The sequence below is a fragment of the Tiliqua scincoides genome, chromosome 2, assembly GCF_035046505.1.
Source record: "Tiliqua scincoides isolate rTilSci1 chromosome 2, rTilSci1.hap2, whole genome shotgun sequence".
NCBI lineage: Eukaryota > Metazoa > Chordata > Lepidosauria > Squamata > Scincidae > Tiliqua > Tiliqua scincoides.
The window spans coordinates 271772164-272047787 of NC_089822.1; the positions used below are offsets into that span (position 1 = coordinate 271772164).

The window sequence follows — 275624 nt, forward strand, 5'->3', positions numbered from 1 at the left end:
CCCGACCTTTCTGCAGCTGCTGGTACTCTCCAGCTCGGCCTGCAGCCGCTTCTGCGCCGCCTCCGCCGCCATCGCGCCCCGGACAGGCCCGCCCCGCCCCCTGGCGCACGCCGGGCCGGAAGCGCGCCCCGCCCGCCAGCCCCGCCCCGGATGTGCCTTGCCGCCCCGCCCCCACGGACAGCGCTGGCGGCGCTCCCTCCCCGGCAGGCGCGCCGCGGGGAAGCTCCTGCACTGCGCGAGGCGCGGAGCCCTTCGCGGCCGCGCTGCTCCCGAGGGAGGGGCCGGCGGCCCGCCCGCCCGCTGGCTCCGCCTCCAGCCGCAGAGCCGAAGCCGCGAGGCCCTCGTGGCCCTGCGAGCGAAGGCGCAGCGCCTCCGGGACGCGGCTGGGGAGGGCCCGGAGCCGCCTTCCGACTGCCCGGCGGAGCCCGAGTGGGAGGGCCGGAGGGCGTCTGGTCCCCCCGCTCGGCTGCTGGAGGCGGGCGGGCCGGCGGGCGGAGCGCCCCCAGCGAGGGACGCGGCCCCCGGACCGCCCGCCCGCCCGCGCGCGCTTCAGTCGCCTCCCTCGCGCTCCCCCGCAGCGGTCTCAGAGCGAAGCGCTTCTTCCGGCCTCCTCCGGCTCCCCTCCTCGCCGGCTGGCCGGGCGAGTTGCGGTCTGGAGGGGAGGTCCGGCTGCCGCTGTCTTCCCCGGGGAAGCTGGCACCGGCACTCGCTTTCAGCTGTGGGGAAGCTGCTGCTGGGGCTGGCAGCACCTGCCCCGCCTCTGCAGTGCTGGCAGCCTTTGGGGGCAGTGCAGACCCCTGGATTCACCTGCTGCTGGTTCAGCGTTTGGGGATGCGGGCAGGACTCTCCAGCACAAGGCACCAGCTCTCTTTGGACCTCGGCAGGCACCACTTTCCTCACCCTGCAGCGAGTAACCCAGGACCGACTACACGCCGAGTAAAGAAATATTTTCTTTTGTCTGTCCTAACCCGCCCAACACTCAATTTAGTGGATGTCCCCTGGTTCGGTGTTATGTGAGAGTGTAAAGAGCATCTCCCTATCCACTCTTTCCATCCCCTGCATAATTTTGTATGTCTCAATCATGTCCCCCCTCAGGCATCTTTTCTAGGCTGAAGAGGCCCAACGCCGTAGCCTTTCCTCATAAGGAAGGTGCCCCAGCCCCGTAATCATCTTAGTCGCTCTCTTTTCACCTTTTCCATTTCCACTATGTCTTTTTTGAGATGCGGTGACCAGAAACTGGACACAATACTCCAGGTGTGGCCTTACCATCGATTTGTACAACAGCATTATAATATAGCCGTTTTGTTCTCAATACCTTTAACCTGGAGGTACTAGGAGGCTTAGGTACTTGTAAACTTGGGGAGGAGCAAGTGCTGGGGGTAGGTGGAGCAAGGGACGGAGAACAGCAGGGACAGTGTTTACCATTGCTGCCTCTCCAAGGGGGGGGAAGCACTTTGTGGGCCTTTTTTCCCCTTTGAGAGGCCCCTGTGGCGGAACACAGCTTCTGGCCACTCTCCACCCATGCTCTGCAGTTTGGGGGGTTGGAGGGGTGAGCTGGAGGGGGCGAGCGCAATCAAACCACTTGCAGCCCAGGAGGGGAGGAAGTTAAAGATCAGCCCTGGAGAAGGCCAGAACAGGGTCTGTTGCAGGCATCAGGTGCTGCATTGGGGAGGAAGAAGATGCGCCTCCAGTCCTGCCTGGGTGTTGCAGGATCCAGACTTGAAACTGCAGGAACTCTGAGGGTTAAAAAAAGCAACTCCAGATTCCTTAAAGTGAATGAAGGTGGTGGGAGAGGGATGCGTGGGGAGCCACTTCTTGCTCCACCTGTTCCTTTGCCACCCACTTGTGTCAGGTCTCCAGCCTCTCTGTTGAGTGCAAAGCCTGTTGGAGGGTGAAGGTGCAGAGGGTAGAAAAGAATTCAGGGTGTGGGAAAGGACTGTGGCAAGGGGTTCCTCAGACTAATGGCAGAGGGGAGAGCAGGTGGCTTGGAATCAGTTGGACACTAGTTGATGATGTGTGCTTAGCTTTGAGCAGCATAGGTAGTTGGCAACCTTCAGTCTGGAGAGACTCTGGTATCGCGCTCTGAAAGGTGGTTCTGGAACAGCATCTAGTGTGGCTGAAAAGGCCAATTTGGGAGTGACAATCCCTTCCACACGGAGCAAGTGCAGTCTGTCCCTGGTCTGTCTCCCTGGCTATGGGGCCTTCCTTCTTTGCCTCGGCCTCAGTCTGTTGGCCAAGTGTTTCTTCAAACTGGGAACGGCCATGCTGCACAGCCTGCCTCCAAGCGGGACGCTCAGAGGCCAGGGTTTCCCACCTGTTGAGGTCCACTCCTAAGGCCTTCAGATCCCTCTTGCAGAAGACCCAAGAAGTCTCACAGCTAGTGAAGCAAATGTAAGCACAACCATCACATTAATTCTAAATAATCTCCATATATTACAAATGTAATTGTCTTTTTTGTGGTGCAGGAGTGGGTGGGTCAATGTGGTCCTTGGCATCTCCAAATTTTGCCTTAGTGGTCTCTGAGCTCCTAAAGGTAGAGAACCACTGAGCTAAGGGGAGGCCCACAGATGGGAGTCCAGCAAGGGCCCCAGAAACAGCGCCGCAGACCAAGACTCTAAATCCCACTTTCCCAGCACTTGCAAGGAAGCCACTTTTTAAATAAGAGTTAAGTTGGCTGAAGTAAGTCAAAGGCAGTGGGGAAGAAATACTTTTATTGACACAATGCAGCAGAAATCTTTGAAAGGCTGGACAATTTGTTGCAAAATCTAACGGGCCAGGACTCAGCGGATGGAGCCCCCTTGCTCTGCAACACCTCCAGGGACAGCCTGCCCAGCCTGAAGCCACCACAGAGGCCCTGCTGAGATTAGTTGGCTGCTGCTCTCCCCCTCCAGTCTTCTTGCCTCCCTCCAAAGTTTGCATCTTCTAAGCATGGAAAGCTGAATCATTTGCAGGACAAAAATGTTTCCCAGATGGGATCTGATGAAGGCAGAATCAGTTAACTGATGAGTGCTGCAGACAGAGGAGGGGGAGAAAAGCCATGATTACAGGGGGCGGAGAATACAAAAGGGTCCTGTGGTCCAAGCTTAGGGGGCAACACTTGGCACCAAGAGGACAAGTGCCTGGACAGCCAGAAGTTCCACAAGGATGGCCTCTCTTTTTACCAAAGTACCGGCTGGCCCTTCTTATCCATGGGAGATCCATTCTAGGATCCCCCGTGGCTGCCTAGAACCGTGTTCAATCAAATCCACAGATTAGAAACAAAACAAAACTGGTCCCTTTAAAACATTTGAACATTATAACCGATGCCAGTTTTTGATTCTGCACCCCAAAAATATCCTAAATTCATTCAAACGTTCTTGGCAACTAAAAAAATGGATTTTTGTAGGCCTGTGTAATCAGGCTTGAGGGCCCAGGCAGCCCCTCTTTACCTGACCCCACTAAGGGTGTTTTCCTGACACTCTCAGAGGTGGAAATGCTCTTAGCAACATTAAAGATTTAAAAAGGAAGCAGAGAATGAAGGAGGAGAAAGAACAGCAGGCTGGAAGCTTGTGAGAGGAAGAGGAGGGAGACAACATGAGTGAGAGAGGCAGCAGCAGGACCCAGGCAGTGAAATTGCAGCAGGTGACCCAGGCAGCCAGGCTTCCCCTACACACTGAGCATGGCCCCCTCCCTGCTCTGCAGAGCCTCTGGCAGGAAAGGAGGAAGAGGCACTCCAAGGCCCCCCCCCAAGTAACCAGGACTGGGAAGTGAGTAGGTGGGACAGGGCATATGGAATACAAGAACATCAGAAGAGCCCTGCTGGATCAGGCCAAAGGCCCTCTAGTCCCAGCCTCCTGTCCCTCACAGTGGCCCACCAGATGCCTCGAGGAGCACAGAAGACAATAAGAGACCTGCATCCTGGTGCCCTTCCTGCGTCTGGCATTCTGAGGAAGAGCAGAGAAAAAAGTTACCTGTGGGTGGAGGGATGGCAGTCCTGAAAAAGAGAGAAGACTCCGTCAGATTGCATGAGAAGCCCCTCAAGCCCAACCTCTGCCCCTTCTCCCTGCCTGCAAGATCCAAATGCCATAATGAAGAATAATGGAACTGTTGTGCCTAAAATAAAACACACTGTTTGTTGCACTGGGGGTTAAGTTTGGAAATAAGAACACATTCATTCTGGGGAAAGTGTAAAGAATCAAGTCTTCCTCTCCAAAGAGCCTTCTTTTCTTGGTTCTAAAGGGCTCATGTGGTAGATTCCTATGCCGGATGCTGGCAGGCATCTCAGTGAGACTTTAAAAATAATGTGCAGCTTCTACCACCAGCACACCATGTTTTCAACTCAGCGGGTAATGAAGCTTGGATAAAAAGCACGCATGCTGCAGATCGGATGATAGCACCTCAGGAATCTTGCCAGCACTGGACTGGAGCTGGGCCCATGACTGACTCTCAAGGCAGGAGCTTAGAAATGGGCCAGGCTTTGGGAGAGGGGTCAGGTTTGTCCCCCAGCAAGACACTCTGGGTCTCCTACATTTTCCTCCAGTCCTGGACCGGTTATGCCCATCCCTCCCCCCACTCGAGCCTGAGCCACAAAGAGGGAACTCTAGGAAGGGAAGAGGCTGGAGGCCTCCAAGCTACCCGGAACCCCAGCCAGGTCCCCCTCATCTCTCCCACCACACAATTCACCCGGGGGATCACCTTTCTTCTGCTTCAGGTACAGAGCCAGTCCGGGCACCACGAAGACCAGGCCCAGCAGGAGCCCACGACCCCCGTCACATCTTGCTCCGGGCGGAGTCCGACTGCGGCTCTGCAGAAGAGAAGGAGCCTTGACTCAAAAGGGGGCAGGTCAGGAGCCAGCCCCCTCCCTGCTCAGAGCACCCTTGTCCCCCTTGGGTCAGGGTCTGTCTCCATGGGCCGAGGGAGGAAGAATGACCAGGACGTGTAATGCGCAACTGCGGCTCTCAGATCTCCTACCCCACTGGATGCTGGTGGGGCCCGGGAGGCTGGCCGTGCTCCACCCGGCAGGCGTAGACGTCTCCGCGTTCCAGCTGCGCCTCCAGCATCACTGGATGCGGAAGGTCCAGTCCCCGTTCGGATCAGCTCCGTGGACACCACTCTGCTCTCGTCCTCCTCCTGCCCGTTCCGCAGCCAAGTGATGTTAATCTGTGCGGGGGAAGAAGCTGGCCGCGGTGCAAACCAGCAGGGTGTGGTGGTAGGAGGGGGTCAGCATCTGTGAGGGTGATCTTCCGCTGGGGTTTCACTGAGGGGGGGAAACAAAGAAGGCAGGAGGTTACAGAAAGGAGTCTATTGCTAGCTTTGCTGAGAGAGAACCAAGCAGGGCTTCTTCAAGAGTAAGTCTTACAACTATTTAGAGCTTTGGTTCTCAACCTTTTAGCACTAGGACCCACTTTTTAGAATGACAGATCCACCGGAAGTGATGTCATTAACCTGGAAATGATGTCATGGCAAGACGTGACATCATCAAGAAAGAACTGCTTTCCTAAGAATGCAGCAAGCACTGAAATTGCACCATTTTCCTTAGTTAGGAGAGCTATAAATAATTACAGTAAAACAAATAATTAAATAAGGGGAAATGAGATGGGGAAAGCCAGCCCTGTTCCACCAAGGAAGGAATCAGCCTTATCATACAAATGGATTTGTGCTTTGTAATGCTCATATATTTATGCACATCTAAATGCACATGTAATCTTAACCATAAAATCTGAACCCACTCCCTCTTCTTTTGTCTCCACTGGGGAGGGAGGGAAGAGGAGTCTGGAAAAGACAACTCTTTCCAATACTAAGACCCACCTAGCTTTACAGGTCTTTTTTTAAGTGTCACTTCACCAGCTGTTTTTATCCTTTCTACTGTACTATAGTGGGGGGGGGGCTGCCTTCTGGAGCTCCACGCTCATTGGATGGGGACTATTCTGGCGGCCTTGCTCACCCATGAATTACATACATACAGCATGAATGTACATACCCATGAATACATGTATTCAGCAATGAATACATGCTAGGGATTCAGCTCGTTCCAGGACTGTGTTGTTTGGAACTTTGTCCTGCCAGGTGATGCCGAGGATGCGTCGGAGGCAGCGCATGTGGAAATCGTTCAGTTTCTTCTCCTGTTGTGAGCGGAGAGTCCATGACTCGCTGCAGTGCAGAAGTGTACTCAGGACGCAAGCTCTGTAGACCTGGATCTTGGGTATGTTCTGTCAGCTTCTTTTTGGACCAGACTCCTCTGTGAGTCTGGAAAACGTGGTAGCTGCTTTACGATGCGTTTGTTTAGCTCGGTATCAGAGAAAGAGTGTCGGAGATCGTTGAGCCAAGGTACACAAAGTCATGGACAACCTCCAGTTCATGCGCAGAGATTGTAATGCAGGGAGGTGAGTCCACATCCTGAACCATGACCTATGTTTTCTTTAGGCTGATCGTCAGTCCAAATCTTGGCAGGCCTTGCTAAAACGATCCATGAGCTGCTGGAGATCTTTGGCAGAGTGGGTAGTGACAGCTGCATCGTCGGCCAAGAAGAAGTCATGCAGACATTTCAGCTGAACTTTGGACTTTGCTCTCAGTCACTATGTATATGCTTTAACAATGATAGTCAATGGGACTTACTCCTGGGTGTGGGTAGGATTGCAGTCTAGGATTGTTAAAAATTTTCCTGCTTGATGATTTCACTCCAGTCACGACATCACTTCCAGTGGGTCCTAACAGATTCTCAATCTAAAATGTGGGTACCTGTGCTAAACGTTTGAGAACCATTGCATTAGATCGGGGTGCTTCACACTTTTTTGGCTCGAGAGCTACTTGAAACCCAGCAAGGCCCGGAGATATACCAGAGTTTTTTTTACAATGTTCGCGCCATCATAACATATAACATTTATGTGTACAATGTATGTTGGTGTACTTGAGCCCCACTGAGTATACAGGACTTACTCCTGAGTAGACATGCCTAGGATTAGGCTGTGAAGCTGCAATCCTAGCCACACTTACCTGGGAGTAAGTACAATGGGCCTTACTCCTGGCATTTCCTCCCAGAGGCACCTGAAGGTGGGGGGTCGGCACTCTGCGATCTACTCATTTTTGCCTCGCGATCTACCGGTAGATCGCGATCCACCTATTCAGCACCCCTGCATTAGATAGTAACGAGGGAGAGAGTGCAAGCCAGTCCTTGAATGCCCCTGCATTATTAGAAGACCAAAAACACCTGAGGAGGACTTTGCTGAGTTAAGAATATAAGAACAGCACCACTGGATCAGGCCAGAGGCCCATCTAGTCCAGCTTCCTGTATATCACACAGGAAGATACACACTGACATCCTTAACTTGAGTGGTACTACTTCATTTCTTTCTGTGGTGAAGACCAGAAGTGATTGTGAGGAGCTCCAGAAGGATCTCTCCAAACTGGCAGAATGGGCAGCAAAATGGCAGATGCGTTTCAATGTCAGTAAGCGTAAAGTCATGCACATTGGGGCAAAAAAATCAAAACTTTAGATATGGGCTGATGGGGTTCTGAGCTGTCTGTGACAGATCAGGAGAGAGATCTTGGGGTGGTGGTGGACAAGTCGATGAAAGTGTCGACCCGTGTGCGGCGGCAGTAAAGAAGGCCAATTCTATGCTTGGGATCATTAGAAAAGGTATTGAGAACAAAACAGCTAATATTAGAATGCCGTTGTACAAATCGATGGTAAGGCCACACCTGGAGTCTAGTGTCCATTTCTGGTCACTGGCATCTCAAAAAAGATATAGTGGAAATGGAAAAGTGCAAAAGAGAGCGGACTAAGATGATTATGGGGCTGGGGCACCTTCCTTATGAGGAAAGGCTACAACTTTTGGGGCCTCTTTAGCCTAGAAAAGAGGTGCCTCAGGGGGGACATGATTGAGACATACAAAATTATGCAGGGGATGGACAGAGTGGATAGGGAGATGCTCTTTACACTCTCACATAACACATCTTGGAAGCTAAGCAGGGTCAGGCCTGGTTAGTACTTGAATGGGAGACCACCTGGGAATATTGGGTGCTGTAAGCTTATACCATAGTCTTTCGAGACTGAAGGTTGCCAACCAACCAACCATAACACCAGAACCAGGGGACATCCACTCATAAGAACATAAGAACAGCCCCACTGGATCAGGCCATAGGCCCATCTAGTCCAGCTTCCTGTATCTCACAGCGGCCCACCAAATGCCCCAGGGAGCACACCAGATAACAAGAGACCTCATCCTGGTGCCCTCCCCTACATCTGGCATTCTGACTTAACCCATTCCTAAAATCAGGAGGTTGCGCATACACATCATGGCTTGTACCCCATAATGGATTTTTCCTCCAGAAACTCGTCCAATCCCCTTTTAAAGGCGTCTAGGCTAGACGCCAGCACCACATCCTGTGGCAAGGAGTTCCACAGACCGACCACGCGCTGAGTAAAGAAATATTTTCTTTTGTCTGTCCTAACCCGCCCAACACTCAATTTTAGTGGATGTCCCCTGGTTCTGGTATTATGTGAGAGTGTAAAGAGCATCTCCCTATCCACTCTGTCCATCCCCTGCATAATTTTGTATGTCTCAATCATGTCCCCCTCAAGCGTCTCTTTTCTAGGCTGAAGAGGCCCAAACGCCGTAGCCTTTCCTCATAAGGAAGGTGCCCCAGCCCCGTAATCATCTTAGTCACTCTCTTTTGCACCTTTTCCATTTCCACTATGTCTTTTTTGAGATGCGGCGACCAGAACTGGATACAATACTCCAGGTGTGGCCTTACCATCGATTTGTACAACGGCATTATAATACTAGCCGTTTTGTTCTCAATACCCTTCCTAATGATCCCAAGCATAGAATTGGCCTTCTTCACTGCCACCGCACATTGGGTCGACACTTTCATCGACCTGTCCACCACCACCCCACTTGGAGGGTCCCTTGGAGGTGGTCCTTGGAGGTGGGGTATCAAATTGAGTGTTGGGAGGGTTAGGACAGAGAGAAGAAAATATTTCTTTACTCAGCGTGTGGTTGGTCTGTGGAACTCCTTGCAGGGGATGTGGTGATGGCATCTGGCCTGGATGCTTTTAAAAGGGGATTGGACAAGTTTCTGGAGGAATAATCCATTACGGGTTACAAGCCATGATGCGTATGTGCAACCTCCTCATTTTAGAAATGGGCTGTCAGATGCAAGGGAGGCACCAGGATGAGGTCTCTTGTTGTCTGGTGTGCTCCTGGGGCGTTTGGTGGGCCGCTGTGAGATACAGGAAGCTGGACTAGATGGGCCTATGGCCTGATCCAGTGGGGCTGTTCTTATGTTCTTAACTACAATTCCCAGGAGGCCTTGCAGGTCTCTTGTTGTCTGGAGTGCTCCCCGGGGCATTTGGTGGGCCGCTGTGAGATACAGGAAGCTGGACTAGATGGGCCTATGGCCTGATCCAGTGGGTCATGTTCTTATGTTTGAAATGAGAATAAAAGCCAGCTGCACCTAGCTACACTTGCGCATGATCTGAGGCAACGACCTCCTTGCTGCCTTGCTTTGGTACCAGCAGTGTTCTGCTAGACTGTCCCTCAGAGTGTTAAACTGGGATCTAGCATTCTGAGTAAGGAAGCTCATGCTACCTTTGTGGGTTCAAGGGCAACAAATGGGTAGAGTGGCTAGAGCACTGGTTCCCAAACTGTTGGTTGGGACCTGCTGGTGGTTCATGACCTCATACAGGTCAGACCTAAATACAGGGAGATAAACGTATGAGGGGTCTTCTTTCCTGTTATTATAAATTAATTAATTAAAATATTATTTCTTTCTAGATCTCATTTTTTCAAAGTCTGGTAAAGCTAGGTGGGCCCAAATAGAGTGTTGTTTTAAAAAGTGTGTTCTGGTGCTGAAAGGTTTGAGAACCACTGGGTTAGAGGGATGCTCACACTCACACGGACTCTCATGAAATTCTCACACGGAACCAGGGGACATTGACTAAAATTGAGTGTTGGGAGTGTTAGAGAAAGAAAATACAGGGCAGCCCCCATAACTATGGATCCTGTATCTGTGGTTTCACTTAACTGTGGATTGTATCTGTGGTCCCTTGGAGGTGGGGGTATCTGTGGGTTCAGTTAAGTGAAATGGAACCCCCATGGATACAGGGGCATGCCTGTATTTCTGTGTCCAGTGTGTCATTGGTCTGTGGAACTTCTTGCCACAGGATGTGGTGATGGTATCCAGCCTAGATGCTTTTCAAAAGGGATTGGACAGATTGATGAAGGAAAACATGTTAGAAGCTGTGATGGGTATGTACAGCCTCCTGGTTCTAGAAGTGGGCTCTATCTGAATGGGAGGTGCAGAGTTGGGCACCAGGATGCAGCTGTCTTGTGTGCTGCTGCTGACATCTGGTGGGCCACTGTGAGATACAGGAGGCTCTTGTGATGTTCTTCCATCCTCCTTGAAAAGTACTTTGTGCTTGAGCATGTTGGTAAGAACCTCCTTAACATCAGAAGAGCCCTGCTGGATCAGGCCCAAGGCCCATCTAGTCCAGCTTCCTGCATCTCATAGTGGCCCACCAAATGCTTCAGGGAGCACACAAGACAACAGACACAACCTTCGTCCTGGTGCCCTCACCTGCATCTGGCAATTGGAGGCAGCCTGCCTCTAAAACCAAGAGCTTCCACATACCTTCTGTGACTTGTTACCCTCCAGAAATTTGTCCAATCCCCTCTTAATTTCCCCTGAGGGCTGTGGATAAGAACAGGCCCTCGGTCTGGCTGTACTTGTCATAAGAGGCGACTAAACAGTCACCGGGTAGATGGGACTCGTCAGCCTGGGAAGGCAGCTCATCCAAGAGAAGGAAAACTCTGATCCCAAACCTCCACTGCCTTGTGGCTACATCCAGGTATGGAAAAGGCTTCAGGAGTCAACCTCGAGGCAAAATCCGGAGCCGGAGTCCCTGAGGCAGTTCACGGCTGAACACAGTCACGTTCTGGCAACTCCTGCGACGCCGCTGGAACCAACCATATTGGCCTCTGCCTTTCCATTGGACCATTTCAGCGACGTGGAGAGGGGGGATCTGCTGCACGGGAAACAGTCTATCCTACTTTACCCAGGCTTCGTGCACTGGAGAGGACACTCTGTTCCAGAACCACCATTCAGAGCACGAGACCATAGTCTTCTGGGACTGAAGGATGCCAACACCCCTCTTAAAGGCATCCAGGCCAGATGCCGTAACTACGGTACTTCCTGTGGCAAGGAGTTCCACAGACCAACCACACGCTGAGTAAAGAAATCTTTTCTTTTGTCTGTCCTAACCCTCCCAACGCTCAATTTTCGTGGCTGTCCCCTGGTTCTGGTGTTATGTTTAGAACCGCCTGCCTATGCAAACCGCCTTGGATTAAAGTCTGAGGAGAAATCTGAGGACCAAAGAAAGGCGGTATAGAAATACCTGCATAAATAAATAAGTGTGAGAGAGTGAAGAGCGCCACTGCCTGATGTTGTGTGTCTCAATCACGGAGCCTCTTTTCTCGCCTCTCCGCATAGGCTTCCTCGTAGCCCTCCTCGAGGGAGAGAATTTTCCCTGGTTCTCCCTCCGGACTGCTGCGGCGGGGGCGGGGCGGGGGAGAGTGAGGGCAGCCTCCCGGCCCCGTGTGCCCCCGCCCCACTCACGCTTCCTGGCGGCGGCGAAGGGCTCCGGCAGAAGCGGTCCAGCGCGGTGCGGCACTGCTCCAGGACGGCCGGGTCGCGGTTTGAAGGCGCGGGCGTCGGGCTCGCCCAGCGCGGTGACGGCCTGGAAGCTCCGGCGGCGGCTGTCGAAGCGCAGGTACTCCTGCCGGTCGTAGAAGGAGGCGCCCGGGCCGCGCCCGTCGGGGAAGCGGCACTCGGACCTCTGCTGGTACAGGAAGGGCGCTGCGGGCGAGGCCAGAGGGCGCCGTCTGGGAGCTGCCCGCAGAACGGGGCGCGCTGGACGGGCTGCAGCCCCGGAGCACGCGGGCGCCCGCCCCAGCCCCAGCCCCAGGCTTGTGCTGCATCTTGCACGGTTGGGCAGGTCTCCGAGCACTTCCAGCTGCCGTCGGGGCTCCTGGGACTGCGCCTGCCAGTGCACCTCCCCAAGTCCAGGCCCGGGGTGGCAGCAGCAAGGATGTGGACGGTGCCAGCTCCCCCCCCCCCACCTTCAGGCTCACCCCTCCTGCCGCGTGTGCTGCCAGAAGCCGTTTGTCCTGCTCCTTCACTCACCAGCCCAGGACTGGGCCAGTAGAAAGAATGGGGGTCCCCTTTGGGTGGGGTGCACAAGCTGCTGCCCCAGTCAAGGGGCCCCTTTGAAGTAAGTGGCGGGGAAAGAAGCTTCTCCCAGAGGGTCTCCTGTCTCCTCATTCCCTTCACTACAGAAAGCACTGGGAGGACCCAGAGCAGGATATGCCGTTTCTAATCCTAATCTCAGTGCCACAAAAATCCTGCATTTCTGCCTCATTTGCACTGAGCAGCTCACCCTTCTCCCAAAGGAGACCAACTTCCATGGGGCTCAAAGTTCCTTCCCTACGGGACACACCACTCTAGCAAGGCCATCTCCCTGCCTTCCCCCATGGCTGCTGCTCTCCTCTCCTCCTGCCCAATTTCTAGGCAAAGCATCTCCAGGTGACAGTGATCATCTCCCTCCCCTGGAATCAGGCAGATGGATCACACTTGTGTCCAGATGCTTCCGCCAGAGCACCAGCCTGGCCTCCTCTGCCCCGGCCTCTCCCCACCACAGGAGCCACCAACAGCAGTGGGGAGCTGGTGGGTGCGGATGACACTGACACTGAGTGGAGAGTTGTTGGGGGGCGGAGGCTGCATCAGATCCATTTGAAATGGAGAGCTTGTTAGCCACCTTGAGGAGTTGCCTCAGTGGGAGGGGAAATGCAGGAGATCCATCTTTTAGATTAGATTAGATTATTGTCACTGTACTTAATGCACAACGAAATTCAATGCACCATTGACATAAAAACTATATACAACAATCACTCACATCAGTCACACTCCATACATTCACTTATCCACACATACAATACATCATGCATCATAACTGCTTTGTGAACTTTTGTTGAAAAGCGGTATATAAATACTGTTAATAATAATAATAATAATAATATAAAAAAATATTAAACAAACCATATTGCCCAAGAGCAGGGGTCTCCAAACCCTGGCCCGGGGGCCAGATGCGACCCACAGCGAGCCTCTATCTGGCCCACAGCCAGCCTCTTGTCCCCTGAAAGCCTCTGGCCCACTCTACTGAACGTGACCAGAGCTGTGCTCTGATTGCATCTGGAGGGTGTTCTGAGGGCCGGAGAGACCACTCATTCATTTATTCATTCATCCAAGTTTCATCTCTAATTTATTTATTTAAATTTTATATTTAAACTTTTTTTCCAGCCCTCAGCACTGCACCAGATATTTCATGCGGCCCTCTGGCCAAAAAGTTTGGAGACCCCTGCCCAAGAGCATGATAACGGATTTACAGCCCAATCCTATTCAGGTCTCCCAGTTGGCAGCCTTCAGTCTCAAAAGACTCTGGAATGGTGGTTCTGGCACAGCATCTAGTGTGGCTGAAAAGGCCAATCCGGGAGTGACAATCCCTTCCACGCTGGAGCAAGTGCAGTCTGTCCCTGGTCTGTCTCCCTGGCTATGGGCCTTCCTTCTTTGCCTCAGACTGTTGGCCAAGTGTCTCTTCAAACTGGGAAAGGCCATGCTGCACAGCCTGCCTCCAAGCGGGCCGCTCTGAGGCCAGGGTTTCCCACTTGTTGAGGTCCACTCCTAAGGCCTTCAGATCCCTCTTGCAGATGTCCTTGTATCGCAGCTGTGGTCTACCTGTAGGGCGCTTTCCTTGCACGAGTTCTCCATAGAGGAGATCCTTTGGGATCCGGCCATCATCCATTCTCACGACATGACCGAGCCAACGCAGGCGTCTCTGTTTCAGCAGTGCAGACATGCTAGGGATTCCAGCACGTCTCTCGGCGTCACCTGTATTCAGGTCTACTCAGAAGTAAGTCTCATTAAAGTCAATGGGGCTTACTCCCAGGAAAATGTGGATAGGATTGGGCTGTTAGGGCCCAATCCTTTCCAATTTTCCAGTGCTGCTGCAGTTGTGCTAGTGGGGTGTGTGCTGCATCCTGTGGTGCAGGGGCAGTCACTGAGGCCTCCTCAAGGTACGGCGACATGTGTTCCCTTACCACAGGGCTACACCGAGCTAGAAAATTGGATAGGATTGGGCCCTTACAGCCCAATCTAACCAACTTTCCAGCACTGATGCAGCAGTGCCAATGGGATATGCACTGAGTTTGGTGGGGGAGGGGCAGTCATGAAGGTAAGTTCCCTTACCTTGAAGGCTGCATTGTGACTGCATGGGCACTGGAAAGTTGGTTAGGATTGGGCTGTTAGTCACCTCTTTGGTGGTAGTTTTAAGTTCCTTATTCAGTGTAGTTATAGCTGTAGGATAAAAACTGTTCAAGAATTGTGTGGTGCTGCTCTAATAGTTCTGTATTGTCTACCCCAGAGGTCTCCAAACTTTTTAGCCAGAGGGCCGCATCAAATATCTGGCATGGTGTTGAGGGCCAGAAAAAAAATTTATAATATAAAATGTATATAAATAAATCAGAGATGGAATTTAGATGAGTGAATAAATGAATGAATAAATGAATGAATGAATGGGCTCCTTCATTCAACCTCTCTGGCCCTTCAGACCAGACGCCCTCCAGACACAACCAGAGCACAGTTCCACTCATGTTCAGCCAAGTGGGCCAGAGGCTTTCAGGGGACAAGAGGCTGGCCTCGGGCCAGATAGAGGCTCTCTGCGGGCTGCATCCGGCCCCCAGGCTGGGGTTTGGAGACCCCTGGTCTACCTGAAGGCAACAATTCAAAAAAATTGAATGAAGCTTCTGAACACCCTTCAAGGGAAACCCCATGTAGTGGAAACATTACAGTCGTCAGTGGCGTAGCTAGGTCAGGACCAGTCCTATCCAACTTTCCAGCACTGGTGCTGCCTCAATGCAGTCTCGAGGTAAGAACATAAGAAGAGCCCCACTGGATCAGGCCATAGGCCCATCTAGTCCAGCTTCCTGTATCTCACAGCGGCCCACCAAATGCCCCAGGGAGCAAACCAGATAACAAGAGACCTGCAAGGTTTCCTGGGAATTGTAGTTAAGAACATAAGAACAGCCCCACTGGATCAGGCCAGAGGCCCATCTAGTCCAGCTTCCTGTATCTCACAGCGGCCCACCAAATGCCTCGGGGAGTACACAAGACCTGCATCCTGGTGCCCTCCACTGCATCTGACATAGCCCGTTTCTAGAATCAGGAGGTTGCACATTCCTCCAGAAACCTGTCCAATCCCCTCTTGAAGGCATCCAGGCCAAATGTCGTCACCACATCCTGTGGCAAGGAGTTCCACAGACCGACCACATGCTGAGTAAAGAAATATTTTCTAACTCTCCCAACACTCAGTTTTAGTGGATGTCCCCTGGTTCTGGTGTTATGTGAGAGTGTAAAGAGCGTCTCCCTATCCACTCTGTCCATCCCCTGCATAATCTTGTATGTCTCAATCATGTCCCCCTCAGGCGCCTCTTTTCCAGGCTGAAGAGGCCTCCTTTGGCTGCTCCGGGCCAACCTCCAACCACTGCCTGCAGCCCACCATCTTCGTCCCTGCCTCTGTCCTCCTCTCTGAGCTTCAAACGTCTCGCTTTCCAAAACGGACATAGTTCGAGGAGGGGGAACCTGCTGAGTTGGGCCCGTCGCAGCTGCTGACCAGGGGCAGATCAAGGGGCCTACGATGGGCCATAAGGGGACCCAGCCTGGATTGCAAAGGGGACCTCCAGCCCAGCCGCAGGCCTCCCGGATGAAACACTCGTGCGCCCCCCCCCGTCTTTGCCCTCCGGGCTCCATCTCCCGTCGAGGCTGCTGCCGGGGAGGCTCCACCCGGCGACAGGCGGGTCAGCGCGGAGCCCTCTTCCCATTGGCCGAGAGGCGTCGCGGCTCCCCAGCCGGCGGGGCAAGTTCGGGCTGCAGCCCCGCGCTCGGCACTCGCGGAGCCCGCCTGGCCGGACGCGCCTCTCTCGCCTGCACAGGATGGGGGTCCCGGCGGGAATCCTGTCGCTGCCCCTCCGCCTCCTGGCGCTCCTCGCCCTGCCCGGCGCCGCCCCCCTCGCAGGTGAGGGCATCGGGACCGAGGGAACTGGAGCCGCGCGGGGAGGTGGGGGGAGCGCTTTCGCCGGCGCCAGCCTGGGGCTCCTTTCCCCTCTGCCCCCCCGCGCAGGCTGAAGAGGGGCGGGAGGCAGCCCAGTCCTCCCCCGGGACGGGTGGCGCGCAGCGAGCCCTGCTCCGCACCCCTCCAGCCCGGCTGCTTTCGGGACGCTTTCCCGAGCCTGCTGGGGCATCATCGGGGCGGGGACTGCTCGGAGCCCGGCCCGCTGCTCCTTCTGCGGCGCCCCTTCCTGGAGAGGGGAGGGCGGGAGTCCCCGGCAGCCGGTCACGCCCCTGCCTCTCCCTCTCCAGTGCAAAGGTACGTGCAGCTGCTCTTCTTCCAGGAGAGCCTCCCGTCGCGGGAGCAGTCCGGGCAGTTCTCGCACCAGTTCGACCAGGAGGAGCTCTTCCACGTGGACTGGGACCGGAAGGAGACCGTCTGGAGGCTGCCCGACTTCACCGCCTTCACGGGCTTTGAGGCACAGACTGCCCTGAGCAACCTGGCCGCCCTGAAGCACAACTTGGAGGTTTTCATCAAGATCACCAGCAGGACTCGCTCAGAACGGTACTGGATGGGCTGGGGCAGGTCCATAGGCTGGGTATGGCCTGCAGAAACTCTTTACACAGCCCCCATGATTAGTGGGCTCTCCGAGCACCACCATCTGTTGCTCTCATATCTGTGCATCGCTGGCTGGAGTGAGAACTGCATGAGAGTTCAGGAAGCCCGCCCAGAGGCATACCAGAGGCACCCAGGGCAGCAACACAACATCATGATGTCACTTCTAGGATTCTGCAGCCACTTCCGGACCGGCTGCTGGGATGGTGTGCACTCCAGTTGCTTCTTCACTGGGGAAGCAACTGGAGCGCTTATGCTGGTGGTCCCCCCCTTTGTTTGGCAACCAGGGAACTTGCCCTGTCTTGCCCCAGGGCAGATATACCCCTCCCAGCCCTTGCCTTCGACCCAGCACCCTCTTGCTTAAGATTCATCAGGCAGGCTTGAGGATGTAACCAAAACACTCTCTCCCGAGACAGTGAGCCCCAAAATGGTGCTTCACTGAGCAAGCTGGAATCTGTGTCTATCTGCAGGTGACAGTGCAAAAGTTCATCTGCCTGCAGAGAAGCTCCCTCATTCCCCTGTAGTCAGAAGTTTCACACACCCTGTAATACTGTTTAGTGGTGAGAGAATACACCACTCTGCCTGTGCTCAGAGGCACTGTTTCCTCAGAGGTATTCCTGTGTGCAGAACAGAAGCCCCAGGGAAAGGTGGTGGTGGTGCAGAGGGTTCCTTCAGCAAATGTACCTGTATCCTACCTCCTTCATTTGGCAGGTGAAAAGGGTTAATGCAAAAAAATGCAGGCACCCTCCCCCCCAGCTTGGCTGATTGTCTTGGGAATAGCATGAGGGAGTTGCACATACAGGAAGCTGGACTAGATGGGCCTATGGCCTGACCCAGTGGGGCTCTTCTTATGCACAGAGAGACTCTGGGGACTGTTAGAGTGGTGGGATCACTGAGGAAGGAGGAGGCATCAGACAGAGATGGGTGCTGACCCGGTCCCTCTTTCTCAGTTGCTCCTTCAGCAATGGTGTACCCTGAAAACACTGTGGAACTGGGGGACCCCAATGTGCTCATCTGCTTTGTGGACCAGTTCTCTCCCCCAGTGCTGAACATCACACGGCTGAAGAATGGGGAGGTGGTTTCCCAGGGCATGGAAGAGACCGACTTCTACCCCAGTGCAGATGGCACCTTCCGCAAGTTCTCCTACTTGACCTTCGTCCCGGAGACTTCTACGCCTGCAAAGTGGACCACTGGGGCCTGACCGAGAGCCTGAGCAAGCTCTGGTGTAAGCAGGGGTGGGGAGGTTTATTCTTTCTACACCTTGTAAAGGCAGAAAGTCATATTCTGAGCTAAGAAAAGCAAAATTATTGAGAGCTGAATAAGGTGAATGAGGCCCAGTTGTTGATTCTGCTTTGCCAGCCGAAAGAATAAGAGGAGCCGCATCAGAGGCCTGCTCAGTCTCCTTTGGGGTGTTGGGAAGTTTGGATGTGCATGAGCTTGTCATGACACCCCCCACCCCTGATGCTGGGAAAATGAGACTGGGAGTGGGAGACAGGCAGGACTCCCAAGTTCTGCACCCACAACCCAAACTGACCCCTCCTCTGTTTGTACCTCCCCCCTCCAGACACCACTTCCCTCCCCGAGACAACAGAGAATGTGGTGTGTGCCCTGGGCCTGGCACTTGGCATCCTGGGCATCATCGCTGGCACTGTCCTCTGCTTCAAGGCCAGACAGGGGAGTGAGGGCAGCCGTCATCGCGGTACCAGGTGAGTCGAACCAGGGTTTTGACAGTGCCAAGGGACGGGAGTGGGTGGGTGTGATCCTGCTCTGAGGGTGCTCAGATCTCCATGTGGTTCTCTCATTACTTCAGGTTCCATTTAGGTCCCAAACTGGAGTTCATAGGGGCGACATGTCCCCCTCCCCCTTGCAGCAGACAGTTTCCACCCTAGGGTGCTGAGGCCAATCCTGGCTCCCATTTGCCAGTCTAGGCCCAGGACCCACCCAACCCCAACAGCCAGTTTCTCACACTTTCCCCCCAGATGCCCCAAAGGAAAGCCCCTGAACAGGGCAGGAAGGCAGTACCCTCCCCCATGGCACCTCTCAGGACCTTCTGTTCAGCCCAGAGACCGGTTTGGAGCAGTCATGCTTTGGTTCCTTCACAGGCCCTACACATGTTCTCTTTTCACACATTCAGTGACCCCGGCCTGGCTAAAGATAGCAGCTGGGAGGTTGTATGCCCACAGGGGGAGAGGAAAGAGCAGCGGGGAGGAGGGCTGAGGACAGAAACCTCAGCCTTGTTTCCCCTCCCTGAGGAGCAGTGGCAGGGCCTTTGTGAGTGCAGCCCCCCAAGTGCTGAGTATGATGTAAAAATAAAAAAAGTTGCTTAGGTCTGCCAGGCAGCAGCACACGGCAGCTCAAGCCAGGAACACCCCCCCCTGCAGCTCTCCTGGTGGAATCTAGTTGGGAATTCCATTCCAGTTCAGTGGGGACGGGGAGCTCTGGGACTCCTTCACAAGGCAGCTCAACAGATAGATTGAGAAAGCCCAGATTTTGCTTCCAGCATAAATAACATCCGGGAGGAGGGTCACCTTTCCACACTTCAGAGAGTATAGTTTTTTGAGCAGTGTCGGGATGTTCCGATTAAGGGATGTTTTGTCGGGAGGGAGGGGGTTGCAGACATGCAGGAGTCGCTTGTCTTGTGGTCTGAGGACGATGCCTCCCCCCCTGACAGCATCTCTCCTTCCTCGCAGGTAATCCCAGGCGGGAGCAGGCAGAGCTCTCCCCAAGGGCTACCTGAGCCTCTTGCTTGTGTCTCTTGCTAAGGCTTTGCTGCTGCAATCAGCTTGAAGGACCCAGTACTTGATCACCTGCCTGACTCACCTGATCTCCCCCACAGTCCCTGGCTGGCTACAAAAAAAGCAGAGGCCTAATTTGTTGGAACTCTTGAGCTGGCCTGGGAACAACAGGCCCCAGCATCAGCTGCAGGACTTGTAAAGTCTGCCCTTCTAAGCAAGGACTTCCTTTCTGTGAGTCACAGGGTGGGACGAAGATCTACATGGATCCCCCTCCTCTTGCTGGCTTTGCACCAGGCACCATCATGTTGGCAACCTTCAGTCTCGAAAGACTCTGGTATCGCGCTCTGAATGGTGGTTCTGGCACAGCGTCTAGTGTGGCTGAAAAGTGAGTGACTATCCCTTCCACTTCCATCAATTCGGGAGTGACAATCCCTTCCACACTGGGAGCAAGTGCAGTCTGTCCCTGGTCTGTCTCCCTGGCTATGGGCCTTCCTTCTTTGCCTCTTAGCCTCAGACTGTTGGCCAAGTGTCTCTTCAAACTGGGAAAGGCCATGCTGCACAGCCTGCCTCCAAGCGGGCCGCTCAGAGGCCAGGGTTTCCCACCTGTTGAGGTCCACCCCTAAGGCCTTCAGATCCCTCTTGCAGATGTCCTTGTATTGCAGCCTGCCCTTCACAGTCCACAGAGCTAGAGACTTAAACTTGGGTTTTCTTTTAACAGAAAGTGACATTCGTAGCATGCTGGATTCTGCCTCTAACATTATGCACAGAATGATTGGCGGAAACTGTCAGGCCTGTCCTGTGAATGGGGTGAATTCCCTGCACTTTCAGAGGCAGCAGAACTCAGAACAGACCCTCAGCCCGTGTGCTGAAGAGCTCAGACAGAGTCCTGGGCAGATCTAGACTCCTGCTCCCAGTTCCTGCTTCTGTGTTGGTTTGCCAGAGCGCCTGTCAAGTGTGGGAGGCGGGTTTGCAGACAGAGGTAGACTCTCCTCCTATCTCTTGATGTTTGGGGGTGCAGCTCTTCCTCCTGACTATTTCAGGAGGTGGCCTGATGAATTCCAGAGAATCTGGGTGTGGGTTGGTGCCTTGTACTGAGGGTGTTTGTAGGCGAAAGGAGTCTTTGTCCCCCACCAGCTGAACTTGGCTGAAGGCCTGGTGAATCCTCCCCTGAATTCTCCTCTATCTCGGGCATTTGCAGTCTGTCTCAGTTCTGCACACAGCACTGCAGTGCTGTCGTCCTCAGGTATATAGCTTTGAGCAGCCCTAAGGAGGATTCCTCCGGTTCCTGCAGGTGGCAGTTGCAAAGAAAGTGCCACAGCTACTCTTTTTATTCTGAGGGGGATGGAGGCCCCAGGACAGGTCTGAGTGAAGCAAGGGTTAGATCTTATTTCTTCCACAAGGGTCCCAGAATTGGGGTTCTGCAGATGCACAATCCCGTCTCTAAATTTTGCTCACCTTCCTGTTCCGATTTCCAAAAGAGATGAATAAAACTTACTTTAGGAAGATGCATATTGTTTTTTTTCTTTTCCTGTCTTTCATTGAGCTGGGGGAAGTGTTTCTTTGCAGCGTAAAGGCCAACAGGGGCTGTGCTGCCTTTGTACAACTTGCAAGAGCCTGGATCTGAGAATGGTTCCATGTACCTCTTCTTGTGAGCAAGCAAGAAATGGAGGCCAGGATCACAGCATCTGGAAGGGGCTGGGAGATTATGCAATGGATGGAAGAAACCCAAACCAAATGCACTGATCTGTGTCCAGTGTGTGAGCCAAACCCAGTTGGAATTTAGGAGGGTTTTGGTCAAGGCTATTTGAGCTGTACTAAATTATGTAGAGGATGGATAGAGGAAAGTTCTTTTCCCTCTCACACAATAACAGAATCGGGGAACAGTCACTAAAACAGTGTTGGGACAGTTAAAACAGACAAAAGAATTTCTTTACCCATCATGTAATTCATCTGTGGAACTCATTGCCAAAGGATGTGGTGATGGCATCTGGCCTGGATGCCTTTAAAAGGGGATTGGACAAGTTTCTGGAGTGAAAATCCATTATGGGTTACAAGTGATAGAGATTTTAGAGGGTTAAAATTCTCTTCTCTAGTTTGAGAAAAATAACTGAAATTAGAGCCAAGAGAATGACTTGTTCCCCTCAAAAACAGGATAGGAAGGTCATTATGTCAAAGTGACCTAAAGAAATAATGGTTGGCAGAATATGTAGATCATAACTTTCCCAAAGGGAAAATTCCAGGATCTTGTATAACTAAAGTTGTGGGCCAGGAACATTTTGAGATGCAGGGCAGAATGACCTCCTAATTAGAGCTGGGACCATGCACCAAACCTGTCATAATAGGCCCAATAAGGAGGTGGAAGTGACATACAGTGTCACATGGGTAGCTTGCTTATTCCACCTTAATTTAATGTGATTTTCTGGGTGTGGTTCTTTGGGAAACAAGATGGGAAACTGGGATGAACATTTGTATCCAAACTGAATCAATTGGCTTGTGTAATTATTATTATTATTATTATTATTATTATTATTATTATTAACAGTATTTATATACCGCTTTTCAACTAAAAGTTCACTTACTATTGTAGAAATAAAGCCTCTAAACTCTTTTAAAAGGTCTGTGACTGTTTAGCATTGCATCAGTGAAAAGAATCTGAAAATCTTTCCAACACAAGCCATGATGTGTATGTGCAACCTCCTGATTTTAGAAATGGGCTATGTCAGATGCAAGGGAGAGCACCAGGATGCAGATCTCTTGTTAGCTGGTGTGCTCCCTGGGGCATTTGGTGGGCCCAGATACAGGAAGGTGGGCTCCTTGGGGCATTTGGTGGGCTGAAGCTGGACTAGATGGATCCAGCGGGGCTGTTCTTATGACCAAACACTTTAAATCCCACTTTCCCTAACACTTGTAAAGGGGACACTTTCTGAATAATTCATTTCATCAAAGAGTAAATCTGGCTAAAGCAACTCAAAGATTGTGGGGAAGAAAGGTCTTTATTGACACAAAGCAGCAGAAATTTTTGAAAGGCTGGACAATTTGTTAATCTAAACAGAGACCACAGTTCAGTGATGGAGCCTCCTTAGTCTATATGGAGAAGGGCCCAACTTCGGTCCTTAGCAGCACCTCCAGGGAGGGCTGGGAAAGACCCCCAAGCCTGAAGCTACAGAAAGCTGCTGCCAGTCCCCATAGACCAGAGTACCTTACCCTGTGTAATGCAGTTTATGTGACCCAAGAGTGCGAGATGGTGGGACACAAAGGTGTTTGGGCCCACAGAACCCAAGCTGGTCGTAAAGCCTCCTCTCAGCCCCTGACCCTCCTCCGACTGAATAGCAACTCCAATTAGCAACCTGGAACAAGGTTCCAGTTCTAAACCAAATGTGGTCCAGGCTAGTACTTGGCAAAATTAAGCGAACACTACCAGGTGGCCCCCTGGATTCTACAGGCTTGGAAGTGCCTCTGAACAAGAAGTCCTGCAGATGCAAGTGTGACTTTGTGCAGCATGTAGATTGCTATTTTAGTTCTGCAGTTGGTGATTTTGACCAACTGAGAAAGTTAGATCCAAGCTTCAAGGGCCATCCCTGACTCCCCTTCTTCCCACTACAAACAAAAGACGAACAGGTGTGTTGGGGAGGAGCTTATTGCAGAGGGTGGGGGGAAATTAGTTGGCCACTGCTGTCCTCCTCCAGTCCCTCCCGTGTTTGCATTCGCCAAGCAAGGAAAGATTAATCATTTGCGAGACAAAAATGTATCCCAGACGGGATCCCGATGAAGCCATCTCAGTTTAACTGATGAGTGCTGCAGACAGAGAAGGGAGGGGGGAGAGAGAGAAAAAATGTTAGGGGAGACAGAGAAAGCAAAAGGGCCTGCTGTCCAAGCTTAGGTGGGTGACGCTTGGAGACGATGTGACAAGAGCACCAAGAGGGCACGTGGCCAGGATAACCAGGAGTCCCACAAGGATAACTTCTCTTTTTACCAGTCTTCCTTACTGCAGTTAGCTCCACCTGCTGCCAAGTAGAGAAAAAACTCCACAAGGCGCCTGAATGCATCTTAACATTGTCCAGTTAACTCCTAACTCCGTTTGAGTGAAGGAACTTAAGTTGCGAATCGACTCGTTGAGGTGGTGCTGGAGACTGAGTTCAGCTGTGGAATCCCAATAAAGGAAGTGCAATGAGACAAATGAAGTTTTTCTAGACCATTGGTTCCCAACCTGTGGCTGTGGACCACAGGTGGTCCACGAGATCTTGAGAAGTGGTCCGTGATGTATCAGGAAAAAAAGATCACCTTTGATCACTTCCAGCATTTTGCTGAGTCCAGCACTCCCCCACGGACCACCAGAGAGGGCAGAGAACAGAGCGCCTGCACGGAAGTGTTGGCTGTGGGTGGTCTGTTCCCTGCCCTCTCTGTTTTCCTGTGGCGGAGTGCTCACTTAGCCAGCAGCAAAAGCAGAAACCCACACATTTTCTCTGTAAATAATAATTCTCACTTTTCTAATTATTACAAATTTAATTGTATTTTTTGTGTGCAGGGGGGTGGTGGGGTTGCATGTGGTTCATGACAATTCCAATTTTTGCCTCAGTGGTTCATAGGTTCCTAAAGGTTGGGAACCACAGTATAAATCAGCAAGTGGGAGAAATCGAGGGCCAGAGGGCCACCCTCTCTCTTTACCTGCCCCCACTAAGCGTGTCTGTGTGATGCTCTCAAAGGAGGAAATGCTAGATCCTAGCAGGAGGAAAGGAGATCCTAGCAGTGAAATTGGCGCAGGGTACCCAGGCAGCCAGACCTCCCCCCCCCCCACAATGAGCACAGCCCCCTCTTTGCTCTGCAGAGCCTCTGATGGGAAAGGAGGAGGGGGCACTCCAGGGTCTCCCAAGTAGCCAGGACTGGGAAGTGGGAGGAGGTTGGAACAGGGAAGAGGAAGAAAAAAAGTTACCTGCAGGCGGAGGGATGGCAGTCCCTGAAAAAGAGAAAAGAGACCAGTTGACTTAGCAGCCCCCAAGCCCCAAATCCAGCCCAGCCCAACCCAGCCCTTTCCGCCCCCCCCCCGACCAGTAGATCAAAATGCCAAAAATTAAGAACTGGTGGGATTGGGAAATGGGGAACTGGTGGGATTATTGTGTCTAAAACAAAACACACACACACACAGTTTGCTTCACAGGGGGGTTCAGTACTGAAACAAAAGTACATTAATTCTGAGGAGGGGGCAAGAGGAATAAATATTCTTCTCCAAAGAGAAGAGGTTCTTTTCTTGGTTCTAATGGAGTCATGAGGTGCGTTCCAATGCTGGCAAGCGGTGAGACACTTAAAATACAGGCATGTCGTTTGACAACCTTCTGCTTAAGGACAGACTGCACATACAACCGTAGTCAAAGCACAACAAAGAGGCTCTTAATGAGGCAGGAAGGACTCCCATAACCTGCAGCAGAGAGTCTGTTTACACAACAAAGCGGCTCTTAATGCAAAGAAGAGGCCGTTTATCTCTGGTAGCCTGTGCAGCCAGCTAGTATCTAACAGGGAGTGTCTGTTTACACAACAAAGGGAACAATCCTAACCCCTTATGTCAGTGCTTTCCAGCACTGGCATAGTGGTACCAGTGGGACGTGTGCTGCATCCTTGAGTCCCTTCGGGGAGAAAGGCGGGGTAAAAATAAAGTATAATAATTACCCTAATCATCATCATCATCATCATCATCCTGCAGTTCGGTGCCGCTCACGGAGGCCTCTTCAAAGTAAGGGAATGTTTGTTCCCTGACCTCAGAGCTGCATTGCCCTGATGTCAGTGCTGGAAAGCACTGACATAAGGGGCTGGGATTGCGCCCAAAGGCACTCTAGATTGGGCAGAATGTTTTCTCTTAACAACCTAATTGCATAACAACAGGGATTGGAGAACATATACCCATCTTCAAGTGACACACAACTGTAGTGGGTAGCTTCCCCCACCTGCATACCAGGTTTTTAACTCAGCTGTAAATAAAGCTTGGATAAAAAGCAAACATGTTGCAGATATGATGGTAGCACCTCAGGACTCTTACCAGCACTGGGACAGGAGAAGGCCCTGGACTGAATCTCCAGCCAAGAGCACAGAAAGATGCTTGGCTTTGCAAGGGGGAGATCAGCAGTGAGCTGTCCCTCACTTCTGAGAAGAAGCACAGCAGTCTCCCAAGTGCACCAGAAATGCAATTTCTCAGGCAGGAAGAGACACCAGAGCAACAGGAAGGAAATGGGAAGGCAGCCAGTGGTCAGGCAGGAGAGGAGCAAGAAACCAGGACGGGGTCAGGCTGGTCCCAGGATGACTCTCCAGGTTTGCTGCATTTTCTTTCAGGCCTGGACCACTTATGTCCACCTTCACCACCACCTCTGCTCCACAGCGTTAGGTCTGAGCCACAGGGAGGGACCTCTTGGAGGGAAGGGGATGGAGGCCTCCAAGGTTTCCAACTGGGAGAGGAGGAGGGGAAGGGCCAGCCAGGTCTGCCTCCTGCCTCAGCAGTACATGCTCTCCTCCGTTACCTTTCTTCTGCTTCAGGTACAGAGCCAGTCCGGGCACCAGGAAGACCAGGCCCAGAAGGAGCCCCACGACCCCCGTCCACATCTTGCTCCGGGCGGAGTCCGACTGCGGCTCTGCAGGAAGAGAAGGGGCCTTGACTTGAAAGGGGGCACTCCAGGAGCCAGCCTCCTGTGAGTCACAGGATGGATTGGGCCCTCCCAGGTACCCGACCCATTCTGGGTGTTTTGCCACCTCTGGCCCTGCTTATTGGCTCCAAGCAGCCCAGAGGACGTTGTCCAATGAAAAGTACAAGCCAAACTTGGTAGAACTGCCACCACCTTGCATTAGCCAGTGTCCCCGTTCAGAGAATCTGGGACCTTCCGGGCTTTGCTGTAGACCTTGCAGGTGCTGAGGCTCCCTCCTACCTTGGGGCACAGCCCTCAAGGCCCTAGGCTGCAACGTACATTACTTAGTAGCTTGACCAAGTGGCGAGGATGGATTCTGAACTCCTATTCCCAGTACACAATTACACAGGTTTGTGAGCTTATTAAGAGCACAATCCTAACCAGGTCTACTCAGAAGTAAGTCCTAGTTTGTTCAGTGGGGCTTACTCTCAGGAAAAGTGTGGTTAGGATTGCAGCCTAAGCCATTTCTACCTGATGTTGCATATATGCAACTGGGACCAAATGTGTACACCTGTGGGCTGGGCAAAAATGAGTTAAAGAGAATAAGGTCACACAGTTTAAAGGTTTAAGGCAGCAGTTGCAAGAGGCACAAACAACATTCTAGAAAATTCATCGGTTTAAAATAACAAAGCTAACTTGCTACACTTAACTATCTCTCACCTGGGTCAGTTGACCACTGAGGAACAGTTTGGCTCACAGGCTACCTGGGAGGCCAGGAGCCCATGATGGACAATGGAGCTAAGACAGAAGTAGCAGGCAGGGCCACACCTAAGACTCCCTGCTGGAGGGAAGCACACCACACCCCTTGGAGGCCTCTTCTTATCCCTTTATGACAATGGTTCCCAACCTTTAAGAGCCTGCAACCAGTGAGGCAAAAATTGGAATCGTCACGAACCAGGTGCGGCTGTGGGCAGTCTGGTCTCTGCCCTCTCCCAGGTGCTCCCCCGCAAATTATCAGAGAGGAGAGCCACTTCAGTGGCTGTGGCTGCAGGTCCATTCTCCACCTTCTTTGCTGGCCCGTGGGAGACCGCTTGCTCTGCAAGACACTGGAAGTGGTCAAAGGCAATCTTTTTTTCCTGAGACCTTGTAGACCACTTCTCAGGGTCTCGCAGACCACCTGCAGTCCATGGACCACAGACTGGGAACCAGAGCTTTATGATAATGACTTCTGAACTATCCAACCAGATTGCTTGATGGCTGGAAATTTCTCGAAGAGGCGAGTTGCTAGCGCTGCTGGTTCTTTCCCTTCCCATACTGAACACACGCAACTGGAGCAAATCATCCTTTGATAAGAGTACCTTCTCCTGCAAAAGCACTCTGCTTTCTAATTGGCTACCTCCTGACTATCTATCCTTCCCAGGCACTGAAGAACAGATAATACATTCTGTTCTACTCAGCTAATTGCCTACTTTCTCACAGCTACAAAGAAACTGTTACTTCTCTTAAATTGGCTCAGGCCTGGGGCCTACATTTAACCTGTTCATGATACCTCCCCACCCCCTCCTCAGAACACCCTTCTCCCAGGGATGCCCCCTTAGGCCAGGGTCTGTCTCTGTGGGCTGAGAAGGAATGGCCAGGACGTGTGATACAATTGCAGTGCTCAGATCTCCTACCCCACTGGACGCTGATGGGGTCCGGGAGGCTGGCATGCTCCACTTGGCAGGTGTAGACATCTCCGCGTTCCGGCTGCGCCTCCAGCATCACCTGCATGGAGAAGGTCCAGTCCCCATTCCGGATCGCCTCCGTGGACACCACTCTGCTCTCGTCCTCCTCCTGCCCGTTCCGCAGCCAAGTGATGTTAATCTTTATGGGGAAGAAGTTGGATGCGGTGCAAACCAGCAGAGTGTGGTGGGAGGAGGGATCCGAGCCCATGGGGATGATCTGCAGCTGGGGCGTCACTAGAGTGGAAGACAGAGAAGGCGGGTCAGAGCCTGGAGGGTTCTGTTGGAGAGCAGAGATTGTAGAAAGGACACTACTGTAAGTGTATGTAAATGATATGCCTGCCATACGATATGCCTGCCATAAGCTCACTTTCTCTTTGATATGAGTTGAGGCCCAATTATATACAACTTTCCAGCACTGATGCAGCAGAAATGCAGCCCCGAGGTAAGGGAACAAATGTTCCCTTATCATGAGGTGGCCTCCATGACTGCTCTTCCCCCCATGGAGAATGCAGAACATGCCCTGTTGGCATGGCTGCATCAGCCCTGGAAAGTTGAACAGGCTTGGGCCCTCAGATACATACTAAGTCTCTTGGAAAGGAAAGTCAGTTATTAGAAGTTACTCAGAATGTTCTTGAAGTCACGTGGCTGCAAGATGAACCATCTCTAAAACATAAGAAGAACCCCACTGGATCAGTCCAAAAGCCCATCTAGTCCTGCTTCCTGTATCTCACAGCGGCCCACCAAGTACCCCAGGGAGCACATAAGACAACAAGAGACCTCATCCTGGTGCCCTCCCTTGCATTGGCATTCTGACATAGCCCATTTCTAAAATCAGGAGGTTGCACATACACATCGTGGCTTGTAACCTGTGATGAATTTTTCCTCTAGAAATCTGCCCAGTTCTGTTTTAAAGGCATCCAGTTCAGAGACAGGTGGAGATCAGGGGTCTCAAGGCAAAGACAGAGTAGGAGAAGAAAGTAGGGAATGGTAGCATGATGGTGTCCCCAAAATGCCCAGCTCACAATACTGAAATACCCACAAGGCCTGGCTTTCAAAATCAGGCTTCTCTGGTTTAGGCTTCTCTCTGACCCTTGCTCAGGATGCTACCAGTCAGCAGCTACTGTCCTCCTTCTCAGAGACAAGCTGGCTAAACAAGATAAGCCAAGTACACAAAATATGGGCCTTCAAGGAAGGACAGATGGTAATAATTGCCCTGCTACCCCTGCTAATTGGGTAAGAGGCACTTTTTCAAGTGGGTGCTCCTTTTTTTAGCAGGGGGAGAGTAACTGGCCCTCCTCACCCCAACAGTGTCTGTTCTAGTGGCTGTCTGCAGGTATTCATTTGCATCTTTTTAGATTGGGAGCCCTTTTGGGACAGGGAGCCATTTAGTTATTGGATTTTTCTCTGTAAACCGCTTTGTGAACTTTTAGTTGAAAAGCGGTATATAAATACTGTTAATAATAATAATAACCACCACCACCACCAAATAAGACCAAGGGTATGAGACCCCGAAAGGACTAGGGTAAAGTGGTGTGATTGATTACCAGACCTTTGGTAATGGACATCCTGGATGTAAATAACCTGTCGATGCACATTGTACTGTTCTTCCTACCAAACATTCTGAACTGATAATGGATACTGATTTTACTTTTTGTTTGATTTTCCAAGGATTGTTTAATTTTCCAAGGCTTTTTTCCAAGGCTTGGAAAACCTAATTTTCCAAGGTTTAATTTTCCAAGATTGTTGAATTTCCAAGGATTGTTAAATTGTAAATTGTTTAATTTTCCAAGGATGTTTACCCCTCTCTCTCTGTGCCCTTGTGTACCCCTCCTCTATTCAGAATGCTCTATAAAACCTGCACTATTGTAACCCTTCGGGGTCCATCATCTCTTTGTGAGGTACCATCGATTTGTACAACGGCATTACAATATTAGCTGTTTTGTTCTCAATACCTCTTCAAATGATTCCAAGCATAGAATTGGCCTTCTTCGCTGCCACTGCACATTTCCAGCACTGACATAAGGGCAGTGCAGCTCCGAGGTAAGGGAACAGATATTCCCTTACTTTGAGGAGGACTCCCTGAGTGCCACCCAACTATAGGATGCAGCACACGTCCCATTGGCAAGCTATGCCAGTGCTGGAAAGTCGGTTCGGATTTGGGCCTAAAATGAATATATTACTGAAAACGTTGTTTCTCTTCCAGACTATACCAGTTTTACTCTCAGATAAACCATTTAAAGAATGGCAGAAAAATATGGCAAGGGAAAAAAACCGGGAGTTAAATTTAAGATTTTGCAGGATGCAAAAGAAAGTGGAGGTCTCGGCTTGCCAGATTTGAAAATTTACTATGGATCATGTTGTTTTTTGTGGATGAAAGAATAGTTGTTATTGCAAAATCAAAAACTGCTGAACCTAGAAGGACATGATTTAAGATTGGTTGACATGATATCTATGGTATGATTGCCCCTGCTAACTGGGTGAGAGGCACTTTTTCAAGTGAATGCTCCTCTTTTTTAGCAGGGGGAAAGTAACTGGCCCTCCTCACCCCCAGCAGCGTCTTTTCTACTGGCTGCCTGCTGGTGTCCTTTTGCATCTTTTTAGACTGTGAGTCCTTTTGGGAGAGGAAGCCATCAGTTATTTGATTTTCTCTGTACACCGCTTTGTGAACTTTTAGTCGAAAAGCGGTATATAAATACTGTTAATAATAATTAATTAATTAAGTGAAAGTAAATGTTGAATTTAAGAATCAATATGTTAGGCAGGCATTGTGGAGGATATGATGTTACGTGAAAATCCCCTTTTTCCTTTTAGTTGTAATTTTCTCTCTATATCTGGTTATGTTACTAAAATATCATGCAGGCTAAACTTCTCACACAGGCCACATTTCCAAAACTCTGGTCAAGTTGCAGGCTCATGGTTACACAACTACCACCTCCCCATGGTCACGCATTATGGGAGGAAGTCTGGCATCTTAAATCATTGTTTAAGTGTCTCCTATGTATTGTATTGGCAACCTTCAGTCTCGAAAGACTATGGTAACGCGCTCTGAAAGGTGGTTCTGGCACAGCGTCTAGTGTGGCTGAAAAGGCCAATCCGGGAGTGACAATCCCTTCCACACTGGGAGCAAGTGCAGTCTGTCCCTGGTCTGTCTCCCTGGCTATGGGCCTTCCTTCTTTGCCTCTTAGCCTCAGACTGTTGGCAAAGTGTCTCTTCAAACTGGGAAAGGCCATGCTGCACAGCCTGCCTCCAAGCGGGCCGCTCAGAGGCCAGGGTTTCCCACTTGTTGAGGTCCATCGCTAAGGCCTTCAGATCCCTCTTGCAGATGTCCTTGTATCGCAGCTGTGGTCTACCTGTAGGGCGCTTTCCTTGCATGAGTTCTCCATAGAGGAGATCCTTTGGGATCCGGCCATCATCCATTCTCACGACATGACCAAGCCAACGCAGGCGTCTCTGTTTCAGCAGTGAATACATGCTAGGGATGTGTCTCCTACATTACTGTATTCATTGTATTGTTTTAACCCAATCACTGTTTAAGAACTGTATGCAAAAGTGTCTCCTAACCCAATTACTGTCTGCAAACTTGAACTGCCTTCTTGTGTTGCTGATTCATTGTATTGTTTAAGTTCCCCCATCTAGGAAGCCAGCCATAGAACCCATTGAATTTTGCTGATAACTGACATCCTGATCCTTTCAATGTTTTACACGCTCCAAGCACCCTGCTGGGTGGTAGTAATCAAGCTACCATCCAGCTCAGCACTGTCTCCAAACCCCTTTTAAGTGAGGGCTTCCTCTCACACGTGGGCACTCTCTCTCCAAAGACCAACACATCTGTGCTGTGTCAGAGGGTCCTCTTCACAGGACTCTCCCCCCCCCCCAACTGCTCTACAGGACAGGTAACTATCTTGCGCCTGGAACTCTTTCCCTTCTCCCCCTCCCCCTTTTTCTGCCCTTCTCTCCCCATCTTTAGTTAGCAGCTAGAGATAGCAGATCAGGGACCCCTAAAATCCTTCCCTACAGCCTTTCCTTTTTTCTAATTTCCTCAGATGCACCAAATACTCTTTACATACAACCACCATGAAAGCTGGGTACACTAGATTCAAGTACTAGGACCAAGAAACATACACTTATCATTTCTCCATGTGCATGATGTTTACCTTTGTGCTTTTGTAATAAAACTGTAATCTTTTATTAAAAATCTTTCTCTCAGTCTCCTCTTTAAGCTAAAGGGAATTTCTCTGCATTACGCCGTCTTGTTATCCAGCCTACGATCCTAAGGTTCCACTAAGGGCAGTATAATCATTCCCCTAAACAAAACAGCCCTTTTGGTAACAATGGAACCGATATAAAATTCAGTTTTACAGCAAAATTCCACCGACATCACAACAAGAAGCACACTTTGGATTGACTACAGCACAGAGAGATTATGCGTTTTATTGCTGACTTTAGTGTCTTATTTTGTTATTTTATTATGTATTTTAATGTATTGATGTATTTAATGTATCCTGGAACGTGCTGGAATTCCTAGCATGTATTCACTGCTGAAACAGAGACGCCTGCGTTGGCTTGGTCATGTCGTGAGAATGGATGATGGCCGGATCCCAAAGGATCTCCTCTATGGAGAACTCGTGCAAGGAAAGCGCCCTACAGGTAGACCACAGCTGCGATACAAGGACATCTGCAAGAGGGATCTGAAGGCCTTAGCGATGGACCTCAACAAGTGGGAAACCCTGGCCTCTGAGCGGCCCACTTGGAGGCAGGCTGTGCAGCATGGCCTTTCCTGGTTTGAAGAGACACTTTGCCAACAGTCTGAGGCTAAGAGGCAAAGAAGGAAGGCCCATAGCCAGGGAGACAGACCAGGGACAGACTGCACTTGCTCCCGGTGTGGAAGGGATTGTCACTCCCGGATTGGCCTTTTCAGCCATACTAGACGCTGTGTCAGAACCACCTTTCAGAGCGCGATACCATAGTCTTTCGAGACTGAAGGTTGCCAATAATAATAATAAAAAAGACGCTGTGCCAGAACCACCTTTCAGAGCGCGATACCAGAGTCTTTCGAGACTGAAGGTTGCCAATACAATACAATAACAATAATGTATTGATTGTTAGCTGCCTTGGGTGCCCTTCAGGGAGAAAGGCACAGTATGTATATATGTGTGTGTGTGTGTGTGTGTATGTATGTATAAATAAATAAATAAATAAGGTTTTAATTGTCAATGGTTTTTATTTGCACAAATATCAGAAAGATTTAAAACCTATTAAAAGTCATATGGATTTGAAGAGAAGGAGTCAGTTTTGGACAAACAATCAGATAATTGATCAGATTATTTGATCAGATTGAGAAGATCAGATAATTTCTAAGATTTATAAGTTGTTGTTGAAATTTGAAACAGAAGATGAACAGGTTAAAGAATGTATGATTCATTGGCCTAAAAATTTTGGTCATGAGCTTTCTATGGAAAAATGGGAGAAATTATGGATAAAGCGTATGAACTTTACTGTATGTTAATATCAAGGAAAACATAAGATGATTTATAGAGGGTATATGACACCAAGTAACAGCCCAATCCTGACCTGCCTGGGGCGCGCAGCTGCAGCGGTGATGAGACTGGCTGCTGCCACATCCTGTGCTCCTTAGCCTGCCACAGGCAGCGCCTCAGAAGAAGGGGACTTTTGTCCCTTTCTCCTGGGTAAGGGAAGCAGCCCCGCAATGGGGCTACTCACTTTACCGCTATTGGGGTTTCATTTAGCTAAGATGTACAAAAAACATATGTCAAACAAATGTTGAAAATGTAAGAAACAGGAGGGATGTTTTTACCATATGTGGTGGACATGTATTAAAGCAAAAAAGTACTGGATACAGATACATGCACTGATGCAGTTGATTTTAAGAACAACTGTGCAAATGAAACCTGGGTATGATACATGAATGTGTGGGGAAAAGGCACGTCTGCGGGTCCTACTGCTGGGCTACCATCTGTACTAACCTGGTGGTGTAGCGCCAGGCTAGTGTCGGGAAAGTGCCCAGCCTCTGCTGCTCAGTGGTCTCAAGACCACCAAGCTGCATGGTGAGGGGGGGCGGGGAGGATGCGTTCCGGGGAGGGGGGAAGCAGGTGGAGAGCAGGGAGGAGGTGTGTTGGGGAGGTGGGGGCAGGGAGAGGGCAGGCGGGAGGCATGCTGGGGGAGGGAGCAGGGTGGGGGGGAGGGTCCGGTGGAGTTCTGCTCCACTGGATCCTGACCGCGTAAGGCTTGGTGTTCTACATGAACACCTTAACCCCATTAAAGTGAAATAGCCCCACTGCGGGGCTGTGTCCCTTACCCGGGAGAAGGGGACAAAAGTCTGCTTCTCCCAAGACACTGCCCAGGGCAGGCTGAGGTGTGCAGGATGGGGTGGCAGCTGTTCTTGGCGCCACTGCAGCTGTGCTCCCCGGGCAGCTCAGGACTGGGCTGCTAATGAGCTGCGGACTTGAAGATTAGATTTTAAGGTATAGAGAAATTATTGCTGGAGTAACAATCTGAAGAGGGCTGTTGGAGGCATAACGTACAGATGGGTGGAAATTTAGATCATTAAGATTTAAAGCTGTAAGCAATCAGAATATTCCACTTTGCTCATGCTGCGTTATTAGAGGTTTTCTTTCTCTGTACTTTAAAACTATTTTTTAAATGTTGTTTGTTTTCCTTTTCACTTTATTCTGTGTTTTCTTTTTTCTTGCTTTTTATATTATAATAAAGTAAGAAATTAAAAGAAAAAAAATAGAAGTAAATTAACCCATTGCTGTCCAACCCGCACATTTGATCCCTGTTGTGTATATGCAGGGTTGGGCCAAAATGGCTTAACTGCCCAATCCTATCCACACTTTCCTGGGAGTAAGCCCCATTGACACTACTGAGACTTACTTCTGAGTAGATACGCATAGGCTTGGGCTGCACGTTACCTGCATTAGGAGCCAGCCCTGTCCAACTTTCCAACCCGGTGCAATGGCAACGCACTGCTAAGGCGTCCATCCCGCCGCGACCCTCCTCCCAACTCCTGCAGCGCCCCTGCGTGGGGCGGATCCGCTGCGGCTCGGGCGCCTGCCTCTCCCAGGAGAGAACCAGCCCGCCCTTTGCCGCTGAGCCTTCCGGGCTCTGCTGCGGAGCGCCTGCGTGCGGGCAGCTGGAAAGGGCTCCTCCGGGCCAGGCAAAGACGGCAGGAAAGAGGACCCGCGCCCGCGCCGCGCCGCGCCACTCACGCTTCCTGGCGGAGACGAAGGCCTCGTCGATCCCGTAGTTGTGCCGGCAGAAGGAGTCCAGGGCGGCCCGCGCGTTCTCCAGCACCTCCGGCCGGCTGTTCCAGTAGCGCGCGTCGGGCTCGCCCAGCTCGGTGACGGCCTCGAAGCTCCCTCGGCGGCTGTCGAAGCGCAGGGTGTCCTGCCCGCCCCAGATGTCCCTGTACAGGAAGTAGGCGCCCGCGCCCGCCACGCCGTCGGGGAAGTGGCACTCGGACTTCACCTGCTCCACGAAGTGCTCTGCGGGGGAGAGGGAAGTCAGGCCCGCGTCAGGGGAGCCGCAGCCCAGGCGCGGTGCGGGAAGGCTCTGCACGGCCTCCAGTGGGACCGCACGGCGAGCCCCGGCCCTTTCCCCCCAGGGGGGCCGGAACAAGACTTGTGCTCCAGGAGAGGGACTGCCCCTGAACAAACCTCCGCTTCCCCCCCCACCCCCAACTCCTGGCTTGGAGGGAATGTTCTAAAGAACGAAAAACCAGCAGCAGAAGAGCCGGAGCTCCGTTTATGGGTATTCCCCACACTGAAAAGCGGGGCTGGACGCGACCTTTTTCGCACCCTGGCTGTTCTCAAGGACAGATGCGGGACTGGGAGTCCAAAGCTGGCTCGGACAAGCCTCTGCCCCGCAGCCTCAGTGCCGGGCTACACTGCAGGACTGTCGCAAGCCCCTCCCCGCTTTCTCTGCCACAAACCTGCAATGCAGCACCTGAAACAGCATTTGCCATGGGAAAGAGAACTGGGCACCGAAAGAGCTGGGAGGATGGGGGCAAACTGACAGGAGGCCTGGCTCCTTAATCTGCCCCTCTTCAGCCCAGCACCATAGCTTGTCCCAGGGGGTCTCTTTTTCCCTTCTGGGATGGAGGACCAGCTCCTCATTCTCTTGGGTGCATCAAATGCTGGGAGGACTTTTCTTTCACTGAAAAGTGGGACAGGCCATTTCTAAGAAGAATCTCAGTGCCACAGAAATCTCTGGCTGTTCCTGAGCAGCTTCTCCTCCTCCCCAAAGAGACAACTATCGGCAGTGCCCAAATGACCCAGGAAGCCCCCTTTCAGCATGACAGGGGGCATCCCCCACACTTCCTTCCATGCTGCTGCCCTCCTCTGCCCCTGCCCAATTTCCAGGCAGAGCATCTCCAGGTGGGGCTGGAACAGTGCCTCCCCTCCCCCCGAAAAAAGACAGAAGAATCACACCCATGTGCAGGTCCCCCTACTCCAGGGGTGTCAAACATAAGGCCTGGGGGCTGGATGCGGCCCACGGAAGCTTTTTATATGGCCCTTAGGCTTTCAGTTGCTGTGTAGTACTGAGGTGTTCCTGCTGAAAGGTCAGCCCACGTGAAAATTGGGCTCTCCCCTATCTTGAAATATGATCAAGATTTGTATATTTTCTCTTTTGTCATTTGCAGCTAACAAGTTCCTAAGTGAGAAAAAAGTGTTTATTTCTGGTTAAGACCTGTTTAATGACATCACTTCTGGCCCTCAGCAGGCATCATGAATGCTATGTGGCCGTCCGTATGAAATGAGTTTGACACCCCTGCCCTAATCCATGAAAGGCCTCAAAGATCAGGAACAGATTGCCGCGAGGTGGTGGCCTCTCCCTCACTGGAGATCTTCAAGCAGAGGCTCGACTAACACCTATTGGAGATGCTCTAATTTCCCACTACAAGCAGGGGCTTGGACTACATGACATATTAGGTCCCTTCCAACTCTGTGATTCTATGATCACAACTGACATCTTGAATTGTGCCAAGAAACTCACTAGCAAGTACTGCTGGTGGAAGGGGAATATAAGAACATAAGAACAGCCCCACTGGATCAGGCCAAAGGCCCATCTAGTCCAGCCTCCTGTATCTCACAGCGGCCCACCAAATGCCCCAGGGAGCACACCAGATAACAAGAGAACTCGTCCTGGTGCCCTCCCTTGGCAGCAGAAATGCCTGCTCCTCCCAAGAGCTGACTGTAAGTCCACAGCCTTGCAGCAGCAAAATTCTTCACCCGTAGGGCAGGGACTCTTCAAGGGCAGTCCCATTTAGTGGGGGTTACAGCAGTCAAGTCTTGATAAAGGCCCCAATCTTATCCAAATCCCCCCACTGATGCATACACTCCAAAAGGCTCATGCTGCATCCTATTAGGGGGCGGGCAATTGGACAGCCTGCAGGGGTAAGTAAAAACATGTACTTACCTTCTGGTCTCTAATGGGTCTTGTAAAAGTATGGCAATTGGATACAAGATTTTAGATGTTTCAGACTGGCAAATAGGAGTATGCAGAAGAACGTAGAGAGAGCTGTGAGAATAAATAGTCTCTGAATCCTGGTCAAATAGATGAAACTGGGGAAGTCTGGTGGAATCTGGAAGGTCAGGCCAGAGACTGAGACAGGCTAAGGTTATAGAATCAAATTGGGGGCAAGGGGGGGACAGAGTTTGTGGATAGCTCAGAACCCATTAGTCACCTGTCCTCTGGCGGGCTCCATGAATAGCTGCTCTAAGGCACTATCATTTACCCTGTCAAGAAATCTGGTCTCTCTTTAGTGACCAGAGCATGAAATGACCCAGTCAATGTGAGGATAATGGAAGTCCCCCATGATTACAACCCTGTCCCTCTGCGACACTTGAACCAGAATGGAACCAGACTGTTGGCACGTAACATTAAAACGGTGGCAGAGCAGCTTTCAAACTGACCCCTGGAGGAAAACCATCAGGAGCAGAGGGGCATCCGGTTTGGGACTCTTCCTCCCTATGGGATGAGGATGGGGAGGTCAGAGAACAACAAGGCAAGAATAGAGTAGGAGTAGGAATTGGGAGGGAAGCATGATGGGATGTGATATCCTGTCCAGCAAAGCAAGAGACTGAAGGGATAAAGAAGTAAATAAGCAACCCATCTTGGGGGATTCCGTGTACAATTGTTTTTATGGAAATGTCCGAAGTCTCTGATGGGCAGAGAACTGGATGGGCAGAGAACTGGAAGATGGGAGAACTGGAATGTTTGGTGACTACGGAAAACTTTTATATAGTGGGAATAATGGAAACTTGGCGGAATGTGGAGAATCAGTGGGATACCACAATCCCAGGCTATAAACTCTACAGGAGGGGCAGGGAAGGGTGCTTTGGAGGTGGGGTGGTCTTTTATGTTAAAGAAGGAGTAGAATCCAGCAAAGTAGAGATTGAAGGTGGGTCCGATTCCACCACAGAATCTCTGTGGCTTAAATTACTAGGCTCGAGGAGTGATATAATAGTGAGGGCATGCTATTGTTCTCTGGACCAGAAACTTGAAGGAGACCTTGAGATCAGACCAGGGAGATGTCGTAAGTACATAAGAACAGCCCTGCTGGATCAGGCCAAAGGCCCATCTAGCCCAGCTTCCTGTATTTCAGTTACCCACCAAATGCCTCAGGGAGCACACAATGCCTTGGCTGATGCTGTTGTCAGCCAGGGAACTTCTAATGGTGTCAACTCCTCCTCCTCCTCCTCCTGAACAGGCACAGCTGGAGCATCAGCTGAAAGGGAGCAATGGAGCTCCTGCCATCACCACCACCTGCAAGTCCAAGAACAGACCCCCAGGCTGTGAACTGGATTTTCAAAGGGAGTCCTGCAAGTCCTCCCCAAAGATGCTGAATCCCTGTGTGGGAAGGTGGTGGCTCTCTGAAATGGACCTGAAGCTCTCTGGTCGCCGGGAGGTGTGGGTGAGCTAAAGGGGAAGAGTTGGGGAAGAGAGAACTGGCCGTCTGACCCTTCAAATCAATATTTTAAAAGCATGAATTCAACAGGGATGGTGCAAGGAGAGAGAACAATTAATCCCCCCTAGCAAAAAGAAGGTATTGAACATAAATATAATTATGGTCAACGAGATTATTAAGCATCAAGATTACGTAGCGCTCAGGAGTCTGTGCGCATCTCAGTGCCCCTTCTAGTCCAGGGGTCCTCAGCTCATTGTTCTGGTTTGGCTGTGGAGCCCCAGAAGAATTACAAGTGCAGCTGAAAATGGAACTGCACAAGGAAAACACAGACAGCAGCTGGAAGAGGAAACAAGTTCAGATTTAAACTGGAGTTTTCTCCCTATTATTATTATTATTAACAGTATTTATATACCGCTTTTCAACTAAAAGTTCACAAAGCGGTTTACAGAGAAAAATCAAATAACCGATGGCTCCCTGTCCCAAAAGGGCTCACAATCTAAAAGATGCAAATGAATACCAGCAGACAGCCACTAGAACAGACACTGCTGGGGTGAGGTGGGCCAGTTACTCTCCCCCTGCTAAAAAAAGGAGCACCCACTTGAAAAAGTGCCTCTTACCCAATTAGCAGTTCTGGCCCTGATCTTGCGGGGGGGGGGGAGCAGCTCCCTTGGACATCAAGAGGTACTATCCAACAGGCCACTAATCAATTCACTCTGTGCCCACAGTTCTTCCTTGACCAATGAAGAGTACTCTGTACAAGTACAAGAGACAGACCCAGCCTGAACGGAAAGGGGGGAGTGAGCTGGGCTGGATCCTTCAGGCCCTGTGCCTGAAGTTAAGGGAAGAGACTGAACCATCCTTCCCTCTCAGAGTAAGATGCTGGGGTGAGTGAGGAGGCAAAGCCCTGGATTGGTGATTGTGAAATGGGGGGTGGCACTTGCTCCAATTGATGTGAAGCCAACAGCTGTGGGGGAGAGCAGGGCTGGTCTGCGGCAGCAAGAACAACCAGGAGTCATATGGGACCTGCTGGCACTGTCTTAAGAACATAAGAACAGCCCCACTGAATCAGGCCACAGGCCCATCTAGGCCAGCTTCCTGTATCTCACAGCGGCCCACCAAATGCCCCAGGGAGCACACCAGATAACAAGAGACCTGCAAGGCCTCCTGGGAATTGTAGTTAAGAACATAAGAACAGCCCCACTGAATCAGGCCACAGGCCCATCTAGGCCAGCTTCCTGTATCTCACAGCGGCCCACCAAATGCCCCAGGGAGCACACCAGATAACAAGAGACCTGCAAGGCCTCCTGGGAATTGTAGTTAAGAACATAAGAACAGCCCCACTGGATCAGGCCATAGGCCCATCTAGTCCAGCTTCCTGTATCTCACAGCGGCCCACCAAATGCCCCAGGGAGCACACCAGACAACAAGAGACCTGCAAGGCATCCTGGGAATTGTAGTTAAGAACATAAGAACAGCCCCACTGGATCAGGCCACAGGCCCATCTAGTCCAGCTTCCTGCATCTCACAGCAGCCCACCAAATGCCCCAGGGAGCATACCAGACAACAAGAGACCTGCAAGGCATTTTGGGAATTGTAGTTAAGAACATAAGAACAGCCCCACTGGATCAGGCCACAGGCCCATCTAGTCCAGCTTCCTGTATCTCACAGCGGCCCACCAAATGCCCCAGGGAGCACACCAGACAACAAGAGACCTGCAAGGCATTCTGGGAATTGTAGTTAAGAACATAAGAACAGCCCCACTGGATCAGGCCATAGGCCCATCTAGTCCAGCTTCCTGTATCTCACAGCGGCCCACCAAATGCCCCAGGGAGCACACCAGATAACAAGAGACCTGCAAGGCCTCCTGGGAATTGCAGTTAAGAACATAAGAACAGCCCCACTGGATCAGGCCATAGGCCCATCTAGTCCAGCTTCCTGTATCTCACAGCGGCCCACCAAATGCCCCAGGGAGCACACCAGATAACAAGAGACCTGCAAGGCCTCCTGGGAATTGTAGTTAAGAACATAAGAACAGCCCCACTGGAGCAGGCCATAGGCCCATCTAGTCCAGCTTCCTGTATCTCACAGCGGCCCACCAAATGCCCCAGGGAGCACACCAGATAACAAGAGACCTGCAAGGCCTCCTGGGAATTGTAGTTAAGAACATAAGAACAGCCCCACTGGAGCAGGCCATAGGCCCATCTAGTCCAGCTTCCTGTATCTCACAGCGGCCCACCAAATGCCCCAGGGAGCACACCAGATAACAAGAGACCTGCAAGGCTTCCTGGGAATTGCAGTTAAGAACATAAGAACAGCCCCACTGGATCAGGCCATAGGCCCATCTAGTCCAGCTTCCTGTATCTCACAGCGGCCCCACCAAATGCCCCAGGGAGCACACCAGATAACAAGAGACCTGCAAGGCTTCCTGGGAATTGCAGTTAAGAACATAAGAACAGCCCCACTGGATCAGGCCATAGGCCCATCTAGTCCAGCTTCCTGTATCTCACAGCGGCCCACCAAATGCCCCAGGGAGCACACCAGATAACAAGAGACCTGCAAGACTTCCTGGGAATTGCAGTTAAGAACATAAGAACAGCCCCACTGGAGCAGGCCATAGGCCCATCTAGTCCAGCTTCCTGTATCTCACAGCGGCCCACCAAATGCCCCAGGGAGCACACCAGATAACAAGAGACCTGCAAGGCTTCCTGGGAATTGCAGTTAAGAACATAAGAACAGCCCCACTGGATCAGGCTATAGGCCCATCTAGTCCAGCTTCCTGTATCTCACAGCGGCCCCACCAAATGCCCCAGGGAGCACACCAGGTAACAAGAGACCTGCAAGGCTTCCTGGGAATTGTAGTTAAGAACATAAGAACAGCCCCACTGAATCAGGCCAAAGGCCCATCCAGTCCAGCTTCCTGCATCTCACAGCGGCCCACCAAATGCCCCAGGGAGCACACCAGGTAACAAGAGACCTGCAAGGCTTCCTGGGAATTGTAGTTAAGAACATAAGAACAGCCCCGCTGGATCAGGCCATAGGCCCATCTAGTCCAGCTTCCTGCATCTCACAGCGGCCCACCAAATGCCCCAGGGAGCACACCAGATAACAAGAGACCTGCAAGCCCTCCTGGGAATTGTAGTTAAGAACATAAGAACAGCCCCGCTGGATCAGGCCACAGGCCCATCTAGTCCAGTTTCCTGTATCTCACAGCGGCCCACCAAATGCCCCAGGGAGCACACCAGATAACAAGAGACCTGCAAGGCTTCCTGGGAATTGTAGTTAAGAACATAAGAACAGCCCCACTGGATCAGGCCATAGGCCCATCTAGTCCAGCTTCCTGTATCTCACAGCGGCCCACCAAATGCCCCAGGGAGCACACCAGATAACAAGAGACCTGCAAGGCTTCCTGGGAATTGTAGTTAAGAACATAAGAACAGCCCCACTGGATCAGGCCATAGGCCCATCTAGTCCAGTTTCCTGTATCTCACAGCAGCCCACCAAATGCCCCAGGGAGCACACCAGATAACAAGAGACCTGCAAGGCTTCCTGGGAATTGTAGTTAAGAACATAAGAACAGCCCCACTGGATCAGGCCACAGGCCCATCTAGTCCAGTTTCCTGTATCTCACAGCAGCCCACCAAATGCCCCAGGGAGCACACCAGATAACAAGAGACCTGCAAGGCTTCCTGGGAATTGTAGTTAAGAACATAAGAACAGCCCCACTGGATCAGGCCACAGGCCCATCTAGTCCAGTTTCCTGTATCTCACAGCGGCCCACCAAATGCCCCAGGGAGCACACCAGGTAACAAGAGACCTGCAAGGCCTCCTGGGAATTGTAGTTTAAGAACATAAGAACAGCCCCACTGGGTCAGGCCAGAGGCCCATCTAGTCCAGCTTCCTGTATCTCACAGCGGCCCACCAAATGCCCCAGGGAGCACACCAGATAACAAGAGACCTGCAAGGCCTCCTGGGAATTGTAGTTTAAGAACATAAGAACAGCCCCACTGGATCAGGCCAGAGGCCCATCTAGTCCAGCTTCCTGTATCTCACAGCGGCCCACCAAATGCCCCAGGGAGCACACCAGATAACAAGAGACCTGCAAGGCTTCCTGGGAATTGCAGTTAAGAACATAAGAACAGCCCCACTGGATCAGGCCATAGGCCCATCTAGTCCAGCTTCCTGTATCTCACAGCGGCCCACCAAATGCCCCAGGGAGCACACCAGATAACAAGAGACCTGCAAGACTTCCTGGGAATTGCAGTTAAGAACATAAGAACAGCCCCACTGGAGCAGGCCATAGGCCCATCTAGTCCAGCTTCCTGTATCTCACAGCGGCCCACCAAATGCCCCAGGGAGCACACCAGATAACAAGAGACCTGCAAGGCTTCCTGGGAATTGCAGTTAAGAACATAAGAACAGCCCCACTGGATCAGGCCATAGGCCCATCTAGTCCAGCTTCCTGTATCTCACAGCGGCCCCACCAAATGCCCCAGGGAGCACACCAGGTAACAAGAGACCTGCAAGGCTTCCTGGGAATTGTAGTTAAGAACATAAGAACAGCCCCACTGAATCAGGCCAAAGGCCCATCCAGTCCAGCTTCCTGCATCTCACAGCGGCCCACCAAATGCCCCAGGGAGCACACCAGGTAACAAGAGACCTGCAAGGCTTCCTGGGAATTGTAGTTAAGAACATAAGAACAGCCCCGCTGGATCAGGCCATAGGCCCATCTAGTCCAGCTTCCTGCATCTCACAGCGGCCCACCAAATGCCCCAGGGAGCACACCAGATAACAAGAGACCTGCAAGCCCTCCTGGGAATTGTAGTTAAGAACATAAGAACAGCCCCGCTGGATCAGGCCACAGGCCCATCTAGTCCAGTTTCCTGTATCTCACAGCGGCCCACCAAATGCCCCAGGGAGCACACCAGATAACAAGAGACCTGCAAGGCTTCCTGGGAATTGTAGTTAAGAACATAAGAACAGCCCCACTGGATCAGGCCATAGGCCCATCTAGTCCAGCTTCCTGTATCTCACAGCGGCCCACCAAATGCCCCAGGGAGCACACCAGATAACAAGAGACCTGCAAGGCCTCCTGGGAATTGTAGTTTAAGAACATAAGAACAGCCCCACTGGATCAGGCCAGAGGCCCATCTAGTCCAGCTTCCTGTATCTCACAGCGGCCCACCAAATGCCCCAGGGAGCACACCAGATAACAAGAGACCTGCAAGGCCTCCTGGGAATTGTAGTTAAGAACATAAGAACAGCCCCACTGGATCAGGCCACAGGCCCATCTAGTCCAGCTTCCTGTATCTCACAGCGGCCCACCAAATGCCCCAGGGAGCACACCAGATAACAAGAGACCTGCAAGGCTTCCTGGGAATTGTAGTTTAAGAACATAAGAACAGCCCTACTGGATCAGGCCATAGGCCCATCTAGTCCAGCTTCCTGTATCTCACAGCGGCATCGGTTCCTCAGGTGCAGCTCACGAAAGGAGCTGCAGTCTAGGAAAGCTGCTGCCAAAGTCAACCAACTTGTCCTTTCAGGTGCCACAAAACTCTCAGTACTTTTGTGGGTTGACTTTGGACTCTCCCCTTCCTGCCCCTCATGCTGGAGCTGCTGAGTCTTTGTGGCATTTGTGAGTGGGGCGGATGCCTCCTTCCTTGCTCTGCTCCCCTCAGCAGAAAGACCCTTCTGTGCCCCCCCTTGGATATTTGCTCACCTGGAGGCCTCGTGCTCTGCAGCTCAGGGGGACAGACCACCACCACCAGCAGCAGCAGAACCCCAATGCCTGGAGCAGACCTCATCTTTCCTTGGGAGAGACACCCTCTGGTCACTTGTCTCAACCCAGCCCTGGGAATCAACTCCTGCCAGGGTCCCGTCCCCAAGCAGTGCCAGCTGCAGAGCCAATCAGCCTCCCAGCTGATGCAGCGTCATCAGTCGCCAGGCAGGAATGTCAAGGAAAAAGCCAGTTCAGGCAGATGTACTCCAGCAGGCAGCCAGCAAGGAAAAGGCAAAGAGGAGACTGACCCCAAGACCTGCAACCCATACCTTTTTTTGCTCCAGGCCCACCTCCAATCATAACCTGCAACCCATCATCAGTTTGTCCCTGTTTACTTCCCCCTCCTGCTTCACTTCAAACAAGTCTTGCTGTCCGAAATGGAGATGGTCAGGTGAGGGACCCTGCCCCAACAGTTGATGTCTAGTGACCAGGGGCAAATCAGGGCAACCCATGATGGGCCCTCTTCTTTTCCCAGAGGGAGTCTCCCCCAGTGGTGTACAAAGGTTCATATGGCACCCGGGGTCCATAAATTTTTGGCACCCTCCCCCTGACAAAAGTATTTTCAGTAATAGTCATGATATGAAATGATTAATAAAAATGGCCAGAGAAAAGGCACAGACAATGAACATTTTCTTTGAACTTTGAATCATGTTGGCAACCTTTAGTCTCGGAAGACTCTGGTATCGCGCTCTGAAAGGTGGTTCTGGCACAGCGTCTAGTGTGGCTGAAAAGGCCAATTTGGGAGTGACAATCCCTTCTACACCGGGAGCAAGTGCAGTCTGTCCCTGGTCTGTCTCCCTGGCTATGGGCCTTCCTTCTTTGCCTCTGCCTCAGTCTGTTGGCCAAGTGTCTCTTCAAACTGGGAACGGCCATGCTGCACAGCCTGCCTCCAAGCCGGCCGCTCAGAGGCCAGGGTTTCCCACCTGTTGAGGTCCACTCCTAAGGCCTTCATATCCCTCTTGCAGATGTCCTTGTATCGCAGCTGGGGTCTACCTGTAGGGCACTTTCCTTGCACGTGTTCACCATAGAGGAGATCCTTTGGGGTCCGGCCATCATCCATTCTCACGACATGACCGAGCCAACGCAGGCGTCTCTGTTTCAGCATTGCATACAGGATGGGGATTCCAGCTCATTCCAGGACTGTGTTGTTTGGAACTTTGTCCTGCCAGGTGATGCCGAGGATGCGTCGGAGGCAGCGCATGTGGAAGCGTTCAGTTTCCTCTCCTGTTGTGAGCGAAGAGTCCATGACTCGCTGCAGTACAGAAGTGTACTCAGGACGCAAGCTCTGTAGACCTGGATCTTGGTATGTTCCATCAGCTTCTTGTTGGACCAGACTCTCTTTGTGAGTCTGGAAAACGTGGTAGCTGCTTTACCGATGCGTTTGTTTAGCTCGGTATCCAGAGAAAGAGTGTCGGAGATCGTTAAGCCAAGGTACACAAAGTCATGGACAACCTCCAGTTCATGTGCAGAGATTGTAATGCAGGGAGGTGAGTCCACATCCTGAACCATGACCTATGTTTTCTTCAGGCTGATTATCAGTCCAAAATCTTGGCAGGCCTTGCTAAAACGATCCATGAGCTGCTAGAGATCTTTGGCAGAGTGGGTAGTGATAGCTGCATCATCGACAAAGAGGAAGTCACGCAGAGATTTCAGCTGGACTTTGGTGGTGAACTTTGAATGGTGAACTTTGGTGGTGAACTCTGAATGGTGAACTTTGAAATGGTGAACTTTGAATATTGAACTTATATATAATATGTTTCACATATATGGTGAACATTAGAGATCATAACGAGGAAGGAATGCCCATCAAAATAATATGCAATGGGCTTGTGGTCCATCATATGTACAAAAGCAGTTTTGTTGTAGCAGAGAAGATATACACATTTATGAAGAATACATTTGGTTTTCTGGAATGCTTGCAACAAGCTGTTTATTCCCAGTGGTCATCCCAGTGAAATCCACTTTTTGTCACAGTGTTTCTCAAGGTTTGTCCTGTGCTACACCACTCTACATGGTCCATACATTTGAAATACCACCGAATGTAACTGGCATTGACATCATTGCCAGTTACTTCTGGGTTGGGAGGTCAGATGTGACACAACAAACACCAGTAAGAGGCTATGGGTGGATGGAAGGGCTTTTATGAGCATGGAAATAGGAAGAGGCAGAAAATGTGCAAAGATTTGGAGCAGAGGAAAAAGCAGAGAGGTGGAGGGAAAGGTCAGGCTGCCTCTTACCTGCAGAAGGCCCAGGAACTTCCCAGGGTGATTCCGGACCCGCTTCCTCTGTTGCAAGCCCCACAGCAGTGCTTACTCATGAGAAGACATGCACACTGCAGCAGTTTATTGCTGGGCTCCTCTTGCGTTCATTGTTTTTTAGCTCTTTATCCTTGAATAGCTAAGAGGCTTTTGCAAACAGCAGGACATCAAGCCTGAATCCTCCAGTGGCAAGCTGGGGGCCTGATCCTGGAGCCCCTTATTCAGCTTGAGGAAAGTGTCTGCCCATTGTCACACCTGGAGTATTGCGTCCAGTTCTGGACATTTCAAAAAGGACATCGTGGAAATGGAAAAGGTGCAAAAGAGAGCATCAAAATGATGACTGGGCTGGGCCCGGGATCTCCTGGCTCCATCTCCCGCTGAGGCTCCTGCCGGGGGAAGCTGCTCCCGGCGACAGGCGCGTCATCCGCACAGCCCGTTCCTATTGGCCGAGAGTGCCGGGGCTCCCCTGCCCCCCCGCCTGGCAGGAAAGGACCGGCTGCAGCCCCGCGCTCCCCACTCGCGGAGCCCCTGCCTGCTGGACGCGCGTCTCGCCCGCAGCCCCGCCAGCCGACCGGAGAATGAGGACGACGGGGGGGGCCCTGCCGCCGCTGCCCCTCGGCCTCCTGGCGCTGCTCGCCCTGCCCGGCGCCGCCCCCGCCGCAGGTGAGGGCAGGGGGGGTTCGGGCAGCGGGAAGCGGAGCTGCGTTGGGGTCCCTGCTCTGCTGCCCCCGCCGCGCAGGCAGCAGGCCCGGTGAGCGAGTGGGTCCGGACCGAGGCTCCTCCGGCGAAGGGCGGGTGAGCGCCACGCGCCCCCCCCACCGTCCTGCGCCCGCCCCTCCCCGCTGGAGGGGCTTCCAGGTGTGCGGGGGCGTTCCCGGAGCCTCCTGGCGGGGTGGGCGGAGCGGGCACCTTCACCTCAGGCGGGGCGCGGAGGACCTCGGTCCCGGGGTGGAAGGAGAGGGAGGGGCTGCGGAGTCGGGGGGGCGTGGCGTGGCGGTGGCAGGCGCAGCTCCGAGGGGCGCCTGGGCAGGGATGGGACGCGCGTGGCGCTCGTGCCCCTTCCGCAGAGGGGTGGGAAGCGGAGAGACGCGCCACGGGAAGGGGGTCTGGACCTGGGGGTGCCAGACGCACCTCGGAGCTGAGCTCAGCCAGTGCTCTGCTGCCCCGGCAGACTCGCAGCCCCTCTGGTCCGGAGCGGGCCGGGGTCGTCACCTGGACTGGTGTTTGGAGACGCGGTGCTTAGAGCTGGGCCCGCTGGCGCCCCTTCTCAGCAGGTGCCGGGGAGGGCGGGGGTCCCTGGCAGTCAGGCCTTTATCCCGCCCCGCTCACACTCTCTCCCCCCCTTCAGTGGAGGACACATACGTGGAGCTGGACTTCTTCCAGGAGAGCTTCCCCTCGCAGAAGCAGTCCGGGGAGTACTTGCAGGAGCGCAATGAAGATGAGATCTTCCACGTGGACTGGGACAGGAAGGAGACCGTCTGGAGGCTGCCGGACTTCACCACCTACAGTGGCTTCGATGCGCAGGGAGCTCTGGGCAACCTGGCTGTCTTGAAGAACAACCTGGAGATCATGATGAAGCGCAGCAACCGGACGCAGGCCCCAGACGGTACTGGGCGGGCTGGGGCACCCCTCCCCCTCCCCCCACTCAGCTGTATTGGCCCCTCCAGGGAACTCTGCAGGAGATAGGGAGAGGCAGAAAAATAGGAGCAGAGCTGCAAAGATTTGGAGCAGAGGAAAAAGCTGGGAGGTGGAGGGAAAGGTCAGGCTGCCTCTTACCTGCAGAAGGCCCAGGAACTTCCCAGGGTGATTCTGGACCCGCTTTCTCTGTTGCAAGCCCCACAGTGGTGCTTACTCATGAGAAGACATGCACACGGCAGCAGTTTATTGCTGGGCTCCTCTTGCGTTCATTGTTTCTTTAGCTCTTTATCCTTGAATGACTAAGAGGCTTTTGCAAACAGCAGGACATCAAGCCTGAATCCTCCAGTGGCAAGCTGGGGGCCTGCTCCTGGAGCCCCTTATTCATTGCTACAGTATTTATATACTGCCTTTCTCAAAGACTTGAGTCATGCAAAATCAAGAAAGTTTCCATAGGTACACTGACCATAAACCCAATTTTTTTTCACATGTGATTTTTGCAAGTGTTACTCTGTGAGAGAAACTTATTTTGCCCCTTACTTTGAACTGGTGGGATTGAACGTGTGGGATTGTCACTCCCGAATCGGCCTTTTCAGCCACACTAGACGCTGTTCCAGAACCACCTTTCAGAGCGCGATACCAGAGTCTTTCAAGACTGAAGGTTGCCAACTGACTGAACTGGTGGCCATTTTCTGCACTGAGGGATTCAGTTTTGGGTAAAGGCCCCAGAGAGATGTTCTGACTGGGTTCCCTTCATGCCTCCTTAAGGAAAGCTCTCTCTGTTCCGGGGTCCAGGTTCAGCTCAGCTACCTGCTGATGCCTGACCCTTCAAGGTTCACTCCCTCAGATTGGCCTGTCCCTGAGAGGTCACGCAGGGGGGCTCCCGTCTCTGCAGACCCCCTTGCCTCCAGTGCTCCTCCTCCTCCCAGTCTCAGGGGTGGAGGAGAGAGGGGTGGGCTGGACCTGCCACTCTGTTCCCTCCACACTCCTGTCCCACCTCCCTTTTCCTTGTCCAGAACAGGGTGAAGAAGGAGCAGAGGCTGACATAGCCCCAGGCAAGGGGGCAGCATTTGGACCATCCAGACCAGAAGGTCTCAGGTCAGCCCTGATACCCAGGACTGTGTTATTCAAAAGGACACCAGACCAGGGGCAGCCAAACTCTTTGGCCCCAACAATTCAGGAAGGACAGGCTGTCTTTCTCCTGGGAGGGCCAAGGGGCATCTTCCTAGCCCTGTTGGATCTTCACAATGACCCAGCAAGGAAGGGGAGGCTGAGCAAGAGGGCGAAGGGTCAAAGGTTCACCCAGAGAGCCCCCTGGCCGAGTAGGGATTTGAACCTGGGTCTCCTTGCTTGAACCCAGCACACTAACCTCTACACTACACTGCCCCTGAATGCAGGGTGTGTTGCCTCATTTCCCACTTCTTGCTTTCTGGAGTGCTGGGAGGTTCTCGTCATGTGTGCTCCAGAAGTCAGGGGAAGTTTTCTCTGCAATCACCTGCCTGTTCACAGCCCATTCACAGAGGCACTGAAGCAGGCACACAACAGGCTGGGCCAGTCCCAAAGCAGGATCAGCCCCTGGAAAGGTGCTTCTGCCAACCCAGACCCCACTTCAGCCCCAGCAACCAGCTAGTCAGTTCCAGCAAAAGCCCTTGGTTCTTTTTCCAGATGGTCTCTGAGAACCCTCTTTGGAGTCCATGGGAGGGGGAGCTCTCCTCCTCCCTCCCAATGATGCATGTGAACTGGCATCCAAATGAGATCTGCTGCCCTGATCACATGTTAGTGATCATTCAGTATCCATGGACAAAAGATTATGCATTTTGCCCCCCCCCACTCTCTTACAAAGACCCTCAACCTTTTCCACCTCCCACAGCTGCTCTGCTGAAGGAAAGCAGCCCCTCCCTCATTTTGCTAGATAGACTGAAAAGGAATGTTGTCCTCTAAACCAGGGGTCTCCAAACCCCGGCCTGGGGGCCAGATGCAGCCTGCGACAAGCCTCTATCCGGCCGGCAGCCAGCCTCTTGTCCCCTGAAAGCCTCCGGCCCACTCAACTGTACTATGCTCTGGTTGTGTCTGGAGGGTGTTCTGAGGGCCAGAGAGGTTGAATGAATGAGTGAGCCCATTCCTTCATTTGTTCACTCATCTAAGTTCCATCTCTAATTTATTTATTTAAATTTTTTTTCCGGCCCTCAACACCACGCCTGATGCGGCCCTCTGGCCAAAAAGTTTGGAGACCCCTGCTCTAAACTCCACAGCTGTTGCTGCAGGGGAGAGGACACATCTCTGGCTGGAACAAGACTGCATGAGAGCACAGGAAACCCACCACCCCTTGCCTGCCTCTCAGCACCCTCTTGTTTGAGATTGGGAAACCTCCAGGCAGGCTGGAGGATGCAACCAAAGCTGACCCCCCCCCCCATGAGCTCTAAAATGATGGTTCGCTGAGCAAGCTGGAATCCCCATCTATGTGCAAGTGGCAGCGCAAAAGTTCTTGCGCTTGCACAGAAGCCCCCTCGTTCTTGTGCAGATGTGAGAATCCTCACACACCTGGTAATACTGTTCAGTAGTGAGAGAGAATACCACTCTGCGTATGCTCAGAGGCATTGTCTGTTTCCTCAGTTATATTCCTGTGCGTAGCAGCAGGGAAAGTGTTGGTGCTGCTGAGGGTTCATTCTGCAAATGCACCCACACCGCACCTCCTTCTTTGGGACCAAGACATGGAGACTCTGGTCCCCCCCCCCCACCAGCTCAGCTTGGCTGCTTGTCCTGGGAACAGCAGGAGGGAGTTCCACAGAGAGGATTCAAGGCTGTGGAGAGGCTCCAAGGTCAGGGGTGGGAGGGTGGTGGGATCACTGGGGAAGGAAGGAAGCTTCAGGCAGAGATCAGCACTGACCTTGTCCCTCTTTCTCAGTTGCTCCTTCAGCAATTGTGTACCTCAAAAACCCCATGGAACTGGGAAACCCCAACGTGCTCATCTGCTTCGTGGACCAGTTCTTCCCCCCAGTGCTGAACATCACATGGCTGAAGAACGGGGAGGTGGTTTCCCAGGGCGTGACAGAGACCGACTTCTACCCCAAAGCCGACAGCACCTTCCGCAAGTTCTCCTACCTGCCCTTCGTCCCGGAGCCCGGAGACTTCTATGTCTGCAAAGTGGACCACTGGGGCCTGACCGAGAGCCTGAGCAAGCTCTGGGGTAAGCAGGACAGGGATTATTCTGCACCTTGAAACAACAGAAAGTCAGATTCTGGACAGAGTTGTTGAGAGCCAAACGAGGTGTGCAAATGAAGCCCAGGATTGTGGCAGGATTTGCCAGCCCAAGGAAGGAATAAGAGGAGCCACATCAAAGGCCTGCTCAGTCCCCTTCAGGGGTGTGGTGGGATATTTTAAGAACATAAGAGCAACTCTGCTGGATCAGGCCAAAGGCCCATCTAGTCCAGCTTCCTGTATCTCACACCGGCCCACCAAATGCCCCAGGGAGCACACCTGATAACAAGAGACCTCATCCTGGTGCCCTCCCTTGCATTGGCATTCTGACAGAGCCCATTTCTAGAATCAGGAGGTTGCACATACACATCATGGCTTATAACCTGTGATGTTACAAATCGATGGTAAGGCCACACCTGGAGTATTGTGTCCAGTTCTGGTCACTGCATCTCAAAAAGGATATAGTGGAGATGGAAAAGGTGCAAAAGAGAGCGACTAAGATGATTATGGGGCTGGGGCACCTTCCTTATGAGGAAAGGCTACAGCGTTTGGGCCTCTTCAGCCTAGAAAAGAGGTGCCTGAGGGGGGACATGATTGAGACATACAAAATTATGCAAGGGATGGACAGAGTAGATAGAGAGATGCTCTTTACACTCTCACATAACACCAGAACCAGGGGACAGCCACTAAAATTGAGTGTTGGGAGAGTTAGGACAGAGAAAAGAAAATCTTTCTTTACTCACCATGTGGTTGGTCTGTGGAACTCCTTGTCACAGGAGGTGGTGATGGCGTCTAGCCTGGACGCCTTTAAAAGGGGATTGGACAAGTTTCTGGAGGAAAAAGGCCAGCACAGGTTACAAGCTATGATGTGTATGCGCAACCTCCTGATTTTAGGAATGGGTTATGTCAGAATGCCAGATGCAAGGGAGAGCACCAGGATGAGGTCTCTTGTTGCCTGGTGTGCTCCCTGGGGCATTTGGTGGGCCGCTGTGAGATACAGGAAGCTGGACTAGATGGGCCTATTTCCTGATCCAGTGGGGCTGTTCTTATGTTCTTATGATAGATTTTTCCTCCAGAAATTTGTCCAATTCCCTTTTAAAGGCATCTGGGCCAGATGCTATTTTAATGTGCAGGAGCTTGTCCCCCATGCTATAACCATGCCCCATTCAGACTAAAAGAAGAACAAAAAAGTTATTGAGAACAAAACAAAACAAAAGAATAAATTTTTTTTCCCCAGTTTTTTCTTGGACTGTTTTTTTCTTAGTCCTTAGTCCTACTTTGAAACATATTAGTGTTTCATTTAAACATCTGGCTCATAACATAACATAAGAACATAAGAACAGCCCCACTGGATCAGGCCATAGGCCCATCTAGTCCAGCTTCCTGTATCTCACAGCAGCCCACCAAATGCCCCAGGGAGCACACCAGATAACAAGAGACCTCATCCTGGTGTCCTCCCTTGCATCTGGCATTCTGACATAACCCATTTCTAAAATCAGGAGGTTGCGCATACACATCATGGCTTGTACCCCATAATGGATTTTTCCTTCAGAAACTTGTCCAATCCCCTTTTAAAGGCGTCCAGGCTAGACGCCATCACCACATCCTGTGGCAAGGAGTTCCACAGACCAACCACACGCTGAGTAAAGAAATCTTTTCTTTTGTCTGTTCTAACTCTCCCAACACTCAATTTTAGTGGATGTCCCCTGGTTCTGGTGTTATGTGAGAGTGTAAAGAGCATCTCCCTATCCACTCTGTCCATCCCCTGCATAATTTTGTATGTCTCAATCATGTCCCCCCTCAGACGTCTCTTTTCTAGGCTGAAGAAGCCCAAACGCCGTAGCCTTTCCTCATAAGGAAGGTGCCCCAGCCCTGTAATATCATATCATCCCAGCCTCTTGGTTGCATTTACACTGGAAGATGGGATTAAAAATATCCCAAAGAAATAGGAGTGCTAGCTTATGCAGGTTTACTCAGAAGTATAACCCGCTGTTTTCAGAAGGACTTCATCCCAAATGAATTTGCACAGAGTTGTAACCTTTCAGAGGCAAAGAGAGCTGCATATGGTCTCTCTGATCGCCATTGAGGAAGATGATGGCCTAGACCAGTGGTGGCAAACCTATGGAACACGTACCCAAAGTGGCACGTGAAAAATTTTTATTGGTACGCTGCATGCAATGCTGCCCCTTGATTCTTTAAGCCCCACTCACAAACAAACAAACAAAAACAAATGAACAAACAAACAAATAATGATTATCAATACTGCCAAATGAAGCAGTAAGTTGTCTGAACCAACTTCTTTAAGAATGTTTTTATGCATTTTGTTCTCTGTCTCCATTAAAAATTTTTTTAAAAACTACAATAATAATAGTAAATGTTCAGCTGCTCAAAAGTTCTTGTGGGCACATGCAATTTTTTTAGAAGTTTATGGTCAATTTGGCACATGCTCTCAAAAACGTTTGCCAGCCTGGCCAAGACAAACAGCCCCCCCCCACCCCAGGCACTTTTCTGAGTTTGTCTCCTGATGAAGCTTACACTTCTTTGCAGCGAAGATTTTTTTTAAAAGTGCAGAGGAAGCACCTGAGCGCTCCATCTGATGACCTCCTACTGCAGGAGAAGTACTGCATGCCAGCCCTCCCCCCAGCTGCACCCCTGGTCCACTCTGTTGCTGGTTTTCACCTCTGTCATTGCAGCCATCAGGATCAGCAACTTGTCTGTCACTTCTGCTTTTGAAAAAGATGGAAAGCAGGAGTATAGAGGGCTGTGCCCACAACTGCCTTCCTACAGTGTGACTGCACACTCCCACCCTGGGTAGAAGCCACATGTCACTTATGTGGCGTTGCAAGGAGAGCCCCAAGACATCTTGGCCAAGAAGGGGAGAAGTGTGTGCATGCTGGGATCTCTGGGCCCCTGGTGCAGAAAGTGGGATGGAGTGGGAGACAGGCAGGACTCCTGGGTTCTGCACCCACAGCCCAAGCTGACCCTTCCCTGTCTGTTCCACCTCCCCCCCAGACTCCAAGGAGCCCACTCCCATTCCGGAGACACTGGAGAATGTGATCTGCGCCCTGGGCCTGGCGCTGGGCATCTTGGGCATCATTGCTGGCACCATCCTGTGCTTCAAGGCCAGGCAGGGGGGTGAGGACGGCCGTCGTCGGGGTGCCAGGTGAGTCACTCTCGGGGCTGATGTGCACAGGGGGTGTGTGGGTTTTGGTGCAGTGTGGAGGGATGTGGTCCTGCTTTGAGGGTGCTCAGATCTCCATGCAGCTCTCTCAGTCCCCTTCAGGCCCCAGACTGGAGCTTGCTGAGGGCCACTTCACCTGCTCTCCCCCCCCAGGAGCAGCAGACAGTTTTCCACCCCAAGGTACTGCGGCCAATCCCAGCTGGCCCCCTTTTGTCAGAGCCCGAGGAGATCCCCAGCTCCTGGATCAGACCCAGGACCCTCTAGTCCCAATACCCAGTTTCCCACACTGCCCCCCCCCAGCTGCCCCAAAAGAAAGCTCCTGAGCAGGACAGGAAAGCAGCAGCCCTGGAGCACCTCTCAGGACCTGCAGTCAGAGGCAGTCCAGTTTACAGCAGTCCCGCTTCAGTAGCTTGCCAAGCACAACACTTGTCCTCTGTTCACACATTGGCAGCAGCTGGGGGGGCCTTTGTGGGTGCAGGCCCCCAAGTGCTGAGTACGACGTGAAAATGGGAAAGGTTGCTTGGCTCTTCCTGGCAGTGGCACAAGGCGTCTCACCTGGACAAGGGCAGAATCGGGGCAGGCACCCCTGCAGCCCTCCTGGGGGGGCTCGTTGGGATTCGATTCCATTGCAGTTCATCTGGAGGGAGGGAGGAGGATGTTGGCGAGGGGTTCTCTGCCTCCTTCAGAAAGGTGGCTCAACAGGTGGACTGAGGGGGCCCAGACTTTGCTTCCAGAATGACTTCCAGCAGAGAGGAACATCTTCCCCCCCAAGTGTTAATTTTCCTTCAGAGAAGTTAGATTTCGAAGGGAATGTTTTGTATGGAGGCAGGGAAGTTGGGGGGGGGTGTTGCAGAAGTTGCCTGTCTTGTGGTCCAAGAGGAGGAAGATGTCTCCCCCTTGATAGCATCTCTCCTTCCTTTGCAGATAACCCTGGGCGGCAGCAGGCAGACTCCTTCTCTCCCCAATGGCCAATTGGGCTTCTTGCTTGTGTCTCTTGCTAAGGCTTTGCTGCTGTGATCAGCCTGAAGGACCCTGTACTTGCTCCTGACTGACCTACCATAGCCCCCAGCCGACTGCAGAAAAAAGCAAGGGGGTCTGATGCAACTGAGCTGTTCCAATGGCTTGAGCTGACCTGGGAAGGACACACCCTGGTATCAACCACAGGGCTTGCAAACTGCCCTTCAAAACAAGGGATTCCTTTCTGTGAGTCACAGGGTGGGATGAGGAACTTTGAGGGCACCCCCCCCCCTCTTGTGGATTTCTCACCAGGCCCCACTCACACATTTTTTCAAGTCTCACCTCACAGGCACAAGAGCTAGAAACTTGAGTTTTCTTTTAATAGAAGGCCACATTCTTAGCATGCTGAATTCTGTTCCTAATATCCTGCACAGAATGATTTGCAGAAAACTCGCAGGCCTCTCCTGCATACGGCATGAATTCCCCACACTTTTAGAGGCAGCAGAACTCGGCACTGACTGTGTGCTGAAGGGCTCAGATGGAGTCCTGAGCAGATCTAGACTCCTGCTCCCAGTTCCTGCTTCTGTGTTGGTTTGCCAGAGCTTCTGTCAAGTGGGGGGAGAGGGTTGTAGACAGAGGCAGGCTCTCTCCCCATCCCTTGATGTTGGGGAGGGGGCAGCTCTTCCTCCTGACTCTTTCAGGAGGTGGCCTGGTGGATTCCAGAGAATTTGGGTGGGGGTGGGGGGTTGATGCCTTGTACTGAGGATGTTTGCAGGGCAAAAAGGGACTTTGTCCCACATTAGCTTGATGCCAGGTCTTGTGGTTTGTCCCCTGAATCCTCCTGCATCTCCGGCATTTACAGAGAGTCTGTCTCAGTTCTGCACACAGCACTGCAGTGTTCTATCTGAGCAGGCCCCACCATCAGCTCCTGCCCTGGCAAGTCACAGTTGCAAAGAGAGCCCCAGAGCTACTCTCCTCACCTTGGGGGAGACCCCAGGTCAAATCTGAGTAAAATGAGGGCTGGATCTGGTTTCTTCCACAAGGATCCCAGGTATTATCTGCACAGTCCTAATTCTTAATGTTGCACACCTTTCTGTCCCTCTGTTTCCAAAAGAGATGAATAAAACTTAATTTTGGGAGATGAGCTTTCAATTGTTTTCCTGTCTTTCACTGAGCTCTGGAGCGGCTTCTTTGCAGCGTAAAGGCCAACAGGGGACACACTGCCTCTGTACAACTTGCAAGACTCTGAATCTGAGAATGGTCATAAGAACATAAGAACAGCCCCACTGGATCAGGCCATAGGCCCATCTAGTCCAGCTTCCTGTATCTCACAGCAGCCCACCAAATGCCCCAGGGAGCACACCAGATAACAAGAGACCTCATCCTGGTGCTCTCCCCTACATCTGGCATTCTGACTTAACCCATTCCTAAAATCAGGAGATTGCGCATACACATCATGGCTTGTACCCCATAATGGATTTTTCCTCCAGAAACTCGTCCAATCCCCTTTTAAAGGCGTCTAGGCTAGACGCCAGCACCACATCCTGTGGCAAGGAGTTCCACAGACTGACCACGCGCTGAGTAAAGAAATATTTTCTTTTGTCTGTCCTAACCCGCCCAACACTCAATTTTAGTGGATGTCCCCTGGTTCTGGTATTATGTGAGAGTGTAAAGAGCATCTCCCTATCCACTCTGTCCATCCCCTGCATAATTTTGTATGTCTCAATCATGTCCCCCCTCAAGCGTCTCTTTTCTAGGCTGAAGAGGCCCAAACGCCGTAGCCTTTCCTCATAAGGAAGGTGCCCCAGCCCCGTAATCATCTTAGTCGCTCTCTTTTGCACCTTTTCCATTTCCACTATGTCTTTTTTGAGATGCGGCGACCAGAACTGGACACAATACTCCAGGTGTGGCCTTACCATCGATTTGTACAACGGCATTATAATACTAACCGTTTTAGGTCCCACATAACACACAAGCAGGAAGGAAATGGCGGCCAGGATCATGGCATGGATCATGGCCGCCTTGGGTGCCCTTCGGGGAGAAAGGTGGAATACAAATACAAATCCAATAAATAAATAATAAATGGATCCAGAGAGAGGCCTCCTTTGGAATTAACCCTGAGAGGGATAGAGTTCATAATGTAGAACTTATAGAAGTTATAGCTTATGATTTGAAGCAGAACCTGTAACCTTAAGTTAGAAAAGCACCTAGCCTGGCCAAAGCTATTAATCTTAGAGGTAGTTGGCATTGCAAATATTCCTTACGTAAACAGGCTACTGAGAGATGCTAAAAATATAGATAAGGAATAGGGAGCAGAAAAGGAAGACTAGATAAAGTTAGATGCTTCAAGCACCACCCAATTAAACCTAAGTAGTTGAGGACAGAGAAAGTGCAAGCTTTAACACGCATGCTTAATGAACAAATGAATATTAGCTTTCCCGCCCTGCTTAGCTGATTAGGAGCCCAATCCTGTGGTTGGCGGCACTGCCCCGTACCACGGACCACAGCCGCAGACGTGCCATAGGTCATGTTTGCGGGGCTCCCCACCGGAGCGAGCCCAGTGCCAGTCAGTGCTGGGCTAGTAACTGGTGGTGGTCCAGGTTCTGCGGCTCTGCGGTCGCCCAGACCGCCGGGCTGTGGAACAGGAGGTGGGGGCGTGGCCGGGGGTGTGGAGGAGGCGTTCTGGGGAGGCGGGGGTGGGCGGGAGGTGTGCTGGGGGCGGGCAGGAGGAGGATCCACAGAGCTGTGCTCCGCAGGATCCAGGGCGCTCATGGAGGGCTGCACGCCCTACACGAGCGCCTTTACCACCAATGTGGGGCTGCTTACCTTACTCAGGGGGAAGGGGACGAATGCCCCCTTCTCCCGAGGAGCCTCCCGTGGTAGCGCAGGAGCCGCAGGATTCAGCGGCAGCCCTTTTTGGTGCCGCTGAACCTGGGCGCTCCGGGCAGCTCAGGATTGGGCTGTAGGTCATTTACATGTACATGGGACGTATGTACAGGGTGGGGGAACATATCAAAGAGTAATATGTTGTAGGCGGTTGGTCAAGAATGTAACCCCCTAGTAATCAGCCAATGATGAACGGGGGAGGGACATCAAATGGGAAAAAGGCTATAAATTATGTACTCTGTTGTCGCTTCAATGAGCTGGTCCTCACTAGGACTGTAGTCTGGATCACTCCCTTCACTGCAGAGAAGATTCAAATTACTATTGCCAATAAGCCTTGTGTGGTTTCTATTATTTTGGTCTGAGCTGTTTCTAACAATCCTGTCCTCACAGGACAGTGTCAAGGCTTCCATCATAGCCTGGCCAGTATCTTACAGTTTGAGGTGCTCACTTAACACAGCTGGTGAACAGTCCATCATCCCATGAGGGGGGGAGGGAGACTAGGCCCCTCCCCAGCTCTGACAGGCTGGTCTGACATTATGGGATGTGTAAATTTCCTGCTCCCTGTGCTGGACCAATGTCCAGGGGTGAGCCAAGCCTAGTTCTGGTCAAGGCTGCTTGAGACATACAAAATTATGCAGGGGGTGGATAGAGGGATGTTCTTTTTCCTCTCACACAACACCAGAGCCAGGGGACATCCACGAAAGTTGAGGGGTGGGACACACAGAAGAAAATATTTCTTTACCCAGTGTGTAATTAGTTTGTGGAACTCTCTGCCACAGGAAGTAGGACATGCAGGGGCTGCTCTGCAGATGGGCTCCCTGAAAGGAGGAAGGCTTCTGGGCGAGAGCAACAGGGTGAAGGGCTGGGGGGCAACCCCCAAGCTGCTGTGCACAGAGCTTCTCAGCCTGGGAGGTTCGGGGAAGCCACTGACACCAAGTGAGGGTCAGAGCAGACAGGATGCCTTGCCTGCCCGGCAACTGGTGACTGGGACAGCCTTGCAGCCTGCGACTTTTCCGAGTGGTGAAGACCAGAAGCGATTGTGAGGAGCTCCAGAAGGATCTCTCCAGACTGGCAGAATGGGCAGCAAAATGGCAGATGCGCTTCAATGTTAGTAAGTGTAAAGTCATGCACATTGGGGCAAAAAATCAAAACTTTAGATATAGGCTGATGGGTTCTGAGCTGTCTGTGATAGATCAGGAGAGAGATCTTGGGGTGGTGGTGGACAGGTCGATGAAAGTGTCGACCCCATGTGCGGTGGCAGTGAAGAAGGCCAATACTATGCTTGGGAACAAAACAGCTAGTGTTATAATGCCGTTGTACAAATCGATGGTAAGGCCACACCTGGAGTATTGTGTCCAGTTCTGGTTGCTGCATCTCAAAAAAGACATAGTGGAAATGGAAAAGGTGCAAAAGAGAGCGACTAAGATGATTACGGGGCTGGGGCACCTTCCTTTTGAGGAAAGGCTATGGCATTTGGGCCTCTTAAGCCTAGAAAAGAGACGCCTGAGGGGGGACATGATTGAGACATACAAAATTATGCAGGGGATGGACAGAGTGGGTAGGGAGATGCTCTTTACATTCTCACATAATACCAGAACCAGGGGACATCCACTAAAATGTGGAGAATTTGATCCACTACTGAATTTAGTGAATTCACTAAATTCGTGATCACTAAATTAGTGATCATGAATTTAGTGAATTCATCCACTAAAAGGGAGGATTTGATCGAGACATACAAAATTATGCAGGGGGTGGATGGAGTTGATAGAGAGAGCAAGCCTGAGCAAGCTTGTGCAGGTGCCAGCTCAAAAGTTCTTGCGCTTGCACAGAAGCCCCCTCGTTCCTGTGCAGATGTGAGAATTCTCACACACCCAGTAATACAGTTTAGTGGTGAGAGGGTACAACCAGCTCAGCCTGGCTGCTTGTGCTGGGAACAGCAGGAGCGAGTTCCACAGAGAGGCATCAAGGCTGTGGAGAGGATCCTAGGTCTGAGGTGGGGGCCAATTCTGATCAGGGGCTGGCGGGGTGCTGGGACCACTGGGGAAGGAAGGAGGCGTCAGGTGCTGACTTTCTCCATCTTTCACAGTTGCTCCTTCTGCAACAGTGTATCTCAAAAACTCTTTGGAATTGGGGACCCCCAACGTGCTCATCTGCTTCGTGGACCAGTTCTTCCCCCCAGTGCTGAACATCACGTGGCTGAAGAACGGGGAGGTGGTTTCCCAGGGCGTGACAGAGACTGACTTCTACCCCAAAGCAGACCGCACCTTCCGCAAGTTCTCCTACCTGCCCTTCATCCCAGAGCCTGGAGACTTCTATGTCTGCAAAGTGGACCACTGGGGCCTGACTGAGAGCCTGAGCAAGCTCTGGTGTAAGTGGGGGGGGGGTATTCTGCACCTTTGTACCTTGAAAATACAGAAAGTGAGATTCTGGACTAGAAGCCCAGTTGCTTGCAGCATGATTGATCCTGCCTTTGCCGGCCCAAAGAAGGAATAAGAGGAGGAACCACACTAAAGGCCTTCTCAGTCCCTTTCAGGGGTGTGGTGGGACATTTTAATGCGCAGGAGCTTGTCAAGACACACCCCCATGCTATAACCATGCCCTGCCTGAATAACCATTCAGACTAAAACAAGAACAAAAAGTCGACTTTCAATTTTTTCCTTGGACTGTTTCTTTCTCCCACTACTTAGTGTTACTTTGAAATGTATTGTGTTTCATTTAGAGATCTGGCTGATATCATCACAGACTCTTGGAGTGGCTGCATAAGCACTGGAAGATGGGGTTAAAAATACCCCAAAGAAATAGCAGTGCTAGCCTATGCAGATTCACTCAGAAGTAGAACCCACCATTTTCAAAAGGACTTCATCTCAAATTAATTTGTTCAGGGCTATACCCTTGCAGAGGCTAAGAGAGCTGCGTACTGTCTCTCAGGAGGAGGAGATGATCTAGACCAGTGGTGGTGAACCTATGGAACACGTACCCAAGGTGGCACGTGAAAAATTTTTGTTGGCACGCAGCATGCAATGCTGCTCCTTGATTCTTTAAGCCCACTCATAAATAAAAATGATCAATACTGCCAAATGAAGCAGTAATTGGTTGCCTAAACGGAAGAACGCTTTCAAGCATTTTGTTCTTTCTCCATAAAAAAAATTTGTAAACTACAATTATAATAAATGATCAGCTGCTCAAAAGTTCTATGAACACATGAAATTTTTTTTTTAGAACTTATTGGCAGTTTGGCACATGCTCTCAAAAATGTTTGCCAGCCGTGACCAACACAATATAGGCATTTTTCTCAGTTTGCCTCCTGATGAACTTTAGGCTTCTTTTCAGATAAGATCCTTTTTAAAAGGTTCAAAGGAAGCACCTGAGCACTTCATCTGATGACATCATGACTCCTACTGCAGGAGAAGTCCTGAGTTCTACCCGCCCCCCCAGCTGCACCCCTGGTCCACTCTGTCACTGGTTTTCACTTTTATCTTTGCAGCCCTCAAGAACCAGCAACTTGTCTTTTCCTTCTGTTTTCTGAAAAAGAAGGAAAGTCGGAGTTCAGAGGTCTGTGCCCAGAACAGCCTTTCTGCAGAGTGAATCCAGTCCCACACTGGGCAGAAGCCTCATGTCACTTATGGACCCCTTGGCAGGGTTGCATGGAAAACCCCAAGGCGTCTTCGCCAGGAAGGGGTGAAGTGTGCGGATAGTGGGATCTCTGGTCCCCTAGTGCAGAAAGTGAGAGTGGGGGTAGGAGACAGGCAGGGCTCCTGGGTTCTGCACCCACCGCTCAAGCTGATCCTTCCCTGTCTCTTCTCCCCCCCCCCAGACTCCAAGGAGCCCACTCCCATTCCGGAGACACTGGAGAATGTGATCTGCGCCCTGGGCCTGGCACTTGGCATCTTGGGCATCATTGCTGGCACCATCCTGTGCTTCAAGGCCAGGCAGGGGGATGAGAGCAGCCGTCACCGGGGTGCCAGGTGAGTCACTCTCAGGGGCTGATGTGCACAGGGAGTGTGTGGGTTCTGGTGCAGTGCAGAGGGATGTGGTCCTGCTTTGAGGGTGCTTAAATCTGCATGCAGCTCTCTCAGTCCTTTGGGTCCCATTCAGGCTCCAAACCAGAGCTTGCTGGGATGACTTCACATGTTGTCCCCCCCCAAGAGCAGCAGACACAGTTTTCCACCCCAGGGTGCTGCAGCCAATGCCAGCTGGCCCCCATTTGCCAGAGCCCAAGAAGAGCCCAAGCTCCTGCATTGGCCCAACACCCAGTTTCCCACACTGGCCTCACCAGACGCCCCAAGGGCAAGCCTCCAAGTGGGACAGAAAGGCACCAGCTGCCCCCTCCCCACCACAGCACCTCTCAGGACCCGCGTTCAGGCCAAAGACCCATGTACAGTAGTCTCACTTCAGTACTTTTAACAGAGGACAAGTGTTTGCCTGTCCACACACTCGGGGGAGGGGACTGTGTGCCGATGGGATGAGAGGGGAGAGCAGTGGAGAGGAGGGCTGGGGCCAGAAAGCTGACCCGTTTCCCCCCCCCCAGCACAGGTCAGTAGCAGGGCCTTTGTGAGAACCGCTCCCCTATCGCCACACTTGGTGGGTCCTGCCCCGGGCAACAGCGTGGCACCTCGCGGCAGGTGGGGTCGCCAAGGGGTCCTGGCCTCCCTCCAGTGGGATCAGCTCAGCCTCGGTGCTGGGGTTGGTGATGAACCTGGGAACACGGAGGAGCAGGGTGTCCAGGAAGGCATCCACGAAGCGGCTGGCAGAGGATTGCAGACAGCATCCCCCTGGAAACTCCCTGTTCCCAGGTAGTGCAAGGCCATCAGGACCTTCTGGAGAACTGGGACACGGGACTGCACCAGGTCCCCAGGAGCTGACACAACGCCTCCACTGCTTCCTGCCCAGGTTGCAGCCCTCGATGCATGCCGCATCACCCAGTGGCGGCTCATGGGTACGGGGCTGTCAGATCCGGGCAGGGGGGTGTTGCTCCCTCTCTTCCTTCTCCATCACATACATGGCCAGGACAGGCAGGTACATGAAGGGGACGTGCAGGACACGCTTTCCAGCACGGACACGAGGGCAATGCAGCTCTGAGGTAACGGGACAAACACTCCCTGACTTTGAGGAGGCCTCCGTGAGTGACACCCAACTGCAGGATGCAGCACACATCCCACTGGCACAGCTATGCCAGTGCTGGAAAGTAAGTTAGGATTTGGGCCTTAAGTTCTTATCTTTGACGAGGCATTCCACCATCTTACCCAGAACAGATGTTAGGCAGACCGGCCTATAGTTTCCAGGGTCCCCCCTCCCTCCTTTTTCAAAGATCGGTGTGACATTCGCTACCGTGGCCATTTAAAGGGACTAGTTGCATATTTCAGTCTAGAGCTTATTTAGTCAAGAGTTTATTTTAAGGGAGATTTCCCCATACGACCTGGTGACATGGAAGTGCCTTTGAGCAGGAAGTTCTGGAGATGCATGTTTGACTTTGCACCACGTATAGATTGTGGTTCTCATACTGCAGCTGGGGATTTCAGCCAGCTGAGAAGGTGATACACAGCAGAAGCATTCAGGGCCACCCCCATCTTCCCTTCCCCCTACTCCAAACTTAGAAACAAAAGACAAAAAGGTAGGTGAGGGGTGCATATTGCTGGGGGTGGGGGAGGATTCGTGCTGTCCTCCAGTCTTCTTGCTCCCCTCCAAAGTTTGCATCCGCCAAGCAAGGAAAGATGAATCATTTGCTGGAAAAAAATTCTTCCCAGACGGATCCTGATGAAGCTGAGAGAATTTAACTGATGAGTGCTGCGGACAGAGAAGGGAGGAGATTAGCGTGATTAGCCATGATTAGCAGGGGCAGAGAATTGCAGAAGGGGCCTCCTGTCCAAACTTAGGGGGAGACACTTGGAAACTGCATGAAAATAGCACCCAGAGGGCAAGTGGCTGTGACAGCCAGAAGTCCCACACTGAGACTCTCTTTTTACCAGTCTTCCTCAACACTGAGTTAGGTAAAGCAACAGCGCCACCTGCTGCCAAGTAGAGAAATAACTGCACAAGGCAACTGAATGCACTTTACCATTGCCCAGTTAACTCCTCCCCTTCATGAATCACTGCCTTGTGGTGGGGAAGGGGCTTGAGCAACGCAGTGAGGCTATGAGCTGTGGTGTAGGGACACCCAGGATGGACAAGTCATAGCGGACCGTTCTGACTAAACGTGATCCACTGGAGAAGGAAATGGCACAGGATGCCGGAAGATGAGCCCCTCAGGTTGGAAGGCATCTATTACTGGAGAAGAGTGGAGGACAATTACAAGTAGCCCCAGAAGGAATGACGGAGCTGGGCCAAAACCAAAAGGTCGCTCAGCTGTGGATGTGTCTGGAAGTGAAAGGAAAGTCCGATGTTGTAAAGAACAACATTGCATAAGAACCTGGAACGTGAGATCTATGAATCAAGGTAAGCTGGATGTGGTCAAACGTGAGATGGCAAGACTGAACATCTTGGGAATTAGTGAACTAAAACAGTAAACCCTAAAACTAAAGCAAATTTAACTCAGATGAACATTATATTTACAACTGTGGACAAGAATCCCAATGTGAACAAAAGAGTGGGAAAAGCAGTACAGGGTACAATCTAAAAAACAACAGAATGATTTCAGTGCAAATTCAAGGCAGACCTTTTAACCTCACAGTGATTCAAGTCTCTGCTCCAACCACGGATGCTGAAGAGGATCCAGGGACCGGTGCTTTACAACCTGTTCACAAATGACCTGGGGACAGGGTTGAGCAATGAGGTGGCCAAGTTTGTGGATGAAACCAAACTCTTCCGAGTGGTGAAGATCAGAAGAGATTGTGAAGAGCTCCAGGATCTCTCCAAACTGGGAGGCTGGGCATCAAAATAGCAGAAGCGTTTCAATGTAAGTAAGTGTAAAGTCACGTACACAAAGAACCAAAACTTCACATATAGGGTAATGGGTTCTGAGCCGTCTGTGACAGATCAGATCTTGAGGTGAGGACAGCTCAATGAAAGTATCCGCCCAATCTGCGGTGGCAGTGAAGATGCTTAATTCCATAAGAACATAAGAGTCCTGCTGGATCAGACCAAAGGCCCATCTAGTCCAGCTTCCTGAATCTCACAGTGGCCGACCAGATGCAAGGGAGGGCACCAGGATGAGGTCTCTCGTTATCTGGTGTGCTCCCTGGGGCATTTGGTGGGCCGCTGTGAGATGCAGGAAGCTGGACTAGATGGGCCTATGGCCTGATCCAGTGGGGCTGTTCTTATGTTCTTAACTACAATTCCCAGGAGGCCTTGCAGGTCTCTTGTTATCTGGTGTGCTCCCTGGGGCATTTGGTGGGCCGCTGTGAGATACAGGAAGCTGGACTAGATGGGCCTATGGCCTGATCCAGTGGGGCTGTTCTTAGGTTCTTAACTACAATTCCCAGGAAGCCTTGCAGGTCTCTTGTTATCTGGAGTGCTCCCTGGGGCATTTGGTGGGCCGCTGTGAGATACAGGAAGCTGGACTAGATGGGCCTATGGCCTGATCCAGTGGGGCTGTTCTTAGGTTCTTAACTACAATTCCCAGGAAGCCTTGCAGGTCTCTTGTTATCTGGTGTGCTCCCTGGGGCATTTGGTGGGCCGCTGTGAGATACAGGAAGCTCGACTAGATGGGCCTATGGCCTGATCCAGTGGGGCTGTTCTTAAGTTCTTATGAACCTCTTGATGAGAGTGAAAGAGGAAAGTGCAAAATGTGGCCTGAAACTTAAATCAGAAAAACTAAGATCATGTTATCTGGTTGCATCACCCTCATGGCAAATGGAAGGGGAAGAAATTGAAGCCGTGACAGAGTTTATCTTCTTGGGCTCCAAGATCACTGCAGACAGACGCTGCAGCCAGGAAATTAAAGGACGCTTGCTTCTTAGGAGGAAAGCCATGGGAAGCCTAGACAACTCAATGAAAAGCCAAGACATCACTGTGTCAACAAAGGTCAGTATAGTCAAAGGTCTGTATTGTTTTCCCAGTAGTAATGTATGGCTGTGAGAGCTGAACCATAAGGAGGGCTGAGCTCTGAAGAACAGACGCTTTGGAATTATGGTGTTGGAGAAGACTTTTGAGAGTCCCCTGGACTGCAAGGAGATCAAATCAGCCAATCCTATAGGAAATCACCCCTGACAGTTCATTGGAAGGACAGATGCTGAAGCTGAAGCTGAAATACTTTGGTCATCTCATGAGAAGGGAGGACTCCTTAGAAAAGACCCTGATGCTGGGAAAAACTCAAGGCCACAGGAGAAGGGGGTGGCAGAGGATGAGATGGTTAGACAGTGTCACCGAGGCAATGAACGTGAATTTGGACAAACTCTGGAAGTTAGTGGTAGACGGGGGCCTGGCGTGCTGTGGTCCGTGGGGTCACAAAGAGTCGGACACGACTTAATGACTGAACAACAACAACAAGTTAACTCCTAAGATAGTCTGAGTGACGAGGTCTGAGCTGCTGCTGGAGATTAGCAGAATTTAGCTGAGTCTTCACGGGACTTAAAGGAGGTGCAAAATAAAGCTATTCCAGATACTGTACATCGGCAGACAGGAGGAATGGTCACTCTGAGGCCCAGAGCAACCCTCACACGTTACCTGCCCCCAGTCAGTGTGTCTGCCTGACCCTCGCAGAGGAGGAAATGCTCTTAGCAACAACGGGACCCAAGGAGCGAAGTTGGAGCAGGGGACCCAGGCAGCCAGGCCTCACTTTCCACAATGAGCACAGCTCCCTCCCAGCTCTGAAGAGCCTCTGCTGGGAAAGGAGGAGGGGGCATTCCAGGGTCACCCCAGTAGCCAGGATCGGGGGGGGGGAGAAGGTGGATCAGGGAAGTGACATGGAAGAGCAGAGAACAAAGTTACCTGCAGGCGGAGGGATGGCAGTCCCTAAAAAGTGAGTAAAGAGTCCAATTGAGTGAGGAGCCCCCCAAGCCAGCCCAGCCCAGCACTCTGCCCCCCCCCCGGCTCCCAGATCCAAGTGCCATAATTGGGAAGTGTTGGAACTGCGGTGTATAAAACAGAACAGACACACCCAGTGTTTCCTCCATGGCAGTAGTGGTGGTGTTCAGTATGGAAAAAAGAGTGCATTTGTTCTGGGGAGGGTGTAGAGGAATGAGCATTGCTGCTCAGAGAGGCTTCTTTCCTTGGTTCAAACAGGGGCCATGCAGTGGATTGCAACACTGTTCTTCCCACTGGGAGAGTGAAACTCTTGGGCAGATAATCGTGGGCAACTTCTGTGTCCTGCACATCTGGTTTTATCTCTGTTGATGTTGTTAATATTATTATTATTTATTAACAACAGTATTTCTATACCGCTTGTGAACTGTTGTACATGAAACTTGGATTTAGAGCCTTTCAGATCAGACAAGTGACTGTGCCTCAGGACTCTGACCAGCCTTGGGACTGGAGCAGGGCCAAGACCGACTCTTAAGGCAGGAGCTTAGAAATAGGCCTGGCTTTGCGAGGGGGAAATCGGCAGGGAGCTGTCCTTCAGATTGGTCCCCAAGGAAGACTCACCAGGTCTGCTGCATTCCCGCCCCCCCCATGTTTAGCAACCACCCAAGTCTGAGCCACAGGAAGGGATCAGAAAGGAAGCCAAAAGAAGGGATCTTTTGGAAGGGGACAGAGGACTGCAAAGGTCCAGCTGGGGAGAGGAACCCCCAGCCAGTCCCATCTTCCCCAACACCCACTCCCCCCTGGAGCCACCATCACCTTTCCTCTTCTTCAGGTACAGAGCCAGTCCGGGCACCACAAAGACCAGGCCCAGCAGGAGCCCCACGACCCCCGTCCACATCTTGCTCCGGGCGGAGTCCGACTGCGGCTCTGCAGGAAGAGAAGGAGCCTTGACTCAAAAGGGGGCAGGTCAGGAGCCAGCCTCTCCACCCCCTCCCCCGCTCAGAGCGTCCTGCTCCCAGGGATGCCCCCTTGGGCCAGGGCCTGTCTCTGTGGGCTGAGGAAGAGTGGCCAGGACACATGATGTGCAGCTTCACTGCTCAGGTTTCTCACCCCACTGGACGCTGGTGGGGCCTGGGAGGCTGGTGTGCTCCACCCGACAGGTGTAGACGTCTCCGCGTTCCGGCTGCGCCTCCAGCATCACCTGGATGGAGAAGGTCCAGTCCCCGTTCCGGATCAGCTCCGGGGACACCACTCTGCTCTCGTCCTCCTCCTGCCCGTTCCGCAGCCACCTGACGTCAATCTTGGCGGGGAAGAAGCTGGCCGCGGTGCAGACCAGCAGGGTGTGGTGGGAGGAGGGCTCTGAGTCCATGGGGGTGATCTGCAGTTGGGGCTTCACTGGAGCAGAAGACAGGGAAGGAGGGAAGGAGTTAGAGCTGGAGGATTTAATTAGAGGGAAGAGCTTATAGAAAGGAGACTACTGTAAGCTTTGCTGAGAGTCCTGACCAAATCCTATCAAACTTTCAGGTACTGATGCAGTGTGCAAATGGGGCCTGTGCTGAATCCTGCCATGAGGAGATGCAGCAGTGGTCCTGGGGCTTCTGCCAGGCTGGGGCTGTCCCTGTAAATGCCTGCCCACCCAGCACGGCCTCACAAGAGTTCTGGATGCAACCAGAGGGTGTGTCCAGAGGGTAAGGGGTGCAGGTTTTGCTGGCAGGCTTCACGGGTGGCATGACGGGGGGGGGAGTAGATGGTGGCAGCATGCCCTCATAAGAACATAAGAACAGCCCCACTGGATCAGGCCAGAGGCCCACCTAGTCCAGCTTCCTGTATCTCACAGCGGCCCACCAAATGCCCCAGGGAGCACACCAGATAACAAGAGACCTGCAAGGCTTCCTGGGAATTGTAGTTAAGAACATAAGAACAGCCCCTCTGGATCAGGCCAGAGGCCCATCTAGTCCAGCTTCCTGTATCTCACAGCGGCCCACCAAATGCCCCAGGGAGCACACCAGGTAACAAGAGAACTGCAAGGCCTCCTGGGAATTGTAGTTAAGAACATAAGAACAGCCACTCTGGATCAGGCCAGAGGCCCATCTAGTCCAGCTTCCTGTATCTCACAGTGGCCCACCAAATGCCCCAGGGAGCACACCAGGTAACAAGAGAACTGCAAGGCCTCCTGGGAATTGTAGTTAAGAACATAAGAACAGCCCCACTGGATCAGGCCATAGGCCCATCTAGTCCAGCTTCCTGTATCTCACAGCGGCCCACCAAATGCCCCAGGGAGCACACCAGGTAACAAGAGAACTGCAAGGCCTCCTGGGAATTGTAGTTAAGAACATAAGAACAGCCCCTCTGGATCAGGCCAGAGGCCCATCTAGTCCAGCTTCCTGTATCTCACAGCGGCCCACCAAATGCCCCAGGGAGCACACCAGGTAACAAGAGACCTGCAAGGCCTCCTGGGAATTGTAGTTAAGAACATAAGAACAGCCCCTCTGGATCAGGCCAGAGGCCCATCTAGTCCAGCTTCCTGTATCTCACAGTGGCCCACCAAATGCCCCAGGGAGCACACCAGGTAACAAGAGAACTGCAAGGCCTCCTGGGAATTGTAGTTAAGAACATAAGAACAGCCAGCTGCATCGTCGGCAAAGAGGAAGTCACGCAGACATTTCAGCTGGACTTTGGATTTTGCTCTCAGTCTGGAGAGGTTGAAGAGCTTTCCGTCTGATCTGGTCCGGAGATAGATGCCTTCTGTTGCAGTTCCAAAGGCCTGCTTCAGCAGGACAGCGAAGAAAATCCCAAACAAGGTTGGTGCAAGAACACAGCCCTGCTTCACTCCGCTTCGGATGTCAAAAGGGTCTGATGTGGAGCCATCGAAGACAACAGTGCCCTTCATGTCCTTGTGGAAAGATCTGATGATGCTGAGGAGCCTGGGTGGACATCCAATCTTGGGGAGAATCTTGAAGAGGCCGTCCCTGCTGACCAGGTCGAAAGCCTTTGTGAGATCTATGAAGGCTATAAAGAGTGGCTGTCGTTGTTCCCTGCATTTCTCCTGCAGTTGTCTAAGGGAGAATACCATATCAGTGGTGGACCTGTTGGCTCGGAATCCACACTGCGATTCTGGATAGACGCTCTCTGCAAGTACCTGGAGCCTCTTTAGTACAACTCGGGCAAACAGCTTTCCTACAACGCTAAGGAGAGAGATGCCGCGGTAGTTGTTGCAGTCACCCCTGTCACCTTTGTTCTTGTACAGCGTGATGATGTTTGCATCCCTCATGTCTTGAGGTACTCCACCTTCTCTCCAGCAGAGACAGAGGATTTCATGCAGCTCATTGACGATGATCTCTTTGCAGCATTCTGCCCACTCTGCCAAAGATCTCCAGCAGCTCATGGATCGTTTTAGCAAGGCCAGCCAAGATTTTGGACTGACAATCAGCCTGAAGAAAACACAGGTCATGGTTCAGGATGTGGACTCACCTCCCTGCATTACAATCTCTGAGCATGAACTGGAGGTTGTCCATGACTTTGTGTACCTTGGCTCAACGATCTCCGACACTCTTTCTCTCGATACCGAGCTAAACAAGCGCATCGGTAAAGCAGCTACCACGTTTTCCAGACTCACAAAGAGAGTCTGGTCCAACAAGAAGCTGACGGAACATACCAAGATCCAGGTCTACAGAGCTTGCGTCCTGAGTACACTTCTGTACTGCAGCGAGTCATGGACTCTCCGCTCACGACAGGAGAGGAAACTGAGCGCTTTCCACATGCGCTGCCTCCGACGCATCCTCGGCATCACCTGGCAGGACAAAGTTCCAAACAACACAGTCCTGGAACGTGCTGGAATCCCTAGCATGTATGCACTGCTGAAACAGAGACGCCTGCGTTGGCTTGGTCATGTCGTGAGAATGGATGATGGCCGGATCCCAAAGGATCTCCTCTATGGAGAACTCGTGCAAGGAAAGCGCCCTACAGGTAGACCACAGCTGCGATACAAGGACATCTGCAAGAGGGATCTGAAGGCCTTAGGGATGGACCTCAACAAGTGGGAAACCCTGGCCTCTGAGCGGCCCGCTTGGAGGCAGGCTGTGCAGCATGGCCTTTCCCAGTTTGAAGAGACACTTGGCCAACAGTCTGAGGCTAAGAGGCAAAGAAGGAAGGCCCATAGCCAGGGAGACAGACCAGGGACAGACTGCACTTGCTCCCGGTGTGGAAGGGATTGTCACTCCCGGATTGGCCTTTTCAGCCACACTAGACGCTGTGCCAGAACCACCTTTCAGAGCGCGATACCATAGTCTTTCGAGACTGAAGGATGCCAATACAAGAACAGCCCCTCTGGATCAGGCCAGAGGCCCATCTAGTCCAGCTTCCTGTATCTCACAGCGGCCCACCAAATGCCCCAGGGAGCACACCAGGTAACAAGAGAACTGCAAGGCCTCCTGGGAATTGTAGTTAAGAACATAAGAACAGCCCCTCTGGATCAGGCCAGAGGCCCATCTAGTCCAGCTTCCTGTATCTCACAGTGGCCCACCAAATGTGGGGACAAAGGAGCGAATAAGCAGCCCATCCTGGGGCATTCCGTGTATAAATGCTTTTATGCGAATGCCCGAAGTCTACGAGCAAAGGTGGGAGAACTGGAATGTCTGGTGACAAGGGAAAATATTGACATAGTGGGCATAACGGAAACCTGGTGGAATGCGGAGAATCAGTGGGATACCGCAATCCCGGGCTATAAACTCTACAGGAGGGACAGGCAGGGACGTGTTGGAGGTGGGGTGGCCCTTTATGTTAAGGAAGGGATAGAATCCAGCAAAGTAGAGATTGAAGGTGGGTCCGACTCCACCGTAGAATCTCTGTGGGTTAAATTACCAGGCTTGAGCAGCGATGTAATACTGGGGGTGTGCTATCGTCCTCCAGACCAGAAATCTGATGGGGACCTTGAAATGAGGAAACAGATCAGGGAGGTGACAAGGAAGGACAGGGTTGTAATCATGGGGGACTTCAATTATCCTCATATTGACTGGGTCAATTTGTGTTCTGGTCACGATAAGGAAACCGGATTTCTTGACGTGCTAAATGACTGTGGCTTAGATCAGCTAGTCACGGAGCCCACCAGAGGACAGGTGACTCTGGATTTAATTTTGTGCGGTACGCAGGACCTGGTTAGAGATGTAAACGTTACTGAGCCATTGGGGAACAGTGATCATGCTGCGATCCGTTTTGACGTGCACGTTGGGGGAAGAATACCAGGCAAATCTCTAACAAAAACCCTTGACTTCCGACGGGCAGACTTCCCTCAAATGAGGAGGCTGGTTAGAAGGAGGTTGAAAGGGAGGGTAAAAAGAGTCCAGTCTCTCCAGAGTGCATGGAGGCTGCTTAAAACAACAGTAATAGAGGCCCAGCAGAGGTGTATACCGCAAAGAAAGAAGGGTTCCACTAAATCCAGGAGGGTGCCCGCATGGCTAACCAGCCAAGTTAGAGAGGCTGTGAAGGGCAAGGAAGCTTCCTTCCGTAAATGGAAGTCTTGCCCTAATGAAGAGAATAAAAAGGAACATAAACTGTGGCAAAAGAAATGTAAGAAGGTGATAGGGGAGGCCAAGCGAGACTATGAGGAACGCATGGCCAGCAACATTAAGGGGAATAATAAAAGCTTCTTCAAATATGTTAGAAGCAGGAAACCCGCCAGAGAAGCGGTTGGCCCTCTGGTTGGTGAGGGAGGGAAAGGGGAGATAAAAGGAGACTTAGAGATGGCAGAGAAATTAAATGAGTTCTTTGCATCTGTCTTCACGGCAGAAGACCTCAGGCAGATACCGCTGCCCGAACGGCCCCTCCTAACTGAGGAGTTAAGTCAGATAGAGGTTAAAAGAGAAGATGTTTCAGACCTCATTGATAAATTAAAGATCAATAAGTCACCGGGCCCTGATGGCATCCACCCAAGGGTTATTAAGGAATTGAAGAATGAAGTTGCAGATCTCTTGACTAAGGTATGCAACTTGTCTCTCAAAATGGCCACGGTGCCAGAAGATTGGAGGATAGCAAATGTCACGCCTATTTTTAAAAAGGGAAAGAGGGGGGACCCGGGAAACTATAGGCCGGTCAGCCTAACATCTATACCGGGTAAGATGGTGGAATGCCTCATCAAAGATAGGATCTCAAAACACATAGACGAACAGGCCTTGCTGAGGGAGAGTCAGCATGGCTTCTGTAAGGGTAAGTCTTGCCTCACAAACCTTATAGAATTCTTTGAAAAGGTCAACAGGCATGTGGATGCGGGAGAACCCGTGGACATTATATATCTGGACTTTCAGAAGGCGTTTGACACGGTCCCTCACCAAAGGCTACTGAAAAAACTCCACGGTCAGGGAATTAGAGGACAGGTCCTCTCGTGGATTGAGAACTGGTTGGAGGCCAGGAAGCAGAGAGTGGGTGTCAATGGGCAATTTTCACAATGGAGAGAGGTGAAAAGCGGTGTGCCCCAAGGATCTGTCCTGGGACCGGTGCTTTTCAACCTCTTCATAAATGACCTGGAGACAGGGTTGAGCAGTGAAGTGGCTAAGTTTGCAGATGACACCAAACTTTTCCGAGTGGTAAAGACCAGAAGTGATTGTGAGGAGCTCCAGAAGGATCTCTCCAGACTGGCAGAATGGGCAGCAAAATGGCAGATGCGCTTCAATGTCAGTAAGTGTAAAGTCATGCACATTGGGGCAAAAAATCAAAACTTTAGATATAGGCTGATGGGTTCTGAGCTGTCTGTGACAGATCAGGAGAGAGATCTTGGGGTGGTGGTGGACAGGTCGATGAAAGTGTCGACCCAATGTGCGGCAGCAGTGAAGAAGGCCAATTCTATGCTTGGGATCATTAGGAAGGGTATTGAGAACAAAACGGTTAGTATTATAATGCCGTTGTACAAATCTATGGTAAGGCCACACCTGGAGTATTGAAGTATTGTCCAGTTCTGGTCGCCGCATCTCAAAAAAGACATAGTGGAAATGGAAAAGGTGCAAAAGAGAGCGACTAAGATGATTACGGGGCTGGGGCACCTTCCTTACGAGGAAAGGCTACGGCGTTTGGGCCTCTTCAGCCTAGAAAAGAGACGCTTGAGGGGGGACATGATTGAGACATACAAAATTATGCAGGGGATGGACAGAGTGGATAGGGAGATGCTCTTTACACTCTCACATAATACCAGAACCAGGGGACATCCACTAAAATTGAGTGTTGGGCGGGTTAGGACAGACAAAAGAAAATATTTCTTTACTCAGCGCGTGGTCGGTCTGTGGAATTCCTTGCCACAGGATGTGGTGCTGGCGTCTAGCCTAGACGCCTTTAAAAGGGGATTGGATGAGTTTCTGGAGGAAAAATCCATTATGGGGTACAAGCCATGATGTGTATGCGCAACCTCCTGATTTTAGGAATGGGTTAAGTCAGAATGCCAGATGTAGGGGAGAGCACCAGGATGAGGTCTCTTGTTATCTGGTGTGCTCCCTGGGGCATTTGGTGGGCCGCTGTGAGATACAGGAAGCTGGACTAGATGGGCCTATGGCCTGATCCAGTGGGGCTGTTCTTATGTTCTTATGTTATGTAAATGCCCCAGGGAGCACACCAGGTAACAAGAGAACTGCAAGGCTTCCTGGGAATTGTAGTTAAGAACATAAGAACAGCCCCACTGGCTCAGGCCAGAGGCCCACCTAGTCCAGCTTCCTGTATCTCACAGTGGCCCACCAAATGCTCCAGGGAGCACACCAGATAATGCTGCACACTCAGTCATGCTGCACAGGAGCATTTGCACCTGCTGACCTCTTCCTCTAGTATGTCAGTGGGGAGACAGTCATGGAGGCCTCTTCAAGGTAAGGGAATGTTTGCTCTCTTACTTGGGAGCTGTACTGCATCTGCATTGGTAAGAACATAAGAAGAGCCCTGCTGGATCAGGCCCAAGGCCCATCTAGTTCAGCTTCCTGTATCTCACAGTGGCCCACCAAATGCCCCAGGGAGCACACCAGATAACAAGAGACCTGCAAGGCTTCCTGGGAATTGTAGTTTAGAACATAAGAACAGCCCCGCTGGCTCAGGCCAGAGGCCCATCTAGTCCAGCTTCCTGTATCTCACAGCAGCCCACCAAATGCCCCAGGGAGCACACAAGACAACAGACACCACTTGCATCCTGGTGCCCTCCCCTGCATCTGGCAATCAGAGGCAGCCTGCCTCTAAAACCAAGAGCTTGCACATACAGGTTGAGACTAATTATTCGTGTGGGTTCCAAGCACTCACGTGGATAAAAAAAGAAGAAAAAAGAAGCACTATTCGACTTTCTTTCAGGTGCTGGGGGAAGGGAGGGGCCCATAGGAGAGAGAAGGATTGATGGATTGTTAGCCTGCTGCCCTCTCTCACTCTCATTAAGGAGGCTGTTGTTAAAGGACTGTTCAGTTTTTAAAACTGATTTTAAAGGGATGCATTTTTCCCCTTCTCCAAGGATCAACACATCCTTCTAATTTGCAGGGGCCATTCGTGTTGAGTCAAATCCATGTATAAGAAATCCGTGTATAAATAGGCTGGACCTGTACCTACTAGTAACCCGTAATGAACTTTTCCTACAGAAATTTGCCCAATCCCCTCTTAAAGGTATCCAGGCAAGATGCCATCACTGCTTCCTGTGGCAAAGAGTTCTACAGACTAATTACACGCTGGGTAAAGAAATATTTTCTTCTGTGTGTCCTAACTCTCCCAACACTCAACTTTTGTGGATGTCCCCTGGTTGTGGTGTTATGTGAGAGAGGAAAGAGCGTCTCTCTATCTACTCTATCCATCCCCTGCATGATTTTGTATGTCTCAGTCATGTCCCCCCTCAGGCGACTCTTTTCTAGACTGAAGAGACCCAAACGCTATAGCCTTGCCTCATAGGGAAAGTGCCCCAGTCCAGTAATCATTTTGGTTGCTCTCTTTTGCACCTTTTCCATGAGACATGTGGAGCTCATGATCTGATCATTACCAATACCATTTTCTGCCTGCCCATTCGCAAAAAGACGTCCTGGATGCATCCACACTCCAAGCACTGGCATCTCATCGTGCAGAGGAAAGACAGTCAGGATGTAAGGGTGACCAAGACCATGCCGAGTGCTGAATGTTGGACTGACCACAGACTTATCTCCAAATTAAGCCTTCACATCAAGCCAAAGACACGTCCGCAGGGAAACAAAGCTGTGATGAAAAAGATCAACGTCAGTAAACTGAGGAATTCCATCACAGCAGCCTCACTAGCAGAAGAACTTGACAACCAACTCTTGGAGCTGCAATTGGAGGAAAACGCTGAGAAGGACTGGGAACGCTTCTGGGACATTGTGCATTCTTCTGCACTAAAGGTTCTTGGACCCTCATACAGGAAACAGCAGGACTGGTTTGATGATAACGATGAAGAGATCAAGGTCCTACTTGCTGAAAAGCACCGCCTTCACCATGCTCATCAGAACGACCCATCATCAGCAACAACTAAGAAAAATATCTTCAACAACATTCGCAGGACCATACAGAGCAAGCTCCGCGAGATGCAGGACTCATGGTTGAGTGACAAAGCAGATGAAATCCGGAAGTTTGCTGATAGAAATGATGCCAAACGGTTCTATGAAGCTCTCAGATCCTTGTACAGACCTCAGCCCTCAGGGAGCTCCCCTCTGCTGGACTCAGATGCCGTAATTCTCACTACTGAGAAGACTCTGATTCTACAGCGTTGGGCCGAGCACTTCCAATTTGTACTGAACCGTCCATCCTCCATCAATAACGAGGCAATAGACAGAATGCCCCAGTCAGATCTCAACTACAGCCTGGATGTCCCACCATCAGAGACTGAAACCCTGAGGGCCATTAACCAGTTGTCCAGTGTCAAGGCCCAAGGATCTGACGTGATCCCAGAGGAAGTTTATAAAGATGGTGGTGCAGTGCTTGTCGATAAACTCACTCAGCTGTTCCAGTCTTTCTGGAATCAAGGATCCATCCCTCAGGAACTGAAAGATGCGTCCATCGCACACCTCTACAAGAGGAAAGGAAATCGACAAGTCTGTGATAATTACAGAGGAATATCACTGCCCTCCATCGCAGGCAAGATCCTTGCACGAGTGTTACTGAATCGCCTAATTGACTACCTGGAACAGGGTCTACTACCCGAGTCACAGTGCGGCTTCCGTAAAGGTGTGGCACTGTGGGCATGATCTTTGCAGCCCGACAGCTCCAAGAGAAGTGTCAAGAGCAGAATTGTGAACTGTACACCACCTTCGTGAATCACAGGGTTGAATCACAGGTGTCAAGGCTTTTGACATTTTCAGTCGCATGGTGTATTATGTCGAAGTGAGGGTGCCCTGACAGATTCATCCTGACGGTGCATCAGTTCCACGACGGCATAAGAACATAAGAACAGCCCCACTGGATCAGGCCATAGGCCCATCTAGTCCAGCTTCCTGTATCTCACAGCGGCCCACCAAATGCCCCAGGGAGCACACCAGATAACAAGAGACCTCATCCTGGTGCCCTCCCTTACATTCCCTTACTTTGTGGAGGCCTCCCTTGAGTGTCACTCCAATTGCAGGATGCAGCACATGCCCCACTGGCACCTCTATGCCAGTGCTGGAAAGTTGGCTAGGATTTGGGCCTTTGTAGCTCTTTTTATGCTATGGGGAATGGGAAGTTACCAGTACTTTGTGGCTGGATCAGGCCATAGGCCCATCTAGTCCAGCTTCCTGTATCTCACAGCGGCCCACCAAATACCCCATGGAGCACACAAGACAACAAGAGACCTGCATCCTGGTGCCCTCCCTTGCATCTGACAGAGTCCATTTCTAAAATCAGGAGGTTGCACATACACAGCATGGCTTGTAACCCGTAATGGATTTTTCCTACCAGAAACTTGTCCAATCCCCTTTTAAAGGTGTCCAGGCCAGACACCAGATGCCATCACCACATCCTCCGGCAAGGAGTTCCACAGACCAACCACACGCTGAGTAAAGAAATATTCTCTTTTGTCTGTCCTAACTCTCCCAACACTCAATTTTAGTGGATGTCCCCTGGTTCTGGTGTTACGTGAGAGTGTAAAGAGCATCTCCCTATCCACTCTATCCATCCCCTGCATAATTTTGTATGTCTCAATCATGTCCCCCCTCAGGCGTCTCTTTTCTAGGCTGAAGAGGTCCAAATGCCGTAGCCTTTCCTCATAAGGAAGGTGCCCCAGCCCTGTAATCATCTTAGTCGCTCTCTTTTGCACCTTTTCCATTTCCACTATGTCTTTTTTGAGATGCGGCGACCAGAACTGGACACAATACTCCAGGTGTGGCCTTACCATAGATTTGTACAACAGCATTATAATATTAGCCATTTTGTTCTCAATACCCTTTCTAATGATCCCAAGCATAGAATTGGCCTTCTTTACTGCCGCCGCACATTGGGTCGACACTTTCATCGACCTGTCCACCACCACCCCAAGATCTCTCTCCTGATCTGTCACAGACAGCTCAGAACCCATCAGCCTATATGTGAGGTTTTGATTTTTTGCCCCAATGTGCATGACTTTACACTTACTGACATTGAAGCGCATCTGCCATTTTGCTGCCCATTCTGCCAGTCTGGAGAGATCCTTCTGGAGCTCCTCACAATCGCTTCTGGTCTTCACCACTCGGAAAAGTTTGGTGTCGTCTGCAAACTTAGCCACCTCACTGCTCAACCCTGTCTCCAAGTCATTTATGAAGTGTTTAAAGAGCACGGGTCCCAGGACAGATCCTTGGGGCACACAGCTTTTCACCTCTCTCCACTGTGAAAATTGCCCATTGACACCTACTCTCTGTTTCCTGGCCTTCAACCAGTTCTCAATTCATGAGAGGACCTGTCCTCTAATTCCCTGACTGTAGAGTTTTTTTAGTAGACTTTGGTGAGGGACCGTGTCAAACGCCTCCTGACAGTCCAGATATGGGCTCTCCTGCATCCACATGCCTGTGTCCAGACTGACTCTTGACTGAGTGCAACTTCTTACAGCAAAGTGAGGAAAACGGAAACAAATCATGAATTTTTCACACCACAGTGAGCCAAACCTGATTTTTTCTTTTTCTTTTTCTTTTGCTTCTTTTCTTATTTACATCTCTTTTTGGTTCCTTGGAAGAGAGAGAGAACCTGAGTTTTTCTTCCAAGTTGGTTTTGCTAATACTTGTAACAGCTCATCCTTTCTTAAAACAGGCATAGGAAAAAGGAACAAATCATTTTGTTACGGAACATAAACTGTGGCAAAAGAGATGTAAGAAGGTGATACGGCAGGCCAAGCGATACTATGAGGAACGCACGGCCAGCAGCATTAAGGGGAGTAATAAAAGCTTCTTCAAATATGTTAGAAGCAGGAAACCTGCCAGAGAAGCGGTTGGCCCTCTGGATGGTGAAGGAGGGAAAGGGGAGATAAAAGGAGACTTAGAGATGGCAGAGAAATTGAATGAGTTCTTTGAATCTGTCTTCACGGCAGAAAACCTCAGGCAGATACCGCTGCCCAAACGGCCCCTCCTGACCGAGGAATTAAGTCAGATAGAGGTTAAAAGAGAAGATGTTTCAGACCTCATTGATAAATTAAAGATCAATAAGTCACTGGGTCCAGAGCCAGAAAGAGGGCCCAGGAGGGGGCCCAGAAATTTCCTGGGATTTTCCAATCTCATCAACCCACACAGGATGCTGGGGGCATTATCATGAGCACTGCCAGGCCCAGGAATGCATCCGTTCCTTAACAGTGCCACATCTGGGAGGAAACTGACTTGTTATAGTAGCTCTTTTGCCAGTAGATCTGCTTCCCATGAAGGAGTGTAGTGGAGCTCAGGGACACAGCTGTGCTGCTGCAGAAGTTGGTTCTGGTGTACACAGGACACTTGCATTCTAGTGTGAGCCTCAATACAATGATTCTAATGATTCCCTGCAATGATTTGCTATACTTCAAAGACTTGAGAGAGACTTAGGAGTGTGTTTGCTATTACTGTATCTCGCTGACAGTGCTGAGCAGGCAGGTAGCTCTGCTTGGGCAGACTGGCAGACCTGGGCTCCAAAGACTATTCCACCTGCTGCACTTTCTCCCTGCCTGTTTGGCCCCCGTTCTGCCCAGCCTCACTGCCACTCCGTTTCTACCCCTCCCTCTTCAGGAAGGGGCCCCAAAGAAACTTCGTGCTCCCTGATAACGTTCCTCTCAGAGACCCTGGAGAGAGAACGGGGTGGGGGGACTTTTCCCTGGCCCCTCCCCGTGGGCTGAGCGCACTGGCGGTGGGAAGGGCGCTCCTGTTGCAGCGCGTGCTGCTGCGGGAGTGCGCTGGGGCGGGGAGGGGTCGCTCTCCCGCCCTGGGGCTGCGGCCATCGCGGCCGGGCTCGTTCGCTGGGGCTGGGGGGGCGCCCTTCTGTGTCCCTCCCGCGCCGCCCCACTCACGCCTCCTGGCGGCGGCGAAGGGCGCGTAGATGCCGTAGTTGTGCCGGCAGAACCTGTCCAGGGCGGCCCGCTTGTCCTCCAGCACCTCCGGCTGGCTGTTCCAGAGGCGCGCTGAGGGCTCGCCCAGCACGGTGACGGCCTCGTAGGTCCCGCGGCGGCCGTCTGCAAACTTGGCCACCTCACTGCTCACCCCTGTCTCCAGGTCATTTATGAAGAGGTTGAAAAGCACCGGTCCCAGGACAGATCCTTGGGGCACACCGCTTTTCACCTCTCTCCATTGTGAAAATTGCCCATTGACACCCACTCTCTGCTTCCTGGCCTCCAACCAGTTCTCAATCCACGAGAGGACCTGTCCTCTAATTCCCTGACTGTGGAGTTTTTTCAGTAGCCTTTGGTGAGGGACCGTGTCAAACGCCTTCTGAAAGTCCAGATATATAATGTCCACGGGTTCTCCCGCATCCACATGCCTGTTGACCTTTTCAAAGAATTCTATAAGGTTCGTGAGGCAAGACTTACCCTTACAGAAGCCATGCTGACTCTCCCTCAGCAAGGCCTGTTCGTCTATGTGTTTTGAGATCCTGTCTTTGATGAGGCATTCCACCATCTTACCCGGTATGGATGGCAGGGCCTCTACATTGAGTGGTGTTGTTTAACTGGGAAGAGGCACACCTTCCTCTTGCCCATGGCATTTGCCCATGTGCTTGGCCTCCGTGGCAGCCTTGGGGTGGGCACACTTACCAGCAGCATCCTTGCCAGACCACCAGCTAAGCTTTCTTACTGCCAGGTAAGGTGGCCTTCCAGTGCCTCACGCTGGGTGCGCTTGCCAGCAGTGTCCTCCATGGGTCACCAGGTAAGCTGGCAGTCCAGTGAAAATGCTGCAGCAAGCGCGCCCCTGGGAGGCTGCTGCAGAGGCTGGGTGCATTGCTGGACACCAGGAGCCAGAACAGGGCCTGCCCCTTCTTAACACAATCACACCATTCAATGTGAAGGCCCCACCCTCTCCATTCTGCCGTGCCCCCCCCCGTTGGGCTCCTACAAGAGTCATTTTGGTGTCACCTCCCCCCCAACTGTCTATAAAGAACGGCACCTGTGCATAGCGGGGGGGGGGCAGGGCCACCGGGGTGACCAGTGACACCATACATACTACACTGGCTGACAGTAATCCCAGTGATGCCACTGGGACATGGGACTGCACGTTCTGCTACTTCTGCTCTCTCCTGCAAAGACCCTTTTCCACTTCCCTCAGCTGCAGCCCCTCCTCCATTCAATGGTCAAAAAACGGATGGTGTGCCTTGACAATTTTAGTGCCTTATCAGCGTGCTGTGAGATGAAAAAGGTTGAAAATTGCTGACCTACATAGACTAAAAAGGAAGGGTGCTCTCTAACCCCCCCCTCGTTCTGCAGCCACAGCTGTGCGAAAAGGAGGGGCGTACATCTTCACACAACTCTGGCTGGAACAACAACTGCATGAGTGCACAGGAAACCCACCCCCCAGCACCCTCTTGCATGAGACTCCCCAGGAAGGCTAGACAGTGTAACCAAAGCTGACCCCCCCCCCCGACAGACAGGTCCAAAATGATGCTTCACAGAGGAAGCCTGAATCTTTGTCTATGTGCAGATGGCAGCGCAAAGGTTCATGCGCTTGTACAGAAGTCTCTCCTTCCTGTGCAGATGCGAGAATCTTCACACACTCAGTCATTACAGTTTAATGGTGAGATGGCATAACACTCTGCATATGCTCAGAGGCCTTGTCTGTTTCCTCAGAGCTATTTCTGTGTGCAGAATAGATGCAGCAGCCCCATGGAAAGATGTTGGTGCTGCAGAGGGTTCCTTCTGCAGGTGCACCCACACCCAACCTCCTCCATTTGGGAGATGAAAAGGGGCCAATACAAAGAGACTCTGGTGCCCCACCAGCAGCTCAGCTTGTCCTGGGAACAGCAGAAGGGAGTTGCACAGAGAGGCTCCAAGGTCTGGGGTGGGGCTGGTTCCGATCAGGGGCTTGTAGTGGGTGGAACTACTGGGGAAGGAAGGGGGCATCAGGCAGAGAAGAGTGCTGACCTTGTCTCTTTTTTCTCAGTCGCTCCTTCAGCAAAGGTGTATCCCAAAAACCCAGTAGAGCTGGGGGACCCCAACGTGCTCATCTGCTTTGTGGACCAGTTCTCTCCCCCAGTGCTGAACATCACGTGGCTGAAGAATGGGGAGGCGGTTTCCCAGGGCGTGACAGAGACCGACTTCTACACCAGCAAGGACTACACCTTCCGCAAGTTCTCCTACCTGCCCTTCATCCCGGAGCCTGGAGACATCTACACCTGCAAGGTGGACCACTGGGGCCTGACCGAGAGCCTGAGCAAACTCTGGTGTAAGCAGGACGGGGTTTATTCTGCAACTTGAAAAGGCTGAAAGTCAGAGGCTGGGCTAAGAAAGTCCTAGCGTATGCATGTTTATTCAGAAGTATGTTCCCCTATTTTCAAAAGTACTTACACCCAGATAAATTTAGAAACGGATTTAAGCTTAAAGTAACAGGAGTTATATACTTTCTTTCAGCCAGCCTTGGAGAAAGAGTATAGCCTAGATATAAACCAGTGATCTCCAAACCGCGGCCCAAAACTACCCATCTGAGTGGCAAAGCCTTTCCATTCTGTGCCACAGCCCCCTTTTTTCACTGCCAGGCTTCACAGAAACTCGTGAAGGCTACTGAAAAAACTCCACAGTCAGGGAATTAGAGGACAGGTCCTCTCGTGGATTGAGAACTGGTTGGAGGCCAGGAAGCAGAGAGTGGGTGTCAATGGGCAATTTTCACAGTGGAGAGAGGTGAAAAGCGGTGTGCCCCAAGGATCTGTCCTGGGACCGGTGCTTTTCAACCTCTTCATAAATGACCTGGAGACAGGGTTGAGCAGTGAAGTGGCTAAGTTTGCAGACGACACCAAACTTTTCCGAGTGGTAAAGACCAGAAGTGATTGTGAGGAGCTCCAGAAGGATCTCTCCAGACTGGCAGAATGGGCAGCAAAATGGCAGATGCGCTTCAATGTCAGTAAGTGTAAAGTCATGCACATTGGGGCAAAAAATCAAAACTTTAGATATAGGCTGATGGGTTCTGAGCTGTCTGTGACAGATCAGGAGAGAGATCTTGGGGTGGTGGTGGACAGGTCGATGAAAGTGTCGACCCAATGTGCGGCGGCAGTGAAGAAGGCCAATTCTATGCTTGGGATCATTAGGAAGGGTATTGAGAACAAAACGGTTAGTATTATAATGCCGTTGTACAAATCGATGGTAAGGCCACACCTGGAGTATTGTGTCCAGTTCTGGTCGCCGCATCTCAAAAAAGACATAGTGGAAATGGAAAAGGTGCAAAAGAGAGCGACTAAGATGATTACGGGGCTGGGGCACCTTCCTTATGAGGAAAGGCTACGGCGTTTGGGCCTCTTCAGCCTAGAAAAGAGACGCTTGAGGGGGGACATGATTGAGACATACAAAATTATGCAGGGGATGGACAGAGTGGATAGGGAGATGCTCTTTACACTCTCACATAATACCAGAACCAGGGGACATCCACTAAAATTGAGTGTTGGGCGGGTTAGGACAGACAAAAGAAAATATTTCTTTACTCAGCGCGTGGTCGGTCTGTGGAACTCCTTGCCACAGGATGTGGTGCTGGCGTCTAGCCTAGACGCCTTTAAAAGGGGATTGGACGAGTTTCTGGAGGAAAAATCCATTATGGGGTACAAGCCATGATGTGTATGCGCAACCTCCTGATTTTAGGAATGGGTTAAGTCAGAATGCCAGATGTAGGGGAGAGCACCAGGATGAGGTCTCTTGTTATCTGGTGTGCTCCCTGGGGCATTTGGTAGGCCGCTGTGAGATACAGGAAGCTGGACTAGATGGGCCTATGGCCTGATCCAGTGGGGCTGTTCTTATGTTCTTATGTTCTTATGTGCCTGGCAGTGAAGATTGGCACCAAAAAGAAGGGGCTCCAGCACAGAAAGGCAAACCTTTGCCACCTCCACTCCCTGACAGGTGATTTTGGGACAGCAGATCAGGCCCACGGGTAAGGGTTTGGAGGCTACTGGCCTAGACATTAATATAGGCCTGCAGGCACATTTCTCAGTTTCTGTCTGTACTTCTCCTCCCCCTAGACTGCAAGGAGCCGACTCCCCTCCCCGAGGTGACAGAGAATGTGGTGTGCGCCCTGGGCCTGGCGCTGGGCATCTTGGGCATCATCGCTGGCACCGTGCTCTGCTTCAAGGCCAGGCAGGGGGATGAGGGCAGCCATCACCAGGGCACCAGGTGAGTCGCTCGGGAGGGGGGATGTGTTGGGGATGTATGTGGGATTTGTCACAAAACTGAGGAACAGGGCTGGTGTGGTCCTGATCCAAGGGTGCTTAGATCCCTATCAATCCTTTGGACCTTTCTGGGGCCACTTCACAAGAGCAGCTGACAGTTCTTCATCCCAGGGTGCTGTGCCCAATCCTGCCTGGCCCCCATTTGTCATAGCCTGAGAAGACCCACCCCCCAAGCTCCTGAGTCAGGCCCAGGACTCATCGAGCCCCAACATCCAGTTTCCCACACTGCCCCAAAGGGCGGGAAGCCATGGAGTGGGGCAGGAACAGTAGCATAGTTAGAGGGGTGCGACGTTATAAGTAAGTGCAGGCTCCCGACTGCAAGTAAAAGCAGCCTCTTCCTCAGAGCAGTTCAGGCAGCAACAGCTATGCAGAGTGTGAGGGACAGCTTGCAGCCTGGAGCGGAGGCACACCCAAGGCTTTTGGCGCTGAGGGCAGCAGCGCTGTGATGTCATGATGCCATGCAGCAGCATGACATCATTTTGGGGGTTCTCTGTACTCTCAGAAGCCCGACTGGCTGCTGAGAGGGCATATGAACACCAGTTGCTTCCCAACTGGGGAAGCAATTGGGGTGCATGTGCTGGTGCCCCCCTCTAGTTGGCACTTCGGGCGCTTGCCCTGTTTTGCACCAGGGGAGAGGCACTCTTGGTTGGAAGCCTGCAGTGCTTACCATTTTGCACTGTTCTAGCTATGCTACTGGGAAGGAAGGCAGCAGCCCCCCTCTCCCCAAAGTGCCTCTCAGATGCAGGCCAAAGACCCGTTTAGAGCAGTTATGTTTCAGTTCCTTGACAGGTCCAGGTCCGTGCGTTCTTTTTTTCACATTCAGTGACCCCACCCTGACTAGTGGCTGGGAGGCTGTGGGCCCACAGGGGGAGAGGAGGGAGCAGCAGGCTGGAGGGCCTGGGAGCAGAAATATGGGATCCTGTTTTCTCTCCCAAAGAGCAGATGAGTGGCAGGGCCTTTGTATGATGTAAAAATGGAAAAGGGTTCTTAGTTCTGCCAGGCAGTGACACAAGGTAGCTCACACAGCATCAGGACAGGCATTCCCCCCCCCCCCACAGCCCTCCTGGTGGGGGCTGGTCACTGTTGGGTTCCATTACAGTTCAGGGAGGGAGGGGGATGCTGGGGGTGGCATTTCAATAGATGGGTTGAGGAAGCCCAGACAGTTTCCAGAATAAATGATGTCAGAGCGGAGGGACTTTTCCAGGCAAGCATTTCTGTTCCTTCAGAGAATGAAGATTTTTGGCAAGTGCTGTGGGTATTTAGAAGTGATGTTTTGTGTGGTGGCATGGAAGACAGGGCGGGAGTTGCAGACATGCAGAAGTTGCCCATCTTGTGGTCTGAAAGGAGAAAGATGGTGCCTCCCCCCAACCACATTTCTCCTTCCTTCCTTTGCAGATAATCCTGGACGGCAGCAGGCAGACCCCTTTTCTACCCAAGGGCTACCTGGGCCTCTCACTTGTGTCTCTTGCTAAGGCTTTGCTGCTCCGATCACTTTGAAGGGTCTGATACTTGCTCACCAGATTGACTCATTTGGCTTCCCCCACAGTCCCCCAGCTGGCTGCAAAAAAAGCAAGGAGGCCTGATGCGACTGAGTCCACAATCTAAACACTCTTACATGGGAGTAAAATGAGACTTGCTTCTGAGTAAACATGTATAGGATTGTGCTGTGAGCTGTTCCAATGGCTTGTGCAGGCCTGGAAACCACACACACACACACACACACCAGCCACATGGCTTGCAAACTCTGCCCTTAAAATCAAGACGTCCTTTTTGCAAGTCACAGGATGAAGACCTTTGAGGGGCAGGGAAGCCATTAAAAGTCTCCCTCCTCTTGCTGGCATACACACTTTTCAAGTCTGACCTCACAGACGTAAGAGCTAGATTTTCTTTTAATAGAACTGTCAGCATGCTGAATTCTGCCTCTATCATGATTCATAGAATGATTTGCAGAAAGCTCTCAGGCCTGTTCCATGAATGAGGTGAATTTCGTGCACTTTCAGAGGTAGCAGAACATAACCAGCCTCTGCCTGTGTGCTGAAGAACTCAGAGTCCTGGGCAGATTTTGACTCCTGTTCTTAGTTCCTGCTTCCAGAGCTCCTATCAAGTGGCTGGAGGGGGGGCTTGCAGACAGACAGGCTCTCTCCCCATCCCTTGATGCCGGAGGGGCAGCTATTCCTCTAAACTCTCTCAGGGGGTGGCATGTTGGATCCTGGAGGATCTGGACGGGAGTAGGGGGTTGGTGCCTTGTACTGAGGCAGTTGCAAGGCAAAAGGAGACTTTGTCCCATCAGTTGAACTTGATGCTCACATGTAGGCGCCAGGCCTGGTAGTTCATACCCCTGAATCCTTCCTTCTCTGGCTTTGGAGAGAGTCTGCTTCAGTTCTGCACATGGCACTGCAGTGCTTTAGTCCTCAAGTATATAGTTCTGAGCAGCCCCATCAAGAAGGATTCCTCCTGCCCTGGCAGGTGGCAGTTGCAAAAAGAGCCCCCAGAGCCACTCTCCTCACCCAGAAGAGAGGGAGACCCCAGGTCAAGTCTCGGTGAACTGGGGCAGGATCTTGTTTCTTCCACAAAGGAATCCGGACAATACTAATTCTAAGTGTTGCATATCTTCCTGTCTCTCTGTCTCCAAAAGAGGTTAATAAAATTTACTTTTGGGAGATGCTTTTTCAGTAGTTCTGTATTTTTCCTGTCTTTCTTTGAGCTCTGGATGGGTTTCTTTGCAATGAGAAGACCAACAAGGGCCACACTGCCTTTGTACAACATGCAAGACTCTGGGTCTGAAAATTGTTGCATATAACACACAAGCAAGTTAGATATGGAGGCCAAAATATGGGGGGACATGAGGCTGTATCTGGGAGGGGATAGGGAGGTTATATAACGCAAGCCCACTGCACAAATCTGTGTCCAATGGGTAATTTCACAGCCCCAGATTAACAGGATTTGTTCCGTTTTAATTTTTATTTGCTGCATTTCGATCCCGCCTTTCTCCCTGTAAGTGGACCCAAAGCAACTGTTCAATATATTCTTTCTTTTTATGGGAGGCAAAAGGAGAAGACAAATCAGTCATCCATTGTCCTGCTGATTCTTGTAAATCACAGCCTTGGAGGCCAGCTTTTTTCAAACAGCCAGAAAGTGGAGGGGGAATTAGATAAGAGTATAAAACTAGGGCTTCCTTGTGAATGAGCCCTCTTCAGGAGCAGTGAATGGTCTCCTGGGACTAAGTACCAAGGTAAGACACAGCAAGTCTAGCAAAGGCTACGGCGTTTGGGACTCTTCAGCCTAGAAAAGAGACGCCTGAGGGGGGACATGATTGAGACATACAAGATCATGCAAGGGATGGACAGAGTGGATAGAGAGATGCTCTTTTCCCTCTTGCACAACACCAGAACCAGGGGACATCCGCTAAAATGGAGTGTTGGGAGAGTTAGGACAGACAAAAGAAATGTCTAACCCAGTGTGTGGTTAGTCTATGGAACTCCCCGCCACAGGAAGTTGTGATGGCATCTGGCCGAGATGCCTTTAAGAGAGGGGGAAGAGTCCGTCCCTGGTCGCAAGATATGTCTGAGCTACAAATCCCATTTCTAGAGCTGATTTCAAAAGGCGCTGGAGCCCCCCCTGGCTCTGCGAGAGCGGCAGCGCGCTGCGGGTGCCCGCGATGAGGACGGAGCGGTGCCAGGCGACTCCGCACTGCGGCCGGCCCTGGGCGGAGCGGCGGCGCTGCGAAAGCGGCACCGCGGGGCTGGGCGGGGCGGGGCGGGGCGAGGGGGCGGGCAGCGCAGGGCGCCGCCGGAGCCGCCCAGAAGCGCCCTGCCCGCCGCGGATGGAGCTGCTGCGGCGCGCGGCGCGGCGCCCGGGGGCGCGGGGCCGTCGGTGGGCGCTGGGGCTGGGGCTGGCGGCGCTGGGGCTGGCGGGCCTGCTGGGCAGCGGCGCGCACGAGGAGCTGCTGTCGCGCTGCCTGCTGCCGCTGCTGCTGCCGCCGCCCGAGCACGCGCCCGCCGCGCCGCCGCCGCCGCCGGGGGCCTTCGAGCTGGAGCCGGCGCCGTGCGCGGCGGCGGAGGCGGAGGCGCCGCTGCTGCTGGTGCTGGTGGCGAGCGCGCCGGGGCACGCGGCGCGGCGCGCGGCGGTGCGCGAGACGTGGGGCGGCGCGCAGGCGGGGGCGCGCACGGTGTTCGTGCTGGGGCTGCCGGCGGAGGGGCGCGCTGCAGGCGGCGCTGCGGGCGGAGGCGGCGCGGCACGGGGACCTGCTGCAGGGCCGCTTCCGAGACTCCTACGCCAACCTGACGCTGAAGACGCTGGCGCTGCTGGGCTGGGCGCGCAGCCGCTGCGCCGCCGCGCGCTTCCTGGCCAAGGCCGACGACGACGTCTTCCTCAACCTGCCGGGCCTGCTGGCCGCGCTGCCCGCCCCCGCGCCGCGCGCCTACCTGGGCCGCGTGCACTGGCGCGCGCGCCCCGACCGCGACCCGCGCAGCCGCCAGCACGTGCCCGCCGCGCTCTACGCGCCCGCCGCCTTCCCGCCCTACTGCAGCGGCACCGCCTACGTGCTCTCCGCCCCCGCCGCCGGGGCCGTGCTGGCCGTCGCGCGCCGCCTGCCGGGGCCGCCGCTGCCGCTGGAGGACGTCTTCGTGGGGCTCTGCGCGCGCCGCGCCGGCATCGCGCCGCGCCACCTGCCCGGCCTCGCCGGCGCCGCCCGCTGCCCGCCCGACCCCTGCTGCTTCCGCCGGGCGCTGCTCAGCGTGCACGGCGTCGCGCCCCGCACGAGACATGCGCCGCGTCTGGGCCGGCCCCGCGCCCGCCTGCGCGCCCCTCCCGGCCTGGCTGGGCCGCCTGCGCTGCAGGGCGCTCGCCTGGCTGGCCGGCCTCTGAGCGCCCGGGGAGGCGCAGCCCCGGACTCTGCTCTCGCCCGCGCGCGCCAGGGAGCCGCTCCCGCACCCTTCCCGGCAGAGGCTCCAGCAGCAGCCGCGGGACTCCTGCACGTTCCTCTCCGTGTATCGGGCTGGATGCCGCCTGGCCTGCGCCGGCACCGGAGAAACGCATACTGCATACAAAATCATGCAGGGGATGGTCAGAGTGGATGGAGGGATGCTCTTTACACTCTCACGTAACACCAGAACCAGGGGACAGCCACTGAACGTCAGGAACGATAAAAGAAAATATTTCTTTACTCAGCGTGTGGTCGGTCTGTGGAACTCCTTGCCACAGGATGTGGTGACGGCGTCTGGCCTGGACACCTTTAAAAGGGGATTGGACAAGTTTCTGGAGGAAAAATCCATTACAGGGTACAAGCCATGATGTGTACGCGGAACCTCCTGATTCTAGAAATGGGCTATGTCAGAAGGCCAGATGCAGGGGAGGGCACCAGGATGAGGTCTCTTGTTATCTGGTGTGCTCCCTGGGGCATTTGGTTGGCCGCTGCGAGACACAGGAAGCTGGACTAGATGGGCCTATGGCCTGATCCAGTGGGGCTGTTCTTATGTAAATGCGACAGGCTGCACTTTGGACAGGCTGCTGGGTAGCTGTAACGACACAATACTCCAGGTGTGTCCTCACCATCGACTTGTACAACAGCAATAAAATATCAGCCATTTTATTCTCCGTGCCTTTCCTCATGGTCCCAAGCATGGAACTGGCCTTCTTCACTGCTGCCCATCACCACCCCAAGACCTGTCTCCTGATCTGTCAGGCAGCTCTTTGCAAAACATTGGGGTCTGTGCCGCCAGTCACGGGCCAAGATGGCTTTCAGAGGGATTAGAGTGGTCGGTGGAGTAGGGGATCTGTCCCTGGTTGGGTTGTGTGGAACCTCCACACACAGCAGTGTGCTTTTGGTTTCCAGATGCCGGAGAAAGCAGCTGCTTGCAGGACATTGGTTGCTGTGAGAACACAGATGCTTTGTTCTCCAAGACGAACAAGCAACGTGGCCCATCATGGGATCAGTGCAGCTGGCCAGGCAGTGCCTGGTTGAACAGGCAAGACGGGTAATGCAGCCACCTTCAGAGTAGGCTTTGGAGTGTATGTATACATGTGCCTCTTGGCCCAGAATGGCAGCATTTCAGCAGCCAGCTGGGGGGGGGAGACGACTCCTCCTGAGTTGTGCCCAGTGTGTTGACATGGCTTGTTGACTGTGACAGACTTTTCCTCCATCAGTCTGTCCAGACGGGTTAACAGCAGGCCCTGAGAACCCCAGAAGCAGCCCCGATGCTGCTGGGCTGCGGCAGCCCAGCACCCCCTGGTGGCCTGCGATGGGAAGCCCACAAGCAGGGCCCAAGAGCAGCAGCCAGTTCAAGGCACTGAGAGTAGACTACCGCTAAACATGGAGCTTCCCATTCAGACATGCTGACCAGTCATTGCAGATTAATTCAAACGGAGATCTGACAACCCCCTTCAAGACTCTTCTCACTTTGCCCATCCCCACATTCCATCCATTGCGAGTGTGGACTAAGGCTCTGCCCTGCCTGTCCCAATTCTCCCACCCCTCAGCCATGGGTCTTCCCAGTCCAAAGAGGCAACAGTCAAGAAGACCTTCATAAGGCGCCACCCGCTATGGAACTCCCTCCATTCTTCAGTGTGCAACAAGGGGCTTGCAAGATGCTTCCCTCCCAGCTATGAACCAACACCGTCTCACAAAGCAGTGGAGAGGGGGACGTGAGACTGCAGTGCTCTGGGCTGCCCCATTCTGGGACCTGGTTGCCCCTCCCCCAGAGACAGACATACAACACACAGGGCAAGCGCTGGGAAATGGTCTCCTCCAAGACTCCCTGAAGGCCAGACAACCAAGTGGAAAAAACAAGCAGAACTTTTAATGCAGCCACACAGAACCACCTCTGGGCACTGGGCTTCCCCTGTTGCCTCCTCCACACTGAGTTGCCGCCAGGAAATTCAGCCAGGGACAGACTCTTCTCCCGCACTGTTGGCCCCCACAGGGGGCAGCTCCGTCTCCTCCCAACTCAGCGGCTACTTCTGGAACCGGTCCAGTGCTGAGCTCTGGCCTGAGGGGGCTGCCGTCTGCTGCCGGGCCGTAGCCTTCTCAGACAGGCTCTTCTGGATGGCAGCCTGGGGGGGGGGGTAGAAGAGAGGGGCAGTGTTAGCAGAAGGGGAGGCAGTCTTATTCTCGACCCCTTTCCAGTGACCCCGGTGGGGAAACAGAGTTCTTCAAGCTGTCTGCCATGACTCCCCCAATGCACATCTCCGGGGTTATCATCAACAGCCCAGTTCCAGCCAAGGCAGGCCTGGAGCTGGGATGCCTCCAAGTGCGTCACATGCCGCTTAGTGACACTGGCCTTCCTGTGCCCCAGGCTGCCCCCCACCCAGTCCGGAGGGGTCCTGCTGCAGCTCTTCACACCCTGCTTCAGTATTCGCCACCCCGGCTAGTTTGGCTTCATCCGCGAACTGGGCCTCTTCATCCTTTCCCTCAACTTCAGACCATTTGCAAACCAGTTCCAAAGGACTGATCCCAGCACAGACCCATGGGGGGCCCAATCCTTTTTTCCCTCCACTGTGGTAATGCCCCCCCCATTCCCACCCTCAGTTCTTGAGCCAGTCACAAGATGCTTGTGGGCTCCCAGGAACACCTGAGTGGCTGCAGGGGGAAAGAGGTGGCTGCAGGTGGTCAGTAGATGCTCTGGCCTCATCCTGCACCCGTTCAACGTGCTTAATGTTACCAGAGTGCAGGAGGCACCTCTTGGGGTGTGGGGAACCTGGACCTACCCGCTGCTCCTCTGCGGCCACCTTCTTCTTGCGCCTCAGCCGTCCGCCGGCCGAGTCCCGCCCCTTCAGCCGTCGGCGGGGGAGAACTTGTCCTTGGCCTGGGGGTCATAACCCTGCAGGTGGTGGGAAAGGCAGCTGGTGTGAGCAATGCGCAAGGCAATCCTTCACCTCCCTCCACAACACCCTCCGCTGTGAGGATCCCACCAGCTTCTCTGCCAACAGTGCCCCTCCCCCCTTTCCAGCCAATCCTCCGTTGCCCCCCCTGCCCCTCACCAGTCTCTCCACTCGCTCCTTGTGCTGCTGCTCCAGGCTGATGGTGTCAACCGCGCCCAGCTGCCCGGGATCCAGGGAGATCAGCTCTGACGGGATCTGCAGGAGACAGGAACACCTATGAAGACAGGGCTCCACCCCGCCTTTCCCCACCACAGCCCCGAGGGGACTGCATATTCACTGCCATTTCTAGCATTAACGGTGCAGCACATTCCACAGCAGAATCCACTCCTCCAAAACGGCCACTCTGCAGGAGCTGCTCACCTTCAGTCTGCGCGGCCCCCTGCCTCGCAGCAGCTCCCGCCTGAGGCCTCCCTCCAGCGCAGCAACTTAACTGCCTTCCGACCAGATAGGACTGCACGGGGGCATTTGAGCTTCCCCCACTGCGGCCCCTTCCCAGAAGCACCACTCATGACAATGCCCTCCTCCAAGCCACTGTGGGAGCAAAGGCACTTTCTTGGGGTCCAGCGGGGAGCAGGAAAGATTCCAGCAGTTCTCCTGCCAGTCCCCTCCAGGTGCCCCAACAGTAGCCTCGCATCAAGAAGGAGCTTACTCCTTGGCCTGAAATCTGGGGGCTTCTCTCTGAGGCAACAGGAGGGATGAAGAGTTGGAGGCTGCATGAAGTTGTGCCCCAGAACATCTGCCTCAGGGGAATGCCACGGGTGGGGTCTCACTCTATTGGAACCGGGAAGGGAGGGCACTTGGAAAAGAGCTGCTAGCGAGGCAAGGGCACCTCCAAGAGCCAACCCTTGCACAGGCATGGTGGGGAGGAAACTGGGGCAGCACTACCTTCTCCAGCAAGGCCTTGACCTCCCACTCCTGCCGCTGCTTCCGGCTCCGGAAGGGGTTGTTCTCCAGGGCATCGAAATTGGGCTCCCCGGCTCCTGCGGTGCAAGGTGGACAGGCAGGATGAGCATGACCCAAGGATCTCCCCACACCGTGGCAGTCCAGACTTGCCCTCTGCAGGGCATCAGAGCAGTTGCCCCTGGACTCTCCTCCCTAGGGGCTAGCCTCTTGGCCGGCCAGCCCCTGCCCCTCCATACCTGGTACAAGCAGGCTGGCAAAGCCCTCTTCGTGGCCAGCCCCCAGCACATCCTCGAAGGGGCAAAAACGCAGGCTGTGGGCAGGGCGGGGGAGCGCATGGCACAGGTAAGGCTTGGCAGATGGGCAGGTGGAAGTATCCTTGTACACCTGGGAGAGGAGGGGAGGGGAGGGGTCAGGGTGAGGAGGGCTGTGGCTGCCCAGGGCTTTGGAGGGGAAATGGAGCAGCGGGTTCTGGGACACTGGGGGAGCTATGCCCAAAACAGTCTAGCCAGGATTCACATACACAAGGCCTGGTGACAACTCGAGGGCCCTGGAAGGCCATTCAGTTGGCACCGAACCCAACTCTTAATACCACTTGCTGCTGGCGTCTTTGGCACTCTGCCTGGCAGGGCACAGCCCACAAACTGTCCAGCTCCAGCAGACTGTTCTGCAGACCGCGAGGAGGGCAGCAGCCCTTCGCCCTTCGGAGGGCCCTCTTGACACAGCACAAGGTCTTCCTAGAACGTGGCCACCTCGAATGCCGCTTCAGGATGCCATTTCAAGGGCCGGAGCAGTTGCCACACCCGCAGCAGAGAAGCCCCCTTGGCCCCCCGCCAGTGGCAGGGCCTGCCCTTGCAGCTGGCAGGTGAGTTTTCCCAGGTGTGCTCCTCACACGCAGACCCCCTCCTGCCTCTGCCACCAGCTCTGGTGCTGCCTTTCGGTGCTGCGCAGCGGAGGCCGGAGACACGACCCACCAGCACTGCCAGGCTTTATGCCCCAAACGGCAGGAGTCTCCCCACCGCCGTCCTGGCAATTCCAGCTGCTACCAGAGCCTCGAGCAAAGAACGCCATGGGTTTCACCTCAGGAATTCGGGGGATTTGGGGTGGGGCACAGCCGAGTCCCCTCCGACTGACTGAATCCGCTTCTTGTTTTCTCCACCTTCAATTGCAGGCAAAACATCCTGATGCTTGTCGGCTGTGTTTGAGAGGATCCTGAGTTGGGTCCGAGGAGAGCCCCCTACCTTATCTGTCACCCAGGGAGTCTACAGTGGCTGGCCAGCCCCCTCTACAGCCACTGCCCCCCCCCCCGGCTGCAGCTGTGGCAGGCCAGCCAGGAGTGTAGGCCAGAACACCTTCAAACTGGGAACCAGCTCTTTTTAGAATTATCTTTTTAGATCAGTCTTACAGAGGCCAGAAAATGAGTCCTGACCTGCTCCCCCCGCCCCAACCACCACTGCCCACTCTCTGAAAGCAAAACCCGTCCAGGTTCAAGAGGGCAGGGGAACGGCATCAAAGAAAGACACCCAGTCCTGTTTGGCCTGTATCGGCTCACAGGTTTGTCATCATCACCACCAGCCTTCCACGAAGCCATCTCCTTCGCTGGGCTTGGGCAGGCTGGGTTCCCTTCACTGCTGAGTCTCCCTTCCTTGCACTGCACATTCAGATCAAGAAGCATCTGCTTTTGCTGCACACTGACCTCCACACTCCACCCCAGGAAACAGGCAGAGACTCAGAGCAAGCGGCTTTTGCCCCCGTTTCACCCGTTTTCCAACTCGGCTTCCTCCGGGAAGGGCGTCTTGCCTCCTGCTTCCAAGTCATTCACCTTCATTTCACACAGCTAGCAAGACCCTCAGCATTTTACAAGGTAACTGGGGTGGGGGCTGTCGCGACAGTGAGGCCTCAGGTGCTGCTTGACACAACCCACCAGGAGGGAGACATCCCCCTTGCTTCAATTGCCCTTTTCCCTCCACATAAACCAGTGCTGCCTGAACACCCCTTCCTTCCCCAAAACATATGGGCTGGAGGCCTCAAGCACCCTCCAGAAGCACGGACAGGCAAGGGGAAAGGAACTCTGAGCGCCCTGCTTACCCAGCGCCAAAGTGGCATATAGCCATTCATCGATGAAGAGGCCCCAGTCCCCCTCCTCCAACCTGGACCCCTCATTCTCTCCATTCAGACCATCACTTCCACTGGATGGGGCTGGACTTTCCTGCTGGAGTGCCAGCCCTGGCTTGGCCAGGAGCGCACAACTCACTTCATGTCTCCAGCAAGCAAGGCAGTTGAGAGGAGGCACTCCACTTGTGGCCCAATCCCGTCCGCTGCAAGGCTGCTGCTCTGAACCCACTCTGCTTTCAGGTGTCCCCAGAGAGGGGCCTGGTCCTTTGCAACAGATGGGTCCTCCAAAAGGGTCATTGCAGGTTCAGATCCCCCCCCCCCACACTTCCTGGGTCTGTACCATTCATACATTCCCTGTCACATTCGGAGGTGCCACCTTGTGTGAAGGCTGCTCCATCCACACAGCCCCTGCAGGTCCGCCTCCAGACCAAACACGGGGGGGCAGCCCCTCAGCCACTCCAGAGTGCAACATTTTGTTCCAAGCCCCATTTAACTCAAGGGCATTTTCAAGTGAGCTTGTCCTGAGAGGAAGGGCTGTGACACAGCAGCGGACCTCCTTCTTTGCCAGAGAGAAACACCCTGCCTGAGACTCTGGAGGGTCTTAAATGCTGTTGACACTCCCATCGGTGACTTGGAGAAAGGAGTGGACAACTCAGATGCCAGTGGGGGGAGTGCAAGGAGGGGAAGAAACAGAGTGAAATCGGACAAAAACCCACAATGGACAGGGAGTGAGACGCAGCCCAGAATGAGACAGCACGCAGGCTGAAAGGCTGTGCTCGGGAGGAAGCCACAGGAGGCCTGCCTGAGGTGGAAGGGCCCCCCCAGAAGTCCCTCAGCCTGGTGGCAGCAACACCCCACCCACATACCTGGACCACCTCCTGACAGGCAGCTCCCAGGAGTCCTCGCTGGCTGAAGGCCAGTTGCCCGGCCCCCGAGGGCAGCAGCAGGGAGTGGAGGCGCCGGTAGGACCGCAGGTCATAAATGTGGAGCTTCCGGTCCAGCCCAGAGGTGGCCATGTAGCTGCAAGAGGAGGGGGGCCTTGAGGCTCTGCTCAGCCCCTGCTGCCGCCCCGCCCCGCCCCGCCCCACAGGCTCCATCTCCCTCACTCACGTCCCGGAGCCATCCACGGCCACAGCTCTCACCGGCCCGCGGTGGCAGAGCATCCGGACGAGGGGCTCCTTGATGTTGGGGCTCCACAGCGTCACTGTGCCTGCAAGGGGGGAAGGGGTCAGCACAGGCAGCGAACGGGGACAAGGGGCCTGGGGGGGGCGGCCCTAGCCTAGAGTGCACTCACCGTTGCTGTGCCCCAGGTGGACGATGGCATTGGCTGGGTTCTGGGCCATGACGCCAAGGCGGCCCCCCTTGGTACAAATGGTGGCCACTTCCTTCCCCACAGAGATGTCCAAGTACTGCAGGAACCCTGTCTCGCTCTGCACAGACAAAGAACCAGCAAGGGGTCAGCGGGGGGGTGCGATTGGGCAGTGACAGCGACGCAGGAGATTGTGGTTCATTTGCAAAACCCAAACATGGAACACAGAGGGAAGAACATTGTTATGGTATCAGCAGAGACCCTCCCCCTTCACCCATTACCCCCAAGCACCAGAATCCGCAAGTGGGCATCCTCCCCGCCACCCCCCACTAGGGCCCACATAGCCTCAGGCCCTGCGGCCAAAAGGGGCCAGCCAGATGCGGCCAAGAGTTCCAGCCTGGTGCAAGGTCAGCAGAGCCCGACTGCTGGCTCAGACTGGGGGGGGGGGATGTAGTGTGCTAGAGCCAAGAGGACCCTTGGAGGACATTCAGTCCAAACCATCCTGGTCCCAGAGATGGAGGAGGGGGAATGCATGATTACAGGTCAAGGCGGCAGTTTTAAGGCAAGCAAAGGGAAGCCTTTGCCCAGCACAGAAAGCTCTCTTGTCCTACGGAGCCCCTTGCCACTGGGTGACTTTTTCCTTGTCCATCACTGCTGATGAGCCAGGGAGCCCTGCAGTCTCCCAAGACTGGGGAGCCAGCAGGGCCTGACCTGGGGGGGGGGCCTCAGCCTGAAAAGAGAGATTCATCCCAGGTCAGCGGGCAGGACAGGCAGAATGGCCTCTCCGCATCTGGGGCAGATTCCTCTCTACAGACGAGATGCCAGAGAATTGCAGCAGGCCGTGCTGGTGGTGCCATCTGGGCCCCCTCGGATTCTGGCTGGCAGGTCACAGTGGCTGGAGAGCCGGACTGGAGGCGTGGCCCGGGGTGACCATCTCCCCAGTCCTCCCTCCCTCCCTCCCTCCCACTCACCGCTGTGGCCAGCAGGAAATGGTAGGGGAGGAACTCCATCCTCTGGATGCCGTAGAAGCGCTTCAGGCAGTTGAGCTCCACCCCCTGGTTGTCGTAGACGTACAGCCACCGGCGCTGGGCAACTGCAAACATTGTCTCCGTGTGCAGCCACCTGGGTGTAAATTGGGGGGGGGGGATATCAGACACAGAAAATGAAACGCGCACACACATCCCTTGGGGCTGGGAACCGAGCCAGGACAAAGCGCCCAAGGCAGCCACATGGCAGTTAAGAGGGTGAGCTCTGAGCCAGCTGTCAGTAATGTCACTGCAGTGGGTGCCTGGGCTGGCGGTGAGCTGCCTTGTATACGGACTCCAAGCACAAAGGGGGAGCAAACAGCTGAGCAAGAGGCCTCCCCCAACTCAAGCAGTAGGGCAGGAAAAGGTGCCGCGGGGGCAGTCGGAGCGCTTAATGGGCCGCAGGACCTTCCGCCCCAGGAATGGCTGCAGCATTCGGGCTTCTGAGCTCAGAAAAGGGGCGTGATTGAGACGTGCAAAAATACTCCTGGTGCAGAGAGAGAGAGAGAAGTTTCTCTCGCTCTCTCACAACACTAGTGTTTCAGAGGCCATCGAGTGAAACTGGCTGGCGGGAAATTGAGAGCAGACAAAAAGGAAGAGGAAATCACAGAGTGCTCAGATTCCCCCATGGAACTGACCGTCACAAGATGTGGTACTGTCATAGGACGCATGGTCAGGAAAAAAGAGGATGCAGGAGTAGAGGCACCCCCTTTAGCCTGAGGGTTCAGCAGCCTAGCTCCCAGCTCTTGCTTGGGGTGGGAAGCCCCCTCCTGGAGACTAAAGGGAAGGTGCCACCTCTCCGTCTGAGCCCCCCCATGCCCGTGGTGAAGGGATAACCACTCCGGCCGGTCTCCCTGGGTCCTCGCAGATCACTCTTTGCAAACACCTTTGAATGTTGGGGGGGGGGGGGAACCTCGCAAGCACAACCCGTGTTCCTGTCACTCCTTCCTGCCTTGATGGGACAAACACTGAGCACTGGGGCTGGCGGGGAGGGGGGGGACAGACAAGAAACAGGTGCACAAGCTGCCCTCCATGCTTGCAAGGTGGATTTTCAGCAGAGACTTTCATTTATCCAGCGTTTTCCCCACAGATTTGGAACAGAAGAAAGAGGGAGGTGCCAGCCTTCCATCGGGTCACACTCAGCCCCTTAATCTGCCCACAAGTGGCAATGCCATTCTTAAAACCCATCTTCACAAGAAATACTTGTGCAACATGCACACGTGGATCACGCACACACTCACGCAAGGTCAGTGATGGACTCCATGACATTGATCTCGCACATCAAGGCCTTGGTCTGCCAGTCGAGAGCTGCCACGTGGCCCCGACGCCCCCCCAGGAGGAGGTGCCTGTGGAAAGAACGTTACAGGGAGCGGCTGAACAGGAGAGGACCCCTTTGCCCTGAATCTGCCCACGACAAGTGGGGCGGGGGGAGGCCTCTCATGAGCCCCCAGATTATTCAGCAGACAGCCTGGACGGATGGGGAGAGCCAGAGTGTCACCTACTTGCCGTTGCGGGTGTAGCTGATCCTGTAGGGCCCAAACTGGCTCAGGTGGAGCTCGAAGTGCTGCCGAGAAAAGGAGAGACCAGGTCAGGGGCTGTGTTGCCCCGCCAGAGCCCCGCCCTCCTCAAATCCTGGCCCCAACCCCCACCTTTGCACTAGCAGCAAGGTCGACAGCCGCAGCAATGTCCGCCTGGGTGATGGTGCAGGTGTCCTCGCCTTCCTCCCCTTCCAGGTACCTGAGGAGAGAGGAGGGTGTGTGGGTCGGATGAGCAGGAGCCAGACCCACTCCAGGTCTGCCCAACCCTGGGTGCTGGATCCCACCTTGTTCTACACACAGACACACGTTAGACCAGAGAGAAAACATCAAGACCGTAAAGACACAATCAGCACCAGTCACTTAACTCAATAAACCAGGGGACAGGAGAACACGGAAGACCCAACAGACTGAAAGTCACCCCCATCACTGAAATACCTGTTAAGAGAGGCCAGGAAATACACACCAAAACCATCCCCACCACTCGCGCTCAAGGCCTGCTGACACCCAACACACGTAAGAGGTTGGGCAGGAAGCCCAAGAGGGCCCAGTCCTTGGTCACCTGCCTCCCTTGGCTGTTGGGGGGGGCGGGGCAGCTCAAAGCAGGAACTTCCCAGATGGCACCAGGAAAGGGCAGGTGGTCCCCCAGCTGGGAAGGCACGAGTGATATGGTAGCACCAATACTTTGAAATGAGAAAGGCTGGTGCAGGGCGGGGGGTTCAGAAACCTGGTCAGACCAAGCCAGCACAACCGACCTTTGTGTTTTGACCATCCAATGCTCCTAAAAACCTTGGAAGGCAGCCCCAAGTGCAACAGCCTGCAGTAGTCAAGCCTGGGTGTTGCTTGACAACTGCAGCCAGGAAAGAGGTGGGGCACTGCTGATGCAGCAGCCCAAGCTGGTGGAAATCTGCTCCATGCCACTGATGTCACATTGGCAAACATTTGTTGATAATCAGCGTTTCCTGCACAAGGCCACAGCAGTAGCCCAGACAGCAAGCCAGATCTTGAAAGGGAAGGTGTGTGCATCCAGATCAGGCCAAGCCCTCACTCCGCCTCCAAAAGGGGGGGCCCCTTTGGGCTCAGGGCAGGATCTGGTGTCAGGCCAGGAGTCAGCACCACCTCGAGACCAAGTCCCTGCTGGTAGGAATGGGGGAGGAGGCAGAACTGCTGCTGGGTCCAAAAGTTAAACAGGAAACACCTCTGTGAATATACAGTCAAGAAACCTGCTTGCGGTGTGTATGTGGCTGGGCCCTTCGATGACAAGGGAAGCTCAAGGTGACACGGCAGAGAAGCTGGAAGCTTGCCACAGGAAGTAGTGATGGCATCTTGCCTGGATGCCTTTAAGAGGGGACTGGACAAATTTCTGGAGGAAAAGTCCATCATGGGTTACAAAACATGGGAGGTACGTGCAAGGCAGAGGTAGCCAGCCTCTGATTGCCAGATGCAGGGGAGGGCACCGGGACGCAGGTTGTGCCTGTTGTCTAGTGTGCTCCCTGGGGCATTTGGGGGGCCGCTGTGAGGTACAGGAAGCTGGACTAGGTGGGCCTTTGGCCTGTTCTAGCGGGGCTCTTTTTATGTTCGTATGGACAGCCTTTGCCACCATCTTACCAGCTGCAGAAGGGGAGGAGCCAGCCTGCTCCACTCCTGCTTGTGGCCTTCTCCAGCAAGGCAGCTGGAGGGAGTAAGGCACTGGAGAGGGTGGGCCCCTGGCCTGATCCAGGAGGGGGTTTTGTGTTTGCTGAGAATGCACAACGCTGGGACTGAAACCCACAGACGCTACAGCCAGCTTTGATCTTGTTTGCCAGCAAACCACCCACGGCCCGGCACACAAGGAGATTCGGACAAGAGTCCAGGTCCGGCCTTGCCAGCAGTGGGGCAGGGAGAAGGGAACAGCCAGCAGGAGAGGCAAGATGGTGGAGGGTGGAAGGGGCCCTTCGAAGCAAGCACCCGAGTCTGGCACCCTCGGCCTGGCCCCTTGTGGGGCAGGAAGAGCTGCGGAGTTGATGGCAGCTCAACTCAGCCGGCTTTGTGCAGTGTCAGGCTGCTCAAGGAGCAAAGTGGAAGCCAGTTGTTCTAGCAGGGGGTACAGAAGGTCCCCAGGCCCCCCAGAGCCTCTCCTGAGGGTGGGAACTTACCCAGGCTCTCCAGGAGCAGGAGCTCCATCCGGGCCGCCTGCTTGGCCGCGGCTTCCGCCTTCTCTTCTGCACGGCCAGTTGTGCTCTGAGTCGCGCACTGGACACTTCCCCTGCAGAGGCACAAGGGGTGGAGGTCAGAGGAAGGCGGCTGCGGCCCAGAGGCTGGGCAGAAGGGCTCAACGGGAGTGGGGGTGAAAGCACCTCACCAGCTCAGCGCGGGCTCCCCGCTGGACTTCTTCACCCGCTCTCGATGAACTGCAGCTGCACCAAGGAAAGGGTCCCTCTTCTAAAACAACAAGGCAGGTGAGTTTGGAGGCGGAGCAGATCACACACATCCTTTCTCCCCCATGCAGCCAGGGCCCCCTCCCCAGAACACACCCATGCCCTGAAACCGAGCACCGCCTGCAAGCCAGGCAACAGCAGCCCTTCCCTCCTCACCCCTGAGATCCGGCTCCTGCCTCCCGGCTCTGCTGAAAGCATCTTCCTCCGTCTTCCTTCCTCCGCTTCCTGGCACCTGGAGGACCAGCCCCCTCTTGCTGGCTCGCCTCCCTTCCCAGTATCGCCGGGGCTGCTGCTTCTGGAGAGGAAAAGAAAAGCGGGAGGCAGCAGAGGTTTGTGTCACCAGGTGGCCTCTTGGCCACACCCCAGCCCAGGGGTGCCAAATTCACTCTACAGTGAGCAGAACAGCATTAATGGGGCCTACTGGGGGCCAGAAGTGAAGACAGTCACTTCTTGCTTAATGACAATACGCAGATAATGGCCAGAAATAAGCACTTCTTCCTCACTCAGGAACTCATCAGCTGCAACTAACAGAAGAGGAAAAGTAAAAATCTTGATCATATTTTTCAAGACGTGGGAGAGCCCAGTTATCACTGCCAGATTCCGGATGCCAGATTCCAGATCTGTCAAGGAGAGAAATTTCTCATTTTTCTGGCAGGGAAAACCACCAAACGAAACCAGGGAACATGGCGTTGGCTTTGCGGTCAGAAATACCCTGCTGAAATCCATCATCCCACCTACTGTGGGAAGTGAAAGAATTTTGTCCCTGCAGCTCCAGTCATCAGCAGGACCTGTCACTCTCATCAGTGCTTAGGCACCGACTCTGTCGTCTCCAGCAGAAGCCAAAGACAAATTCTATGATGACCTGGCCACCACTGTCAAGAAAATCCCTGTAAAAGAGCCATTGTTCATCCTCGGCGACTTCAGTGCTAGAGTTGGTGCTGATAACAGTTCATGGCCCACTTGCTTAGGTCAGTTCGGCATTGGGAAGATGAACGAAAATGGCCAACGCCTGCTAGAGTTTTGCTGTCATCACGGTCTCTGTGTCAGCAACACGTTCTTCAACACAAAGCCCCAACATAGAGTCTCTTGGAGACACCCAAGATCAAAGCACTGGCACCAGCTCGACCTGATTCTCACCAGACGCTCCAGCCTTCCCAACATCAAGATCACACGCAGCTATCAGGGTGCTGCCTGCGACACCGACCACTCCCTAGTGTGCAGCAGAGTGAAACTACAAACAAATCGACTGCATCACACAAAAAAGGAAAGATCTCGCATTGATACCAGCAAGACCCGGGATCAGAGAAAAGTGGAGGAATTTGCACGAGCGCTTGAGGAATCTCTTCCAGGCCCGGCCGACGCAAATGCATCCAACAGATGGGAACATTTCAAGAATACCGTTTACAACACCGCCTTGTCCATATTCGGCAAGAAGAGCAGTTATCACAGGGGCTGGATAAAGAGCCGTATTTGGCCCATGGCCTGAGGTTGGACACCCCAACTCCAAAGGATGCTTCCCTTTGCATTCAGTTCCTGCACAGGGCGTGTGTATGCCCCAATGAGGTCCAAGAGAAGAGGTTACAGTGCAAGAGAAGAGGGCTACAACTTGGGGAGGGGACTGCCCCCTCCAGACTGACATCCACTCAGGGCTCAGCGGGAGGTCCCGTGGTTCTGGGTCCTGTCACTTGCCTTGCACATTCCTTAGAAAACTGCCTGAGTGAGATTCTGCTGTGTCCGCAGAGGGGGGTCACATGTACTTCTTGGAGGGGACTAAGATCTGGGTGCCATGACCAAGAAAGCTGTACCACTGCATGCTTGCTGGCTGCACCTCCACTGGTGCCACAAATGGGGCATAAAGACAAAAGCCGCCTCCCAACCCGTTTGCGTGCAGAGACACTGCTAGGAAGTGCTGGCCTCTAAATGCTGAGAATAAGATGGCTAATATGATCATAATGCCGCTGTGCAATGTGGCCACGCCCGGAGTGCTGCGCCCAGTTCTGGTCGCCGCATCTCCAGAAGGACATCGTGGAGAAGGTGCAGAAGGGAGCGACCAGGATGATTCCTTTCCCCGAGGAAAGGCTGGGCGCTTGGGCCCCTTCAGCCTAGCAAAGAGGCGCCTGAGGCTGAGGCTGGTGCACTGCAGGAGGGGAGGCTTTGGTCGGACATGCAGGCAGAGGCTGAAGCGCCCGCTGGTGGTGCACTGGGAGCCTTCCTGACGGGTGCGGGGCTGGACTTGCGGCCTCTGGGCCCTTCCGAGTCTGATGCGGACAGAGCTGAGCTCTGCAGGGGCAGGAAGACCGCCGGAGGACCCAGAGCGGCTGAAGGGGTGTCTTTGCCCCGCGTGCGGTTAACCGGTGGGACTCCCTGCCACAGGACGCTCTCAGGCCGCTCGGCTCAGGCGCCTCCGGAGGGGGAGCGGAGAGCCCGGGGGAGGCGTGGCATCGCAGCCGCGGCGGCCCGTGGCTGGGCGGCAGGGCAGGGGAGAGGCTCCCGCGAGCCGCCAGAGGCGCCCCGGCCCGAGCAAGAGCCGAGCGGGGTCCTCGGCGAGGGCGGCCCGCCCGAGAGGCCGGAGCGGCCGGGACGCGAGCGCACCTTCTCCGCCTGCCGCGGCTCCTCCATGCTCTCCGCGCAGCTTCCCGGCCCACGTGGCGCCCGGCGGCTCGCGCACTTCCGCCCGTCGCAGGGCGCCTCCCTCGCCCTCCATCGCAGCCGGAAGCGGGCGGAGCGGAGCTCGCGGGGCCTCCCGGGGGGGCCTGTCGAGGCGCGCGGGACGTCCGCACCGTCGGGTCGGGCGAGCACCGCTCCCGCTCCCTCCTGCGCGGCCCCAGCGAGAGCTTCCCTCCCGCCCGTCTCGCTGCACTCCCGGGGCGTTCTCGGTCCCCCCCGGGCTGCGAGGAAGCGCGCAGGCAGGGCTGGCAGCGGGCCGGGTCCGGGGCCGCAGCGCCCGCTCGCGGCAAGAGCTCCTCCCCGGGAGAGTGGCCGGCCCGCCGGCCCGCCCTCCCCGCACCGCGTTCTCCCGCCGGGTGGCCTCTTTGAGCTCGCGGGCGTGTGCGGACAGGGAGCCTCCATCTCTCTCTGTCAACCGCTTGGGGAACATCCACTCAGATTGAGTGTTGGGCGAGTTAGGACAAAAGAAAATAGTTCTTTACTTAGCATGAAGTTGGTCTGTGGAACTCCTTGCCTCAGGAACTGGTGATGGCATCTTGCCTAGATGCCTTTAAGAGGGAATTGGACAAATTTCTGGAGGAAAAGTTCATCATGGCTTACAAGTCATGGTAGGTCTGTGCAAGCTCTTGGTTTTAGAGGCAGGCTGCCTCTGATTGCCAGATGCAGGGGAGGGCACCGGGACGCAGGTTGTGTCTGTTGTCTGGTGTGCTCCCTGGAGCATTTGGTGGACCACTGTGAGATACTGGAAGCTGGACTAGATGGGCCTTTGGCCTGATCCAGCAGGGCTCTTATGTTCTTATGACCCCCAATAATAATAATAATAATAATAATAATAATAATTTACTGTTGGCAACCTTCAGTCTCAAAAGACTCTGGTATTGCGCTCTGAAAGGTGGTTCTGGAACAGCGTCTAGTGTGGCTGAAAAGGCCAATTCGGGAGTGACAATCCCTTCCACACCGGGAGCAAGTGCAATCTGTCCCTGGTCTGTCTCCCTGGCTATGGGCCTTCCTTCTTTGCCTCAGACTGCTGGCCAAATAATACAGGTATTTCTATACCGCCTTTCTTGGTCGTCAGATTTCTCCCCAGACTTTATTCAAGGCGGTTTACATAGGCAGGCTGTACTAAATCCCAATAGGGATTTTTACAATTGAAGAAGGTTCTGTCTTTCAAGAACCACAACATTTCAGATGGATCTTTTATGATCTGGTATCACATTCTGGCCTCCGTTTTCCTCCCACACAGGCTGACAATCCTTCATATCTCACTTGGAGGGCGGCCAAAGAGCAGGTGGAACAACTCAGCTGGGCTTGTCAGCTGCTTCAAGGTCTCGCCGATCACGGTGCCGGTGGCCTCGAACCGGCGACCTTCGGATGTTATCTTTGCCCAACTTTAGGCAAAATGCTCACACCGATTTTAGTCTTCAGCCCACTCAGTAGTGACCAGCAGCTGAGCCTGTAGCTCCAGGAGACCGGCAGTGATCAAACACACAACTCTTAGGGCTTGCAGTCCTTTTATTAGCAGAGGTATGTGCAGCACACAGAGAGAAGACAGGCTCTGCCTTCCCAGCCCTACTAGCTACAGTGCCCAGACCACATGGGAGGAGTGAGGGGCTAACCGCAGGCAGGGAGCAGGCACTGGCATTTGCTGGCTGTGGAAGAGGCCTGGCTCTAGGACTGCACCATGTGGCAGCCCTGCAGGGGTGTTGTGGAAAAGATGCTTGTCACAGGAAATCAGCACATGGAGGTGGGCGGCCTGCCTGCCTTTGGCTTCAGAGGCCGGCCCAGTCCACATTGTGCTTAGGGGGAGGTGAGCAGATGAGACCCATTCTGCCAGCCAGGCTAGCCTGCAAAGGGCTGGGTCCTCCCTTTCCTCGTAATGACACCTTCCACGTGGGGCATTGAGGGGCACGGCCCAGAGCTGCTTAGGGGAAAAGAAATTCAGATGCACAAAACGCTGAAGGGGCCGCTTAAACAGAGCAGCAGAGGGCGACTCCAACTTGGGCTGGAGTAGCAGGGGAGGTGTAAGGGGTGGGGGGCCTCATTTCACCACGTAGGAGGAAGTAGGGGAAAGGCAGAATGCAGGCTCTGCTCCATCAGCCTCAACACCGGCCAGTCTTATGTTCTAAGGGAGAAAACTAGCTGGGGAGGGAGGGCAGTGTTTCTATCAGTGACTCCTGGGGGTGGAGTCTGGGCTCCTCCCTCCCATCTGCTTCAGCCAAATTCAGAAGCTCCTCGCCCCCTCCCACTGAACCCGCAGACTTCACAGTGAGGCTTTGTTTGGTTCTCAGTGTGAGGAAGGCTAAGGCTGGCGCTAGTCATTATTCTTGCATTCGGCCCCAGTGGAAAGCGCACCACCACCCCCTGCTGCCGGCCACTGGCAGCTCCAGCTCTTCTGCCTCCTGGTCTTCCAAGGGTTCTTTGTGTGGTGATTTTGACAACGGCTTCTCCAAACAAGCTGGAAAAGGGAAGGTGAGGAGGGTGCTGAAGGCACCGCAAAATCTTTCATGGAGGGAGGGGAGTGAAGATCCCTCCACGCAACCCCTGCCCCCTCCGCATTACAGCACTGGAGACACAAGGTCCCCACAAGGCAGTCCCTCCGCCCCAGAAAACATCACATGCAGAGCAGGGCTGGGGAGGGATCCAGGAGTCCCTTAGCCGGGGAGAGGTTTCCTGCTGGGCCCCCTCACGGAGGGGATCTGACGTGGGAAAGACAAACAACAGGCAGGCAGGCAGGCAGACAATGGGGCTCAGTTATCCAAATTCACTCCTGTTTCTGTGGAGGAAACAGAAACAAATGAGATGAGCTGGGGAGGGGCAACCAAATTTCTCACCCCCTTTTGTAAAGGCCTGTGAGGCTTCCACTGCTGCCCAGCTGCTTCTGCTAGACAGGTGTGGGTGCCCCCCCTGCACTCTGTGTGAGTGGGGGAGAGCCCAGGGAAGATGCCCACCTGGCTTTCCAGAAAGAGATCTGGCTTACAGTCCCCCAGGCCCCCTCACAGCCCAGGCCTTTGTGTTTTACCCCCCCCCCGCCCAACAGTGGGGGGAAGCCTGAGCAGCAAGGCAGGGAGTCCTCAGATGCCTCTGCAGGAGAGGGGAGCGCAGGCAGGGGCAGCCACTCTGAGGTTGCCCAGCCGTCAGTTGCAGACTCCCCCCTCCCACTTCCCACAGTCTGTTCTGAGCAGCAGCCTCTCCCAGGCCGAGATCCGCCCCCTCCCCAAAGTCCCTTTGTCCTGGACCTGGGATTTTCCTGCACGTGGCACACACACATGCTCCGCCCTCCTCACAATGCCAAGACAGGAAGATGTGCGTGGGGGGGCCTGTCTCTGGCCCACCCATGCCAAAGGACCTGCTCCTCTGACCAGCAGGGACCTTCCAGCCTTGAGTGGAGAGAGGCCTCCCCAGCCCTGCGACCCCAGACCCCCTAACTAGCAGTGCTGTGAGGGGGGGCAGGGGAGACATAGCCCCCCCCCCAAGCCTTCAACATGCAGAGCAGGGCCTCATCTGTGAGCCGTGTCCCCCGAGGGCTGCATGTGGCTTGGGCTGAGATGTTTGGAAGGCAAAACGGGGGGGGGTGGTCTGCCAAGACCGCAGCTTCTCTTCGGAAAGAAAAAGACAGGTGTCAACGAGGGGCAGGAGGGGGTCACTGAATTTACCTCTGTTTTTGTTTTGCCTCCAAAGGCTGCAAAGGAAAAAGGGGAAATGGTTATTTCGTGGAGGGGGGGCCAGGAGTGGGCCTTGGCAAAAGCAGCAATGTGGCCACCCGCAAGCCAGGGAGCGAGTGACTGACCGTGTCTGAACAGCGCCTGCAGGATCCCAAGTGTCACGAAGGCCAGCAAGAAGCAGCCGATGGCGTCCTCCAGGGAAGGCCCAGATGACCCTGGGGGGGAAGGAGCAGGGGATGAGAAAGACGCAACGCCCCCCGCCTTCCCCATGGATTGCACCACACAAGCCAGCACCCCAAACTGCCCCACCCGATCTTCCCCTGCCTCCTCAGGCAATGGGGAGGTCTGCATGACACGGAGGGGGCTGCTTTTCTGCCTCCCTCACAATGCTGGAGCCAGGCTGAGCATCCCATGAAATCAAATGGTGAGCGATTCCGAGGGGACAGAGGGAGGGAATTCCTTGCCACAGGATGCGGTGAGGCCACTTGCTGGGGTGGTGCTGACCCATTTTTGCCTGGCCCACAGGTGTACACATTTGGTCCCTGTTGCATATGTGCAACATTGGGCAGAAACAGGCATGGGGGATTGGGCAAATTCATGGAGAACCAGAGGGCTACGGATGACACTATGCAGCAGACCACTTCTGAATCCCAACTGCAGAGACGGGACAGAAGGATGCTTCCCTCTCCCGCTTATGGGCACCCCACTGGGGCAGCTGCTGGCCCCTTGAGCCTGACTCAGCAGGGCTCTCCTTAGGCCTGAGCAGTTGAAGTCAGGGCCCTGCAGCATCAGAGCACCCCACTCTGCAGGATCACAGCTCCTGTGAGCAGAAGAGCGAACCCCAGCAGGACCAGGCCACAGCACTCAACGGGCACCACAGCACCTCTGCAAGGCAGCTGAATGGTTGCCCACCCAGGACTTCCGTTCATGGCAGGAAACACACACACACCCCACTGTAGATGTTAAAACAAACCAATGGATGCGAACCACAACTTCCTTAAACAAAGAGGGCCACACAAAGCAAGCTGCAGGTTTACACTCAGTAGCCAGCGGCCCACCTGCGAAGGAAATCATCTTGCAATAGCACCTCAAAGTGTGCTCCAACCGAGGAAGGGCCCCCCTCAAGAACATCACTGGACCCCTCCAGGCAAGAACCGGAATCGGCACCTGCACTGCTTGAGGAAAACTAGCCAGCCCATGAGAAGGATGTTTCTTGAGCAAATTTCGCTTAACTTGATGGCTGCCTCCAGCTCTGCAAGACCTTCGCTCCTCTGCCTGAAAGCCAGGCAGGAGTTGCCTAGCACAGAAGTCACAAGCAGGGAACTAACAGCCCAATCCTATCCACTCTTGCCTGGGAGTAAGCCCCACTGAATCTAATGGGACTTATTTCTGAGTAGACCTGCATAGGATTGGGCTGCCAGTCAGCACTCTATTCTCCATCCTGGAAACTTGGCAACCAGAGACACTCTGAGCCGTTCCTGGAGCTTTCTCGGGCTGATCTCAGTGAAGCACTCGGAATCAACCGCTATCTTTCCTTGACGCTATCTTCCTTCCTGCTATCATCTCAAGGCTCAATAAACCACACGCTTTACAAGAGAGCTTCAGGTGCTCAAAACTTTTAAATACACACTTTCCACGCTAATTCTCAACACTGCAAGGCAGCCCAGCTTCAGGCCTAAAAGTATGGAGAGGCAGTGTGCTGCAGTGGGTAGAGTGCCAGAGTCCCACTGGGGAGACCTGGGTTCAGTTCCCTGCTTCGGTCCTGAAGCTCATTGAATGATGCTGACCAGTCACCATCTCTCAGTCTGGTCCACCTCACAGGGCTGTTGCAAGGATCACCTGAGGCAAGGAGTAGGGAAGGACAGTAGGAGCCCCTGGGCTCCCCGGAGGGTGGAAGGGAGGCTGCCTGGAGCCGAGACTCAAGCCAGGGACTTTGGGTTCACAGGTCAGGCTCTCGACCACCACAATATGCCTCACAGGACCTGCCTGGGCCCAGGGACTACTTTTTCAAAAACACTTCCGTCCTCCCACCTCGCCAATGCCCACCTGCCACCTGGAGTTTCACAGCCTTTATCAGCCCGGCTTCTCCCAGGCCATCGTGGGCTACGTGGCAGCTATAGGAGGCTCCGTGGTCGCTGGGCTGGGCGGCCGTCAGGCGGGCAAAGCTGGTGAAGCTGTAGGTGCCGTCAGGCGACTGGCGGTGTCCAGATTCCCAGGTCTCCAGGAACACGTCTTGGGGCGTGTGGGGCCCACGTCTCTTCCAAGTTACAGTGGCATCCAGGGGGTAGAAGTCCGAGACCTCACAGGCCAGCTCGGCATGGGCGCCAGGGTGTACCAAGAGTGGGGCTGGCCGGAGCGTCACTGTGGGAGCCTCTGGGAGGGGGGAGAGGAATGAGGCTGGCAGAAGGCAGAGCCACCCCCTGCCAGCGTCTCACCCACGCCATGCAGAAGGGAGAAACAGGGAGCCCCCACCTCTCCCCCCTCCTGAGCTCGCCGTCTGCCACCCTGGCCTCATTGCAGAGGGCTGGGGAGCTCGCTTGGGAGAGTGGGAAGGGAAAGCCATGCAGGAGCTGCAGAGCTCTCGACAGTGGGCGGGGGAGGCTCACCCACAACCTTCAGCTCCATAGCTTGCTGCGCATGCAGATGAGGTAGGTAGACAGTGCAGATGTAGGTGCCCTCGTGGTGCACCCCCACGTCCTTGAGACGCAGCGAGACATTGCTGCTCCCTGAGTCCAGGAAGAGCTCCACCCCCTCCTCTGCCACAGAGATCTGGCGGGCGGCTCCATCGTAGGCCAGGACGACCCGACCAGCTCCCCTGTGCTGGTGCCGCCACTCCACTGAGAAGGGCGCGGCAGGGGCCGAGAAGCCGCAGTCGAGGAGCACAGCCTGGCCCAGGCGGGACTGCAGGCGGGGGGTCCGCGTGAAGACGGAGAGGACGGCTGGGGAGAAGGCAGAAGAGGCGCGTCAGTGCAATGTGGGGCATAAGACTCAACCCGCCCTCCATCTGCTCTGAAGCTAGCCAGGAGCAGAAACTGGCAGCCCAGTGTCCCCAGCGCTGCTTCACCCCCAAACATTCCCGCTCTTTGGGGCGGCTGCTGGGGCTCCAGACCCAACCACAAGGCTCCCTCCTGAGGCTGCAGGTGGCCAGGTACAACCACCACAACTAGCAGAAGCGCAGTGGAGCCTTGCCCCGCCTCATGCTTCTAATGGAACCAGGGCTGCTCTGGGCATCCTGCCCCTCTCTGCGCAAGCATCCAGGAAACCCCAAACTCCCCATGCGCACCGCGTCTCCTCACAAGCCACAAGCGGCCCCAGTTCTGAAGAGGGTCCAGAAAAGGTGCAATCTGAAAAAAGGTGCTCCACCTGTTCAGCAAGGGAAACCCTAACCTGGAGCTCTGGAGGGAAGTGAGAGGCGGCTGCATCAGGCCACTTTCTGCACTGCTGGGCCTGCAATCCTAAGCACACTGGCGGAGAGGATGCCCCGCCCCCTCAGAAAGCCAGGCGTCCTTCCAAACAAGCCCAGGCTGGAAGGGGCGTTGCCTTGCTGCTGCCCGAGGGGCCCCTCTCTAGCCCACTTTGCCCATCATGCCTGGCTCTGGGGAGGTCCTGGCCAGTGGCATACCTGGGGGGCTGCCCTCAGAGACCTCAGAGTCATGTGACCAGTGGGGGGGCATTTCCAGGCTTGCCCTGGAGCAGCACAGTGGCCAGGAATGCCATTGGTGCTGACACTCAGAGGCCTCTTGGAGGCTCCTCCTCCTCTAGCCCCTCCCTCCCACTCTGCAACATTAAGAGGGTCCTCCTTGCAGGTCAGGACGGTATCCACTTACAGCACCCCCCCATTCGCAACTGAGTTCAGAGGGTCCTGCCCCCACTCAAGCACACAGAGGATCACAGCCTCGGTCTGCATGCAAGGATTGGGGCCCTTTTGAACCTGCTCCCCAGATGCCCGTGTGGGGGTTGCTAGAGACCTTCTGCCCTGGCGCTGCACCCCGGGGCAAGCACTTCTCTCCAGCGCCATGTGAACACCTTCAGTCGCAAGCAAGCCCTGGCCTCTTTCGTGGGGCTTATTCTCTAGTGCACATTTAGCACTGGGAACCACTTTTTAGAATGAGAACCTGTCAGGACCCACCGGAAGTGACGTCATGACTGGATGTGACATCTTCCAGCAGGAAAATTTTTGACCATTAAGAACATAAGAACATAAGAACATAAGAACAGCCCCACTGGATCAGGCCATAGGCCCATCTAGTCCAGCTTCCTGTATCTCACAGCGGCCTACCAAATGCCCCAGGGAGCACACCAGATAACAAGAGACCTCATCCTGGTGCTCTCCCCTACATCTGGCATTCTGACTTAACCCATTCCTAAAATCAGGAGGTTGCGCATACACATCATGGCTTGTACCCCATAATGGATTTTTCCTCCAGAAACTCGTCCAATCCCCTTTTAAAGGCGTCTAGGCTAGACGCCAGCACCACATCCTGTGGCAAGGAGTTCCACAGACCGACCACACGCTGAGTAAAGAAATATTTTCTTTTGTCTGTCCTAACCCGCCCAACACTCAATTTTAGTGGATGTCCCCTGGTTCTGGTATTATGTGAGAGTGTAAAGAGCATCTCCCTATCCACTCTGTCCATCCCCTGCATAATTTTGTATGTCTCAATCATGTCCCCCCTCAAGCGTCTCTTTTCTAGGCTGAAGAGGCCCAAACGCCGTAGCCTTTCCTCATAAGGAAGGTGCCCCAGCCCCGTAATCATCTTAGTCGCTCTCTTTTGCACCTTTTCCATTTCCACTATGTCTTTTTTGAGATGCGGCGACCAGAACTGGACACAATACTCCAGGTGTGGCCTTACCATCGATTTGTACAACGGCATTATAATACTAACCGTTTTGTTCTCAATACCCTTCCTAATGATCCCAAGCATAGAATTGGCCTTCTTCACTGCCGCCGCACATTGGGTCGACACTTTCATCGACCTGTCCACCACCACCCCAAGATCTCTCTCCTGATCTGTCACAGACAGCTCAGAACCCATCAGCCTATATCTAAAGTTTTGATTTTTTGCCCCAATGTGCATGACTTTACACTTACTGACATTGAAGCGCATCTGCCATTTTGCTGCCCATTCTGCCAGTCTGGAGAGATCCTTCTGGAGCTCCTCACAATCACTTCTGGTCTTTACCACTCGGAAAAGTTTGGTGTCGTCTGCAAACTTAGCCACTTCACTGCTCAACCCTGTCTCTAGGTCATTTATGAAGAGGTTGAAAAGCACCGGTCCCAGGACAGATCCTTGGGGCACACCGCTTTTCACCTCTCTCCATTGTGAAAATTGCCCATTGACACCCACTCTCTGCTTCCTGGCCTCCAACCAGTTCTCAATCCACAAGAGGACCTGTCCTCTAATTCCCTGACTGTGGAGTTTTTTCAGTAGCCTTTGGTGAGGGACCGTGTCAAACGCCTTCTGAAAGTCCAGATATATAATGTCCACGGGTTCTCCAGCATCCACATGCCTGTTGACCTTTTCAAAGAATTCTATAAGGTTCGTGAGGCAAGACTTACCCTTACAGAAGCCATGCTGACTCTCCCTCAGCAAGGCCTGTTCGTCTATGTGTTTTGAGATCCTATCTTTGATGAGGCATTCCACCATCTTACCCGGTATGGATGTTAGGCTGACCGGCCTATAGTTTCCCGGGTCCCCCCTCTTTCCCTTTTTAAAAATAGGCGTGACATTTGCTATCCTCCAATCTTCTGGTACCGTGGCCGTTTTGAGGGACAAGTTGCATACCTTAGTCAAGAGATCTGCAACTTCATTCTTCAATTCCTTAATAACCCTTGGGTGGATGCCATCAGGGCCCGGTGACTTATTGATCTTTAATTTATCAATCAGGTCTGAAACATCTTCTCTTTTAACCTCTATCTGACTTAACTCCTCGGTTAGGAGGGGCCGTTCGGGCAGCGGTATCTGCCCGAGGTCTTCTGCCGTGAAGACAGATGCAAAGAACTCATTTAATTTCTCTGCCATCTCTAAGTCTCCTTTTATCTCCCCTTTCCCTCCCTCACCATCCAGAGGGCCAACCGCTTCTCTGGCGGGTTTCCTGCTTCTAACATATTTGAAGAAGCTTTTATTATTCCCCTTAATGTTGCTGGCCATGCGTTCCTCATAGTCTCGCTTGGCCTCCCCTATCACCTTCTTACATTTCTTTTGCCACAGTTTATGTTCCTTTTTATTCTCTTCATTAGGGCAAGACTTCCATTTACGGAAGGAAGCTTCCTTGCCCTTCACAGCCTCTCTAACTTGGCTGGTTAGCCATGCGGGCACTCTCCTGGATTTAGTGGAACCCTTCTTTCTTTGCGGTATACACCTCTGCTGGGCCTCTATTACTGTTGTTTTAAGCAGCCTCCATGCACTCTGGAGAGACTGGACTCTTTTTACCCTCCCTTTCAACCTCCTTCTAACCAGCCTCCTCATTTGAGGGAAGTCCGCCCGTCGGAAGTCAAGGGTTTTTGTTAGAGATTTGCCTGGTATTCTTCCCCCAACGTGCACGTCAAAACGGATCGCAGCATGATCACTGTTCCCCAATGGCTCAGTAACGTTTACATCACTAACCAGGTCCTGCGTACCGCACAAAATTAAATCCAGAGTCACCAGTCCTCTGGTGGGCTCCGTGACTAGCTGATCTAAGCCACAGTCATTTAGCACGTCAAGAAATCCGGTTTCCTTATCGTGACCAGAACACAAATTGACCCAGTCAATATGAGGATAATTGAAGTCCCCCATGATTACAACCCTGTCCTTCCTTGTCACCTCCCTGATCTGTTTCCTCATTTCAAGGTCCCCATCAGATTTCTGGTCTGGAGGACGATAGCACACCCCCAGTATTACATCACTGCACAAGCCTGGTAATTTAACCCACAGAGATTCTACGGTGAAGTCGGACCCACCTTCAATCTCTACTTTGCTGGATTCTATCCCTTCCTTAACATAAAGGGCCACCCCACCTCCAACACGCCCCTGCCTGTCCCTCCTGTAGAGTTTATAGCCCGGGATTGCGGTATCCCACTGATTCTCCGCATTCCACCAGGTTTCCGTTATGCCCACTATGTCAATATTTTCCCTTGTCACCAGACATTCCAGTTCTCCCACCTTTGCTCGTAGACTTCGGGCATTTGCATAAAAGCATTTATACACGGAATGCCCCAGGATGGGCTGCTTATTCGCTCCTTTGTCCCCGCATCCTCTCATTTTGCCAAACCGTCTATCACATCCCATCTCCCTACCTTTCCCAATTTCTTCTCCTACCCTGCCTTTGTCTTGTTCTCTAACCTCCCCATCCTCATCCCATAGGGATGAGGAGTCCCGAACCGGATGCCCCTCGGCTCCTGTCGGCCTTCCCCCAGGGATCAGTTTAAAAGCTGCTCTGCCACCTTTTTAATGTTATGCGCCAGCAGTCTGGTTCCATTCTGGTTCAAATGGAGCCCGTCCCTCTTGTACAGGCCCCGCTTGTCCCAAAACGTTCCCCAGTGCCTAACGAATTTAAACCCCTCCTCCCTACACCACCGTCTCATCCACGCATTGAGACCCCTGATCTCCGCCTGCCTAGCTGGCCCTGCGTGTGGAACAGGTAGCACTTCAGAGAACGCTACCTTTGAGGTTCTAGGTTGCAATACTACCCACACTTACTCAGGAGTAAATTCCATTTACTATCACTGCTAAATGAATATACATAGTAGCTTGTTAAAAGTACAGGTCGGAAACATTTCCTCAAATACCGCAGCATCAAGTCTAATATATTAAAAATAAAATACTGAAATGAATGGGGACCCGCCTGGAGTTGGCTCGTGACCCACCTAGTGGGTCCCGACCCACAGTTTGAGAAGCACTGCTCTAGTGTTTCCGATTTCAGCTGTGCCGGTTGACTCCCGCCTCAGGGCCAGGAATCCAAGTGTGCCCAGCAACCTCCGCCTGGCACTGGCTTCTCTGACTGAGGGATGGCCGGTGGGCACAGCGGCAGCTACGGGATGCTTCCTCAGCACCAAGAACAAGCCTGGCGGGGGGGGGGCTCTCCCTGGCCCAAATCCCAAACCGGTTCATTTCCACTCATTCAAGAGACACGAGGGAGCCCCGCTGAGCAGCCGCCCGCCCGCCCGCCCCCTCGGGGTACCTGTCGCGGTGGTGACAGCGTCCCGTTTCCAAGGCGACGACGGCTCCTCCTCGTTCAGGATGCTGCTGACCCCGTAGCCCGCGCCCGGGTTCTGCACGGTGGCGATGAACCACTTGCCCCTCTCGAGGGAGCGCGGGCAGCCCTCCCGCCCCACCAGGCCCGCTGCCCAGCGCACGTGGGCCTCCTGGGGGGCGTAGGCGTTGATCTCGCAGGAGGCGGCGTCTGCGGCGCCGGGGTCTGCCCCCAGCCAGAGGGGGGCGGTGCTGGCGTCTCCCCCGCCCCACAGAGTCCCTGAAGGGTCTGCAGAGGGGAGAGGAGAGAGAGAGAGAGTGGGCAGGGGAGGGGCCCCGGTCTGCCCGGCCTGCTTGAACTCGCGCCCGGACCGGCTGCCTCCCCGCCCCCTGCCTGGCCTTGGCGCGACGCTCCTCCCCGTGCCGAGGCTCCAAGCCAAGCCCCCTCCTCAGCGGCCGCGCCCCTCCCACTGCGCTCTCGCGCGGGCCAGGCGGGACACCTGTTCTTCCGCTGGCTGGCTGACTGCAGCGGTGCCCGCCCGCCCGCCCCCCAAGAGCCCCGGGAGTGCCTGGCGCGGGGCTCAGCTGCTGCCCGTCCGGGGGGGCTGCGCTAGTTCTCCCGCGGCAGCGAAACCAGCCGACGCGTGCTGCGCGGGGGCCGGGGAGCTCCGCCCGCCTCGCCCGCCGCCAGGGAGCAGCGGGTCGCGCCTGCACCGCCGAAGCCCGCGCCGCGGGCGAGGGAGCCCCCGTCCGCGCAGGGCGGCAGGCGCGACCGCGGCGTCCGCGCTCAGGGGCGGGAGGGCGCGCCGTACCCAGGATCTGGAAGGCCAGGCGGTGCTCCACCTCCGGGGGCAGCGCCGCCTCCAGGCGGGCCTCCTCCATCCGCTGGCCCGGCGGCGGCAGCAGCAGCAGGGCCCGGCGCTGGCGCAGGGCGCTGGGCATGACCGAGCCGCCGCCCCCGCCGACCTCCTCCACGAACCAGCAGCCCAGCCTGGCCGGGGCGGGCTCCGCGGGCGAGCAGGAGCGCAGCGCCGCGCCTGGAGGGGGGAAAGAAGGGGACGTGAGCGGCGGAGGGAGAAGGGAAAGCCAAAGAGGCCCGGGCAGGGCGGGGCCAGAGGGGGACCGAGGCGTCCGGGCTTGCGGGGGGGCGTCAGGCGGAAGGCCCGTCGGTCAGGCTGTCGCTGCGCCGCCGACCAGCGCACGGGGCTCCCCGGCAGCGGCAAGCCCGCGCCCGTTCCGAACCCAGGCGCCCCCCCGCCCGCCCGCCCTCCCGGGGACCCAGGAGCCCGGCGCCCACTCACCGAGCAACACGAGCAGGAGGGGGGCGCACCGCGCGGCGGGCATGCTGGGCAGTCGGCGGGCGGGCGAGCAGTCGGTCGGGGCTTCTGCTGGCTGCGACTCCGCCGAGGCACCTGCCCTCCCTCTGCTTCCACTTTCGCTTTCGGGGCCCGCGGAGGAGGAAGGCGCTCCGCCCGGGCACGCCCCCCGGCCGCTTCTGTGCAAGTGCAGAGTGCCTCCCTGCGCCGAGAACCTGTGCACGCGGCCTGCTGCTCTGTGCGGGGTTTCCTGGGGGGGGGGCTGTGGAGCCCCCCTTGGGAAGGGGCAAGTCGCTGAGGGCTGCCCGCGGGGCAGGGAGCGAAGAGGTCGTGCCACTGGCCAGGCGGGAACCCGAGGAGGGTCGGTTCCCTGCCAGGGCGGACTGCTGTAGGGCTGGACATAATACCAGAACCAGGGGACATCCACTAAAATTGAGTGTTGGGCGGGTTAGGACAGACAAAAGAAAATATTTCTTTACTCAGCACGTGGTCGGTCTGTGGAACTCCTTGCCACAGGATGTGGTGCTGGCGTCTAGCCTAGACGCCTTTAAAAGGGGATTGGACGAGTTTCTGGAGGAAAAATCCATTATGGGGTACAAGCCATGATGTGTATGCGCAACCTCCTGATTTTAGGAGTGGGTTAAGTCAGAATGCCAGACGTAGGGGAGAGCACCAGGATGAGGTCTCTTGTTATCTGGTGTGCTCCCTGGGGCATTTGGTAGGCCGCTGTGAGATACAGGAAGCTGGACTAGATGGGCCTATGGCCTGATCCAGTGGGGCTGTTCTTATGTTCTTAACTACAATTCCCAGGAAGCCTTGCAGGTCTCTTGTGATCTGGTGTGCTCCCTGGGGCATTTGGTGGGCCGCTGTGAGATACAGGAAGCTGGACTAGATGGGCCTATGGCCTGATCCAGTGGGGCTGTTCTTATGTTCTTATGGACGGCGAGGCCAAGGGCCGCCTTGCTCCCCGCCCAGGCCGCCTGCCATTCGGCCTTCGCAGCCGGTTTCCGGGCACTGCAGGGTGTGCTGCTTTCCAGAAGCAAGAGGGCCAGTCGTCCCCTGCCAGGCCGCGATCCCAGTCTCTGGCTGCCAAGCTGAGGCCTGGGACTCCATCGCCCTCCCCGCCGCTCTCCAGCTGGGCTGTCTTGACAGGTGCACAGTGCCTGCCTGTGCGCCTCCTCGGAAGCAAGTCTGACTGTGTCTTAAGTCAGTGGGACTCGCGTCCAGGGGACTGCGGCTGCATTTCCTGCTTTTTCCAAGGGTGACAGGAGGCAGGTGACTTGGTCCCAGGCCCAAGGGCCAAATCCTATCCAGTTTTCCAGTGCTGGTGCATCCCCACCTCCTTGCCTGCCCTGCATCCTGTGGCAGGGGGGCAGCCACAGAGGCCTCCTCCAGGTAAGGGGATGTTTGTTCCCTTTCTTCAGGGCTGCACTGCAGCTGCACCAGCTCTGGAAAGCTGGATAGGACTGGGCCCTTCCAGGTCAAAACCAGCACCTGGAACTGGGCTCCAAATTGAATGGGCAGCCAGTGAAGCCGCAGGAGCAGTGACTGGCAGAGAGTGAGACATACAAAATTATGCATGGGAAGGATGGCGAGGATAGACAGACGCTTTTTACACGCACACAACACCAGAACCAGGGGACATTCACTAAAATTGAGTGTTGGAAGAGTTAGGTCAGACAAAATATTTCTTTACTCAGTGTGTGGTTGGTCTGTGGAACTCCTTGCCACAGGATGTGGTGATGGCATCTGACCTGGACGCCTTTAAAAGGGGATTGGACAACTTTCTGGAGGAAAAATCCATTACGGGTTATAAGCCATGATGTGCATGTTCAGCCTCCCGATTTTAGAAATGGGCTATGCCAGATGCAAGGGAAGGCAGGTCTCTTGTGTGCTCCCTGGGCATTTGGTGGGCCACTGTGGGATACAGGAAGCTGGACTAGATGGGCCTATGGCCTGATCCAGCGGGGCTGTTCTTATGTTCCCCTGGCCACATCTGCTACCCAGGAGCACTGCAGATTCCAGAGATCACCCAAGCTGCGCACCTGCTCCTTCAGAGGGAGGGCTGCCCCCTTCAGAACAGGTGCCCAGTCCAATGCCTGTGTCCCTGGAGGTCCTCTTTTTTTGGCAGGATTGAGTTTCACCCTCTTAGCCCACATGCACTTTCCCCACTGCCTCCAGGCAGGGCTCCAGGCTGCCAGCAGTGACCAGGAGAGGCAGAGCTGAGTGTCAGAGAGGAGAAGGCTGGTTGTCTCAGGCCTGCAGTCACTGGACTGGGGTGGGGCAGCCCCACAGGTCCAGGTGAGACTCTGCCAGATCTGGCCAGGTCAGAAGACCTCCGCTCCTAGGACATCTGGGAAGCAAGGGCCAGGCCACAAGCCCTTGGTGCGGTTCTTCCCACGTCTCCTTTAGGTGGCGCATTGGGTCTTTGAGTGACTGGCCAGGCCCTGCCTGGCAGATGCGTCTACCGTTTCCTCCTCTGCCTAAGATCAGATCTCCCCCAGTCTTGACAGTACTCAGCCTGAACGGGGCAGGCTGCAGCGTACAATCCTGGAAACAGGGATTTGCCCCACGGTGGAGCCGAGTGACTCATCCTGTCCCATCAGCCTCAGCTTGTGCACTGGCCTGGGCCCAAGGAGGGAGGCAGCTGCTCCAGTCCCTGCCAGCCATGGGTGCGCAGGGTGACCCTGGGCTAGTATGGCGGAAGAGAGCCTGTGCAGGAAGTGTGGCTGGAGGGCAAAACAGGCACCACAACAGGTGCTTAGTGACAGCACTCCCACCCCTTGTGTTCCCCCTTCCCTCTGGCATGGTTGACACAAGAAGAGCCTGGGGTGCCCCGAGGGAGACACCTCTTGCCTGTTGTTGGAGAGGGCCTTTGCTGCTGGACAGGCTGGTGTGTGAGTGGGGGGTGTGTGTTTGTGTGTGTGTGTAGACCTTCTTTGTGCAGAGCAGGAGGGCTTGAGTGCAGCCAGGCCTCGTTCCCTTCCTGTTGGGGGACATCACTGGCATTTCTGGGTTGTCAGACAGGCCCCCCTCTAGTGGGGCGCCTGCCCACGGAAGCGCGACTTATAGGTGCCCACAAAGGCTCCCCTCTTGCTCCCTCTGCCTCCTCAAAGTTGCTCTGCTGTTGTTGCCAGAGAGCCCACCCGGCACAGAGCAGAGGTGCTTCTGTGGCATCCCCACCTCCTTGCGTGTCCCTAGTCAGGAGCCACGGATGGGGGGGAGGAGAGTGCCTCCTGCAGGTGAGGGGTACTCGCGCGGTGCGGTGGCCCCAGGCCTGGCACCCACAGGCGCCTCAGTGAAGGAGCTCTTTGAAAAACAGATGGGTTGGAGAGGAAGCGGTCATCCAGGGCCCCAAGGGTCCTGAAGGGGGCGCAAGGCGTGGCCGAAGAACACGCGCCTTCGTCCAGGCGGGAGCCAAGCAAGTCCGCACGGGGCTGCCCTGGGCCGCTGCTGCTCCATGCGGGGGGGGCCTGGGGCTCGGCAGCGGCATGAAGGACCCCCCAGCCTGCCACTCCGCCGCCACCGTGCCAGGCCGCGCGCCTGCTGCCGGCGGGGCGAGCTCGGCAGAGCGCGTCCGCCCCCGTCGCCGGCCGGGGCAGGACGGGCGCGCGTGGTTCTCACCCCTGCCTGGCTGTTCGCGCGGCGCTAGTGCGGCGGCGGGACAGCAGGGGGCGCCGTCACCCCCGAAGTCTCCGCAGAGGCGGCCTCCGCTCCGGTCCCCCGTCCGCCCCCTGCCGGAGCGCGCTTGGCAGTCCCTCTGCGGAGCTCCCTTGGGGGGCAGCCGAGTCACCGCCTTCACGCGAAGCGGAGCCTGCCGCGAGCTGCCCCGCAGCCAGTCGCAGAGAGCCACGCCGGGCCCGCTGCCCCCACCCGGCCTGCTGCAGGCAGCGCAGTGGGCTGGGAGCCCCTACCGCCACTTCTCCCTCCTCGCATGCGCAGCTCAGCCGGCAGTAGCCAGAGGCCAACTCCACGCCAGCACCCTCTGGGCGGTTTGGAGGGCACGAAAGCCATTTGGGGAGGCCTGGCTCTGAGGACAGGCGGGCAGCACCAGTCGCAGGACGCGGCCTCCCGCCAGCTCCCAGCAGCTTTCCAGGGCTCCAGGCAGAGATGGCAGCTCTGCGGGGCTGGGGGGGAGGCCTGCCTGTGGGCCCTACTTCTAGGCTTCCTGTTGAGTCATGTGGTGGGCCCCAGGAACCCACTTCCCCTCCTCAGGCAATTATGGGTAGGGGCTGAGAAAGCCTTTCCAGAACCTCTGCACATGATCTACCCCCCAAATCTGGGCTGCCCCTCTCAAGCTGCTCCCCCCTCAGGTGCCAGCACAGTCACCCAGGGCATGTTGCTGGAAGAGCAGCAGCTCTAGACAGAGGGGGTGGAGTGGAAACAAGACCATGGCAGACCTCAGTTTGCCCCACACACACACTCCATAAGAACAGCCCCACATTGGATCAGGCCAAAGGCCCAACTAGTCCAGCTTCCTGGTTGTCACAGCAACCCACCAAATGCCCCTGGGAGCACACCAGGCAACAAGAGACCTCATCCTGGTGCCCTCCCTTGCATCTGACATAGCCCATTTCTAAAATCAGGAGGTTGCACATGCACATCATGGTTCTGGTGTTCTGTGAGTCTAAAGAGCATCTCTCTACTTACTCTGTCCATCCCTCACATAATTTTGTATGTCTCAATCATGTCCCCCCTCAGGCGCCTCTTTTCTAGGCTGAAGAGGCCCAAACGCCGTAGCCTTTCCTCATAAGGAAGGTGCCCCAGCCCCGTAATCATCTTCGTCGCTCTCTTTTGCACCTTTTCCATTTCCACTGTCTTTTTTGAGATGCGGCGACCAGAACTGGACACAATACTCCAGGTGTGGCCTTACCATAGATTTGTACAACGGCATTATAATACTAGCCGTTTTGTTCTCAATACCTTTTCTAATGATCCCAAGCATAGAATTGGCCTTCTTCACTGCCGCCGCACATTGGGTCGACACTTTCATCGACCTGTCCACCACCACCCCAAGATCTCTCTCCTGATCTGTCACAGACAGCTCAGAACCCATCACCCTATATGTGATAGGCTGTTTACGTGATAGGTTGATAGGCTGTGATAGGCTATAGTTTTGATTTTTTGCCCCAATGTGCCTGACTTTACACTTACTGACATTGAAGCGCATCTGCCATTTTGCTGCCCATTCTGCCAGTCTGGAGAGATCCTTCTGGAGCTCCTCACAATCACTTCTGGTCTTCACCACTCGGAAAAGTTTGGTGAAGTTTGGTGTTGTCTGCCAACCCATCCCCACCAGGACTAAAAGCAGGAGGGGGGCTGTGGGGGAGCCACTATTGGTTAAGGGTCCTCCCAGGTGCTACTAGATCCAGAACTGCAGCCCCCCATGTCCCCCAAGCAAGCAGATTTAGCACCAGAGGCACCCAGTCAACACCCCACCCCTGCCAGAGGACCCAGGCATCTGGAGGCTGAAGCAGCCAGGAGGCACCTGCAGGTGGGCAGCCTCCAGCCCCAGACATTCAGTCATCCCAGCTTCCAACAAGAGGTGGGGGGGATGCACAAAGTCCCTCCATTCTCCAACAGGGAAGAGACATACGTGTGAAAAGCACAAACAACAGTTGGACAGGCTGTCAGGGGCTGAAACAGACCAATAAATATTTATCACGAATTTAGAAAAAAACAGAGGCTGAAACCAGATTAAGTTACAAAACCTCAAAATAACTGGAACCACAGAAGGGAGGGGGCACAAGGGTGTGGGGGGGGGAACCCAGGAACAAGTATGGCCAGGACTGCAGCCTCTTCCCAGAGGTCCTCCTGTTGCAGGAGGAGAAGGAAGGAGAGTGCCTTCCCGGGCCCTCCGTGCCAGGCAGAGAGAGAGAGAGAGAGAGCTGCCTTCTGTGTGTGGGGAACTGTTCAGGGACCGCTGGAGAGCACTCCCCCCTCCCCTGAGAGCAGCATTCTGCAGTCCGCCCATCTCCTGCAAGGCAGCTTACAACGTCACGGACACTCACAAACAGGACAAACACATAGTTTGGGGGCAGCGGCTACCAGGCAACCCACAGAAGCAGTCTGGAGTGGGGCCTTTTTGCTCCCCCACCCTGAAACACACACAGACGCAGACTAAGGAGAGGTGGGGGTACAGGGGGAACCCAGAGTGTTCCAGGGTGCCCACACCGCCACAGGTGGGCCCAAGGCCCTCCGTTTGTCCCACGTCTCCAGCAAAGGCCTGGAGGAGCTGCTGAGGAGAAGCAGGGGAGTGGGTTTGTTAGGGCCACACCCAGGACCCCCACTCCCCACCCCAAAAAAGTTCAGTCCTGGAGCACAGCACAGCACAGCACAGCTCTTCCAGGCAAGGGGTGGGGGCAAATGCAGTCTCTGAGGTGACAAGGGGGTGGGCTGCTGCAGGGGGGCAGAGGCAGCCTTACCCTACATCTTGCTGCTTCCTGCAAAGCCCAGCTCGCTGCGTGGCGACCTCCCGGGGGTGCTCCACTCGCCCTCCCCACTGGCCCGGGAGGGGGAGGCCTCCTTCCTGGCCTGTCCAGATCCACCTGCAGGCCCCCCCACCCCGCTGAGGCGGTGGCGCCGTTCACAGTGGCCCTTGTGGCGCATGAAGCTGTCCCGCCACATGAACTTCTTGGCGCAGACGTCGCACTCGTAGGGCTTCAGGCCAGTGTGGGTCTTCATGTGCTCTGTTAGGTGGTGCTTCATCTTGAACTTCTTGTTGCAGACAGGGCAGTCGAAGGGACGCAGGTTGAGATGCATGTTGACGTGCCGGTCGCGCATGCTCTTGTGAGAGAAGGCCTTGCCGCAGTGGCACATAAAGATCTTGTTGCCGTCGCCTGAGCTGGCTGCCAACTGAACAGCCCCGTGCTCCACAGGCGCCTGTGGGGGGAAGATCACAATCTGGTTGCCCTGCATGTCCATGGGCAGAAGGGAACGCTGTGGTGGGAAGGAGCCACCCGGAAGGGACGAGGTGTCCTCCAGCGCCTCGTAGGGCGAGGGGAAGTCCTCTGAGGATTCACAGAAGTTGACTTGCTCCTCCAGCTTGCTGCCCCCTCCACCGCCCCCTCCTCCCCCGGGGTCGGTCAGTGTGCGGACGTCGCTGATACTGAGAGCAGCCTCTGGGGCAGGCCCCACCGACACCTCCACGGGGTCCTCGTCCTCCTCACAGGTCAGCACCAGGTCCTCCTGGGCACGCTCCTTCTTGACAAAGACCCACTGCTTCTGGGGCATGATGCTGGGCCGTACGTAGGTCGGCCGGCGCACCTCGCTGCTGCCGCTGCTGCCAGGCTCCCCGCTGTCGCTGATGTCGTCGTCCGTCTCCAGGATGAACTTGCTGCCCCCAGCAAAGGGGTCCGGGCAGCGCGAGGGGCCCTTCTCGGCCTGGAAGATGACCTCCTCATCATGGTCCTCGGGGCCATCGCGATCGCCTGCCAGGGCGCTCCCCCGCGGGTTGTACTTGCCGTGCTCAGGGCCGTCCGCCGAGTCCCGGGGGCTGAAGTAGTTGCTGCTGCTGGGGGACTGGTTGTCGCTGGTGCGGCTGGAGTGGGCCCGGAAGGAGGACGAGGAGGAGGGCGCCAGCAGGGCCCCGCGTCGCTCCTTCAGCAGCTCGGTGCACTTGTCCACGATGTGCCACATCTGCAGGACGCTGCCCACCGTCAGATAGTTGACGATCTCGTCGGCCGCCATGCTCAGCTTGCCCGTGTAGGCAGAGCCCAGCACCGTCTCAAAGGCCACGGGGTCCATGACGCTGGGCAGCACCACGGAGGTCATGTTCTTGAGCAGCACCTGGTCGTGGAAGTAGGGGGAGGAGGCGGCCAGCACCGCCCGGTGGGCCCGGAAGACGCGGCCCTGCACGTGGATGGAGATGTCGCACAGCTTTCCTTCCACCCGCTGCTGGTTCAGGTTCTCCAGCAGGGCGCTGGTGACCTCAGGGAAGTCCACGTGGACGATGGCCAGGCCCGAGGAGGGCTCCATGCTGACGCGGGCCGACCCTTTTCTGTAGGCGAAGGGGCAAGAAGGTCAGGCGGGGGAAGCACAAGGCGGCAGGCGCCAGGCGGGTGCCTGGCCTGCAAAACACGGGGCCACGGGTTCAAATCCCACCATCAGGAGAAGGTAAAACCTGCTGGCTGCCGAAGGGAACTAAGAAGAGAGTCCCTCCCTCCCGCCTCCCTTCTCTGACCCGGGACAGCGGCTGGCAGGGGCTGAGGCCCTTGCAAAGCTAGCCTCTGAGCATGCACAGAGCGCACACTCCACAGTGCGCCACGAGAGGCGCTCCAGGGGCGTGCAGGGCGGGGGCGGGGCCTATCAGCCGGGGCAGCCCTCCTCGAGGAGCCCCCTTGCGGCGGGCCACTCTGCACATGCTCGGGACACTCGCGGGCCGGCGCGCGTGCGCCCCTGGCCCCCTCGCTCCTCCCCCGAGAGGGCGAGGGCACCTCTGAGCGAGTGCAGAGCGCCAGCTCCGGCGCGGCGCAGGCCCCATCCCTCCCTCCCTCCTCCCCTCCGTCCCGCGATGCTCCGCGCAGGCGCCTCTTCCTCCGCCGCCTCCTCACCGGCCTCGGGGCTCCGGGCCTGGCGGCTCCGCTCGGACTGCTGGGCGGCCTCGGGACGGCGTTAAAGGCGCAGCCCCCCGCCGCCTCGCCTTTAAGGCGCCGCCGCCCGCCCGGCGCGGTTTTCGCCCTCCGACCTGCGCGCCGCCGGGTACGCCTCGGTCTCCAAGGCGCATGCGCCGCGGCAGGCCGCGCTTAAAGGCGCCGCCTCCGCCCCTTTAAGGGCAGCCCTTTCTGTCGGAGGACTCGTCTTCGGGGCGGGCTCGCGCAGGCGAGGCTGCCTCTGAGCGCGTGCAAAGCGCCTCCGGGCAGCCGGCGCGGCCTCTGCGTCCGAGCCCTTCCGCGACCGCAGCCCCGGGGTGGGCCGGCCGGCCGGCGCTCCCGCGGGTGGCGGGGCCTTTCCGAGATGCGGTCCAGGCGCCCCCGAGGCTGCCCCGCGGCCCGCAGACGCTCCGCCCGCCCGCCCGCCGGCCCGGGAGGGAAAGACGCGCCTGACGCAGCCAGTACAGAAAAATATTTATTGGTGCCGGTTCTCCAGCGAGCAGCCCGGCCCCCCGCGCTCCTCCGGCGCTAGTCGGAGTCCGAGAGCACGATGATCTCCTCCGGGTCGCACTGCGTCGCCACGCTGGCCTGCGGAGAGCAGAGGAGGCCGTCGGCGCCCAGCCCAGCCCAGCCCGACCCCAGGCAGGCTGTCGCCACTCCCGCGGCAGGGAGTTCCACAGGCCCAGGACGCCCTGCTGCAGGGACAGCGGCGGGCCAGGACGTGGCAGCGCAGGGACAAGGCTGCGCCCCCCCAGCAGGGTCCGGCTCGAGCACCCCGCCCTCCACTCACCTTGCAGATCTGGACGAGCTGTCCCGCTTGCGGACTGCCCTGCGTGCTCGTGACGAGGCCCGGGCTGGGGGAGTCGGCACACGTGGAGTCGGCCATGGGCAGCGGGCTGTGGGGCGAGAGGGGGCGCAGGAGCGCTTTGCCACAGCCCTCCTCCTCGGACGAGCCCCCGCTGGGCACTTCGATGTAGCTGCTGCAGAAGGGGGACGCTGGTAAGCTGAGACCACCACCCCACAGTCCCCCCCCCATGCCGCTTGGCTTACTGGCCCGGCCTCAAGCCTGCTTGAGGAGAACGGGAAGCCACCTTATGTGGGCCACTGAAGCTAGTTCCGGCTGTGTTGGGGGGGGGGGAGGTTGGCTGGTGCAGCTGAGCACTGACCGCTGGGGCCCTCTGTGGAGACCCTGAGCACATCTTCATCGTGAGGAGTGCCCCCCTCTCGGGAGGAAAGCACAGGATCAACACACACACACACAGCCCCTCCTGGGTCCACTGTCACTGCCTGGCAGCGGCAATTCCCTCCCTTCCTCCCCTGAGATGCTGCCACTGCCTGAGACTGAGCTAGTGGGAACCTATCACAGACAGAGCAAGGGCTGTCCAGACAGGGGTGCCCCCGCTGAGCAAGGGAAGCACCACCGGGCCTGTCCTCTGGGGTGGGGCTGGGATCCTTCCGGCACCAGTCTCTGCTGCCTTACCTCCATCCAGCAGCCAAGGAGGAGACCAACCCTGCTCCCCTTCCTGCAGCTGCTCCCATGTCAGAAGCTAGTGGGAGGGGAAGACCCCGCCTGGCTTCACCAATTCCATTCACTAGAGACCCCTTTGCTGTTTCCTGACGGAATTAGGCCTCTAGCCAGCCGCTCACCTCTTGGAGACACTCAGCTCCTGCCGGCCCCGCTTGCTGGGGGGCTGCCCGTTGACTCTGCAGCTAACGGCGGGGGCCGGCCAGCAGGACCCGCTGTTCTCCAGGGACCGGCTGCGCTTGAGTGGCGGCTGTGCCTTAGGTAGAGAGATGGGGCATTCACCCCCTTGCTCAGTCAGGCGTGGGGACAAGGGGGGCAGCAGTGGTGGGGAGGGGGGTGGCGTCTCACTGGCCTCCAGGGGCAGGGCTGCCTCAATCTCCAGCAGAAACTGCTGGGAGGGGGGGCTGCTGAGTACAGGTGGGTTGCCAGGAGGTCTGGGCTCTGGAAGGGGAGGCTGCTTCCCCACTTCCCCCTGGTCTTCCCTCTCCTCGCTGCCATCATCGTCGTCATCGTCATCTTCCTCCTCCTCCTCCTCATCCAGCTCCTCTTCCGCCGAGGAATCCAGAAGCAGCTCAGGCACTTTCAGACCCATGTGCTGGTCAGCCTCAGTCTCATAGGCAGGAGGGTCCCCAGGATCTGTGGGGGGCAGGCAGAGGTCAGGTCCCCCCACACTCTTCCCTAGTCTCTGCTTTTGATTATTGTTTTTGTTAAACCTGCAGGCATCGCAGGGCAGCTGCTTAGGGCTGCTGGTCTTTCAGTGCTGAGAGCCTTGATGTGAATGTCTGTATGAACTTACATCAGACTGTAAGTAAACTTCCTTTCCATCTTAATCTTTGGCCTCTTTTGTGCCTTGGTTTGCAAGCAGCCTGGTAGAAGAACAATTCTTCTAGCTGACAACCTAACAGTGCCAACAACCAAGGGCCCTGCAGAGAGTGCCAGCAGCAGGAAGGGGCAAATGAGGAGGTGCAGCAAGGAGCTTTTACAACCAGGCCCAGGTGCAGAATGTGGCCGTTGCGCCATCTGTTCCCCAGAAGGGGGGAAGGGCGCCCAGTCAGACTGGCAGGATGCCTGGAGCGGGCAGCAGGGACATCCTCCTTTAGTCATGACACATGGGACTCCCTGCCGCGAGGCGTGAAGGAAGAGGTCTGTCTTCATGGAGCAAGATGACTCAAAGCCCCCCTCCCCACCCCTCTCACCCTACAAAGACATTAGACCCCCACCCACTTCCACACCAAGTGCAGCCTCAAACGCTTCCATCCTGACCAGGTAGCTTAAACCATCTCTTCCCCCCAATCCCCACTACACCCCCAGGGAAGAGCCAGCACCAATTCTGGCCGCTGCTCCTTCCATACCATGCTTGGGGGGCCCCTGGATTTTGGGGAAAGGGGCAGGTGGCACTTCTGTGTCCAGGGACCCCCTTCTCCCAGCTGCCCTCCAGGCTTGCCACAGCCCTACCTGGTGCCAGGCCGCCTTCTTCCTCCTCCTCCCCACCTTCCAAGCTCTTCTCCAGTTCAGCTTCCATGTCTGTCTCTGAAGAAGAGGACTCCTCCTCCTCCTCCTCCTCCTCCTCCTCGTCATGATCCGGTGGAGAGGTCTCTCTGAAGGTCCTCTCTGGCCCTGAGCCACTCTAGGGAGAAGGAAGTTTCAAATATTTTTTATTCATTTACTTATTGTCCACATTTTTATACCATCCTTCTCCAAGGAAAAAAAGGGGGGCATATAGTTCCCTTCTTTTGTGCTCACAACGCGGTAAGGTAGGTGAGGCTGAGTGAGTGACTGGCCAAAGGCCACCCAGGCTAATGTCGCCAATGTCACATACTGTCCACTCCCTCGTCCCATCCCTGCTGCTCCCTCCTCCCTTGGCCTCTCTGGCCCACAATGCCTTGACTGCCCCAGAGGGTCTCCACCAGTGCCAATCTACACAGCAGCTGCCTACTGTAGCTCAGGCCATGATCTTACTCCCCCACCACTGGTTAAGAAGGAGGGGAAGAGAGAGAACCAGTCTCCCCCCTCACCAGCACAAGACCCTAACCCAGACCTGCATGCTCCCCTGAACTGAGCTGAGCGAGAGCCTGCGAAGGGGGAGGCACACTCCCCGTCCCCCCAGGACAGAGACTCCCATTGCCAGGGCCTCCGAGAAGTCCACTCCATTATTACTTCTGAGGAGATCCAGAGGCAGTAGAGTGAGGGAAACCCTCACTGAATCAGGCTGTGTACAGGTCTGCCCTTTTAATCCACGGGTTCAGAACCCGTGGATTTAGGAATGACACGATCTCCTGGACTTGTAACAGGGAGGGCTTTCTGGGAGGCTACACATGGCTGCCCCACCGAGATGTGGGCCACATCTCAGTGGGGCAGCCATGTGTAGCCTCCCAGAAAGCCCTCCCTGTTACAACCTTGCAGTTTTTCAACAGTGCCCAGAGGTCACATCCTGAGGGCCTGTAAGAGACCCACTCCGGGATCCCATCATCCACAGATTTCACCATCCTTGGGGGTTCCTTGACGGGAAACCTGCAGATGCTAAGAGCCAAATGTATAGTTACGCCCTGTCAAGAAGAACCATTTGGTGGGGGCATCCCTGCTTGAAGCCAGGCCTTGCCTGAAAGGTGTTTGGACAGACTGTTCCAGGAAAGAACAACAAGAAGAGGCCCTTTGTCTTTCTTTCCTTGGCCAACAAAATGCTTCCTGCTCTGGTCTCAGAGTGGGCGGCTGTGCAAGGAGTGGAGACGGACATCTATGACGTGAGACAGGCCCCCCACCCCTGTGCAGTTCCCTCTCTCTCAGGCCACCTCTTTTCACCAGGTACAGCCCTAAATCGCCTGAGGATCCTGGACAACAATTCCCTCCTCCCACCCTCACATCCTGCTACGCCACCAACAGAAGGCCAGTTCAGTCTCCAGTCCCGCCTCCAGGAGGCCACCAGGAAGCTTCTGCCAAGAGGACCCCGTACCTCTCCAGCAGCTGCCCCCACCACCGAATCTGGCTCCCTGGGCGTAGTTGGCTGCGCTTGTTGAGGGCTGGTGGCACCGCCAGGCCTGGCCTGCCCAGGGCGCCACTCGCCCTCCTCGTTCTTGTCCTGAAGGTCTACATAGCGCACCAGCACTTGGTCCAGCCGCTGCACAGCCACTTCCCGATTGTGCCGCAGGCGACGGGCCAGCTCATCATCTGTCAGCGCCGGGTCATTCTCTGCGGAAGGGAAGGAAGAGGGCCCCAATCAGCCAGGGCAGTGCAGGGCCTGGAGGAGCACACGAGGAGCCTGGCCTGAGCTCAGGGGCTTGCCCAGTGTACCTCTCTTCCCCTCGAACGGTGCCCCAACCCCGTTCCCTCTACTCTGGCAGCTGAAGGTGGCCTGGAGAAAAAGCACAGCCTCTGAGGTGGACCCCGAGTACCGGTACCAGAGCCTGGTTGGCCGCCTTTCTGCTTAGCTGCAGGCTGCCACAAGCCATCCTGCCTTCCACGTCAGGGCAGTTTCCCTCATCAAGTGCTTCTGCCCCATTTCCTCCCTTTTTATTATTTTATTTTTGGGTCCTGAGTTCTCTGCAGGCTTAGACTTGAAACAGACACACATGCAAAGCAGACCTCTGCAAGCACAGAAACCCAGCTGCAAACTGCGATCTGCAGCCTGGGCCTCGGAGAAGCACTTGGGGTGGGGGTGCTGCCTTTGAAGACTTCTCAGAAGCTGCAGGACAGAGGGGGCCACCCCAGGGAACACCTCCCAGTTGCCACAGGGCTTTGCTTGCCTATTGCCAGGCATCAGGCACAGAACCACAGGCCTATCCAGAGCCTGACACGTTTCGAGACCCAAGGCCTGAACACTGACCTGCCTGCACACGGGGCATGCTTCTTCTGAGTCCCCACACCAGGTGCCCCCATCAAGTTGTTCCAAGTTGGCTCGGCTCCAGGACAGGGGAAGCCGACCGCGGTCTGCACCAGCGTCACGCCCCCCCCCCCAGCAGACGGGGCAAAGAGAGAAGGGCCTTCACAGACCCTGCTCTGGAGCAGCTGTCAGTCTGAACCAACCCTGCACTTAGGCACATAATGTGGTCCTGTACAGTGGTACCATTGGGGGGGGGAGGGGGGTAATTAGCTGTATGAACCCTGTACTGCAGCAAACACGGATATTTGTAGACAGTTGCGTTCTTTTGAACTTACCTATTTTATGAAAAATAAGTGCAGCACAGCAAAGCGGGACTCCTTGTACCCTCACTGTGGCTAAGAATGTATTAAAACACTGGGCGATAGGTTGAGGACCCGGACTCTACTTGACCAGCACTGGAACACATAGTTCACAGACAACCCCACCAATGGCTACAGCTCTGGGTCCAAGTGGAAGCCACCTGTACAGGCGCTGCGTCTTAATATTTTTATAGGAGGCTTCTTAATGTTTTGAGATCTCTACATTTTGTATTTAAGTCATGCATTTTTCCTCCCTCTCCCCCCCCCCCAGCAAGGTTATTTTGTCCTTCTCTTCTTTTAATTCACTAATAAAGGAGAAGAAAAAGCAGGGTGGGGGGAGAGTCAGGAGGGCTAAAGCTCTGCTCAGGTCAGGCGAAGAAAAGCCAAGAGTGCCTGAGAAAGCAGCAAAGACCCAAGTCGCCCTTCGGGAATGAGGCAGAAACACCTGCGTGTTCCAGCCACTCCATCTAGTGAATTTTGACACCTGTGCAGGCCCTCCTACCTTCAACACAACACACAGCATTATGGTCTCCAGATTGGCATCCTGGCAGCAACTCTGCATTTCCTTGGATGCCCGCTGGGTCTGGCCGTGGTGCAGAAACCCATTAGAGCCTGGCCACCGCCAGCCTGGGCTTCCCAGTCTAAGCCTCCCTCACGCTTGCCTCACTTTGCTGCTGCTCATCCACAGAAGCACAGCACCCAGAGCACGAGAAATCCTGGCAGCACTCCATGCTCCTTTCACCAGGTCCCATCCAGAATGCCACGCCCGGTTCTGGGAACCCCAGTTGAAGGGGGATATTGACCAACTAGAGAAGGTCCAGAGGATGGCAACTGGCGGTTGTGTCCTCGGAGGAGAGGCTGAAGGAGTTAGCCAGGATTAGTTTGGAGAAGGGGTGGGGCAGAGGGGACATAACTGTCGACAGACATCTCAAGGGCTATCACAAGGAAGATGGAGAAGATTTCTTCTTGGCTGCTCCAAAGAGCAAGACCAGCAGTGGGCCAATGTGTCTCAGAAGCTGGTGGACTCTCCATCAGAAGTCTGGAAACAGAGGCTAGACAGCCTTCTAGCAGGGTTGCTGCAATTGTGAACTGCCTGCATTTATGGGGGAGGGGTTGGGCTCAACTATCTCCGAGGAGCTCTTGGACCAATCAGGCAAAACTGATGTCACTAGAAGGCAGCTGCATTGGAGGCCACCTGGAAGACTGGGGGGGGGAAGGGGTTAACACTGGTTGGTTAACACAGAGAGCACAGAGCCCCAAGCAAAGTGTTCTACCTCCTTCAGCAGCAAATGAACTTGAGGTCTAATTCAGCTGCCTAATTTTTCATCTTTGCAAAAGGGTCATTCCATGTCATGTGGTCTAGTTTTTGAAAAGTGCCCTGCACAACCATCACAGATTTTAATGAAATTTTGTGTGTAGCAGTGTAATAATAGTATAATAATGCAGAAGCACTGGGTTTCAGAGCTTTTGGGCGACACATTTTGAGACATACAAAATTATGCAGGGGATGGACAGAGTGGATAGGGAGATGTTCTTTACACTCTCACATAACACCAGAACCAGGGGACATCCACTAAAATTGAGTGTTGGAAGAGTTCGAACAGACAAGAGAAAATATTTATTTACTCAGCGTGTGGTTGGTCTGTGGAACTCCTTGCCACAGGATGTGGTGATGGCAACTGGCCTGGACACCTTTAAAAGGGGATTGGACAAATTTCTGGAGGAAAAATCCATTATGGGGTACAAGCCATGATGTGTATGCGCAACCTCCTGATTTTAGAAATGGGCTATGTCAGAATGCCAGATGCAAGGGAGGGCACCAGGATGAGGTCTCTTGTTATCTGGTGTGCTCCCTGGGGCATTTGGTGGGCCGCTGTGAGACACAGGAAGCTGGACTAGATGGGCCTATGGCCTGATCCAGTGGGGCTGTTCTTATGTTTGGGCGTGGGCACACCCCCCTGTTCTCATCCGAGGCAAACCCTGGTATGTCCTTTGTCCGTGAGAAGCTGGGAGCCGTGAGGCCCAGTGCAAGGGAAAACACAAGGATGAGTTATAGTATAGATAAGGGTAGCGCTCAATGTGTTTTTGCCTGGGAAAGTGTTTTTTTTTATCAGTAGCTGAGAGAAATCTGAGCCTTGTTGTACACTGCTTCAGGAGAACAAAATAAAAAGGCTGAGGGGCGGGCTCTGCAGAAGCAGCCGCTTTTCGCCCCTGGCACTCAACCTGACACTTTGGCTCCGTGTCTTTTTTTCATCATTGCTTCATTTGTGAGCAAAAAAACCCACTTTTCTACAGGGTTTGAAAAATGCTCTTTCTAATGAGATTAGTTTAAAAGTGTTTCTAGAAGGTACTGTCCCCAAAATGCCAGCTCACAATATTGAAATATCCCAAGGCCCAAATTCAGTTGCTATTGAAAAATAGCAAGGGAGATATTATGTCTCAAAGTTGTCAAAATCTCACAATTGTACTTAACGTGGTCGTAGTGTGGGGATCCAACAAATGACTCTAGCTCCACAAGTATTCCACCAGCGAACTTAAAACTTTACCAAAGTTCGTTTGGGACACGTGGGACTCTGCACACAAAATTCCATTAAAACACAGGGAGGCCTAGATCGCTTGACATGGAATGAACCCCAAAGTCATTGAGTGCCAAGAAGCCATTTCAAGAGTTCCACAATGGCCAGAAATTCTACCTCTCTGCTCTTGGCTTGTGGAGTTCTCACCAGTGATACCCACAACCACCTTTTCTTTTAGAAACTTTGTTTCTTAAAAGTGAAGATAAAGCAGTATTCTTGCTCCCCATGCCCAGCATCTCCTGTGCTCCCTCCCGCCCCGCAAACTCCTCCCTCCCAAGAAGGCAGATGCAACTTCTCTCTCCTGACCAGCTTCTCCCCACCTTCTGAGCCTTCAAAAGCTCTGAAAATTTGATCTTGATTTGTTTCTAAATGGTTGAATACCACAATCAAATGGAAACCTCCCAAACTCACACCAAAGCCACCCAAAAAGAGCAGGTGAAGCCCAGCAGACAAGATGGGGCACAAGTCTGATTGTTGCTCTCCAAGAGCCAGAGCCTGGTCATGGCCCCGCTCCTTCTCCCCTCCCTGCTCTTTCAGTCCCAAGTCCCGCAAGGGAACCCTCCTCCGTTTGTGCCATCATGCAGCCTCTTCTCCTCTCAAGGATGCCCTGGTTCTTCTGCTTTCTATCCAAGGACCACTTCTGCTTAAGGTAAATTGTACAGCGGTTACTGGCATTACATCATGCCAAAATACACCAACGCCAGCACGTGTGTCCCCAAACAGGGTGGATGTGGGTGGCCAGGGCATGGGTGCGGTTGACAGACACCATACCCAAAACCGCCTCCAGGTGACAGGCACACCCCAAAGGTTGTGCCTACTTTAGAGCTGAGCTGGCAATTTAAATACTCATGGGGAAGGAAAACCACTCCCTCTCCAATCTGCTCCTCCCACTGCAGAAGGAAGTTTACAGACTATGCTCTACAGTCAACACCAACCACAACTAGGGAGCCACAACTCAGACAACCTGCACGGCCATGTGACGATAGCTTTCTGCCTCACGTCGTGCACTCAAGAGCCATGGAGAAAGGGCACTTAGCACAGACAGCCTGCTTGCCTCAAAACAGGAACAGCAAACGACTCATCTTCCGGCTCAACTTCCCAGAATGCGCACTGCAGGGATCTGTTCAAGGATACCCCCAACCCTAACCCCAACTGGAGCCTCTGCCTCACCATCCCAATGGAGGGGGGGCAAGGCCAACACACCCCTCACCAAGAAGTAACCGGGGGAGGCAATTCCATGCCACAACACCCTGATGCCGACTGTCTCACATCCCTGACCTTTTTCCTGGCTTGGCACATGACATCTTTCAGAAAGACGTTGAGGTTACTGGACTTAACCTGTCAACACACAGAAATAACTCGTATGTGCTTTCCAGTTCCCCACAGAGGAGGAGTCTGTGCAGGGGACGCTTTGGACTCGACCCCAAGTCTTCCAGCATCTCTGCAAGTTCTTCATCTGCTGCTTGCTGTGCTGCTGCCCCCATTTGGGACTTCAGCGATCTGCAATTTTCTGCTACCTTGAGGTGCTGCTGCTGCTGCTGCTTCAGTCTCACTCTGGCAACTGCTTAACACTTTTTCCACACCGCACTTGACTACCTTGAGGACAGGAAAAGCGGCAGACTTTTCTAAGCACGCATGCAGAGCAGGACACACCTTGAGAGACCAGTACGGCACCCATCACAAGCCATCCCTGTGCCAAGTTTTGAGCCCCCCCAAAGGATCTGAGCCAGTTCAGAAGAAGCTGTGCCCAAGAGTGCCAGGCAGCTGCAGCAAAGCCTCTGCTTTCCTAGACGGGATACAGCGAGCACAAGGTGCCTGCAGCCAGATCCCACGTAGGCTGCCAAAGTGAAGCCCACCTTTAGAGGCCTGTTGGGCCTCTCAGGGAGAGATCAGCGCCCACCCAGCACAGGCACTCAGCCACCCCACTCCACTGGTTCTTGGACCACAGCCAGCACCACCCCGTCCTGCCCCCAAGCTCACCACGCCGGTACTCGTCGGTGAGGTAGCTGCCAAAATTGTACACGAGATCGAGCCGGCGCCGCTCCTGCAGGCGCTCGCCCACCTCCTGGAAGGCGCTGGCGGCCATGCTGGCCATCTGCTGCTTGGGCAGGGCCAGGCCGTGACGGGTGCTGGCCTTCTGCACCACCTTGAGGATGTCGTTGTAGTCCGGGAAGGCCTCGGGGTGGTTGATGAGGCGCTCGATGCGGCGGTTGACCTCGGGGTAGCGGGTGCCCCGGTAGGGGATGCGCTGCTCGATGACGCGGCCCGTGAGGCTGCTGCAGTCCTTGAGCTCACAGAGCCGCCGGAAGATGCGCATCATGCGCCGCTTCAGGCGGCCCTCCTGCAGGTAGGCGGAGTCCTCGCTGTCCAGCTCGTCCAGGTCCAGCTCCTGCGCCTGCAGCCGCCGGATCTCCTCCGCGTGGACCCTGAGCAAGCCCTCCAGGTGCCGGATCTGCCGCGAGGAGCCCCTGCCGGGGGGCGGGGAAAGCTGCGCCGGGGGCCCAGCGGGGGCGGGCGGGGGCTGCTCGGGGCCCGGCTGCCTCCTGCGGTGGGCCTTGAGCACGGTGCAGAGCTCGCTGACGTAGACGTAGACCTTGCTGCGCTGGGCCCGCACGCGGCTCAGGCAGCGGCCCAGCACGTTGCGGAACTCCGCCGAGGCCAGGAAGCGCGGGCAGGTCTTCTGGTGCCGGCTGGCCAGGTAGGGCATCACCTCCGGGTGCTCCCGCGTGTGCTCTGTGCACAGGGCCACGAACTGCGGGGGGGGGGGCGGGCGGTCAGGCGGGGGCGCAGGCCGGGGCGGCGCAGGCCTCGCAGCCCCCGCCCAGGGGGCACCCCTGCTGCCCCCCAGAGGCCCTGCCGCGGCCGGAGCCGGGAGCAGCCTGGCCTGGCCGCAGGGGCGCCCGCGGGCGCTGCGAGGGCCTGGCACCGAGGCCCAGGCCCGGGGGAGGCCCGACGCGGGGGCGGGGGACTGACCTCGGCGAAGAGCTGCTCGTTCTCGGACTGCAGCGCTCGGCCCTCGGCGGGCGGCGGGGGGGCGGCGGGCGGGGGCGCGCTCGCTCCCTCCTCCTCCTGCTCCTCCTCGTCCAGGACGATGACGTCGTCGTCGCCGCAGCCACCGGGGCCGGACCCAGCCATGGCTCCGCCGGCGGGCGAGCGGACCGTCGGTTTCGTTTCCGCGGCAGCGCCGCCGCCGCCCACTGCGCAGGACCGGAAGCTGCCTCGCCAGCACCTGAGGAGACGGAGGGCGGGGCTTCCGGGAGACCTCGGCCACGCCCACCGCTCTCGGGCGGAAGTGCGGGCCTCTCTCCGGCCCGGCCCGGCCCGGCCCGTCTTCGCAGCGGTTGCGGCTTCCGTCGTCTGCCTTTCCGCGACGGGCCATGGGCGCCGCCATCTTGCTGTACGGAAGGCGCGCGCAGCTCCCTCCCTTGCCCCGCAGTCCCTGGCGGGCCCGGAGTGCGCACAAGGCCGGGAAGAGGCGGGAGTTCCGGCCCCGCCCAGGCGTTCGACGTGACGCCATGACGATGCCCCGCCTGAGGAAGTACGCGCACGCGCCCTCGCCCTCTGGTCTCCTCGCGGGACCTCCTTCCTTCCTCGCGCTGTGCTCGAGCCGCGGAGGCCTCCGGGCGGCGGGGCGGTCCCCTCCCGCAGCGGGTCGGGCGCAGGGGAGGTCCCGCCGGCAGCTGCCGCCGCCCGGCCTTGCGCGGGCCTCCGCCTTCCCCCGACGGCCCTGCCGGGCGGGAAGCTCCTCGGCCGGCCCGGCCCTTCCTGCAGCAGCAGGGCGCGTTGGTGACGCTGCTGGACGCGGGCCGGAGGCTCCTTCTGCCGGGCTGGCTCCGCGCCGGCAGTCGGGGCGGAGGGCCGGCCGCTGGCCAAGGGCTGCTCCTTGCTGCGTGCCTCTCGTCGGGACCTTCCTGGCTCGGGCCTGAGGCCCGCCGCCGCAGGAGAACCACCCCTGCGCGGCCCCTCAGGCCGGACTGGCCCTGCCTGGTTCTCCCAGCAGGGGCTGAAGGGCCCCTTCCTGCCGCCTTCCCGCAGGCGCCTTATCCTCACTCAGAACTTCAGCTGCGAAGGACACAGAGGAAAGCAGGCACCTCCTGGCCGTGTTTCAGGCGTGGCCGAGCCGGGCTGCAGTCCTGGCCTCTGACCTGGGAGTCGGCCTCACTGGCTGCAGCCGGACTCCTGAGCAGACACGCGCAGGACGGGGCTGCCTGCCGCTTCTCTCCCACGCTCCTGCTGCGCAGAGCAGTGTGTGGCCGTCACCTTAAAGTGCGCAGCGGCCACCCTTCTGCCTGGGAGAGCCCAGTTATCACGTGGTGCCCTATCGGCAGTACTGCCGGCAGCATCGCTACAGGGGTGTGGGGGACGCCGTGGGGCGTGGGCGACACCACCGCTGCCACAGTTGTGAAATCCTGGTATGTTCAAATAGTACCATCAAGTTATATATCATTTGACGCACAGTGCAATGAAACCGTCTGGAAATGTCCGCATTCTATCAGAAGTCCTATGCACTGCTGAAACAGAGACGCCTGCGTTGGCTCGGTCATGTCGTGAGAATGGATGATGGCCGGATCCCAAAGGATCTCCTCTATGGAGAACTCGTGCAAGGAAAGCGCCCTACAGGTAGACCACAGCTGCGATACAAGGACATCTGCAAGAGGGATCTGAAGGCCTTAGGAGTGGACCTCAACAAGTGGGAAGTGGGAAACCCTGGCCTCTGAGCGGCCCGCTTGGAGGCAGGCTGTGCAGCATGGCCTTTCCCAGTTTGAAGAGACACTTGGCCAAACAGATCAGGGAGGTGACAAGGAAGGACAGGGTTGTAATCATGGGGGACTTCAATTATCCTCATATTGACTGGGTCAATTTGTGTTCTGGTCACGATAAGGAAACCGGATTTCTTGACGTGCTAAATGACTGTGGCTTAGATCAGCTAGTCACGGAGCCCACCAGAGGACAGGTGACTCTGGATTTAATTTTGTGCGGTACGCAGGACCTGGTTAGAGATGTAAACGTTACTGAGCCATTGGGGAACAGTGATCATGCTGCGATCCGTTTTGACGTGCACGTTGGGGGAAGAATACCAGGCAAATCTCTAACAAAAACCCTTGACTTCCGACGGGCGGACTTCCCTCAAATGAGGAGGCTGGTTAGAAGGAGGTTGAAAGGGAGGGTAAAAAGAGTCCAGTCTCTCCAGAGTGCATGGAGGCTGCTTAAAACAACAGTAATAGAGGCCCAGCAGAGGTGTATACCGCAAAGAAAGAAGGGTTCCACTAAATCCAGGAGGGTGCCCGCATGGCTAACCAGCCAAGTTAGAGAGGCTGTGAAGGGCAAGGAAGCTTCCTTCCGTAAATGGAAGTCTTGCCCTAATGAAGAGAATAAAAAGGAACATAAACTGTGGCAAAAGAAATGTAAGAAGGTGATACTGGAGGCCAAGCGAGACTATGAGGAACGCATGGCCAGCAACATTAAGGGGAATAATAAAAGCTTCTTCAAATATGTTAGAAGCAGGAAACCCGTCAGAGAAGCGGTTGGCCCTCTGGATGGTGAGGGAGGGAAAGGGGAGATAAAAGGAGACTTAGAGATGGCAGAGAAATTAAATGAGTTCTTTGCATCTGTCTTCACGGCAGAAGACCTCGGGCAGATACCGCTGCCCGAACGGCCCCTCCTAACCGAGGAGTTAAGTCAGATAGAGGTTAAAAGAGAAGATGTTTCAGACCTCATTGATAAATTAAAGATCAATAAGTCACCGGGCCCTGATGGCATACACCCAAGGGTTATTAAGGAATTGAAGAATGAAGTTGCAGATCTCTTGACTAAGGTATGCAACTTGTCCCTCAAAACGGCCACGGTACCAGAAGATTGGAGGATAGCGAATGTCACGCCTATTTTTAAAAAGGGAAAGAGGGGGGACCCGGGAAACTATAGGCCGGTCAGCCTAACATCCATACCGGGTAAGATGGTGGAATGCCTCATCAAAGATAGGATCTCAAAACACATAGACGAACAGGCCTTGCTGAGGGAGAGTCAGCATGGCTTCTGTAAGGGTAAGTCTTGCCTCACAAACCTTATAGAATTCTTTGAAAAGGTCAACAGGCATGTGGATGCGGGAGAACCCGTGGACATTATATATCTGGACTTTCAGAAGGCGTTTGACACGGTCCCTCACCAAAGGCTACTGAAAAAACTCCACAGTCAGGGAATTAGAGGACAGGTCCTCTCGTGGATTGAGAACTGGTTGGAGGCCAGGAAGCAGAGAGTGGGTGTCAATGGGCAATTTTCACAATGGAGAGAGGTGAAAAGCGGTGTGCCCCAAGGATCTGTCCTGGGACCGGTGCTTTTCAACCTCTTCATAAATGACCTGGAGACAGGGTTGAGCAGTGAAGTGGCAAAGTTTGCAGACGACACCAAACTTTTCCGAGTGGTAAAGACCAGAAGTGATTGTGAGGAGCTCCAGAAGGATCTCTCCAGACTGGCAGAATGGGCAGCAAAATGGCAGATGCGCTTCAATGTCAGTAAGTGTAAAGTCATGCACATTGGGGCAAAAAATCAAAACTTTAGATATAGGCTGATGGGTTCTGAGCTGTCTGTGACAGATCAGGAGAGAGATCTTGGGGTGGTGGTGGACAGGTCGATGAAAGTGTCGACCCAATGTGCGGCGGCAGTGAAGAAGGCCAATTCTATGCTTGGGATCATTAGGAAGGGTATTGAGAACAAAACGATTAGTATTATAATGCCGTTGTACAAATCGATGGTAAGGCCACACCTGGAGTATTGTGTCCAGTTCTGGTCGCCGCATCTCAATAAAGACATAGTGGAAATGGAAAAGGTGCAAAAGAGAGCGACTAAGATGATTACGGGGCTGGGGCACCTTCCTTATGAGGAAAGGCTACGGCGTTTGGGCCTCTTCAGCCTAGAAAAGAGACGCTTGAGGGGGGACATGATTGAGACATACAAAATTATGCAGGGGATGGACAGAGTGGATAGGGAGATGCTCTTTACACTCTCACATAATACCAGAACCAGGGGACATCCACTAAAATTGAGTGTTGGGCGGGTTAGGACAGACAAAAGAAAATATTTCTTTACTCAGCGTGTGGTCGGTCTGTGGAACTCCTTGCCACAGGATGTGGTGCTGGCGTCTAGCCTAGACGCCTTTAAAAGGGGATTGGATGAGTTTCTGGAGGAAAAATCCATTATGGGGTACAAGCCATGATGTGTATGCGCAACCTCCTGATTTTAGGAATGGGTTAAGTCAGAATGCCAGATGTAGGGGAGAGCACCAGGATGAGGTCTCTTGTTATCTGGTGTGCTCCCTGGGGCATTTGGTGGGCCGCTGTGAGATACAGGAAGCTGGACTAGATGGGCCTATGGCCTGATCCAGTGGGGCTGTTCTTATGTTCTTATGTTCTTAACGGACTGAGGCAAAGAGGCAAAGAAGGAAGGCCCATAGCCAGGGAGACAGACCAGGGACAGACTGCACTTGCTCCCAGTGTGGAAGGGATTGTCACTCCCGAATTGGCCTTTTCAGCCACACTAGACGCTGTGCCAGAACCACCTTTCAGAGCGCTATACCAGAGTCTTTCGAGACTGAAGGTTGCCAACTAACTAACTAACCTGGATGGACACCAGAAAAGGAAAACACAGCTACTTTCTGTAACAGAAAGTGGACTGACTCAAAACCAACCAATGAGACTGATTCTTCTGAGAGCCAATCAGACACAGCAGGCAACCAAGGAGGTGTAAGTCTGAGTTGGCTCTCGTGCCCCTGGATCAGAGCTCATACCAGAACTCCTAGTCAGTTCTGTTTCAGCAAGTTGGCCACTGGTTTTTGGTTGCCTACTGATTTGTTGGGCGACCTGTACTGTGTTATATTAATGGAGGTTACACCAGCACTAGAGATGCCACTGTGTTTAAGCTGTGCATATGAGATGGCAGTTTATTCTGTATGGTCTGGAATGGGCAGAGGTCTGTCATGGAGGAGACGCATTGGGGAGACTCACCACAGCACCCCCAGCCACTGCTGACCAGTGTTGAAGATATGCCCACCCACCACCACCCCACATCTCTTCCATTTTCCATGGGGGGGGGGGAGAGAGTGCCTGGGTGTCATGCAGCTCCCTGTGTGTCCCACCGTGTGTGGGAGGCCAGTTTCAGGGCCTTCCCCCAACCCCAGGTCGTCCATGGAGGGTGTTGCTCCAAGGTCTCCCTGCTTCCCCAGTTCCCCCTCTTGGCACAGGGGGCTCCTACAGACAGCCTTCGGGAAGGCCTGAAGTCTGCTGTCAGCAGCCTTGTGTCTCAGCAGCCATTTTATGGGTGGGACCATGCAGTGCCAGCAAGATGACCAGTGTAACCATCAAAGATAGACTCAAAACACAGCCAAATAAGCCTTGCTGAGGGAGAATCAGCCTGGCTTCTGTAAGGGTAAGTCTTGTCTCATGAATCTTTAGAATTCTTTGAAAAGGTCAACAGGCATGTGGATGCGGGAGAACCCGTGGACATTATATATCTGGACTTTCAGAAGGCGTTCAACAGGGTTCCTCACCCAAGGCTGCTGGGGAAACTCCACAGCTAGGGAACTAGAGGGCAGGTCCTCTCCTAGATTAGGAACTGTTTGAGGTCCAGGAAGCAGAGAGTGGGTGTCAATGGGCAGTTTGCACAATGGAGAGAGGTGAAAAGTGGTGTGTCCTGGGACCCGTGCTTTTCAACCTGTTCATAAATGATCTGGAGGCAGGGCTAAGCAGCGAGGTGGCCAAGTTTGCAGATGACACCAAACTTTTCCCAATGGTGAAGACCAGAAGATAAGAGCTCCAGAAAGATCTCTCAAACTGGCAGACTGGGCAGCGAAATGGCAAATGTGTTTCAGTGTAGGTAGGTGTAAAGTCATGCACATTGGGGCAAAAAATCAAAATTCCACATGGTTAATGGTTAAAATTTCACATGGCTAATGGGTTCTGAGCTGTCTGTGACAGCTCAGGAGAGGGATCTTGGGGTGCTGGTGGACAGCTCGATGAATGTCGACCCAACAGGTGGGGACAGAAGAAGGTCAATTCTATGCTTGGGTTCCTTAGAAAAGGTATTGAGAACAAAACAGCTAATATTATAGTGACATGATTGAGACATACAAAATTATGCAGGGGATGGACAGAGTGGATAGAGAGATGCTCTTTACACTCTCCCATAACACCAGAACCAGGGGACAGCCACTAAAATTGAGTGTTGGGAGAACAGCCAGAAAATATTTCTTTACCCAGTGTGTAATTCACCTTTGGAACTCCTTGCCACAGGAAGTGGTGATGGCATTTGGCCTAGAAGCCTTTAAGAGCAGATTGGACAAATTTCTGGAGGAAAAGTCCATTGTGGGTTGCAAGTCATGATAGGTATGTGCAAGCTCCTAATTTTAGAAGTTCACTACCTAGGAATGCCAGATGCGGGGGAGGGGGGGCACCAGGAAGCAGATGGTGTCTTGCTGCCCTTTCTGCTCTCTGAAGCGTTTGGTGGGCCACTGCGAGATACAAGGAAGCTGGACTAGATGGGCCTTTGGCCCGGTCCAGTGGGGCTGTTCTTATGTTGTTAGCCACAAACTAGCCCAGTGGCAGCCACAGGGTGGGTGCTGAGGTGGCCCAGTCATGCTGTGACACATATTGTCAACCACTGATGGGGGGGCAGTTCAGTCTGATTGCTGTACACACAGATACACACGTGTCCAGGGGGGCTTGCCTGAAGCTACTTCTGGAGGTCTTTGTTCCCATCATGCTGTCTTGGTGTGAGCCCTGCAGGTCCCAACATCCTCCCCAGCAGTGCTTCACCTGGCACTGAGATGGACTCCTAAGGAGTGACACCCCCCCCCCAACCTGGATTAGCCTGGAGGCTCCAGGGGCATTCTTCAGTCAGGGTGTGCCCCATGGATACTGAAAGGCCGCTGCGGAACACACATGGTTTGGTTTGGTCAACATGCCAGGATTGGCCCAGAGCCTCCAGGACACAGCCCCAGTCCCTACCAGGGTCCTCTGACCCTGGAAGAAAGGAACCTAAATGACTTTTTGCTTAATTTAGATTTAGAAGATGAAGCACTTTTAATTGATAATGGGTTAGATTTTTTCCCTTTAAGTTGCAGGAAGGTTTATATGAGTAATTTTCCACATATGGCAGGCGGACGTTTTACTTACTATCACCCGATTGTGGCCAGCAGAATAGACGGTGTGGGAGGAGAAGGACTGGACAGTGCAATCTTGCAGGATAGGACTGAACCCTTAGATCACGGGTACCTTTCCATAGAGTTGTACGGCGATCGCCTGACCCTTTGTGGCAAACGAAGGTGGAGACTGCACCCCTCTATGCTGCGTGAGCAGGAATATAAAGAAGTGCATTATCACATGGAGAGAATTAACTGAGGTCAGAAGGAATGACCCAATCAGATGATGGCAGGAGCTAAACAGGGAAATTAAGCAGAAGTGCATCGTGATGTCATCGCACGTGTACAGGAAAGAACTGGCCCAGTACCATAGAGGCCTTTTTGGCTTTCTGAAGGCCCATCAGAGGATCAACAAAGGACTGGCATGGAATAAGAAGAAATTAGAGAGGGATGGGAAGATTATCCAAGAATATCACTGGAGGAGAGAGGCCAGAATACAAAAGCAGAAATACAGATCAAAGGGGCCAATTGTGGAGCAGGAAGACTGGGAGAAGAAACAAAGGGGGGGAAGGACGATCAGGAACTTTGAAGGGCTTCGAAAGTTGAGGAGAGGAGATAAAATACTCAACAGATGAGATGTTGAGCATCATGAATTATCACTACCAGGAAATGTAGGCTGAGAAAAAGATGGAAGAGCAAACCATGACTGACTTTTTGATGAAAATGCCTAGGGATGCCTATGAGTCACCCAGTAAGGAAGAAGCAGAGGAGATGACTAAACCCGTAACAGAAGATGAAGTGCTGGAGGTGATAAGAAAGGGAAGAGACGGCACTGCTGTGGGTCCTGATGGACTAAATTACACCTTTTATAAGTTTCAGAAAGAACTGGCCGAACCCCTAGCCGTGGTTTTTAATAGAGCCTTACGGGAGGAGGACAAATTTAGAGATCGTTTTTATGGAGGACTCGTAACCTTCATTTATAAAGAGGGGGACCCTACTCTGCCTAAAAACTGGAGGCCCATGACTCTGACAAACATCGACTATAGGATTTTAGCAAAGATTTTGAATGACAGACTTTCCAAAATAGCCCCTAAGTTGATTACGAGGACCCAGACTAGTGCTGTCCCAGGGAGGAAGTTGACCGATTCCTTAGTTCTGGTTAGAGAGATTTTTCAGATGGTGGAGAAGGGAGAGTAGAGAGGGATACGTCTACAAATGGACCAATCTAAGGCCTTTGACAGAATAAACAGCAAGTATCTCTGGCGAACGCTGATGGCTAAGGGTGTCCCAGAGGTTTTCATAAACTATCTAAAAACTCTGAATGAGCAGGCATCGGTTATGCCGCAGGTAAACAGATGGAAGGGAAAAATCATACCCATAGAATCAGGGATACGCCAAGGATGTCCATTGAGCCCGCTCCTCCGTTTTGGCGTTAGGTCCGTTGCTGGCCATACTCCAGGCAGAGCGCAGAATAAAGGGAATCGCCATGGGTGGGGAAGGGAATAGCGCAGAGGCTGGGAAGTTAATAAAAACGGCAGCCCACGCAGATGATGTGTACGTTATGGTTAGAGACATGGGTGAGATGGAGACATTGAAGGGAATAATAGATGAATACAGCAGGGCCTCAGGAGCGGTGATAAACGAGGATAAAACCAATTGTTATTCTCTTGGGTCGAGGGGGAGAAACATAGAGGTGAGGGCCATGGGGGCTGTTTCTGAAACGGATGAAAGGAAACAAGAGGTTCAGAGGGTGGAATCTGTAAAAATTTTAGGTATAATTTTTGGACCGAAACAAAGAGGGTGGGAAGAGAACTGGAAACTGTGGGCCTCTAAGGTGGAGGAAAAACTGAAGAGGTGGAAAAAATGGAACTTGAACCTGTACCAGAGGGTGCATTACGTCAACGTGTATTGTGTTCCGATGCCGTTCAATTTGGCGGCGAACTATCCTCCACCAAAACAGGTGGTGGACAAGGTTACCCATCAGGTTTTTGTTTTCTTGTGGGGCGCTGCCTTCTTCCCTCTTGCCCGAACGATGGCATATAAGAAAGTGAAAAGAGGACTAGGGGTTTGGGTCCTGGAACCTTTGTTCTTGGCGACCTTTGTCTCCTATAACTGGCAACTGGGCAAAATGGAGGCAGAGGCCGCAGAAAGGGGGAGCCTTTGCCTCTGTATGGGCCCAATTCAGAGACACTTGGGAAAAGACGACCTGGGGACAGAAATGGTGGGTGAAAGAGCTATAAAACAATTTTTGCCGGAGTACATGAGGGAGGCGGTGACTCTGATGAAAGAGATGGGGCTCTTGGCCAAGCTGTATAAAACCAGTGGGCTGGAAGGAAAACAACTCGCATTATATGTATGAAATGACGGTATAGAAGTTTATCATGAGGCCTCACCAAGAGAGACAGCAAAGATTCTGCATACCTCTTGCAGGAGGAGGTGGCGTACAGTGCCTTTAGCGAGAAGAGAATCCCCTTTAGTTTATGGAAATTAAGGTGGAGGAGGGCTTTCCATCAGGTCCTCAGGGTGGGAGCGGCAAACCCATGGTTGTGAGATCAGAAGAGGTGCAAGAGGCCGACCTGCTTGGGGGGTCGGGACCCTCTAGATTGGTAGGTGCCCTGCCGCTGATAGAAATGGTAGCCTAGATGTGGAGGGGTGTAGCGAGGGCCGTTAAGTGGCCCAAACTGACCCAACAGGACTGGGAGACTATCGTCTCTGGGAAGGAGCCAGCGGGAGGTATGAGGGAACCCAAGAGAACAAGTAATGCGGGACAGGAGGGGAGGAGACAATAGGTGGGAGGTGCCGTAGTCCATGGCAAGATTGATAAATCTGTTATGTCCTTTTTGTGCTAGGGGCATCCAAAGGGGCAAAGAAATAAAGGAGAAAAAGTCCACCAACACGCAGGAATGGGTCCACTTTGTGGTCTCCAGAGTATACGGCGTTGTGGCTTACAAAACTGTGAGAACCGGTAGAGACAGGTGGAAAAAATGGTGGGAGTGGTTAGATGGGGTGAATCCACCTATAACGTGATGTCTCTGTGTTCCAGTTAAACAGTTGATGTAATGTGACTGCAGTTGAAAATGTAAAATATGATTTCTTTCCTCTATATTATTTATTGCAGTATTAAACTTTTAAAATAAAAATCTATATTTCGCAGTCCCTCTCGCCTGCAAGAGGAATCCTGGGGGTGCCTGGGCAAAGTCCTAGCAGGACAATGGGAAGAGGTCTCAGGAACAGCTTTGTTCAGGGAGGCAGGCTCAGTACCAGGGGAAGTGCATGGATTCCTGGAGAGCCTTGGGTAGGCAACAACCCAGCACAACACCCCCCCCCCTCTGGTCCAGGGACCATCCTGTAGCCCAGGGGCCTGTCCCATGGAGTCCTCCACCTCAACCAGGGATGCCAGAGTGAGTGGGGTATGGACACCTGGCCATAGTGTCAGGCCCTGGCCCCCGTTCACCCTCATGACCAAGCAACCCCAGCCCTGTGCCAAGCCCCCACTGCCAGTGTTTAGCTCCTCATCCTTCACGGTGGCATCTCCAGGATCTGCAGTTCAAACCACTGCTCAAGCCTGATAGAACCCTGAGCAGGAAAGAGAAGGGGCTGCACGACTCCTTCAGATTGGGTCATGACACCTGCGAGTCCTCCGCAGGACAGGGATGGGGACAACTGCCGTCCGAGGCAGAAAGCACCGGAGTGCTGCCATGTGCTTTGTGCAAGAAGTGGAGCACAGCCCCAGCTGCTGCTGCAGGGTCCTGTGCGCTAGGCAAGGTGCTGGGGTGTTGACCAGTTTGCCTTTGCGAACACCTTTTCCGTGACAGAGGGGTAAGCACCCTCCCTCTGCCTCTCCGGGTCAGGCTGCAGTAGCGGCCGCCAGGACTTCTCCCATGACAGCAAAGCAGCCAGAGTCACGAGTCAGAGCCACTGCTAGTCCCCCATGATGTGTGCTGTGATCACATACAGCACCATTTACGGCTTCCATAATGAATCCCACAGCGGCTTCACTTTGAGACCAAGACAGATGGGGTTGTTCAGAACTTTTAATACAAACATTGTCAGAAAAAAGGCTTTATAAAAGACTAAAACTCAGAAAGAGACACACACAACCCCCTGGCCCAGCATCACTGCGCTGTCCAGTTGCCCCTCCCCCCCAAAAGCTTGCAAGTCCTGTGCGCATTGCTGATGCGTCTTGCATTGCCCTCATTTCCGGTTGGCCTGGGCTGTGCCAATGACACACTCGTTCACCTGCAAAGAAGGCCCAAGGCGGATTGGGATTGCAGCCCCACAGTCCCCACACCTCCACTCAGAGCCCCAGGCCAGCCTGCCTTAGGCAGAGGGGGTCCTGCTGCCCCATAGTCTTCCACCAGCCCCTGCTGGCTCACACTCACTTTTTTGGCAAAGCGCAGGGAGTTAAGGGACTCGGCCAAGTTTTCTTCCAGCGGAGAGATGTTGACAAACATCAGCCTGGCGGAGGCAAGAAACGGAGATGAGGCAGAAGAGGCCGAGGGCAGCCTGCCCAACCCCCACCGTGCTGGACCCCATGCCCCTCCTTGGCCCCAGCAGCCCCAGCCCACTGACTCACATCTTGGAATTGCCTCCCAAGGAGTTCTGAAGCAGGTAGGTCAGTTTGCTGTTCCTGTAAGGCACGTGGGCCTCCTGCCAGGGAGAGGAGGACAAAATGAGCCAGTGGGTGCTGAAAGAGGCCCCCAGCGCGCCTTTCCTTCCTCCCACAATGGGGAGACTGCCAGTAGCACAGGAGAGGACCAAAAACCTCTCGCTTGCGGCCAGCGCTAGATGTTCCACAATGGCAATAATTTTTGTGCGTGCCAATTCTGCATCCCCTGCAGCACGCGGACTGCTCCATACAGACTCCACAAGGCAGGTCACCATCACCACTGCCACCCCTGTGCTGCAGGGGACAAGGAAGAGCTACCCAAGGTCAGCGCATAAGCCTGCAGTTCAGACAGGAGTCAAGCCGGGCCCACAAGCGAGTTAGCCCAGGCTCTATCCCTTCTCACAGAAATAAGCCGGCAAGACACGCACACGCTGGCTTCTTGATGTCCCTGAATCAGGCAAACCCCCCCCCCCTTCCCGGCAGCTGCTTTGCCCCAAAGTGCAACAACCCCTAGGCCAAGCAGGCTCCAGCTCAGACGCCTCAGCAAGAGCAGCAGGAACTGTTCCAAAAGGGGGCGGAGCCATTCCCTTCCCCCAGCAGGAATGTATTGGAGAAGGAGAGCAACACGGCCCAGTGCCCATCCAGGAGGGGTTGCTGCAGCAGGACTGTCCCTTCAGACACACTCACAGCCCACAGGGGCTGACTTGGGGGCGACTGCTGAGCCCCTGCAGGGGGCAACTCTGGCTCGCTTCATTTCTCTGCTTCAGTGCACTCTGAGAGACCAGGCCAGGAGGGACGGGCAGCTGGAAGGAGTCACCCCAACCTCCAAGCAGCCTTGGGGAGAGGCCACAGGACAGCAAAGGGTACCTTGTTGCTCAGGGCCATGATGACCAGGCCCAGGTTGGAGAGACTGCTGTTGATGGCCTGAGTCTCCTTGAGCCGCTCCCCTCTGGACAGAGACTTGTCCAGGCGCTCGCTGCCCGCCAGGTCCACCAGGCTCAGCACGGCTGCAATGGGACAGCAGAAAGATTAGCACAGGCAGACAGCCCCCCCCCAAGAGCAGCCCCAGGGCTTGGCTCCGGCCACAGGGCAGCCTCCAGAGATGGTGAGCGCCCCAAGAGGAGGAGACTGGAGCTTGCAGGAGGGAGACGAGCTGAGAAGGCTCAGTGGCGCCCGGTGGCGGCAGCAGCGTGTGGCTGGAATCTCCCTTCCCCCCAGCTAAGCACTTGTCCCCTCCTCACAGGAGGTATGCAGGTCTTGGCTGGTGTTGTGGCCCTCAATGTGGAGCTGGAAGAGGCTGTGGCTGCGGGAGGACCGCTCGTTGAGGATCGTCTTGGCCACTGAACGGTGGGCCTCAGCTACCCGCAGCAGCTTCAGGACCTGGAGAGAAAGGACAGGAGAATTGGGCTTCTTCCCACCCCGGCATTACCAGGGAGCAACCTGCCTTCTTGAAACACACGGAACTCCTCCTGCGTCTGCAGTTGTGGTTTTGCACTTTCTGTCACTTGCTATCTGGTCTTTATCTGTTTTTAACCCTTTCGCCTCATTTATCACTTTATACATCAGGTTGTTATTTTCTAGGCACAACAAGCTGACTCAACAGATTTAAAGTTACTTCTCTGAGTGAGACATTCCCAAATACGGCAGTTCCTATGATGGTAAACATCACAGGAGCTCCTGATGTCCAAACTCCCACAGCGCCCCACTTGAGGGGACCCCACTGCAACTCTTTGGTGCCTGGATGCAGCCTGCGCTGTTGCCTCGGCACCTGCAGTGACCCCTCCCCCACAACCTCAGCAAGCAGGTCTGCAGTGCCGCTACCTCCTCCTCTGAGGCGACGGGGACGCAGCTCAGGCCAGGGACGTGCAGCTCCTCTGTGCACTGGCTCACTCTCCTGATCTCCAGCTCGGAGCTCCGCTCGGGACGAGGCACCAGCAGGTCCCGCAGAGCCTCGTTGTAGATCTCCAGGAAGTTGGCAGTGAAGTGGTACTGAACAGAGGTGACAGAGGCACACGCTGGATTGGAGAAAGGTGCCGCGCTGACTGCACAAGTACACAAAGGCAGGAGCGGAAGGAGTCCTGAAAGCTACAGCCACAGCGCCTGGGTGGCCCATCTCAAAATACTCCCGGCAGCAGGTGACCAACCAAGTCGCTTTCCCGCCCCCTGCTAGGTGGCTGGGCATGTTAGGGGTTCTGAGGTTGGAGATGAGGAGCCGCCTGAGATATGACGTGGGCGAGAGACTATGTGGGGCCTTGCCCAGCTTGCCTTGGAAGGGACACGGGGTGCCCTGCTTCCACACACTGCTGTCCGGCATAGAATCCTCCCCCCCACCTGAACCTCTTGGAATGGGGGGGGGCTTTCACAGCAGGCAGCTTGCTGAGGCTAAACTAGCAGGAGCAAGGCCAGACAAGCCCAACTCCAGCTTGTAAGAGCAACCCCACCCACCCTGCATTCAGATCAGTCCGCCAAATAACAGCCCAATCCTAGCCACACTTTCCTGGGAATAAATCCCATTGACTCTAGTGGGACTTAGTTCTGAGTAGACACACATAGGATTGGGCTGCAAGCTGCCTACAAGCAGCCCTACATTTCCTCCATTATCACGCAGAATTTTCCCCTGCTCCCAACACAGCCGCTGTGTGAGCCAACTGCTCCCCTGTGCTGGGAAAGATAGAAATCTTTCCCAGCACACGCATTTCTGGTGACTGTCAAAGAGCTGACAGATGCACCAGCAGCAAGAAATACACTCAAACCCACTTTAGCGCAGTCTGACCTAACCCCCGTCTCTGGTGTGCAAGCCTCACCTTCCAGCCCTTGGCCTCCATCTCGCGGGACGCCCTGAAGACCTGCTGCACAGCCCGGGGGATCAGGCCTGCAGTGTCTGGGCCTTTCTCCTCTGGCCCCTCCATAGTGTACGTCTTCCCGCTCCCTGTCTGTCCGTAAGCGAAGATGCAGACGTGGTACCCGTCCAGTGCAGACTACAGCCAAAGAAGGAGGCAGCCATCAAGCCAACGGGCAGCAAGAGAGGCCCCGTGATTGCGGCCGCCTCCCGTGAGCCCCTCCCATACCTGCACGAGCAGCGCAATTTCTTCAAACACCTCTGCTTGAGAGCTGGACGGTGGGAAGACACGGTCAAAGTTAAATTCGTATGTGATGTCATCCTTGCGTTCGCGCCCAGTGTGGGACTGTGGAAGAAACGCAGAGGTTACCCCTGCTAACTGGGTAAGAGACACTTAAAGTGGGTGCTCTTATTTAGGGAGGGAGAGTAACTGGCCCTCCTCATCCCAGCAGCGTCTTTTCTAGTGGCTGTCTGCTGGTGTCCTTTTGCATCCTTTTAGATTGTGAGCTCTTTTGGGACAGGGAGCCATTAGTTGTTTGGTTGATTTTCTCTGTAAACTACTTTGTGAACTTTTCATTGAAAAGCAGTATATAAATACTGTTAACAACAACACCACCACCACCACCACCACCACAATCGTGACTAGGGGCCCCTCTTGCCTGGTCCCTCTGCTCCAGGCGGCAGCTACAGCTGCTTTACAAGACGACCCCTCCTCAGTCCAGGACCGGCTCCCTCCCTCTGCTGCACAACAGGTCCCTCCCCTCCCCGGGTCTGCTACTGACCCTCAGCAGCTGCTCTGCACACGTTACAGTACAGCTGAGGAAAAGAGCACCGCCCCTTTCCCAGCCAGGCCTGTCCTCCATGCCGGACTCTCCTCATCCACTTGAGCAGAGACTAGCAGGTCTTATCTCCTGTCTGTAGCCTCCTATTGCAGTAGGAACGGCCCTGGACGTGGCAACCTCCAGCTGGCTCTCCCACCCCTTTGCACCACCTGCATTCTTCCCCAAGATGCAACCAAGCCCGGGAGAAGAAAAATATACTGGGAGACAGGCCCCAGCTCACCTCTTCAGCCTTAGAGATCACGAGACTGTTCTTGTCACCTGGAGGGAAGTGGAGGTGGCCCATCCCCTTCTGGGCATCCTTCTCATGGCCCAGCAAAGGGCGCACACGGCAAAAGACACGGATATTGCCCTGGAGAAAAATCACCCCTTCATCAGCACTTCTGCTCCAAGGAGAGCCGGGGGGGCAGTGGCTGACTCCCACAGCCCCCCCTGCCTGCAAGCCCAACATGCCCGGGTCACCTTGAGCTCCTGCACAGTGTTGTGCAGGACCCGCCGCTCCATCTCTGACTGGTGCAGCTGCTGCGCCTGCTCTGCCAGCTGGGCCCGCAGCATCTCGCCTTCCTGCCGATGCCAAGCCAGGCTTTCCTCTACCGAGCGCAGCTCTGCCTGCAGGACAACAGAATGGCGCATTTGCACAGGCAAAAAGCTGTCCTCGGCCCACCTGGCTCACCATCAGTGGTGCTGACTAGTAGAGGCTCCTTGGGACTTTAAAGCAGGGAGGAGACTACCTCTGACTGAACCCAGGATCTTCTGTGCACAAGCCAGGTGCCCTGCCACAGAATGCTGCTGCTGCAACAAAGGCTGGCAATCACCCCAAACCTTCAGGTCAGGCAGCCGATTCTCTTGCGAGAGGAAGAGGACGGCCAGAAACCTCAGCCCTCCAAGAGCAGGCCGCCTGCAGCAATCCCCACCAAACTGCAGCAGAAGGCGCAAGGAAGTCCGCTGGACCCTGCCAGATCAAAGTCAAGTATGTCACTGGGTTTCTTCCACCTTCCTTGTGCCTCCCTTTAAGATTAGGAGTCTCTTTGGATCAGGGACAAGAAAGCAACATGCTTTCTTGAAATCCGTCCCTTCGCCTGGCATGGAGCAACAAAAAGAAGGATGGACCATACCCTCCCAAAGAGCCTGCCAAAATACTTGTTGTGGTCAACAGAGGAGGCAGAATCTGATCTGGCCCTGCAAGATGCCCAACCGCTCAGGCACCACAAGCCTGCAGTTGGCAAACCTCCTGTACAGCATGCGATTCTTCCTTGGTATACTGGGGTCCCTGCTAATGGAGCATGCAACACAAAGCAGGAGTGACCCACCAGGGCTCAAGCCAGCCTGATCCAAATCAAGAGGGCTGGCACCCTGGAGCAAAAGAAGCAGATGGTGTGCACTGTCATGAAAAAGGCTGCGTTACTTGCAAAATGAATAGCTACTCTAAGAAATGGCAAATTTTCTCATGCGCTTACAACCCCACGGCGGGGGGGGGGGGTCCACCAAGGTCTGCTTTGTTTCTATAGACCAGAAACACGTACAGAGCAATATGTGTGAAAAGACTTTAGCGACTACTAGTCAATCCTCTGCTACCACCCCAGAGAACGAAGAAGCCACATAGTTTCTTCTTCTCCCACATAGTGATTTACTAGCAGATTCACCAGCTCCTGTGCCAGTCACAGAATGCGCGTACTCCACCTTACCTCTGTGTAGAGTCAAATTTTTGCCCTGGGGAGGAAACCTGAGGCAGGCCCCACCCCAGACATTCCCAGCTCTCACTCACCTCTCTGGCCTCCAGCTGGGCCACTGTGTCCCTGTTGACTGCCTTCATCTCCGCATTGGCCTCTTCCAGCTTCCCAAGCACCTGGGCCTGGTTCAGGAGCGTCTCCTCCATCTGCTTCTCCTTTGCCAAGAGCTGAGCCAGTCTATGGAGCCTCTCCTGGGCCTGGTCTTGAGAAGTCTGCAGTGCAGAGGCCAGAAAGCTAGTTTGGGGCAGAGGAAGCAGAGCTGTCAGAGGCGCAGCAGGAAGGCAACCCCAAGAAGCAAGCCCGCCCCCCCTGCTCACCTGGCCCGGCCTGTCAGCTCCTTAATTTGGGCCCTTGCCTGAGCCAGCTCCTGCCCCAGCCCCGCCAGCCGGTGCTCCAGGGCCTGCTTCTCGCCAGACAGCCCCTGGATCTTCTCCCTGTAGACGACCTCCTTGGCCCGCAGGTCGCTCAGCTGCCCCTTCAGGTCCCAGGCAGGCCGCTTCCGCTCGCCCTTCCTCGCGGCTGCCGCCACTGCAGACACAGGGAGGGAGAGGCTGTGGGCCGGCCCGGAGCGGTCCTGCGCCCCAGACCCGCCTGCGGGAGTCCCTACCTGGCTGAAGGACCGTGGCCGCCGCCGGCTGCTGCGCTGCGGCTGGAGTGGAGCGGGAGGGCGGCCGCCGCCGGCCTGTCAAGAGAGCTCCGTCAGGCGAGGCCAGAGGCAGCGGCGGGAGACCCCGCGCGGCCAGGCCCGCCCCGCCCCGCGGCCCCTTACCGGGCAGGTGCTGGCTGCGGCGCGAGGGGGCTGCAGGAGGCGCCCTCGGCCGGGAGGCGGCCCCCGACGCGCAGCCTCTCTTGGCGGACGCAGCGGGGCCCCGGGCTCGCTTCTGCGGAGGACACAGGCCGTCACCGGGAGGACTCGGGGAGCCCGCCCGGCGCAGCTTCCTGCTCGCTGCGCCCCGCGTCCCTCCCCGGGCGAGGACGGAGCCCCCTTCCGGAGCCCGCCCGCCCGCCCGCGCGCCCGCGCGCAGCCTCACCAGGCCGGGGGGCTCGTTCTCGCTGCTGGCCGGCCGCTTGGGCCGCAGGCCGGGCACGGGCAGCCTGGAGGGCGCGGGCGGCGCGCCGCGGTCCATGGCGGCCGGGAAGGACAGCGCCCGCCAGGCTCTCGGGGCCGCTCCGCGCAGGACTGGCCGCGCTGCCTCCCCGCCGCAGCGCCAACGTCCGCGGATTCAAACGCCGCTCCTTCCCGTCGTCCTGCGGGCGCGGAGGCGCTGGCCAATCGGCGCCCGGGCTCGCCCCGCCCCTCGCCCCAGGGGGACTGCGCGCCCCCGCCGGCCGCGCGCGCTCCTGTCGCGGGGAGGCGCCCGCCCGGGACGGCGCGCGGGGACAGGCAGGCAGGCAGGCCGGCGGGCGGGGCGCGCGAGGGGCGGCGCGCGAGGGGCGGGGCGCGCGCGGCGGGCGGTGGAAGTCCGGCAGGTGCAGCTCCGCCCCTTGGCGCCTCCCCCCGAGCCCAGCACGGGTCCGCGGGCCGCCGGGCAGCGGCGGAGCGGGTGGCGCGGCTGCCTGCCTGCCTGCCTGCCGGCCTGCCTGGGGCTTTGCCGGGCCGCGGATGTCCCCGGGGCGGGGCCCTCGCCTCCCCCTCCGGGGCTCGCGGCCCTCACGGCGCCGGCGCGAGCGCGGGGGGCTCTAGGGGGGTCCCCGCGGCCGTGCCTCGGCGTCCCCCCTGGCCGCGCCCCACTCGGCTGCTGCGTCACTCGGGCTCGGCTGGGATGGAGCCGCAGAGGGTCCCGCCGCCGCCTCTCCCCTGAGCCGGCCGGCCGGGGCGCTCGGCAGCCGCGGGCGGGCGGGCGGGCGGGAGGGCGAGTAAGGGCCGGGCCGCGCCGCGGAGGGCGGGAGGACGCCCCGCCGCCTCTCCTCCGGGCATCGGGCAGCGCGGCAGGGGAGGGTGCGGGGCTGCCGGTCCGAGGGGCGCGCCGGTGCCGGACGGGCTGCCCGGTCTCCGCGCCCACCCACGGTCCCCTCCCCTCCCGTCCCCGCAGGCGGGCGCAATGTGATGGCGAGCGAGCCTCCCACCCCCTCCGCCCGGGTGACCACGCGGACCAGCTCCCGCCTGACCTCGGGCCCCTGGAAGCGGCCGGCCGCGGCCTCCTCCCCCTGCTCCCCCGCCGGCTCCAGCACCGCTCCCGGCTGGCCCCGCTTCTGGGACGGGCAGGATGTCCTGGCCCGCTGGACCGACGGGCTGCTCTACCTGGGCACCATCAAGAAGGTCAGTGCCCCCCCCCCCGGCCCCGGCCCGCCCCCCGGCAGCCCCGCCCCCCGGCCCCGCGCTGAGACCCTCTCCGCCCGCAGGTGGACCCCCTCCGGCAGGTCTGTCTGGTGCAGTTCGAGGACGACTCTCAGTTCCTGGTCCTCTGGAAGGACATCAACCCGGGTAGGCTCGTCGGGCTTCCCCCGCCCCCCTTGGCCCTTCGGAACTTGGGAGGGGCGGCTGACCTGCTGCAGGGAAGATTCCTGCCCCAGCAGGTGGCCTGGCCCGGCCTGCCTGCCCACCTTCCTCCCTCCCTCCCTGCAGCCGCTGTGCCCGGGGAAGAGCAGGCGTGTTGCGTGTGCCACTCGGAGGCTGTGAGCCCAGAGAACCGGCTGGTCAGGTGTGAGAAGTGCAGCCACGGTGAGCGATCCGCCTTCGTTCACCTCCCTCCCCCTTACCAGAGGACCTGGTGTCCCTGGACGACCCCCGTTGACTTTCCTCCCCCCTCCCCCCTACAGCCTACCACCAGGAATGCCACCTCCCCAGGGTGCTTGGCGAGGGCGCCTGGATGTGCAGACAGTGTGTCTTTGCAGTGGCGACCAAGGTGAGGAGGCTGTGGTGCTGGGTCAGGCTGGGTCCCTCTTGCCACTCTCACAAGCACAGCTGGATTCAGGGCCCAGGTGGGGCAGGGAAAAGACTCCATGCTTGTTCTCAGCTGCCCCTGTCTGGTGTGGGATGGCTGTTCCACCCCCCCTCACCTACTATGGCTGTCTGCCAAGCAAGCTGCGCTTGGGCTAGGCACACCTTGGAGCTGCAAGAAGAGCCTGCCTCAGTTTTCAGCATTGCACTATTGCACTGCATGGATGTATCTTATTGCCGGGGGCAAGTGGAACTTGTTGTCTGTGGGGTGGCCATGCTCCGTGCCTGTCCAGAGATGCGAGCGCCCCGGCTGACCCTCCCCATCTGGGTCCCGCCCCTTGACCTGACGCCTCTCTGGATCTCTCTCTCCCTCCTTCCCCACAGCGGGGCGGTGCCCTCAAGAAGGGCCCTTATGCCAAGGCCATGCTGAGCATGAAGCTCGTGCTGCCATACCAGCTCCGGGCACTGGAGTGGGACGCTGAGCACCTTGCCAACCGCCAGCAATGTTACTGCTACTGTGGAGGCCCTGGCGAGTGAGTCTGCTGCGGCGGGGCAGGAGGGGGGCTTGGCTGCGGGACCCAGTGCCAGGCCCCTGGCAAGGACAGGTTCTGCCTGAGGCTGTGTGGTTCGCCTGCCCGCTGGGACAGAACCAGGCGGCCCCTGCTTCCCACTGTGACCAGCCTGCAGCCAAGGCAGGAAGGCAACAGCTCCAGGCAGGCTGCTCCTCTTGACCACACAGGCGCCACCTAGCGGAGCCCATCACTGCTGTTGTCTCCAGGGGGTGGCCCCCCTTTGTCTCTCATTGATCCAACCTGTTGTTCAAGCTTCCTGAGCCCGGGGGCGTCCCCCATCCTGTGACAGCCAGTTCCACTTAATTGGTGGAGGGAGACCCTCGTCCGCCACTCTTGAGTCTTCTGCCCAGGCCATGCCAAAGAGTTATAGTCTGGGCCCATTCCTGAGACTGGCCTGCCCTCCAGCCCCTGCCAGAGTACCGGCTGTCCTGGGGGGAGCGAGGGGAGCCCCAAGCTGTCTCCTTCTCTTGGCCAGGTGGAACTTGAAGATGCTGCAGTGCCGGCAGTGCTCCCAGTGGTTCCATGAGGCCTGCACCCAGTGCCTGAGCAAACCCTTGCTCTACGGGGACAGGTGAGGCTGCAGAGGGCGTGGTGGGCTTGGGGCATGACGGGAGCTGGTCGGCTGCAGGACTAACTCGGCTTGGATCTGTGGCAGGTTCTACATCTTTGTGTGCTGTGTGTGCACAGGGGGTCCCGAGAGCGTCCGCCGCCTCCCACTGAGATGGTGAGTCCTGCAGGCTGTAGAAGGGCACAGGCATTTGATGCACCTGAGGCTGGGAATGAGGGGCTCTGGCCAGTGGCACAGGGGGAGCTGGGAGTGACTGAGCTCCTGGCATCGCAAAGGGGGCTTTCAGCTAGACCGGGGTCCCCAAACTATGTCCTGGGGGGCTGCGTGCGGCCCGTCACAAGACTTTATCCAGCCCATAGCAACTTAAAACATCTTTTTCTTAAAGCACTCAGTCAGACAGTCAACACGTGCAGTTCTGTCCACCGAACTCCTTTCCGTAGGAACAGAGTGATGTCGGCCTGCTATCTTCAATTACTTGAGCCATATGCTTTAAGACCCTCAAACTATAATAATCATCCCTGCAGCCAGAACAAATTGTGCATGTTGACTTTTCAACAACGCCATAAAATGATCATAGCGAGGAAATAGCGTCACTTTGGCACCTGTAAATAAGTAATAGCAAATGGCGTTTCACGGTGGATCTGCCAGAGACCGTGTGCCCCGCAGTTCTCGCCTCTGCCCCGGATAAAACTGCCCACCAAAGTGCGAAATGTACATTGTGGTCCTGAAAGTTGGGAGACCCCTGAGGGGGACGATGGTGTTCGATTTGGGGTGTCCTCCTAGAATGCCAGTGTGGCGCTCTGTTTTGCGCGAAGAGGCGCCTGAGTGACTGGTAGCCCAGCCTGTGCGTGCCCGTCTAGAAGCGAGTTCCACAGAGCGTGCGGGGCGTTGCTCAGTGCCTGTGTGTGCATGGCTCCGAGCGTGCAGGGGCTCACGAGTGCCCAAGAGAAGGGGGAACTGGTGGAAAGGCTCCTAGAGAAGAGAAGCGAGTGAGCGAGGAGCAGGTCCCGGTGCTTCCGTGCTTGCCTGCCTCTGAGTGCAGATCTCTGAGGCTGAGGCGGGGGGGGGGGGGTCAGGCTGTGCCAGATTCTTCTGAAGATCGGCCGCCTTGGGCCCCAGCAGAAACCAAAAGAGCCCAGGGCTTCTGGGCACTGGGCAGCAGCCTTGCCCTCCCAGCCAGTGTGTGTGGGAGGGGAGTTGCCGCCTCCTGCTCAGCATGCACTTGGGGCGCCTGCTTTGCAGGGTGGACGTGGCCACCTTATCCTGTACCACCTGAGCATCTGTTGCAAGAAGAAGTACTTTGACTTTGAGCGTGAGATTCTGCCCTTTGCCAGCGAGAACTGGGACAGCCTGTTGCTGGGAGAGGTAAGAAGCCTGCTGGGGAGGTTGGCTGGCCTAGGGAAGAGCCCCCCCGTTTAAGTGAGGGGTGGGAGGTGCATCATCTTGGGGAGCGGGGGGGGGTGTGCTGCTCCTCCGGGAGGTGCTGGAGGGGAGCCTGCAGTGATCTGTGGACAAGCACCTGGCCGGTTGGTCAGTCTGCGAGGTGGTCAGCAGAGCACGACTGAGCGCCAGTGCCTGGGGGTGTCAGAGGAGGAGAGAGGGCTGCTGCTTGCCATGGGAGGGGCAGAGGGGGTGGCAGGCAGCGGGGGCCTTGCCGCGCACTGACCCTCCTTGCCTTCCTTGTCCCTGCAGCTGTCGACACACCCAAGGGGAACCGGTACAGTGAGCTGCTGAGCGCCCTGACCAGCCACAAGGACAGGTAGGTGGGCCCCTTCCCTGCTGTGTAGCTGCCGGGCCCCGGAGCCCTGCTCTCCTGCTCCTCAGCCCGACTGTGCCCACCCGGCCCTGCAGGTTCATCTCGGGGAAGGAAATCAAGAAGCGCAAAGGTCTCTTTGGGCTGCACCTGCGCCTCCCACCCCCTGCGCCTCCAGCTCCAGGTGGACAGAGTGGTGACAGTGGGCCTCCTCTCATTCCGGACAGCAGGTGAAGGGGCTTCCCGCCTGCGGGTTCTTGGTGGGGTGCCAGGGAAGCGGGCCACGTGCTAAGGCTCTGCCAGCCCCCTCTGTGCCTTCAGCACCCTCCCCCTCTGTGCTGTGCAGATAAGGAGGGTCTCTTACAGCTTCCTTTCAGGGCAGGGCAGGCGTGGGAAGGGCCCAGAACGCAGGCAGGCCAGGCGGCTGCGGCTGCGGCAGCGGCAGGGCCGGAGGGAGCCAGCCTCGAGCACGGAGCAGCACAGCACCAGGGAGAGGGAGCGGCTGGAGAGGGCCCTCGCTCAGGTACATGGCCAGGGCGGGAGGCGCATGTGGGTCCGTTGCCCCTCTTTGCCTCTGGCAGCATGGGGGGCACACGCACCTGCCTCCCCCAAGGCAGACAGGCAAGTGCTTCTGTTGGCAGGAGGTGGTGCCGAACGCAGGCAGCACTAACCAGAGCTACGGCGGCTACGGCGGCACGTCCAGCGCCTACAACTTCCGCCGCACTGACGCCCGCTGCCAGGACAGGTGAGGGGGTGCCTGTGGCGGTGGATGGTGGGGAAGCGCTCCAGCCCTGTTCCGCGGTGACGCCTGCCTCTGCCCCACAGTGCCCCAATCCGGATGTTTGCCTCCTTCCATCCCTCGGCCAACACAGCAGGGACTTTGAGGTGAGGAGGGATCAGGGCTGGGGGAGGGTGTCGTGCCTGGGCTGCGGGGGGGGGGGGTGTTGTGCCCCTTTTTCTGCAGACAGCTGGTTGGTCCTCCTCTCTGCATAGGGAAAGAAGCAGCTCTGGGGGCATCTCTCTAGCCGTGACCAAGTGGGACACACAGAGTGCTTGGATTCCCTGGGGTGGGGGGTGGCACCCACTGCCCCCTTGGCTCACAGTGTGTGTGGGGGTGGAGGGAGGGAAGGAGCAGGAACTTATTTCCCCCTTGGGACTGGGACTCGCCCAGTGACATTGGTTGGGAGTCGGTTTGGACAGACGGGCAGTGCTCCAAGAAAGCAACATCCAAGTTGAAAGAGGGGGTGGGGTGCCAAATGCTAGTCCTCTGCCCAGAGAGGTTGGGCAAGTCATGGGGGGAAGGTCTGGCCTTGGGAACGAGCTGCGATGGCCACGCGGAGCCTCCCTGTGCAGCACCACTGCCTCTGAGAGACGGTTGTGTAGGAGGCCTGCTCCCCTCCCCCACCCACTCCACAGCCCCGGTCTGCCAGTGGGGGGGTGGGGGCTGCCTCAGGGGCTTTGGGGAGGCTTCCTACAAGCAGCTGGCCAGGCTGGCCCCACCCCAGGAGCTCCCTCACCTCCTGCCCTGTTGCATTCTCACTGTGCCACCCTCGAGCATCTCTGGAACAGCCAGGTTTAGGAGCACTCTGTCTCCATGCGCAAGATGCTGAGTGGCCCCCACACAGACTCCCCCCTTGATCCCTATCCACAGCTTGGAGGATGGGGTGCTGTGCCGAGCGCGGTGCCCCCCCTTCCATGCAAGTCAGGCGCGCCTGTTCGTAATGGCTCTTTGCTGGGGTCTCTCTTGTGCATCTTGGGGGGGGCAGCAGAAGCCTTTCTTTTCATTCTGCTTACTCAGAGAAGCCGCACTGTGACCTTGATTTGCTAGAGTGGTGCATGTCTGCATTCTGTGTGATCCGAGCCTGTTTTATAGCAAATGCAGAAATGGAGGCTCCCACAGAAGAGGGGCAGGGAGGGGGCAGGAAGGACCAGGGCCAGCCTCTCCCCAGTGAAGGCAAAGGCCTTCTGTGGACACTCCCAGGCCAGAGTGAGGCAAGACCCCAGCCCCACTCTTCCTTGCTTGGAGCTCTCACTGTAAATTTAGATTCCTGGGCTGGAGCTCCTCCCTTTGGTAGAAAGGCTACAATGCTGGGGGCTCTGCAGTCTTGAAAAAGCCTTCAGGGTCCCAGCATAGGATGCTACCTGGACACAAAGCCTCTGCCCCTCCCCCATCCAGGAGAGTGTCTCCCAGCAGTCACGGCTGACTAGCTGCAGCCCCAGTGAGCAGAGCCTGTCCACAGGGCAGCATCAGTGACCTTTCATCCTCGACAGAGCCTGAGTACTGCTGTTGCTGCAGATGGCATCCTCAGGCCTCTACCTTGGGGGCGGGGGCTCAGCCCTGCCCAGCTCAGCATCCTGTCTCCCACAGTGGCCCACTCACTAGCAGCCCTGATGGGCAGGGCCCAAGCAGACCCCACAGATACAGCTCTCCCCCCCCACGCCCCTTCCTTGGTCAGAGCAATGTGGAGTCTTGTCCCCTATGAATGTCTCCAGCCTGCTGTTAAAGCCCCCCCAGGCTGGTGGCCTTCACACCTTGTGACAAAATTCAGACCAGCCACAGGCTGCTGCGTGAACCACATATGGGCCTGGGGGCAGTCATCCCTCCTCCTCCCAGCCGTGTGAGTCCAGCCTATACCTGCTGCTTTGGGTTGGAGGTGGGGCAGGGGCAAGCAGCTCCCAGACAGCAGGCCTTGGGCCAAACTGGCCCAGGTGCCTAGAAGCACAGGCTGCAGATCTCTGAGGGGTGGTGTCTGATGTGGGGAAGTTCGTAAGCAGAGGCTGGCTGACTGGCTGGGGGAAGAGCCTTGGGGAGAACTTCTCACTCAAGAGAGGAGGCCAAAGCGCTACTCCTGAGCTTGCCCCTCTCCTCCTCCTGCTGTGTTTCTGGCTGTGCAGGCTACAGCGAGAGGTGGGTTGCCAGCAGTGCGTCTCTAATGCCAGAGACCCTGGTTGACCCCCTCCCGTTCTCTCTTGCAGCACAAGCCGTGGAGCCGCCCTCGACCTCCACGATGCCTCCGCAGAGCACGAGAGCCCCGAGCGGTCTGCCCCACTTCTGCCCTGCGTGGCCTCTGCCAAGCGCCCAGCCCAGCCCCTGCCCCCAGCTTCCTCAACCCTCTGCGTGCCAGCAAGCGGCCCACCTAGCAGCACCTACTTCGGGGCCATGGGGCGGCTGGCCCGGGGGGAGGCAGTGCGCATCCTGGCCCGACGCATCACCACCGACGGCACCGTCCAGTACCTGGTGGAGTGGGATGGTGGGGGCATGTTCTAGCCCCTGTTGCAGTGGGGCTCCTCGGGGCCCGGACCCAGGGTGGACTCACAGGAAGGCCTCCCCAGCTGCTGTCCTGCACCTGTTGATGAGTGCAAGGAGCAATTCCAGGGGGCAGCAGTGGCTCTCCTTCCTCAGAGGAATGCTGAGAGTACAGCTTATTTTCCAGGTGGAGGGAGCCATGGGGCAGGAGGCGGAGGATTTTTGCTGGGGCTCCCCCCCAAACCAAGCTGGATCCTCCTGTAGAGTTTTAAGTTTTGCTTATTTTTTTACGGTTTGTTGGTCAAAGGTTTTATTTAAGGAGGGCTGATGAGAACGGAAGAGGGCCCTGCTTCTCTTGGGGGGCGGGGAAGTATGTGTGCCCCTCCCCATCCCCTGCGCCTGCACCGCTGCTTCTGCTGTCACGGCTGCCACCTCTGCAAGCGCCAACTCTGTACAAAGCGCCGTGCTGAATAAAGAGCTTATGGTAGAGATTCTGGCTGCAACTGTTCTGGGGCACAATCTCATGCTTCTGAAAGCCAGGTAAGCTGCCTCTCTCCTCCCTCGCTAGAGTGCTGACTCCCATCCCCCCCATCAGGGCTGGGGGGATCTCCCCTCAGGCATGGCCTGGCCGCTCTGAACTGCATCAGGCCTGGGAAAGCAGCCCTTTCCCCTGCTGCTCTGGGTCTCTGAGCAGCCAAAGGGAGCTGTAGTTAAAGGCAGTTAAATGTACAATGCCCCCCCCCCCTTAAGAAATCCAGCAGTGCCCTGCAGGATCAGACCACCACCTCCCTCACAGGACCACAAGGTTCAAGGTCTTGGGTTCAGAGTTGGTGCATGCTGATTCATTGGCTGAAACTCTGGTCCCAATCTTAAAATGGTAACTTTTGCTTTTCACACAAATTCTGCTCAGACCAGCAGCTGCTGCCTGAAGAAGCATTCTGTCTTTTGGGGGGGGGGGTGCCCCTTGCAAGGCACTGCCTGTTACAAAACCTGCATTGGAGCACAAAGCCGTTGGGTCCAGGACTGTGGCTTTCCGTCACACAAGTGTCCTTGGTGACATAGGTCTTAAGCTTTGGGGCAGGTGGCAGCCCCCCACCCCACCCAGTGGTCCTCGCAAGGATCCCAGCAACAAAACGGCATGATGGTTCTGGGCATGATCTTCTGACTGGAGACAGGGGTGGCAGATCTGCTGTAGAGAGCGCCCTCCTCCCCCACCCCATAGCTGCCTGCTGGGAATCAGCCTGAACCACAGCGCCAGGTCTCCTTGCACCACAAGGGCCAGCTTTATTGCCTCCGTCAAGGCACAGCCAACGTTCCTTTCTGTCCTCCTCCGCCTCTTCCTTGCTCAGTCTCACTCGGGCACTGTCTCCTCAACCCACCGCAGGTAAGGAGGGTTGCCCTGCTGGATGGGCAGCGCTATCACCTCAGCCACTTCGTAGGGGTGCACGGATCTGCAAGCAGAGTGGGGAAGGGGCAGAGACAGCAGGGTTTTATTCTGCTGTGACCGCCCTGCACTTGCCCAGGCCAGGAGAGCAGAACCTCCCATTCATCCCCATCCTGATGGGACTCACCGGACAAACTCTGCCAGCGCCGAGATGCGAGAGCTGCGTGTTTTCATCATCTGCAGAAAAAGGAAGGAGCAGGCCTTTGCTGCAAGGAGACCCCCTCCCAGCCCTCCCTGCTTTCTCAGGGCCAAGTAAGGTGCTGGTCTAAGTCTCAGGCCAAAACTGCAGGAGGTAGAGGATCGCCTGCAGGCACGGAGCAAAGTGGCCCCCTAGACAGCCCTCCTCAAGCCTCCCTCTTCTTCCCCCAGCCTGGCTCTGGGCCAAGGTGCCTCCTGCCTTGCAGCACCCTGCTTGGGAGAAGGCCACTGCCAGCACACAGCCTTCCCCCGCCTGGTTGCCAGGCCACCCTCTGAACTACACCTCCCAGCATGCCCTCCTGGCAGAACTGCCTTGCTACAGCAGGCCTCCATTTTTGCAAGCCCTGGGGCCTGCCTGCTCTGCACGCTGGACCGAAAGGACAGCAGGCAGCGCTGGGCAGAAGCCCCCTCCCAAAACAAGCAGGCTTGGCTTCCCCGACTAGGTGACGGGTGTAGTACTGCCACTATCACCATGGCAACGCAGCTCCACTGCAGGAGCCAACCCTCCAGGCAGCCTGAATTGCTGCACCCTTTCACAAATGCTGAGGGAGGGGGGGGACGCGGGGGCGTCACTAGATGCTGCTCCTCACTCACCAGCAGTACCTCCGTGTCCTCCTCGATCTGGCCTTTCCACTCATAGCTGCAGGGGGAGAGAAGGCGGCAGCCATGAGTGGGGGGGAGCCACCACCAATCCCCCCCCCCGGCCTGCCATGGCTCGGAAGTCGCCCTGACAGGAGCCCCTGAATTCCTCTCTGAGCCATCAGTCCTGGTTGGAGTCTGCAAGGCCAAGGCACAAGGGGGGGGGGGTTGGCAAATGGCGTGAAGGTGGTGGCCACAACATTTCCTGCTCTTCAGCCAATGAAGCTCCAGAAATTCAAGGTGAGAGAGCAAAACATGCAAACTACAGCGAGGAAAGCCCCCCCTTCAGCCAATGGTGGTCAGGCCACCCAAGGAGACCCACTGGCAGGAGATTTGAGAAGCCAAAGTCTGCTGCTCCTGAAGCTCACAGCCCCCCCCCCCCCCGGACTGGTGGCTGGCCCAGTGAGAAGGCCGACTAAGGTGGGTGCTTCAGGCAGTGGCTGTCCAGCTCCTATGGGAAGAGAGGAGGGCCTCAGCCTCCCCTGCCCTTTTGGCACTGGAAGTCCCTGGGCCTGGCACCGCCTGGCTTGGGGGCGGCCCTGAAGGGGATCCCACAGATCCTGGGCGGGGAGGGGGCAGGCAGAACATCTTCGAGGTTCAAAGCGGCCGCAAAGAATGCCACTGACTGCCACGTGCTGGAGGTGGGGGGAGGCCCACCAGCGGGGTCCCCTGCTCCTTTGGGGGCCGGGTCTCCCCTGGGAACCGCAGCCACAACCCCGAGCTCCAGCCAGGCACCTGCCTGTGGGGGGGGGCGCGGACCAGGGCTGCACTCACTCACATGGACGTGATCTGGGGCACGATGTTCACGCAGGCCGCCAGCCGCTTCTCCACCACCGCCCTGCGGGACGGACAGACAGCGAGGGAGGCTCAGCGCCGGCCGGGTGGACCACGAGGGGGCCCAGGCAGGCGCCCCGCCCCCTCCCCGCAACCTGGCGAGCTCCTCCCCGCACACCTGGCGAGCTCCTTGGCGACCTTCTCATTGGGGCAGGTGACGAAGGCGGCGGAGAGGCTGCCGGGCGCGGGGGGCTCGGCCGCGGCCATGGAGGAGAGCAGGCGCCGGGAGGCCGTCCGGAGCGCGGGGAGCATCCACGGGGCCAGGAGCAGCAGCAGCAGCAGCAGCGCCTGCGGGCGAGGGCGGAGGGTCAGGGGCGGCCTCGCTGCCCTCGCCTGCCCAGGCTGCTGGGGGTCCTGCGGGGGCCACTCACGCAGCAGGCGCCCCGGACCGTCCTCTGCCTCCCTCGGCCGGAGGAGGCGCGCTCGCCGGCCATGCGGGGGGCCGGGCCGGGGGCTGCAGGCGACCCCCTTCCGCCGGGGAGGGTGTCGCTTCTGCCGCCGCCTCCTTCGCCCCCCGTCCGCGGCGGGGGGCGGGACACCGGGCAGTTTCTGCGCGTGTGAGCGCTCCGAGGCGCAGACGCGTGCGCACTGCTCGCTCCCTCCCCCAGTCCGGGAGGGGCCGCCCTTCCCTCCCTCCCTCCCTCCCCGTCCACGGCTGCAGGGCGCGCCTCCGGGGACCGAGGCGCCCAGCGGCCCTGCCGGACCCCCCCGCAGAGGGAGCTGCTGTCTTCGGAGGGGGTCCGCGCCTCTCTCCGGGGGGTCTGCGGGGGAGAGCAGGGGCGCGACCCTACCCGCTGCCTGTCGCGTCCGCCGGTCGAGCACGCGCGGAAGGCCCCGCTTCGCTTCGCCCCGCCCCGGAGGCGGCGCGCTGCCCTCTCTCCGCCCCCAGCGCCGGTCGCCCGGACAAGAGGAGATCCGCACCCTAACCCGCCCCCGCACCGGCCTCCGGAGCGGGCCCGCCTGAGACCAGGATGCGCACTGCCCAGCCTGGCTGGGACCCTGGTGGGCTTCTGCCTGGTCCCCTCTGGAAGGCGTCCAGGCCGACCCGTCAGCAGATCCTGTGGCCAGGAGTTCCACAGGTTGATGTCATGCTGGATAAAGAAATATTCTTTTCTCTGTTCTAACTCTCCTACCACTCAGTTTTAATGGCTGTCCCCTGTTCTGTAATGCAATGTGAGACCACCTCCCTCCATGCATTACTGTACAGGTCTCACTCATGTCCCCCTCCCCAGGTGCCTTTTTTTTAGACTGAATAACCCCAAATGCTGCAGCCTTTCCTCATAGGGAAGGTGCCCCAGCCCAGTCATCATTTTGGTCACTCCCTTCTGCACCTTTTCCAGTTCCATTAGGTCCTTTTTGAGAGGTGGCAACCAGAACTGGACTCAGTACTCCAGGTGTGACTTACCATCAGTTTGTACAATGGCTTAATAATCTGGGCTGTTTCATTCTCAATCCCCTTTAATGATCCTGAGCATGGAATTGGCCTTCTTCACCGCCGTCACACACTGGGTCAACCCTTTCTTTAAGCCGTCCACCAGGTCCCCAAGATCTGTTCCCTCACAGACAGCTCAGAACCCATCAGGGTATACGTGAAATTTGTATTTCTTGCCCCACTGTGCAGCCAATCGCAACACATCAGCCCGGTATTTCAGCCCCTGCCAGAACTGAGATGATTGTGCGCAGCAGGGATCTATACCTCTCTGGTCTCCTGTTATTCACACTTAGAACACACACATGAATTGTGGTGATGGGAACTGTGGAGAACAGCACTTGCACACAAAGGGAACACTTTGCACAAAGACTCTCTTGGCCCTCACAACAGGAATGGCAAGATACTGTGTTGACACTTGGTCTCTTGGAATTCTGATTGCATAAGAACAGCCCCACTGGATCAGGCCAAAGGCCCATCTAGTCCAGCTTCCTGTATCTCACAGCGACCCACCAAATGCCTCAGGGAGCACACCAGATAACAAGAGACCTGGTGCCCTCCCTTGCATCTGGCCTTCTGACATAGCCCACTTTAGTCACTCTCTTTTGCACCTTTTCCATTTCCACTATGTCTTTTTTGAGATGCAGCAATCAGAACTGGACACAATACTCCAGGTGTGGCCTTACCATAGATTTGTACAACGGCATTATAATATTAGCTGTTTTGTTCTCAATACCTTTTCTAATGATCCCCAGCATAGAATTGGCCTTCTTTACTATCGCCGCACATTGGGTCGACACTTTCATCGACCTGTCCACCACCACCCCAAGATCTCTCTCCTGATCTGCCACAGACAGCTCAGAACCCATCAGCCTATATCTAAAGTTTTGATTTTTTGCCCCAATGTGCATGACTTTACACTTACTTACATTGAAACACATCTGCCATTTTGCTGCCCATTCTGCTAGTTTGGAGAGATCCTTCTGGAGCTCCTCACAATCACTTCTGGTCTTCACCACTCGGAAAAGTTTGGTGTCGTCTGCAAACTTAGCCGCTTCACTGCTCACCCCTGTCTCCAGGTCATTTATGAAGAGGTTAAAGAGCACCGGTCCCAGGTCAGATCCTTGGAGCACACCGCTTTTCACCTCTCTCCATTGTGAAAATTGCCCATTGACACCCACTCTCTGTTTCCTGGTCTTCAACCAGGTCTCAATCCAGGAGAGGACCTCCCCTCTAATTCCCTGACTGTGGAGTTTTCCCAGCAACGTTTGCTGAGGGACCATGTCGAATGCGTTCTGAAAGTCCAGATATATAATGTCCATGGGTTCTCCCGCATTCACATGGCTGTTGACCTTTTCAAAGAATTCTAAAAGGTTTGTGAGGCAAGACTTACCCTTACAGAAGCCAGGCTGATTCTCCCTCAGCAAGGCCTGTTCCTCTATGTGTTTTGAGATTCTATCTTTGATGAGGCATTCCACTGTCTTACCCGGTATAGATGTTAGGCTGACTGGCCTATAGTTTCCCGGGTCTCCCCTCTTTCCCTTTATAAAGATCGGTGTGACATTTGCTATCCTCCAATCCTCTGGCACCATGGCCGTTTTTGAGGGACAAGCTGCATATTTCATTCTTCATTTCCTTAATAACTCTTGGGTGGATCCCATCAGGGCCCGGTGACTTATTGATCTTTAATTTATCAGTGAGGTCTGAAATATTTTCTCTTTTAACCTCTATCTGACTTAATTCCTCGGTTAGGAGGGGCCGTTCGGGCAGCGGTATCTGCCCGAGGTCTTCTGCCGTGAAGACAGATGCAAAGAACTCATTCAATTTTCTGCCATCTCTAAGTCTCCTTTTATCTCCCCTTTCCCTCCCTCACCATCCGGAGGGCCAACCTCTTCTCTGGCAGGTTTCCTGCTTCTAACATATTTGAAGAAGCTATTACTCCCCTTAATGCTGCTGACCATGCGTTCCTCATAGTCTCTCTTGGCCTCCCGTATCACCTTCTTACATTTCTTTTGCCACAGTTTATTTTCCTTTTTATTCTCCTCATTAGGGCAAGACTTCCATTGACGAAGGAAGCTTCCTTGCCCTTTATGGCTTCACTAACTTGGCTGGTTAGCCATGCGGGCAACCTCCTGGGCTTAGTGGAGCCCTTCTTCCTTTTCAGTATACACTTCCGCTGGGCCTTTGTTACTTTTGTTTTAAGCAGCCTCCATGCACTCTGGAGAGATTGGACTCTTTTTACCTTCCCTTTCAACCTCCTCCTAACCAGCCTCCTCATTTGAGGGAAGTCCGCCAGTCGGAAGTCAAGGGTTTTTATGAGAGATTTGCCCAGTATTCTTCCCCCGACGTGCATGTCAAAATGGATCGCAGCATGATCACTGTCCCCAATGGCTCAGTAACATTGACATCTCTAACCAGGTCCTAAGTACTGCACAATATTAAATCCAGAGTCACCTGTACTCTGGTGGGCTCCATGACTAGCTGATCTAAGATACAGTCATCTAGCATGTCAAGAGATCTGGTCTCCTTTTCATGACCAGAACACAAACTGACCCAGTCAATATGAGGATAATTGAAGTCCCCCATGATTACAACCCTGTCCCTCCTTGTCACCTCCCTGATCTGTTTCCTCATTCCAAGGTCCCCATCAGATTTCTGGTCTGGAGGACGATAGCACGCCCCCAGTATTACATCGCTGCACAAGCCTGGTAATTTAACCCACAGAGATTCTATGGTGGAGTTGGACCCCCCTTCAATCTCGACTTTGCTGAATTCTATCCCTTCCTTAACATAAATGGCCACCCCACCTCCAACACGTCCTTCCCTATCCATCCTGTAGAGTCTATAGCCCGGGATTGCGGTATCCCACTAATTCTCCAAATTCCACCAGGTTTCCGTTATGCCCACTATGTCAATGTTTTCCCTTGTCACCAGACATTCCAGTTCTCCCATCTTTGCTCGGAGACTTTGGGCATTTGCATAAAAGCATTTGTACACGGAATGCCCCAGGATGCACTGCTTATTCGCTCCTTTGTCCCCGCATCCTCTCATTGTGCCAAACCGTCTATCACATCCCATCACACTACCTTTCCCAATTTCTTCTCCTATTCTGCCTTTGTCTTGTTGTTCTCTAACCTCCCCATCCTCATCCCATAGGGATGAGGAGTCCCGAACCGGATGCCCCTCGGCTCCTGTCGGCCTTCCCCCAGGGATCAGTTTAAAAGCTGCTCTGCCACCTTTTTAATGTTATGCGCCAGCAGTCTGGTTCCATTCTGGTTCAAGTGGAGCCCGTCCCTCTTGTACAGGCCCCCTTGTCCCAAAAAGTTCCCCAGTGCCTAACGAATCTAAACCCCTCCTCCCTACACCACCGTCTCATCCACGCATTGAGACCCCTGATCTCCGCCTGCCTAGCTGGCCCTGCGCGTGGAACAGGTAGCACTTCAGAGAACGCTACCTTTGAGGTCCTGGCTTTCAGCTTCCTGCCTAAAAGCCTAAATTTGGCCTCCAGGACCTCCCAGCTACACTTGCCCACGTCATTGGTGCCGACATGCACCACAGCCACTACCTCTCCCCCAGCACTGTCTACTAGCCTGTCTAGACGAGAAGTGATGTCCGCAACCTTCGCACCAGGCAGGCAAGTCGCCATGCGGTCCTCACATCCATCGCAAACCCCCCCTCTCTATGTTTCTAATAATCGAATCCCCCACTACAAGAAGCCCCCGACCCCCCTCCTGCCGAGGAGTATCCTGAGTGCATTGGGATACGGGCCCGTCCCCTGGAGAAGGGGTCCCCCCTACGGGATTGTTTCCCTCCTCTCCAGAATGATGTCCTCCAGCCCCGAGACTTCCCACCCGGGCAGCTGAGGAGCTGCACGCCTGAAGTTGGGACGAAGCCTGATCGTCCCCGGAAGTCTCCCCATGGTCCTTCTCTGCCTGCCTCTGCTTCTCCAGGTCAGCCACCAAGGCTTCAAGGGAGCGGACACATTCCCTGAGACCCTGGAGCTCCTTGCACCAAGGACACACCTATGACTTATGCCCCAGAGGCAAATAATCATACATGTGGCACTCAATGCAGAACACTGGATAGCCCCCACCCTGCTGCTGGCTGTCTGACTGCATAGCTTTTTTTCTTTTGTTTGTTTTTGTTTAGGGGTACTTAAAAACCCTACACTGGTTTGCTGCCCCCTTCTCAAGGGAAGTGAAGGGCGGTGCCTGGGGCCCTGGCTTCCTCGCCTTGCTGCTGAACTCGCACAGATGCTAAACTCGCGGTGCCTTACCTGGCACTTTGTTGCCAAGGCACTGGGTTTCCCAGAGGCCACGCGTGCTTCTGCAAAGAGGCTCACGGGGTGGCAAGCACTAGCTTTATACTCCTAGCTAGCTCCTCCTCCCTCCCTCTTTGCTGATTGAAAAGGGGCTGGTCTTCCCAGGTGAGATTTCCCTGAATGGGGTGCTTGGATTTGCCTAATGGGGCTCTTATCAACTCCTAAAGGTCAATTGCTATGACCTAAAGGACAATGACTATGCTAAATTGCCCTGGCTGGGTGGGAACTGGCCCTTCCTAGGTTCTTACCCTCCTACTTCAGTTCTCTGAGGCTGGACTCTTTTTTAACCTCAAGCTGGTCTTTTATTTGAGTTTAAACTGCACTGTTTAAGATTTTTTTGGCTTGGCAGAACTTACACACTAAGGTTTAAATCATGTTTAGCCCTACAAAAATCCTGCTTTTATTAAGTGTGCACCTTTATTTTATTTATTTATTGCTCTCACCTAGATTCTGTGTCCTAATTTACTGAACTTTTACATTATGTTAGATTAAGTTTAACTTGGGTTAAGTATAGGGTTAATTTAAACCAAGTAGAAAAACTTGCTTTCCACTTTATCCTCCTCTGTTTTATTTATTTTTCCAAGTGCCTGTACTTTGGGCTCTTACTCACAAGTAGAACTCTGCTCCTGCTCAGAGTAGGCCTCTGTACGCACTTACGTATTTATTTTTATTGCCCTCACCTAGCTCCTGTGCCCCAACTTGCTGGACCTTAGAATCCCTCCCTCAGGTTAGATTAGGTGCTAACTTAGGTAAAGCTAAGGTAAAGCTAAATTTCAATGTTGATCTAAGGTTGATTTAAGGTTAGAAGACAAAGAGTTAAAAAGAGTACACTTACCTTCTCCTTCCTTCCTCCTCTCCTCTTCACAACTCAAGGAGCCTTCCCTCTCCTTCTCCAAAACTCAGAGGTCCACTTGCCTTCCCCTTCTCCTCGCACAGATGCTAAACTCGCGGAGCCTTACCTGGCACTTTGTTCCCGAGGCACTTGGTTTCCCAGAGGCCACGCCTGCTTCTGCCTCAAGAGGACCCCACAGACAGACATCAAAGTGGAACTTCCACTCCACCACTGGTGGTGGTGTATTGATGCTGTGTTTCTACATCATGCCTCCGTAGCAGACAATGTACCAACTGGTGTAGCTAGATCCCACTGTGACCTGCTATTTGGCTGTTGGAAACTTGAAAAGGCACAAGAGCCCTGCTGGACGGGGTGGTTGGCAACCCCACTTGTGAGTTTCTCTTTCAGGCACAGGCTGTTATCCATGGAGTAGTGTCCTGATGGAAGAGCACTGTTGGCTGTGCAGTTTGTGCATCATCTGCGAGTCATTGATGTGATGTCTAATGTGATGTCTTTGATGTGATGTGATGTGATCAGATCCAGCCAACTCCAATACTGGCAGCTAGAGAAGCACCACCAGGGTGACCTGAGCAGGGGGCAGGGCTCAGTCCAGTACGGAGGAGACACCCCCCAACAGCAACTAAGAATGAACAGGCATCACACACACCCTACAGAGAGGCCACAGCACCCCCTACAGCAGTTACTGTGGTGTTGGCAGCAAAGGGGCAAAAGCAAAGAACTGCTAGGACCCCCTGCCCATCTCCAGGTGCGAAAGGGAAATGTACTGTCATCCATCTGTGCCCCTGGGTGCTCTCTATGTGCTAAGGAGTGATGGGGCACCCTGCAGCCCTGTTTTCCTCCCATCCGCTGTCTGTGCAAGGACACAGAGAAGCTGGGGGAGAACTGGTGCCCAGCCACACACCCCCCAGCCCTCCCAATTCACCCGGGCTTGCTACTAATGAAGTGGAGCAGTGTCATTCAGTTGGGATCATCCTGGGATTGCAAGTTGCCCTCAAAAACCCATGTGCATAGCTAGAAGCAGCTGAACAGGAGCCTGGGCAGGTGGGCTTTTGTGCAAGGCCCTTCGCTCTCTCCCATGGAGAGCTCCAGGCTGGCACACTGTGTGTGTGTGTGGGGGGGGGGGCCTCTGGGACCCACCCCTAAGGGGCCTCTGAGACCCTTTAATCAGGGAGGCTTTTGCCAGCACTGATGGGGCCCAGGCAGTATTTGCTTTGGAGAGAGAGCCTGGCACATTCTCCAGGGAGCAGGAATGGTCACGTACCCTTTCCCTACAAAGACATAAGAACATAAGAACAGCCCCACTGGATCAGGCCATAGGTCCATCTAGTCCAGCTTCCTGTATCTCACAGCGGCCCACCAAATGCCCCAGGGAGCACACCAGATAACAAGAGACCTGCAAGGCTTCCTGGGAATTGTAGTTAAGAACATAAGAACAGCCCCACTGGATCAGGCCATAGGCCCATCTAGTCCAGCTTCCTGTATCTCACAGCGGCCCACCAAATGCCCCAGGGAGCACACCAGATAACAAGAGACCTGCAAGGCTTCCTGGGAATTGTAGTTAAGAACATAAGAACAGCCCCACTGGAGCAGGCCATAGGCCCATCTAGTCCAGCTTCCTGTATCTCACAGCGGCCCACCAAATGCCCCAGGGAGCACACCAGATAACAAGAGACCTCATCCTACTGCCCTCCCTTGCATCTGACATAGCCCATTTCTAAAATCAGGAGGTTGCACTTACACATCATTGCTTATAACCCGTGATGGATTTTTCCTCCAGAAATTTGTCCAATCCCCTTTTAAAGGCATCTAGGCCAGATGCCATCACTACATCCTGTGGCAAGGAGTTCCACAGACCAACCACACGTTGAGTAAAGAAATATTTTCTTTTGTCCTAACTCTTCCAACTCTCAATTTTAGTGGATGTCCCCTGGTTCTGGTGTTGTGTGAGAGGGAAAAGAGCATCTCTCTATCCACTCTATCCTTCCTGTGCATAATTTTTTATGTCTCAGTCACGTCCCCCCTCAGGCGCCTCTTTTCTAGACTGAAGAGGCCGAAACGCTGTAGCGTTTCCTCATAAGGAAGGTGCCCCAGCCCAGGAATCATCTTAGTCACTCTCTTTGCATCTTTTCCATTTCCACTATGTACTTTTTGAGAAGTAGCAACCAGAATTGGATACAATACTCCAGGTGTGGCCTGACAATAGATTTGTACAACGGCATGACAATATTAGCAACCTTATTCTCAATGCCTTTCCAAATGATCCCAAGCATTGATTGGCCTTCTTCACTGCCCCTGCACACTAGGTCGACACTTTCCACCACCACCCCAAGATCTCTCTCCTGATCTGTCTCAGGCAGCTCAGAACCCATTAGCCTATATGTGAAGTTTTGATTCTTTGCCCCAATGTGCATGACTCTACGTTTACTTACATTGAAACGCATCAGCCATTTTGCTGCCCATTCTGCCAGTTTGGAGAGATTCTTCTGGAGATCTTCACAATCTCTTCTGGTCTTCACCACTTGGAAAAGTTGGGTGTTGTCTGCAAACTTTGCCACACCATACCCCATCCAGACAACATCACACCCAGAGGTGCAATAGGGCGAAGGGGGAGGAGAGCCTCTGGGGCCCTACCACTGAGCCCTGGCTCCTGCCAAAGCTGCATGCTGAACTCAGCCCAGTCGTCCTACAGTCGGCCTCCCAGTCCATCCAGCACAGCACAGATGACGCCGACTGGCAGACACAGAACGCTCTGTCTCAGGCCTGCTCAGATGCGCTGCTGCTGGGGCCTGGTCCCGGGACACTTGCATGCCAGGCTGGTGGGTGCCCTGCCAGTCAGCTGTGCCTCTGCGCCACCCTAGCCTGCCCTTGAGCTCCCTGCTGGAATCAGACCTCTGGCTGGCCTGCCTGCCTGCCTTTGTGTCCAACCACATCCAGCCCTGTGCCACCCGGAAGTTTCCATGGAGGTGACCCAGGATCACCACCTGCCCTGCCTGGATGTGATTAGGGACTGGAGGAAAGCCAAGAAGACAGAGGTTCTGGTTAAGAAATCCTCAATGCAGGCAGTGAATCATCCACCCACTTAGAACGGGGCAGAGCTCCCCTTGCAAGAACGGGTGTGCAGCCTGGGCGATCTCCTGGACTCTCAACTCTCTCTGGAGAACCAGGTGGCAGCAGCTGCTAGAAGCGCATTCAGCCAGCTTAGGCCAACTGAGACCACACTTCAGCTGTTTGGACCTGGTCACGTGACCCATGCTTTAGTAGCTTCAAGACTGGACTGCTGCAGAGCGCTCCACGTGGGACCGCCCTCTAAACTGTTCAGAGACTGCAATTAGTGCAGAATGTGGCTGGGGGGGGGCTGATGACATGACTGCTGGACTGTCGCTTCAGCAGCCACACTGGCTGTCCACTTGCTTCCAGTCCCAATTCAAGGTGACCTTTAAGGCCTGCTATGACCTGGGTCCAGGCCACCTGAAAACTGCCTCCTTCCACGCACTTCAGCCGCCCTCATAGGTCAGCTGAGGGGCTCTGTCCCAAGTGAGGGAGTGGCAGCCTTCTTCAGTGGCACCACAACTACGGAGGAAGCGAGACCTGCTCCCTCCCTGCTGGCATCCGTTGGTCAGGGCTCCAACCCCACTTGTTCCGACTGGCACTTGGTCCTGGAGCAGATACTGGCCCCTGAGCTTCTGCGGTGGCTGGACTGATTGCTCCTTGCTGGCCCAGTGCACGGGCGAGTCGTGCTCCGTTGCAATGTCATGTCGGAATCCACGCTTGCAGGCCTTCTGTGCTGTTTCTCCGGTTGGGACACCGTGTGCTTTGCAAGCCGCCTGGGCGTTTGCTTGGGGGTGGGGCGGGGGGGCATCGCCTAAACAGGATTAACAAGAAGCAAATCTCCTGCTGCGTGCGCCCCCCCCCCCGGCGCCCAGCCCCAGCTGCTTGCAAGGCCCTTCTGCCTCCGGAGCAGCCTGAAGGGCCCGGGAAGGTCGGGGGGGGGAGCCTGGGAGACCTGCATCTGCGGAGCGGGCGCCTCGGCCACCTGCCGGGGTGCGAGCGTGGGGGGAGGAGGACGCGCGGCGCGGCGCGGCGCGGCGGGGAGGGGAGGGGGCGCGCCTTAAAGGGGAGGCGGCGGCGCTTTTCTGCCCTCCGCCGGCGCCCCACTGCAGCGCGTGCCGCGGGCGCCTTTAAGAGTGGGCAGCTCGCAGCGCTTCGACGAGGCGCCGCCGCCGCTGCCGCTGCCTGGCCGCTGCCTCTGCGGCTGCTCTGCGCGGCCGCCCGGCGGTGATGCTGTCGCGCTGCCGCTGCTGGAGGAGAAGCAGCAGCAGCAGCAGCAGCGGCGGCGCGGAGCGGGCGGGCGGGCGGGCGAGGGAGCGGGGAGCGCAGCCGGCTCGGCCAGCGGCGCCCGCCCGTCAGCACCAGGGACAGCGGCGCGGGGGAGGCAGCGGCCCGTCCGCCCCCGGAGTCGCCGCGTCCCCCGCGGGTCGATGAGCAGCGGCGCGCCAGGAGGAGGCAGCAGCGGCTGAAGGCACCATGTCCTATGCCCCCTTCCGAGGTACGCCGCAGCGCGCCGCGCAGGGCCGGGCCGGGCGGGGCGCGGAGGAGCCTCTCCGCCCGCACACGTGTCCCCGGGGAGCCGGCCTGCTGGCGCCCGCGGGACGAGGCCCGAAGGCTGCTTCCGCGCGCGGCTCACGGCCTGCCGCGGGACCCCCGGCCTCCGCCGCCAGCGCTCCCGAGGGGGCCGTTGCCAGGCAGCGCCGCTGGAGGGGTGGGGGAGCCGGTCCCTCCTTCGGGCCGCCCTGCCGGGAGGGGCCGAGCGGCCGCGGTTGGGGGGGCGGAGGCCCTGCAGGGCTGCATGGTCCCGGAGCGGGCGCCTCCGCGAGCTGCGGCGAAGGACGGCGGCGGGCCGCGGCCCCCGCACCGTCCACCTGGCCACGGTGGGGGGCCGCAGGGGCCGGCGGCGAGGCGGGGGCGGGTTCGGGCGGCCCGGGGTGCCCCCCTGCGGGCGGAAGTCGACCTGGTTTCGCCAGCGAGCGCTCCGGGCTGCGGGGGGCGCCGGGTCCGTCCTGCCCGGCTGCTCCCCGCCGCCGGCGCAGGGTGGCGGGAAAGGACCCGCAGCCCCCCGGTCGCCTGGCCAGAGCGGGCTCCTCCGGTCCAGGGCCTCTCTCTGTGTGGAGCTCCAGGCCCGCGGCGCTCTGCAGCCGGAGCTGCCCCCGTCCGGGAAGGCAGGAGGCCCAGCCGCGAAGCCTCCTTGGCCGGGGCCAGCGCGGGCTGCGCGTGTGGCGGCGGCAGGCGGGCACTGGGCACGGGGCCTGGGAGAGGCGGGCGAAGGGGTCGTTTGTACCCGGCCTAGGGTCTGAAGCGGGCCCAGAATCCAAAGGAGGGTTTGGATTAAGGAAAAATATTTCTTTACTCAGCGTGTGGTTGGTCTGTGGAACTCCTTGCCACAGGATGTGGTGATGGCGTCTGGCCTGGACGCCTTTAAAAGGGGATTGGACAAGTTTCTGGAGGAAAAATCCATTACGGGTTACAAGCCATGTTGTGCATGATGTTCATTAGAAATGGGCTATGTCACATGCAAGGGAGGCCACCAGGATGAGGTCTCTTGTTATCTGGTGTGCTCCATGGGGCATTTGGTGGGCCGCTGTGAGATGCAGGAAGCTGGACTAGATGGGCCTATGGCCTGATCCAGTGGGGCTGTTCTTATGTTCTTAAACTACAATTCCCAGGAGGCCTTGCAGGTCTCTTGTTATCTGGTGTGCTCCCTGGGGCATTTGGTGGGCCGCTGTGAGATACAGGAAGTTGGACTAGATGGGCCTCTGGCCTGCTCCAGTGGGGCTGTTCTTATGTTCTTAAACTACAATTCCCAGGAAGCCTTGCAGGTCTCTTGTTATTTGGTGTGCTCCCTGGGGCATTTGGTGGGCCGCTGTGAGATACAGGAAGCTGGGCTAGATGGGCCTCTGGCCTGATACAGTGGAGCTGTTCTTATGAGGGGCCCAGAAATTTCCTGGAATCCGACATTTTTGTATCTGCTCAGACTTGGTGCCCACACGGGGTGCTGGGGACACTCCTGATGCCACCTGGGTGGGCAGACCTGGGCTCCCAAGGCTTTTCCAGCTGTCTCTACCCTCCCCACTCCTATTCTGCTCACCCCTCACCACCCTCTCCTGCTCTTTCACCCCTCCCCCTTTGCAAAGGGGCCCCAAAGAAACTTTTCACCCCCTGATAAAATTCCTCTCAGAGGCCCTGCGCCGCATGCGCTCCCAGCGAATCCTAAGGCTTCGCGCTCTGGAACGGTGAGCCAACCTGCGAAGTGTCCCGGCAGGCAGGTCAGCGGAAGGCCAGGGACAAAACGGCTTCCCCAGGTTTGAGCATCAGAAGAGCCCCGCTGGGTCAGGCCCACTTAGTCCCACCTCCGGCATCTCACAGCGGCCCACCAAATGCCCCAGGGAGCACACAAGGCAACAGGTGCAACCTGCATCCTGGGGCCCTCCCCCGCACCTGGCAATCACAGGCAGCTGACTTCTACTTTGCACATACCTACCATGAGTTGTAACCCGTGGTGAAGATGAAGTTTTCCTCCACAAGTTTGTCCAATCCCCTCTTAAAGGCAAAATGCGGTGGGTGGGGCCTGTCCCTGGTCTGGTCTCCCACCGGGTTCCGGTGGTGGTTTAGAGGTTGCAGAAACAGTCAGCAGCTTCAGTTGTTGCATCCAGGACTGGGGACCCTTGTGCAGGAGCTTGGGGGTGCCGGGTGCCCTTCCTCATGCAGCACATTGCCACGGGGTGTGGGGGCAGTGTGGGTGGCTTTAAAAGGGGATACGAGTTGCGCTGCCTCCAGCCCCAGGGTCTGCCTGCCTCGGAATCCCAGTCTCGGGGGGGGGGAGCCCTGGGGGGAGGGGTTGCCCTCCTCCTCTCCTGCTGGTGGGCCAGTGCAGGGAGGGAGGCAGAGTGCTGGCCTCCTTGGGCCTGATTTGGCAGCCAGGCCTTTCTGACGGTCCTCGGCAGGCGCTTGCTTTATCCTCTGATGGAGAGAGTGAGTGAGTGACTGACGGAAATTACGAGCAAGGGCTAGAGAGACGCCACCCTCTCCTCCTGCGCTCTCTCTCTCTCACTCTCCAAGCAGGAGGCCGCAGAGCACCCACTGAAAGGAGTGGGCAGGACGTGCAGGAGAAAGGCGAGGAAGTGTCTCTGTCCAGGACACGGAACTGAGTGCCACGAGGAGCAGAGCGGGCCACTAGTGCTGGTCAGGGCCACTTCCTGGGAACAGGCTGGGGTTTTGCTGCCTGCTTTTTCACACTCTTCTGGTGCAGCTGCAATAGTCTGAAAAGTTCTGCGCTGGGCACTCCTGAAGGAGGGGAGCCTTTTCTGCCCTGAGAAGGGGGAGTTTTTGTCCTGACGTGAACAGAGCCTGCAACTCTCTGAGTCTCTTCTGCTCTTCTTGCCCGCACCTGCTCCGCCAGGCACCAGGACCTGTCCTGAAGGCCTACCTGGGGATTCCCAGGACAGCCTGCTTGCTCCCTTCCTCAATTGTGGAGCTCCAGGCCAAGGGTCACCTCCTCTCTGAACCCATTGCCCAGTGACAAGCTGTGGCAACTGAACTAGCCATCCGTTCACCACATGCACCCCACCAATTGCACAAGAAAGTCAAGGAGAAGAACCACTGCAAATGTAGAAGTTTGTAGCTTTTCATCCAACAGGATCGTGTCCACCTGTGTGCTTAAACAGGGCGGGGGGACACAGCCTAGGCCAAGCCATGGTCACTTGTCAAGCGCTCCCCAGTTCGGTAGTTTCAGCTTTACTTGAGAAGTAAAGCTGCCTGAGCAGGACCTCTCCCTGCTTGCTGAGCATCAAGAGACCTTGCGCATGAGACCAGAGCAGGCCACCCAGTGGCCCACCAGCTGCCCCAGTGGGCAGTCTGTGGCTGAACTGGGCCTGCGCTTTGGAGGTCCCCCCGCAGCCACTGCTCCAGCATGAAGCTGCCCATTCCCAGGCATTGCAGACTGAGTGCTGTGCTGGCCCTCCCGCCTGCCGTACAGACAGAAAGGGCTCTCCTGGAATAAGTTGGCGACATCATCGCCTCAGCGCCAACCATTTCCGGGTGCCTGCTTTGCTTGTGGCGCCGTCAGCGTTGGGCTGGCCGCAGCTGCAGTTGTTGTGACTGCTTGAGGAGTGGACGTGTGTGGGGAGAGTGGGGGCCCAGTGTGAACAGACCCTGCTGGTCCTGGTGCCAGCCCTGCCTCTCTCGCACCGCTGCTTTCCTGCCACTGGTTTTGGGTTCAAGGTGCATGCTGGGAGAAGACTTGACAAGGTGAGGCCCGGTTGAGCAGGACGTGCTCCCTATTGACTTTGTCCTCTGCCCCTTTGGGAGGTACAGGTCTCAGTCCTCTGGGCTGGTCAGCCTATGGACTGCTGGACCTATCAGTTGAGCTGGTTCCTGACCATTCCTTCTGCAGTGCTGAATGGCTGGGAGCTTCTTCTGGTCAGGGGAGGAGGAGAGCTGGGCTCTCCTGTCAGGATCCCTTCTGCTCCCCCAAGGGAGCAGGCTAGTGCCAGCCTGCTCGCCCTGGCCGTCCCCTCCCTGCTGGCCTCCCATTGGCTCCCCTGCTTCCCTCCCCTCTATCTGCTGTCTGCTGCCCAAATTATTCCCATTTCTTCCCCATCAGCTCCTCCTCTGCTCCTGGTCCTCCCCTTCAAAGCCTCCCATGGCCTGGCCTCTCCCTCCTCAGGGCTCCCGCCCCCCCCCCCAGACAGTCCTGGCAAAGAGCCCTGTTCTGGCACCAGAGGTGGATGTTCTGCCCAGGCAGAAAGTCCTACAAGTTGGTTGTCTGGGGATGGACCCAAATGTCCTTTTACAAAGCTGCTGGGATTTCCGCCTCCCCTGGGGAGGGGGTGGAGGCTGCCCGCAGGATACACTGTAGAGACCTTGAGGCTTGCAGCAGAGCTGGGACTGGGCAGTGGCGCCCCTTCCCCTTCCCTCCCTGCAGCAGTGGCAACCAGGGCAGGAGCTTCGGCTCTTTCCGAGGCAGGGAGTCCACTGCCGCATCGGTTTTGAAAGTGCGGAGCGAGAGACCTGGCCTGGGAGGGAAAGTGGGGCTGCAGCCAGAAGGGTGTCCTGGGGGGAGGGCACTTTTTGGACTGAAAACATAAAGCAGCCCCAGCTCCAGCTCTGACCTGCACTATCAGCAACGTTCCACACCGCAGGGCTGCTGTAAACTGCTGCCTCTGAAGCACAGACTCCTCGACCTGACAGATGGGCAGCAGGGGTTGTAGGGGCATTGCAGTGTCTTGCGTGGTCCCAGAGGCACCTGGTGGGCCACGGTGAGATACAAGAAGCTGGACATGATGGACCTGTGGCCTGATCCAGCTGGGTTTAGGGTTAGGGTTAGCAACACAGAAGTCCTGGGTTTCACCATTGCATTCTGCAGATAACTCTTGCTTCTGCCCACAGGAGGAAGGGTAAAAGAAGCAGGAATGCTTCTCCTTGCTCATTCTGGGATGGGGCCATGGGTCCCAGGGAAGCTTTGGAGTGTCTGTGAGCCTGGCAGTCACCACTCTGCAGAATGACTGGTCACGCCTGTCACTTCAGCCGCTCCGGCTCTGCCTTGGCTTTTCCAAAGAGCTCGGCAGGCACTTGTGCCCCCTACCTCGGGCTTCCCAGGCTGTGCCTGGCTTCAGAAGCCTCACTCTACAGAGATATGTGGCTTGCCCTCTTGTGACTCTCAAAGTTCGTCCAGCCTCATGGCTGCCTGCAGTGCGCCTGTGGATGCAGACGTTTCCTCACTAGCCCTGGATCTTTGTGCTGCCACAATCTGAACCCCAAGGCCAGTCTTCTCAGTGCCCCAGTCCTTAGCTACTGTGTATTTTGGAACATAAGAAGAGCCCTGCTGGATCTAGTCCAGCTTCCTGGAAAGTGGCCCCACCAGGCACTGCTGGGAGCACACAAGCCACTCCCTTGCACCTTGGCATTCAGAGAGAGACTCCCTCTAAAACCTGGAGATGGCATATAGTCCTTGTGGCTTGTAACCTGTGATGGACTTTTCCTACATAAACCTATCCAATCCCCTAGGCCGCATGCCATCCTGTGGCAAAGAGTTCCACAAATTAATTACAGTAAAGAACTATTTCCTTTTGTCTGTTCTAACTCTCCCAACAGTCAATTTTAGTGGATGATTCCTGGTTCTGGTTATGTACAAGAAGGAAAAGAAGTTCCCTCTTTCCACTTTATCCAACTCTTACATCATTTTATATATCTCAATCATGTCCACTCTCAGGTGCCTTTTTTCTAGACCAGGGGTGTCCAAACTTTTTGGCAGGAGGGCCACATCATCTCTCTGACACTATGTCGGGGGGCCAGGGAAAAAAAGAATTAATTTACATTTAAAATTTGAATAAATATATATGTTTACATAAATAAATATATTAAAGGTGAACTTATATGAATGAATAAAGGTCTTGCAATAGCTCAAGACCTATAAAAGGGCTTGCACAAAGCAAGACTTTCCTTTTTTTTGCTTCCCCTACTGGATCACAGATGTGAAACAGCAAGCAGTGGAGGGAGCCCTCATCCCACAGCTCATGCGAGAGGTCAAACAGTTGCCCTCACGCTGAGAGCAGTTGCGTCGGGCCAGTGTGGGCTCCAAAAAATCTCCGGAGGGCCAGAGGCTCATTGGAGACTGAGGGCCGCATTGAGAGTTGTCGAGGCTTGTGGCCCCAGGGCTGGGTTTTGGGCACCCCTGTTCTAGACTGAAGAGTCCCAAACACTGTAGCCTTTCCTCATAAGAGAGGTGTCCCAGCCAATCATTTTGGTCACCTTTTCCAGTTCCACCTGATTCTCTTTGAGGTGCAGTGACCAGAATTGGATGCGATACTTTAGATGTGGTCTTTCCATTGATTTGTACAATGGCATAATAATCTTCATAGTCACCAAACACTGGGTCGACACTTTCATCGACCTGTCCACCACCACCCCAAGATCTCTCTCCTGATCTGTCACAGACAGCTCAGAACCCATCAGCCTATATGTGAGGTTTTGATTTTTTGCCCCAATGTGCATGACTTTACACTTACTGACATTGAAGCGCATCTGCCATTTTGCTGCCCATTCTGCCAGTCTGGAGAGATCCTTCTGGAGCTCCTCACAATCACTTCTGGTCTTTACCACTCGGAAAAGTTTGGTGTCGTCTGCAAACTTAGCCACTTCACTGCTCAACCCTGTCTCCAGGTCATTTATGAAGAGGTTGAAAGGCACCAGTCCCAGGACAGTTTAGTGTCATTTGCAAACTTGGCCACTTCACTATATTATTATTATTATTATTATTATTATTATTATTATTATTATTATTATTATTATCATCATCATCATCATCAACAACAACAACAACAACAACAACAACAACAACAACAACAACAACACTCTCCCCCTGCAAAGTAAAAGAGGAGCCCCCACTTGAAAACAATGCCTCTTATCCAGCTAGCAGGGGCTTAACCCTGTCTCCAGGTTGCCTATAGTTTCCCAGGTCCCCTCTCTTTCCCTTTTTAAAGAGCCTTGTGACTGTTGCCCCCCCCATGCCTTGTAAAATGGAGACATTTGCACCCTGGCTGTAGGAGACAAAGCAAAAATGTATTCCTTAATGCAGTTTAGTGAGAAGGTCTCTGGCATAAGCCGCTTCTGTTGCTCAAGGAAGCCCCAGTCCTTGTGTTTGTGGGCGAGCATGTGGGTGCTCCTTCCTGAGCTCCCAATGAGTGGGTCATTCAGCACCTGGCAGAGCAGAACTTCCACCTTCCCTGGGCTGGGCCATTTATAACTTGGCTTGGGTGAAGCCACTGAGTAACCTGATTGGAGAAGTGGAGTCCCCCAAGGTCACTCCATTCCACCCTCATGACCTAGATCAGATTTGGCTGCCCAGTCACTAAACACCTGCTGATTCTGGTAGCCATTCCAGACTGGAAGAGAAACCGAACCTGCTTGGGAGAGGATGGAATTGTGAGCAAAGCTTCCAGCAGCTTTTTGGACCTGCTGAATCTGCACAGGAGCTTCTGGGGAGCCAAAAGTATCCAAAAACACAGAAGAAAGGGGCAAAATAGGGGGAGGACAGGGCATCATTCAGTGAAACTGATTGGTGGGGGATTCAGAAGGGACAAAAGGATGCATCTTCAGCTGTGGAATTCTCTGCCACAAGATGCGGTGAGGGCCACTAGAGCTGATGGATTGCCAAGGTGGCTGGACAAATGCATGGAGCCGAGGACAGGATTGTCAGTGGCTATGAGTCGCAATGCCCATGCACTGCCTCCAGGGTGAGTAGCAGTCTACTCTGAAGGCCAGTTGCAAGGCAGCTTCCCTCCCTCTCCTGCATGTGCTTTCCCTGGAGGCAGCTGGTGGGCCCCTTTGGGCCTGATCCAGCACCAGGCTGTCATTATGTTCCCTCTGGCAAGAGGTGATGTGGAGCTGTTCTAGTCAAGAGAGCCGTGTGTGGTGTGCAGCGGTGTGCAAGAAAAACACCTGGCGCTGCTGCAATGCACAGCTGGCGAGGTGGCAGCTGGACCTCCTAGGCTGTCCAGCTGGAGGAATGGCTTCCTTGTCCAGCCCTCAACAGCTCTGTGTCATTGGTGTTGTCGAGGTCTTGGTCCTCCTCTCTCTGCTTGTCTGGAGGTGGTGTTTGTGGTTCTCTTTTTGGAGAGGGTGATGTGTTGCTTTTGCATTTTTGTAAGCCACCCTGAGACCCTGTTACAAAAACAAATGAAATTTGGGATGGAAATGAAGCGTTAAAGCTCAACCCACCCAATCTGGTACTCAATTTACATAATCTGCAAACAGTTTGTAAAATACGCAAATTAATTTGCCTGGACTTGGTGAACCAGAATGTGGCAGCTGTATGTATACCATCCCTTTCAACCCAGAAGGCCTCAGTATGAGAGAGGCCACATGAGGGAACAGTTCTGTTTCTCAGCAAAAAGCCGCTTGAATGGTTAGGGTTGCTGCGTGCTACCTGGAGGTTCTGTGGCTGGCTGCTCTGGAGTGCCAGACACAGGAGGAAGAGGATGGGAGTGGGGTGCTTGGGGGCTTCAGTGGGCCGCCATGGGAGAGCAGAATGCCTTTTGGGGCCTGCCCCTGGAGCCGGCTCTTTTTGTGCACTTGGCATCTGATGATCTCCTTTGTGGTGCTGGAGTCTTTCAGCCCCTGTTCATGCACTCGCTGTTCCAGCAATGAATGGCCTCTCCCACGCTCCCCCTCGCCTGCAAGGCTGCTCGTGCACTCAGTCAAGGGGGTGCTCCTCACCTCTGGTTCCAGCAAGGGGCATCTGGATGGACTAGGGAGTGGCCTCTGCACCCCTCTTTCTCTGCCATTCTCATTCTCTGCAGAAGCTGTGGCCAGATGGAGAGGCTGGCTGGAGGCTAGCCCTGGAGATGTGATTGGACACCCTTCCGTCCTTCCTCACTTGACCAGGGAGCACTGGCCATGCCACTCTAGGGCCACCTGGGAGGAATGGGAAGTGTGAAACAGCCCTTCTTTTGCACATTGGCTCAATCAACACAATTGGGGGGCCTGTGAAGGCACTGGGGGCCCATCCGTAGGGCTGCTGTGACCACACGGAATGGAGGATTTGGCTGCAGAATTAACCCATTTTTGCCCAGCCCACAGGTGTACACATTTGGTCCCTGTTGTGCATATGCAATGTTGGGCAGAAATGGCTTAAGTGACCTGAGCAAGTCCCTAATCCAGTGTTTCCCAAACTGCAGGTCAGGACCCACCAGTGGGTTGTGAGCCAATTTTTGGTTGGTTGCAAAAAGTTTTTTAACATTATAAAAGAATCTTGCAAGCACCCTTGCCTGGTTTGCAGAAGAAAATAGTTAGCTGATATGAGGTAATCTTCCTACCCCCAAACTAAAATGTCACATTTTCCCATTTTCTCTAGTAATTGGTAGCCACAGGTTATGTGTGAACCCAGGATCAGCCCTTTTTCTGACCTGAAAGTCTCTAATTGCACATCTGGCAACTTGTTCAGCCTTCTGGGTACCCTGGAATGACTGTAAAGGTTTGGGGGAACAATCTTGGAAGTTCATTTCTAAGAAGAGTCTAGCAAATATTTATATCCACACACACTAGATGTAAGGTCTCTAGCAGCCTCAGGAGCACAGGACCCCGTTATTATTAATTTATTATTATTAATTAATAAAATATTTCTATTCTCTTTTTTGTGTAGTGGGTTGTGATAGATTGCCATTTGTAAAAGTGGATCCAGGTGCTCAAAAGTTTGGGAAGGACTGCCCTAGTCCTCTTGGTCTGGAGAGTGTATGCACAGTAGCCCAGAGGAGAGCCCGGAAGGCAGACCAAGAGACACTGAGATCCGTAGGTGGGTTGGGGGAGACAGCACATCAAAGAAGAGCCCCGCTGGAGCAGGCCAAAGGCCCATCTAATTCAGCTTCCTGCATCTCACAGCGGCCCACCAAATGCCCCAGGGAGCACACAAGACAACAGACACAACCTGCATCCTGGTGCCCTCCCCTGCATCTGGCAGTCAGTGGCAGTCTACCTCTAAAACCAGGAACTTGCACATACCTACCATGGCTTGTAACCCGTGATGAACTTTTCTCCAGAAACTTGTCCAATTCCCTTTTAAAGGCGTCCAGGCTAGACGCCATCACCACATCCTGTGGCAAGGAGTTCCACAGACCAACCTTGTATTGTATTTTTTTTTACAATACAAGGTTGGTCTGTGGAACTCCTTGCCACAGGATGTGGTGATGGCGTCTAGCCTGGACGCCTTTAAAAGGGGATTGGACAAGTTTCTGGAGAAAAGTTCATCACGGGTTACAAGCCATGGTAGGTATGTGCAAGTTCCTGGTTTTAGAGGTAGACTGCCACTGACTGCCAGATGCAGGGGAGGGCACCAGGATGCAGGTTGTGTCTGTTGTCTTGTGTGCTCCCTGGGGCATATTTTCTTTTGTCTGTTCTAACTCTCCCAACACTCAATTTTAGTGGATGTCCCCTGGTTCTGGTGTTGTGTGAGAGTGTAAAGAGCATCTCTCTATCCACTTTATCCGTCCCCTGCATAATTTTGTATGTCTCAATCATGTCCCCCCTCAGGCGCCTCTTTTCTAGGCTGAAGAGCCCCAAACGCTGTAGCCTTTCCTCATAAGGGAGGAAAGGAGAATACACCTTTGTGGCTTCCACCATACTCCCCCCTTGCAGTGGCTCCCACCCAGGTAGAGGGGGATGGTGGCCAAGCCCTCCTGGTCAGGGGGCGGCCTATTCATGAGGGAGGGGCCTTGCAGTGGGAGCCGGCCCAGTTGCCCTCTGCACCCGACCGCTGCCCTTTGGCCTGACTCGGGCTCCGAATGGACAGCCTGCTTGGCCTCTGTTCTGGGGTCTCCTGCAGAGCAGAGGGGAGCAGTTCTCTTTATTCCCGTCCTCTTTGGGTTTTAGTTCCAGCCCTGAAGAGTGGCACAGGCCCCAAAGAACAGGTGGGGCTCAGCAACACAGAGTGGAAGGGATGAAATGCTCCCCCCCCTTGCCGTTACAAACAGGCCCCTTGATTCTTGTGAACAGGAACAAGGTACGCCAGGGCCAAGATCCCCAATCCCTGCACAGCCTGCAGTGTGGCCCTGGGGGGGGAGGAAGCAGGGGGGCTCCAGGGCAGTCCTCTGCAGCAGGGGATAGAGGGGTGGGGGTGGAAAACCAGCTTTCTGTGGGGGGAGGGTCTACTCAGCTCTCCCTTTTCCCTTGCAGATGTGCGAGGAGCCCCCATGCACCGCGCTCAGTACATGCACTCCCCCTACGACCGTCCCTGGAACCCCCGATTCTGCATCATCTCCGGGAACCAGCTGCTGATGCTGGACGAGGAAGAGGTGAGAGCCTGGCAGGAAGGAGGGTCCTGGGGGTGGGGAGGGTCCTACGTAGCAGGAACTGGCCTTGGCTGCTGCCTCCCAGAGTGAAGGCTTGTCCGGAAGAACAGCTGCAGTCCAGAGTGGGTGGGGAGGCCAGTGGGAGGGAAGGAGACGGTGTGGCCCTTGGCCCGAGGCTCCCTGCCGTGCCCTCAGACAGGCCGAGTGAGCTTCTGCGTGCCTCTTTCCCTGGGCACCAGGACCCTCCGCGGCACGAGGGCCTCCCAGCCTGGCCTTCACTCCCTGGAGGACGCGCAGCCAAGCCCATCCCAAGCCTGGAGTGCTTTGGAGGATGCGAGCAGACCTGGACCAGGGAGCACACGCGCCCAGGAGGCAGCCGTGCCAGTGGCGGGCTAGAACGCCCCCGTGCCCAAGCCGCCGTGGCCAGGACTGACCCAAATGACACTCTGCTGTTGCTCAACTCCAAAAATGGGTGGGAGGACCTAGTAGGAGCTTCCCCCAGCTTGGAGGTCATCTCTGCGGCAGGTGGACCCCCAGCCCACCCATAGCAGACCTTCTGATCTCTGCCCCTTCCCCGAGTCCTATCTCCCGAGCCTTTCCATTTGCCCCCCACCAACAAAGCCCTGACCCCAGGAGCCCCTGGTCTTCAGCCACCTCCCCTCACATGGAGACACAAGCAGAGGCTTTTCACGTACATCCCTCCGCTGCTGTGCTAACAGCAAGAATGGCTTTGGCAACCCACCCCCACACGCCATCATGATGATGCTCAGTGGCTCCTGCCAGAAGAGGCGGAAGTGGGTCTGAGCAGGGAGATTCTCAAAGACCATCACCCCCCAAGCCAAATCTCTGTCAAATCCTCTTCTGCACGTGTGCCACCAGCTTATTGCACAAAACATGACTTGTGTTCGCTGGCGTCCATCAGACATTCAGCCCATCCATACGTACTGCAATCTCCTGCAGTAGCGACTGGGGGAGAGTGGGGTGTGTGGCCGACCCGGGTGTTCAGGATACCCCACATCCTGATGGAATGCTGTTGTTCTGGGCAAATAGCCTGGTGGAGTGCGTGCATGCGCTGGGGCCTGCATCTGTCTGCCCGTCTCCTACTCGGTTGCCCAGCTGGCTGCATCACCTCCCTTTGCCTGCTGACTGGCTGCTTGCAGGTGGGAAGAGAGATCGTTTTTCTGAAGGGGGGAGGAAGGAAGGAAGGAAAGAGGGGAGCTCCTGGTGTTCCAGTACTGAGTGGGAGGCTGGTGGGGGTCCCACAGAAGGACCCTGCAGCCCAAAAGGGCACCTGCTGAAAGACAGGGCTGCCATGCGGTCTCCACTCTCTGGGGACAGGGACTGGGGAAGAGGGAGAGGTGAGTGGTCTTCCAGTGCTTTCCAGTCCAAGGATTTCCGCAGCCCTTAAAAGGGCAGGCCCTGAGCACGTGCCATGGAGTCGTCCTGGGGCAGCCATGCTATTCCCCATAAAATAGTGAATGTGCAGAGCAGCTGGGAGTTTGTGCAAGTTTCTTGGTCGTGTTGGCACAACATTTACTGGGTTGGGCACGCTCGGTCTGTGGCATGAATTCTTGGTGGACACGCGATTGTGGATACATGAGGAACCCCCGACCAGGTGCCTACAGAGCAAAATGTGCCTGCAGCCTGGGGGCAATATGTTGTTTGGGGGCAGGAGAACAGTTTGGGGGCAGGTGGGGTTTGCTATTTTGGATAGCAGTCGCCATTTCTCTTGGCTGCGGGCTTGGTCCAGGTGTAGGTGGGTGATTTTCGTGTCACTGTGCAACGTGTCAAGCCAGCGCTGCTTTGGTCGGCCCTTCGGTTGTTTGCCATTGACCTCCAACTGCAGGCCCTTCTGTGCCAGCATATCGCTGTTGGCACGCAGAATGTTGCCGTACCGTTGGAACCGGGCTTCTCTCAACTTTTTGGTGATCAGAGTGACGCTGTGCCACTGCCGGATGGCATTGTTGTGGACATAGTCAAAACGAGTGGTACTGTTGATCCAATGCAGCATCTTTGTCTCCGTGATACTGAGGCAACATTCGGCTTCTCTTGTCGCCGGCCAGCATTCAGCTGCATAGATTGCAACCAGCCGGATGACCGTCTGGTAGATCTTCAACTTGAGACAGTCGCTGATCTTCTTGTCGTAAAGGACACCGGTCAGGCTGCGTGTACTCAGGACTCAGGCTGCCATCAGCCGCAGTCGTTCAGCACGTGGCAGGTTGATGTCATTTATGCAAATTATCCCGAGCTCAGTGGGGTCTGTCGTCATGCACTCCGTCTTGTTGAGGTGGAGGCCAAACAATGCAAGACGGTCGCTCCAAGTTTGTACTTGCTGCTCAAGGTCCACCTGGTTGTCAGATGCGAGAAGAACGTCATCTGCATAGAGAAGTGTCCATGGCGCTGGCTTTTGCGATCGCAGATGATGATGTCCATCACAGTGATGAACAGCAGGGAAGAGAGCGCCGAGCCTTAGTGGACGCTGACGGGGATGCAGAAGTTTTTCGACGTTCCAGTGATGGCCTCCACTCTCTTTGGGTCCAAGAGCGTCACCCATCGGACAAGTTCTTCTGGCACTCCTTGGCTGTGCAGCGCGTTCCAGATGACATTGTGTGGCACATGATCAAATGCCTTTTCAAGGTAAATAAAGGCAACAGGCAGTGGCTTTTGTTTCTCTTGATGTACCTTGGGTGGCCTGCACCTTCACAAGAGCATGTTCTGTACTAACTGAAGTTCTGAAACAGTCTTCAAGGGCAGTTCCACTTGGAGTGTGCGAGGGCCATGCTTCAGTCATGTCATGTCAATCAAGTGGGAAAATCAAGCAGTCAAGCAATGAAACCTGCACATTGGATTTCAGGAAGGCTGCTTTTAACAAGCTCAGAGAAATGATAGGTGGGATTCCAGGGGCTGATGAACTAATGGGAAAAGGGGCCCAAGATGGGTGGGAGCTCCTTAAAAAGCGGTTTCTACAGGCAGAGTCAGAAACAATTCCCTTGAGAAAGAAAAGGGGAAGACACCTCAAAAACCAGGATGGCTGCATAAGCAACTAACAGCCAAATCCTATCCACACTTACCTGGGAGTAAGCCCCATTGACTAGAATGGGGTTACTTCTGAGTAGACATGCATAGGATTGGGCTCTTAGTGGCGAGTTGAAGATTAAAAAAACAAAAACCTATAGGAAATAGAAGATGGAACTGATCACCAGGAAGGAGTACAGATAGACAGCCCGGTCTTGTAGGGCCAGGGTCAGGAATGCTAAAGCTCAGTATCAGCTGAGGCTGGCCAGGGAGGTCAAGAACAACAAAAAGGGTTTCTTTAGATATGTCCAAAGAAAGAGGAAGCGAAATGAGGGAGAAATTGCTCCTGGATAAGGCTGGCCAACTGATGTCTGGAAACAAAGAGAAGATGGAGCTGCTCAGCTGCAACCATCTTCACTCAGAAGGAGGATTGTGTAAATGCGGGTGCCTCCGACGCATCCTCGGCATCACCTGGCGGGACAAAGTTCCAAACAACACAGTCCTGGAACGTGCTGGAATCCCCAGCATGTATGCACTGCTGAAACAGAGACGCCTGCGTTGGCTCGGTCATGTCGTGAGAATGGATGGTGGCCGGATCCCAAAGGATCTCCTCTATGGAGAACTCGTGCAAGGAAAGCGACCTACAGGTAGACCACAGCTGCGATACAAGGACATCTGCAAGAGGGATCTGAAGGCCTTAGGGATGGACCTCAACAGGTGGGAAACCCTGGCCTCTGAGCGGCCCGCTTGGAGGCAGGCTGTGCAGCATGGCCTTTCCCAGTTTGAAGAGACACTTGGCCAACAGTCTGAGGCTAAGAGGCAAAGAAGGAAGGCCCATAGCCAGGGAGACAGAGCAGGGACAGACTGCACTTGCTCCCGGTGTGGAAGGGATTGTCACTCCCGAATCAGCCTTTTCAGCCACACTAGACGCTGTGCCAGAACCACCATTCAGAGAGCGATACCATAGTCTTTCGAGACTGAAGGTTGCCAACTGAGGGTGCTGGATCCTTAGTCTGATGGGGGGATATGCTTGCACCCCCAAAGAGGTAATGAAAATCTGGACAGCACAGGACTGCAGATTAGAATTGGCAGGGAAGTAGTTAGAAGCCACTTAACTGGCCTAAATGGATTCAAATCATTTGGATTGGATGAACTGAATCTCAGAGTACTAAAGGAGCTTGCAGATATACTTGCAGGGCCTCTGTCAATTATCTTTGAGAAATCTTAGAGGACGGGGAAGTGTTGCTAGACTGGAAGCAGGCTAATATGATCCCAATCTAAAAAGGGGATAAAAGAAGACCTAACAGACTGACTTCAATACTGGAGAAAATATTAGAACAAATCATAAAACACACAGTTTGCACACATCTAGACAACAACTCAGTGATCAACAGAACCCAGTATGGATTTGTCAAAAATAAATTTTGCCAGACAAATCTCATCTCCTTTTTCAATCAGGTTAGTACCTTACTGGACTGTGGGAATGTGGTAGATGTAATTTATCTTGACTTCAATAAGGCATTTGACAAGATCCCATGTGATATCCTAATCAGCAAGTTGGTAAAATATAGGCTAGATGATATAATTGTTGGATGGGTTTGCAACTGGTTGGACAGCTGTACACAAAGGGTGTTTGTCAATGGCTTCACGTCAACCTGGAGGACAGTTTTGAGTGGAGTGACCCAGGGCTCTGTCTTGGACCCAGTTCTGTTTAAGATCAGTGACTTGGATGAAGGAATACAAGGGGCCTCATCAAATGTGCGGATGACACCAAGCTGGTAGGGGTAGCAAGCACAACAGAAGACAGTTGTAGGCTTCAGGAAGATCTGGACAAAATGGAATACTGGGCTGAAATGAAAAAGATGAAGTTCAACAGGAACGAATGCAAAGTTCTATACTTAGGCAAAAATAACCAAAGACATAGGTATAGAATGAGAGACACCTGGCTTGACAGCACAACACATGATCAGAATCTTGGAGTTGTGGTGGATCACAGGATGAACACGAGTCAGCAGTGTGATGCAGCTGCAAAGAAGGCAAATGCCTTCACTAACAGAACCGTTGCTTCCACGAGAAGTTGTGGTCCCACTTTGCTTTGTACTGGTCAGATCTCACTTGGAGTCCTGTGTCCCATTCTGGGGGGCTCAGAGGAGACGGATGAGGATGATCAGAGAGCTGGAGGAAAAGCCCCACAAGGGAAGGTTGCAAGAACGTGGTATGTTCCACATGGAGAAGGCTGAGGGGATATGCTAGTGCTGTTCAAATACCTGAAGGGCTGTCATATGGAGGAAGGGAGTAATTTATTCTCAGCTGAAAGTAGAACTTGAACCAACAGGTACAAACTGCGAGAGGAGATTCCGATTGGACATCAGGAAGAATTCCTGACATCAGGGTGGATCTGCAATGGAACAGGTTGCCAAGAGAGGTGGTGGACTCTCCTCACTGGAGATATTCAAGCAGAGGCTCAACAAGCACCTGTTGGAGATGCTCTGAGAGGCTTTCCTGCCACAGGCAGGGGGATGACCTTTTAGATACCTTCCAACTCTATGATTCTGAAATACGACTGCCTGTCTGACATTATGACACTTGGCTGGTCAGCTGGGAGGTGAGAACACAGGCAAGGCCCCAGCTGCCAGCAGTCATTCCCTGTGAGGAGGGCTGGGTGTGCAGGTAGAAAAGGGGGTAGAGTAAGGGGAGGACTAGGGAGTGGAGACCCAAAGATAGGCAGAGAAGGTGGGGAGACAAAGCCAGGGCCGCAGACGGAGTGAGCCTGAGGACCGGCATTGCTGGGGCAGCCTGGGGTGGGACGATCAGCCACTAGGGGACCGTGTTCGGGGAGGGAAAGGCCAAAGGCACAGTTCAAGGCGGGTGGCACCCCTGGAGCAGGAGCGTCAAACACATTTCATATAGTGGGCCAAATAGCAACCATGGCACCTGCTGAGGGCCAGAAGTGACATCGTTAAGCAGGAAGTAACATTATTCAGCAGACGATGGCCAGGAATAAGCACTTGGTTCTCACATAGAAACTCATGAGCTGCAACGGCAGAAGAGAAAATGTGCAGATTTTGTTCGTAATTTCAAGAAATTATCAAGCTGGGAGAGCCCAATTATAATGAGGGCTGGAGAAATGGCTTCCAGGGGCCACTTCCGGCCAGCAGGCTTGTTGACGGCCTTGCCCTAGAGGGTGGAGTGCAGCAGTCCCCTGACTGGGGAGAGCCCAGCCAACTCTCCTGACTTGTTGGCTTGTTTGTTTGCAGATGCACATAGGCCACCTTTGCCCAGATAGCAAAACCTGGAGCCCAAGGCGGTAGAAAACAAACATAGTAAAATAGACGTAATACAACTGCAGTCCTGGAACCCTGAGCTCCCCAGGGCAGGGCAGGAGGGAGAGCCCTGGTTGGCATCCTGCTCAGCCTGGCTGCCTGGTCTGTGTGCAAAGGTGTCCCCAGGCATGGGGGGAACCTCCCCCCGCTCCCAGCACACTGCAATGACCCAGACCAGACATTAGCAGTGCATGAGGCACAGAGCTGGATCCAAGAGGGCTCCCCAGCTGTGAACCGGAGTCTGCAGTGCCGTCGTCCGCAGGCTCACCACCACCAAGATGGCAGCAGCACCTGGTCCTGCAGCCCCAGGGCAACCCTCGTCTAGCCCATCACGGCAGCTGCTCAGACCCTCCCCAGCTGTCCCAGTCACATACAGAAAAGAAAGAGCTGAGTGTCATCCATCCTCCCTTCACCCCCCCCACCCGTGACCTCCTCCGGCAGTTCAAGGTAGATATCGAAAAGCAGAGGGCACAGAACCGGAGGAACACCCTAGGCCAGGGTTCCCAAACCGACTGAGTTCACAGCTGCCCGTGGGCTGGACTTGTTCCTTCGCGGCATCCCTACAGTTCCATCGCTGGCGTGGAATGTCTCAGCTGGAACTTAGTCTGGGAACAGTTGCCGCGGATCCTGGCCAAGGTTTTAATCAGCGCTGTCCCAGCATCACTTGCTGGAGTCCTCCACGCAGGAAGGTCTGGACGACTCTCCCCCCAGGCCCCATCTGTGCAAAACGTGTCAGGAGGACACCATGACTGGGGTTTCAAAAGAGGCTGAGATCCCAGCGCAGTCGGATTCAGTGACAGCCCAGTCCTACCTTCTGCTGGAACAGGCAGGCTGGCAGACCTGCGCTGTATCTAGCGCAAGTTCCCGACTTCTGAGGCTCCGCCCAAGGCAAGGGGAAATTTTTTCCCCTTACAACAACAACAACAACAACAACAACAACAGTATTTATATACCGCTTTTCAACAAAAAGTTCCCAAAGCGGTTTACAGAGAAAAATCCAATAACTAAATGGCTCCCTGTCCCCAAAGGGCTCCCAATCTAAAAAGATGCAAAAGAACACCAGCAGACAGCCACCAGAACAGACACTGCCGGGGTGAGGAGGGCCAGTTGCTCTCCCCCTGCTGAATAAAAGAGGAGCACCCACTTGAAAAAGCGCCTCTTACCCAGTTCGCAGGGGTTACTTACCCCGGGGAGAGCCACAGCAGCCCCAAAGGGTCTACTCAGATCTGCGCCACCATGGTGCACATCTGAGCAGCCTGGGACTGCCCCGGGCCCCCCAGGGACTGGGCTAGGATCCGGCATGACTGCTGGACCCTGGTCCGGCCTGTCTACCGCCTGGAACCTCTGCTGCGCACCCTCCTCCTGCCCCAAACGCCTCCCTCCCACCTCCTCTGCACCCTCCCCAGTTCCTGCACTGGTTGAGCTCAGCCGATGCAAACTCAGCTTGGCCCAGGGCTCACGTCTGTGTGTCGACCATCTCCCCAAAAAGTGGCGTGAAAGTGCCTTGCGGCCCTTTGGTGACACAGCTTCGGCACCAGCACCTCCCTCCCCAGAAGAAGACCGAGGAGCTGCTTGGACTCTGCGGCTGGGCAGAGGTCACCAGAACGGTTCGGATGGATGGAGCCCCGAACCACCAGCCAGAGTTGCAGGGCGTCCCCCGTAGCCCCCAGGATCACCGCTTGGTTGCATCTGCCTCTGGGTAGTCCGATGACTGCCCCAGGCAGGCCCCTCCCCCCAGGGTGGGGGCCTCAGTCAGTCTCAACCCCGCCAGGCAGTGAGCAGAGCTTGGAAGTTGGGCACGGGGCTGCTATGCTGTGCCCGCTGCACTGAGGACCGGGGGGGGGGTGTGTGTGTGCAGCACTGCCAGGCCCAGCGGGAGGGAGCCCTGCTCAGGGTCAGCAAGGCCCAGCTAGGCCTGTGGAAGCCTCCTCCAGTTCCACGGCTCTTGGGCTACAGCAGGGCTGGCAAAGTCCTTCCTGGGTGGGGAGTTGCTGCGGTCAGAGGCTGGGCTCGCTCGCTGGGGGCGTCTGCACCAGCAGGAAGTTGCTCCGCTTGGGCACCTGAGGATCCTTGGAGCCAAAGGGTTGTTTGTGGCTGCCAAGGCCAAGGATGGACCCCGGGCACTTGGCGTAGACTTTGGCTTCTGGCAGAAGCCGGCATTGTACCAGGGAGAGTTTCTCCCCCACGCAGAAGTGACCTGGCTCATCTTATAGTTAGTAGCCCCATCACCACTCTGCCAAGTGAGTGCTGCTGCATATGGACACCTGCATGGGGGGGGAGCAGAGCTGGGAGAGGCTAACCACTTCCCTGTTGTCCCGGGGGGGGGGGCATATGTGCAAGGTCAGCAGCTCACCCGGGAGTTTCGCCTGAGTGGCTGCTGTTCACTGTCAGCAGCCCAGAGGGCGCTACGACAATGGATTGCTGCAAGGGTGGACAGTGGGCGCTGCCCGAAGGGTGGCCAGAGGCTGCAGGGGGCCGACTGAGCGGAGCAACTCCTTTGCGGTGCTTCTGTTGTGCCCGCTGCCAGCTTGGTTCCAGGTCCAGTTCCAGGTGCTGCTTTGGCCTTGGAAGCCCCCAGTGAACCATGTGCCCCCCTGGAGACCCCCTGTGAGTCCTGGGCCTTCTTGAGTGTGCACCGCTGCCCTCTGAGGAGCGGAGGGGCTGCATGTGGGAGAAGGCCAAGGCTCTGGAGTTCCCCACCCCATGAGGGCCCCTGACCTGGCTTGTCTAGCCCCCTGCCCCAGCACTGTTCTGCCCCCTGTTCTGAGTTGCTCTGATGGCACTGCCCCCCCCCCCCCGCTCTGGGCTTCCCATTTTCTGCAGGCCCTTCCACTGAATAGGAGCCAAAGGCAAACCTTGGTCCTGGCTGGAGAGCAGCTGGACCTGCACTGCCAGGTCCTGGCCAAAGTCTCACGCCAGCAGGTGGTCCAGGAGTGGTCAGCAGCGCCTCTCCTGTCGCCACACCTCTCCCCGGACAGCAGGCTCTAGTCCACTAGGGCAACGGTATGCCAGTGAGTTTTATCCCGGTGCTCCTGGCCAGTTTATGAGAAAGTGACCCTCTCACCCAAGGGGCAGGCAGGCAGGCAGGTGGCTCGGTGGCTCCCAGCAATAGGGCAGAGAGCAGCTGTCTTCTCCTCGGAGGCTGCTTGGAGGGGCAGAAATGGGCCAGTGGCCAGAGGCCGTGACCTTTAGCTGCCCAAGGGAGGCACTTCCTCTTTCTCTAAAGCACTGCCATTTGGGGCACAGAAGGCGTCCCCAAAACGCTGTCTCTTGAGGAAACCCTGCGCAGTCAAGAGGTCTTGTAGGTGCTGCCCACTCTGTCCCCAAATCATGTCACATGGTCCCACTGCTGCCCCGTTACCCCCCATCCCACCAGCACAGCAGGCTGCATTTTTCAGGGGCTCCAGAGGGCCCAGAAGGGACTCCCAGAAGCTCCTGTAGGGCATTTATGAGAAGTGAGAAGAGTGGCCCGAGCTCCCTCTTGTGGTCTTGGTGCTCCCTGAGACGTCTGGTGGGCCTCTGTGAGATGCAGGAAGCTGGACTGGGTGGCCTGCTCCAGGGGGGCTGTTCTGATGTTCTCTTCTGCCTTCTGTCTTCCCACGGCAAGATCCACCCGCTGCTGCTCCGAGAACGCCAGAGGGATCCGGCCAGGACCAAGCTTCTGCGTCGAACTGTCAGCGTCCCGGTGGAGGGGCGACCCCACCCTGAGCACGGTAGGGACCACCCACGGTAGCACCTGCAGGGGGGCAGCCTGTTGGGGTGTGGGGCTGTGGAGTGGGGAGCTCCTCAAAGCACTTGGCCCTGGCAGACCCCGGAGGCCACCTGGCAGCCAACACTGCTTGCTCTGGGCAGAGGCTGCAGAGTCCTCCCCTGGGCACTGTCCCGCTCTGCCTCGCCCTCCCTACTCCCTGCACCGGGGCCTGCCCACTTCGGACATCCCTGGCTCTCTGAGTCCTGATCCTTTTCCCTGGCGGGTGGAGCTCTGCCACTGGAGATGGGCACCCTTGGGCAGGTCTGCCATGAGCTCTGCCTGGTACAGCACAGCAGGGTCCCACCTGGGGGGGGGGCTGGGAGTCCAGGGTCTGTCACAACATAGCCAGCCCTGCCTACGAGGAGGGACACCCTGGAGTCCGGGCTCTGCACCTGTGTCTGAAATGGGCTGCCAGAACCAGGCCTATTCACCTGGGCAAGTGGCTTCCTACCTGCCTAAGCCCCACAGACTCCTTCTCCGTACCCGAATGAGTCCAGTGGCCCCAGGTGGGCCTGCTTCTTAGCCGACACTCTTCTCAGCTCACCGCCTCGCAGTGTCATGTCTGTGGAGCATGCAAGGGCCCTGCAGAGCGGTCCCCCCAATGAACTGAGTCTGTAGAAAGCGAACAAGCAACCCTGGACTCTCTGGAATCCAGAGCATGTGCTTCAGGCAGGGCCTCGGAGAGGGGCCCCTTCCCAAAGGGGAAGGGGGTAATGGGGGCAGGCAGAACGGGGGGCAAAATAGGGCAGGGGAGTGCTGACAGCCGCAATAGTCCTTGGAGCTCAGGTCTACCAAGCTTCTTGATGCAGAGCCCAGGTCCACCCACCCATGCGGCATTGGCAGCTAGAGAAAGTAATACGGAACATTAAACACACTCCTAAGTCCCTCTAAAATGGTTGAAATATAGAAAATCAGTTGCAGAAAATTAGCACCATCATATTTAGGCTCACATCATCATCATCACTGCCATCCTTCAGTCTCGAAAGACTCTGGTATCGCGCTCTGAATGGTGGTTCTGGAACAGCGTCTAGTGTGGCTGAAAAGGCCAATCCGGGAGTGACAATCCCTTCCACACTGGGAGCAAGTGCAGTCTGTCTCCCTGGCTATGGGCCTTCCTTCTTTGGCTCAGACTGTTGGCCAAGTGTCTCTTCAAACTGGGAAAGGCCATGCTGCACAGCCTGCCTCCAAGCGGGCCGCTCAGAGGCCAGGGTTTCCCACCTGTTGAGGTCCACTCCTAAGGCCTTCAGATCCCTCTTGCAGATGTCCTTGTATCGCAGCTGTGGTCTACCTGTAGGGCGCTTTCCTTCACGAGCTCTCCATAGAGGAGATCCTTTGGGATCCGGCCATCATCCATTCTCACGACATGACCGAGCCAACGCAGGCGTCTCTGTTTCAGCAGTGCAGACATGCTGGGGATTCCAGCTCGTTCCAGGACTGTGTTGCTTGGGACTTTGTCCTGCCAGGTGATGCTGAGGATGGTATCATCCTCACCATCATCATCATCCTCTAGGCTCACACTAGAATGGATCAAAATGAACTTCCCCACAGCCGGGTCCCTGAGCTTCTATACACTCTTTCATGGTTATGGGATCCACAAGCCAAATTGCTACTGCAGCAGGCCAGTTTCCTCCCAGATTTGGTACTGTGTTAAGGAGGGTCATGGACACTTTCCTGGGCCTGGTGTTTACGGCTTGCAGGAGCACTGCATGCTAGTGGTTGTGCCCCAGCATAGTGCGCTGGCAGTGTGTTCAGGTGAGATAGGAAACTGTCAAGTGCCCCTTGGGCCCCTCCTTTGGCTCCTGGGCCCCCTTTCTGACCCTGGGCCCTGGTACAAATCACCCCCTTTAAGCCCCCTCTCCCAGGCTCTGGCTTTGGGCCTCTCTGCTTGTGCAAAGTGGGGCTAGCCGGAGGCAGCGTGGCAAGGAATCTCTCCCCTTGAGCGGCACTCTACTGCCCCATAACCCACCCTCACCTGGCAGCAGGCGCTTCCTTGCCCAGCTCCACCTGGGGGGTGGAGCCGATGGAGGTGAGAGTGCTGGGCTATGGCAGGGGGGCAGGAGCAGTGGTGGTAGTGGCTCACGTACCACAGGGAGCGTGCACTGGGTGGAGGCCAGGTGGAGGTGCCCCCCCTGACTGAAGTCACTGCCTCTGTCAGCCTCCTGGGCAAGCTGCCCCTCTGTGGAATACTCGCTTGGCCCTTGGCCCAGGGAAGGAGAGCTGGCTGAGGTAGGGGCAGGAGGTGAGGAGGGGTCATGCATTTCACAAAATAGTGCTCCTTCCCAAGACTTGCAGGGAAGCCAGGGCACTCCCAGAGAGCAGGCCCGCTGTGCTGAGGCTACAGCCGGTGGAACTGAGGGGCGGTAGATGCAGCACAGACTTCAGAAAGGCCCTTCTTCACCTGTGGAACTGCCTGCTACAAGATGAAGTGCTGGCTGCTGGTTTAGATGACCCAGCAGAGCCTCTGGTACCCATGCCCACAAGGGTCACTTGCTGCTGGGGAGCAACAACCAGGCAAGGCAGCTGCCCTCACACTTCCCCCCTTCCCAGCGGCCACTGCGGGAAAGAGGCTTCTAGGCTGGATGCATGGACTGCGATGAGAGCCGGAAGGAACCTCACAGCTCACCTTGTTGATGGCCATCAAAGGGTGGAAGGACTGGAGGGCCAGAGCTCCACCCAGGGCTACTGACTGTACTGACTGTGCGCCGCTGCCACTGGATCCAGCCGCAGTCAGAGGAGCAGCAGTGGGAGATTGGGAGACCTGTGGACTGGGCTCCCCTGAGGTGGTCGGAGGGCCACGGTGGGCCTGATCCTGTAGCCCGTCTCCCCTGAGCTTCTTGCCTAGTCCCCAACCCCGCCCTGCTCCGTGCAGGCCTCTGACAAGGGGTCCCTTTTTGGTCTGAGTCCTCTGGGGGGCTCACATAGGGAGGTCCCAAGAGACCAACCTTGAGGGTCACACTGCAGCCCTCAGCCAACACAGCTTCACTCCCTGCCGCAGTCCTCAGTGGGGCTCAGCTGTGGTCGGAAGGGGGGCCTGCCCTGCTCTTCCCACCTCTGCCCTGGTCCCCAGTGGGTTGCTCAGAGCAGGGGCTCCCTTCTCTTTGTCTGGCTGCCAGCCGTGAGCGTGGGGTGTTCCTGCCCGGGTCTGCTCTGCGTGCCTGGCGTCCTGGTGGGGTGGTCATGGGTGAGCAGATGCTAGCGCCAAGACCCAGGCAGTGTGGGGGTGGGCAGGCGAGAGGGCGGCCTTCTCTTCCGGGGGCTGTGGCATCTGATTGGGAGGGAGGGCCAAAGAGGGATCTCTCTGGGACAGCTCAAGGAAGAGGAGATCCCCTTGTGCGGATGCTGCGGGCACCGCGAGGGGGTCTACGCCACAGGGGCAGCCAGGCAGCATTTTTGGACTCAGCGTGGCCTGCAGGGAGCACGGCCTCCTACCCCAGGCCCCTGGGGGTCTCTCCTCCTTACTGGGGGTCTCGCCCTCTGGCTCTGCAGTGGCCTCCCCCACCCACCAGGCCGCCCAGTGCACTTTGCATCTGAGGCACCACCCTGGCCTCACACCACACGCTCTCCCTCAAGGCAGGCCTGGCTGCCTGTTGACCTTTGGAGGGGAGAAGCACTTTCCCAGCAGAGGCGTTTGCCAGGCAAGGACTCTGTGGAGGCAGGCCTGGGCCCTGCTCGAGTGTGCTGCAAGGGCTGGGGGGATCCGCAGGGAGGTGGCTCCCCTCTGGTGGGACGGTAGGGGGTGTTGGTGGAGAAGAGCCTCGTGACATTGGCAGCAGCTTCGCAGCCATTCACTGAAGTGCCCCCATCCTATCCCATAATAGCACGTTCCATTGAAAGGCAAGGATGCCTGGGTGCTTGACAACTGTTGCTATAGGAACCCTCCCTGGCAGCCTTCCCAGCCAGCCAGCCAGCCACACACTACTCAGTGCTGGGCCTGCAGTGGGTGTTGTGGGCTTGCGCTGAATCCAGGACCTCCTGGGAGCAGGCAGTGGCCGCACGTTCCTTCTCCCACCCTTCTCCAGAGAACCCCGGAGTCCTCCTGGCCAGTCCCTTCTCCTCCCCAGAAGTCCTGGAGCTCCTCCTTGTGGCAACCCACCCTTCTGCTCTCCCTGCGGTGCCTGGGCCAGATTCTGGGCCAGATTCTGCACCAGCCTTGGCCTCCCTCCCCCCCCCACCCATGAGAGTCTGGTCCAGGTGGTGGCCAGGTGGTGGGCAGTGTCTCCAACCAGCCCCTCGCCTGCCCTCTTCATCCTGACCCCCTCCCTCCCTCCCTCCCTCCCTCTGCTTTTCCCTATTCTGCTTGGGGTTTAAAAAAAGATTTTTGTCTCCCTGAGAAGTTGGCTTAAAAGGTTTCCATGGCAACCCCAAGAAGAGCTGAAGGGAGGGGTAGTGCCACATGCCGAATCCAGCGTGTTTGCCACCCCCACCCCAGTCCCCTCCCTGCTCTTCTGCTGTGGGCCTGCAGCACCCCCTGCTGGGAAGCTGCCAAGCGCCGGGAGGGGGGGCACCATCTCCCCCGCCTGTCTCTGCCTGCCCGGCCTACAGGATGCCTCAAGGGTCCTGCCTGGCCTCATGGCTTCTGGAGGAGCTGGAATTGGAGAGCCCCCCCACCTGCCACATGGCCCCCTTTCTGCGCTGCTTCCGGCGTTTGCCTCCAAAAAGGCCATGGGAGGGTCTGTGGCTGCCCCAGGCAGGAGCCGGAAGGCGGGGAGGAGAAGCAGGGACTCTGAGAGGAATTTTATAGGGAGTACAAAGTTTCTTCTAGACCTTTCTTTCTTTTGCAAAGGGGGGATGAAACAGGGTGGGGGGGAATGGCAACAGCTGGAATAGTCTTTTGGAGGCCAGATTTAGTCCTGGTCTGGGCTAAATGAGGCAGAAATGAGCATCGCTGTATTGAGTGTATTGAGGCTCCCACTAAAATAGGAAGTGTCCTGTGTGCACCAAAACTGGCTTCTGCAGCTGAGCCCCTTCATGGCAAGCGGATCTCCACACCAAAGAACTGCTGCAGCAGGCCAGGTTCCTCCCAGATTTGACGCTGTGTTGAGGAGTGTCACGTATGCATTCCTTGACCTGGTGCATATGGATTGTGGCAGTAGCTGCTACCATGCCCACATAAGTGCCCCCAGCATCTCACGTAGGTGGGTGTGATAGGAAAATCTAAGACCCCAGGAAATTTCGGGGCCCCCCTTTGGGTCCTGGGCCCTCCTTTTGACACTGGGCCCAGGTACAAATTACCTCCTTTAACTCCTCTCATGGGCCCTGAAGAGAGGCAAAGGCAGGCCCAGTCCAGAGGGCAGCTGGATGCCAGGCTGGGAGAGGGTGCCTTGTCCTGCCTGAGCTCCCTCTGGAGAGAGTGGCACCTGGAGCGAGGAGCAGGGCCACCTGTGTGGCTACATCAAAGCGACAGGCAGATTCCTCCTGACAAGTTTAAGGCCCACTTCCCTCTCGCAAAGGGCTCTGGAGGTCTTCCACCTGTGACACGAGTAGCCTCAGCTAGCGGAGTTTGAAGTCACCAGGGCAAAGGAAGGGGGTTCACAGAGATTCCCACTAAAACAGGCAAAGGGAAACGCATCTTTGCCCAGCATATTGTTAATCTGTCGGACTCCTTGCCCCAGGACATGAGGACACCTTTCAGACTGATGGAGGAAAGGCCGTGGAGGAAACTGTGAGGAGCCCATCTCTGAATGTTGTTGGGGGGGCAGCAGGAAGGATGCTGCGATCTTGTGTGCTCCCGGAGGCAGATGGTGGGCTACTGTGGCCTGGGCTTTTCTGATGTTCTTATGCTTTTCTGGACACTTCTGATGTTCTTATGCTCAAAACCGCAGGGCTGGGGAGGGCAGTGCCACCACCCTCTCGCTTGGGCACTGCTGCTTTGCCACTCCCTGGGTGGAAGAGGGGCACTTGTGGAGGAGAGGAGATGCTGCCTTCCATCCCACTGCAAGGAGAACACAAGAAGATCCAGGCCTTAGGCTGGCTGGGGCCGGAGCCCACCTGGCCTGGTCCAGGCTCCTGTGCCTCGCAGAGGCCACCAGGTGCCTCAGGGAGCTCCCAAGACACAGCCGCGTCCTGGCGCCCAGCCCGGCGTTCCTGTGGCAAGGCGTTCCGCAGACGAACCGCCCTCCTGACGCGCAGCTTTCTGCGCCGCGGGAAGGGAAGGCGCGCCCTGCACCCCCCGCGGAGCTCCGGCGTCCACGCCCCGCGGGCGCCCTCCCCAGGCCGAGGCCAGGCGCTCCTCCGGGCCGGGACAGGCCCTCGGGGAGAGGCGTCGCGCCTGCCCGGGCGGGGCTCCGCCGTGCTCTGCCCCGCTCCGCACACACGCGCGGGGCCGCCGCCTCCCGCCCGCGCGCTCCCGTGGGGGGGGCTGCGAGCGCGATGACAGCGGCGTCTCCTAGCAACGGCGGGCATGCCGGGGAGCGCGCAGGCCGGCCAGCCAGCCAGCGAGCGAGCGGCGGGCGGGCGGGCACCGCGCGCGGAGCCGGAGGAGCGGCGGCGCAGAGGCAGCGCCGGGACGGCGGCTTCGGCGGCTGCCCGCTGACCGCCGGGCGGGCGCCCGCGACCACCGCCCGCGCGCCCGCCCGCCCGCATGGAGCCCTAGGAGGGGGCGGGCGGCCCCCTCCTCCCACGCCCGCGGCCCGGGGATGGCGGGCCCCTCCCGGCGGCGGAGCCCGCCTTAGCGGCGGGGGCCGGTGCAGGTAAGGGCGGCCCGGCCCGGCCCGGCCTCGCGGGCTCTCCGCGCGCGCGCGCGCGCGCGCCCGCCCGCCCGCCCGCCCGCCGGGCCCTGCCTCGGCCGCGGGGCGCTGCTCGGGGCGGCGCGCGTGCGGCGGCGAGGACTCCTGGCGGCGGCGGCGGGACGGGGAGGGGAGGGAGGCCGGTGCTCGCGCGGCGGGCCGTCCGGGCTCCAGCGCAGCCGGCGAGGGAGCCCCTGCCTGCGGGCAGAGGCTGTGCGCGCGCCCTGCGCAGCGGGTGCCGGCGCGGCCCGGGGCGCTCCCGCCGCCTGCGGGGCAGCACCGCACCACTGCGGCCCCGAGGCAGAGCCTCCCGAGGCGCCTGGGGAACAGCAGCGCCGGTCGCCGAGAGGCTGGCTGGCTGGCTGGCTGCGCGGCCCCGCAGGCGGGAGCGGCCTCGGTGCCCTTCGCGGCCGCCCCCCGCCGCGGCCCTCCCGCGCTGCTCCTCGGCCTTCCCGGAGTGACGCGCGCGGCTTCCCTCCCCCGTGCCCTTCAGAGCTGGGCTCCCCAGGAGCGTGGGCAGTGATGCTGGAAACGGTGCCTCTGCACATGTGTAGAGGGCTCCGAGGAAGGCTGTGCCTGGGCACGCGGTCGGCCTCACCTGCTCTGACCCCGGGGTGGGGGAGGAGGTGGCTGCTGTGCCGGGCCTTCCCCACTGCCTGCGGGGTCCAGCACTGGGGGGAGGCAGGCAGACGGGCAGGAAGGAAGCTAGGCTGGGGGCACTTTCGATGCCAGGATGTGGTGGGGGAGGAGCCAGGGAACGCCAGCCACTGGGGAGATCCGCGCTCCCTGGAGTCGTCCTTGTGGGGGAGCTGGGTGGACAGCTGGAGGCAGGTGCGTGGGAGTGCTTGGGAGGTGCCCCACACTTCTGGCATGGCTGCTGCAGGGGTGGGCTGAGACATGGGCAAGACCTGCACCCAGAACCCATAAGAACATAAGAGCAGCCCCACTGGATCAGGCCAAAGGCCCATCTAGTTCAGCTTCCTGGATCTCACAGCGGCCCACCAAATGCCCCAGGGAGCACACCAGATAACAAGAGACCTCATCCTGGTGCCCTCCCTTGCATTGGCATTCTGACATAACCCATTTCTAAAATCAGGAGGTTGCGCATTCACATCATGGCTTGTAACCCATAATGGATTTTTCCTCCAGAAACTTGTCCAATCCCTTTTAAAGGCATCTAGGCCAGATACTGTCACCACATCCTGTGGCAAGGAGTTCCACAGACCAACCACACGCTGAGTAAAGAAATATTTTCTTTTGTCTGTCCTAACCCTCCCAATGCTCAATTTTAGTGGCTGTCCCCTGGTTCTGGTGTTATGTGAGAGAGAAAAGAGCATCTCTCTATCCACTCTGCCCATCCCCTGCATGATTTTGTATGTCTCAATCATGTTCCCCCTCAGGCACCTCTTTTCTAGATTGAAGAGTCCCAAACGCCGTAGCCTTTCCTCATAAGGAAGGTGCCCCAGCCCAGTAATCATGTTAGTCGCTCTCTTTTGCACCTTTTCGATCTCCACTATGTCTTTTTTGAGATGCGGCGACCAGAACTGGACACAATATTCCAGGTGTGGCCTTACCATCGATTTGTACAACGGCATTATAATACTAGCCGTTTTGTTCTCAATACCCTTCCTAATGATCCCAAGCATAGAATTGGCCTTCTTCACTGCCACCGCACACTGGGTCGATACTTTCTTCGACCTGTCCACCACCACCCCAAGATCTCTCTCCTGATCTGTCACAGACAGCACAGAACCCATCAGCCTATATCTAAAGTTTTGATTTTTTGCCCCAATGTGCATGACTTTACACTTACTGACATTGAAGCGCATCTGCCATTTTGCTGCCCATTCTGCCAGTCTGGAGAGATCCTTCTGGAGCTCCTCACAATCACTTCTGGTCTTCACCACTCAGAAAAGTTTGATGTCGTCTGCAAACTTAGCCACTTTACTGCTCAACCCTGTCTCCAGGTCATTTATGAAGAGGTTGAAAAGTACAGGTACCAGGACAGATTCTTGGGGCACACAGCTTTTCACCTATATCCTTTGTGAAAATTGCCCATTGACAGCCACTCTCTGCTTCCTGGACCTCAACCAGTTCCTAATCCAGGAGATGACCTGCCCTCTAATTCCCTGACTGTGGAGTTTCTTCAGCAGCTTTTGGTGAGGGTCCATGTCAAATGTCTTCTGAAAGTCCAGATATATAATGTCCATGGGTTCTCCCGCATCCACATGCCTGTTGACCTTTACAAAGAATCCTAAAAGGTTTGTGAGGTAAGACTTACCCTTACGGAAGCCATGCTGGTTGTCCCTCAGCAAGGCTTTTTCGTTCATATGTTTTGAGATCCTATCTTTGATGAGGCATTCCACCATCTAACCCGGTATAGATGTTAGGCTGACTGGCCTATAGTTTCCCGGGTCCCCCCTCCTTCCCTTTTTAAAGATCGGTGTGACATTTGCTATCCTCCAATCCTGTGGCACTGTGGCTGTTTTGAGGGACAAGTTGCATATTTTAGTCAAGAGATCAGCAACTTCATTCTTCAATTCCATAACTCTTGGGTGGATGAAATCAGGGCCCGGTGATTTATTGATCTTTAATTTGTCAATTAGGTCTGAAACATCTCTTTTAGCCTCTATCCAACCCAATTCCTTATTCAGGATGGGCCGTTCAGGCAGCGGTATCTGCCCGAGGTCTTCTGCCGTGAAGACAGATGCAAAGAACTCATTTAATTTCTCTGCCATCTCTAAGTCTCCTTTTATCTCCCCTTTCCCTCCCTCACCATCCAGAGGGCCAACCTCTTCTCTGGCGGGTTTCCTGCTTCTAACATATTTGAAGAAGCTTTTATTATTCCCCTTAATGTTGCTGGCCATGCGTTCCTCATAGTCTCGCTTGGCCTCCCCTATCACCTTCTTACATTTCTTTTGCCACAGTTTATGTTCCTATTTGTTCTTCTCATTAGGGCAAGACTTCCATTGACGGAAGGAAGCTTCCTTGCCCTTTATGGCCTCTCTAACGTGGCTCATTAGCCATGTGGGCATCTCCTGGACTTAGTGGAGCCCTTCTTCCTTTGCGGTATACACTTCTGCTGGGCTTCTGTTATTTTAAATAGCTTTTATTAAACAGCTTTTATTATTTTATTATTATTAAAACTTTTATTTTAAAAAGTTTTAAAACTTTTATTTTAAAAAGCTTCCACACATTCTGGAGAGATTGGACCCTCTTTACCTTCCCTTTCAACTTCTTCCTAACTAGCCTCCTCGTTTGAGGGAAATCTGCCCTTCGGAAGTCAAGGGTTTTTGTGTCCGATTTGTTTGACACTCTTCCCCTGACATGCAAGGTGAAACTAACTGCATCATGGTCACTGTTCCCCAGTGGCTCAGTAACATTTATCTCTCTAATCAGGTCCTGAGTGCCATATAATATTAAATCCCTGGCAGGGACTCACCTGTCATTCCCCTGCAGAGGCCAGGGCCCCCCTAGGCAGCGGGCAACAGGCTCTTGGTGCAGGCAGCTGGACCCAGGTCTTGAGCAGTCGGTGTCAACAAACCCTCTTCTCAGACAGTAGCATGCCAGACCGAGGTTCTGCATGTAAGCAACCCCCCAGCCCCAGCACTCTCCGTGATGGTAGTTGTCCCTATTGGATGACCCTCTGGCTGATAGCCAACCTTGCTCCTCAGTTGCCCTTCTTTCAGCAACTGGCCAACAGGGGTGGTGGATCAACCAGTCCAGTCCAGTCCGTGTGGGTCAGTGGTTCTGGGGCCGTAAGCCGCAGCACACAGTGTCTGGCTTTGGGGAAGCTCCGGCAGCTGGAAGTGTCCAGATAGTGGAAGGTGGAGCGGTGTTGCTTCTGGTCTGAGTGACACTCAGAGGGCTTTAGGGCAGGGCAGGTCCTCTCAGCATAGCCCCCCTCCCCCCAGTTCCACTCACAGCTTCTTCTGGTGCAGAAAGCCTTACAGATGCTCTCTGCTGTTGGCGTGGATATATCCCAATCCCAGGTTGTGAGACTTCTAGCCTCCAGAGTGGGAGGTGAAGAACTCTTGTGGTGAAGGACTTGTGGGGCCTTGAAAGAGCCGACTGCCCACTTCTGTTCGCACCCTGGGTACACACTAACCCCTTCTCGTTCCCTTCTGCTGCCAGAGGTGCCATTGGCAGCTCAGCTCCAGAAGTGATTTGGAAGGCCAGAGCTCCATCTTAGCATGTTGGAGTTGAGTGCCTCAGAGCATGTACAGAGTGCTTTTCTGTAGCCATTTAGGTGCCAGACCTGGGATCCAGCCAGGCCAGTGTCATCTGCATTGACAGGCAGGAGTGGGCTCTGCCTTTCCCTAAGGTGCTGCTGGCCAGGGATTGAATTCACGGGGACATTCTGCACGCAGCACAGGGGCAGTGCCACTGTGAAGTGACAGCCCCTCCCCCTCGAGGCTCTGCCCCCTTCCCCCACACTCTTCCAGTTCCTTGGGGACATCTGCCCAGGAAGGGGAACTGGGGGGCCTGCACGGGGGCCGGAGGGCACGAGGATCCGTCCAGGGCTGGGATGTGAGTGGCAGGGGGAGGCCCTCTCTCCTTCCTTCCCTCACAGGAGACCTGTCAGCCCGGGCTGGGTGGGTGACGCTGGTCCTCTCATGCAGGGAGACCATGTGGCGGAGCTGGGACGCTGCTCACAGGGTGCAGGCCAGGAGGGGGAGGACCTCAGCTGCTGTTCTGGGGCTGCAAGGCTTCTGCAGCAGAAGGGTGACTTGCGGGGGGGGGGGGCAAGGGGCTCTCTTTCCTAGTAGGGGCTGTCACCGCTTGTCTGTCCCACGTGCCTTCTGGTGGCGGTGGCGGTGGCTGTGCTGTCTTTGAGGAATCTGGCTTGTCTGGTCTGTTGCTTGTCTGGGACTAGGAACCATCTCCCCAATTCTTGCTTTGAAAGCAGCTTCCCCCCAGAGGGAGTGCCTGTTGGCTGGTGAGGCCCGGGGCTCCCAGATTCAGCCCCTTTATTATTGTTAATTATTAACAGTATTTATATACCGCTTTTCAACTAAAGTTCACAAAGCGGTTTACAGAGAAAAATCAAATAACCAAATGGCTCCCTGTCCCAAAAGGGCTCCCAATCTAAAAAGATGCAAAAGAATACACTGCTGGGGTGAGGCGGGCCAGTTACTCTCCCCCTGCTAAAAAGAGGAGCACCCACTTGAAAAAGCGCCTCTTACCCAGTTCGCAGGGGTGAGCAGTTAGCGGTCAGGGTGGGAGTGGCAGGCGTCATTCACGTGCCCTTCTCAGCCCTCCACTGGCTTCCTGACAAGACACCCTCGGGAAAGCAAGCACCTCTGGGGGCTTCACATCACCCCCCCCCCCAGCCAGCTGAGGGAAAGGTGCATTTTGCTCGCCCCTTCCATCTCTTTGGGCCTGGGCAGGAGGGAGACCCCCTTGGCCCGCAGCTCGCAAATTCCTCATGCTGAACTCCCGTTGAGAGGGGGCCTTGCTCTTTGCCTAGTGGGCTTTCCGGGTTCTCAGGCGGGGGGCCCGGCTCTGGGGCTTGTTCTGTGCATGATCCAGAGCAGAAGTTCTGGGGCTGGGATCTGGGGAGCTCAGGGGCTCAGGCTGGGCACTGTTTGGTTCTTCCTGCCCCCTTTGCCACCTCCACTCCCCAGTGTGGGGGAGGGAATGCCATCACTTTCTGTGTGGGCTTGAGAAGCACAGCAGGCAGGGATTCTACCTGTATAGCAGTGTGGAGATGCAGTGAGCATTCTTGCCAAGCATCTGCCCGTCAGAGGGACCCCTTCAAGAAAAGGTGCCCAACCAGCCCCTCCCCCACCCTTCTGAACGAGACCAGCTGGCTGGGGTGCCCCACTGGGCATCAGTCTGGACTCCTAGGTCCTCCCTCTGTGTGAGTGAAGGCTTTGGCGCCTCAAGGAAGGGAGGGGGAGGAGCGGTCAGGCCTCTACGCTGCTGCTGCTATTTCCGTCGCTGACGCCAATTCATTGTGCTATTTGAGGCTCGGGTGTCCCTTCCTGCCCCCTGCAGCCTGCGAGGTTTTCTCCCGCTGCTCTTCCATTCACAACCGCAGTGGCCACAATGTCCCGGGCAGGCAGCGCTCCCTCCCCCTCTCCTTGCACAGGTGACCCCTTGCAGGGAGGGGCCTGCAGGCAGGTGGGCTGAGAGGTGCCTGGCTGCTTCTATCCCAAGGAGCTCCTTCAGAGGATGGGGACCACTGCCTCCCTCTTTCCCCACTTTCTGGTCTTCTCTTCTCAGGGGCTGCGAAGGGAGGGGCAAGGCTGAGTCAGTCTGAAGTTCTCTCCAGCCAGCCAGGGTCGCTGGTTCCTGCCAGAATCCCCCTTTGGGAACAGCAGCGTTGCCTGAACCTGCTGCTTTCGGAAAGACCCTCCCTCTGCCAGATCCTGGCAGCTGGGGGGGGGGCTCTGCTCTGTCTGCTGGGGGGCTGCACTGCACTTCTGACACGGTCTGCCTCTCTTCTTTCAGATCACCACGCAAGCCGTTCTCGGAGGAAAAGTGTCCCTGGAGGGAAGCAGTACAGCATCAACATGGATGCCCCGCCAGCCCCACCCTTCCGGCCATCGGTGAGCAGACACGTGGCTCAGTTCCGTCCCTGCTGGCTCTGTCCTTCTTATTCCCCTCCTGATGTCCACCCCCTGGTCACTGAACAGGCTTTGCCGGCCCCCCTCTCAGGCGTCATCCTCTCCGGAGCAGAGTGTGGCATAGCCGGAGTAGCACCTTCCTCTGTGAACAAGGGCACAGCTTGGGTGACTTTCAGAGGGGTGGGGGCAGATTCATGCTGGAGGCCTCCCAATGGCCCTGAGCTCGGAGGGGTGCCGCCGGCCCTCCCATCTTCTGGGTTTCCCACTGATCCCCTGGAGAAGAAGATGCCGGACTGTCTGGAACCGGTTCCCATGGCAACAGGATCCAGGTACCTTGCTGTCTTGAGTGTTTGCTAAAGCACCTGGTGGGCCACTGTGAGACGCAGGAGGTGAGGCTGGAAGGTCCCTTTTTGGCCTGACCCAGAAGGGCTCTTCTGATGCTCCTGTGACCTGTCTTGGTTTATCCAGCAGCAGGCAGGCAGGCAGGCTTGGCTGAGGAGTGGAGCAAGTGGAAGTTGCTCAGGTAGCTGCAGTCCAGGATCCCCTCATCAGGGGCTGCTGCTGAGGATGGCTGTGTAGACAAAGCTCAGGGGCTGTGCAGGGTGCCAGAAAAGGCCAGGGAGGGATGAGAACACACGAAGAGTCCTGCTAGATCAGGCCACAGGCCCACCTAGTCCAGCTTCCTGTATCTCACAGCGGCCCACCAAATGCTTCAGGGAGCGCACAAGATATAACCTGCTTCCTGGTGCTCTCCCCTGCATCTGGCAATCTGAGGTAGCCTGTCTCTCTGTAATCAGGAGCTTGAACATACCTACTATGACTTGTAACACGAGGTGAACTTTTCCTCCAGAAATTTGTCCAATCCCCTCGTAAAGGCATTCAGGCAAGATGCCATCACTACATCCTGTGGCAATGAGTTCCACAGACTAATAACACACTGGGCAAAGAAATATTTTCTTCTGTCTGTCCTAACTCTCCTAACACTCGTGGATGTCCCCTGGTTCTCGTGTTATGTGAGAGGGAAAAGAGCATCTCTCTATCCACTCCGTCCATCCCCTGCATGATTTTGTATGTCTCAATCATGTGCCCCCTCAGGCGCCTTTTTTCTAGACTGAAGAGGCTCAAATGCTGTAGCCTTTAAGAACATAAGAAGAGCCCTGCTGGATCAGGCCAATGGCCCATCTAGTCCAGCTTCCTGCATCTCACAGTGGCCCACCAAATGCCCCAGGGAGCACACAAGACAACAAGAGACCTGCAAGGCCTCCTGGGAATTGTAGTTAAGAACATAAGAACAGCCCCACTGGATCACACCAAAGGCCCATCTAGTCCAGCTTCCTGCATCTCACAGTGGCCCACCAAATGCCCCAGGGAGCACACAAGACAATAGACACAACCTGCGTGCTGGTGTACTTCCCTGCATCTGGCAATCAGAGGCAGCCTTCCTCTAAAACCAAGAGCTTGCACAGACCTACCATGACTTGTAACCCGTAATGAACTTTTCTCCAGAATTTTGTCCAATCCGCTCTTATCACTACTTTCTGTGGTAAAGAGTTCCACAAACTAATTATACGTGGGGTAAAGAAGTATTTTCTTCTGTCTGTCCTAACTCTCCCAACATCATGGATGTCCCCTGGTTCTGGTGTTATGCGAGAGAGTAAAGAGCATCTCCTCATCCACTCTGTCCATCCCCTGCATAATTTTGTATGTCTCGATCATGTCTCCCCTCAGGCGCCTCTTTCCTAGGCTGAAGAGGCCCAAACGCCGTGGCCTTTCCTCATAAGGAAGGTGTCCCAGCCCAGGATTCATTTTGGTTGTTGAGAAACAGCCCTGAGGGGGGCTCTGGATGCTTGGATCTTGGCTGTGGGGGCCAGTCCGACACCAGGTGGCCGTGGACGCAGGGAGGTGTCAGGAGGTGGGGGGAGTGGTACTAGGAAGGGGTGGAGGTGGGGGAGTGGCCCCCACCCTCAGGTTTAGACCCAGTATGTGTGCGACTGGTGGATGTGAGGAGCCCCTGTGGTGGGCCGTAGTCCACAGATGCTCCTGCTGCGGCTGGTTCGTGAAGGCGCCCCCAACCGACTCTCATGTTTGCTGCCACAGACCGTGCGGCTCCTCTGTGCCGGCTTGCCGGGTTTTCCAGACATGTTTGTGTTTACAGGCTGGTTGATGGTTTGCCGGTTGGCTGCATTGGGGGGTGACTATGCGCTTGTGTTGCATGTACAGTTGGCTTGAGTGCCTGTGGTGTATACATGGTTGGCTTTGGCCGTAGCTTGAGCACAGCTGCCTCTGATGTGCCCTCCGTTGTGCCCTGTCGGACTGTGCATCTCCTTGCCCCCCCCTGAGGGAAAATGTGCTAAGCTGCACACCCAGAGCTGATGAGGAAAGCTCGTGCTGTGATGGGGTGCATCAGAGGCCTGCGATGTGCTCCTCCAGCCACAGTTGCACTACCAGCTCCTGTCTCTCAAACTTGCATCCTGTTGGTGTGCGTGGTGATGTGTTGTGAGGAAGGGCTGCAGGCCGCAGGAGTTAGACGGCCCCCGGCTATCTGTCTGTTGCTCAGAGGGTGCTTCCCTGCTGGGGTGGCTGGAGCCGGGCCAAGCAGCGCCGTCTTCTCCCTGTGCATGTGGCTTCTTCTCAGGCCACAGGGTGGGGACCAGGTAATCTGCCACTAGACACTCAGAGAGTTTAGAAGACGTGGTCCAAGTTGGAAAGAGTGGACTGAAGAACAGCGCGCACCTCGCGGAAGGGAGGCGGTTGCTGGAAATGGCAAGAACGTGGGGAAGTCTGGGGTGGATGTTCAGGAAGCTCTCCTCGAAGCTTTGGACACAGAACCATAAGAACTTAAGAACATAAGAACTGCCCCACTGGATCAGGCCATAGGCCCATCTAGTCCAGCTTCCTGTATCTCACAGCGGCCCACCAAATGCCCCAGGGAGCACACCAGATAACAAGAGACCTCATCCTGGTGCCCTCCCCTGCATCTGGCATTCTGACATAACCTATTTCTAAAATCAGGAGGTTGTGCATACACATCATGGCTTGTACCCCATAATGGATTTTTCCTCCAGAAACTCGTCCAATCCCCTTTTAAAGGCGTCTAGGCTAGACGCCAGCACCACATCCTGTGGCAAGGAGTTCCACAGACCGACCACACGCTGAGTAAAGAAATATTTTCTTTTGTCTGTCCTAACCCGCCCAACACTCAATTTTAGTGGATGTCCCCTGGTTCTGGTATTATGTGAGAGTGTAAAGAGCATCTCCCTATCCACTCTGTCCATCCCCTGCATAATTTTGTATGTCTCAATCATGTTCCCCCTCAGGTGCCTCTTTTCTAGGCTGAAGAGACCCAAAGCCGTAGCCTTTCCTCGTAAGGAAGGTGCCCCAGCCCCGTAATCATCTTAGTCGCTCTCTTTTGCACCTTTTCCATTTCCACTATGTCTTTTTTGAGATGCGGCGACCAGAACTGGACACAATACTCCAGGTGTGGCCTTACCATCGATTTGTACAACGGCATTATAATACTAACCGTTTTGTTCTCAATACCCTTCCTAATGATCCCAAGCATAGAATTGGCCTTCTTCACTGCCGCCGCACATTGGGTCGACACATTCATCGACCTGTCCACCACCACCCCAAGATCTCTCTCCTGATCTGTCACAGACAGCTCAGAACCCATCAGCCTGTATGTGAAGTTTTGATTTTTTGCCCCAATGTGCATGACTTTACACTTACTGACATTGAAGCGCATCTGCCATTTTGCTGCCCATTCTGCCAGTCTGGAGAGATCCTTCTGGAGCTCCTCACAATCACTTCTGGTCTTCACGACTCGGAAAAGTTTGGTGTTGTCCGCAAACTTGGCCACCTCACTGCTCACCCCTGTCTCCAGGTTGTTTATGAAGAGGTTGAAGAGCACCGGTCCCAGGACAGATCCTTGGGGCACACCGCTTTTCACCTCTCTCCATTGTGAAAATTGCCCATTGACACCCACTCTCTGCTTCCTGGCCTCCAACCAGTTCTCAATCCATGAGAAAGATCCTATCTTTGATGAGGCATTCCACCATCTTACCCGGTATAGATGTTAGGCTGACCGGCCTATAGTTTCCCGGGTCCCCCCTCTTTCCCTTTTTAAAGATAGGCGTGACATTTGCTATCCTCCAATCTTCTGGCACCTTGGCCGTTTTGAGGGACAAGTTGCATACCTTAGTCAAGAGGTCTGCAACTTCATTCTTCAATTCCTTAATAACTCTTGGGCGGAAGCCATCAGTGCCCAGTGACTTATTGATCTTTGTTTTATCAATGAGGTCTGAAACATCTTCTCTTTTAACCTCTGTCTGACTTAATTCCTTGGTCAGGAGGGGCCGTTCGGGCAGCGGTATCTGCCCGAGGTCTTCTGCCATGAAGACAGATGCAAAGAACTCATTCAATTTCCCTCCTTGAGGGAGGGAAAGGAGCCTGGAAAGGCATTGGAAGGAGCCTAACAGGTCATCTAGTCCAAACCCTACCTTAGGCAGGAAATCCTGGGCTGTGTCCTGGTGCCGGCCTGCCTACTTGAGGGGTGGGAAAGACCTTCTTTGCTTGAGACCCTGGAGAGTCCCAGCAGTCCGCATAGGCCATGCCCAGCAGCCCTGACTTGGAGGGCAGCCTCTTGGGCTCCTATGATGCTGAGCAGATGCCTGAGGGAAGAGCCCCTCACACTGTGTCCAAGTGGAGGAGAACGTGGTTGGAAGGGCCTTCTGAAGGCATCACGTAAGACCTGTGTGCTCCAGCCTGGAGGCTGCAGTGGCTGGACCTCCCAGGCCAGGGAGCAGAGGGGAGCACCGGCTGCCTGCTGTCGGGGCATGGAGAGGCTGTGAAGGGGTGAGGAAAGGCCTGCACTGAGGGGCACCACTGCCCGAGACTGGAGGAAAGGAGGGAAAGCTGCTCCCCCTCGTCCTGCCCTCTCCCTCCGTGAGCTGGAGGTGCTTTTGGGAAGCCAGTGTGGGGCGAACGAGTGCGTGAGCCTGGGGGGCAGGGCCTGGGGGTGACGGAGTGCCCCCACCGCAGGGTCTCGGCTGCCGAGCCCGAGCCTGTTGCCGTCTCTCCTCCAGCAACAGGGATTCCTCAGTCGCCGCCTGAAGAGCTCCATCAAGCGCACCAAGAGCCAGCCGAAGCTGGACCGCACCAGCAGCTTTCGTCAGATGCTGCCCCGCTTCCGGAGTGCCGATCATGACAGGTGAGCGAGGAGGTGCTCTGGGGGTGGGCTGGAGGGACGGCCCAGCAGCCTCCCGGGCAGAGGGGCCTGTGGGCCTGGCCTCGGGGAGGGCTGTGCCATCGAGCAGGTGGCTCTTGCTCCCCCCCCATGTTTGACTGCCCAGAGACTGCCCTTCTGCCTCCTTCTGCCCACCACGACCTTGGGCGTTGCTGGCTTCCTTCCAGGTGCCCCCAGCTCGGCTCACAGTCCCTTTCCTCTTGAACGTAGAGCGCGCACACACGCACGCACCCCCTGCCTGCCTGCCTGCCTGCCTGCCCGCCTTCCTCCGAGGCCCTGGCCGCGCTTGGCTGCCTCCAGTCCCCGAGGCTCATCCCTGGGCACCCTGAGTATTTTTAGCCTCTGCCTGCCTCCCCCCCGCCACTGACGGCAGCCCCGACATGCATGATGGGCTCTCTCTTCGCTTACGCTGCCGCTGGGCTAAAAATACTCTCCTGGGGGCGGCAGCAGCAGCTCCTGGCAGAAATGCCACTGGGGAGGGGGGATTTCTGCACCGCGTTCTCCCTCTGCATCCCCTCCCTGTCCCTACAGGGAGGGCCACCATAGGTGGAGTGGGGCATGCTGGGCTGGGTGGTTGTGGGGCAGCGGCAATTGATGTGGGGTGCTGGAGGGGACCCCCCCGTGTACGCTCTGCCCCGGGATGCTCCTGCTGATGATGCCGGAAGGAGCCGTGGGGCTGAGAGGGGTCCCCCTCCCCCCTCCCCGCTCTGGCCAGGGTCGCCTTGCTGGCCTCTGCTCTGACAGTCTCTCCCTCTCTCTCTCTCCGGTGTCTTGATCCCGTTGTCCAGGCTGGGACGCTCTGGCAGCTGCAGACATGCCCCTCAGGTACCCCGCCTGCGTGTGGGTTTGGCCGAAGCCGCCGGCACCTCCCCTCCTGCACACACCTCCCCAGGAGCAGCCTCACGCTCCCCTGCCCCAGCTCTTTGGCACCCCGTCATGCCCCGCCTGCCCTGCCCCGCCTGCCTCTTGACCCTCTTAGCACCAGACGTGCCCCCCCGCACTCCAGATGCAGTCCCCTCAGCCTGGCTCATCAACCACCATTGCCTGGCCAGCGCCGCCACCGCACCTGCCTCACCTCCCTTCTGCCCCTCCCGCAGGGCCCGCCTCATGCAGAGCTTCAAGGAGTCGCACTCGCACGAGTCCCTGCTCAGCCCCAGCAGTGCTGCCGAGGCCCTGGAGCTCAACCTGGACGAGGACTCCATCATCAAGCCTGTGCACAGCAGCATCCTGGGCCAGGAGTTCTGCTTCGAGGTGCTGACCGGGCCGGGCTGCCAGGCCTCTGGGGTGCTGGGCGCCTGCCTGGGTCGCTGACGCCTCTGCCGCCTCTCCCCCCAGGTCACCACCTCTTCCGGCACCAAGTGCTTTGCTTGCCGCTCGGCTGCTGAGCGGGACAAGTGGATTGAGAACTTGCAGCGGGCAGTGAAGCCCAACAAGGTGGGTGGTGGTCAGGGGAGCCCCCCACGCCTGGCGGGGTTCTGCCTCCCTGGGTGTGGTGGGCAGGTCAGGGGCCAGGCTGGCTGTACTTTGCAGGCGGAAGCCACCCAGGGAGGGAGGGGTGGAAAGTCTCTGGCAAGAAAGCTGCTTCACAGACTTTTTTTTCTTTTACTCGTTCCTTTTAAAAGTAATGGTTTTCTGTGAGGAGTAAGTTTGCCAGCTTTTCACTAGCCTCAGCTGATGTTGTGTTTTGTCCAGAGGGCCCCCCCAGAGGTACCTCCAGGCCCTCTGCTTTCCACCTCACGCTTGCAGGGGCAGGACTGGGGCCACAGGCCCCCTGTGCCTATGCTGGGGCTTCCTCTCTAGCCCCTCCACTGCACAGACTGGCACCAGCTGCTCGGTGTTGCTCCCCCCCCCCCCGGGCAGGTTAGGGGTGCACCTGACTGGCTCTCCCATCCTGTGCAGCCTGTCTCCCCCAGGAGACCTGTGCTGGCAGCAGGTTGCTGGATGCCCCGGGGCAAAGCCCTGTATTGGCATTGGGCAGCCCCCCTCTGGCTGACTGGTGGTGGGTAAGGAGTTGACAGCAGCTCCTCCCACTGGCCAGCAGGAGGCGTGTGACAGCACTGGTGCCTCTGGAGATGCTCCGCTTGGCAGTGGTGGTGCAGGTTCCTGGCCAAGCTGCGTGGCCACTGCTGCTGGTTATAGGGGGCTCGCAGCCCGACCCAGGTGACCCTGGGGCCCCGGTTTCTTGATGCGAGAAAAGGAAACAGACAGACGTGTCTTACAGGGAAGGGATGGAGTTCTTCCTTGGAGAGGGCATGCACTTGCCCCGCCTCTGTCTCTGCTTCCTGTTTCGCCCCCAAAGGGCAGTGGAGTCCCTGACCCACTGGGACTCTTGGAGAGGGCCCACGGGCAAGGGACCCAGGCAGTCTAGCTGGCGTTGCCTGAGGGGGGGCTGGAAAGGCTTTGTGCAGCGTCCCTGGCTCATGGCTCTCAAGTCAGCGGAGCAGTCGCGAAGCAGAAGGGCGGGTCTTCTGGTGCTGTGGGCGCTGGCTGCGGAGTGAGGAGCAGCGCAGGAGGGCCTGTGGGCAGCTCGGGGAAGCGGGCTCCGCAAGGAGCAGTGCCGTTCAGCAGATCTGGACCTGGACTTGGAGTCAGAGCCTTGAGGGGGTCGGTTCTGGTGCAGGGCCTGCCTGTGGTGAGGCCTGCGGCCTGAGGCTGCCTCCCTGGAGAGTGTCCTGCTTCGGGCGTGTTTGAAGACTTTTCTCCTTGGCCTGGAGCCCCTCCTGCCACCCCTTGCAGCCTGAGCCTTTTGCTGCGTCTGCATCCCTCGCTGGGGCCGGTCCCCCTTTCTGAGGGAAATGGCTTTCTTGTGCAGTGTTGCTTCTCCTGAGCCGGGGGGTCTTGTCCTTCCCCAGTGGCAGGCAGTCTCACTGCCCACGACTGTGATTTTAAGTCACCTCCTCCTCTGGGGGAGACGTGATCCTCTTGACGGCCCCTCTCAGTTTCCTTGTTATCAGTCCCCCTCCTGTTCTCGGTTCCAGAGTGTCTTTGTTGGACTCTCCTTGAAAACTTTCCACACAACGGAGAGCACCACGGTCACTGTACCCTGACGGTTCAGCCGCACTTGCACCTCGCCCCAATTTCTGTCTGAGAGCCCCTGCAGTGCTTCTGATCTCTGCTGCTCTGGCTTCTCGCTGTGCCCTCCCCTCTGAGCTCCTTGGCCTGCTGCAGGGGTTGCAGTGGCAGCAGCGACACTGTGCAGCGTTTGTGCAGCACTTTCTGGGTGCGCGGAATGCTCCCTCCACATGCAGTATCTTGTTGTTCTTGGTGACAAGCCTGCAAGGCAAGGGTTGTAGTTGCAGACGGGGGGGGTGGGGTGGGGGGAGGCTGGCCTGAGGCCACCCGCCACGAGGAATCGTGGCAGAGGGGGTGAATCCAGACAACGGGGCAAGCCTGGGCTCCTCCTCCCCCGCTCTCCCCCCTGAAGCCCTGCTCTCGCCTGTCTAGGATAACAGCCGGCGTGTGGACAATGTGCTCAAGCTGTGGATTATCGAGGCCCGGGACTTGCCCCCCAAGAAGCGCTACTACTGTGAGCTGTGCCTGGACGACATGCTCTACGCCCGCACCACCAGCAAGGTGCGCACGGATACGGTCTTCTGGGGGGAGCACTTTGAGTTCAACAACCTGCCGGCCGTGCGCACCATCCGGCTGCACCTCTACAAGGACACGGACAAGAAGCGCAAGAAGGACAAGAGCAACTACGTGGGCATGGTCAGCATCCCCATCGCCAGCGTGACCGGGCGCCACTTTGCCGAGCAGTGGTACCCGCTCAGCCAGCCCAGCGCCAGCAAGAGCAAGGCCGGCTGCCCGGCCATCCGGGGTCAAGAGCCGCTTCCAGACCATGAGCATCCTGCCCATGGAGCTGTACAAGGAGTTCGCGGAGTACGTGACCAACAACTACCGCATGCTGTGCGCGGTGCTGGAGCCCGTCCTGAGCGTCAAGAGCAAGGAGGAGGTGGCCTGCGCCCTCGTCCACATTCTGCAGAGCACGGGCAAAGCCAAGGTCCGGGGCAGGACCTGGGGGGTGGGGCGGCTTCACTCTCGGGGGCCAGGGTCTCACCTCAGCCCCCCCCCGGCCACTCTCCCCGCAGGACTTCTTGTCTGACATGGCCATGACGGAGGTGGATCGCTTCATGGACCGGGAGCACCTCATTTTCCGGGAGAACACGCTGGCCACCAAAGCCATAGAGGAGTATCTCAAGCTGATCGGACAGAAATACCTCAAGGATGCCATTGGTGAGTGGGCTCCTGCCGGTTCCCCCGGGGGAGATTTGTGGGTCCCAGAGAGAGCCCGGTGAGCGGGGGGACGACGACTCGGGGCTGGGCTGCCGAGCCTGCGCTCTGAAGTGCGCCGAGGTGTGTGCTTAGAGCAGCTTCCGGCTGTTGCACCACAAGAGGGTCTCTGGAGGGCAGCTCTGTGTGACCTGCAGGATGAATGTGACCCCCGAGCCACGCAGCTGCACCCCTTGGCCCTGTGCATGAGGAAACATCAGGGCGTGCTTGTTCTGTGGGGTCTCCTGTGGAGTCAGGAGTGGCTCCGGGTGGTCTGTGTGCCTCTCAGTGGCCGGAGCCCCTCCCTTTCTCCCCATCAACCTTGCCACCTGGGAGGGTCTGGAGCAGCTGTGCAGTGAGCTCCTCGAGGGGAGTGGGGAGGGCAGAGGACCGAAGCCCAGGACCAGGAGGACGGCAGGCACAGAGCTGGGAGGGGGCACCTTGTGCACAGAGGCCGCTGGTCTGAGCGTGCGGAAGGCTCCGGGTCCAGCCAGTGCACCTGGGTCTAGCGCGGCCTGCTGCTGGCCTGGCCAGGCGTGTCTGTCTGTGTGCCCACAACCGGAGAGCGTCCGTGGCGACCTCTTCCTGCTGCAGGCAGTAGTGATGGCCCTGGTCGCACCAGTGTGTGCGTGTCTGTGCGTTTGTGTGTGAGCTCGCAGCCTGCCTGGCAGCCGGACCCCTCTGCTTCCTCTCCACCCCACAGGCGAGTTCATCCGGGCCTTGTATGAGTCGGAGGAGAACTGCGAGGTGGACCCCATGAAGTGCTCCGCATCCACCTTGGCGGACCACCAGGCCAACCTCCGCATGTGCTGTGAGCTGGCGCTCTGCAAGGTCGTCAACTCCCACTGGTTAGTGCCCGAGGGGGAAGGAGGGGTCCCTTGGGGCAGTGCCTGAAGGGGGGCTCCAGGAAGGGCCCGGGTCTGCTGGGGATCCGCGGAGGGGCTCAGGCGGCTCTGCTCAGCCTCTCCCTTGCTGTCCCTCCAGCGTTTTTCCCCGAGAACTGAAGGAGGTCTTTGCGTCGTGGCGGCTGCGCTGTGCGGAGAGAGGCAGGGAAGACATTGCCGACCGCCTGATTAGTGCCTCCCTCTTCCTGCGCTTCCTGTGCCCGGCCGTCATGTCCCCCAGCCTCTTTGGGCTCATGCAGGAGTACCCTGACGAGCAGACGTCCCGCACCCTCACCCTCATTGCCAAGGTCATCCAGAATCTGGCCAACTTCAGCAAGTGAGTGGTGCTGCGCTTGTTGGGGAGTGGGGTGAGGGGAGCGCCTGGCACAGGGGAAGATAAGCTGGTGGGCAGACCCCCTCCTCCCGGCCCCAGCTGGAGCCCTGGAGGAGGGCCTGGCAGTCTTGCAGGGGCTGGGAGTGTGCCATGTGGTGTCTGGAAGGGGACCCAGAGGCCTGCTTGGAGGGGACTTGTCCCTGGAGTGGAGGCGGCAGGCTGGGCAGGCAGCTGGGCGAGGACGGGGCCAGAGTTCCTTTGGGTCTTCAGCACAGCGAGGGGGAAGGACAGTTGCTCTGCTGGCCCAGTGGCCTTGCTGCTCCAGAAACTTCCGTGTGCCGCCGTGCCTCGTGCCTGTCCTGGGCTGTGCTTGTGGGGAAAAGCCAGCTGTCCGGTGCTGGGCAGTGCTCTTGACTGCTGCAGTGGTGCCCCTTGGCGGGCGGGCAGGACCAGGCTGGGAGGGGAGATGTGCGCACACAGTCCCACGCGTGGGTCCCAACCTCCCGCTGTGGCCCTTGCATTGCCCCAGGTTTGGCAGCAAGGAGGAGTACATGGCCTTCATGAACGAGTTCCTGGAGCTGGAGTGGGCCAGCATGCAGCAGTTCCTGTTCGAGATCTCCAACCTGGACACCCTCACCAACAGCAGCAGCTTTGAGGGCTACATCGACTTGGGCCGCGAGCTCTCCACTCTGCACGCCCTCTTGTGGGAGGTCATGCCTCAGCTCAGCAAGGTGCAAGCACGGGAAGGGGGAGGTGGTTGGGAGCCTGCAAAGAGGACTCTTCCGGGTGGCTGGGGGAGTCTCGGTTCCCCTCTGCGCAGCGTGGCAGGGGGTTGCCCGGACGGCCTCTGGGGAGCTTCCAGCTCTGACTGATTTGCTGCTTCCTCCTCCGCTGCTCAGGAGGCCCTGATCAAGCTGGGCCCCTTGCCCCGCCTCCTCAACGACATCAGCCTCGCTCTCAGGAACCCTCACATCCAGCGGCAGCCCAGCCACCAGTGCGGACTGCAGCCGAAGCCCGTCATTCTCCGCGGACCCTCCACCGACGTGCAGTCCTCCTACATGATGCGTGACCTCAACAGGTGGTGCTGGGATGGGGCAGAGGGAGCCTGGGGAAGCCTGCTGCGTAGTGAGCCCACTCTGCTGCCCCCCAGGTGGGGAGACGGCCCAGGAAGCCTGCGGGTGGAGGCTGAGCTTGTGAGAGGGAAGAGGCCATCTGATGGGGGGGGACTAGCAGGTCTGGAAATGTTTCTGCCGGGGTCCTGCCTAATGGTTGCTCTATCCCAACAGCTCTGTAGACATGCAGCCCTACATGATGCGTGGCATGAACAGGTGAGCCCTGCCCCCCCCCCAGCCTCCTCTGCACTCTCCCCTGCTCCCCTGTCTCAGAGATCTGGAGTTGCCCCCCAACCACTTGGGATTGCCCACCCTCCATCCCACAGAGCACTGAACTGAGGCTGCTCACTAACAGGGCGGGGTGCAGCTCTGCCCTCTTCAGCTCCTGTCTGGCAGAGAGTCCTCTCGCCTCAGGCCACAACCTTGTGGCTGCCCTTCTGCAGGGCTGCCTCCAGCGGCCGGGGGGGGCACCTCCCTCCCCTCACCCTGGGTTGTCTCCTTTTCTCCTTCCTCCACACCCCCACCCCAGCAGCTCCATGGACATGACCCGGCTGCCTTCCCCCACGAAGGAGAAGGGCTCCAAGGACATGTTCTTTGTGACGCGGCCCCCGCTGGCCCGTTCCTCTCCCGCCTACTGCACCAGCAGCTCAGACATCACGGAGCCTGACCAGAAGGTGCTGAGCGTCAACAAGAGCGTCTCGATGTTGGACCTGCAGGACAGCCGGATGAACAGCATCTCCAACCTGCACAGCGTGGGCGACCTGCTCAACAGCAGCCAGGCCTCCATCACTGCCGGCCTGGGGCTGCGGCCCAGCCGGCTCTCCCAGGGCAGCGGCTCCAGCATCGCGGCCGGCCTGCGCCTCAGCCAGATGGGGGTCACCACCGACGGGGGGCGGCACGGCCGCGGCCCAGCAACTCAGGATCCCCCTCTCCTTCCAGAACCCCCTCTTCCACCTGGCCTCGGATGGGCCGGCTGCAGGCCCCCTCCACTCGCACTCACACCGGCCGGCTGAGGGCAACCCGGACACCTTCGCCCCCTTCCACGGCTACAGCAAGAGCGAGGACCTCTCCACCAGCAAGCACATCATCCACAGCCACAGCTACAGCGACGAGTTCACCCGCCAGGGCTCGGAGTTCACCAAGCGGCAGCTCTCCCTGCAGGAGAACCTGCAGAACATGCTCTCGCCCCCCCAGATCACCATTGGGCCCCAGCCCCAGCGCCCCGCCCCTTCTGCCCAGCCGCAGGCCCCCCTGCAGCGGGGCAAGGCCCAGCAGCTCACCGTCTCGGCTGCCCAGAAGCCCCGGCCCTCCAGCGGGAACCTGCTGCAGCCAGAGCCTCCCTATGGCCCACCCCGCCCCCGCCAGCAGTCGGTCACCAAGGAGACCCCCTCCGCCCTCAAGCCATCCATCACCAAGCAGGTGAGTGGGGGCGGGGCGCCGGGAAGGCGGGGCGCGAGGGGCTGCCGGGGGGGGGCACATTCAGAGTGGTTCTCCTTCAGAAGGCACGGGAGCCTCGTCAAGCAGTCGGGCCTTGCTGGGTTGAAGGGCTGAGGGGTCCCAGGACAGCAGGAGGAAAGAGGAGAGGACAGGCCCTTCTGCGGCCCCCAGGCGTCCCTGAGCCCAGCTCATTCCGGGGAAGGTTTTCCTGTCCACGGCTTGGGGAGGAGGGTGGTTGCAGGCCACAGGTCCCAGAGCAGGGGGTGACACTGGGCTGCCACTGTCCCAGCCCAGGCGCTTGTAACTGGCCTCTCCAAGTGCACTGCCTGCTCCCAAAGGCAGAACCTCTCACTGCTTGGGAGGATGCAGGCCGGGTTTGATCAGCTTGTTCTTTAGGGGTTTCCCAGCAAACAGGCAGGCAAACAGATGCGCCTCTGTGGCTCCTGGCATGAAAAAATGGGACAGGCTAACACAGAAATGAGACCCATGACCACTTTCCAGTAGCTTCTTTTTTCACAAATGCAGGTACTTTTCTCCAATTCGAATAAATGCTGAAAACAGTGCAATATACACTGCTCAAAACAATAAAGGGAACACTTAAACAACACATCCGAGATCTGAATGAACGAAATATTCTTATTAAATGCTTTGTTCCTGACATAGTTGAATGTGCTGACAACAAGATCACACAACAATCATCAATGGAAATCACATTTATTAACCCATGGAGGTCTGGGTTTGGTGTCATACTCAAAATTGAAGTGGAAAAACACACTACCGGCTGATCCAACTTCGATGTAATGTCCATAAAGCAAGTCAAAATGAGGCTCAGTAGTGTGTGTGGCCTCCACGTGCCTGTATGACCTCCCTACAATGCCTGGGCATGCTCCTGATGAGGTGGCGGATAGTCTCCTGAGGGATCGCCTCCCAGACCTGGACTAAAGCATCCGCCAACTCCTGGACAGTCTGTGGCGCAATGTGGCGCTGGTGGATGGAGCGAGACATGATGTCCTAGATGTGCTCAATTAGATTCAGGTCTGGGGAATGGGCGGGCCAGTCCATAGCATCAATGCCTTCATCTTGCAGGAACTGCTGACACACTCCAGCCACATGAGGTCTAGCATTGTCCTGCATTAGGAGGCACCCAGAGCCAACCACACCAGCATATGGTCTCACAAGGGGTCTGAGGATCTCATCTCGGTACCTAATGGCAGTCAGGCTACCTCTGGCGAGCACATGGAGGGCTGTGCGGCCCCCCAAAGAAATGCCACCCCACACCATTACTGACCCACTGCCAAACCGTTCATGCTGGAGGATGTTGCAGGCAGCAGAACGTTCTCCCTGCTATCTCCAGACACTGTCACGTCTGTCACGTGCTCAATGTGAACCTGCTTTCATCTGTGAAGAGCACAGGGCGCCAGTGGCGAGGTTGCCAATCTTGGTGTTCTCTGGCAAATGCCAAACGTCCTGCACGGTGTCGGGCTGTCAGCACAACCCCCACCGGTGGACGTCGGGCCCTCATACCACCCTCATGGAGTCTGTTTCTGACCGTTTGAGCAGACACATGCACATTTGTGGCCTGCTGGAGGTCATTTTGCAGGGCTCTGGCAGTGCTCCTCCTGTTCCTCCTGGCACGAAGGCAGAGGTAGCGGTCCTGATGCTGGAATTTTGCCCTCCTACGGCCTCCTCCACATCTCCTGATGTACTGGCCTGTCTCCTGGTAGCGCCTCCATGCTCTGGACACTACACTGACAGACACAGCAAACCTTCTTGCCACCGCTCGCATTGATGTGCCATCCTGGATGAGCTGCACTACCTGAGCCACTTGTGTGGGTTGCAGACTCCGCCTCATGCTGCCACTAGAGTGACAGCACCGCCAGCATTCAAAGGTCACCCAAACATCAGCCAGAAAGCATAGGGACTGCGAAGTGGTCTGTGGTCACCACCTGCAGAACCACTCCTTTATTGGGGGTGTCTTGTTACTTGCCTATGATTCCCACCTGTTGTCTACTCCATTTGTGCAACAGCATGTGAACTTGATTGTCAATTGGTGTGGCTTCCTAGGTGGACAGTTTGATTTCACAGAAGTGTGATTGACTTGGAGTGACATTGTGTTGTTTAAGTGTTCCCTTTATTGTTTTGAGCAGTGTAGTTAAGGAAAACCGGGCATGGTGTAAGTACAGAAATGAACAATCTGAGGATTTTTGAAATTTGTTTAGGGTGCAGTCCTACCCAGGCCAGCCAAGAGGCTTGTGCCAAATCCAGCGCAGGATAGGGGCCAGAATCGGCTCAGCCAGAGGCAAGGGGAAACTTTTCCCCTTACCCCTGGGTAAGGCGCCCCGCGGCCTCTATGGGTCTCCTCAGACCCACACCACCTCCTGAGGTGGCGCAAGTCCAGCAGAGCAGCTTCAAGCTTAACTGCTGGATCCCAGCCCCGCCTCCCCACTTGCCCGCCCCTGGGGCTGCCCGCCCTCCTCCCACCCAGGAACCCTGCCTACCTCAGAGCCTTGCGTCGGCCCAGCTGGGATTCAGCCTCTGTTTGTCGGCTCATCTCCATTTGCCAGTGTGGCTTCCTTGTGAGGAGGCGCAAACGTGCTTTATGGCACGTTTGCGACCCTCCTGGGCCAGCACAAGAGACTGCACTGGCCCAAGTGCCGCTTAGGATTGCACTGCACAAGAGTTCATATCCTGCCTTTTCCCAGCAATTCAAGGCAGATTATAGAATGACCATCAAAATACAGTTAAAGTAGTTCTTAAAGAAAACTCCAGCACTGCGTCCCAGAGGCCAGCAGGAGTCAAAGGAGATGCCTCTGCAGTCGTCAGGAGGGATCGGGGACAGCCTGCTGAAGTGCGTGTCAGATTCTCCTCCAGAAGCAGAGGAGGAAGGGGCCACAAATGAGCCTCTCTCTGCACCTCCCTGTCAGCCACACCTCGGGTGGAGGGGGGTGTGCAGGAGCCCCAGGAGCCTTGTGAAAAACCACTAATTTTTCCCACCCTTGTGGGACCCCAAGCCTCAAGGCACTTAGGCTTTCAAAGGTCAAAGCCAGAGCCTTCTGCAGCCAGGAGAGCAGTTGGAGCAAGAAGGCTGCAACACGGTCCTGATGTCTCAGCCCTGCTGACACATTTGGGGATTATTCTGCAGCACCTGATGCTTCCAGAGGACCTTCAGTGGCAGCTCCACCAAAAATGTGTTACGACAGTCTAATTGAGTGAAGGCCTGGATAAGGCAAGGGGTTCCACATACTATTGACACGCTGAGTAAAGAAATATTCTGTCCTAACTCCCGACACTCAGCTTTCATGGATGTCCCCTGGATCTGGTGTTGTGCGAGAGGGAAAAGAGCATCTCTCTATCCACTTTATCCTTCCCATGCAAAATTTTGTATGTCTCAATCTTGTCCCCCCTCAGGTGCCTCTTTTCTAGTCCAGGGGTGCCCAAACCTAGGCCCTGGGGCCACATACGGCCCTCGAGGACTCCCAATCTGACCCTCAGGGAGCCCCCAGTCTCCAGTGAGCCTCTGGCCCTCTGGGGACATGCTGGAGCCCGCGCTAACCTGATGCAACTGCTCTCAGCATGACAGCCAACTGTTCAACCTCTCATGTGAGCTGTGGGATGAGGGCTCCCTACACTGCTTGCTGTTTCACATCTGTGATGCAGAAGCAAAGGCTGGCCTTGCTTTGTGCAAGGCCTTTTATAGGACTTAAGCTATTGCAAGACCTTCATTCATTCATTTAAGTTCTATCTCTAATATATTCATTTATGTAAACTTATTCAAATTTGAAATGAAAATTCTTTTTCCCCCCGGCCCCTGACACAGTGTCAGAGAGATGATGTGGCCCTCCTGCTGAAAAGTTTGGACACGGCTGTTCTAGACTGAAGAGGCCCAAACGCCATAGCCTTTCCTCATAAGGAAGGTGCCCCAGCCCAGTAATCATCTTAGTCGCTCTCTTTTGCACCTTTTCCATTTCCGCTATGTCCTTTTTGAGATGCGGCAACAAGAACTGGACACAATACTCCAGGTGTGGCCTTACCATTGATTTGTACAACGGCATTACAATATTAGCTGTCTTATTATCAATACCTTTTCTAATGAACCCAAGCATGGAATTGGCCTTCTTCACTGCCGCTGCACTTTGGGTCGACATTTTCATCGAGTTGTCCACCAGCACCCCAAGATCTCTCTCCTGATTTGTCACAGACAGCTCAGAACCCATTACCCTATATGTGAAGTTTTGAATTTTTGCCGCAATGTGCATGACTTTACATTTACTTACATTGAAATGCATCTGCCATTTTGCTGCCCATTCTGCCAGTTTGGAGAGATCCTTCTGGAGCTCCTCACAATCACTTCTGGTCTTCACCACTCGGAAACGTTTGGTGTTGTCTGCAAACTTAGCCACCACACTGCTCACCCCTGTCTCCAGGTCATTTATGAAGAGATTGCAAAGCACAGATCCCAGGACAGATCCTTGGGGCACCTCTCTCCATTGTGAAAACTGCCCATTGACACCCATTCTCTGCTTCCTGGCCTCCAACCAGTTCTCAATCCATGAGAGGACCTGTCCTCTAATTCCCTGACTGTGGAGTTTCTTCAGCAGCTTTTGGTGAGGGTCCATGTCAAATGCCTTCTGAAAGTCCAGATATATAATGTCCACGGGTTCTCCCGCATCCACATGCCTGTTGACCTTTTCAATGGACTCTATAAGGTTTGTGAGGTAAGACTTACCTTTTTAGAAGCCAGGCTGATTCTCTCTCAGCAGGGCTTGTTCGTCTCTGTGTTTTGAGATCCTATCTTTAATGAGAGAGGCCGTAAAGGGCAACGAAGCCCTTCCATAAATGGAAGTCTTGCCCTAATGAGATGAATAAAAAGGAACATAAACTGTGGCAAAAGAAATGTAAGAAGGTGATACGGGAGGCCAAGAGAGACTGTGAGGAACACACGGCCAGCAACTTTAAGGGGATAATAAAAGCTTCTTCAAATATGTCAGAAGCAGGAAACCCACCAGAGAAGCTGTTGGCCTGCTGGATGGTGAGGGAGGGAAAGGGGAGATAAAAGGAGACTTAGAGATGGCAGAGAAATTAAATCAGTTCTTTGCATCTGTCTGCACAGCAGAAGACCTCAGGCAGATACCATTGCCTGAAAGGCCCCTCCTGAATAAGGAATTGGGTTGGATAGAGGCTAAAAGAGAAGATGTTTCAGACCTAATTGACAAATTAAAGATCAATAAGTCACTGGGACCTGATGGCATCCACCCAAGAGTTATTAAGGAACTGAAGAATGAAGTTGCTGTTCTCTTGACTATAATATGCAATTTGTCCCTCAAAACGGCCAAGGTGCCAGAGGATTGGAGGATAGCAAATGTCACACTGATTTTCAAAAAGGGAAGGAGGGGAGTCCCGGGAAACTATAGGCTGGTCAACCTAACATCTATTCCGGGTAAGATGGTGGAATGCCTCATCAAAGATAGGATCTCAAACACATAGACGTAAAAAGCCTTGCTGAGGAAGAATCAGCTTGGCTTCTGTAAGGGTAAGTCTTGCCTCATGAACCTTATAGAGTCCATTGAAAAGGTCAACAGCCATGTGAATGTGGGAGAACCCGTGGACATTATATATCTGGACTTTCAGAAGGCGTTCGACACTGTCCCTCACCAAAGGTTACTGAGAAAACTCCACAGTCAGGGAATTAGAGGGCAGGTTCTCTCATGGATTGAGAACTGGTTTAAGATCAAGAAACAGAGAGTGGGTGTCAATGGGCAGTTTTCACAATGGAGAGAGGTGAAAAGTGGTGTGCCCCAAGGATCTCTCCTGGGATATGTGCTTTGCAACCCCTTCATAAATGACCTGGAGACCGGGGTGAGCAGTGAGGTGGCTAAGTTTGCAGACAACACCAAATGTTTCCAAGTGGTGAAGACCAGACGTGATTGTGAGGAGCTGCAGAAGGATCTCTCCAAACTGGCAGAATAGGCAGCAAAATGGCAGATGCGTTTCAATGTAAGCTAAATGTAAAGTCATGCACATTGGGGCAAAAAATCAAAACTTCACATATAGGCTGATGGGTTCTGAGCTGTCTGTGACACATCAGGTGAGAGATCTTGGGGTGGTGGTGGACAGGTCGATGAACGTGTTGACTCAATGTGCGGTGGCAGTAAAGAAGCCCAATTCTATGCTTGGGATTGTTAGGAAAGACATTGAGAATAAGACAGCTAATATTGTAATGCCGTTGTACAAATCAATGATAAGGCCACACCTGGAGTATTGTGTCCAATTCTGATTGCCGCATTTCAAAAAGGACATAGTGGAAATGGAAAAGGTGCAAAAGAGAGCGACTAAGATGATTACTGGGCTGGGGCACCTTTCTTATGAGGAAAGGCTACGGCGTTTGGGCCTCTTCAGCCTAGAAAAGAGACGCCTGAGGGGGGACATGATTGAGACATACAAAATCATGCACGGGAAGGAGAAAGTGGACAGAGAGATGCCTTTTTCCCTCTCACATAACACCAGAACCAGGGGACATCCACTAAAATTGAGTGTTGGGAGAGTTAGGACAGACAAAGTATTTCTTTACTCAGCGTGTGGTTGGTCTGTGGAACTCTTTGCCACAGGATGTGGTGATGGCATCTGGCCTGGATGCCTTTAAAAGGGGATTGAACAAGTTTCTGGAGGAAAAATCCATTACGGGTTACAAGCCATGATGTGCATGTGCCACCTCCTGATTCTAGAAACGGGCTGTGTCAGATGCAGGGGAGGGCACCAAGATGCAGGTCTCTTGCTGTCTTGTGTGCTCCCTGAGGCATTTGGTGGGCCGCTGTGAGATACAGGAAGAGTCTTGCTTGGCAGCAGAGTCCCCTTTCTTCAGCCTCCTGGGGCATCAGGATTGTTATAGGGCTCCATTCACACCTCATGGCCCATATTACCTCCCCCCCCCCAGAAGGGAGCTTAAGTTCTGTGGGTAGAATCATTCCTGCTTTGCGCACACAAGTCCCAGTCCCAAGCCCTGACAGCCTCTCCTGTTGGAAAGCGTCTCAAGGTGGGCAAGGCCCCCTCAGAGACAGAGCGGGACTCCGTGGCCTTAGGGCTCTGACTCTGGGTAACGTGGCTTGCAGTCTAAGGGGACTCTTGTCTGCGAGGAGTAGAGCTAGGAGTTGTGTGCAAACAGCAACTCTGAAGGAGGGCACAGAACCTGGACCTTGTAAAGGGAGGGGCAGGCATGGTCAGTCTGTGCAAGCTCTTGGTTTTAGAGGCAGGCTGCCTCTGATTGCCAGATGAAAGGGGGGGCACCAAGACGAAGGTTGTGTCTGTTGTTTTTTGTGCTTCCTGAAGCATTTAGTGGGTCATTGTGAGACACAGGAAGCTGGACTAGATGGGCCTTTGGCCTTTCCCCCCTTCCCCCCCCCCGTAGATGACTGCAACAGTTCACAGCGCCTGGCCCGGAGCATTAGCTGGGAGTGGGGGCCACAGGGCGTGAGATGTGTGCCAACACAGTCAGCAGCACCTGCTCCTTGTGCTGTTCTTCTCTCCCAGGACTGACCCAAGCCCTTGGTCAACCCCTTCCTCCACCTGCCCCTCCTCACTGCTGCCACTGTGGGAGCATGACGCCTAGGGCTTGACTGGCATGCATGGTCCAGCTGAGCAAGGTCTGACTTTTGGAGCCAGCCAACTGGAAATCACAACATAGGAGGCAGGCCAGAAGCAGCGTGGGGCATCCAGGGCGAGGAGGCGTGGCATGCCTCCTCTGGATCGCATTTCCGTTGGTTGGCCCTTGCGCAGCCTGCCATTGGCCCCAGGTGGGCCATCCCTGGCTACACTCAGATCAGAGTGTCCAGTTCTGGTCACCGCATCTCAAAAAAGACAGTGGAAATGGAAAAGGTGCAAAAGAGAGCGACTAAGATGATTCCTGGGCTGGGACACCTTCCTTATGAGGAAAGGCTACGGCGTTTGGGCCTCTTCAGCCTAGAAAAGAGACGCCTGAGGGGGGACATGATTGAGACATACAAAATTATGCAGGGGATGGACAGAGTGGATAGGGAGATGCTCTTTACATAAGAACATAAGAACAGCCCCACTGGATCAGGCCATAGGCCCATCTAGTCCAGCTTCCTGTATCTCACAGCGGCCCACCAAATGCCCCAGGGAGCACACCAGATAACAAGAGACCTCATCCTGGTGCCCTCCCCTACATCTGGCATTCTGACTTAACCCATTCCTAAAATCAGGAGGTTGCGCATACACATCATGGCTTGTACCCCATAATGGATTTTTCCTCCAGAAACTCGTCCAATCCCCTTTTAAAGCCAGCACCACATCCTGTGGCAAGGAGTTCCACAGACCGACCACACGCTGAGTAAAGAAATATTTTCTTTTGTCTGTCCTAACCCGCCCAACACTCAATTTTAGTGGATGTCCCCTGGTTCTGGTATTATGTGAGAGTGTAAAGAGCATCTCCCTATCCACTCTGTCCATCCCCTGCATAATTTTGTATGTCTCAATCATGTCCCCCCTCAAGCGTCTCTTTTCTAGGCTGAAGAGGCCCAAACGCCGTAGCCTTTCCTCATAAGGAAGGTGCCCCAGCCCCGTAATCATCTTAGTCGCTCTCTTTTGCACCTTTTCCATTTCCACTATGTCTTTTTTGAGATGCGGCGACCAGAACTGGACACAATACTCCAGGTGTGGCCTTACCATAGATTTGTACAACGGCATTATAATACTAAGCGTTTTGTTCTCAATACCCTTCCTAATGATCCCAAGCATAGAATTGGCCTTCTTCACTGCTGCCGCACATTGGGTCGACACTTTCATCGACCTGTCCACCACCACCCCAAGATCTCTCTCCTGATCTGTCACAGACAGCTCAGAACCCATCAGCCTATATCTAAAGTTTAGATTTTTTGCCCCAATGTGCATGACTTTACACTTACTGACATTGAAGCGCATCTGCCATTTTGCTGCCCATTCTGCCAGTCTGGAGAGATCCTTCTGGAGCTCCTCACAATCACTTCTGGTCTTTACCACTTGGAAAAGTTTGGTGTCGTCTGCAAACTTAGCCACTTCACTGCTCAACCCTGTCTCCAGGTCATTTATGAAGAGGTTGAAAAGCACCGGTCCCAGGACAGATCCTTGGGGCACACCGCTTTTCACCTCTCTCCATTGTGAAAATTGCCCATTGACACCCACTCTCTGCTTCCTGGCCTCCAACCAGTTCTCAATCCACGAGAGGACCTGTCCTCTAATTCCCTGACTGTGGAGTTTTTTCAGTAGCCTTTGGTGAGGGACCGTGTCAAACGCCTTCTGAAAGTCCAGATATATAATGTCCACGGGTTCTCCCGCATCCACATGCCTGTTGACCTTTTCAAAGAATTCTATAAGGTTTGTGAGGCAAGACTTACCCTTACAGAAGCCATGCTGACTCTCCCTCAGCAAGGCCTGTTCGTCTATGTGTTTTGAGATCCTATCTTTGATGAGGCATTCCACCATCTTACCCAGTATGGATGTTAGGCTGACCGGCCTATAGTTTCCTGGGTCCCCCCTCTTTCCCTTTTTAAAAATAGGCGTGACATTTGCTATCCTCCAATCTTCTGGTACCGTGGCCGTTTTGAGGGACAAGTTGCATACCTTAGTCAAGAGATCTGCAACTTCATTCTTCAATTCCTTAATAACCCTTGGGTGTATGCCATCAGGGCCCGGTGACTTATTGATCTTTAATTTATCAATGAGGTCTGAAACATCTTCTCTTTTAACCTCTATCTGACTTAACTCCTCGGTTAGGAGGGGCCGTTCGGGCAGCGGTATCTGCCCGAGGTCTTCTGCCGTGAAGACAGATGCAAAGAACTCATTTAATTTCTCTGCCATCTCTAAGTCTCCTTTTATCTCCCCTTTCCCTCCCTCACCATCCAGAGGGCCAACCGCTTCTCTGGCGGGTTTCCTGCTTCTAACATATTTGAAGAAGCTTTTATTATTCCCCTTAATGTTGCTGGCCATGCGTTCCTCATAGTCTCGCTTGGCCTCCCCTATCACCTTCTTACATTTCTTTTGCCACAGTTTATGTTCCTTTTTATTCTCTTCATTAGGGCAAGACTTCCATTTACGGAAGGAAGCTTCCTTGCCCTTCACAGCCTCTCTAACTTGGCTGGTTAGCCATGCGGGCACCCTCCTGGATTTAGTGGAACCCTTCTTTCTTTGCGGTATACACCTCTGCTGGGCCTCTATTACTGTTGTTTTAAACAGCCTCCATGCACTCTGGAGAGACTGGACTCTTTTTACCCTCCCTTTCAACCTCCTTCTAACCAGCCTCCTCATTTGAGGGAAGTCCGCCCGTCGGAAGTCAAGGGTTTTTGTTACGAGATTTGCCTGGTATTCTTCCCCCAACGTGCACGTCAAAACGGATCGCAGCATGATCACTGTTCCCCAATGGCTCAGTAACGTTTACATCTCTAACCAGGTCCTGCGTACCGCACAAAATTAAATCCAGAGTCACCTGTCCTCTGGTGGTGTTACACTCTCACATAACACCAGAACCAGGGGACATCCACTAAAATTGAGTGTTGGGCGGGTTAGGACAGACAAAAGAAAATATTTCTTTACCCAGAGTGTGGTTGGTCTGTGGAACTCTTTGCCACAGGATGTGGTGATTGCATCTGGCTTGGACGCCTTTAAAAGGGGATTGGACAAGTTTCTGGAGGAAAAATCCATTACGGGGCACAAGCCATGATGTGCATGTGCAACCTCCTGATTTTAGAAATGGGCTATGTCAGAAGGCCAGATGCAAGGGAGGGCACCAGGATGAGGTCTCTTGTTACCTGGTGTGCTCCCTGGGGCATTTGGTGGCCGCTGTGAGATCCAGGAAGCTGGACTAGATGGGCCTCTGGCCTGATCCAGTGGGGCTGTTCTTATGTTCTTAACTTTGTATTGTATTGGCAACCTTCAGTCTCGAAAGACTATGGTATCGCGCTCTGAAAGGTGGTTCTGGCACAGCGTCTAGTGTGGCTGAAAAGGCCAATCCGGGAGTGACAATCCCTTCCACACCGGGAGCAAGTGCAGTCTGTCCCTGTTCTGTCTCCCTGGCTATGGGCCTTCCTTCTTTGCCTCTTAGCCTCAGACTGTTGGCCAAGTGTCTCTTCAAACTGGGAAAGGCCATGCTGCGCAGCCTGCCTCCAAGCGGGCCGCTCAGAGGCCAGGGTTTCCCACTTGTTGAGGTCCATCCCTAAGGCCTTCAGATCCCTCTTGCAGATGTCCTTGTATCGCAGCTGTGGTCTACCTGTAGGGCGCTTTCCTTGCACGAGTTCTCCATAGAGGAGATCCTTTGGGATCCGGCCATCATCCATTCTCACGACATGACCAAGCCAACGCAGGCGTCTCTGTTTCAGCAGTGAATACATGCTAGGGATTCCAGCACGTTCCAGGACTGTGTTGTTTGGAACTTTGTCCTGCCAGGTGATGCCGAGGATGCGTCGGAGGCAGCGCATGTGGAAAGCGCTCAGTTTCCTCTCCTGTTGTGAGCGAAGAGTCCATGACTCACTGCAGTACAGAAGTGTACTCAGGACGCAAGCTCTGTAGACCTGGATCTTGGTATGTTCCGTCAGCTTCTTGTTGGACCAGACTCTCTTTGTGAGTCTGGAAAACGTGGTAGCTGCTTTACCGATGCGCTTGTTTAGCTCGGTATCGAGAGAAAGAGTGTCGGAGATCGTTGAGCCAAGGTACACAAAGTCATGGACAACCTCCAGTTCATGCTCAGAGATTGTAATGCAGGGAGGTGAGTCCACATCCTGAACCATGACCTGTGTTTTCTTCAGGCTGATTGTCAGTCCAAAATCTTGGCAGGCCTTGCTAAAACGATCCATGAGCTGCTGGAGATCTTTGGCAGAGTGGGTAGTGACAGCTGCATCGTCGGCAAAGAGGAAGTCACGCAGACATTTCAGCTGGACTTTGGATTTTGCTCTCAGTCTGGAGAGGTTGAAGAGCTTTCCATCTGATCTGGTCCGGAGATAGATGCCTTCTGTTGCAGTTCCAAAGGCCTGCTTCAGCAGGACAGCGAAGAAAATCCCAAACAAGGTTGGTGCAAGAACACAGCCCTGCTTCACTCCGCTTCGGATGTCAAAAGGGTCTGATGTGGAGCCAGACACGAAGACAACAGTGCCCTTCATGTCCTTGTGGAAAGATCTGATGATGCTGAGGAGCCTGGGTGGACATCCGATCTTGGGGAGAATCTTGAAGAGGCCGTCTCTGCTGACCAGGTCGAAAGCCTTTGTGAGATCTATGAAGGCTATAAAGAGTGGCTGTTGTTGTTCCCTGCATTTCTCCTGCAGTTGTCTAAGGGAGAATACCATATCAGTGGTGGACCTGTTGGCTCGGAATCCACACTGCGATTCTGGATAGACGCTCTCTGCAAGTACCTGGAGCCTCTTTAGTACAACTCGGGCAAACAGCTTTCCTACAACGCTAAGGAGAGAGATGCCACAGTAGTTGTTGCAGTCACCCCTGTCACTTTTGTTCTTGTACAGCGTGATGATGTTTGCATCCCTCATGTCTTGAGGTACTCCACCTTCTCTCCAGCAGAGACAGAGGATTTCATGCAGCTCAGTGACGATGATCTCTTTGCAGCATTTTAGGACTTCAGCAGGGATGCTGTCTTTTCCAGGTGCCTTGCCAAAGGCAAGGGAGTCCAGGGCCACGTGAAGTTCTTCTAGGGTTGGTTCACTGTCAAGCTCCTCCAGCACAGGCAGGCACTCAATGTTGTTCAGCGCTTCTTCGGTGACTACATTTTCTCTGGAATATAGCTCAGAGTAGTGCTGCACCCAGCGTTCCATCTGCTGTGCCCGATCCTGGATGACCTCGCCTGTGGCAGACTTCAGAGGGGCAATTTTCCTCTGTGTTGGTCCTAGGGCCTGCTTGATACCGTCATACATCCCCTTGATGTTGCCCGTGTCAGCTGCTATCTGTATCTCGGAACAGAGCTGGAGCCAGTAGTCGTTAGCACATCTCCTGGCAGTCTGTTGGACTTTGCTGCGAGCAGTTCGGAGGACCTGCAGGTTGCGCTCACTGGGACAGGCCTTGTATGCTGCTTGAGCTCTCCTCTTTTCCTCAATGACTGGTGTCAACTCCTCAGAGTGGGCTTCAAACCAGTCTGCCGTCTTGTTGGTCTTCTTGCCGAATATGGACAAGGCGGTGTTGTAAACGGTATTCTTGAAATGTTCCCATCTGTTGGATGCGTTTGCGTCGGCTAGGCCTGGAAGAGATTCCTCAAGCGCTTGTGCAAATTCCTCCACTTTTCTCTGATCCCAGGTCTTGCTGGTATCAATGCAAGGTCTTCCTTCCTTTTTCGTGTGATACAGTCGCTTTGTTTGCAGTTTCACTCCAGGGAGTGGTCAGTGTCGCAGGCAGCACCCTGATAGCTGCGTGTGATCTTGATGCTGGGAAGGCTGGAGCGTCTGGTGAGGATCAGGTCGAGCTGGTGCCAGTGCTTTGATCTTGGATGTCTCCAAGAGACTCTATGTTGGGGCTTTGTGTTGAAGAACGTGTTGCTGACACAGAGACCGTGATGACAGCAAAACTCTAGCAGGCATTGGCCATTTTCGTTCATCCTCCCAGTGCCAAACTGACCTAAGCAAGTGGGCCATGAACTGTTATCAGCACCAACTCTAGCATTGAAATTGCCGAGGATGAACAATGGCTCTTTTACAGGGATTTTCTTGACAGTGGTGGCCAGGTCATCATAGAATTTGTCTTTGGCTTCTGCTGGAGATGACAGAGTCGGTGCATAAGCACTGATGAGAGTGACAGGTCCTGCTGATGACTGGAGCTGCAGGGACAAAATTCTTTCACTTCCCACAGTAGGTGGGATGATGGATTTCAGCAGGGTATTTCTGACCGCAAAGCCAACGCCATGTTCCCTGGTTTCATTTGGTGGTTTTCCCTGCCAGAAAAATGAGAAATTTCTCTCCTTGACAGATCCGGAATCTGGCAGCCTAGTCTCTTGAAGGGCGACGATGTCCATCTGCAGTCTGCTCAGCTCCATGTCGATGACAGCTGTTTTGCGTGCGTCGTCTATTTCTTGCAGGTCATCAGAGAAGCCAGGTGTCATTGTCCTACCGTTCCAGGTGCCCAGCTTTAGGGCAGTAGTTTTCTGTTTTCTGTTGCATGGTGCAGAGTTGTCGATCCGCTTGTCGGTTTTCACCCTAAACCCCACGCACCCCATGAGGTTAACGGACCGTGGCGAGGCAACACCTTACTGGCTGGGGACTGCCCAGCTTAAGGCGGGCGGTAGCTGCCCAATGAGATGCAATGATCTCTCCCACCGTCGGAAGCAGCCCCTGGCGTCATGCTCTACGCCAATCGAGCGAAGACTTATAACCGGTAAACTGCTGCTTCCCGTGTTGTGCCGACGCCGTATGGCGAAGTTGGAGTGTCCTCTCCAGTGCGCGAAGCCTGGGTAAAGAAGGTATGGAGGATAGGCTGTTTCCCATGCAGCAAATCCCCCCTCTCCACGTCGCTGGAATGGTCCAATGGAAAGGCAGAGGCCAATACGGTTGGTTCCAGCGGCGTCGCAGGAGTTGCCAGAACGTGACTGTGTTCAGCCATGAACTGCCTCAGGGACTCCGGCTCCTGATTTTGCCTCGAGGTTGACTCCTGAAGCCTTTTCCACAACTGGATGTAGCCACAAGGCAGTGGAGGTTTGAGGTCAGAGTTTCCTTCTCTTAGATCAGCTGCCTTCCTAGGCTGACGAGTCCCATCTACCCGGTGTTGCAAGGGAGAGCAGTACTTCCGTTTGCCTCCTCCCTGCTCGCCCTCTGCAAACCCTCCCCCTCTGCAAACTTCCCTTTGCCTCCTTCTTGCTCAGCCTCTGCAACCCCTCCCTCTCCCCCTCCCCCTCTGCAAACTTCCCTTTGCCTCCTTCCTGCTCAGCCTCTGCAATCCCTCCCCCTCCCAATCCCCCTCTGCAAACTTCCCTTTGCCTCCTTCTTGCTCAGCCTCTGCAACCCCTCCCTCTCCCCCTCCCCCTCTGCAAACTTCCCTTTGCCTCCTTCTTGCTCAGCCTCTGCAATCCCTCCCCCTCCCAATCCCCCTCTGCAAACTTCCCTTTGCCTCCTTCCTGCTCAGCCTCTGCAATCCCTCCCTCTCCCCCTCCCCCTCTGCAAACTTCCCTTTGCCTCCTTCTTGCTCAGCCTCTGCAATCCCTCCCTCTCCCCCTCCCCCTCTGCAAACTTCCCTTTGCCTCCTTCTTGCTCAGCCTCTGCAATCCCTCCCTCTCCCCCTCCCCCTCTGCAAACTTCCCTTTGCCTCCTTCTTGCTCAGCCTCTGCAATCCCTCCCCCTCCCAATCCCCCTCTGCAAACTTCCCTTTGCCTCCTTCCTGCTCAGCCTCTGCAATCCCTCCCTCTCCCCCTCCCCCTCTGCAAACTTCCCTTTGCCTCCTTCTTGCTCAGCCTCTGCAATCCCTCCCTCTCCCCCTCCCCCTCTGCAAACTTCCCTTTGCCTCCTTCTTGCTCAGCCTCTGCAATCCCTCCCCCTCCCAATCCCCCTCTGCAAACTTCCCTTTGCCTCCTTCCTGCTCAGCCTCTGCAATCCCTCCCTCTCCCCCTCCCCCTCTGCAAACTTCCCTTTGCCTCCTTCTTGCTCAGCCTCTGCAACCCCTCCCTCTCCCCCTCCCCCTCTGCAAACTTCCCTTTGCCTCCTCCCTGCTCAGCCTCTGCAATCCCTCCCTCTCCCCCTCCCCCTCTGCAAACTTCCCTTTGCCTCCTTCTTGCTCAGCCTCTGCAATCCCTCCCCCTCCCAATCCCCCTCTGCAAACTTCCCTTTGCCTCCTTCCTGCTCAGCCTCTGCAATCCCTCCCTCTCCCCCTCCCCCTCTGCAAACTTCCCTTTGCCTCCTTCTTGCTCAGCCTCTGCAACCCCTCCCTCTCCCCCTCCCCCTCTGCAAACTTCCCTTTGCCTCCTTCTTGCTCAGCCTCTGCAATCCCTCCCTCTCCCCCTCCCCCTCTGCAAACTTCCCTTTGCCTCCTCCCTGCTCAGCCTCTGCAATCCCTCCCTCTCCCCCTCCCCCTCTGCAAACTTCCCTTTGCCTCCTTCCTGCTCAGCCTCTGCAATCCCTCCCTCTCCCCCTCCCCCTCTGCAAACTTCCCTTTGCCTCCTTCTTGCTCAGCCTCTGCAACCCCTCCCTCTCCCCCTCCCCCTCTGCAAACTTCCCTTTGCCTCCTTCTTGCTCAGCCTCTGCAATCCCTCCCTCTCCCCCTCCCCCTCTGCAAACTTCCCTTTGCCTCCTTCCTGCTCAGCCTCTGCAATCCCTCCCTCTCCCCCTCCCCCTCTGCAAACTTCCCTTTGCCTCCTTCCTGCTCAGCCTCTGCAATCCCTCCCTCTCCCCCTCCCCCTCTGCAAACTTCCCTTTGCCTCCTTCTTGCTCAGCCTCTGCAATCCCTCCCTCTCCCCCTCCCCCTCTGCAAACTTCCCTTTGCCTCCTTCCTGCTCAGCCTCTGCAATCCCTCCCTCTCCCCCTCCCCCTCTGCAAACTTCCCTTTGCCTCCTTCTTGCTCAGCCTCTGCAATCCCTCCCCCTCCCCCTCCCCCTCTGCAAACTTCCCTTTGCCTCCTTCCTGCTCAGCCTCTGCAATCCCTCCCCCTCCCCCTCCCCCTCTTCAAACTTCCCTTTGCCTCCTTCTTGCTCAGCCTCTGCAATCCCTCCCTCTCCCCCTCCCCCTCTGCAAACTTCCCTTTGCCTCCTTCCTGCTCAGCCTCTGCAATCCCTCCCCCTCCCCCTCCCCCTCTTCAAACTTCCCTTTGCCTCCTTCTTGCTCAGCCTCTGCAATCCCTCCCTCTCCCCCTCCCCCTCTGCAAACTTCCCTTTGCCTCCTCCCTGCTCAGCCTCTGCAATCCCTCCCTCTCCCCCTCCCCCTCTGCAAACTTCCCTTTGCCTCCTCCCTGCTCAGCCTCTGCAATCCCTCCCCCTCCCCCTCCCCCTCTGCAAACTTCCCTTTGCCTCCTCCCTGCTCAGCCTCTGCAATCCCTCCCCCTCCCCCTCCCCCTCTGCAAACTTCCCTTTGCCTCCTTCCTGCTCAGCCTCTGCAATCCCTCCCTCTCCCCCTCCCCCTCTGCAAACTTCCCTTTGCCTCCTTCCTGCTCAGCCTCTGCAATCCCTCCCTCTCCCCCTCCCCCTCTGCAAACTTCCCTTTGCCTCCTTCTTGCTCAGCCTCTGCAATCCCTCCCCCTCCCCCTCCCCCTCTGCAAACTTCCCTTTGCCTCCTCCCTGCTCAGCCTCTGCAATCCCTCCCCCTCCCCCTCCCCCTCTGCAAACTTCCCTTTGCCTCCTTCCTGCTCAGCCTCTGCAATCCCTCCCTCTCCCCCTCCCCCTCTGCAAACTTCCCTTTGCCTCCTCCCTGCTCAGCCTCTGCAATCCCTCCCCCTCCCCCTCCCCCTCTGCAAACTTCCCTTTGCCTCCTTCTTGCTCAGCCTCTGCAATCCCTCCCTCTCCCCCTCCCCCTCTGCAAACTTCCCTTTGCCTCCTTCTTGCTCAGCCTCTGCAACCTCTCCCTCCCCCTCCCCCTCTGCAAACTTCCCTTTGCCTCCTTCTTGCTCAGCCTCTGCAATCCCTCCCTCTCCCCCTCCCCCTCTGCAAACTTCCCTTTGCCTCCTCCCTGCTCAGCCTCTGCAATCCCTCCCTCTCCCCCTCCCCCTCTGCAAACTTCCCTTTGCCTCCTTCCTGCTCAGCCTCTGCAATCCCTCCCTCTCCCCCTCCCCCTCTGCAAACTTCCCTTTGCCTCCTTCTTGCTCAGCCTCTGCAATCCCTCCCCCTCCCCCTCCCCCTCTGCAAACTTCCCTTTGCCTCCTTCTTGCTCAGCCTCTGCAATCCCTCCCTCTCCCCCTCCCCCTCTGCAAACTTCCCTTTGCCTCCTCCCTGCTCAGCCTCTGCAATCCCTCCCCCTCCCCCTCCCCCTCTGCAAACTTCCCTTTGCCTCCTCCCTGCTCAGCCTCTGCAATCCCTCCCCCTCCCCCTCCCCCTCTGCAAACTTCCCTTTGCCTCCTTCCTGCTCAGCCTCTGCAATCCCTCCCTCTCCCCCTCCCCCTCTGCAAACTTCCCTTTGCCTCCTTCCTGCTCAGCCTCTGCAATCCCTCCCTCTCCCCCTCCCCCTCTGCAAACTTCCCTTTGCCTCCTCCCTGCTCAGCCTCTGCAATCCCTCCCCCTCCCCCTCCCCCTCTGCAAACTTCCCTTTGCCTCCTTCTTGCTCAGCCTCTGCAATCCCTCCCTCTCCCCCTCCCCCTCTGCAAACTTCCCTTTGCCTCCTTCTTGCTCAGCCTCTGCAACCTCTCCCTCCCCCTCCCCCTCTGCAAACTTCCCTTTGCCTCCTTCTTGCTCAGCCTCTGCAATCCCTCCCTCTCCCCCTCCCCCTCTGCAAACTTCCCTTTGCCTCCTTCTTGCTCAGCCTCTGCAACCCCTCCCCCTCCCCCTCTGCAAACTTCCCTTTGCCTCCTTCCTGCTCAGCCTCTGCAATCCCTCCCTCTCCCCCTCCCCCTCTGCAAACTTCCCTTTGCCTCCTTCCTGCTCAGCCTCTGCAATCCCTCCCCCTCCCAATCCCCCTCTGCAAACTTCCCTTTGCCTCCTTCTTGCTCAGCCTCTGCAATCCCTCCCTCTCCCCCTCCCCCTCTGCAAACTTCCCTTTGCCTCCTTCTTGCTCAGCCTCTGCAATCCCTCCCCCTCCCAATCCCCCTCTGCAAACTTCCCTTTGCCTCCTTCCTGCTCAGCCTCTGCAATCCCTCCCTCTCCCCCTCCCCCTCTGCAAACTTCCCTTTGCCTCCTTCTTGCTCAGCCTCTGCAATCCCTCCCCCTCCCAATCCCCCTCTGCAAACTTCCCTTTGCCTCCTTCTTGCTCAGCCTCTGCAATCCCTCCCTCTCCCCCTCCCCCTCTGCAAACTTCCCTTTGCCTCCTTCTTGCTCAGCCTCTGCAATCCCTCCCTCTCCCCCTCCCCCTCTGCAAACTTCCCTTTGCCTCCTTCCTTGCAATATTACAGCAAATTTATTCTGTGTTTGAATGTAATGTACATATTTTTTGTCAAGCACTACAGGATTTTATGGTGGCAAAGTCTGTGTCAGTGACCAATTGAACTGCCCTAAAATCAGTGCCAGTGCCAAACAAAGTAGGGAGGAAGGGTTCCTGGCTGGCATTCTCTAAAGAAGTAGGCACCTACCAAAACACAGACACAGGGGACACAGAAGGCAGCCAGCAAAGAACAAACAGGGCAGCCCAAGAAGGGAGGGGTTCTTAACTACAATTCCCAGAATGCCTTGCAGGTCTCTTGTTATCTGGTGTGCTCCCTGGGGCATTTGGTGGGCCGCTGTGAGATCCAGGAAGCTGGACTAGATGGGCCTCTGGCCTGACCCAGTGGGGCTGTTCTTATGTTCTTAACTACAATTCCCAGGAAGCCTTGCAGGTCTCTTGTTACCTGGTGTGCTCCCTGGGGCATTTGGTGGGCCGCTGTGAGATACAGGAAGCTGGACTAGATGGGCCTATGGCCTGATCCAGTGGGGCTGTTGTTATGTTCTTAAACTACAATTCCCAGGAAGCCTTGCAGGTCTCTTGTTATCTGGTGTGCTCCCTGGGGCATTTGGTGGGCCGCTGTGAGATACAGGAAGCTGGACTAGCTGGGCCTATGGCCTGATCCAGTGGGGCTGTTCTTATGTTCTTAACTACAATTCCCAGGAAGCCTTGCAGGTCTCTTGTTATCTGGTGTGCTCCCTGGGGCATTTGGTGGGCCACTGTGAGATACAGGAAGCTGGACTAGATGGGCCTGTGGCCTGATCCAGTGGGGCTGTTCTTATGTTCTTAACTACAATTCCCAGGAAGCCTTGCAGGTCTCTTGTTATCTGGTGTGCTCCCTGGGGCATTTGGTGGGCCACTGTGAGATACAGGAAGCTGGACTAGATGGGCCTATGGCCTGATCCAGTGGGGCTGTTGTTATGTTCTTAAACTACAATTCCCAGGAAGCCTTGCAGGTCTCTTGTTATCAGGTGTGCTCCCTGGGACATTTGGTGGGCCGCTGTGAGATACAGGAAGCTGGACTAGATGGGCCTATGGCCTGATCCAGTGGGGCTGTTCTTATGTTCTTAACTACAATTCCCAGGAAGCCTTGCAGGTCTCGTTATCTGGTGTGCTCCCTGGGGCATTTGGTGGGCCGCTGTGAGATCCAGGAAGCTGGACTAGATGGGCCTCTGGCCTGATCCAGTGGGGCTGTTTTTATGTTAGATGGCAGGAGAGAGACTGAGCAAACAGCTGACATCTGGTTCGAACACTCCCCTCCCCAGTGACTGTGTTCGCGGTGGGCTCCTGGTGCTACAGAGAGCGCCTTGGCCCAAATGAAACCCAGACTTCACCAGGGCTGAACCATGAGCCTGGTGCGGATGGAGATGGCTCCCAGGGCTGCTGAGGAGGGAGGGAGGCCGCTGAGCCATGACCCGCAGAGCTGGTGCCTAGTGGAGTCTGGGGGCCTGAGGAGGGCATGGGGCACATCTCCCCTCGAAGGTGGGCTTGTGTCAGAGCCCCCCCCCCACACACTCCACCTGTAGCTGTGCCCCGACCGCCCTTGCAGGGTCCTTGTGTTTGAGGATGAGAGGAGCGGTGAAGTGCTCTGAGGGTGGGGGGAAGGCCTTGCTCACGCCCCGTGTCTCCTTCTGCCCTGGCAGCCATCGCACACACCCTCGACGCTGAACCCGGTCATGCCAGCCTCGGAGCGGACAGTGGCCTGGGTCTCCAACATGCCCCACCTCTCTGCCGACATCGAGAGCTCCCACATCGAGCGGGAGGAATACAAGCTGAAGGAGTACTCCAAGTCCATGGATGAGAGCCGGCTGGACCGGGTAAGGGGCTCTCCCAGTAAACTCTGTCCTGTTCAGAGCCATCCACTTGTGGGCCAGCTGCTTCTGTGGGAAAGGGAGGGGGGCTGATCAGCCACGGGAGTGAGGTGGGGAGGGCGCTGCTACCAGCCACCCCAGGATGGGGGGGCATTTCATGTTTTAGGCTGTAATTCTTAGGACAGGAAGGTGGGTTAGTGTCTGCCTGTGGCCCACACGCCGCCGCTCTCTTTTCTTGGGGGTGGGGGGCAGGCAGCCCCCTTCTGTGGCTTAGCGATGTGACAGGTGTCGCCACGCAGGTGAAGGAGTACGAGGAGGAGATCCACTCGCTGAAGGAGCGTTTGCACATGTCCAACCGGAAGCTGGAGGAGTACGAGCGGCGCCTGCTGACGCAAGAGGAGCAGACGGGCAAGATCCTGCAGCAGTACCAGCAGCGGCTGGAGCAGAGCGAGAAGCGCCTCCGGCAGCAGCAGGTGGAGAAGGACTCCCAGATCAAGAGCATCATTGGCAGGTGAGCTGCAGGTCGGAGCAAGGTGGGAGGGGAGTTGCAAAGGAGGTTGGGGAGCAGAACCCCTCCCCCTCTGCATTCCTGGCTAGAGCAGAGCAAGTGGAACCTTCTGGCGGGGCTTACCTGCTCCATCTGTGCCCCGGTGGCGGGAGGGCCGTGAGGAGGGAATGGGCTTGGGAGCCAGGAGGGAGAAGAGATGCCTGGGCACTGAGGAGCCACCAGTGTGGGGGGGCTTCTCACTGGCGGGGCCGCGGGGGCAGGAGGCGCAGGCTCCTCTGTGGCCCCGCCCTTGGGAGCCCCCCCTCCCGCAGCTGCTGGCGGCCCCGGCTCCCGCCGCCTGCCTGCTGGGTGGGGGGGCCCGGATTGACTCCAGTGAAGCCTGTCCCTGCAGGTTGATGCTGGTGGAGGAGGAGCTGCGCAGGGATCACTCGGCCGCCCTCGACGCCTCCGAGCCGCGGAAACGACTGCTCGACGCTCAGGTGGAAATTACAATGTCATTGTTCTATTCCATGTCTTCATGGCCATCCCACCCACCCCGTCTGCGTCCGTCGCACCTGCCTGGCCGTGTGTCCATCCGTCTGCCCGCCCGCCTCTGCATGTGCCTGCGTGTGCTTCTGCATGTCCTCGTGTGGGGGCCGGGCCAGGCCCAGGGATGCCCCTCAAAGCAGGACCAGCCGCTGCTGCCCAAGAGCCCCCCCCCCCCCGTGATGGTGAGCTGGCAGGCCTGGTACTCCTCCTGCCCGCCAGCCACCTTCAGAAGGCTGCAAAGAGGAGTCCAACAGGCAGTGGTGGCAGAGAGCTGGGGCCTGAGGTGCTGGGGGACTGAAGCTGCCACCACCAGCAAGGCCGAGGCAGAAGGGTTTGGGGCAAATGTGAGGGTCGTGCTGCCTCCCTGGACAAGAGCCTGGAAGGTCCTCTCAGTGGTAGCAAAAGGGAGGGAGGGAGGAAACCTGGCCGGGGGGGAGGGGGAGGGGAGCAGCACTCTGGTCCCAGTGAGATGCAGATGACTCCCTTGGCGGAAATGCTCCCTCAGAGGAATTCTGGCAGAGTCCAGATCGTTGAACTAAACCTCCAGTCCAGAGCCTGCAGATCTCAAGTGCAGCCCGTCCAGTGGTCCCAGAGCGGAACCAGGGAGCCCCGACCTGTCCAGCCGCCCACCTGTGCTGCAGAGCAGTGTGTTGCAGGGCCCGGGCCCAGAGCCAGCCCTCCCCTCGCAAGAAAACCCTTCCTAGTCAGGACAACCGCAGTTGCCTGGCTCACGGTTTGCCCAGACTGCGCTGGGTTAGTCTGGGAGGCCTTGCGAACCAGCCCCCGGGGGGGGGGCAGACCTTCCCAGGTACCTGGTAGCCGATACCAAGCAGACCTTCCAGCCAGCTGTCTTCCCAGTCCAGAGATCTTCCCTCCCCACAGCACAGAGTGGCTGGGGTCTTGGAGCACCTGGAGAATGGCCCAGCCTCTCATGCCTCCATGGTGGCCACGGTGGGGGAGAGGGCAAAGCCGCCCCCCTCCCTCGGAGGCCAGCCTGCCTGCACCCCCACCCCTGCCTGGGCCTTGACCTGCTCTGTTTTCTCCGTTTCATCCTAGCTGATCATCAGGTAACTGTGTCTGACTCTGCTTTTGTCACATGGCGGGAGACCTGGGGGGACCCTCACCATTCGGTGGCAGACCAGGTGGGTCCTGCACACGCCCCTCCTCCCCCTCCCTACCAGAAGTGACTCTGCAGCCCTTCTCCCTTCCTCTGCCCCCTCCTTCTGTGCAGCCTTGTGGGGGGGCTGGCTACCCCATGCAGGGTGGCTTATCTCACACTCCGCTGTATGTGTGTGTGTATGGTGGGCGGAGGGGTTCTGTGTGGCCCACCCCTCTAACAGGCTTGGCTCTAGCAGGCACCTGCAGGTAGGAGGAACAGTGCAGACCCACCTCCCCCCACCCAGAGGGTGCCAACCCCTCCTCCTGCTGCGCCTCTCAGGTTTGAGTCTGTCCAGCCTGCAGAGACAGCTGTTTCCTTCCATGTGGAAGGGGGCTGTGGCACAGCCAGCCTCTCCCCTCAGGACCCAAGGGTGGGGAGCAGCAGAGACAATGGGCAGAGCAGAGGGGGGACTTGGCTTGCAAGAGAAGGGTGCTCACAGACCCCCCCATGGCCTGTCTCCCTAGCGTGGGCCCTGCCTCCCGCCTTCCACCCTTGTCTTGTGTCTGTCCGCACCACATTCCACTCAGGCACCAGCACCGCATTGCCCTTGAGAGGGTGCCCTGCCTGCAGCTGTGTGTGTGTGAGAGAGAGAGACCACGCACATGTGTGTGTGCTTGTTGGGGGGGTTGTGCATGTCAGTGTGTTTGTCATGGGCTGAAGAACAGCATATCCCTGTCTTAAAAGGAGCGTTTCCACGTGTTATGTGGGGGGAGGGGTCTAAGCCGTGTAAGGGATGGCTGGTTAGTGCCAGCAGGTAGCTTGGTGAAGCCGGGACTTTGGGAGCTCTGCGGAGCCCCAGAACATTCATGGTCCACCTGTGCTAGACCCTTTTGTGAGGGTCTCTGGTGTCTTGGGCTGTAGCTTCTGCAAGCACCAGGCTACTGGGGGGGGCAGTTCTCCATGGCAAGCATTCTCTGCGTGGTGATAAGGAAGTCCTTGCCAGAGCACCTCCTCTCAGCGACACCCCCTCCCTGCATTTACTTGGCAAGCCCAGGAAGGAAACTGTGACCCCCCCCCCCAGCTACACCCAGCTTTGAGTATCCAGCACAAGCCAGCAGAGGGGGCTGCAGCAGGCCATCGTTTCCTGGCCCTGAACCGCTTTCTGGTGCCTGGCATTGAGAGGGCTGCCTCCATAGCCTTGCCTGCGCTGACTGGCAGTGAGGCGCCAGCCACAGAAGGGCCTCTCGCTCCCCCAGACTTGAACATGGGCCCTTCTGCCTGCAAGAGGAACTGTAGCCTTGGTCATACGTCCAGGAGGCCGGACGCCAGCTCCTTCCAAAAACAGCTCCGTCTGGGAAGGGACTCTTGGCAGCTTATCTCAGGTGCAAAGCCTGGCTCCTCTTTCCAGAGTGCAGGGAGGCCCAGCCGCACTGTGAAGAACAGCCCTTGCCAGGTCCTGGAAACAGGCCTGGCCCTCGCCTCAGCTGGAGCAGAGGGTGGCCTGGCCGGGCTATTGCTCCTCCAGTATCTCTTCCTTGGTTGGGGGGATGTGTGAGAGTCACGCCCCCTCGTAGGTCCTGCCCCAGCTTTGGAAAGCAGCCTGTGCCTCCGGCAAGGAGGTACCCAGTGGCCGCACCTGGAGTGGCCTGTGCCAGTCTCGTTTCCCACCTCGTGGCACACCGTGGAGGGCAAGAGGGCCACTGGGCATATTCTCGCTTGCAGAAAAGGCAGCAAAGGAGAAGGCCTGACGCAGCAGGGTCTGGGGGGGGGGAGGAGGGCTGAACCCAGTGGTTGGGCGGAGAGTGGAAATGCCAAGGAAGCCAAGTGGGGCACGTGCTGTGATGGCTGGGGGAGGGGCGGCCCAGGCAGAGGGCGCGTGTCTCCCTCCGCCCCGGCAGGCGGCGCGGGACTGGTTTGGAGCATCGCGCGCCTGAGACGTGCCCGCGAAGCGTGCGTGTTGCTCCTTTGCGGGGGGGAGGCCACAACCTGCGCGGCGGCCGGGCCTGGGCTCCCCGCGCAGACGGGCCAGCTGCCCGCGGGGCTCGCGCGAGGTGGCGCCCCCCTCCCCATTAATAAATAAGCGCCGCTCTCCGGCTCTGTTGCAGGAGAGGCAGCTTTCCGCCGTGGGTGCAGCAAACCCGCGTCTGAGCGTCGCTATGGGCCAGCCCTGGAACGGGATGCTCCCCGCGCAACCGCCTCCGCCCCCGCGACTCCAGATCACGGAAAATGGAGAGTTTCGCAACACCGCGTCTGAGCACTAGCGGCCGCCCCCGCCCCGCCTCGCCCGCCTCGCCGCAGCCCGCGGGGCGCGGCGCGGCGGGGCGGGGGCCGTCCGGATCCACGCGCAGGGGCCGGGGGGCCGGCTGCGCTTTCAGGGTGTTTTCTAGCAGGGCACAGACGACAATCTCACCCTTCCCCTCCCCTCCCCCGCCAGGTATTTCTCAGGAGTGGCACCCCTCCCCCTGCCCGCCCCGGCAGCAGCGAGGCCCGCTGCCCCCTCCGCCCCCAGCTCTGGCTGCTGCTGCTTTTGCCTCCAGGGCGGCAGGCGGGTCCCGGTTCCCTGGTGATGCGCTCGCCTCAGTGGCCACCTGAAGGGCTGGGGGGCCTCTGAGCTTCCCCCCTCCTCTGCCTTGGGACTGCCCCGCCTGGCCAGCGTGGGGCGGGTCCGCTGGAGAGGGGGGGGGCTACGCGTGACCGCCCCGCCAGTGCCCTGCTTGGTAAGGCTGTGCCCCCGTGTTTCCCTTCCTAGAGGGGGCAGGTCCACCCCGTTCCGCACCCCCTCCTCCGACAAAGGGCTTTGCCTGGTCTGTACAGTGCTCCCGCCCACCCCGTCGCTTTCTCGACCCTGAACCCTCTCGAGACTAGTTCTGTTTTCCTCCCTGAGGGGGCGCTCTTTCGTCTCCTTCCCCCCCAAGCTGCCCCAGCCTCAGCCCCACTTTTGGGGCACAACGACGGGGAGGGCTTGCAACCTCTCCCCAAAGAAGCCATTTGGGAACTGCCCAGCTGCAGGGCGCTCAGGGCAGGGGGGCTTCACCCCGCACGCCTGCCAGAGAGAAGCGAAGGGAAGGGGGACTGACTCCCCCACTCGTGTGGTGCTCGCTGACTCGCTCGCCGTCCGTCCGTCCGTCCGTCGTGCTTTGGTTCCTGAGCTGCTGCTGCTGCTGCTGCTGCTGGGTGACGTGGTCGGCACCGTCGTGGTGGTTGTTGTGGGTGGTGGTCGTTCTTTCTTGCTATTCTGGTGCATCCTCCCCCCCTTTTTCTGCTCCCACTGGCCATTCTGCCCCCTCCGACTGATCCATCTGCCTTTTGTAAGGACTCTCCCACGCCCATCCACCCACCGCCCCCTCTTTCTGTCTTTTTCTCCCCCCCCCCCGGACAACGATGGTGGCTCAGGCGGGCACCGTAGATATTTATACGTATTATGATCAAGAATTATTATATTAATATAAAAGTTTGTACATATGTGAGATCCCCTCAACCCCCCTGCTCCCCCCACCCTCACCCCAGCTGCCTGCTCCCCATGGACTGCCCCAGGTGTAATTACTGCGGGATTTGTACTGTACATAAGAAGAGCTCTCTAGACCTCAAGCCCCTGTACATATTTCCTACCTTCTACTGAAGGGAGTTCAGGTCATGGGGAAGTTGGGCCCCGATATCACAATGGGCTCCCCAGGCAACTCTCTCTCTCTTTCTCTCTCTCTCTCTCTGGGTTTATTTTATGTCAAATTTATTATTTTTTTCTCATTTTTTTTCTGGAGTGTGTGGTGAAAAACAAGAAAATGTTTAATAAAAAGCAATTGGTCTTTTATGCCATGTCAACTGCCTAGGACCTGGGGAAGTGGGAGCAAGTCCTCTAGGGTGGGACACTGACCTAGACTGCAGGCTCTGAGCTGTGAGGTCTATGAAGCAGGCCTTGGGGGTCACCTCAGCATCGAAATGGCATCAGCAGCTGTTGATCGAGTCAGCCATCACAGCATCACCACCGCAGGGAATAATGACTACAGGATGGGACCTGCAAGCAGCCAATGGGGGTGCCCACATATGGAGGTCACTGTCATGTGCACAAATACATAATAATGATAATAACAATAATAATAACAACAGGTATTTATATACCACCTTTCTTTATTCAAGACTTTATTCAAGGCAGTTTACATAGGCAAGCTTATTTTAAATCCCTTATTAAATAGGGATTTTTACAATTGAAAGAAGGTTCTTTCTTTCAATAACCACTACATTCAGGTGTTTCATTCCGATCTGGCTTCACATTCTGGCCTCCATCCTCCCACGCTCAGAGCAGATGGAATAGCTCGGCTTCAGCTTGTCAGCTGCTTCAAGGTTGCACAGTGCCGGTGGCCTCGAACTGGCGACCTTGTGGATGTTATCTTCAGGCAGACAGAGGCTCTACCCTCTAGGCCAGACCTCCTGCCCAGAAGTTGTCATGTGAGCAGTTCTCTCTTGCCAGGAGCACTTCATAAGGCTGCCTGACCACACTGCGTGCACACCCCTCCCACAGTAGCCATGTCTCAGTAGGATCAAAAACTCCGCTTTGAAATGCATTCCTTGGTACAAGACTAGGGTGTTCCAGATGGGGCCCCAGCTGAGTGCCAATCGCTCTTGAGGTTTTGCCATAATTCCAGCAGAGCCTCCCCACCCCCCTGTGCACACTCAAGTGGCCACGCTCCCAGGGCTGCCCTCTGAATTGCTGCTGCAAAGGGTGGAGCGGGTAGCCCTGGGTTGGTCTTTCTCCACCACCACCCCTGGCACTGCCTGCAGAAACCACTGCCTATTAACACCTGCAGTGACTCCCAATTATTTAATCTTTCAAATTATCATTAACAGTCCCATATGATCATATTTTCAACAAAAACGTTTTCAGAGCAGTTCAAGTAGCACAAGAAATGAGGCGTTCCTGTCCCCGAAGCACTCAGCCTTAAAACACACACTGAAACCCTCACTGCTGCAGCGTCGCCCCTGCTGAGCTCTGGAGCCTGCTTCCAGCGGAAACGGCCCGCCGCTGTTCTGCCCCACTCCACGCAAGGCTCCCCTTCCGGACAACTGACGGACAGACAAGCCTGCTTGATCTCACCAGCCAGTAGATCGTGCAGTGGGAGGCTGCAGTATGGGGCACTTCCTAGCGGGGGGGGGGGGAGAGCAGGGATCTGTAGGAAGAGGGGAAAAGCTGGAGGGGGGACTAGTCCAGCTCCCTGCTTCCCAGAGCGCCTGTGGGGGAAGCAGAACAAAGGCCCAGCAGGGGTCAGAAGCCGGCTGCGCATTTGGACAGTTTCCTGCCAGCGAGGGAAGGCTGAGCCCCGTCGCGAGCCCCTCAGAAGAGCCCGCGGGGCAGGCCGGGCATCTAGCGCAGCCTCCCGCCTCTCGCAGCGCCCAAGGCCCCAGGAGCGCTTCCCTCCAGAAGCCTGCCCAGCCCCCCCCGCAGGCATCCAGGAAGGCCGGCACCACTTCCAGTGGCAGGGAGTCCCGCAGACCAGCCGCACGCCGGGTGAAGACTTTCCGCCCCCACTCGGCCTTGGCCGTCCCGGTCCTGCTGTGGAGCGGGAGGGCGCCTCCGCAAGGCCCTGCTGGGCTCCGACGGCGGGGCCGCCGTGCCTGAGCGGCGGGCGCAAGACGCAGAAGGACGTCCTCGTTCCACGCGAGCAGGAACACGGACGCGCCTCGGCTCCTCTGCGGAACACGCGGCCCTGCGCAGGTGGGAGGGGAGGGGAGCGGCTGTCCGGCCACTCCCAGCCTCCGGGAAGGCCGCCCTGGAGGTGTCCGGGCGCGGCGGCCAACTGCTCGCCCAACGGGCGCCCAGGAGACGCGGCGCTCCCAACACCGGACTGGCTGAGGCGGCTCCGGGGAAGGGCGTGGCCAGGACGGGGCGGGTCCGTACGGCGAACCCCGCCCACAGGCGCCGGCCGCACAGAGGGGGCGGGGCTTCCTCAGGGCCTCTCAGCGGGGAGCGCTCTGCGCAGGCGCGCGCTGGGGCCCTGCCCCGCCCCTGCCGAAGTACCGCCCCTCGGCTCCCCAGCACGGAGGCGGTACGAGGCGGAGGGCGGGCCGGACGGAGTCGGAGCGCTGCGAGGAGCCATTCGCCTGCGCTGCCCCGCCCCGCCCCCGGCTCCTCCCCCGCGCCTGTAGGACGCAGCCAACGAGAGGCCAGCGCCGCATCCGGGCTCTGCGTCCGAGACGCGGGGCGGGGCCAGGCCCGGCCCGCCGGAAGCGCTCCCCATTGGGCGGCGGCGCGGCCCGCGCTGTGACTGGGCGAGGCGCCCGAGGGGCGGGAGTCCCGTCGCCCGCAGGGCTCGCTGGCCGGACGGGGCGCCGGGCTCGGGAGGCGAGGAAGGCGCAGCCCCAGGTGAGCCCCGCCCCCAGAGCGGCGTCCCGGGCGCTGCCGGCGCGGCGAGAGTGTCCCTGCGCGCGCGCAGAGTGCGGGGGAGAGGCCCGGGGAGCGGCGGAGCCCCCGGCCCGGCCGAGGCCCCGCGGCTGCTTCCAGGGCGCGCCGAGCCCCGCACAGCCGCCGCGGCCTGGCCCTGCCCTCGCCCGCAGGCCGGCGCGCCATGGAGCCCGACCCGCGCAGCGTGCAGATCCAGTTCCCGCACTACGCGGCGGTGCTGCTGGAGTCGCTGAACAAGCACCGGCTGGAGGGCAAGTTCTGCGACATCTCCATCCACGTGCAGGGCCGCGTCTTCCAGGCCCACAAGAGCGTGCTGGCCGCCTCCTCGCCCTACTTCCACGACAAGCTGCTGCTCAACGACACCAGCTGCCTGGTGCTGCCCAGCGTCATCGAGCCGGGCGCCTTCGAGAACCTGCTGCAGCTCATCTACTCGGGCCGCCTGCGGCTGCTGCTGGAGGCCCTGCCCAGCCACCTGCTGGTGGCCAGCGGCCTGCAGATGTGGCAGGTGGTGGACCAGTGCTCGGGGATCCTCAAGGAGCTGGAGGGCGGCCCCTGCCGGCCCTGGTCCAGCCGGGCCAGCGACAGCCAGTCGCCCAGCAGCAGCAACTACTGCGGCCTGCGGGACGAGGGGGAGGCCACCGCGCGGCCCGACCGCCGCCTGCAGCACGGCTGCCCCGACGGGGAGGTGCTGAAGATCCGCGTTCCCCACGACGACGAGGACGACGAGGAGGATGAGGAGGAGGAGGAGCGGCAGGCCCAGGTCTGCAGCGGCTCCACTGACGGGCCCGTGAAGGTCATTCTGGATGAGGCGGAGGAGGAGGAGGGCCGCAGGGGCTGCCCTAAGGGCGCCGGAGAGCAGAACTCCGGCTTTGCCTCCCCTCACGAGGCCCCCAAAATCTTCTACATCAAGCAGGAGCGCTTGGACTCCGAGGAGGCGGCCACCTCGGCGCTGGGCGGCGGCTCGGGGTCGTCTTCGTCCTTGTCCGAGTCCGGCTTTCTCAAGTCCTTGGGGAGGCCGCTCGGCGTGGCCGAGGTGCCGGGCCTGTGTCAGGCTGAGATCCAGGAGACTGGTGAGGTCAGTTACATCCTTCCTAGCGGGGCCTCCTCGTCCACAGGGCCGCCCAATGGCGGCTTCACGGTCAAGGCTCAGCCGCTCTCCGCAGACTCGGTCGCCTTCCCTGAAAGCTCCTGGAAGCCTGTGGATCTGCACGGCAACGAGATAATTGCCCATGCCGTCCACGGGCAAGTGGTGCATGCGCCCGTCAAGCTGATGTCGGCACCTGATGGTAAGAAGTTTGGCTGCCTGTGTGGCAAGCGCTTTGCGGTGAAGCCGAAGCGGGACCGGCACATCATGCTGACGTTCAGCTTGCGCCCTTTTGGCTGCTCCATCTGCAACAAGAAGTTCAAGCTGAAGCATCACCTCACAGAGCACATGAAGACCCATGACGGCAACCTGTATGCCTGCGAGGACTGTGGCCGCAAGTTCCGTGTACAGAGCTGTTTCCTGAAGCACAAGGAACTGTGCAAGGGGCAGGGCTGGGCCACTGCTTGCTGGACCTATAAGTAGAGCAGGGCTGGGGGGCCAGGCTCTTTACTCGCCTGGGCCAGAACCGCAGTGAAGCCTGGGATAGAGAAGAGACTGGGCAGGAGAGCACAGCCCTCCTGTCTTGGCATTCTCCCATCTCCTCCCCACTCCCAGCTTTACGTGAAGAGGAGGTGGAGGAGGAGGAAGTGGCGGGTGCGTAGATGTGGCTGCCTCAGACCACAGGGAGAGATTGTTGGGAGGGGAGTGCTTAATCAGTCAACTGTAGGTTGAGCCATGCAAGGCAGCTGGTTGTGTAGCTATGGGAGAGCCAGTCCACAGTAGCCAGTCTGGGTGCAGTTAGACCAAAGAAGGCAGTGGTCGTGGCGCTGGCACCTGTTGGCCAGGAGCTCGGGGTGTGGCAGACCCTGTTCTCTTCTTTTGATCAACCAAGTGACTGCTGAATGCAGAGGGATGAGGAAGCCCTGCTGCATCTGACCAGGTCCTCCAGCTTCTGCAGTAGCTGCCAGCCAGACGCTCTGAAGGGAAACCTACAAGGGGTTTTTTAAAGAAATCTAAACTAGTGGTTGCTCCCTTGTCTTGTGGTAGTGGAAGCCATGCGTGAATTCTGTGCTCTGTGAAGGAGGACAGGAGGGTGCGCAGGGAAGATGGCAGCAGGGCCTCTACTCCCCCACAGCCACCCCTCAGACGCCAATGTGCCCAGCAGCTCCCAGATGGGACTTTGGCATGGTGGGAGCTCCTGGCAGCCTCTGGGGGCTGCTGTTGCCCAAGTGGACTCCTGGCCTGCTTCATGTTGGGTGCCCTGAGAGTGGAGGCCCGGCGTGCTTGTTCTGTGGATGTGGACAGCCAGAGCACCAATTCTGACCAGCTTTCCAGACAGCTGTTCGGTTGCAGTCCTGTGGCTGGCTTCTCTGCACGTCACGAGCTGTGAAGCAGCAGCATCTTTATGCTGCATAAAGCTGCTTCAGTGAGCAAGTGAGAAAGAGAGAGCCTGGTTGTGTGTGGTCACTGTCAAAACCTCACCATTGTTTGTATAGCACCACCTTTGCAGCCGACGAGTGGGCAGATCCCAGTCCCCAGGGGCTCCTGGACTAAAAACAGACACACAAGAACCAACAGAGGACGGGGGGCGTAGGCAGGGCAAGAACACACCCATAAAACCCGAGAAGGTTGCTACAGTTAAGGAACCATGGGTAAAAAGTATGTGTGTACCAGAGGAGCCCGCTGTCATTCCCCCCCCCCCATTTGCCTCTCCCACTGAGCAGGCCTACCCGTCTCCTTTGAAATGGTGGTTACAGTTGGGCTGGAAAGGCTTTGGGGAAATGCTGAGTGGGACTGCGGCAGGGAGGAAGGCAAGGGCCAGGCTTCCACCAGTAGCTCCTGCATCCTGCTGACCTACACCCTTTTCTGCTTCAGCTCCCTGGGGCATCTGGTGGGCCAGTGTGAGATGGCAGAAGCTGGACTAGGTCCTGGAAGCCCTTGGCCTGATCCAGTGGGGCTCTTTTGCTGTTCTTATGTTTTTAGCTGCACAGGTGGTCCTGCTTTCTCAGTGGCGGCCTCAGTAGATGTGTCCTGCAGTTACAATAAAACTGGCAACTGAGTGATAAGCTACCAAGATAGCAGTTGAGAAACCATCTCTTGGTCCTGCCATTGTCCAAGGTGAACAAGCAGCGTTATGCTGGGGGCCATCCTAAGCAGGAAGGAGCTCGGTAGGAGTGTGGGGCTGTGAGGCTCTGCTCCGGCCCTTTGGGGACATAGGGTGGGTATGCTGAAAGAAAAGGGTTCATCACATCCCTGTGGTTTTCCTCTGCTCTTGAGTGCAGGAGAGGCAATGGCAGCAGCAGCCTGCAGCAAGTCCACTGATACACCCAGAGCTGCCACCAGATGTGTTACTGCTGTTGTCTCCAGTGAGGCCAGCCAGGGACAGCCAGTGGGGAGGGGACACATTTCTGGATACGATGCAGTGATGGACACCTCTCTTGCTACCAGTTTTTGCAGGTTTGAGGGGAAGGCCAGGGATTCATCCAGATGTGTCCCGCAGTGCCAGCTCCTCCTCAGGTAAAAGAGTGATACTGGGTGCAAAGATTAGCCGTTATTTGAGCTCTCTATTTTTTTTAAAACAAATAGATGCTGTGCTTTCTTTCCCCATTGTTGGAAGGCAAACAACAGCACAAAGTCTTAACATCACCGCAAATTCAGCCGGAAAAGAGTGATGACCAGAGAGAGAGAGGCCAGACACTTGCCACATCAATGGGGCAGGTCATTCTGCAATAAAAATCCACACTTTGAGCTGGGAGGAGGTTGGCTGTCCTGTGCTCTGGCCCCAGGCCTTTGAGGGCTTTCAAGGTTCAAACAGGCAGCTTGAACTGAAAAAGCTCCCCTACCCCCACTCCGCACTCCAGGTTTTGGGCCAGCTAGGCTGCAGCATGTGAAGGAAACACCTGACAAAAAGAGGACAGGCTGCCCCCTCAGAGGTGGGAGGGGGCCTCCATATCCTGCAGTTCCTTGCCCCCCATGCCCTGAAAAGCAGAACTCATGAAGTCTGATTGCTCAGCATGAATAAAAAGGTGGAGTTGCAGGGTGTGTGTGTGTGAGAGAGAGAGTTTGCGCACAGATCTGCAGTGCTGCTTGTGAGTCTCGCCTGTGTAGCAGATCTGCTCTGATGCAAAGTTTGGAATTTGTGCCTCAAATGTACACATATTGCCAAAAGTCATTGACCAGAACAATACTGCAAATACAGTAACATCAGCAAATGAAACTGACACAGTGGTACGTATGATCATTTGTGAGTGGGGAGGCAGCACAGGGCCCTGCGTAGTGGTGTTGTGGTTTCAGCTTCTGCCCCCTTTGGGAGTAACCACTGGAGGCCTTCCTGATAGTTCACTGACTGACATACTCAGATTCTGCATCTCCACAGTAGCAAGGAGGCTTTCCTGCAAGTCAAAATTTCCTCAGTTTCATTCTTGCCTCTGCAATGAATCCTCAGAAGGTGGAGATAGACAAGCTGCTCATCTCAGTCTTCTCCAGCTGCAGTACGGTGCTAATACTTGCTTTACAATGTTGTTGCAAGGCCGCCATCAAAATAATTAAGAGCCAAGAGGTGCAGTGGTTCCGGAGTTGGAAGCGCCAGGTTCAAATTCCCACTCAGCCATGAAGCTTCCTGGGTGACCTTGGGCCAGTCACTATCAGCCTCAAGTACCTCACAGGGTTTTTATGAGGAGGGGCTGGGCCCTGTCCACCACCCTGAGCTTGGAACATGTGAATGAACAATACATGTGAAGTGATTTGCTTGCTGAAAGGGACTATGCAGATGTAAAAACCTTAAGGCCAGTCACTTTTACAATACTTTCCTTCAAGCTCCAAAGAGCATGCAAAATTGGCATTTAAAACATAAGGGAAATTTGAATGTAAGGTGGGTTATCTTAAGTTCTGTTCCATAAAAGCAGTAAATGCTCTGGTCAGGCTTGCCTGTTACGTTGCCCTTACAAATGTGGGTGCTGCACCCATACTTTGCCTTGTCCTTCAGTTCAGGCTAGGAGGGGATGCATGAGGTCTGAAATTCAACAAATCAAGCTTCCCCAACTACTTACAAAAGCTGCACCTGGTGGTGTCTGCCTGATGCCTCTGCTTTCCCCACATGCTTCCCACTACCATAGTAAATGGCTAGTCAGAAATTCTCCAGGAGCAGCAGCTTCCGCACCAATCATGCCTTTGGCAAGCCTTTCCTTCTGACGTGAGGGAGAATTGGCCATTGGTGGAAGGAAAGAGGCAGTGGCTGGTTGAGTGCTTCCTCCTTCCCCTGCTCCCATGGCCAACAGGGCTTGCTGCCATGGTCTCCTGTGTTATCGAAGAGTTCCAGGGAGCAAAACTGAGAAGAGCTGGGGGTCAGGAGGGAGAAGGGGCAGGGCCATGGGATGAATGCCCAACACATGCAGACTTTTTTGTCTTAGGAGCCCAGCACAGCCTTGCAACAGGCCAGTCTGACATAGTTTTCTGAAAAATGTGCAGTTTGTATCACTGGATTGGCAGAGAGCTGTGAAAGGTCTGACAGCCATACCTTGGCCAGAGCTTGACCTGCCTAACATACAGAGAGGTCATCAGGCATGTAGATGTGGGCAAATCCATTGGTATTTTACAACTGGACTTTCAGAAGCAGGCCCAAACCCAAACTGCCTGTCAATTAAGCAGACTCGGGGCAGTTTCACGCTGCTTGTGTCCAATGTGTCTATTCCCCTGGGGCTGAACTCAGTGGGAACTCCTTGTCCCTATTTATGGAGGAATTAGTAAAGAAGTTCCCATCAGTGTTTCTCATCATAGCTGAAGATTTTATCACCAGGGTGGGTTGGGCGGGGTGATAGAGTTGCAACCCTTTGTCTTGTAAAGAGTTGTATGGAACCTTGGATGAGCAGGCACACAAAACAGCATACACCAGCAGAGTTCTTTGAATGCAGTGGTTATATTTCAGAGCAAGGGTTATCACAGGTAGAGTAATCAGTAAACAGTCCTGGTCAGCACGATGAGCAGTCAGTCCATAAACAACAAATCCAAATCAGTTTTCCAAGATACACAGTCAAAGTTCATTCCATGGTCAGTATCAACATGTATATACTCACATCCAGCCTCCCAAGTTACTGGCAGCAGTTCAGTAGTCTCCTACTACACTCCTACTGCTGCCCTGGAAGCTCAACAGACCAAACATGAAGTAGTTGGAGTGGCCAATCAGTGTAGGCTAAGCCACACCCAGGGTGAGGCAGTCACAGGTGTTTGCTGATCCTGCTGACTCCAGCAATCTGCACCTGTTCCTGAACCACCTTGTTGGCTGTGTTTCTGCCTTATCCAGAACATAGACCTGACATCCTCCTCCTTGGTTCAGGACAGTTTATCCTGCTCAGACCCTTAGCCCCAGCATCATACAGTTTTCTTGATGCTTAATTGTGGATTGCACTTTTGTTAGTGCGTCCGCCATGTTTTGGCTGGACTCGCAGTAGGTCAGGGAGATAAGACCATCAGAAACACATTGCTTTACGTTATGGAAGCGCACATCAGTGTGTTTCGATCTCCCCCTTACGCCAGGTGTCGTAGCCATCTGTATGGCCGCCTGATTGTCTTCCATCACGTTAATGGGTTTTGGCACTTGTATGCCAAGATCCATTAGCAGTTCGTTGTGCCAAATAAGCTCGGTGCACATTAGACTCAGTGCAGCAAATTCTGATTCACATGTTGACAAAGACACATGTCTTTGTTTCACAGTTTTCCACCCAATTAAGACTCCAGCTAGAAACAGTGCCATTCCCGAGGTAGATTGCCTAGTTTCAGTGTCTGTGGCAAAGCTTGCATCTACATATGCGGTGAGTCTCAGATCACCCTTAGGTTCAAGGTGCAAGGACATGTCTATTGTCTGTTTCAGGTACGTTAATATATGCTTTGCTGCTAGCCAATGTCTCTGTGTGGGTTGATCTGACGCTCTGGCTAACAAATTGCACGCCATAGCGATGTCTGGCCTCGTCCATTGGCTAAGGTACATCAGACTCCCCAGTAATGACTTGTACATTGTGGTATCGAACATGGGACTGGGTGTATTTATCAAAATCATTCACCATAGGAGTCTTCACCCCATTACAGTGCTCCATGTTGAATTTCTTTAGCAATAGGGCTATTTTTTTTCTCTTTGAGAGATCTTATAGCCATTAGACACCTCCGTAATTTCCACCCCAACATATTTGCATATCTTACCCATGTCCCGTAATGTAAACCTTTTTTTCAATACTTCAACTAGTTCATTTGCTTGTTCTGTCGTTTTGCACAGTATAGCTAAATCATCCACGAAACATAGCACTATGCATTTTCGCTGGCCTTTACCCCTGGTAAACACACATGGGTCAGCTATACCTTGGTGGAAACCTTCGTCTTTCAGTGTCTTAGAAAGGCATTGGTTCCGTTCAAACCCTGATTGCTTGAGCCCATATAGACTCTTCTCAAGTAACCAGAATTTCTTATCATTTTCAGGAGTTCCTGTAGGTTTTCGCATGTAAATGGTATGTCTTAGAGGTGCATGCAAATAAGCAGTTTTTATATCAAGATGTCTGATCACACAATCCTCTTTTGCCGCTATTACCAGAGCACTATACAGTGAACTGTTTCGAAGGGTAGGTGCAAACAGTTTGTCATAGTCAGTTGCATCTTGCCCAAACCCTTGCGCAACTAACCTAGCCTTGCACTTGGTTTGACCATTTGCATCCCTTTTTACTTTGAAAACCCATTTACACCCAATTGCCTTTTCCCCAAGTGGGAGATCAGTCTCTTCATATACATCCAATTCAGACATGGATTTTAATTCAGAGTTCATGGCCTCTTTCCAGGCTGCCTGTTCCTCTATGGGCATGTCCTTTATGGAGTCATAGGAGGAAGGTTCAATGAATGCCTGACAAACAGTCCCTGGTTTAAACCGGTCAGGTTCCTTCCTTTCCCTAGTTGATCTACGAGGTATAGTGATTTCCTCCTCCTCAGGTTGTGTAGCTGGTGTCTCAGGCTCAAGTTCAGGTTGGAGTCTACTCATATCCATATCAAAAGATGTCCCAGTTTCTATAGGCTTCTCCTTCAGCATTGGAAGTTGCCTTTTAGATGATTTCCCTTTAACAGGGACAGTTTTCTGTGGTTGTTTTCCATTGTGGTCTATCATCAGGTAGGAAGTGGAGACACAGGGGCCTAAACGTTCCCACCCCGTAGTATCTTCCAAGAACTTTGCACTCGCACTGAACACAATGGCCTTAGAGTGCAAATACCCAAACCTGTAAGCCTTATGGTTTGCATCGTAACCAAGGAAATACATTTTCCTGCTCTTTTGTTGCCCTTTGCGTCTCAGTGCTTTAGGTACATGGACATATGCGGGGACACCAAACACATGTAAATAGTCCAGAGAGGGTGTCCTCCCGTGCCAGAGCTTGTACGGTATCTGTCCAGTACCAGAATGCCAGATTGCGTTTATGCGAAGCGCACATCATTGCTTCACTCCAATACTTAAAGGGTAACCCACTGTCCTTTATCATACGGAAAGCCATATTTTGTAATGTGTGGCCCCGCCTTTCACAATGTGCATTGTGCTGCGGTCGGTACGGGGCTGTCAAGCGATGTTCAATGCCATTGTCTTTTAGTAACCTTTCAAACTTCAGATTAACAAATTCTCCTCCCCGATCAGTAATGATGGTTTTTGGCAGCTTGCCTGTCTTTTTTTTTCACAAACTTAAGCCAGTACTCTACAGTCTGGCTTGTCTCTGCCTTTGTTTGCATCAGATAACAGAAAGCATAACGAGAAAAATGATCCTCAATGGACAATACAAATCTTGCTCCCCCCATGCTGGGAGAGAATGGCCCAATCAAGTCCATGAAGATTAGGTCCAGGACCTCTTTAGTTTCCTGGTGGGAAAGTTTAGGCTTCCTGGTGGGTGCAGCCTTGGACTTGACAGCTTTGCCCACCTCACAGTCCAGGTATAGGCCACAGGGTTTTAATTTTATCCCTTCAGAATGTTCAACAGTCTTTCTGAGGGCTGGGAAACATGCATGACCAAGCTGGCGATGTAACTTATGAATACAGTCTTTATGCGCTGGCTCATGAGTAAACACAGACCCCACAGTTGCCTTTGAAGTGGAGCGTAACAGATACAACTCACCACGCAGTTCAGCAGTGGCCACATGTCTAGCATCCTTCTTTATCACACACTCCTTCTCAGTGAATGTCAGAGTGTATCCTTGCCTTGTCAATGCAGCAAGAGACAGGAGTTTATAAGTGAGGTTAGGCACATAAACCATTTCAAGGGTTCTGTTCAGTATAGGTAGAAAGACCTTTCCTTTCCCACTTACATTGGCAGTGACTCCATCAGCAAGCGTGACACACTGGTTGTTCACTGCCTCCAACGTTTTAAACAGTCCCTTGCTGTTGCAAATGTTTGCTGTGGCCCTACTATCAATTACAAAGCAATCAACAGTCCTTTGTTTCTTTGGTGACTGTCAAATTCACCCCTCCTCCTTTGCCAGAATGCAGGGGTTTCTTGCCTTTCTTGGACAATCCTTAATTAGGTGAGAAGTGCTTTGGCATCGAAAACATCTTTTCACAGCATAAGCCTTTGCAGACTCAACAGGGTCAAGGTCACATTCCACAGCTGCTTTCACTTTGTGCTGGGCTGAGGAATGCAGCTTGTTATCAGCTTGTGAGCACTCTGTTGTCTTGTCTCCTCCTTTCCTCATCAAGGAGTCGACTGGTGAGGCTGGGTATTGTCAATTCCGCTTGTGGTATCACTTCCAAGTTTCTACAAATTGGTCATAGCTTTCATCTAGTGAGCACAGAATGATATACACTTGCTGAAGGTCAGTAAATATTAGCTCGTGTTCTTGGAGATCCCTTAGAGTTCATTTCATAAACTCCAGATGATTAAGCATGTTTCCTCCTGTTTGGAGGCGAGCCCTGAGCAATTTTTGCATTAGGTGTATCTGTGCACCGACACTGTCCCTTACATAAATAGCTCGAAGGGCATCCCAGCAGTCTTTTGCTGAGGTTCGTCCATCTATATGGACCAGCTGCTGATCCTCCAAAGTCAGGCCAATAATACACAGAGCCTTTTCATTGTCCCTGTGGTAGGTCTCTATAAGTTCTGCATCATCTTCCTCATCAAGGGCTCCCAAATCTGGTGGAGCAACTACCACATTCCACAGGGCCTCATGCTTCAGTAGCAATGTAACCTTGCAAGACCAAGTGGCATAGTTATGTCCATTTAACCGAGTTATCAGGAACCCAGAGGCTGTGACTGCACTCATCTCCATGCTCTCTCGAGTTGTAGCCTCCTGTAGCTTTAACAGCAACAGCAGCTCTTGTAGCTCACCAGCCCACCAATTCAGCAGTTGCTGGGCCCATAACCATTGTTATAGTTGCAACCCTTTGGCTGGTAAAGAGTTGTATGGAACCTTGGATGAGCAGGCACACAAAATAGCATACGCCAGCAGAGTTCTTTGAATGCAGCGGTTATATTTCAGAGCAAGGGTTATCACAGGTAGAGTAATCAGTAAACAGTCCTAGTCAGCACGACGAGCAGTCAGTCCATAAACAACAAATCCAAATCAGTTTTCCAAGATACACAGTCAAAGTTCATTCCATGGTCAGTATCAACATGTATATACTCACATCCAGCCTCCCAAGTTACTAGCAGCAGTTCAGTAGTCTCCTACTACACTCCTACTGCTGCCCTGGAAGCTCAACAGACCAAACATGAAGTAGTTGGAGTGGCCAATCAGTGTAGGCTAAGCCACACCCAGGGTGAGGCAGTCACAGGTGTTTGCTGATCCTGCTGACTCCAGCAATCTGCACCTGTTCCTGAACCACCTTGTTGGCTGTGTTTCTGCCTTATCCAGAACATAGACCTGAATATGTTCCCTCTTTATTTTCCAAAGAGGTGGTGGAAAGGGAACCTAAAGATCACTGTTCTGGTGTTGCAGGGTTTCATTGATAGATTCTGGCTCAATGACCTTAAGGAATTCCCTGACTCTGGTGAATATACCTTTGCTTCTTCTAGGGACGTGTGTGTGATTGACTATGTTCCAAATCCTAACCTGCTTTCTAGCACTGACATAACTGTGCCAATACGATGTGCGCTGCATCCTGCAGTTGGGGGACACTCATGGAGGCCTTCTAAAGGTAAGGGAATGTTTGTTTCCTTAGCTAGGAGCTGCATTGCCCTTATGTTCTTATGTTCTTATGTTGGTACTAGAAGAACATAAGAAGAGCCCCACTGGATCAGGCCATAGGCCCATCTAGTCCAGCTTCCTGTATCTCACAGCGGCCCACCAAATGCCCCAGGGAGCACACCAGATAACAAGAGGCCTCATCCTGGTGCCCTCCCTTGCATCTGGCATTCTGACATAGCCCATTTCTAAAATCCTTTGTTGGCATCCTTCAGTCTTGGAAGACTATGGTATCACGCTCTGAGTAGTGTTCTGGAACAGAGTGTCCTCTCCAGTGCACGAAGCCTGGGTAAAGTAGATATGGAGGATAGGCTGTTTCCCATGCAGCAAATCCCCCCTCTCCACGTCGCTGGAATGGTCCAATGGAAAGGCAGAAGCCAATACGGTTGGTTCCAGCGTTCTAAAATCAGGAGGTTGCAAAAACACATCATGGCTTGTATTCCGTAATGGATTTTTCCTCCAGAAACTTGTCCAATCCCCTTTTAAAGGCATCTAGCCAGATACCGTCACCACATCCTGTGGCAAGGAGTTCCAAAGACCAACTACACACTGAGTAAAGAAATATTTTCTTTTGTCTGCCAGAACTCTCCCAACACTCAATTTTAGTGGATGTCCCCTGGTTCAAGTGTTGTGTGAGACTGTAAAGAACATATCTCTATCCACTCTGTCCATTCCGTGCATGATTTTGTATGTCTCAATCATGTCCCCTCTCAGGTGTCTCTGAAGAGGCCCAAATGCCATAGCCTTTCCTCATAAGGAAGGTGCCCCAGCCCAGTGATCATCTTAGAGCTCAATCCTAACCCCTTATGTCAGTGCTTTCCAGTACTGACATAAGGGCAATGCAACTCCGAAGTAAGGGGACAAACATTCTCTGAGGAGGGCTTTGTGAGTGACACCCAACAGCAGGATGCAGCACACATCCCATTGGCACCACTATGCCAGTGCTGGAAGGCACTGACATAAGGCATTAGGATTGCACCGTTAGTCACTCTCTTTTGCACCTTTTCCATTTCCACGATGTCCTTCTTGAGATGTGGTGACTAGAACTGGACACAATACTCCAGGTGTGGCCTTACCATCGATTTGTTCAATAGCATTATAATATTAGCCGTCTTATTCTCAATAACTTTTCTAATGATCCCAAGCATGGAATTAGCCCTCTTCACTGCTGGGTCGACATTTTCATCGACCTGTCCACCACCACCCCAATATCTCTCTCTTGATGTGTCACAGACAGCTCAGAACCCATCAGCCTATATGAAGTTTTGACTTTTTGCCCTGATGCGCATGACTTTACATTTACTTACATTGAAACATGTCTGCCATTTTGCTGCCCATTCTGCCAGTTTGGAGAGATCCTTCTGGAGCTCCTCACAATCACGTGTGTCTTCACCACTTGGAAAAGTTTGGTGTTGTCTGCAAACTTAGCCACTTCACTGCTCAACCCTGTCTTCAGGTCATTTATGAAGAGATTGAAGAGCACAGATCCCAGGACAGATCCTTGGGGCTCACCACTTTTCACCTCTCTCCATTGTGAAAACTGCCCATTGACATCCACTCTGTGTTTCCTGGTCTTAACCAGTTCATAATCCATGAGAGGACCTGTCCTCTAATTCCCTGTATGGAGTTTTTTCAGCAGCCTTTGGTGAGGGACCGTGTCAAATGCCTTCTGAAAGTCCAGATATATAATGTCCACGGGTTCTCCCGCATCCACATGCCTGTTGACATTTTCAAAGAATTCTGAAAGGTTCATGAGGCAAGATGTACCCTTACAGAAGCCAGGCTGGTTCTGCCTCAGCAAGGCTTGTTCGTCTATGTGTTTTGAGATCCTATCTTTAATGAGGCATTCCACCATCTTACCCGGTATGGATGTTAGGCTGACCGGCCTATAGTTTCCCAGGTCCCCCCTCCTTCCCTTTTTAAAAATTGGTGTGACATTTGCTATCCTCCAATCTTCTGGCACTGTAGCCGTTTTGAGGGACAAGTTGCACATTTTGGTCAAGATATCAGCTACTTCATTTTTCAGTTCCTTAATAACTTTTGGGTGGATGCCATCAGGGCCCGGTGACTTATTGATCTTTAATTTATCAATTAGGCCTGTAACGTCTTCTCTTTTAACCTCTATCTGACTTAATTCCTTACTCAGGAGGGGCCGTTCGGGCAGTGGTATCTGCCCGAGGTCTTCTGCCGTGAAGACAGATGCAAAGAACTCATTTAATTTCTCTGCCATCTCTAAGTCTCATCTCCCCTTTCCCTCCCTCACCATCCAGAGGGCCAACCACTTCTCTGGTGGGTTTCCTGCTTCTGACATATTTGAAGGAGCTTTTACTATTCCCCTTCATGTTGCTAACCCTAACCCTTCATGTTGCTGGCCATGTGTTCCTCACAGTCTCTCTTGGCCTCCCGTATCACCTACTTACATTTCTTTTGCCAGTTTATGTTCCTTTCCCCCCCTCCTTATTAGCACAAGACTTCCATCTACGAAAGTGCTTCCTGGCCCTTTACAGTCTCTTTAACTTGGCTGTTAGCCATGCGGGCACCTCCTGGACTTAGTCGAGCCCTTGTTCCTTTGCATTATACACTTCCGCTGGGCCTCTAATACTGTTGATTTGAGCAACCTCCATGCACTCTGGAGAGATTAGACTCTTTTTACCTTCCGTTTCAACCTCCTTCTAACCAGCCTCCTCATTTGAGGGAAGTCCACCTGTCGGAAGTCAAGGGTTTTTGTGAGAGATTTGCCTGGTATTCTTCCCCCGACGTGCACGTCGAAACAGATCGCAGCATGATCACTGTTCCCCAATGGCTCAGTAACACTGACATCTCTAACCAGGGCCCACAATATTAAATCCAGAGTCACCTCCATGACTAGCTGCTCTAAGGCAGTCATTTAACTTATCAAGAAACCTGGTCTTTTTTTCGTGACCAGAACACAAATTGACCCAGTCGATGTGAGGATAATTGAAGTCCCCCATGATTACAACCCTGTCCCTCCTTGTCACCTCCCTGATCTGTTTCCTCATTTCGAGGTCCCCTTCCGGCTTCTGGTCTGGAGGACGGTAGCACGCCCCCAATATTACATCACTCCTCTGGTCTGGTAATTTAATCCAGAGATTGTATAGTGGAGTCTGACCTGCTCCACCATGGAAAGTGGGTTAGGATTGTGCCCTATGTATTGGTTCCCCCTTCTTTTAATTTAAATCCTTGATCTGGTACTTTTCAGTAGGTATACCTTTGTAGAGCAATCATTCACCCCTAAAGATGACATTAAGATGTAAGCCCACGTGGGAGGTAGAGTTGGAAGACGTCTGGTGCCCAGAGTTTGGAGAGGATTCTAGAGGCGGATGCATTGTGGATGTATAGGGAAGCCATACTACAAGACAAGGCGCCTCAGGAACTCATAAGAACTCATAAGAAATTTTAACAATCTTATCTCCCATTTCTCTTTAGCTCTTAAACAACGCATACTTCTCCATCTGGAAGACCCACTGGGTGAGTCCTGACATTGACAGGGAGTGTAGAGAACTTAAATTTAGAATCCATTCAATTTATGCGTGCTGCAAGTCCTCGGAGGGGGTGCAGATCCTGGCTTTGTTCTTCAACTTAATGAAACAACTCCCAGACCTTTTATTACACAAGCAACAAGTTTTTGCCAGGCAGCAATGGGACAAGTTGATCTGGGCTGCCAACCTCAAAAGATCCAAACAATTGTGGATGAGGTAGTGAGGGATGCTTCTTGTATGGATGACTCAAGTTCATCACCCATTTCGCCCCAGGGATGGTGGCAGTATTTCTCACTACTGTTTGGTGTTGATAGAACAGAATTACTCATTGCTGTAATGCTATCTGGACCTGACCTCCCAATCTGGTAACCTGTCTTGCAAGAAGAAATATGGGATTTGATAAATCAGGACAAGTGTTGGGACCAAACCTTATTCCATACGAAGCTTTAAAAATCTCTCCAGCTTGGTGGTCCTCAATTCTGGCTTCTCTTCTTATAATGATTAACCAAGGCTGCAATCCTAACCACACTTTCCTGAGAGTAAGCCCCATTGAACAAAATAGGACTTCTGAGTAGACTTGGTTAGCATTGTGCCCCAAATCAGATTAATACCTGAAACATGGACAAATGCCATCTTAGTCCCTATTTATAAAAAAGGTCCTCAACTTGATCCTGCAATTGTAGACCAATTATCTTCCAATAATTGTAGGCCTTATTGTAGGCCTTATCTACTAATTGTATAATTGTAGGCCTTATTTACCAATTGTAGGCCTCTTAGCCAAGATTTATGCAAAGTACCTCGTTAGTAAGCTTTTGACCTGGATTTCTTCTAGGCTTGGAACAAGTTGGTTTCCACAAAGGGACTACGACTGTTGACCACTGTATGACTTTAGTCCACTTAGTGGAGAAATATTCTGGGAATCGTAATACCAAGCTTTTTGTGACTTTCCTTGACCTGAAAGGGGCGTTTGAGCAGGGAGCTATTATGGGAATAACTAAGCAAATTTGGTATAGACCCAAGGCTTTGTTTTCTAATTAAAAGACCTTACTCATAAGAACATAAGAGCCCCACGGGATCAGGCCAAGTACCCATCTTGTCCAGCTCCCTGTATCTCCCAGTGGCCCCCCAAATGCCCAGGGAGCACATAAGACAACAGGCACAACCTGCGTCCCGGTGCCCTCCCCTGCATCTGGCAAGCAGAGGCAGCTGCCTCTAAAAGCAAGAGCTGGCACATGCCTGCCATGCCCAACCCCATTGTCCTTCTCAGCCCCCGGATTTTCACTGGCTCCAGCTCCACACCTCTCTCGTTCCTCTCTGCCTCCTCCCTCGCCAGCACCTCCAAATCCATCACGTCTGTCTCACTGAAGATGTCCTCTATCTCTGTCTCCAGTCTCTCTACTGTGGTGGAGTTCTCTGGGGAAGGCTGCTTGTGCCCCATTTCTGGGCACACGATCAAGGACTGCTCCGCCTGACCTAGCTCCCCGTACCTGCACTCCCTCTCTCTAAATAGTCTCTCTAACTCCTCTCCCGTACTTCCTGTGGACCGAGGGGGCTCCTGACCTTTTTCCTCTCCTGCTTGCCGGAGTTCCTACGCACCGGACCCCTCACATCGCCTTCCCTACCACAGCATAGAAACCATGACCAGGAGGGAGACATCATTGGTGTGGGCAACAACCTTCATGGGCCCCTCGCCCCTGGACAGATCGATGCCCTGGATGCGGGTGTCGTGCTGGATCTGGACCAGCAGGGGGTCCATTGCCAGGACGTACAGCACGGTGCTCATGGGGCAGCACTGCCAGACTTTAAGAACACCGCCTGCCCCGAGTGCACCCACGGGCACATGAGCTTGCCTATACATGACATGAGCTTGCCTATGCAAGGTATGGATGTACCCGATGAAGGCCTCGGGAATGCCCTTGCTCTTCAGCACCAGCTCCAGGTAGCCCTGGTCAACCTGGTCAAATACCTTTGATGGAGTGTGTAGGAGCTTCCAGCAGAGCAATACAAACGGCTGCGCAGCAGAAACATGAAGCCGGTGCTCAAGGCTGTCCCACAGGAGGCTCGTCAGTTGCAAATAACCACTCCAGACAGAAGGCTGGGATCCACCACCAAGGTATATTTACAGGAGATATTTACAGCAACATAGCAGGAACGCTTGTCAAACAGACAAAAGCTCACGCCTGGCTCCCCAATCTCTTATACCCGAAAAGGGTTGGTTTGCAGGCCTGCTTTATACATCAAACATATCTGGTGTACCAATCAGGGAACCTCTGCATCCGAGCTTGGGCCACGCCCAAAGTCAGGTGCACAGGGTTTACACTTAGAATCACCTGCCACTTAGATACATGGAGCACAATAGAATTAAACACCAACAGGCTACACCAGATACAGTGCCTGTAACTTTCCTCTTGTGAACAAGACCTGAGGGATTTCTCAGGTTTCAGACCCCAGCAACCTTTGACTGGTTGACCTGCAGGACCACACTGCCCCACCTGCCCATCTGCATTGCTTGGAAGACCTCCAGCAGGATGATCAACGAGTTGACCATCCGCAGCCCCGGGACTGTGCTGGTCTGCTTCTCGTGGACGAGCTTCGGGGCAACCCTTGCCAGGCAGGTGTTGAGGACCTTGGCGAGGATCTGATAGTTGATGTTGGTCAGGGTGATGGGTCGCCAGGTGGTGACCCGCGTGTGGTCTCCCCCCTTGTACAGGAAGGTGAACGCACCTCCAAATAACTCCCTGCCAAAGCTGCTCGTCCCCGACAGGGCCTCTTTGAAGGCCTCCGTCAGTGGCTGGGCCAGATGTTGCTGAAACGCCTTGTAGAAGGTGTAGCCCAGGCCGTCTGGGCCCAGGGCAATGCCTCTCCCCCATCAGATGGCCTCCAGCACCTCCTCTGCCACCGGCTGGGTCAGGCCCTCCTCCTCCTCCTCGCTGAGCCTGTCCCTCTCCTACGGCAGAGCGCTCTACAGGAAGGCCCGCGGGTCCAGCCCTTTCCCCCCCGTAGAGCTCCTGGTAGTGCGGTACAGGACCAACAGCATGGCCTCTGGGGTGCTGCGGAGCTTCCTGCTCTTCCCCTACCTGAGGCCATCCAGTGTGCCTGGAGGTGCCTGGACCTGCCTGCTCTGCTCCCACTTGTCGCGCTCGACCACCCCTTGGCGCGGTATTGCTGCTGCTGCCGCCTGTGCTCCCTCCCCTTTCAGTGGAAAGCCTGGATGACGTCACCGTCCCTGGCAAGCTTCTCCCGGTTCCAGCTGAGGGCCTTGTTGATGTGCTGGTGGGACGCCAGGAACCCGTTTAGGGCCCGGTGGTACTCCGTCAGCTCCCGGCGGTAGACCCTCACAGTCAGCGCTTGGCACCTGCTCCGGTGCCTTCTCTCCATTGGCATTGAGCGCTGCTACGATCCCCTTCTCTGCACCCTTATCTGGTGTGCTCCCTGGGGCATTTGGTGGGCCGCTGTGAGATCCAGGAAGCTGGACTAGATGGCCCTATGGCCTGATCCAGTGGGGCTGTCCTTATGTTCTTAACTACAATTCCCAGAATGCCTTGCAGGTCTCTTGTTACCTGGTGTGCTCCCTCGGGCATTTGGTGGGCCGCTGTGAGATCCAGGAAGCTGGATGGCCTGATCCAGTGGGGCTGTCCTTAACTACAATTCCCAGAATGCCTTGCAGGTCTCTTGTTACCTGGTGTGCTCCCTGGGGCATTTGGTGGGCCGCTGTGAGATACAGGAAGCTGGACTAGATGGGCCTACGGCTTGATCCAGCGGGGCTGTTCTTATGTTCTTAAACTACAATTCCCATGAGGCCTTGCAGGTCTTCTTGTTATCTGGTGTGCTCCCTGGGGCATTTGGTGGGCCGCTGTGAGATACAGGAAGCTGGACTAGATGGGCCTGTGGCCTGGTCCAGTGGGGCTGTTCTTATCTTATGCAAAACTGCAATTCCTGCAGTGCGATCAGATGTTGCCCGAGGCGCGCGAGTGCTGCCAGAATGTACCCTCTGCTCTCCTTCTGCCGCAGGCCTCGAGCATTCCAAGTTGTCATGTCCACCCGCCAGGCCGAACTCTCCACCCCCGTTCTCCGTTGTAACATAGCATTCAACATACTGTCTCTAACAAAGCATTCTCGTTCACAAAGGAGTTGTTGCCTCCTCTTCCTCTCCTCCTCTTCTTCTCCAGAGACACCTTTGGAAACTCATGTCTCTTCCTCCATTTCTACCCCCTCTGAGCCCAGAGGTGTAGCACTACCGACTCCTCCACCGCTTTGAGGGAGAGGGGGTGGGTCGAGGGTTAGGGTTAAGGGTTAGGAATATAGATTTTTATTGGTTTAAATACCATCCTACAAAGTCACAATATGAAGGTTCTTAGTACAAAAATCACAATAATTTGCTCCATGTACAAAGAAAAGACAAGTCACATAATACAGAGATACAAAGATACAGAGATACATACTACAGTCATACCATCTTACACATTCCTATACATTTCTATGCATTCCTATACCTTTATATACTCTTTATACATTCTTCACCTACTCTTTATACACATTTTATACACTTTATACATGCTTTACATTCTCTTTACATACGCTTTACATACTCCTTATAGGTTATATCTGAATTCTCTTAACTCTCCCATATTAGAAATCCCTCATGCACAGCTGGTTCCACTCACCACCTGTAAGAGAACACCTTGGTTTCCATTAATTCCTTACTTTCCAGTAGTTTCTTTAACCTTCCATACCCTCTACTGTTTCTGCCCCCTCAAGAGTGGAGTCTTGAGGTGTAGCCCTACTGTTAGAAGAATCTGTGATGCTCCCCCCACTCCCCCCAGGCTCGGTTTGAAAAATCCCTTCCATCTGAGACTGTTGGGTAAGGAACAGTTGCTGATTTTCCTCACTCGGTGTGTCATTGTTAACAGTTATTTCTATCTGGATTGTGTCTCCCACTGCGTGGGTTTTCC

General features: G+C 55.3%; 15 protein-coding genes, 1 long non-coding RNA gene and 2 pseudogenes across 17 annotated transcripts in view; 7 read left to right on the forward strand and 11 right to left on the reverse strand.

Annotated features, from left to right (window-relative positions):
* The window catches only part of PFDN6 (prefoldin subunit 6), a 1370-nt gene extending 1298 nt beyond the window's left edge, over nt 1–72 (reverse strand). The window contains 2 exon segments of the mRNA XM_066613219.1: nt 7–27; nt 30–72. Coding sequence (XP_066469316.1) covers nt 7–27; nt 30–72 — 64 coding nt within the window.
* A 15869-nt stretch (nt 73–15941) lies between these two features.
* On the forward strand, nt 15942–87950 carry LOC136639348 (HLA class II histocompatibility antigen, DR alpha chain-like). Its single transcript, XM_066613455.1, has 4 exons — nt 15942–16105; nt 83028–83309; nt 85084–85234; nt 86686–87950. Exons 1-4 carry the CDS (start codon nt 16024–16026, stop codon nt 86687–86689), a joined length of 519 nt encoding a protein of 172 aa, XP_066469552.1. The 5' UTR covers nt 15942–16023; the 3' UTR covers nt 86690–87950.
* LOC136641488 (HLA class II histocompatibility antigen, DR alpha chain-like) lies at nt 16455–19447 on the forward strand (annotated as a pseudogene).
* LOC136641494 (H-2 class II histocompatibility antigen, E-S beta chain-like) lies at nt 22466–44548 on the reverse strand. Its single transcript, XM_066617324.1, has 6 exons — nt 44464–44548; nt 35047–35322; nt 27767–28051; nt 25992–26102; nt 24419–24442; nt 22466–23283 (listed from the first exon to the last, which is right to left on the reverse strand). The coding sequence occupies exons 1-6, from the start codon at nt 44546–44548 to the stop codon at nt 23270–23272; spliced, it is 795 nt and encodes a 264-aa protein (XP_066473421.1). The 3' UTR covers nt 22466–23269.
* On the forward strand, nt 44901–63130 carry LOC136641497 (uncharacterized). The gene is made up of 8 exons (XM_066617327.1): nt 44901–44914; nt 47164–47444; nt 47521–48387; nt 51322–51626; nt 53660–53744; nt 54627–54749; nt 60725–61006; nt 62453–63130. Exons 1-8 carry the CDS (start codon nt 44901–44903, stop codon nt 62605–62607), a joined length of 2112 nt encoding a protein of 703 aa, XP_066473424.1. The 3' UTR covers nt 62608–63130.
* Nucleotides 64010–81790, reverse strand: LOC136641502 (H-2 class II histocompatibility antigen, I-E beta chain-like). The gene is made up of 6 exons (XM_066617332.1): nt 81760–81790; nt 80951–81142; nt 68647–68931; nt 68353–68463; nt 67504–67527; nt 64010–64422 (listed from the first exon to the last, which is right to left on the reverse strand). Exons 1-6 carry the CDS (start codon nt 81788–81790, stop codon nt 64409–64411), a joined length of 657 nt encoding a protein of 218 aa, XP_066473429.1. The 3' UTR covers nt 64010–64408.
* Nucleotides 87951–88948: 998 nt separating the features above from the next.
* On the forward strand, nt 88949–90156 carry B3GALT4 (beta-1,3-galactosyltransferase 4). Its single transcript, XM_066613220.1, is given in 3 exon segments — nt 88949–89479; nt 89481–90044; nt 90046–90156. Coding segments are annotated over 3 exon segments (1206 nt in total).
* A 1909-nt stretch (nt 90157–92065) lies between these two features.
* Nucleotides 92066–102215, reverse strand: WDR46 (WD repeat domain 46). Its single transcript, XM_066613222.1, is given in 14 exon segments — nt 92066–92340; nt 92995–93077; nt 93080–93107; nt 93268–93363; nt 94054–94148; nt 94308–94455; nt 97050–97203; nt 97294–97393; nt 97478–97613; nt 98464–98614; nt 99759–99863; nt 100020–100081; nt 100167–100345; nt 102188–102215. Coding segments are annotated over 14 exon segments (1464 nt in total). The 3' UTR covers nt 92066–92241.
* A 174-nt stretch (nt 102216–102389) lies between these two features.
* On the reverse strand, nt 102390–105140 carry LOC136641746 (uncharacterized). The gene is made up of 3 exons (XR_010793914.1): nt 105062–105140; nt 102626–102764; nt 102390–102473 (listed from the first exon to the last, which is right to left on the reverse strand). It is a non-coding gene; the product is annotated as an uncharacterized lncRNA (long non-coding RNA).
* Nucleotides 105141–107247: 2107 nt separating this feature from the next.
* Nucleotides 107248–118394, reverse strand: TAPBP (TAP binding protein). The gene is made up of 8 exons (XM_066617581.1): nt 118274–118394; nt 117785–118009; nt 116962–117261; nt 111405–111737; nt 110845–111171; nt 108924–109013; nt 108790–108815; nt 107248–107909 (listed from the first exon to the last, which is right to left on the reverse strand). The coding sequence occupies exons 1-8, from the start codon at nt 118314–118316 to the stop codon at nt 107898–107900; spliced, it is 1356 nt and encodes a 451-aa protein (XP_066473678.1). The 5' UTR covers nt 118317–118394; the 3' UTR covers nt 107248–107897.
* A 5531-nt stretch (nt 118395–123925) lies between these two features.
* On the reverse strand, nt 123926–126969 carry ZBTB22 (zinc finger and BTB domain containing 22). Its single transcript, XM_066616755.1, has 2 exons — nt 126841–126969; nt 123926–126287 (listed from the first exon to the last, which is right to left on the reverse strand). The coding sequence occupies exon 2, from the start codon at nt 126263–126265 to the stop codon at nt 124715–124717; it is 1551 nt and encodes a 516-aa protein (XP_066472852.1). The 5' UTR covers nt 126266–126287; nt 126841–126969; the 3' UTR covers nt 123926–124714.
* Nucleotides 126970–127341: 372 nt separating this feature from the next.
* Nucleotides 127342–138565, reverse strand: DAXX (death domain associated protein). Of its 2 annotated transcripts, none has more exons than XM_066617300.1 (7): nt 138130–138565; nt 137137–137908; nt 131355–131590; nt 129860–130031; nt 128527–129040; nt 127670–127856; nt 127342–127467 (listed from the first exon to the last, which is right to left on the reverse strand). In XM_066617300.1, the coding sequence occupies exons 1-7, from the start codon at nt 138289–138291 to the stop codon at nt 127408–127410; spliced, it is 2103 nt and encodes a 700-aa protein (XP_066473397.1). In that variant the 5' UTR covers nt 138292–138565; the 3' UTR covers nt 127342–127407. The 2 variants fall into 2 exon arrangements, with proteins under 2 accessions (XP_066473397.1, XP_066473396.1); XM_066617299.1 differs by having other exon boundaries at nt 127670–127859.
* A 10740-nt stretch (nt 138566–149305) lies between these two features.
* KIFC1 (kinesin family member C1) lies at nt 149306–156499 on the reverse strand. The gene is made up of 15 exons (XM_066613790.1): nt 156334–156499; nt 156072–156183; nt 155910–155984; nt 155620–155830; nt 155338–155536; nt 154035–154181; nt 153796–153924; nt 152963–153079; nt 152699–152872; nt 151716–151883; nt 151136–151274; nt 150762–150901; nt 149862–149935; nt 149668–149743; nt 149306–149524 (listed from the first exon to the last, which is right to left on the reverse strand). The coding sequence occupies exons 1-15, from the start codon at nt 156427–156429 to the stop codon at nt 149480–149482; spliced, it is 1902 nt and encodes a 633-aa protein (XP_066469887.1). The 5' UTR covers nt 156430–156499; the 3' UTR covers nt 149306–149479.
* A 766-nt stretch (nt 156500–157265) lies between these two features.
* On the forward strand, nt 157266–164812 carry PHF1 (PHD finger protein 1). Its single transcript, XM_066613792.1, is given in 15 exon segments — nt 157266–157562; nt 157646–157727; nt 157869–157964; nt 158063–158148; nt 158568–158716; nt 159231–159326; nt 159411–159479; nt 160566–160573; nt 160576–160693; nt 161020–161082; nt 161175–161306; nt 161443–161599; nt 161718–161821; nt 161902–161961; nt 164053–164812. Coding segments are annotated over 15 exon segments (1725 nt in total). The 5' UTR covers nt 157266–157349; the 3' UTR covers nt 164345–164812.
* A 770-nt stretch (nt 164813–165582) lies between these two features.
* CUTA (cutA divalent cation tolerance homolog) lies at nt 165583–168046 on the reverse strand. The gene is made up of 5 exons (XM_066613791.1): nt 167557–168046; nt 167383–167442; nt 166560–166605; nt 165895–165944; nt 165583–165774 (listed from the first exon to the last, which is right to left on the reverse strand). The coding sequence occupies exons 1-5, from the start codon at nt 167688–167690 to the stop codon at nt 165675–165677; spliced, it is 390 nt and encodes a 129-aa protein (XP_066469888.1). The 5' UTR covers nt 167691–168046; the 3' UTR covers nt 165583–165674.
* A 22931-nt stretch (nt 168047–190977) lies between these two features.
* Nucleotides 190978–198801, reverse strand: LOC136639223 (uncharacterized; annotated as a pseudogene).
* Nucleotides 198802–213172: 14371 nt separating this feature from the next.
* Nucleotides 213173–251691, forward strand: SYNGAP1 (synaptic Ras GTPase activating protein 1). The gene is given in 19 exon segments (XM_066613575.1): nt 213173–213245; nt 218348–218472; nt 219606–219759; nt 219844–219942; nt 221953–222324; nt 222326–222508; nt 222597–222741; nt 223481–223625; nt 223762–223998; nt 224525–224726; nt 224895–225073; nt 225282–225323; nt 225640–225997; nt 225999–226526; nt 247204–247377; nt 247671–247882; nt 248271–248358; nt 249464–249549; nt 251612–251691. Coding segments are annotated over 18 exon segments (3294 nt in total). The 5' UTR covers nt 213173–213209; the 3' UTR covers nt 249479–249549; nt 251612–251691.
* Nucleotides 251692–256011: 4320 nt separating this feature from the next.
* On the forward strand, nt 256012–260187 carry ZBTB9 (zinc finger and BTB domain containing 9). Its single transcript, XM_066615827.1, has one exon. The coding sequence runs from the start codon at nt 256064–256066 to the stop codon at nt 257465–257467; it is 1404 nt and encodes a 467-aa protein (XP_066471924.1). The 5' UTR covers nt 256012–256063; the 3' UTR covers nt 257468–260187.
* Nucleotides 260188–275624: the final 15437 nt, after the last annotated feature.

Coding starts and splice junctions, on each gene's coding strand:
- LOC136639348 (XM_066613455.1), top strand. CDS start 16,024: ATGGGGGTCCCGGCGGGAATCCTGTCGCTGCCCCTCCGCCTCCTGGCG. Junction 16,106..83,027: donor CGGCGCCGCCCCCCTCGCAG/GTGAGGGCATCG, acceptor CTTTTTTCTCAG/TCGCTCCTTCAGCAAAGGTG. Junction 83,310..85,083: donor GAGCCTGAGCAAACTCTGGT/GTAAGCAGGACG, acceptor TCCTCCCCCTAG/ACTGCAAGGAGCCGACTCCC.
- LOC136641494 (XM_066617324.1), bottom strand. CDS start 44,548: ATGAGGTCTGCTCCAGGCATTGGGGTTCTGCTGCTGCTGGTGGTGGTG. Junction 35,323..44,463: donor GCAGAGCACGAGGCCTCCAG/GTGAGCAAATAT, acceptor TCTCCCCCGCAG/AGCACTTCGTGGAGCAGGTG. Junction 28,052..35,046: donor CTTCGTCTCCGCCAGGAAGC/GTGAGTGGCGCG, acceptor CTTCCACTCTAG/TGACGCCCCAGCTGCAGATC.
- LOC136641497 (XM_066617327.1), top strand. Junction 53,745..54,626: donor GTGGCAAACCTATGGAACAC/GTACCCAAAGTG, acceptor CCTCCCCCCCAG/ACTCCAAGGAGCCCACTCCC. Junction 61,007..62,452: donor GAGCCTGAGCAAGCTCTGGT/GTAAGTGGGGGG, acceptor CCCCCCCCCCAG/ACTCCAAGGAGCCCACTCCC.
- LOC136641502 (XM_066617332.1), bottom strand. CDS start 81,790: ATGGAGGACACTGCTGGCAAGCGCACCCAGC. Junction 68,464..68,646: donor CCCCACCAGCGTCCAGTGGG/GTGAGAAACCTG, acceptor CTCTTCCTGCAG/AGCCGCAGTCGGACTCCGCC. Junction 67,528..68,352: donor GTACCTGAAGAAGAGGAAAG/GTGATGGTGGCT, acceptor CTCACTTTTTAG/GGACTGCCATCCCTCCGCCT.
- TAPBP (XM_066617581.1), bottom strand. CDS start 118,316: ATGCCCGCCGCGCGGTGCGCCCCCCTCCTGCTCGTGTTGCTCG. Junction 117,262..117,784: donor CCTGGCCTTCCAGATCCTGG/GTACGGCGCGCC, acceptor TCCCCTCTGCAG/ACCCTTCAGGGACTCTGTGG. Junction 108,816..108,923: donor GCAGGCGCTGTTCAGACACG/GTCAGTCACTCG, acceptor TTTCCTTTGCAG/CCTTTGGAGGCAAAACAAAA.
- ZBTB22 (XM_066616755.1), bottom strand. CDS start 126,265: ATGGAGCCCTCCTCGGGCCTGGCCATCGTCCACGTGGACTTCCCTGAG.
- DAXX (XM_066617299.1), bottom strand. CDS start 138,291: ATGGCTGGGTCCGGCCCCGGTGGCTGCGGCGACGACGACGTCATCGTC. Junction 130,032..131,354: donor TGGGGGCAGCTGCTGGAGAG/GTACGGGGTCCT, acceptor CCTTCTCCCTAG/AGTGGCTCAGGGCCAGAGAG. Junction 127,860..128,526: donor GAGCTGAGTGTCTCCAAGAG/GTGAGCGGCTGG, acceptor CCCCTTCTGCAG/CAGCTACATCGAAGTGCCCA.
- KIFC1 (XM_066613790.1), bottom strand. CDS start 156,429: ATGGACCGCGGCGCGCCGCCCGCGCCCTCCAGGCTGCCCGTGCCCGGC. Junction 155,537..155,619: donor GAGCTGACAGGCCGGGCCAG/GTGAGCAGGGGG, acceptor GCCCCAAACTAG/CTTTCTGGCCTCTGCACTGC. Junction 152,873..152,962: donor AAATTGCGCTGCTCGTGCAG/GTATGGGAGGGG, acceptor CTTTGGCTGTAG/TCTGCACTGGACGGGTACCA.
- CUTA (XM_066613791.1), bottom strand. CDS start 167,690: ATGCTCCCCGCGCTCCGGACGGCCTCCCGGCGCCTGCTCTCCTCCATG. Junction 165,945..166,559: donor AGGACACGGAGGTACTGCTG/GTGAGTGAGGAG, acceptor CTTTTTCTGCAG/ATGATGAAAACACGCAGCTC. Junction 165,775..165,894: donor GCGCTGGCAGAGTTTGTCCG/GTGAGTCCCATC, acceptor CTCTGCTTGCAG/ATCCGTGCACCCCTACGAAG.
- ZBTB9 (XM_066615827.1), top strand. CDS start 256,064: ATGGAGCCCGACCCGCGCAGCGTGCAGATCCAGTTCCCGCACTACGCG.